Source organism: Rattus norvegicus, chromosome 7 (genome assembly GCF_036323735.1).
Source record: "Rattus norvegicus strain BN/NHsdMcwi chromosome 7, GRCr8, whole genome shotgun sequence".
Taxonomy (NCBI): domain Eukaryota; kingdom Metazoa; phylum Chordata; class Mammalia; order Rodentia; family Muridae; genus Rattus; species Rattus norvegicus.
This window is the reverse complement of record NC_086025.1, coordinates 9,136,828-9,402,500: the sequence shown is the minus strand read 5'-3', so window position 1 is coordinate 9,402,500 and position 265,673 is coordinate 9,136,828. Positions and strand designations below refer to the sequence as shown.

General features: G+C 53.5%; 13 protein-coding genes, 5 long non-coding RNA genes and 2 other non-coding genes across 39 annotated transcripts in view; 10 read left to right on the top strand and 10 right to left on the bottom strand.

The window, feature by feature from the left end:
* The window catches only part of Gng7 (G protein subunit gamma 7), a 63,777-nt gene extending 9,424 nt beyond the window's left edge, over positions 1-54,353 (bottom strand). Inside the window, exons 1-3 of one of the 6 annotated variants that reach the window (XM_039079813.2) lie at positions 54,209-54,283; positions 49,225-49,287; positions 36,905-36,959 (exon numbers count right to left, since the gene is read on the bottom strand). The gene's annotated coding sequence lies outside the window, so the exon portion shown is untranslated. 6 annotated transcript variants of the gene reach the window in all.
* On the bottom strand, positions 4,101-4,181 carry Trnap-agg48 (transfer RNA proline (anticodon AGG) 48). The gene has a single exon. It is a non-coding gene; the product is annotated as a tRNA-Pro (tRNA).
* On the top strand, positions 26,332-39,076 carry LOC102553301 (uncharacterized). The gene is made up of 2 exons (XR_005487456.2): positions 26,332-30,817; positions 38,585-39,076. It is a non-coding gene; the product is annotated as an uncharacterized LOC102553301 (long non-coding RNA).
* A 4,623-nt stretch (positions 54,354-58,976) lies between the features above and the next one.
* Positions 58,977-63,841, bottom strand: Diras1 (DIRAS family GTPase 1). The gene is made up of 2 exons (NM_001108987.1): positions 63,803-63,841; positions 58,977-60,834 (listed from the first exon to the last, which is right to left on the bottom strand). Exon 2 carries the CDS (start codon positions 60,777-60,779, stop codon positions 60,183-60,185), a length of 597 nt encoding a protein of 198 aa, NP_001102457.1. The 5' UTR covers positions 60,780-60,834; positions 63,803-63,841; the 3' UTR covers positions 58,977-60,182.
* A 58-nt stretch (positions 63,842-63,899) lies between these two features.
* LOC120093772 (uncharacterized) lies at positions 63,900-64,845 on the top strand. The gene is made up of 2 exons (XR_005487455.2): positions 63,900-64,057; positions 64,404-64,845. It is a non-coding gene; the product is annotated as an uncharacterized LOC120093772 (long non-coding RNA).
* Positions 64,846-68,958: 4,113 nt separating this feature from the next.
* Positions 68,959-74,960, bottom strand: Slc39a3 (solute carrier family 39 member 3). Its single transcript, NM_001008356.1, has 4 exons — positions 74,920-74,960; positions 73,043-73,130; positions 71,628-71,959; positions 68,959-69,858 (listed from the first exon to the last, which is right to left on the bottom strand). Exons 3-4 carry the CDS (start codon positions 71,835-71,837, stop codon positions 69,115-69,117), a joined length of 954 nt encoding a protein of 317 aa, NP_001008357.1. The 5' UTR covers positions 71,838-71,959; positions 73,043-73,130; positions 74,920-74,960; the 3' UTR covers positions 68,959-69,114.
* Positions 74,961-81,343: 6,383 nt separating this feature from the next.
* On the bottom strand, positions 81,344-98,120 carry Sgta (small glutamine rich tetratricopeptide repeat co-chaperone alpha). Of its 2 annotated transcripts, none has more exons than XM_006240996.4 (12): positions 97,976-98,120; positions 89,780-89,911; positions 88,445-88,551; positions 88,191-88,278; positions 86,707-86,806; positions 86,165-86,269; positions 85,830-85,968; positions 85,402-85,464; positions 84,712-84,749; positions 83,485-83,574; positions 83,146-83,268; positions 81,344-82,291 (listed from the first exon to the last, which is right to left on the bottom strand). In XM_006240996.4, exons 1-11 carry the CDS (start codon positions 98,103-98,105, stop codon positions 83,151-83,153), a joined length of 1,110 nt encoding a protein of 369 aa, XP_006241058.3. In that variant the 5' UTR covers positions 98,106-98,120; the 3' UTR covers positions 81,344-82,291; positions 83,146-83,150. The 2 variants fall into 2 exon arrangements, with proteins under 2 accessions (XP_006241058.3, NP_073194.1); NM_022703.3 differs by having other exon boundaries at positions 82,087-82,291; positions 88,191-88,275; positions 97,976-98,003.
* On the top strand, positions 88,546-91,886 carry LOC120093771 (uncharacterized). The gene is made up of 3 exons (XR_005487454.2): positions 88,546-89,135; positions 90,063-90,489; positions 91,645-91,886. It is a non-coding gene; the product is annotated as an uncharacterized LOC120093771 (long non-coding RNA).
* Positions 98,121-106,543: 8,423 nt separating the features above from the next.
* Positions 106,544-118,884, top strand: Thop1 (thimet oligopeptidase 1). The gene is made up of 13 exons (NM_172075.2): positions 106,544-106,693; positions 109,457-109,669; positions 111,685-111,833; positions 112,996-113,103; positions 114,324-114,426; positions 114,939-115,099; positions 115,917-116,052; positions 116,268-116,634; positions 116,830-117,031; positions 117,666-117,852; positions 117,947-118,075; positions 118,257-118,393; positions 118,533-118,884. The coding sequence occupies exons 1-13, from the start codon at positions 106,678-106,680 to the stop codon at positions 118,686-118,688; spliced, it is 2,064 nt and encodes a 687-aa protein (NP_742072.2). The 5' UTR covers positions 106,544-106,677; the 3' UTR covers positions 118,689-118,884.
* A 1,861-nt stretch (positions 118,885-120,745) lies between these two features.
* Creb3l3 (cAMP responsive element binding protein 3-like 3) lies at positions 120,746-129,181 on the bottom strand. The gene is made up of 10 exons (NM_001012115.1): positions 129,075-129,181; positions 128,278-128,409; positions 127,577-127,874; positions 126,479-126,585; positions 125,556-125,693; positions 124,682-124,788; positions 123,144-123,212; positions 122,634-122,718; positions 122,116-122,212; positions 120,746-121,533 (listed from the first exon to the last, which is right to left on the bottom strand). The coding sequence occupies exons 1-10, from the start codon at positions 129,099-129,101 to the stop codon at positions 121,181-121,183; spliced, it is 1,413 nt and encodes a 470-aa protein (NP_001012115.1). The 5' UTR covers positions 129,102-129,181; the 3' UTR covers positions 120,746-121,180.
* Positions 129,182-138,284: 9,103 nt separating this feature from the next.
* Map2k2 (mitogen activated protein kinase kinase 2) lies at positions 138,285-161,052 on the top strand. 5 transcript variants are annotated; one of them, XM_006240987.4, is made up of 11 exons: positions 138,285-141,821; positions 144,162-144,372; positions 152,168-152,314; positions 155,170-155,247; positions 155,952-156,003; positions 156,074-156,198; positions 156,311-156,524; positions 158,053-158,120; positions 158,901-158,962; positions 159,566-159,611; positions 160,804-161,052. In XM_006240987.4, the coding sequence occupies exons 1-11, from the start codon at positions 141,730-141,732 to the stop codon at positions 160,912-160,914; spliced, it is 1,206 nt and encodes a 401-aa protein (XP_006241049.1). In that variant the 5' UTR covers positions 138,285-141,729; the 3' UTR covers positions 160,915-161,052. The 5 variants fall into 5 exon arrangements, with proteins under 5 accessions (XP_006241049.1, XP_038935737.1, XP_063120247.1 ...); NM_133283.2 differs by having other exon boundaries at positions 141,703-141,821; positions 158,056-158,120; XM_039079809.2 differs by lacking the exon at positions 158,053-158,120 and having other exon boundaries at positions 160,804-160,920.
* A 5,812-nt stretch (positions 161,053-166,864) lies between these two features.
* LOC120093770 (uncharacterized) lies at positions 166,865-168,393 on the bottom strand. The gene is made up of 2 exons (XR_005487453.2): positions 168,283-168,393; positions 166,865-167,920 (listed from the first exon to the last, which is right to left on the bottom strand). It is a non-coding gene; the product is annotated as an uncharacterized LOC120093770 (long non-coding RNA).
* Positions 168,394-173,227: 4,834 nt separating this feature from the next.
* Positions 173,228-190,768, top strand: Zbtb7a (zinc finger and BTB domain containing 7a). 5 transcript variants are annotated; one of them, XM_006240838.5, is made up of 3 exons: positions 173,228-174,254; positions 182,614-183,869; positions 186,565-190,768. In XM_006240838.5, the coding sequence occupies exons 2-3, from the start codon at positions 182,626-182,628 to the stop codon at positions 187,028-187,030; spliced, it is 1,710 nt and encodes a 569-aa protein (XP_006240900.1). In that variant the 5' UTR covers positions 173,228-174,254; positions 182,614-182,625; the 3' UTR covers positions 187,031-190,768. The 5 variants fall into 5 exon arrangements, with proteins under 5 accessions (XP_006240900.1, XP_006240899.1, NP_446454.2 ...); XM_006240837.5 differs by lacking the exon at positions 173,228-174,254 and adding an exon at positions 174,367-175,318; NM_054002.2 differs by lacking the exon at positions 173,228-174,254 and adding an exon at positions 175,249-175,358 and having other exon boundaries at positions 186,565-188,008.
* A 1,175-nt stretch (positions 190,769-191,943) lies between these two features.
* On the bottom strand, positions 191,944-205,469 carry Pias4 (protein inhibitor of activated STAT, 4). The gene is made up of 11 exons (NM_001100757.1): positions 205,388-205,469; positions 201,804-202,209; positions 196,763-196,847; positions 196,491-196,532; positions 196,181-196,271; positions 195,966-196,094; positions 195,754-195,859; positions 194,561-194,634; positions 194,318-194,478; positions 193,121-193,251; positions 191,944-193,043 (listed from the first exon to the last, which is right to left on the bottom strand). Exons 1-11 carry the CDS (start codon positions 205,412-205,414, stop codon positions 192,772-192,774), a joined length of 1,524 nt encoding a protein of 507 aa, NP_001094227.1. The 5' UTR covers positions 205,415-205,469; the 3' UTR covers positions 191,944-192,771.
* Positions 205,470-206,245: 776 nt separating this feature from the next.
* Eef2 (eukaryotic translation elongation factor 2) lies at positions 206,246-218,665 on the top strand. Of its 2 annotated transcripts, XM_063263119.1 has the most exons (13): positions 206,246-206,851; positions 207,788-208,021; positions 212,957-213,328; positions 214,203-214,417; positions 214,580-214,761; positions 215,242-215,453; positions 215,646-215,824; positions 215,913-216,271; positions 216,359-216,554; positions 216,629-216,887; positions 216,969-217,430; positions 217,515-217,830; positions 218,063-218,665. In XM_063263119.1, exons 3-13 carry the CDS (start codon positions 213,326-213,328, stop codon positions 218,254-218,256), a joined length of 2,577 nt encoding a protein of 858 aa, XP_063119189.1. In that variant the 5' UTR covers positions 206,246-206,851; positions 207,788-208,021; positions 212,957-213,325; the 3' UTR covers positions 218,257-218,665.
* On the top strand, positions 215,516-215,579 carry Snord37l (small nucleolar RNA, C/D box 37 like). The gene has a single exon (XR_005487673.1). It is a non-coding gene; the product is annotated as a small nucleolar RNA SNORD37 (small nucleolar RNA).
* Positions 218,666-219,228: 563 nt separating the features above from the next.
* Dapk3 (death-associated protein kinase 3) lies at positions 219,229-227,598 on the top strand. 5 transcript variants are annotated; one of them, NM_022546.2, is made up of 9 exons: positions 219,229-219,305; positions 220,130-220,228; positions 224,576-224,936; positions 225,015-225,144; positions 225,231-225,279; positions 225,636-225,662; positions 226,278-226,430; positions 226,895-226,940; positions 227,025-227,597. In NM_022546.2, the coding sequence occupies exons 2-9, from the start codon at positions 220,167-220,169 to the stop codon at positions 227,541-227,543; spliced, it is 1,347 nt and encodes a 448-aa protein (NP_071991.1). In that variant the 5' UTR covers positions 219,229-219,305; positions 220,130-220,166; the 3' UTR covers positions 227,544-227,597. The 5 variants fall into 5 exon arrangements, with proteins under 5 accessions (NP_071991.1, XP_006241053.1, XP_017450588.1 ...); XM_006240991.3 differs by having other exon boundaries at positions 219,299-219,518; positions 227,025-227,598; XM_017595099.3 differs by lacking the exon at positions 219,229-219,305 and adding an exon at positions 219,368-219,406 and having other exon boundaries at positions 227,025-227,598.
* A 6,264-nt stretch (positions 227,599-233,862) lies between these two features.
* Positions 233,863-236,934, bottom strand: Nmrk2 (nicotinamide riboside kinase 2). Its single transcript, XM_003750277.6, has 7 exons — positions 236,747-236,934; positions 235,578-235,668; positions 235,196-235,244; positions 234,954-235,110; positions 234,701-234,772; positions 234,299-234,405; positions 233,863-234,135 (listed from the first exon to the last, which is right to left on the bottom strand). Exons 1-7 carry the CDS (start codon positions 236,872-236,874, stop codon positions 234,050-234,052), a joined length of 690 nt encoding a protein of 229 aa, XP_003750325.2. The 5' UTR covers positions 236,875-236,934; the 3' UTR covers positions 233,863-234,049.
* Positions 236,935-240,251: 3,317 nt separating this feature from the next.
* Positions 240,252-264,016, bottom strand: Atcay (ATCAY kinesin light chain interacting caytaxin). The gene is given in 13 exon segments (NM_001040190.1): positions 240,252-241,388; positions 242,399-242,431; positions 242,719-242,793; positions 244,834-244,869; positions 245,311-245,409; positions 246,188-246,274; positions 247,050-247,181; positions 247,375-247,477; positions 247,746-247,931; positions 249,900-250,121; positions 253,528-253,586; positions 258,413-258,539; positions 263,591-264,016. Coding segments are annotated over 12 exon segments (1,119 nt in total). The 5' UTR covers positions 258,490-258,539; positions 263,591-264,016; the 3' UTR covers positions 240,252-241,378.
* LOC134479805 (uncharacterized) lies at positions 242,062-248,390 on the top strand. Its single transcript, XR_010053552.1, has 2 exons — positions 242,062-244,888; positions 245,260-248,390. It is a non-coding gene; the product is annotated as an uncharacterized LOC134479805 (long non-coding RNA).
* Positions 264,017-265,673: the final 1,657 nt, after the last annotated feature.

Here is a 265,673-nt window from a genome sequence, read left to right as displayed (position 1 = left end):
ACATTGCTTCCATTCACACACTCACGTGCTGTGATCTTTCTCAGGAGTGAGTAACAACCCATCAAGCACACACAGGCCAGAGACTCAGCAGGTCATGGTGCTACTTCCAAGTCTGAGAACCCGAGTTCAAGCCCTGGGACCACAGGGTGGACAGTAAGGATGGATTTCCTGAAGCTATCTGAGCTACACACACACACACACACACACACACACACACACACACACACACACACACATACTCTATCTCTTTTGCTCCTGCTTTGTTTTGTTGTGACAGTCTCATGTATGTCACCTGGGCTGTCTCCCTCCTGTGCTCACTCACAGCTGAGGAAGACCTGGTGCCCCAGCTTCTGTTGTGCAGCACCAGGCTGACTGGCCTGGGCTTGTTGGAAAGTTTTTTTTTTTTTTTTTCTATTCTTTTTTTCGGAGCTGGGGACCGAACCCAGGGCCTTGCGCTTGCTAGGCAAGCGCTCTACCACTGCGCCAAATCCCCAGCCCCTGTTGGAAAGTTTTACTCTGGCAATTACAAAGTCACAGGCCTAGGTGTGTGGCGCACATGCCCTAGACCACAGACGACCCCAACCTACGACACTGGGACCCCCTTCCCACTGCCCTCCACCTTGCCCTGGGCTGGTGAGCAGGGTGACAGGCTCATGGATGGGGCCGACCAGGCAGCAGGCTGCTGGGGTCCCTCAGGTACAGAGCATGCTGGCCTGACTCCCGAGCCCCACCCAGTGTTGTGACAGAAGTGACATGTTGCTTGGGGCAAAGTCTAGGTTTGGAGGACTCCCAGAGCAGAGAAACCCTGTGACCCCAACAGCTCTGTAGGTGAACTCTGATGACTTCACAGGACCAACCGTTTGATGGGACAGAGCCACCTCCAGCCAAGTCACTGTCATCACCAAAGGCCTCTGCTAAAAGCGCCTGCAGCTCAGCGGACGCAGCTTGCTCAGTAAGCTTGCAGCTGAGTTGGGAGAGCACACAGGAGACCCTGAATTCCATCAGATCACCCCATCAACAGGGTTGAGCACACTCAGCAGAGGATCGGGAGTTCAAGACCACCCTCAGCTACAAAGCCAGTTTGAGGCTATTGTCACCACGAAAACAAATCATAAAATATACAGAGTCCCTGTGTGGTTACAAGGGAGGACACAACGGAAGGGAGATGGATGGAGCCCACAGGCATAGGCAGAATGGTGGCAGGGAGCGTCTCCGTCTCTAGATATCCTGTGGGAAATCTCTAGGTCCCTGATCCAGGGGAAAGGGGACCTGAGCAGCCACAGCCATCCTGGAAAAACATGCACCATCTAGATCCAGGTCAGGATTCAGACGCAGCTCTGCCTTGAGCAGAGGTGACTGCTACCTGACAGCTGGGCCACTAGTGCTTCCTGCAAATGTGGCCAGTTTGATGCTTCTATTGAGAAACCGTGTGCAGGGTAAGGCCTCTCCCCTGGCCCGTCCTGTGTCCTGTGCAAAGTCTGTGCAGAGAAGTCACAGGTCCCAGCCAGGCCCAGGGGGACCTGGGAAAAGTCAGGGCCCAAACTGAGCCCAGTGGGCAGGGTACTTGCAGCTCCGTTAGCAGAGTGCTTAAAGCTCAGTTGCTATAGTGCTTGTGGCTCTGTGCTTGCCTAGATGAATGACATCTTAGGTGCGGAGCCCAGCACTGCATATACCTGGTGTGGTAGCACCCCTGGGGAGGTGGAGGCAGGAGGATTAGGAGGCCAAGGACACCCTGGGCTACAAGTTCTTTCCGTGAGCCGGTGTTACTGAGCTGCTTATAAATGGATAGAACTGTCCCCTGGAACTCCCGTTGTATAACTTCATGGCAGAGTCCACAGGGCGGCCAGGTTCCTGGGCACGACCACGGACCTGGCTTTGTCACAGGTCCATGCAAACATGGGTTTGAATAATACTCTGGAATCCCCTCTTTCCTGTGCCCCAGATTCGAATTGTGCCTTCTCTAATCGGAAAATAGTGGCTTTGAGATGGGGCGACAGGTCCATGCTTGTCCATCTGCACCCAAGGCAGGAACCCCACATCCATGACCTCTTTCTGTGGACTTTGAGGGAAATACTTGCGGCTCATCGCCTTACACAACCTGGTCAGATGATGAGCTCAGCTCACCTGTTTGTGAGCAGAGAATGAAAACATGTTCTGGGATGTGCTGGGGTTGGCGGGGGGGGGGGGCCAATATGGTGAGAAGTTCACAGCCAGAGACATAGGGAGAACAATTTAGCCGACAGGGTGCTTGTAGCTCAGTAGGCAGGGTGTTTGTAGCTCAGTGGGCAGGGTGCTTATAGCACAGTGGGCAGGATGCTTGTATCTCAGTGGGCAGGGTGCTTGTAGCTCAGTAGGCAGGGTGCTCGTAGCTCAGTGGGCAGGGTGCTTGCCTGGCATGCTGAAGCCCTGGGCTCCATTTCCAGCATGGGGCATGGGGTTGCAAAATTGTCATCCAAGAACTTGGGAGGCAAAGGCAGAAGGATCAGGAGTTCAAGGATATTCTTGTCCACATAGGACGTTTGAGGCCAGCCTTGGCTACATGAGACTCTGGCTCAAGCAATACTACTACTACTACTACTACTACTACTACTACTACTACTACTACTACTAATAATAATAATAATAATAATAATATCATCCTTGCTCAAGTAACAACAACGACAACAATGAAGGGTCATTCTAGGGTGGCGAAAATTTCTGTGACACGGTTGGTCTCAAATTCTGCTTTGCAGTAATCCTCCCGCCTCGGCCTCCCATGTAGCTTGGAGTTCTTTGTGTGACACTGTCACCAGCTCATTTGTGTGTGTGTGTTTGTGGACACAGCTTTGCTCTTTCCTTCCAACAGTGGGTCCTGAGGAGGAGCGAATTCTGGTCATCAGGCCTGGCAGCAAGTACCTTCACCACTGAGCCCTCTCACCAGCCCTCTTTCCTCTCCTTGCCAGGCCGGGGTCTCATGTAGCCCAGGCTAGCCTTGAACTTCTGACTTGCTGGGATAGACCAGGGCTTCAGCGTGCCTAGCAAGTGCTCTGTACTGAGCCCAGCCCCAGGCATGAGTAACTCAATTCACCCTCTGCAGTATCTGTCTACCCAGATCCGGAAGCTGAGACAGGGGGATTGTCACAACTTTGAGGCCAGCCTAGTGTCATCAGTGAGACCGAGGCTCAAAAGAAAAACAAAACTGGAATTAAACCAACGCGCTGAGTGAACTCAGGCTGGGAGCGTTGACCTCGCACTTGATTGAACTCAGGTCCTTTACCCACAAGGCTGTTTTCCAAGCGCTGCACTTTGCAGCATTAATTGGTGATTGATTGAGACAAGGTTTCACCAGGTACCAGGCTGGCCTTGAACTCACACAGATCCTTTCGCCTCTAAGGAGATTAAAGGCACGGTTCACACTGGCTAAATTTTGTTTATGCAGTACAGTTGGCCGAAAACTCACGACAATCCAACTGCCTCCGCCTTCAAGACCTTGTGTACTTCCAGGAGAGGCCAGAGGGGGGCGTCGGGCCCCCTGGAGCTGTAGTCACAGAGGGGTGTGAACCCCAGGTGGGTACTAGGAACCGAACCTGAGTCCTCTACTGGAGCAGCCAGTGCAGTAACCGCTGCGCTTTCTCCCCAGGCTACAAGGGCTCTAAAGTAGAGTTTGAGGGGCCATTCCCGCCCCCACCCCCAGACACTTTAGGAAACAATGACTTTCAGACCCAAAAATGCTGGGGAACCTGTGGATGCCGGGCATAGCTCTCATAGCTGGGACACTGCCACTCCCACAGGCTGGGAAAGCACAGCGCCCCTCCCCTCCCGCAGTCTTCTCTACTGCCGAGAAAGTCCCAGGCCAGCTTGGAATCCTGTGTCAGGGGACAGGAATGTGGGGAATGCAGGGGCGGGGGCAGGGAAGGGGGGGGGGGTTGCAAGCGTCCCGCCAGGTGGAAGGAGGAAGCCAACCTTGGTGAGGTCTCAGCTGGGAAGACATCCCCTCCCTCTCTCCCTTCAGGGCCTGGATCAGCAAACTGGAGGGAACTGGGCTGTGTGTCTGCTTTCCAGTGCAGCAGCCAGAAACCGCCAATCGAAAGGAATCTTTTTTTTTTTTTTTTGGTTCTTTTTTTCGGAGCTGGGGATCGAACCCAGGGCCTTGCGCTTCCTAGGCAAGCGCTCTACCACTGAGCTAAATCCCCAACCCCGAAAGGATTCTTTAAGATCACAGCTTCGGTGGTGTGGTCCAGGTGGCTCCCTGGGACCCCCTGTGCCAGTCCCACCCCACGCCCGCGTGTTCATAGAAGGATGAGATGGCAGTGGCTGGGGCCCGTGCTTGGTGGCCAGTTTCTGCAGGCAGAGGCTGGAGGATGGAATCCAGGGTCACCCAGAGTGAATGTGAGGCCAGCCTGAGCTACACCAAATTAATGTCCAGACTGGGTCGGGTGAAGGTTAGAGGCTGGATAAGCCTGGGGTGAGGGGAGTGCTGGGGGGCTGGACCTGGGAGATTCTAGGCTCGATCTAGGTTGGAAGGAGTGGACCCTATCCTTGGCCACCCCCACAGCCCCTCACTGGAAATTCTAGGCGGGACTCCTCCCCTAACCACGCCCCCAGTCCGCTCACTGGGGGATTCTAGGCAGGGTCCACCCTGACCACGCCCCTTTTATTGTTTATTTTAAGACAAGGCATCCCAGAGCTACCTAGTTTGGCCTTGAACTCCGTTTTTTTTTCCCTCAGTCTCCTAGAGCAACATGTCTCACTCCTGTCTTCCTGTCAACATCCAGGAATCTGGTTCACTTTTCCCTCCCTGGTTTCTCGTTCTGCCTGCCAAAAAGAAGTTAAGAAATAAGTGGAAAACAAACACAAAACACAACAAAACCACGAGGCCGGATGGGCAGGAGGCAGACGCAGGACGTCTGTTCGCTCCCCAGCACACGGTGTTCAGAAAGGAGCTGTGTTTACAGAGCCCAGATCAGAAGCCAAACAAACCAGGCTGATGTCCTGCCGCTGCGCGTAGAGCCTGGCTTTAGCCCCATGCACCTGCGCAGCCTAACACACACCACTGTATACAAAAACAGTCTCAGCCATGATTGCACACCACTGTATATATACACAGGGGTCCCAGTGATGACTGCACACCAATTCTGAATACAAGGTCTCCACAATGACTTCACACCACTGCATATACAAGTATCTTGAACACAATTGCACACCAACTGTATACACCAGAACCTTGGTGATGGCTGCACGTGCCTGGGGCATGTACACAGGAAGGAGCTCAGGATTGGGGAGGTGGGGGAGAGGGATTTCAAGTTGCTGGGTCATGTGGTTGATTGTACTTGGTTTGGCTTTTTTTCCGGAAATTGCCAAACTGCATTCTATGGCAGCTGTAACGTCTCCTCTCCTCACCCGTGCAGTTTATTTTTTCAATTTAGTTGTGCAATTGTTTGCACTGCTCTTTTGGCTTCTCCTGGCCTGTGTTCATTCAGTGAGTCCTGGCCTAGGGGCTCCCATCCAGGGTGACTATGACACTTGGGGAGCCCCTGGTATGGAGTGGGTGCAGCCTCTATAGAGAATGCTATAGAACAATGTCCCTAGCACCCATGGGGATCTCAGCTTGGCTTCATCTCCATAGAGACTGTGATGGTCACCACAGATGCTGGCCTTGGCCCTGAGCAAGCCTCTGAAGGACCACTCCTTTGTGCTTCTCCTGGCAGCTGTGATGGGGAACCTCACTGTGTCCCCTGACCCCAGGCAGGCTCTCCTGTCACAGGGGACACTAGAGAAGGCCAAGAGCCATGGATGGAGGTTGACACCCTCTGTCCAGCCATAGGAATGCATGCATGCTGGGATTCCCTGGTGACCCCTCCTAGGATGGATGGACCCAGCCTGTAGCTTCTCAGGGTCATGGCGTGGGGTTGGCCACGTGAGGACAGTGTGTGACCTCACAAAAGGACTCGGAGGAGGGGGGATGTATTTCCGAGGGAAACCACTGACCCAGATGAAAAACAGCATCTTGTGACTCTCTGTCAGCCGTGGCCCCTTTGTTCACAGAGTAAATGGGTCCCTGTGTGGCTATATTTAGAAAAGGGCCAAAGAACAGCCATGAGTAAAATGTCCACGAGAGGCAAAAACAGCCAGGCAGGCTCCTGCTCCCAGCACAGGCCCCAGAATGAGCTGATTTGTGATGACATGGGTGGGGACTGTCACCTTAGTGACAGGAACTGGAGAGAAAGGACCTCTGTTTACCCATCTGGCACTCTGGGGGCAGTGGGTAGTGGCCTTTGATCCCCTCTGACTCTCTGTGTGTGTGTGTGTGTGTGTGTGTGTGTGTGTGTGTGTGGTGTGTGTAGGGTGGCCACAATCATGTGAGAGTTTGTAACCTTGGGAGTGGAGGCTGGGCCCCGTGGCTCCTGTCACCCACTCCCAGCTTCCTGACCCTGAGGAAATGCTGTCACCCTGGATCCATGCCAGGGCACAGGGCAGCTCTGGTCTTGTGAGCCTGTAGCTTCTGGGCTGAAGGGAGGGATGGTTGGGTGGAGAGAGGAGAGGTCTATGCTGGGGACTCAATAAACTCCCACACGTGTCACTAAACCCCCTCTCTGTCTCTCTGCAGCCTCTCGGATGTTACTTTCCCACAATCACAGTGCAATCCCTCCAAGAAAGATCGACCACGTGCTTGGCTCGGTAGTGGGGGCATCAGGCACAGCACTGCTTCTCTGAACATCAGTCCCACACGGAAAAAATGAGGCAGACCCCCACCCCCAGGGGCTCCTGCCTATCCCAGCATCTACAGGCCTCACATGCCTTGGCCTGAGGCCCCTTCCTGTCTTGTCAGAGCCATCAACATGGAACTTCCTGGTCTCTCTGCCTCTGACCCCTTGTCTTGCTCTGAGGAAGACCACATGGAGACATTAAGTCCTGGATGATGCCGGGTGGCCCCCAGCTCATTTGGAATCTACTTGTTATGGGAGGGGACAGGCAGTCCCAGGCCTCAGATTTCACATGGACGTTTACAGAGCTACCCTCTCCAACACGTTCTAGAAGCTCGTATCCAGAGCTGGCTGGCACCGGACCGGTCGATGTCAGGGACAAACATACCCAACTCCAGGGACTCATTTTCAACCCTGCTTTCATTGAGCTGATTCTGTCCCCAGAACCGCTGTCTATCCCAGGACCGCGGCCCCACTGCCAGGTGCCTGGAGTGGAGCTCACGGCACACTCGGAGTTCAGTGAGTGCCACACATGGCCTTGGTTTGGCTGTGCAGGAGGTGACAGCCCAGCCAGAGAAGGGAACAAGTACTGGCCTCTGGTGGCTGCTCCTGTGCTGTGGGAACCTAGAAGTCCCCACACTGCCCTACAGGGCTGGGGTCTGCTCCCTCGGGGGAAGAACTCTAAGAGTCTCATGAACATCCTGCCGAGTGGCTCAGTGAGGCTTGCCCAGTGAGAGTGAGGCAGGAGGATAATAAACACCAAACAAGGGAAGGACTGGAGACATGCCAGGGGTAAAGCGCTTGCAGAGCAGAGCAGGCAGTCACAGGTTCAAACCCACATAAGGATCCAGGCCATGCAGTGCAGATCTGGGGTGTGTGCTGGGGGCAGAGACAGGAGGATTCCTGGGGTCACCCTGCCTCAGGAAACATGGGCCTCGGCTTGTGAGCCCACCCACCAATGCACGCACACACAAACAATAGCAAATGTATTTTAAGAGTGGATAGGGCTGGAGAGATGGCGCTGTGTCTATGACTACTGCTCTCGCAGAGGACCCAGGTTCAGTTTCAGCGCCCACATGGGCTTCACAACCCGTCTGTGACCCCAGCTCTGGAGAACCTGACGCCCCCTGCTGGCCTTCGCAGGTCCTACACTCAGGTTTACAGAATAGCATGAAGGCAAAATACACATAAAATAATTTTATGAGACTGATCCCCAACCTCCTGCGCTGAAGAGGCTCCTTCATAAAATAATTTTGTAAAAAAAAAAAAAAAGATAAGTGGTATATCTGTATACTAGTAAGTTAGACAGTTGGCCTAAAAGACAAAATATTAATTAAAAAAAAGACAGGGCTGGAGAGATGGCTCAGCGGTTAGGAGCACTGACTGTTCTTCCAGAGGTCCTGAGTTCAATTCCCAGTAACCACATGGTGGCTCACAACCATCTGTGATGGGATCTGATGCCCTCTTCTGGTGTCTGGAGAGCGACAGTGTGCCCATATAAATAAAATTAAAAATTCTCAAAGAAAAAAAAAAAGACAAACTGCTGAATCAGGCATGACTCAGGCGAAATTTAAGAGATTGATTGATTGATTGATTGATTGATTTCCTACACGTATACACCCTGGGGCTGACTGACAGCCCTGGGGGTGCAGCAACCGAGCCGGGTCCTCCTCAGGAGCCACCAGGGTGTAACTGAGTCACTCCAGCCTGTGCTGCTGCTTTGGCCACATTCTTACACAGTAGAGCGGATAGGACCTACCCGCGTGAGGCAGAGCTGACCCACAGGAATCTGGATTTGAACTCCCAGCTCTGCGCCTACTCTGAGATGACAGAGGTCCCTGTGGGTCATGATCGAAGGAGAAGCTGTGACTTCTGTCTCAAGCGTTGCAAACCCAACCACACCTCACTGGCTCCAGCCAGCTTTGTCTTTTTCTGTCTGTCTGTTTGCTTGCTCTGGTTTTTAGGGACAGGGTTTCTCGGTGTAGACTTGGCAGGCCTGGAACTCACGACATCCGCCTGCCTCTGCCTGATGAGTGCTAGGACGAATGGCGTGGACTAACCACCGGCCCGCTCTAATGCGGCTTTTTTTTTTTTTCTTTTTTTCTTTTTTTCGGAGCTGAGGACCGAACCAAGGGCCTTGCGCTTGCTAGGCAAGTGCTCTACCACTGAGCTAAATCCCCAACCCCGTCTATTGCGGCTTTTAAAAGAGAAACTTTGCAACTTTGCTTAAAATAGTATCAGTCCTGTGACACAGGACCCTAACTCTGCTTTCCAGCTCCTGGGAATTCAGAGAGGTCAGGCGCTGCAGGCAAGGTGACAGAGGCCTGACACCCAGGCCTCAGAAGCCGAGGCAGGAGAGTCAGGAGTTGTGGCCCAGCCTGGGCTGTGTGAAATGCTGTCATAAACAAAGAAAACGAAACAGAGGAATGAATGAACGAAATTAAAGACAGATTGCATCCCTCCGCAGATGGGCACCACGATATTCTCATTTTGTCTTCCAGTTTGTTTTATCCCACAGCAGTCCCTGGAACTCCCAGCCAAGGTCAGAGTGCACAGAGGCACGTGCACCAGCTGAAGGAAAACAAAATTCCAGGGGCCTGTGGCTGCATGGAACATTCGGGAGGGCTGCCGGCTGCTTTGATGTGAGCTACTCGTGGTAGGGCAGGGAACTAGAAGTTAGGTTAAAGCCTAACCCAGGGCCCACAGCTGATAGGTGACCGGGACCAGGAAGCCAGGACGGCTGCAGGCTGGGTGGAGAGCCAGGGAAGTGGGACGCTTTAGGGGAGCACTGACTGTGGGCCATCCATCTTGGCAAGCTGTGGTATGTGTACACACCACACGCCCATACACATACACCACACGAACACACACGGGAACATGGCGCACACACACACACACACACACACACACACAGAGGAACACAAACCACACCACACACAGGAACATATGCACAAACACATGAACATGTACTCACTTATACCACACACATGACACACACAAACATGCACACACATGCACAGACACACATGAACATTTACATACACATGCATGTGCATGACAATACACGCACACACATTCAAACACACACACACACACACACACACACACACACACACACACACACACACACACAGGGTCTTACTCACTATCCCGGCTGGCTGTGTTTTGTGTGCTCATGCACGTGAAGGCCAAAGGAAGCCCTGCCCTTCTCGGCTGCTGTCTGTCTTGTTTATTGAGAACAGTGGGTTGGGCGGAGCACTTCAAGCTTTAGGATCCTGTTGCCCTGTCTCTCTGGTTCTGAGGTTACACGGGTACTGGAGATCCGAGCTTGGGCCCCCATTTTGCACAACTTTACCAACATAGATGTCTCCCCAGCCCCTAGGCTGGCCTTGAACTTGGGCTCAAGGGCTGCCCCCTCCCGATCTGTAGGACACTGGGTGGAGCTGGGTTGGAGAGGGGACGGACAGCAGGGGTCTTGTCCTTCTGTTCAGGCCTTAGCTGGCAGATTTCTGGGGACTGACTCAAGCTGAGGTCCCTGGTGAGATCAGGCAGTTAGAAGCCGGTCATCACTCCTGGGGGATCCCCATCTCTGAAGCTGCTTCTGCAGTGGGCTGTCCCTCGTGAGGCCAACCCAGGGTGGACTTCCTGCCCAGGTTGGGCTGGTGGCTCACGAGGCAGGAGGCTGCTGCCCTCTGACTGGGACAGTCCCTGTGACTCCAGCCGCCCACCTCAGCCCCTCTTCCATTACAAACAGTGGACGTTCTCACATAACAACAGGGGTTTTCCACCCACACAATGGGTGGCTGCTTAGCCTGAGACCAGCCTTCTCTGCTGGAGAAGGAGGCTTAGGGAAGCCTGAGGCCTGAACCCTTCATTGTGGGGAGCAATATTCCTGGGCTCCACCCTCTCTATGGCCACATGCATAGACAGACATCTCTCAGGTACCCCAAATCACACAGTAGGGGCTGAGGCTCTAGGACATTTGTCACCTCACCTTAGATATGACTGACACCCAGATGCTGGAGGTGACTTCTCATCCCACAACCCCAAACGCTCTGCAGGGCGCCTACGGTGACCCCGATCCTACCTCTGGAGGATCAGGGTCTGGCTCCACCACACTCAGCTTCTCATTTTTTTTTTTTTTGAGGCAGTTTCTCTGTGTAGTCCTGACTTGTCCTGGAACTCACCCTGTAGACCAGGCTGGCCTTGAACTCACAGAGATTCGCCTGCCTCTGACTCCAGAGTGCCAGGACTAAAGCTGTGCCCCCCACCTCCCCACAACCCACCCGTGCACCTTCCTATTTTGAAGTGCAGATTCACAGAAGCTATCCCTGTGCTGTCCCTGTGCCGGATGGTGTCGAACACTTGTGTCCTGGTCACCCTCAGTAAGCTGTGCTTCAGTGGGTAAGACCACGTGCTTTGCAAGGGCGAGAAACCCAAGTTTGAGTCCCAGGCATGGCTGTGTGGATCTCTAAAACAGAACTGAGGTCGAGATGAGAGTCTCACAGGCAACAAGCCCAGCTCCAGGTCCAGTGAGAGACCCTGTCTCAAGGTGACAGAACTTGACTTTCTCAGACCTCCACACGTGTGCATCTGCATACCACACTCACACACATGCACTCACAGATCGCCTGCCCCCAAGGTTCCCAGTACCTTCTCCCAACATGCACCAGGACACGGACGTAGTTGTGATCCCCCTCCTCAGTGCCTGAGGACACATCCCAAGACCCTTAGCGATAATGAAAAAGAAAACAGAACCAGACATTATAACCATCAATAAGAGACACAAAGTCAACTACAATTGTAACAAAATTACCACATCTCTACCAATCAGCACAGAGGTTCCTGCCTACCAGTCCCTGGCTCAGGAAGCTGAGGCACAAGGTGGCCATGAGCTTGAAAACAGCCTGGGCTGCAGAATAAAGCTGTCCTACTGAAGACAAGTGGGCAGACGGGAAAGAAAGGGAAAGCCACCGCGGAGGGTGAGGGCAGCAGGTAGCAAGGGGAAGACATTTTGCCTTTGGGGCAAGTTGATCACAGCAGCTCCCACTAATACCTTCAAGGACACCAAGCCTGCTGTGGTCTGAGACACTGTCTTGCTGTGGGGCTCTCCGACCATGACCTGGGTGAGCCATGGCAGCTGGACACTTGGTGCCAGGCTCCTCGCTCCTCTTTAAATACGGGGTGATCCAGAGTCTTCAGATACTCTCTTCCTGCCTCTTCACAACCAAGATTCCACTTAGGATGCAGGGAGGATGGAGATGCTTGCTTGGGTGACTGAGTGAGGGGGACAGAGTGGACTCTCTTCCCAAAGCTAAGACGGGCAGAGACCTGCTCTGACCCTAAGCAGCCTGGGTAAAATCTGGGAACGTGGTGTGTGCGCACGTACATGTGTGTACACATGCATGTGTATGTGTGTGTGCATGTGCGTGCGTGCATGTGTGTACATGAGTGTGTATACACACGCATGTGTGTGAGAGTGTATGTGTACATGTGTGTATGTGTGCCTGTGTACGTGTGTCTGTGTGTATGCATGAGTGTGTGCATGCAAGTGGCAGGCACACCGGGTGGGGCTTGGAATGGGAGGAAGCAGGGACTCAGCTCAGACCCACAGGCTCAGGCTCCACTGGGGGGACAGCTTCCTAGTTGACATTTCCATGTTGCCTCTGCCTGCTCCCCTCCCAGTCCCACCTCAAAGTCTCCAAGAGCCCAGACTCTGAAATGTCAGTGGGTAGCCTCCTGGAAGGATCTGAAAACAAAGAATCCTCACTTCTCTTTTTTCTGCCCCTCAGAAACAACCAAGGAAGCCAGCCCCGGTCTCACCAGCTCAGCAAGGGCATGGGAAACCCCCAAGACTTTTCCTGTGTCTTCTCAGGAGGAGGTCGGACGTGAGAGAAACTCCAGAGAACCTGAGGGGTTTTAGAGCTGGGCTTCTGAGTCTCCTGGGACCCAGGGCGGCTGGGCTTCCACCTTTTGTGGATAAGAGTCTCATGTAGCCCAGGCTGTCCTGGAACTCTGTGTAGCTGAGGATCTGTTTCCACCTCAGGAATCCTGGGATGGTAGGTGCCACTCCCCGGCTTGGTTTCTGGGTACTGAGGGTGAAACCAGGACCTCGTGCACACTGGGCAAGGGCCCTGCCCACTGAGCACCAGAAACGGGGCCATTTTACATAAGAGGAGGCAAGTTCATTGACTCAGAATTTACCGCTCAGAGCATGAGCATCCTGCCAGAGCTGAACAATGTTTGACCATACTAATTCCAGAACATTCCATCACCACAGAACTGGCCCTACTTCGATAAGCTGTTCCAATTAAGCCAGGTGCGATGGCATATACCCGTCATCCCAGCACTGAGAAGGCTGAGGCAGGGGGATTTCTGAGGGGGAGGTTAGCCTGGACTATAGAGTAAGTTCAAAGCTAGCACAGGCTGAAGAGTGAGGCAGCTTCGACCCAGAAACGAATCACAAAATACACATAAATAAACAGGCTAGACCCTCAGGTGGGCCAGGCTCGGGAGAGCCATTAGATTTCTGGTTTGACGACAGAACACACTCTGGCTAAACCTTCAAGCTTTACTTACTCCCGGGCTGGCAAGGTGGCTGAGTGGTAAAAGGTACTTGTGGCCAACCCTGACGTGATGACCTGAATCCCAGGTCTGCGTGGTGAAAGGAGAGAGCTGCCATCTGACCTTTGGCCTCCAAATGTGTGCCCTGGCTCGTGCCCACACATGAAAGAGATAAACGGGAGGAAAATTTTAAAGCAAAATCTTTAGTTCTTGCTTAGGCTGCTTGGGAGAATAGTAGGCAGCTATGAAAAAGGTCAAGGGTAGATGAAGTTCTGGGGTGAGGGTCATGCTGGATCAGAAGGAAGGGTCGACAGACATGTGGGGAGGGGAGGGGAAAGTTCCTTATAGGGAAGCCAATGGAAAACAGGGACTCACCAACCCTGTCCTGGATTGGCTGTGAATCTGGGTAGAAGCTGTGTCCTTTAGAATTATCTGAACGTGACCTCTGCCTACAGGGGTAGGGTGGAGTGTGGTTCAGTGCGCTCCTTTTTCCCACGAGTCTGCCACACACAAGCTGCACAGATGCTGGGTGGAGACAGCCCAACCTTCCCTCCTTAGGGTCCTGAGCTCTCTGAGGACGTGCACATGCGGTCCTGTGCTGGGGTGACTGATTGGTTGGTAGAGTGATTGCCTCACACATGGAAAGTCTTGAGTTCTACCCCAGTGATAAGGGACCATGAAGTGTGGGCTCTCACTCAGTCATCCAGGTCTGCCTCAAATTCATAGTGGTCCCCCTGCATCAGCCTCCTGAGTACTGGGATGACAGGCATGAATTATGATGCTCAATTCAGAGAAATTAGCTTTGTGTTTGGAGACAGGGTCTCAGGTAGCCCAGGCTGGTCTAGAACTCAGTATGTAGCTGAGAATGACCTTGAACTCCTGATCCTCCCGCCTCTGAATCCTCAGTGCAGGGGTGACAGGTGAGAACCTATGTCACAGAGCATGTGTCCATAAGAGTCATCTATGTTGGAGCAAGCAGTAGAATGAATGCCCTTCACTTTTTATGGCTGAGTAATATTCCACTGTATGGACGTACCACCATATGGGTGGATGTTGTTTTTACTTCTCAGCTGTGAAGACGCATGTGCAACCACCTGTCCCCACCCTGGCTTTCCATTCTTCTGAGGATACAGCAGGGTGGAGTGGGGGTGAGGTTATTAGGAAATTCTGCACTCTCTTTAACAGCCAGCTTCCCTGTGTGAAGCTGCGAAGTTCTCTTAACTCGACAGACAACCCCACGCTCTCCTTAACCCTGCACCCTCCTCTGCTAAAGCGGCTCAGGGTCCGTGAGTCTCCCGAGTAGGCTGAGGTAGGGGTGCCCTGCTGCCTCTGCACAAATGGCTCAAGCTTCCTGAAATAGGACAAAGGTCACCGTGAGCCCTCAGGCGGGAAAGAAAAGCAGGCGGTGACTTTGATTTCTTTTTATTTGGCCTCGCTCCAGGATGCGTCTGGGAGGCTTCTGGGAAACTGAACTGCCCAAGAGAAGCAGAGCCAGCCTGAGACGTGCACGCGTGCAGCCACTAGCAGCCGCGCGCAGTTACCCACGTCTGTATGCTCTCTCGCTGCCCTAGGCAGAGACCCGGTGCACAGGCGCACAGGCGCACAGGCTCCCGTGACTTGCCGCAGGGCTAGCCAGAGACAGTCAGCCAGGTCACCTCCTGACGCACACGGGACACCACCATAGGCAAAGCCCCAGGGACTCCGCTGTCTCCGCAGATCTGCAGAACATGGGTGAAATCCACACATTCTGCAGACACCGGGCCTTAATTGTTGAAAATCCCAAAAGCCAAAAGCCAGGGTGTCACCTTCCTTGCAGGAGGGAAGCCTCAGTACTTGTCAGCAGGGTGTTTGTTTTGTTTTGTTTTACTGATAGTGACAGGGATGAAAGCCAGAATATCAGCCAGCTAATAAATCTAACCTGGCCTCTTCAACCCCTCTTTTTAAGAGTCTTGCTTATGTAGACCAAGCTGTCCTGGAAATTGCTGTATAGGTAGACCAGGCTGGCTTTACCTCCGAGCTAAGGGACCCGCTTGCTTTTACCTCCGAGTGGTTCACTACAAACAGCTCCCAGACCTCTTCAGTCTTTATTTTGAAACAGGAATTCACTGAGGATCTGGGCTGGCCTTGAATTTACAACCCTTCAAAATGTCATTCTTCAAAATGCTGGTGTGGCACATGTGTGTCAGCCACCCTTACCTTGGCTGTCCAAGGCAACCGTCAGTTTTCTGTCTGGGTTGCAGCCTGAGGTCAACAGGTTCAGTCAGAACCCTCTCCACCGCACATACCAGGTTCCTGTACCATAGACACACAGATACACACACACACACACACACACACACACACACACACACAGAAACACACACATATAGACACACACACATAGACACAGACACACAGACACACATAGACACAGACAGACACACAGACACAGACAGACACACACACAGACACACACATAACACACACACACACACACACACACAGAGGCCTGGTTCCCTGGGGACATTGGTTGGGGTCATTCTCTATGGGGTGCCCTGGGCCCTGCCCAGGAACTCCACCATCTTCTTGCAAGGGGGGTGGAGACATCGCTCTAAGAGATTTGGGTCACACGGCTGGTTGGGGTGATCAGATTCTCCGGTCTTTGTCTACAGGCTGTAGTTGGGAGGATTTGCACCTTGGACGAACTCCCACACGTGAAAAACCTCCGGCTGGCATGAAGCCAATGTCCCTGGCCTGTCTGTGACTCGTCTGCCTGAAGTCAGGAAATGGCTGGAGAGGCAGTGACTGTTAAGGAAAACATCCCAAGAATGTAAACTTCCCTTCTGCCGCTGGCTCCTGAGACAAGCTCTGGAAGGCTCCGCTCCGGCTCCCGGTGTTCCCAGCTACAGCCAGGCACCTGCAGGATTCACCGCCCGTGCAGGGTTCCAGTGACAGTTATCAAGCAGAGGCCCCTGTGGCTCACCTCCTAGGGAAGCTGGCTGCGGCACAGCTGGCTTCAACTGAGGCATGCGGGTGGGTGTGACCTCATCTGGCCATCAGGCGGGGCAGTGACAGGTGGGAGAGCATGTGTGGAAACACAAGATGCACAGAATGTGTGCTCTCACACACATACATGCATGTACACGCATGTTATACATACATACACACATGCACAAAACATGCACACATGTGCACACACATGCATACACCATGGACACACATACATGCACACAGATTATGTGCACACACACACACACACACACACACACACACTGCTTGGGGCTTGTCTCCATTCCGCCTCTCAGGCCTCTAAGAGCCACTAGGGTGCAGGTGCCCTGATATCCTAAGTCTATGGGAGTCCCAGCTTCACATGGCCTGAGGTCTCCCCCACTAGTCCACCCTCTTCACCATCTTTCCTAAACAAAAGACTCCCAGTGCCCCCGAGTGACCATTGCTCACTGGTAAAAGACTGAGGAGGCTTCCTGGGAGGGGCAAAGAAACACGGGTTCTCACACAGCAGGACTGCAGGCCTAGAGGGGAGGGGTGGAGTGTGCAGACTCGGTGGCCCCAGGAGGCCAGTCAGTCAGATCTGAGCTCGAAACAAAGCTGCATCCATCCTGGGGTCCTAGAGCCTGTCTGCAGGGTCATGCAGTCACCTGGCAAGGCCTCTCTGCTCCGAATCCTGACACAGAATAGGGTGTCCACCTCCCTGGGCTACTGAGATGGCTTGGCAGATAAAGCGGCCTGCGGCCAAACCCGGCTACTGAGAATCATCCCTGGACACACAGAGTAGAGAGAGATCCATCTCCCACAAAAGTTTGTCTTCTCTGGGTTCGGTCCCCAGCTCCGAAAAAAAGAACCAAAAAAAAAAAAAAAAGTTGTCTTCTCACCTCCACATGCATACCCAGCCACAGACACACACAGCAGACACCATACCCACAAACCACACACACACAGCACACACCACACAGCACACAGCACACACACAGCACACAGCACACACACAGTACACAGCACACACAAAGTACATAGCACACACACAGTACACAGCACACACACAGCACACAGCACACACACAGTACACAGCACACACAACACACACAACATACACACAACACATACCACATACACAGCACCCACCACATAACACACACACATACCACACATACCACGCACAACACAACACACACATACCACACATAACACATCACACACCACATAGCACATACAAACTCACTCAGTCACAACCGCCTTGTACGATAGAATGAAATCCTGTCACTATGGCCTTTCCTCACTGGGGACAGATAGTGAGAATGTTTGGGAAGGAAAGGAAGGATTCTCCATCTCAGGCTCATTCGTAAACCAGCACTTGGTACCCAGTCTGAGATCCCAGCATTGGGAGGGTGAGGCAGGAGGATAGCATATTTGGGTTACTTAGAGAAGCTGTGTCAGAAGGAAGTCACGCAGCCAGGCGGTGCCTTTAATCCCAGCAGAGGCAGGCGTATCTCTGTGAATTCGAGGGCAGCCTGGGCTACAGAACAGCCAGGGCTACACAGAGAAATCCTATCTTTTTTTTTTTTTTTTTTGGTTCTTTTTTTCGGAGCTGGGGACCGAACCCAGGGCCTTGCGCTTCCTAGGTAAGCGCTCTACGAGAAATCCTATCTTAAAAAAAGAAAAAAAAAATCAAATTAAAAAGTATGCTACGAAAAGAAAAGACAGCACATCCACTGACATGCTGCAGCCTCATCTGTCCTCCGAGCACGGTTGACACCGAAGTAGACTTTAATGGCCAAAGTTTCAGCTTTCCTGCGAAAAGTTACATGCATGTGAGCGTCCATGTAGACATCTTACAGTGCACATGACTGGGAAAGCTATAGGTAGCTAAGTTTCCCTAGAACTATTTCAGGGCTGGTACGAGACACAGTGGCGCAAGCGCAAGGCCCTGTGTTCGGTCCCCAGCTCCGAAAAAAAGAAAAGAAAAAAAAAAAAAAAAAGAGACACAGTGGCGGTACAGTTGTAGAGCTCAGAAATTACAGCAATACTAGGGGTGTGGTCAAGGTGAAGCTCCCACTGAAATCCCTCAGTGAGCGACCTGGGGGCGTGGTCAGAGAAAGTCCCGCCCACAATCCCCGCAGTGAAGGGGTTGGAGGCGTGGTCAGGGTTGCACTCTGTTTTAGCATGAGGCATGATAGTTTCCTCTCCCATTACTGCAAAATAATAGCCAAAGCGAGCTAGGAGGTAACTCCATACACTTTGGAGACAACTAAGAGAATTAACGTCATGCAAATGTCTGCACAGCTGAGCGCGAATGAAGGAACGGACATAGCCTTTCCTGCAGCAGATGGCCAGCGGGAACTTCTAGAAGGAAATTGAAATTAGGGAATCATTAACGGATTGTAGCAGTAGAAAGGTCAATCCCGGGAGTCCACTCGTGCGCTTAGAGTATCTTCACACAAGTTACTGATTGACAGCAAGGGAAATGCAAGAGTAATTAAAGCTGAGGTGTGTCTCTGTATCCTGGAACACAGGACAGCAGGGACTCCTGATGCTGCGCATGTGCACAACGGTCTGCACTTTCTGCAGGCACGCAGCACCCAAATACAGAATCCCAGAACTTCCTGGGAGACATTAGAAAACTCCTAACTTGGGTAGTGGTGGTATTTGTACTAGCTGGTTTTGTGTGTCAACGGACACAAGCTGGAGTTATCACAGAGAAAGGAGCCTCGGTTGAGGAAATGCCTTCATGAGACCTCCATAAGGCATTTTCTCAACTAGCGATCAAGAGGGGGAGGGCCCAGCCCATTGTGGATGGTGCTGTCCCTAGGCTGGTGGTCTTGGGTTCTATAAGAAAGCAAGCTGAGAAGCCAGGGGAAGCAAGCCCGTAAGTAACATCCCTCCATGGTCTCTGCATCAGCTCCTGCCTCCTGACCTGCTTGAGTTCCAGTCCTGACTTCCTTTGTGGCAGTGTAAGCTGAATAAACCCTTTTCTCCCCAACTTGCTTCTTGGTCCTGATGTTTGTGCAGGAATAGGAACCCTGACTAAGTGTTCTTGTCTACAGTGAGTGGTTTGTCCCCAAGAGAAGGTTAGAATCAAGAATGTGAAGGGGGGGGTTGGGGATTTAGCTCAGTGGTAGAGCGCTTGCCTAGGAAGCGCAAGGCCCTGGGTTCGGTCCCCAGCTCCAAAAAAAAGAACCAAAAAAAAAAAAAAAAAAAAGAATGTGAAGGGGCCAAGGACACGGCTCAGTGGGTCAGTGGATTTTACAGGCCTGAGTTCAAATTCCCAGCAGCCACAGAACATAGGCCTGGGGCTGTGCATGCCTGAACCCTGAACAATGGCACTCACTGCGTGCGGAGACAGGAGGATGGCTGGGCTGCTGATCCCTGCCCAGCTCCGTGAGTGAGGCTCTGCCTCATGGGGATAAGATGAACAGTGACGGAGCAGGGAACCCAAGTCCTCTTCTGGCCTCTGTGTACACACACTTACACACTCACACACTCACACTCTCACACACTCACACTCACACACCACACACACTCACACACCACACACACTCATACACTCAAACACAGACTCACACACTCACATATACCACACACACTTTCACACATGCCAAGCACACTCATACACACACATACTCACACTGACACACACAATCACACTGACACAGAAACACTCACAGACACACACACATATACTCACATACACATACACACTCTCACACACTCACACTCATGAAAACACACTCACATACACACACCCAAACACACGCACTGACACACCACACACATACACTCACACACACTCACACACCACACACATTCTCACACACACCACATGCTCACACTCACAGTCTCACACTAATGCACACACACTCATATACACATTCTCACACACTCACACTGACACACACACAGTCACACTGACACACCAAACATGCACACTCACACACATTCACACAAACACACTCACACAGTCACACTGACACACCACACACACTCACACACACACCACACACACACTCACACACACACCACACACACACACTCACATACTCATACACTCACACACACAGTTGTGTGTGCCTGTTTTCTGAGCACTGAGGCGAAGGCAGGAGGATCTTGTTTTGAGATCAACTTGGAGCTCAGAGGCATAGAAAACCTAACAAATTAAAAGTGGAAAAGAAAGCAACTGCCCCTTTGCTGGGGAGGCCTGTCACCTGGGTGCTGTGTAGATCCCGGACTGGGTGAGCCCAGGGAGGGGTTCACAGTAAACAGAGGCCAGAATGACATGGGCCTAGGCCTCACAATCGCTGCCCAAGGGGGCTGGGACAGACTCTCACCAAGAAAGACAATGAATGGGGACTGGAGAGATGGCTCAGCGGTTAGAGCACTGACTGCTCTTCCAGAGGACCTGAGTTCAATTCCCAGCAACCACATGGTGGCTCACAACCATCTGTAATGGGATCTGATGTCCTCTTCTGGTTTGTCTGAGGACAGCTACAGTGTACTCATATACAAAATAAATATTTAAAAAGAAAAGAAGTCCTTCTCCCTCGACACCTCCGCCTGGCCAATGCCATCCCTATGCAACCTCACAGGGCCGGGCCTCAATGTCAGCATTACCATCACGGCTGTCTCTCATTCACCACGCAGTTAGGGAACAGCACTTTCTACATCCTCACAGGGAGCAAGCTGATGTCCAGTGTAGCAGATTCCACTGATCCTTCTACTGGTGCTATTCTGGGTAGCCCAGGGGTGGGGGGTGGGGGGTGGGGGTGGGGTGGGGGCTCAACTTTCCTAACCCTTAAACCATGAAAGGGGCAATACAAAAAAGAGGGAAAAAAATTAAAAAAAATAAAAATAAATTAAAAAGGGGTTGGGGATTTAGCTCAGTGGTAGAGCGCTTGCCTAGCAAGCGCAAGGCCCTGGGTTCAGTCCTCAGCTTCGGAAAAAATAAAAAAAAAAAAAAATTAAAAAAAAACAAAAAAGAGGAAATAAATACATTTTTTAAAAAGGAAGAAGACGAGAAAAGACAATAATGTCCAGAGAGAAGGCTCACTGAGTTAAGGTGCTTGTGGCTAAGTCTGACCACCTAAGGACCCCCGGCCTCCTCCTCCACTTCCATTAGGTACTGGTCTGGAAATGGCAGCCGATGTGATGGGGCAAGAGGGAGATAAATGCTAGGCGAATGGGGACAGAGGAGGTAAGGCTGCTTGTTAAAGGTCTCCTGGAACCTAAGGTCTGTGGTCCTGCAGAGGCACTGCAAGACATGGGTGGCTGCCTCAGGGCCATGGAGAAACAGCAAGGAGACAGCCTGCTCCAGGGCAGTAGGATTTGCATATTAATCAGATCCTCTGAGGAGGAAGAGAGGACCTCAGAATGTCAGTATCCCGAGGCAGGAGGGTCTCTGAGTTCAAGGCCAGCCTAGTCTACAGAGGGAGTTCCAAGACAGCCAGAGGAGCACAGAGAAACCCTGTGTCAAGAACAAAAACTAAACTAAACAAACAAACAAAAAAAGTAACAGAGACCAAAATATAGTATTCATGGGTTGTTTTCCCTCAAAACTGACAGCTGGAGACTTGCACAGAGCTGGGCTGGGGTGTGCCCAGGAAGGCTGAGGCTGGACGCTGGCCCTGTGGAACTTTCTCCTGTCAGCGACCATATTTCTTCTCCACCCTCCTCTGACCTTTGCTCTTCTGATGACGTAACTCTCCTTGGCCTCTCTGTGGGAACTCGAGTTCACAGTGACCGGCTTACACCGTGGCCTGGGTGACGCACCCATCTGAGCTCTCACGTTCTTCAGCCCAGGTTGGTTGGTCACACCATGCACTGTAGCACAAGTCACCTTCCCGGGGAAGCCAGCTTCTTTTCCAAGACCACCCTCCGGCCCAACCTTCTGATTGATTGATTGATTTTGTGGTCTGTTTGTTCAGGTGTGATTAGAACGCCATCCCTGAGATCTCAGGTTCCTGCCTCTTCTCAGATTTCTACAGTCTCATGTTTGGATGGGCTCCTCCACCTTTGTGTGGAACCTGTGACAAGAATCGGGAAGCCCCGATTCCACATCTACCTGTCACTGAGGGTGTCACCCAGTTTCTGCCACAGTGTGGAGGGGTCCTGAGGACATCTGAGACAGACACCCAGACACGAGGGCCACACCATGTGGACTCCAAGACAGGAACGCCGAGACAGGAAGTAGCTTTCAGAGTGTTGGAATGGAAGTGGCCGGGGACAAAGCGGGAACTTTGGGCTAGCTTAATATTCTGGGAATGGACCGGAAGGACAGGCACACAAGACTGTATAAAGTCTTTATCTTAATAAAGTTGCTAGAAGTAGACTTGGGGGCATAGCCTTCAATCCCAGGCAGAGCAGGCAGATCTCAGTGAGTTCTAGAGATCAGTACAAGCCGCACAGAGAGAACCTGTCTATATAAACAAGACACACCCACCCGAGTCTTCCATTCTCTCTTCCTGAAGACCTTGGATCATCCTATTTCCCCTTTCAGACTGCTGACCCAGGTGCCCTGGCTGTGCCTCAGGAACTCTTGGCTGCAAAGGAAACCGGAGACTTGAATTTGATTCCTGAACCCTATGAACCGTCCATCAACCTGTTTGGCCACCCATCCATCCATCCATCCATCCATCCATCCATCCATCCATCCACCCACCCGTCCGTCCATCCATCTACCCATCCACCAATCCACCCATCCATCTATCCATCCACCCATCCACCAATCCACCCATCCACCAATCCACCCATCCATCCACCCACCCACCCGTCCGTCCATCAATCCATCCATCCACATATCTGTCCATCCATCCATCCACCCACCCACCCATCCATCCATCCACATATCTGTCCATTCATCCACCCACCCACCTAACCACCCACCCATCCACCCACCCACACTTACACACATGAACACCCCATTTGTATAGCACTGATTCTTATTGTTTCTGGACTTTGATCCCTAGTTTCTCTTTCTGAGCTGAGTGAGATCACAAGAACTCTGACGCCTTAAGTCACCTAGCAACCGCACACATATCCTGAGAACAGTCAGGAAGCTTCTCGAACAAAGTGTAACTCACACTCCCGCACTCACTGCCACGGCAAAGAGAAGATTAAAAACCAACCTTCCCTCCGGTCTGACTGAGTCTCCTCCCCCCTTCCCGCCCCCACCCGGCCAGGGCAGGCTGAAGAGTGACCTGCAAGGCTGCATGCCAGGTGCAGGATTGGGGACCTACTAGGGTACAGGAAGCTGTGGTTTCAGCATCTCTGAGGACCAACTGAGGGAGCATTGTGTCAGGGCCAACTTGACCTCTGTGTCACTTAAAAAAGTCTGACCTTGAGCTGCTCTAAGGATTTCCCACTGTCTTTGTGGAAAAGTTTTGAATATTTTTTCTTTTTAATCAGCCAGGTGTGTGATGGCCATGAGGGTTATTCCAGAACTCAGGGAATATATGTGAGACCATCTCGAAAACGTGTGTGTGTGTGTGTGTGTGTGTGTGGTTATGTGCAGTGTGCATGCGATTGTGTGTGTGTGCACTTGCAAAGGTTAGACGATGACTCACAGAGTCACAGCTGCCCTTCCCCAGGCACTGATCTCAGGGGTCTGGCATGGGGAAGCCGCCTACCCACTGAGCTGCCCATCTTCACTTCTCACAAAAGTTATTATTTTTTTCAGGGAGAAATTATGCAAAAACTATGACCTTGAGTTTGTCTCTCTCCCTCAACTCCTTGCTAAAGATTTTCACCTAAAGAAGCAATGAAGGAGAACATTCTATCCCCAGGATTCAGACGGGAGGGACACAGATGAGTCGTAGAAGGAGCTAGACGGGTAAAAAGCTAGAAGAAAACCATCAATCACAGTGTCGTTTGCCTGTCAAATGTAAAAATGTAAAAATCGCAACAAATCAATAACAAAAATCCTAAGGAAATATATTCAGAGTTCTTAGGAAACCTGCTGAGGCAGTTAAGTGTGATAGACACACAGTCATCATTCGAATACTCCGGAGGCAGAGGCTGAAGGATCAGAAGTTCATGTTCATTCATCAGACAAACTGTGATTTTACAGGCCAGCCTGGGCTACATGAGACACTGTGACCAAAAACTCAAAAGTAAAACAAACTCACTTAAATACAAGCCAGGGACTTCCTTCTGTGATGACTGTTTCCGAGGGCAAAGATGGAGGCTGGGTGAGCCTACCATTCAGCCACCCAACACACGCACCTGCACACGCGCGCGCGCGCGCACACACTCAGACACGCGCGCGCACACGCGCGCTCACACGCACACGCACGCACCCATGCACGCACGCACGCAGCAAGTGTGGCTGCAGAGTCATGGGGTGGGACCTTATTCCTTAGACTGTGGGGTCTTACGGGGATATGACTTGGCCGGAGGGACGCCGACATTTATTTATGTACTCGGCAAGGTCTGATGTAAGAGAAAGTTCTAGAAGCCGAGCAGGATGCAGCCATCCTAGCGCTTAAACTGAGGCAGTGAGCTCCCCATTTGCTGCAGATTGGGGTATACAGCAAAACTCTGCCCTAGAAGCACAAACCTAGGGGCTGGGGTGGCGGCTCCGTGGAAGCCCTGCCCTGCAAGGATGAGGGTCTGTTAGAGGCACCAACCTTAATTTTCAAAGCTGGGTTTGGGGTCGTTGAGGTGGCTCAGCGGGTTAAGGGCGCTTGCAGGGCCAAGGCTCAAAACTCTGGGCATCAGGACCCACGTGGTGGGACTCCAATAGGTTGTCCTCTGACCTCCATAACACATTAAAAAATAATGGTGTAATTTAGGGTGTTTAAAAAATATTTTTGGGGGTTGGGGATTTGGCTCAGTGGTAGAGTGCTTGCCTAGCAAGCGCAAGGCCCTGGGTTCGATCCCCAGCTCCGAAAAAAAGAATAGAAAAAAAAATATTTTGTATATATGTTTGTGTCTTTGTGCACACGGGTGTGACAGGCCAGCCCCCACAGGGGTCGGATCCCGTAGAGCTAGAGTCACACGCAGTTCTCAGACCCCGACCCGCGACCTGGGTGCTTGGAATTGAACTTAAGTACTTTGCAAGCAAGGCTGGCTCGCTCAAACGTTGACGGGAGCATTACCAGGAGGGTGACAGAGGGCTTGGGCTGCGCGCGGCGGGGTGGGGGGAACCCCTAGCCAGGTTACGGGGGGGGGGGCGGTACTCGTTCATCATTTCTTCCCTTTAAATGTCAGCCACAGCTGTTAGAGCGAGGGCCCGCAGGCCCAGCACAAAGAGACCCGGGGCAGCCCCAGGCTGTAGGAGCTGTGGCAGGGGCTACTGTCATTTGCGGAGAGGTGGCGGGTCCAGGCTCTGGGGTGCAGGGGTGGTGGGGAACAGAAAAGGCTGGCGGAGCCTTCCGGCTGCCACCGGTAACAAGCACATGGCAGGAAGGCCTCGGTTTTGAAATCTGGAAAAGGGTAACCAGGTTCTCGGGTGCCCCGAGGTGGAGCCTGAGCCGGGAAAAACCCGGAGTCCCCAGTGACGCAGCACATTCCAATCCGCACCCCAGCCGGGTCAGGTGACCCCCCACTCCGCTCTTCCCCGCGGGATTCGGCATCTGGGGCCACGGCGAGGTCTCCCGGTGCTCACCGGGACCCTGCCAGCCCGGGAGCGACCTGTTACTCTCCCCCAGTGACGCAAGTGCTTAATCCAGCAGCGGCTGGCTCACGTGTCCCTGAGCAGGTGCACCTGTGACAGCTTTGGTGCTGTCCCCACGCTACCTCACGGGACAAGGGACACCCGCAGGGCTGGACACTGCCGCCCTAGGGAGAGTCAGAGAGAGTCTCAGGGTCCCTGCAGGGTCCCAGCCAGCCCAGACTCATAATCTCAGGTACCGCCCTCGGGGCAAACCCTGAACAGTTTCTTTCGTGTGAGTTTTTTGTTTCGGTTTTGGTTTAAGTTTGCAGAGTACAAACGAGCCGTTTGTAGGCGCATGAGCCAGTGGTATTTAAGTTCACTCCCGACACTGTGCAAGCTCCAGTCCTAAAATACCACCCCAACCCCCCCCCCCCCCGCAAAAAAACCCTTCGTCCTGGCTTTCACTCCGCCTCTATCCAGCCCCCCCACCCCACCCCTGGCGTCCACCAATCCACTTTCTGTGTCTAAGTTCCCCAGTGTGGGGCTTTGGTGTCTTGAGCATTGTGTCCTTAAGGTCCCCCAACATTGTGTGGTTATCAGAGGGTTGCATGTTTTTATCAGAGCGGTGCTCCTGTTTATGGCTGCATAATACTTCATGAAGTGAACGCTGGGAGCTGGCCTTTCCCACTTTTGCCTGTTGTGAATCTCTGTGTGAGCACACAGGCAGGGTTGAGCCTCCCAGGACCCTGGCCCTCCCAAGGTCAGGCAGAGAGTGTAAGGGGATCCCTGAGTCATTCACTAAGGGAGATGTATCTTATTGAAGTCTGCTGTTATTTTAGTACATTTGTTGTTGTTTTTGTCGTTGATGTTATTTCATAGACCCATGTAGCCCAGGCTGACCTAAAATTCCCCACATAGCTTAGGCTATCCCTGAGCTCTGATCCTCCAGCCTGTGTATTTTCATTACTAAGACCACACATGTGAACATGACTAGGGAGGACAGGAAGGTAGGGTGACCCTTGAAGAATTTCTGACCTTGCAGTGTTCCCATGAAGCTTTGGGAGCCTGCCAAGACCTCCTTAGGACACTGTCAGCTTCGAAGACAGCACCAGTGAGCACTTCCTGCTCTGGCCAAGGGTCACAGCCTGTCCAGCTGCCCGTGTGACCTGGACTGTGTGTGCCCTGCACCTCCCTGTCAGGGGTCAGAACAGGAGTAGGGTACAGGGCTCGGGCTCAGGGACTAGAGGCTGAAGTCTCTCCCATGTGAATGCTTTGACTCTCAGGTCCTTAGGACATGCTACAAAGGGAAGACAGGCAGGACTGGCTATCCAGGCTCTCTGAGGGCTAAGAGCGCAGGATGTGAGTCCCAGTGAGCTCCAAAGTAAGACTTTGTCTCCCCTGTGGTGGTGCGCACACCTTTAATGTCAGCACTCAGGAGGCAGAGACAGGAGGATGGCTGCAAGTTCGAGGCAGCCTGATCTACAGAAGAGAGTTCCGGGACAGCCAGGGCTACACAGAGAAACCCTGCCTCAAAAAAAATAAATAAATAAATAAATAAAAGACTGTTTCAAAAAGTAAAGAGATGGCTCAGTGGTTATAAGCGCTATCCTGAGTTCAATTCCCTGCAAGCACATGGTTGCTCACAACCATCCAGAAGGGGATCTGATGCCCTCCTCTGCCATGCAGGCATACGTGCAAACAAAGTCTCATATACATAAATAAGGGAATCTTTAAAAAAATATAAAGTAGAAAGAGGGCTGGGGTGTGGTCAGTGTGAGTCCCGCCTAGAATCTCCTCCTCCCCTGTGAGGGTCTGGAGGCGTGGTCAGCAGTACTGTGTGTCCTAATGCAAGGTCCCAGTCATCTCCTGGGTCCGTAAAAGTGTCCCTTTCCCTTTCTTCATTGTTTTGGATTTCAAGGTGCTGTGGTTGGAGCCCAGTGCCTCACCTCCTGCACTAGGCAGCAGTCACTATGAAGCCACATCACAGCTCCAAGACACCTTTTCCTATTTGCATGGCCCAGGCCCCAAGGGAGCTGTGAGATTTGTCTCGAAGGCTTGGTTTCTGTCTGGCTAGGGCGCCCACAAACACCTGCTTCTAAACTGTAAACCTGAGTCAGGACAGGACAGAAACTCAGCCTGTCCCCAGCCCTGTGGCCAAAGAGGGAGCCTGAGAGTCCACCTAGCCCTCCATCCAGGGACCTCTTGGTCCTCCTGCCACACAGGACCTTGCAGAAGGCGGGGCACCTCTGTCCTGAAGTCTCCCCAAAGGCTCCCCAGCCCTCCTGAGCCCATGCATGGCCAGACAGCAGACTGGGGAGGGATGACAGGGCTGACTTCAGGGGAGAGGAATTCCGCCCAGCCAGTGTCTAGACTGTGGGACGCAGGCTGCAGGGACCCGGCGGGAGCAAGGCCAGCGGCGGGATGTGCTGCCACCTGGTGGCCACACCACGCACAACCTTCAGATTCAACACTGATCTCTGTCAGGGGTCCCAGGCTGTACGGAGCCCACGGAGAGTATCAAAAGAGGAAAACCTATATGTATTTCACAATTTAATGATGCAACTGATGAACGAAATTTTGGGGTCGCTGCTCCGTGGGTGGAGCCCGGGCTCGTCCAGAGCGCAAGAAGCCCTGAGTTCCACCCCCAGCATTGCAAAAACCAGGAGTGGCAGGTCACACGCCTGTCATCTTAGCATCCCAGATCCTCAGGCAGGAGGATAAGGAGTTCAAGCTTAGCAGGATGCTGAGCCCAGTCTCTGATGCTTACCCGTTCCGTGCAAAGAGCTCCTGAATGGGACAACCACATGTGTCCCCAGACATCACCCACAGTCCCCACAAAACTGAATTAACCCTTTAGCCAGAGGATTCCATTACTTTAAGGGAATCTGTGGCCCACAGTCACCTAATCTAGCTCCTGAGGATCAAGCCACACTTCTCTGTGAAGGACTGGTCAGGACCACACCTGCCCCTCTGAGATCTCAGAACCCCGGGTCTGCAAACCAAGGCCTGTCTGTCTTTCTTCTTCTTCTTCTTCTTCTTCTTCTTCTTCTTCTTCTTCTTCTTCTTCTTCTTCTTCTTCTTCTTCTTCTTCTTCTTCTTCTTCTTCTTCTCCTCCTCCTCCTCCTCCTCCTCCTCCTCCTCCTCCTCTTCCTCCTCCTCCTCCTCCTCCTTCCTCTTCTTCTTGGAGCTGGGGACCGAACCCAGGGCCTTGCGCTGGCTAGGCAAGCACTCTACGGCTGAGCTAAATCCCCAACTCCCTCCTCCTCCTCCTCTTCCTCCTCCTCCTTTTCTTCTTCCTCTTTTTTTTTTTTTTTTTTTTCTGGTTTCTTGAGCCAGTATGTTCCTGGCTGTTCTGGAATCGCTTTGTAGACCAGGCTGGACTTGAACTCAGATGACTGCCTCCTTCTGCTTCCCAAGTGTGCTGGTACTAAAGGCTAGTACCACTACTGCCCAGTTCTGTTCGTGCACTGATACAGGGTCTCATGTAGCTGAGGCTACCCCTCCTGCCTCCAAACTCCCAACTGCTGGGACAACAAGTGTGTCTGTCCTACTATATCCAGTTTTCACGGCTCTGGAGACAGAAACCAGGGCCTTGGGCGTGCTGCGGGGCACTCTGCCCACTGACATGGAGGAGGACAGATACCAGGAGTCAGGCTTGGGGTTATCTAAAGTTAAGTTTCAGAAGGAAATCTGCCGTGTACACAACCAGCTGCAATAGGGGAGCCCTGGACCCCTTGCTCAGCCCTGGGCTCCCATGTGACTGTCCACACAGACTAAGAAGTCCAGCTGCCGTGGGACCTCTGTCCACCCGGCTCTCTTTTGACACAGGGTCTCATGTAGCCCAGGCTGGATTTGAACTCCCCATTCAGCCCAGGATAACTCTGAGCTGACCTCCCTAGTGCTCTGATTCCTGTGGAGATGGGGGTGAAGCCCAGGTCCCCTGCCTGCCTGGCAGGTGCTCTGCCCTCCGAGTCCCACCCACATCCCTCTAATTTGCATCATTTTCTCAATTATCTTTTTTTTTTTTTGACATCCTGTTGATCTGGTGGCTTGAGTAATTCCCACAGTTGACACTGTCCTGATGTGGGCTGAGGTTGGCTCAGGTCTGTGGTCACAGAGCATCACAGAAGAGGAGGTGAGGATACACCAGGCACAGGGACAGGATGGGGGTGATGTTCTGTAGGAACCGTGCCCAGAGGTTGGGTTTCATTTTCTTTTTTTTTTCCCTCCCCACCCCTCATTTTCTTAAAATCATTTATTGATCTTTAATTCCACACATCATAAAGTGGACTCGCAGTGGGTAATGTCACTTAACGGAATTGAACCCACTTCTCCCAAGACAGTTCAGGCTGGTCTTCCCAATACTCAGGAATCAGAGGCAGGAGTTCAACTTCATCTGTGCCTCGGAGGGGGTGTGGGGGGCGATGGATTCTGGGAGGGGAGCCGAGCGCCGGGCTGTGGCTGGGAGGGTGACTGGGTCCCTGGTTACACGTGCATCCGAGGCTTCACACCCCAGGTGCAGCTACTGAAGTGTGCAGTTCGCCGCTCTTCACACAGCTGCGGGGGCGGCGGGGGTGGCAGGCGGCAGCTTGGTCTACCGATGTGTTCTCAGGCTCAGCCACTCCCACACAGGGTCCAATGCCCGGGGACGCAGGTATTGAGATGAGCCAGGAGTGGTGATCAGCAAGGGCCCTGGGAACGGGCTTACACTGGCGTCTCCATAGCAACGTGGTTCCCGGAAACCAGAAACCAGAGCCTAAAGTGTCCATCAACAGACATAGTCCATCCCCTCCGGACTCCTTGGTCATGAGAAAAAAGTCACACGACACTTGTTCGTGGAGGGATTTCAAGGCTCAGTGGCAGGAGCCGGACACACAGCAACACACCTGGGATCCACTCCCAGGATGCCGCGGGAGCCCTGGGACGCAGAGACAGGACCGGGGAGAAGAACTGGCCTGCGAGAGGAGGGCGGAGCTTCAGTCTGGGAATGGTAAGTTCCAGAGATGAAGGCAGCGAGGGCAGATGTATCCTTATAAATGATCTTCACGCTGCTGATCTAAGACGGCGTGCGGGCATGAGAGATTTTATGCGTTGTGTGTATTACCATGGATTTAAAAAGAGAAATATTGGGCTGGAGAGAAATAACCTCTGAGAGAAGGCTCAGAGGTTAAGAACACCTGCTACTCTTTCAGAGGTCCTGAGTTCAATTCCCAACAACCTTATAATGAGATCTGGTGCCCTCTTCTGGCCTACAGACATATATGCAAGCAGACCGTTGTACACATTATAAATAAATCAAAAAGAGAAATATGAAGCCCTGTGCTGCTGACACACACCTTTAATCCCACCACTTGGGAGGCAGGTGGATCTCTGTGAGTTCGAGGCTAGCCTGGTCTAGAGCTAGTTCCAGGATAGCCCGAGCTACACAGAGAAACTGTCTTGAAAAAATAAAAAAATAAAAGATAACATGGATCCCACATCCTCCACCTCACCCCGTTATCCAGCACGCTTAGCCAACACCTGTGGGTTCAAGGTGACTCGATGTCAGGGCTAAGGGAGAGCACATTCTGTCCTCAGTAATCTGAGAACCTGGGACAAGGGCACCCTTTAACCACTCTGAGCCCCCATTTCCTTGTTTTTCAGTCAGGAATGTTAGATTTCTCTCACCATAAGACTAGAATATCAATGTCACTTCCTCTAGGAAAGTCACCTTGAAGCTCTGGGGTCTGACCCAGGTTGTCTCTGCCTACCAGGGGACTCCAGATGGACTTCTAGGGATATTGTGGCTGTCACACTGGTGGAGTATCTACTTGGAGCTGCTCAGCACCCTGCAGGGCTCAAGACATCCTACCCTTGAGACCAAGTGGGTCTCATACACCAGGAGCAATAGGAGTCCCCATGCCTCTGGCATGGCGTCCCAGGACACAAGGGTGTGCTAGGAGTACCATAGCTGCGTCTCTCCCCATCTTCTCCGAGCAAAGCCAGAGTCTCTGACTTCAAGGATCCATGTCCACCCCTACCCTGTTCTCTGTCCCTCCTGCTCTTGCTGGACTCCTGGGCTCCCCGGGGTCATGGGGGCTGAGTGCCCAGCACAGTTCTGACTCAGCACAATGTGTCAGGGCGATGGGGACAGCATGTGGCATTCCAGGAAGCCGTGGGATCCTTACTCCTCCTTGGGGTGTGACAGGCAGGCTGCCCAGAGGCTCCATTCGCTCCCTGTTCTCAACACATCAGGTGTGGTCTTGCCCAGGGCCATGGGAGGCTCCTCAACCTTTTTCCTTCACCTCAGCCGTCAACTTCAGTTGCTCTGTGCCTTGCTTCTTCTTCTTTTTTTTTTTTTTTCTTCTTCTTTTTTTTTTCGGAGCTGGGGACGGAACCCAGGGCCTTGAGCTTGCTAGGCAAGCGCTCTACCACTGAGCTAAATCCCCAACCCCTGTGCCTTGCTTCTTAAGACAGGGTCTCAGCCAACCTGAGGTTCACCTGTTAGGCTGGACTGTCTGGCCAGGATTCCAGGCATCCTCCTGCCTCCATCTCTCCAGTGCTGACTAGAACTACCACAGGTTCTGACTGTAGCCAGCTGTTTGCATTCATGCTGGAGACTTGAACTCAAGTCTTCATAGTAGCCCAGCCAGCAAAGACTACACACTGAGTCACCTCTCCATTCCCAGCTAGTAACCAGAACTCGTTGGTGGGTAACTTGGGATAAATATCAGGCAACTAGAGGACAGAGGCCCAACACACACACACACACACACACACACACACACACACACACACGTACACACATAGGCATGCATGCACACATGCATGCACACTGGGATGAAGCAGACACCCATGCAGACTGCAGGCTGGGCTCTCTGCGCTCAGCTGCTTGGAGCTTAGGATGTCCCTGAGCCATAGGGCAATGAGGGGAGGGTAAGAGGGTGGTGACACATCAAGATGTGTTATCCAGGTGGTGACCCAGCGGCCGCTGTGAACTAACTCCAAGAGCACAGTGGGGGCAGCGATGCAGGGCACCTTGGCTGGGGACCCTGGCTGGGGACAGATGGCTGGAGATGGAGGAGCCCTGACTGCTCTTGCAGAGGGTCCCACATGGCCACTCACGCCACTTCTGGCCGCTGTCGGTACTGCATGCCCTTCCCACACACGAGTAAGAATGACCTTAAACCAAGGCAAGGGTCTAGCTCTGCAGACGCTGTCGTGGACCTGGGGTGTTGTGGGATGCTTAACACCCACTTCGGGTGAGCTATGTCTAGCCTCTGCTGGCTCCCCTGTGTCCCTACCACCCTTGCCACATCATCATACACGCCTGTCACCCCCATGGGTACTGAGTCAGCAGAGGCTAGGGCCCAGCAAATCCAGGAATGACCTACTCCTGCATCAGCACCACTCTGGGGGAAGCTGATGCTTCAGGTGGTTGCTTAGCAACAGCATCCACCACAGAGGAAACTTCTAGCTCTTTCTGTGCAGACTTCTCTGGGTCTCCATTTTCAAAGGGTAAATTGGGTGCATGGGGTTTCAAGGAGGGAGCTGTTTGCTGGGGCTTGGGAGGGGACCAGAGGGCACTGCAGAAAATAAGAACAGTGATCCCGAGATGGGCGCGCAGCTCGGCCAGCAGGGTGATGGCAGCTCGGTTGATAGGTGTTTGTAGCTCAGATGCCTGTCATCTGTGAAGCCCTGAGCTCTGTCCCTAGCACGTGGTGGCACACACCTCTCAGAAAGCACTCAGGAGTTGCAGACAGGAGGATCAGGAGCCTGGGTCATCATTAGCTACATAAAGAGTATCTGAAGCTAGCCTAGGCTACAGGAGACCAAGTCTCAAACAACAAAGAGGCTTCCTCCATGGCTAGGTGAGATTTCAGTACAATAGGGGCAGTCCCCACCCCCAGAACTGTGGGTGTCTGGGGCTGGGCCATTCTTTGTCAGCGTCTTCATTAGCCACTCTCTATCTGTTAATGGTCTCCCCCAGTTCTGCTGGGCAGCCTGTCCTCAGCACAGATGCTCTGGCTCAGGGGTTCTCAGGAACCCTGGAGACTGTGCCACCCAGGCACCTGCTTCTACTGAAGTCCTGCTCACATGGAAATGCACACACTGAGCCATGAGGGAAGGAGCCTCCCCCACCCCGTGATCACCCTTGAAGTCCTCAATGCTCTGAGAAGTTTCTGGAATTCTGAGTTGCAGACTGTGCAAGGAGTCAGTTCTAGGCACTATGGGCGACATCAGGGGACACTCCTGGTGGGTCACAATGTGTCCCCTGATGACATGGTGACACGGCGCTGTCTGTGTTTGCTGTTCTGGCAGCTGCTGTGACCGTGTGAGCCAAGCACTGCATGCGGACCTGTATCGCGGTAGCGCGTTCCCAGGACACCCGATAACAGCACAATTTTAACGTGCCTGGGACAGACCCGGAGGGCGACCAGCCTTGAGCCACCTGCACCAAGGCAGCTCCTGACAAAAGGTACCAGTTCCCACATAATTGCCCCCAAATCGCAAGAAAAAATGGGAACCTGAATAAAAAACACCTCGTGCTGGGGCCACTCTAGGGCTCTGAGCTCATGTGGATCCCTGAGAGTCAGGGTTTTATGGAGAAGGGTTCCCGTGAGGCTTCCAGGCCATGCCATGTCATCCCCGGCCCCGCAAGGTGCTGAGCTGACTGTGTCTGCCTTTGTGACTCTGTGACAGGAGCTTCCCGCCCACCGGCTGTTGCCTTGGGTGGCCACATGTTCTCGTTTTGTCCATGGCGTTGGGGCACATGGAGTGGTAATTGTCACCCCAACCTTCTCCTTTCCTTTTCCAAGCTTTGTCTGAGAGCTACACCCATTGAGGCCTTCCCTGCGTGCTGCGGTGCAGAAGCGCACGGATCTCTCCTGTCTCTTAGTGGCCACATGTGGTAACAGCAGATATTGTTTACTATCCCCGCCAAACTTGCACAAAATGATGAGGGAGATGGCCCAGCAATAAAAACGCTGGCCACCAAGCCTGAAGGCCTGAGTTCGACTCCCCATGGAAAGGAGAGGCCCGGTTTCAGTAAACTGTCCTGTAAATTTCCACGTGTTCCAGGACATGCGCACACGCCCGAATAAGAACATGTAGTGCTTTATTTTGTAAAGTGCCCATACTGGACTGAACTCAGTAGTTAGAGCAACAGCTGCTCTCATAGTGTATGCTGGTTAGTCACCAAGACCCACATGACAGCTCACAAACACCCATAAATCCAGTTCTAGGGGAGCGGACACCCTCACTCAGACACGAATGTAGGCAAAACAGCAGTTCACATAAAATAAAAAAAAAATTTAAAGATGCTTGGGTGTGGTTGTACATAACCCAATCCCAGCACTTGGGAGGCAGAGGCAGGCAGATCTCTGAATTGAGAGGCCAGCCTTGTCTACAGAGCAAGTTCCAGAACAGCCAGGACTACAGAGAAACCCTATCTTGAAAAACTTAAAAAAAAAAAAAAGGAAAAAACCAAAATTTAGGAGTTATCTAGCATCCCACTCTGTGAGGGGACCCTGAGAGAAAGACTGCTTCTTCCGCAACAGAAAAGTCATGTCAGGGGCCCCTTGATAGGCCCCAAAGGTCAGGGCCTCAGACCTGGATAGAGGCTTCTCTGTGGGGCACACTGAACCCCGAGTGCCACCCACAGCCTCCTGTCTGCTCCACATCAGGGGCTCCCCAGTTATGCCCTCCACAATGTGCCCTGATGTCACACAGGGTTCCCTGACAACATAAAAGCCAAATTTAATCTTTCGGTTTTTTTGGTTCTTTTTTTTTTTTTTTTTTTTCGGAGCTGGGGACCGAACCCAGGGCCTTGCACTTCCTAGGCAAGCGCTCTACCACTGAGCTAAATCCCCAGCCCTATCTTTCGGTTTTTTGAGATAGGATCTTACTGTCTAGCCCAGGCTGGCCTCAAACTTGCAGAGATCCTCCTGCCTCTGCCTCCGAGTGCTGGGACTAAAGTTGCGTGCCACCATGCTGGGCTGACTTTTTAAATTTTACTTTATTTTTTAGAGAGAAAGGTGGCCCAGGCTGGTCTCAAGTTCAAATTCAACTTGTAGCTTGAATTCCTGATTGTCCTGCTCCCACCTACAGGTGTCAGGAGACAGGAGCACATGATTGTGCCTTATCCCATTTCTCTAGCCCGGCAGTAGGAATTTGTTTAATTCCAACACTCAAGGGTCCCCAAGAAAGAATTAGTGGCTGCAGATGAAGGAAGGCTGTACCGGGTAGTGGCACATGCCCTAGTACTCAAGAGGCAGAGGCAGGAGCATTTCTGCAAGTTCTAGGCCAGCCTGTTCTATATAATGAGCCACTGTCTCAACACAAAACAATAAAAGTCCGGCCTGGCTTCAGTCTGCTGCCATGTGATCTTTCCAACTGGACACACTGCCCTCCCTCCCTCCCGAACCTTGCCTCTAGAACTGAGAGTCGGAACAAATGTTTTCTTTATAAAGTTTCCAGCCTTAGGTAGTTTGTAACAGTTCCAGAAATCAGATTAAGACGAAGCATCTCATACACAAGCCTGAGCCTCAACAACCCTTTTTCCTCCTAAAGCAGCTGCAGCCTTGGGTGCTTGGACACAGGCACAGAAACAGACTAACTGCAAGTTTTCAACCCCACTATTAGCCAGAGCGAAACCTTCTACAAAGTTATCAGTCTTGGATGTTTCCTCACAGGCACAGCAAACAAAGCCAAATTTCAAATGCATGTAGGGACCGAACACATCCAGTTAGGTCTAAGAAGGAGCCTCACAACCTGTGAGGTCAGGAAATGGGGTGCAGGAAACAGAGGATGTGGGAAACGGGGTGAGCAAAACAGGTTGTGGGAAATGCTCTGCAGGACCAAAGAATCTGGACAGGCTGACTGCATGGCTGCGACCTTTGCACCCTGACCCTGACTGGGGTCAAGGTCACCCTACACAGCACCACAGCCTCCCTCAGAATATCTTGATGTTGCCAGACATCAAGACCCATCCTGCCCTTTCCCCGTCTCTGCACGATCCTGACAGCCCGATGCCCCCTCAGCCACCTTGACGCCCAGTCTTCAAAGCTGCGAGCGAAGCGCAGAGCACAGCACCTACCTGCTCTGAGTCCCACTGTCCCAGCACCGAGGTTCCAATAGGAAGGCTTCACACCCTGGAAGAGAAATACTGTGCATTAATTTGGCACCGCAGGGTGCCAGGCTGGTGTCTGGGTCTGTGTGGACGGGAGGTCACACCCGGCCCAGGCAGCGACAGGAACCCTCAGCCAGCTGCTCCGGAGGCCCCGGCAAACTAGGGTTTGGTGCCTGCGTGGGCGACTTGATGGGAACAGCAATCTGCTAAAAGGATGAGGCGGAATTCATAATTAATCTCCCGCGCATTTGAAAGGGAAATCACGGGTGGGAGTGGGCGAGCATGAGACATGTGTCTGCAGAACTGGAGAGAGGATCAGGGGAACAGAGGCTGCCCATCTTGGCACTGCAGGGTCAGAAGTCTGGCACTTGGCCTCTGCCTGGGCGCTCAGGTTCACGGTGTGCCTCTTCTGCCGCTGTTGCAGGGACACGCGCGAAAATTCCCAGTTGCAGGCACGCTCAGTACTCACAACCTCTTTGAGGATTAAACCAGTTCATTTCTACAAAGCAGGTTGTATACAGTGGGAGCTCAATAAATGCTGGGTTTGCCCAACATGATTCAAATCCCTGTATCCCCAAGACGGTTTTCGAGTTTGTTTTTTTGTACATTTATCCGTCCGTCTGTCTGTCTGTCTATCTATCTATCTATCTATCTATCTATCTATCTATCTATCTATCTATCGAGAGGGTTGGTGGTTCTGGGACTCAATCTCATGACCTCAGGCTTGACAGCAAGACCCTTTTATCTGTTAAGCCCTCTAGCCAGACCTTATTTTATTTTATTTTTATTTTATTGAGACAAGATTTCATTATGTAGTGACTATGTATAACTGGCCTTAGACTCACTATCCTCCTGCCTCAGATTCTTCGGTGATGAAATCACATGTTGTTTTTGTTTTGTTTTGTCCTCACTAGGCTGGCTTATATGGTGCTGGGGCTACCCGGGGCCCGGTGCATTCTGGGAGAGCGCTCTACCCAGAGTTTTTGCATGGTGTCACAGACAGCTGTGATGCCGGCCACCGCCTGCAGATGGCAGCGTCGCTGCAGGAAGCGGCCAGAACGTTGCAGGCGCCGAGGCTAGTTCAGGCAGAGATTGGATGGGTAATGAACGTGCCAGAGCCGGGGCCCTGGGTGTCTGCCATCCAGCTGTCCCGCAGTCACACTTCAGGAAACTGAGTTTCACACGTGCTCAGACACAGACTGGACAGCGTCATTTAGGAGGAGTTGGGGTGCGTTTTGTGTGGAGAAGGAGTTTATCTCAGAAGCTAGGGTTCCCGGAGAGATACTACCTGTCCACACGGAGTGTGTGCAGGGGCCTATGCTGAGCAGAGAAAATGTTCCTAAATAATTAACTCAGGGTCCCTCCTAAGCGCCGTGGCTTTGGCCTGGTTCCCTGTGGGGCGTGCAGCAGCCCCACTCTGCCAAGAACTCCCGGGTGTCCCCAGACACCGCTGCGGGTCGCCGAGCTGCCCTGGTGCCCTGGATATCTTGTCTCTGCCCTCTTTTAGAACCTTCGGGTGGTCTCCCTTGCCCGCGCTTATTCTCAGCAGCCTCAGACGACTCCAGGTCCCCTTGGACGACACCAGACTGACAACCCTCCTTGTTCCCTAGACTCTGACTCATGATCCCTTCCCGCCCTTGTCTGCAGTGGGCAGAGAGTATCGTCTTGGAGAATGAGGTCTGTTGGAAGGGACATGAGAAGACACCCAGCAGCGACACGGAGACACACCCTCAGCCCTGCATCCTCCAGACCGGATCTAGGGAGCATCCCCAGGGTGGTCACCCAGGCCGCAGCATCACGGACTTCCACCCACTCCGCACCTAGGGTAACAGACACGCGTGTCCCCGACATCTCAAGGTCCCGTCGTGGAGACTGAGCAGGAACAGCCATGAGGAGGTGACCGTGAGAAAACTTACATACACATGTTCACGCACAGCCATGCGCATATATTGGCCAAGTGCATGCAATGCCCTCAAAGTCCAGAAGGGGCATCAGAGCCCCGGGGAATGACGTCACAGACGTTAGGGATCCTTGTCGGTGCCAGATACCAAACTTCAGGTCAGAAGCAAAAACATATGTTTTTAAATCCTGCCCATTGCCACCAGTCCCAGTCAGACCCATTAAAATTTTTTAAGTACATTTTTAGCTCGTATAAGTCCCAACAGCCGTGGTCCCAAATTTCATCTTCCCATTAACCTACTGTGATACCTAAATGGACAAGATGCTTGAAATACTCGAACAAGCCAGGTGGTGGTGGCAGCAGTGGCGGATGAGGCGCACGCCTTTCATCCCAGCACTCAGGAGGCAGAGGCGGGAGGATCTCTGGCCTATAGAGGCTAACCTGATCTACAGAGCGAGTTCCAGGACCGCCAGAGTTACACAGAGAAACCCTGTCTCAAACAAACAAACTACAAACAAACATCCCTGCCCAGTGCACCCTGGGAATAGACTTAAAGAAACTTAAATAACCGTTCATGCTTAGGAAGGCCCACCGATCACGCATCTGCTGGTTTATTGGAACCAGGGTTCCCACTATGCAGTCCAGGCTAGCCTCGAATTCAGTTATCTTCCTGTCTCAGTGTGATTTTGGTGTTAATCTTCACTGTCACCTTGAGAGTGGCAGTGAATCAACAAGGAGACAAGCCCGTCTGAGAGGAAGTCTACATCTGGTTAACTGATGTGGGACCCAACCTGACTGGTGGCGCCATCGCACAAGCTAAGGTCCTGGCCTGGCTGAGTAGGAACGAGACAGAACACAAGCTGAGCCCCAGTGGTCGGTCACCTCTCTGCTTCCTGACTGAGGACCCCGCCCACCTCCGCCGCCACGCCCACCTCCCGCCGCCACGCCCTCCCCGCCAAGGTGGAGGTCAGTAACTCCCCTCCCTCTCTTAAGTTCCTTTTGTCACAGCGACAACGGGAGTCTCAGTTTCCCAGTGATTAGCCCATGGGCGCTGTGCACACGGTCCTGGGTCATCTTCCGTGGGTGCTGTGGGTCCCGAAGATGCTTAACAGAAGCCCCCCACCCCCTACATGCCAGGTACTTCCTGAGCTGGGGCAGTGTCCCCTGGAAGACATAGTCACCGTCAGGTGAGACCGTTCTTCCCTGCACATCTCTCAAGGTGACAGGCATACCTCTGAAGCAGGTCGCGGCTCCTCCGCAGGGAGTGAGTGGGTGGGTTGGGCTGTCTGAGCCCCCTTCCCTTCCCACGCTGACATGGGCACGTGGCTCAGGCACCGGTCTCCTGCAGGCTCGATATAGCAAAGCAGGGCCCTTCTTTTGTGCCACATGAAGCTGTCAACATCATCACCATAGCAACCATCTAAATATGTCACCCAGGAACACTGATTGCCGAGGCAGGGAGCAGAGGGTGACGGTTCCACTCTGGATGGGGTGCGGGGTGCAGGCAAGAGAGCGTTGACGCACCAGAGATCAGGGTGTCAGGTGACCAGGACCCAGAGCTGGCTGTGTCATGGCCATGAGTGGACAGGGCAGAAGGACAGTTGAACTTAAGGACTGAATGCCCCCCATTCAAAGTATTTTATGCGTTGGGCACCATGGTCAGGTTGAAGTCCTCCTGCCTCAGCTCCCAGGGTGCTGGAGTGACACATCCACGTCCACAGTGCCCAGTTTCCTGTTTGTTCTTGAACATTCCTGTCCCCACCCTCCAGCCGGCAGCTGGCAGGGCCCTTGCAGTCCGCTCCACTTAGCTGGAGCCCTGCGCAGTCAAGATGAGGTCTCCCTAGGGTACCAGGCACTCTTCGCGTGTGTGGGGGTATCCTGGACCCTGCCAGTGCCAGGCAAGTCCCTGGCTTCTGCTAACTCCATGCCAGGAGCTCCCCGAGTGTGACATGGCCCGGGATCCGGAGGGAAGAGCCACCCCACAGTGACAGTGTGTAGAGACGGACACTGGATAAGAAAAGAATTCAATTCTATCCCAAATGAAAAAGAGCTGGGGCCGGCAAGGTGGCGGGGTCGCCAGGCCTGATGAATGACTCAGGACTCACATGGTGGGGAGAGAATCCACACCAAGAATCACCTCTGTGTCAGGCACTCACCATGGCGTGAGCAGACATACTGCAGAAGCAGGAGACAACATGTAAAGAGAAGAAAGAGGTGCGTGGGGACCCACAGTCACCTTGCAAAGATGCCTGATGGTGAACACACACACACACACACACACACCCCATAAACATCACACATACACCACACACACATACCACACACACATGACACACACCATACACACCACACACACACCATAAACATCACACACATACACACACACCCCATAAACATCACACATACACCACACACACATACCACACACACATGACACACACCATACACACCACACACACACCATAAACATCACACACATACACACACACCATAAACATCACACATACACCACACACACATACCACACACACATGACACACACACCATACACATCACACACACACCACACACACCACACACATACACACACACCATAAACATCACACATACACCACACACACACATACCACACACACATGACACACACACCATACACACCACACACACACCATAAACATCACACATACACCATAAACATCACACATACACCACACACACACATACCACACACACCATAAACATTACACATACACCACACACACACATACCACACACACCATACACATCACACACACATACGACACACACATGACACACACACCATACATATCACAATATCACACACACACCACACACACTATACACACATGACACACAAGCTACACACCACACACATATATGACACATACCACACATACACCACTCACATGACACATCACAGACACCCACACCCACACATATCACACATCACACACACATCACACACACACACACACACACACACACACTCCAGCTTATAATCAGGGCGGCAGTGGGTGTGGGCAAATACGTGTTTCCTTTGGTTTTCCCTCGTAGTGCTGGGGTTGAACTAACCCCATGCACAGCAGAACTCACAGCAGAGAGCGACCCAGCCCCTCATTGGGAGATTCTGAGTAGAGACCTCTCTGGACAAGATCAGTAACAGAATATTGGGCAGCTCCCAGAGCTACTCGGGCCTCCTTAGCACAGGCTATGACCTTGTCTCAGGCCAACATCAAGACTGTCAAGAGAGGGCTCATCAGACCCTGACCCGCTCTACTGTCCGAGGAGAGCGGACAGGGCTATCCTAAGACCTGAGTCGTGGAGACACCTTTGCCCTGGGCTCAATTAGCTTATTCTCAATCTATTCCAAAATGTAAAATTCATTTTAACAAAAAGCAGAAAAAGAAGATGTGCAATTAGCTTCCAGAAGAGACTCTGAAATGGGAGTGTTCGGTTCCTATGACAGCTTTAATGACAGGATTATATAAAATCCAGAGAGGCTAAAAACAGAATATGCAAATTAAGAGGGGTGGGTCCAGGAAGGAGACAGCTAGGGGAGATGATCCCCCCATGCAGGGGGGCTGTGCTGGAGGAAGCTTCCTGAGCACTGAGGGTGGATCAGGGCAGCCCGGCACCCTCACCCATGAGCCAGACACTCCTGGGCCTTGTACAGGGCGCAGCTGGGACTGGACAGCAGCCGCTGTATGGGTGGAAAGAGCTAGAAAACCAGAGCCGATCTGAATTATTGAAAGGAAGAAGGTTCTGGAATGGTGGCCGTGCAAGCCCGTCATCTTAGCACGAAGGAGAGTGGGGAGGCTAAGGCAGGAGGATTGCTGTGAGTATGAGGCAGCTTGGGCAACATAGCGAGACTCTGTTTAAAGAAAATGAAGCAAGCGACAATAACTGAGCCTCATGATACAGACGGAAGCCGACTTCTTAAATAAGACGGTGACAAGGCTAGCCTCAGCCACAGAGCAAGTTCAGAACCAGCCTTTGTGTCCGAAATAAAAAGCGAAAGGGGCCAGCGAGAGGGCTCAGTATTTAAAGGAGCTTGCTGCCACAGCTGATGACAAAAGTTCAGCTCAGTCTCCAAGACAGGTCTTACTCTGTAGCCCCGACTGTCCTAGAACTCGCTGTGTAGACCAGGTTGGACTCCAAGTCACAGTGATCCTCCTTCCTCTGCCTCCTGAGGTGGGAGAGTGCCTGCCTGGTATGCATGAGGCCCTGGGTTCAAACCCTAATATTGGAAACAAACCCACCGGAGCCACTGTATTCAATAGTGCAGATTTGGTCAGAACTCAGACCAGGTCACATGTGGCCTTCGGTTTGCTCCTGCCATAGCCCCCAAGGCACAATGGCACTAGGTCCTTCACCGCTGTCTTGGGCAGGTGTGGGCGGCATCGGGAGAGCTGAGAAACAGGGACCTGGCCAGCAAAGCCACAAGTGTCTCCTCTGAGACCCTGTGGAGTGTAGTGTGGCCTCCTTGTACGTCAGAGCACCGTTTCACAGAGCAGCTTCAGCCAGAGTTCACCAGCGACGGCACAGCCCTCAGCGCGTGAAACACAAAGCCATATGCACATAGACCAGGTATGATGGCACTCGTCTGCCTGTCACCCCTGCACTCAGGGGCTGGACTGTCAGCCCCTCATACCCTCATCCAGTCCCCGGGGAGCTAATGACATGGGCCTGCGCTGGGGACCCACAGGAGTGACTCTGCAAGGTCACCCTCTGAACCTGCTGAGCTGTTGGCCCTGGCTCCCTCCGCATGGCTGGTTTTCCACAAAAGACTCTCTCATGGCAGAGTCACTGTCCCCTGGGGCCCCTCCTCCACCTGGGCTCGGCAGGGAGCTGAACACAGTTCCTAGCCCCCACTTAGCCCAGGACGATGGCGCCTGCCCCATCCTCCCTCTGTGGCAATCCGAGCCTGTCTGCGTCTGAGGCTTTAGCATTAAGTTACCAAACCTTCCAGGGCCTGACATACAGTCCTGATGGCCACCGTGATTTGTGGAGAAAGGAAGGGCTGTCAAGCCTCTCTAGTCACCCCAGAGGCTGTGGACTCTAACCTCCAGCAGCAGGGACCACGTGTGCACGTGGGCGTGTGCTTCACGTCCAGCCTGCAAGGTGACTGTGTTCCACACTATCCAGCACTCCTCTAAGCTCTAGAAGATGCCTTCAGAGGGGTGCCTGTCTGGCAAGGACAGGGTGGCTTGGCCTCAGGGCCCTGAACTTGAGGTCAGCCCCAAGCAGAGCTGGAGAGACGACTCAGTGGTTCAGGGCACTGATGGTTCCTGAAGAGGACTCAGTTCCCAGCACCAACACATCGCTAGCAACTGACCGTGACTCCGTCCCAGGGGACCCAGTGCCTCCTGGCCGCTACGGGTACTGTATGCAGCATGGCACCCAGACAGACAGACATGCAGGCAAACACCCACGCACAGGAAATAAAAAGAAATGTATGTTACATCCTGTGTACTTACACATATGTATGTAAAGGTATATTTACTATTAAAGAAGGATTGAGGCTGGGGCCCAGTGGATAGAACACTGACTTAACCTACGTGTCGCCTGGGGTTTCGTTACCCCGCATGAGGACCAAAGCACCTCGTTCTTTTTTTTTTTTTTTTTTCCCCCCCCGGAGCTGAGGACCGAACCCAGGGCCTTGCACTTGCTAGGCAAGTGCTCTACCACTGAGCTAAATCCTCAACCCCGCACCTCGTTCTTTTTCTCATGGGACATTTGAGGTTCAGGGATGTCATGGTTCATCACGATGACACGCACCACCAAGAGGTGCTATCCAGGTGGCTGTCCTTTCTTGTCCTATCTGAAGGCTTCCCACCCCCATCTCTCACTCTGCTCCAGAGCACAGGTAACTGGAGGTAAGAGACACAGAGTGCAATGCATCACCCAGGCCCGAGGAGGCTTAAGCAGGAGGAGCAGGAACTCAAGGCCAGCCTACGAGGGACATCTCAACTTCCTATATGCCCATCCCTAAAGCTAGCAACTGGTGAACTTCCCTGTAAATAGTCACCTTGAGCAACCCTTTCTCAGTGAACACCGTCATGTGACATCTCTGGAAGCAACAGACACTGGTCACGCACAATAGCCCAATTGTGCAGCCCAGCTACACAGAAAATTGGCCCAGCATCAGCGGGGCACCTGAAGAAGAGCTAAGTCTAAATCCAGACCTTTCAAAACCTTTTCAGATCTGTGTTTTGCAAGGGTAGATTTGGCTCTCAGACTTGTACAAGTACAAGTCAGCTAACACCCTGTAACACACAGCACCGGTGTTGTGGATTGAGAGGGCCTGCTGTCTGTCGTATCACAGCTCCCTAGGGTGGGACTCTTCCAGGGGTCCCTGGGTTACATGTCCGCAGCCTCTCCAGTGATAACCCCAGATATCCATAACATCCTACTTATGGATGACCCCAAAGAGCCCAAACAGAAGATCGGCTAAACTGCTCCTGGAGAGCACGCTACAATAAGCATCAAATGTTTGAATTGTTGGGAAGCTGGTGCTGCTTGTTACACAGTGTTGGCTGACTGATACAGCCCCTGAGATTCAAATCCACCCTTGTGAGACTCCCATCCTTAATGGCAATCCGGAATACACAAAGAGCTGCTCACATGTCCTTACTGTAGTATCCTCACTCCTCAGAGTTTCTCTACTTAGCCAGGCTTGAAAATTGAGCATTTTTGAGAACTCTGTTGGTTAGAAAATGACACCAGGCTGTTATATATACTGTGACACTTCTCTTAAAACAGAAGTACGCTAACACCTCCCCATCTGGTTGAGATGAGAATAAGCTTTTTAAAAATCTGGAGCTTTACACACTTGGGGACAGTCACACTATCACACGTAGAAAGTGCCATAGAGACTACGTCAGACTATGCGCAGCTGCAAACCGTCTACACAGTCTTCAATGAACCATTCTCAGACACGGTCGCAAGCGCGAAGAAAACACATCATCCCCTCCCCCAAAATACAACCAACGCATCCATACCCTTCTGGAGCACAGCGCGCCCAATTTAGCTGTGGCATCCCATTCAAGCGCCTGGGCTGTGGGAATCTTGGCTTTGTGCAATCACGGAGCTCAAGAAAACCCTCGCAAGGGACCCCAAGTCCACGTGGGTCTCATGTAGCTCAGGTTGGTCTCAAGCTGGCTACGGAGCTGAGGATGACCTTGAACTTCTGATCCTCCTGCCTCCATGCCCCATGTGCTGGAATGGCAGATGGACACCACGAAATACAGCCACAAAGAAGGACTTGGAACAGTATAGTGTCTACAGTGCCCAGGGCAGAGACAGCGGGTTAATTTAACTATTAAATATCCTGAGAATATTCTGGGAGACACGTCAGAGGTCAGCACGCTTGGAAAAAGGGTCTTCAGAAGACAACATGGCAGATTGGGAAGAGTCCTAAACTAACTGGCAGCGATTGGTCTAACAAGACAGACAAGACTGACACACAGGGGGTTGGGGATTTAGCTCAGTGGTAGAGCGCTTGCCTAGGAAGCGCAAGGCCCTGGGTTCGGTCCCCAGCTCCGGAAAAAAAAAAGAACAAAAAAAAAAAAAAAAAAAAAAAAAAGACTGACACACAGGAACAGTAGCAGAGGCTGTGAACCCACAGAAATTACAGCAGCCATAACCTGAAGACCCCGAGGCTTGCTAGGCCGGTGCTTCACCCTGACCACGCCCCAAGCCCCTCACTGTGGGGATTCTAGGCAGGGGCTTCACCCTGACCACGCCCCAAGCCCCTCACTGTGGGGATTCTAGGCGGGACTCCACCATGACCACGCCCCCAGCCCATCACTGTGGGGATTCTAGGCGGGACTCCACCATGACCACGCCCCCAGCCCATCACTGTGGGGATTCTAGGCGGGGCTCCACCTTGACCATGCCCCCAGCCCCCAGTGTTGGGGATTCTAGGCGGGGCTCCACCCTGACCACGCCCCTCATCTGCTCACTGCGGGATCCTAAACTAGGGCTCCAACCCTTACCAAGCTTCCAGCCCTGGCCTTTCAAACTGAGGAAATAAATTTCTGCAGTTTTGAGTGCCCTCAGACTGTGCTCCTGAACAGGGCATCTGCTGTGGTTTGGAGATGTGGCTTCCGCTTCACCCACTGCGGCTCATGTGTGGATGGCTTGTTCTCAAACTGATGGTACTGAGGGTAGGTAACGGGATCACGGCAGCACTCGTTTCATCCGTGGGTGAACCCATCGATCAATCATAGGCGAATGGGCTGTCGGAGGCAGAGCCTGGATGGAGGAAGTGGGCAGTGGAGGAAGTATCTGGCTCGCCTTACACTCCATCACAGTAGAAGCCAATGAGCCTAGAGTCCTGAAGCCACGAGGAAACCTAGCTGTCTGTCTCAGGCTTGGCACAGTGGCCGATCCACACTAAGCACCCTGTATAACCCCTCCATCGATGGCCTTTCCCGATGCCTCTCCTGGGTAGATTCCCACAGCCCCACACAGCCCCACACAGCCCGTGGGGCCCAAAGAGCGTTGACAGCACTGATCCTGCACCCCGAGTTCCAGGCTCTGCAGCTGGAGGGGGTGATTTTCACGAGGGACACAAGGGAGACACACTCAGACATAGAGATCTCACATTGATGTCCCCAAAGCACCCCCCCCCCCCCGTCTCTCACTCTTGAATTACTGTCAGTTCTGAAGGGAGGGACAGATCTGTGTCACTGCCCCAGAGGAAACAGAGCCACTTAATTACTTCTCTAGCCATGCTGCCCGCCCGGGACCCTGGTCCATGTCCCCAGTTGGGGGAGGACCTGGCCTGAGTCCAGGTCTGTGCCTCTGAGTCAAAGGTGACCAGAGATATTGTCATTCTAGGGAGCTCCTTGCACAGAGTGGGTCTTGAAAGCAGAGACAGTGAGTGCTCAGGACCCTGCAGGACCTGAGATGCCACAGCCTTAGGAGGTTTGCATGCCACAGTCCAGGCCTTCCATCACGGCCCTCAGCCTTCATCAGGCCACCTTCCCCATCCCAGAACCGAAGCATCACTAATGGCCCCTCCGGTTTCTAAAGGAGTCCTGCTGCAGCTTCTACCTGTGGGTCCCTTAATCCTGTCACTGGTTTAATAAGTATTAACATATTAGATATACAGGGGCTGGAGAGATGGCTCAGTGGTTAGGAGCACTGACTGCTCTTCCAGAGGTCCTGAGTTCAAATCCCAGCAACCACATGGTGGCTCACAACCATCTGTAATGAGATCTGATGCCCTCTTCTGGTGTATCTGAAGACAGCGACACTGTACTCATATATAATAAATAAATAAACCTTTAAAAAACATATTAGATATACAATAGTCATATTAACTTATTACAGGGGCACAGTTTCAATCTGTCAGAGTAGCCCAGGCTGGCCTTGAACTCAGAGACCCGCCTACCTCTGCCTCCCGAATGCTGGGACTAAAGGTGTGTACCATGAAACCCATCTTATATTTTACTTCCTTTATATCTTGCTCTCTTGAGTTCTATTTCCTGAGAGCACAGTAGTCATCCCCTCAGACCACATCTTCACTTCTCTGTCAACTTCCTTCCAATGATCCCGATGTTCCCTGGAGTCTCCCGCTTGGACATTTCTTCTCATGGAATTGCATAGTCAAGTAGCCTGGGTCTCTCCACCGAGCTGGCCAGTGAGCCCAGTGATCACCCGTGTCTGCCCTTTTTTTTTTTTTTTTAAAGATTTATTTATGTATTATATATAAGTACACTGTAGCTGTCTTCAGATACACCAGAAGAGGGCATCGGATCTCCCTACAGATGGTTGTGAGCCACCATGTGGTTGCTGGGAATTGAACTCAGGACCTCTGGAAGAGCAGTCGGGTGCTCTTAACCGCTGAGCCATCTCTCCAGCCCCATGTCTGCCCTTCTAATGCTGGGATCACAGACATGTGAATTCACACCCAGCCTCTACATGGGTGCTGGGGTTTGAACCCCAGCAACCTGTGCAACTCAGGTGCCTTAAGCACTTGTGCCATCTCACTGGCCCCCAGGACCTGCTCCGCCAGTGCTGCAAAGGTTCCATCAAGACAAACTGACGGGGCACATAGCCACTTCCATTGTGGGGACAAAACACAAGCAGAGACAAATCTCTGGAACTGGCTGGTTCCACAGGAGTAGGGGCACAGAGGACAGAGAGGGGAATTCAAGCCCGAGGTTGAGAATTGGGTGGAAAGACAGGGCTACAATGGTCTCATCTTTACAGAGACCCCAAAGCTGCAAGCCACCTCAAAAGACCCACTGATGTACAAAGAAAACTCCAGGGGTTAAAGACAACACAATCTGTGGCTAATGGCCCCACTGGGCACTTCCTTCTGTGTTCTCAGACCAAGTAAGATAAAAACACTCACCCTCAAACAATAAACAACAACAATCTTGTATCCATGGCCCCAGCGAGGGATAGGGAGTATGGCCTGCAGGAAGAAACGGCCCTTTAAAAAACTTCAAATGCATGAGCGAACCCACACAACCAGCGCTCCACACAATGGAAGAGCATCAGGCTGGAAAGCAACGGCCCCAAGGTGCACTCTTAGCCTTTCGAAGGGATCCTGTGGATCAACTGGGAAAGCTCTTGGCACAGACCAGCGGAGTCCAGGGACTCAGCACCAATGAGGCCCAAGAAAACCCCCCAGACACCCCAACTGAGGATGCTAGTACCATAACCAACCACTGTGGGTTGACATGAAGGAGACTGGGAAACTGAAGGGGCTCTGGCCACCCCTTTTATCTGGCCAAGTAGTACTCCCTCTCAAACTCCTGCTTGGAGTTATAGGCCCCAGACCCACCTCTCTGCCCCAAAGCGATTATCCTGTTAGGTTAAATATTGTTCTGCATGCGTGTAGATGGTCTATACTCAGTGCCCTGCACACATATGGAGGCTGGAGGATGATGCTGGGTATCTTCCTCTATCTCTCTCTGCCTTGTTTCCTTGCTTCCTCACTGAACCCAAAGTGAGGCTGGACTTCAGCAAGCTCCCCTGTCTGGAGTGCCACAGTGCTGGGGTCACTGGGGTCTGTGTGGCCATGCATGGCTTATATGAGGGTCCCTGAGATTTGAACTTGCGTGCTCATGCTGTGCAGTAAGCAAGACAGAGCCTCCCTCAGCCCTATTTTGGGTTTTAGACAGGATCTCATCATTGTAGCTCAAGCTGGAACTCACAATCCCCCTGCCTCAGAGACCCAAGTGTTGGGATGACAGGCAAGTCAATGCCCCATTCCTAGTGTGACCCTTAGGCACACTTGCACACACACACACACACACACACACACATGCACACCACACACACATGCACACCACACACCACATCACACCACACATACATGCACACCACACACACAACACACATGGGCAACACACACACACAGCACACACATACACCACACACACATACACACGCACACCACAACACCACACACACACACACACACACACACACGTGCGCGCGCGCTCACTCGTCCAATCACATGATCTGGGACTTGGCATGGGTACTGAGAACAGAACAGGCTGACAAGGCGCCTTTGTTGGACTGGGAAGGAAAGAACGTTCTCAGAGCAGAGGGCAGCAGGAGCAGGAAGCTCCACTTGGCTGGGGGTGGGGTATGGAGGAGGCAGTAGGGTCAGGGTCCTCAGGCGGACCGACCGCCGAGGTCCTAGTGAGACTAGGAAGCTGATCTCCGATCTGCGTATTAGCCACCATCGACTAAACCCAGCAAGAGGCTGTGGCTCTGAGCTCCGGGGCTTTGGGATGAAAAGGACCAGCACAGGGAAATGGATAAATTCACACCTTCACCTCAGAAAGAAAAGAGAGAAAGGCCTCAGACCAGTATAGTAAGTTATTATGACCAGGACAAGCTCACTTCAGAACAAGTCAGTAGCAGTCCAGGTGTCTACGAATGTATGGTGGAAATACAGCATGGTTGGTCCACACAGCAGAGCACCACAGTGAGCTGGAGCTCGGCTCTGAGGAACGCAAGGACATGGAACTCAGTGAGGTAGAGACCAGGGCAGAAGGCCGCACAGCCTGCGACTCCATGATGGGAATGTCCAAACCAGGAGAAAGCGGAGCCTGGAACCGTGTCTGTGGGTGCTGGGCTGGGGCGGCACAGGGTTGCCGGTAGAAGACATCTTCCTGGGGTGAGAACGTGGTATTAGCCTGTCATGTACAGATCATGGCTGCACCTGGAGACGAGCCCAGGAAAACCCTGAATTATTGTGCTTAAAATGTTGAATTTTAAAATATGCAAATCAGACACGAATTTAAAACAGGAAAAGCGATCAGATTATCTACTTTCCAGAGTCCTCAGGAAGAAGTTGGCAGGTGTTTTAAAAGGCTCTCCGATGTCCCATCCCCAGCCACCAGAGGAGACTAAGACAGGACCGGTCCTCCCAGGATCCAGGGAGAAAGTGGCCAGACCACAGGGAGGGGGAGACCCGAGGGAGCAGATTGAGGTGTCTCCTACTCAGTCACAAATGGTGGCTTTTACCTCCCAGTGTGGGAGCGGGAAGGAGGCAACAGAAATGAGTCCTCCATCCAGGCCTCATTGCCACAAGCACCTGGAATTGCCAAGGTGAGACAATAAAGGACTCAGGCGTGGGACAATCTTCCACAGAAGAGAAGCCAGCAAGGGGTGACTTGCCAAGCCCCTGTCATATAGTCACAGCAGCCAGAGAGAAAACAAAAGGGTCTGGACTTTCAGCCCACGTCAACCACAACGGATGCTGCAGTGGCTAGTGGCTGTGGCAGCCATTCTTTCTAGAAAGTTCTAAGGTCTCACTGTGTAGCCCAGGATGGCCTGGAACCCACTAAGTAGTCCAAGCTGGGGGCTGGGGATTTAGCTCAGTGGTAGAGCGCTTACCTTGGAAGCGCAAGGCCCTGGGTTCGGTCCCCAGCTCCGAAAAAAAGAACCAAAAAAAAAAAAAGTAGTCCAAGCTGGCCTCAAAGTCACAGAAATCCACCTGCTTCTGGGATTATGTTATATTTATGAGGTACTGGGGACAACACCGGGGGCCTGGTGCATGCTGAGACGTGTCCCCAACCCAGTGAGCATCATTCCAGTCGCTATTTCTAGACACAAAGAAAAAACCTGTGACAACGTCTTGCGGGGGCAGCTTTCTTTCCTGTTACTACTTGGTGTGCCAGAGCAAACGACAGTTCTGTGCCGTGTGGACAAAGATGGGCACCCCACTGGGCACAACGGACTCACCAGGGGACCCCAAGGATCCTTCACGAAAGAAGCTGTGGGTGTGGGCAGACTTCGCTCAATCACTCACAATTTCAAAGTCACACAGAACTGGGTGTGATGACCACTCCATTAAAGTCCAACACTCAGGAAGCAGAGGCAGGGGGATCTCATTGAGTTCCAGGCCAGTCTGGGCTACACAGTGAGACCCTGTCTCAAAAAAGGAAGGAAGGAAGGAAGGAAAGAAGGAAGGAAGGAAGGAAGGAAAGAAGGAAGGAAGGAAGGAAGGAGAGAAGGAAGGAAGGAAGGAAGGAGAGAAGGAAGGAAGGAAGGAAGGAAGGAAGGAAGGAAGGAAGGAAGGAAGGCAGGCAGGCAGGCAGGCAGGCAAGCAAAATGAAAGAAATCGGAGTGTGGGCAATCTACACAGGGCCAAGTGTGGTGACCCCTACCTACCCTGTCACTCAAGAGAGAGACAGGAACAGGAGAGAGAGGTAGCCTAGGCTACAAGGAGAGCTTGTTTCAAAAACAAAACTGGACAGGCCACCTGGAAGAACTAGGTGTCATAACAAATGCCTTGTAATCCCAGCAGTGGCGAGCCTGAAGAAGGAGGATGAACATGGCTTTCAGCCCCAGTGCCTCCCTGGGGGATTCTAGGCAGGTGCTCTCCACCCCTGGGCTCTGTCCCAGTCCACACCCTGCCAACCTGGCTGCATAGATCACAGATTTCCTTGTCTCTGGGCTACGGGCTCTGGGCCTGTTCATTCTCTGTGGGACGCTCTGGGCCCCTCGAGGTGCTGTGCAGTCTTAGGCTATACCCTGCGCACCAGGACCTCCCGGATTTAAAGCAGCTACACATGTCCCTGGATGTTACCCAGTGTTCCCTGCACAACGGAGTCACCCAAGCTCAGAGACAATCTTACACTAAACTGCAGGCTGACTGTGGCGATTTTGAGACAGCATCTCACTATGCATTTGTGGCTATCCTGGAACTCACAATGTAGCCTAAGCTAGCCTCAAACTTTCCATTTCTCGGACTCAGTTTCTTAAGGACTGGGAGACCATGCCTGCCGCCACCAGGGTGAAGGGCACCCCAAGACGGTATGGTGGGGGTCGAGGGGGATTCCCTGTAGTCTTTCTATGACAGCTTGCACTAGGATGGGCTTAACACACACCTTCTCTGGCCAGTACTGCAGGGAACCTACCTAGGGCTAGCTGCCATTTCCCTCACTGGGGTGGGGTGGGTTGGGGGAACTGAAGAACAGCAGGTGACAGACAGAAGCAGAGTCCCAAAGCCACTGAGAGCACTAGACCTGTCTGCAGCTGCAAACCGGTGAGCTTGGTGCCTGGTTCCCTGACACTTGGTCACAGTTTCAGTATAACAAGAGATCCCCCAGCCCTGTCAACCTCTCTCCCACCTCATCCCCCATCCTTACCCCAAACCCCACAGTGGAGAGCCACCCACACACCTTAACACTATTGCCCCTAACACTCCCACAGGAAGATTCTGAAACAACCAGTCAGCTATGAGATTGTGCACCCCAAGATTTAAACCTATGTACCCTGAGTCCCTGAGAGGGACACACAGGTACCTCCCCTGCTCCATGTTCTTGTTTCCAAGGTGTTCGTACCATGTGCAAACAGACAGCAGACAAGTAGTGCCACACTCCTCCCGGACTGCACCCCACCCCTCCTGGACTGTACCCCACTCCTCTCTCACTGCATCCCACTCGACTGTACCCCACTCCCCCCTGACTTCACTCCACTCCTCTCTGACTGCACCTCATGCCTCCCCTACCGCACCCCACTCCTCTCTACACCTCATTTCTCGCTAATTGTACCCCACTTCTCCTGACTGCACCCCACTCCCTTGACTGCACCCCACTTCTGTCACCTCACCCCATACCTATCTGACTGCACCCAACTCTTGTCTGTCTGTACCCCACTCCTCTCTAGCTGACTGCACCCCACTCCTCCATAACTGACTGTAACCCATTCCTCCCTGATTGCACCCCACTCCTCTCTGCGACCCAACTCTCTCTGACTGCACCCCACTCTTGTCTGACTTCGCCCCACTTCTCTAGACTGCCCCCGCCCTCTCTGAGGCAGCCCACTCCTCTCCTACAGACCCGGACTCTCTTCAGCACGCCCGAGCTCACCTGCCTCCCGCCAGTGTCTCAGTAGCCGCGCTGCCAAACGCACCGCGGGGCCTAAAGAGGGCTCTTCCATGGGGCGGGGTTCCCCGTGATGAGGGCGGAGCCTCTGTAGCATTCGGACCAATCAGAAGCCAAGATGGCGGAGGTTGGTCCAGAGGAGGAGCCTTGGGCCGAAAGTCTGGTAGGCTTAGCTTTGCGGGGGAGCAGGGCGGGGCTTTGGGCACGAGTGGGCAGGGCAAAACCAGCAATGGCACCTTCACGGGCCATTCACAAGCTGGAGGGCGGGGTTATGTTTCTAAAGACTGGCAAGCAATGGCGCAGTGGGAGGGGCCTCTCTGAGGAGACTGCCTAATCTTAGGCCTGTGTTATGTCAGGCGTTCTGTTTTGGCTTTTCAGTTTATTTTATTGGCGTGTATTCATTGTACAGCATAATGGGTTTCATTATGACATTTGCATACATTTATATCCCATATTCATCCTCCGTGCATCATTTTAGCAATAAGAAAACACCAACTAAACTCCCCATCTCAGCCCACATCTAACAAGACAGCAGGGGCCAGTTAGAAAACCCAGGAGATGGGGTTGGGGATTTAGCTCAGTGGTAGAGCGCTTGCCTAGGTAGCGCAAGACCCTGGGTTCGGTCCCCAGCTCCGAAAAAAAGAACCAAAAAAAACATGCTAACTCAAGCGTGTCTGTATTGATTCCTTTGGGGTTGGGGATTTAGCTCAGAGGTAGAGCGCTTGCCTAGCAAGTGCAAGGCCCTGGGTTCGGTCCCCAGCTCCGAAAAAAAAAAAAAAAGAAAAAAGGAAAGAAAACCCAGGAAAGCCAGGACCGACCGGGAAGCTCACTTGTGGTTTTCCCCAAGTAGGGACCCAGGATAGAAAGGAACTATTAATTTTTCATTTGCTTGTTTATTTATTTTTTTTCTGCATTCCGATGTTTATCTCCAGTTTTTTCTATTCTCTCTGTTACTTGGGTTTTTTGGGTCTTGCAGTACTGGGCTTGGGTTATACCTTCAGCCATCTTTTTTTGTCTTTTATTGTCAGACAGGGTCACAGTATACCCAGGCTGGCTTTGAATTCACTGTGTAGCTTAGGATGACTTTGAACCTCCAGTGGGTGCAGGGGCACCAGGGAATCATGCTGGGAGCCCTAGTCCATGGGTCTGCATTCTCCACAAGTTCTCTTGGTGACCTCAGAGACATCTGGAACATTCCTGCAGATAGCAGTTGTCCCAGGGAAAGACCAGGGCAGCCCCTCAGTGGGTGACCTCAAGATTCTGGTCTGGAGAGACATTCTATGACAGGCAGTCTGCTGGCTTGGCTCCCTGGGCTCATGTCACACACACACACACACATGCACATGCATACATGCACACACATACATGTACACACATACATACACGCACATGCACACACACATGAGTGCCCCCACCACACACATCCACGAACACATGCACAGACAGACACACGCATGCACATGCACACATGCACACACACACACACACACATACATGCACAAACACTACATTTCGTGTTGTATAGAGAAAGCCCAGTACCTTCCTACAGCTCTCTTCCTTTCCAGACTGGCACATTACATCCAGGCTGTGTCTGGACCCTACTACTGTAGAAACCGGAGTCATGGTTTGTAGTCCGCCTGGTAATGTTGGAACTCCATATCCTTTAAATAACTCAGATGCAGACTTGGGCTATGTTCCAGCACTTGAGAGAATGAGGCAGAAGGATTGCTCTAAGTTTGAGGTCAGGTTGGGCTACATGGTGAGTTTGAATCCCCTGTAAGCTACATGAGACCCTGTTTCAAAAACTAATGCTGGACAGTTCGCTCAATGGTTAAGAGCACTAGCTGATCTTCCAGAGGTCCTGAGTTCAATTCTCAGCACCCACATGGTGCCTCACAACTGTCTCCAGTTCCAGGGGATCTGACACCTTCACAGAGACACGCACACAAGCAAAACACTAGTGCACATAAAATTTACATAAGTAAATAAATAAATACAAACATTAAGAGGGGCAGGCGAGGTACTGCAATAGGAAAAGTATCTGCCGCCAAGTCTGAGAGCCCGAGTTCCATCTCCGGGAAGACCAAACCACTACGTCATTACGTCCTCTCATCAGCACACACATACTGGAGCGTGTGTACATGAGCGCGCGGGCACACGCATACAAAAATTTCCCAAATGTAATTCAAAATAAGATCCACAAAAATTATGCTTTTACGACATGCGATTGACTCTAAGTCGATCCAGAAGGCCGCACTGCGCCCAATGGCCATCAGGGGGAGCGCTGGAGCTGCCCGCCATGGACACACCCCCTTCCTCTCTGTCCTGAGCTCGTTAGGCTGCCCCAGACTAGTCCAGTTATTCACTTTATGTGTACGGATGTTGTGCGTACATGCACGTGTCTGTGCGCGCACCGTGTGTGTGTGTGTGTGTTTGTGTGTGTGTGTGTGTGTGTGTGTGTGTGTGTGTGTGTGTGTGTATGTGTGTGTGTGTACACGAGACACCATACGCAGATTATACAGAACTGGAAATGGCATCCAGGGCTTCATCCACAGCAGGAGAGCACGGCCAAACTTCATATTATTATATGAAAGATAAACACACCATTGCTTTTCCGGCCTCCCACTGGAGGATTCTCGACTGAGGCTCTACCCCTGAACACGCCCCCAGCCCCTCACTGGGGATTTTAGGCTGGGGCCCCACCCTGAGCACGTCCCAGCCCCTCAATGGGAGATTTTTTTTTCTTTTTTTCGGAGCTGGGGACTGAACCCAGGGCCTTGCGGTTGCTAGGCAAGCGCTCTACCACTGAGCCAAATCCCCAACCCCTCAATGGGAGATTTTAAGCGGGACTCTACCCACGACCACACCCCCAGCCCTTGGTATGTATGGTTTTTTTTTTTTCCTTTGTTTTGTTTTCTCTCATTCTGGTCTTTATTTCTATGGTTCTGTGAGGCTTATATTTTGGGGTTTTTGTTGTTGTTGTTTGTTTGTGTCTGCGTAGGCACTGGTGGATATGCCCATGGCAGAGGCCAGTGGAGGGTGTTGGTGTCCTCCTCTTTGACTCTATGCCTATATCTTCCAGTCAGGGTCTCTCCCTGAACCTGGATCTCATGTTTTCTATCCTAGGCTAAAAGTGGAGTGATGCTTTTTCCTCAGCTTTCTTGGCTAGGGTTACAAGGAATCCTGGCTTGTTACAGGGAGCTAGGAAGTGAACTTTGGTTCTTTACAAGAGCTGCAAGCATTTTTAATCACTGAGCCACCCCTCCAGCCCTTGTTGTTTCTGTTGGATTCCTGGCAATGTGCCTCCCTATTTGGCCTCCAGTGCTGGGATTAGAGGCAGGGGCGGGCAGCCATGCTCAGTTGTATGTGGTGACTGAAGGTGAGGGGCTGAAAGGCAGGCGCCCTGCCTGTGCATGCTGTGGCTGTGCCTGGTATCCAGGTCAGAGCCAGGTATACAGTGGTGCCATTACACACAGTGAATGGGCAAATGCTTACCCAATCTGTCCTTCAAATGGCAGAGGGGAGCTTGGGGAAGGGAAGGACTGGGCAGAAGACATGGAGAGATATCAAGTGAAAAGCTGAGCTACTGAGACAGAATCCAGGCAGCCTTGCAAGGCCCAGAGGAGGACCAGACACTGTTTTCATGGCCCAGGAAGCTTATTCCTGACCTTGGCTGTGACATCCGCTGCATCCCACCCCATTCCCCCCCCCCCATGCCCATCCTCCATTTCCAGCCCTCACCTGCAGCGGGCAACTCACAACCCCACAGAAGCCACGAGGCACAGGGGAGGCAGGATCCACATGTTTATTGCAGGAAGACAAGGTCTACAAGAGAACGTACACAGACCCCACATGGGACGGGGCTCCCACATGCGGGGGGCAGGGGTGGGTCACAGCAAGCGCCTGGCGGGGTCCCCAGCACCAGAGATGCCTGGGCAGGTTGGCCAGCAGCCAGGGTGGGCTCCAGCCTCCCCTGCCACCCAGCCCGATTCTCCCCAGGATGGGCAAGGCTGGCCAGGAGAGGCCTGGGGTGGCCCAGAGATTGTGCTATCAGGGTGTGTCCCTGAGAAAGGGCTGTGACCCCCTGTCCAGCCAGGAGCCACTCCCGAGGCTTGGGAGCAGGTGGCAGCTATGGGGGCCCTGGACTGGCTGGGGGTCAGGGCTCAGCTAAGCTCAGGCTCAGGCTTCAGGCTGTGACCTCCCTGTGCCTGACACAGAGAAAGGAGCACAGTGAGGTCTGGCCCACTTGGTCATCTGGCTTCGGCCTTCTTTCTGCCTCTCTGTCTCTGTCTCTTTGAGTCCATCTCTCTCTCTCTCTCTGTCTCTCTCTCTCTCTGTCTCTCTGTCTCTGTGTGTCTCTCTCTGTCTCTCTGTCTCTGTGTGTCTCTCTCTGTCTCTCTGTCTCTCTGTCTCTCTCTGTCTCTCTCTGTCTCTCTGTCTCTCTCTGTCTCTCTCTCTCTCTCTCTCTCTCTCTCTCTCTCTCTTTCTCTCTGTCACACACACACATCAGGACTCAGCTCGCCTGCCCAGGCCACTGACTGGTCTGCAGCCGCTGTGAAGTGATGACCTCGCACTGAGGCCTCTGTACTACGTCCTTGTCACTTCTGAGCCAGGAGCCAGCTCACCACAGCCTGGAACAGGACCCGTTGACCGTCGGACAGGCCTGTGTCACCCACCCCTGAAAACACAGAGCCACACAGACATACCACAATGTCTAGGTGCCCTCCACAGCCACATACACTGTGGTCTCACTAAGAACACCAAGTGGTGCAAGAACACCCCATCCCCAGACAGACACACACCCATCCACACACACGGTCACAGAAACACACACTTCTAAGTCACCCTCATGTGGGTGGGACACAGGCCCAGGAGCCGCTCGGGGTCCCAGACAGTCTCGCAGATACCACGGGGGCTCCGTAACTCAGGGCGGACGTGGGGAACAGGCTCTGGAGTACACGTGACCAGCAGAGGGGCTCAGGTTCTGTCAGAGCCTTGGGGCAGCAGCCCCTGTTCCATCACCTCCCACAGAGGGGCTGATAGTCCCTCACCTGGGCACCCCATCACCAACGCCCCAAACCCCCAGTCGGGGTGGCCATGGAGGCACCACTGTGCCAAGGTCTCTGTCTCAGCAGAAGGCAGTGTCCAGGCAGCCGCTCCACACTCCAGGCTCAGGGTCCCCATGCACCTCTCCTGAAGGGCAGTCCTGGGCTTGTGCTGTGGGTGTCCGCCATTCCAGAGGCGGTGCTCTGGGCGGGCATTGCTGCAGGCCCTGTGTTTATTGCCTGGGGCCTGAGGCCCCGCCCGAGGGCCCATCCACCCTGGTGTGCAGACAGGAGAGGACAGGGGTGTTCTGGACCCAGGGAAGGACACAGGTCAGAGGTCATGGGGAAAGGACAGGATCGGGTGAGAGAAATAAGATATTAGTGAGGGAAGATGAGGTCAACGGGAACTCCCCGGAGGTCACAGTGATAGAATGTGGACATGGCTGGGAACACCGGGGGAGGGGGGGGAAAGGGCCAGAGATGGAGAGGCAATATGGCCTCTCTGGTCCTGACTGGGACAAGCAGTTCCTTAGCCGGGTCCCTGTTTTCAAATCTGCAGGGATCAAACCCCCCAGTGTGTGGTTGTGGGGTACAGATAGAACGGGGGTGGGGGGGGAGCAGAGAGAGACACAGAGGGAGAGGTCGGCAAAGGATGAAGCCATGGAGGTGTGAAGGGCGGGGATGGAGCCTGACCCTACTGTAGGCTGGTGGGGATGGGAAGAGGGAGGAGAGATGGCGGGAGGGGGAGGAGGGATGGGCAAAACGAACTAAGGAAGGAGGAGCAGGAGCAAAGAAGGGAGGGACAGAGAAGAGAGAGGAGGGGGAGGGAGGAGAGGAGTACTAAGAGAAGAGGGGAGGGAAGGGAGGAGGGAGGGGAGCAGGAGCCCGGGAGGCCCAAGCCGGCTCTGGCCGGCTCACATGAGCGCGCACTTGCCCTTGATGCGGTCGGCCCTCTTCTGCTTGTTGGAGCGTTTGCCGTCCACGCTGAGGCTGACGCTGCGGCGCGTCTCGAGCGTCAGCAGCTCCTGGAACAGCTCCTTCACGTTGTAGTTCATCTTGGCCGAGGTCTCCATGAAGGCGCACTTCCACTCCTGTGCCACGGCCTGCGCCTCGCGGGTGTGCACCTCCCGCTGCGTCTCGTCACACTTGTTCCCCACCAGCATGATGGGGATGTCCTCCACGCTGCCCTTGATCTGCACGATCAGCTTGTAGATGGGGCTCAGCTCGTCCAGCGACTGCTTGCTGGTCACCGAGAACACCAGGATGAAGGCGTGGCCCTTGGAGATGGACAGCCGCTGCATGGCCGGGAACTGGTGGCTGCCGGTGGTGTCCGTGATCTGCAGTGTGCACACGCTCTTGTCACAGCTGATCACCTGCCGGTACGTGTCCTCTATGGTGGGGATGTAAGTGTCACGAAACGTCCCCTTCACAAAGCGGAGCACCAGGGAGCTCTTGCCCACGCCGCCTGCGCCAAATACGACCACACGGTAGTCATTGCTCTGTTCTGGCATCTTCTCTGAAGCCGGCTGGGAGGACAGGGCCGGCTGCTAGAACCCCAGACCGACCCTGTTGGAGAAGGGACAGTAAAATATGTCAGACCACATGAGCCCAGGATAGCCCCCTGACCCAGTGGCCGGGTCCCGGCGGTGCTGGTCTTTCCTCAGCCAAGTGTCTCCCAAGTGGCCCTCACAGCCACTCTGGCTGACTGCAACTTCAGGAGGGCTCCCTGTCAACCTCTCAGCTTCTTTCTCTCCGAGATCTAGATCTGTAAAGCCCGGAGCTCTCTGAGCCGGGCGGCAGAGGGAACTGCTGAAGATGGTGCAGCTGATGAGGCCAGGATGCAAAGATGCCCACGTCAGCAATGGGTCCCACCTCAGGCCTGACTTCCACGGAGCCCCCAGGTCTGCACCGGTATAAGTGCCTCACTCGGAGCTTCACCATCTTCCTGCCCCATCCTCACCCCGTCTCAAAACAAAACAGAACAAAAAACCAAGATGGGTGTTGGAGAGCCGGCTCCCCGGTGACAGCATGGGCTGCTCTCACAAAGGACCTGATTCTGTTCCCAGCACCCGCTCACAACCACCAGGGGATCTTATGCCTTCTTCTGGCCTCCGAAGGTGCTACACACATGTAGAAAATAAATAGAAAAGAATGCAATGAGCTGGAGAGGTGGCTCAGTGGTTAAGAGCACTGGCTGCTCTTCCAGAGTCTGGAGTTCAAATCCCAGCAACCACATGGCGGCTCACAACCATCTGTAATGAGATCTGGTGCCCTCTTCTGGAGTGTCTGAAGAAAGACAGCCACAGTGTACTTATATATAATAACTAAATCTTAACAAAAAAAAAAAAAAAAAAGGAACCCCATTGTGAAAAATCAGACGTGGCAGTACACAGCCATAGTCCCGGAACTGGGGAGGCTGAGGCAAGGGCATAGTGAATTGTGGGCTACTCTGGGTTACAGAGCGAGACTCTGACTAACACATCCTCCGGTCATTGAGGTGGCCCACACCTTTGGTGCAGTGCAGAGGAAGCGGCAGGAGTGTCTCTGTGAGTTTGAAGCCAGCCTGGGCAAACTGGGCTGAATATCGAGACCATGTCTCCAAAAAACAAACAAACAAACAAAAACAAAAAAAAAAAAAGCAAAGGGAAAAACAAGACAGTAAGCAGGTATCAGACCTGTGACAACCGTCACAACAAACACGCCCAAAGTGCGGCCCAGGGCCTCAGCCTCAGCCCTTCATGTCCTGAAGACTGGCCTCCAGCCTGGCTCTGGGAGCCTGCCACATGAAATAGCCTCCTAAAAGACTCCGACACTGACACTGGGGACATCCAGGAATTGAATGTGTAAATCCTGAGTCTCTAGAAGCAGTTCCTGGGACAAGGGGACTCTCAGCTCAGCCTTGAAGATGAGTGAGGCCTCCCTGTCCCTTTGCCCGTGCCTTGGCTTCCTTCTCAGGCCGCTGTGTGCTCAACAGAATTCCTGGCAGGGATTCCTTGGGTTTCTCTCCTGTTTTTGCTCAGAGAGGTTCATGGGTCTCAGAGGGTCACACAGCATGAGGATTCCTAAAGTAGCAGAGGTGGGGAAGACGTGTGTGGAGGGGAGATTAAGGAGGCCTGTCCCTACTACTGTCGTCCCTCAGACAGAGTCCTTTCCCCACCTCTTTCCCCCTCAGACACATACAGAGAAGGTTCAGAGGACTCCCCTGGAGTCACTGAAGGAGCAGCTGTGTCTGTGGGGTTCAATTTTGTCTTCTATGGGATGACAGGCACCCAGGCCTAGCCTGGGAGAGGGGACCAGAAATATGGTTAGGGGTGAGTGCCTCCAGCTCAGCCTGCAATGAGCCCCAAAGCTATAGCAACCTGTGGTTCTGGGGTGAGGAGGAGCGCCCTCCATGGGGTCTGAAGGTATATTCGGAATTATCGAATGTGCCTAAATAAAAGGAAAATGCAACAACTGGAGCCAATGCTAGTGACACCCAAAACTCTCAAGCTGGACACTTACCCAAAGTGTCCCTGGATTCTACACAGGGGACTTCTTGGCCTGGGGAAGAGCTGGGGGTGCTGGCATGGTGCTACTGTCCAGCCCAGCACTCTTAGCGTTTCTCTTGGAGGGTAATGGGAGGGGATACCCAGAGACAGCACCCCACTGCCCTGGGGGGATCTAAGGCGGCACATGGAGGTGGGATGTGTGCCCCTCAACGTGACCCCATCTTGGTGGTGGGCACGGGAGTTGCAGTGCCCACTTAGATGGGTGCTGAGGTTTGGGCCCCTGACTAAGAGAGTCCTGTGCAATCCAGGTCTCCTTCCTCTGGGGATCAGGGAGAGGGCCCTGAACTTGCAGTGAGAAGAGCTTTGCTCAAGGTCATATCTAAGAGGTGGCATGACTCAGAGGGACTTAAAACTGGGCCCTGCTCAGCTGCTGTGTCCAGGGGGCTCAGAGGTGCTTGGCCACCCCGTCTGAGTCACCCCAGCCCCGGGCCAGCCTGGCCAAAGCCTCTCAATCCACAGAGCAGCACAGGGCAGGGCCCTGGGACCATGAAGCCACCTCAGGTGCAAAGAGCCAGGATGGCCTTGGCCAGGGGGAGTCTGGGGGCAGGGGCACTGACTAGTGTGGGTGGCTGATCTAGGGGCTGCAGACTGGGGCTATGATGAAGAACGGGCAGCTTTAAGGACTCAAGGGAATGGTGGGGCTCCCCAGGAGTCAGGAGTGGTCTCAGAGGAAAGAAGGAGTCCTGAGAGAGGGGCTTGGTCACGAGGGTGCAGGGCTCTATGGGTGGCAGTGAGGGACCCGGGCCTTAGCAGGCAGTTCGCAGAGGGCATGTATGAGGCAACCAGAGCCCAGAAGGTCCCGAGTGATGCTCTGCGTGGCCAGGCAGGGGTGGGGCGACCGGGAGCTGTCCATGGTGACCGCTGGACTCCCGGGGACAAGCAAAGCCTGGCATGGTGGCCCGGGAGGGTGGGGCCGGAACAAAGGGATCATGGTGGCTTGGGGACCCCTCCCCACCCTTTATGGCCGCGGCTGCCCCGCCGCCTACCTGGGCCGCTGTGGTCCCCGCCGCTGCGCTGCTGTCCGCGCCGCCGCAGTCCCGATGTCCCCGCCCCAGCTGCGCTCCGCCCCGCCCGCCCCGCCCGCCCCGCCCGCCGGACCCGGGCCCAGGCAGCTGCAGCCCCAGGTCACGGCCAAGCCCGCCCTGGGTGTCCATCAGCAACCCGCGGCATGCAGAGCTCTGGGCATCGGGACACCCACACCCACGCGCACCACGTGGCCACCTGCACCGCAGGGAACGCGGGTGGGTGACAGGACCCGTCATGTGAGGTCCTGGAGACACAGTGACCGATAGTTGGGGATCGCACTGAGAAAAAAGAGAACTGGGAATTGGGGGGAAGTGTGACACAGGTCAGATTAGCGAGGGGCAGAGGAGGTGGTGGGGAGGGTGTGAGTTGGGAACATAGACCTTCATAAAGTGTCAGCCACACCAGGGAGCCGGAGGCAGGGGAATGGCTGTGAGTTTAAAGCCATTCTGGGATACAGTGCAGAGACCTCTGTGGGAGATAGAAGGAAGGGTTCTGGGAGAAAGGGAGGGAGAGAGAAATAAAAGACAAAATAACAAAAGAACTCCATTATTGGGGTTGTAGCTTGGATCCGCTGCAGAGGCCCAGTCTGAAGGGGTTGGCCTGCCATCCAAACATTGGAGGCAGAGGCAGGAGGACCAGGAGTTCGAGGTCAGCCTCCCCTACATATTTTCTGGAAAATATGAGACCTTGCCTCAAACAAACAAACAGAAGGAAGAACGGAAGAAAAGATAAAAGCCCGCTGTTCTGGTGTGTGGTCTAGGCGTGTGCCCTTGCCCAGCTGAGGCCCTGGATCCACCCGCACACTGGAAGGAACACCTGACAAAAGTTTACTTTGTATCTTTAAAGATTCTGCCCAGCCTGACAGCCTAGGGCGGATCCCTGAGACCCACTTAGAAGACAGCGGGACAGCTCCAACAACTTGTCCTCTGATTTCCACACAGAGAAACTGATAAAGAAAATGTTATTTAAATTTCATTTTAATTATTAGATTTATTTATTTGGATTTTCTGTGTATGAATGCTTTGTCTGCATGCCAGATGCCCTCCGATACCAGAAGAGGGGCATTGGGTCCCCTGGAGCTGGAGTTATAAACAGTTGTTAGCCACCATGCAGGTGCTGGGAATTGAACTTGGGTCCTCTGGAACAGTTGTTGACTACTGAGCCAGCTATCTGAACCCTACCTAATTTTACAGTGTTTTTGCTGTTGTTGTTGTTTGTGGTAGGGTCTCCCTCTATAGACACCCAGGCTCACCGGCTCCTTCCCTGCTCACTTCCAACATGGCACTTCTCCCTGGGTCACAGCACATCTTCCTGGCTTGTACTTAAGGATCTCCACGGTTGGCCTGGCTCTTTCTTGGCTGTTCATGCCCACTCATCCTAGGCTGCCTCAAGCTGCCACCTGAAGAATTTACCTCCTTCTTACCCTGGCCCTGGGAGTGTCTCAGAAGGTGGCTCCATCCTCCTACCCTGCCTCAAGATGGAGTCAGCCTAGTGGGAAGCCAGAGCACAGAGCTGTTTTACAGAAGCCCCAGCTTACAGCTTCACCTCACCCTTGGAGTAGCTGGAAATAAACCCATAGGGTGGCCCCCTTTCTTGGGTGCTGAGGATTGGGGTGGGGGGCTTGGGACTAGCAGGCAGGCTTCCTCTGTCTGTGACAGCTGCCCGGGTCTCCTGAGAGATGGGGTGGGGGCCTCTCAGCCCAGCTCTGACCAGCTCCTTGGCTTTCCTTCGGGCACTGGCCCAGGCTGACTCACTGGAAGGAGCCTGTCCACACGAGGATGCTATTTATAGATGCCAGGTCAGGCTCTGGGCGTCAGGAGTCACTGAAGACAACCTTAGTTGCTGCCTCCCTTCTGCAGTAGCTCCTGTGTGGGGATGCTGTACTCTGCCCTGCCATACGGAGCTGTATCAGGCAGATGCACTGGAGTTGGGACTTAGGAAGCTGAGACCAGCCAGCCTGCACTGCGTTTTGAAGTTCAAGCCTGTCCATCACATCCTACCCCCATCACTTCTTTTAAAAGCCATGCCATGTCCCCAGCAGCAGAGGTGGGTGAGGAAAGACCTGGGGGAGGGCAGATCTGCCTGTAAAGTACCTGCCTGCACACACAGGTGGCTTGATCCAGCTGTGGGAACATGGGGAGCAGGTGGGACAGGAGGATTCCTGTGGTGTGCTGACCTGGTGAACTAGATAAATCTGCCACTCCATGATACTGACACCGTGTCTTAAAAACCAAGGTGAGGAGTCGGGGTAGCTCAGCAGTTGCAATACCAGCTGCTCTTGCAGAGGACCTGGGTTTAATTCGCAGTACCCACATGGTGGCTCCCAAACTATCTGTAACACCAGTCCAAGAGGATCTGATGCCCTCTTCTGTCTTCCATAGGCACTGTGTGCTCACTCACATGCTCATGTAGACACACACACACACACACACACACACACACACACACACACACATACACACACACACTGTGTCACCATACAGCCCTCGGCAAGCAGCCTGGACTCTATGGAGACCAGATATGCTGCTGTCTTCTGGTCTCCTTGAGAACAAAGGACCATGTGGTGTAAGACATCTATTCACTGGGGCTGGAGAGATGGCTCAGTGGTTAAGAGCACTGACTGCTCTTCCAGAGGTCCTGAGTTCAATTCCCAGCAACCACATGGTGGCTCACAACCATCTGTAATGAGATCTGATGCCCTCTTCTGGTGTGTCTGAAGAGAGTGACAGTGTACTCACATGCATTAAATAAAGAAATCTTTAAAAAAAATAAAAAATAAATAAAAAAGACATCTATTCACAAAAAAACAAAATAGTTTAAATCTCCATTTGTTTATTTATTTTGCAATAGGGCTCACTCATAACCCTGGCTGGCCTGGAACTCACAGAAATCCTTCTGCCTCTGGGGTGCATGGATTAAAGGTGTGGACAGCCATGCCTAGTTTAAAAACTGTTATTACATACATTGGGGGTGTGGGACGAGCACACACAAGTGTGTGCATGTGTGCCACTGAGCACCTGTGGAGATCAGAACAGTGAGGAGGCAGCTCTGTTAGCACACGGGTCCCTGGAATTGCACTAAGGTCTGCCACGCGTGGTGGCGAGCACCTTCGCCCACTGAGTCCCTCACCAGCAGTGTCCCTGGGTTTTTCTTTCTTCTGTGGGAGCACTCACTAATGATGCATTGGCGTTCTGATGTCACTTCTCTCATCACTGGGGGGTGAGTTACAGGTGGGGAGGACTGCGCATGACATCTGGGACACATGCAATTGTCCTCAGCCATGGAGCTCCTGGCTCACAGCAGGTGGACTCCAGAGACAACCTGTGGGGTGGGGGTACGCCCCACAGAAAATACCCTAGCCCCGTGGGACAATACCAGGCTTGAAAAGCTTCCTTGGGCAGGTGGGATGCAGGGCAAAGATCAGTCAGGTCCCTCCCTGCAAAGCTACAGGGCAGGATGCCAGGAGCTGGCTGTGCCTGGTCCCGCCTGCACTAATAACTTGTTAGGGGAACACAAACAAGCCATAGGAGACGCTGACACGCTGTTATTACAAACACAGAGCAGCAGTGAAGCTGGGCCACCCGCACCACCCTCTCTCTCCTCCTGTCTAGCTGGGTCCCTGCTGTGTCCCCCACAGGAGACAGTGTGTGGGGGCGGCCTGGGCCCTGCAGCACCCTGGGCCTCCTCTTCCATATCCATTCATGACATCTGTCCTAGCATGGCCCAGGGTCTCCTGGGGGCTGGGGGCAGGGGCTGTCAGCTAAACTGACACTCAGTAAGAGATACAGAGCCTCCCCACCCCCAGTGGCCAGTGAGTTGGCACTTAGGATGACTCTCAGAGACCCTGAGGTCTAATGGGGAGGGTCCAGGTCCGCAAGTTGCTGTCCCCAGGGGCAGAGCAGCTGGTGCTGGGAAGGAGAGATTTTATGCCATTTTTTTTTTTTTTTCGGAGCTGGGGACCGAACCCAGGGCCTTGCACTTCCTAGGTAAGTGCTCTACCACTGAGCTAAATCCCCAGCCCCGATTTTATGCCATTTTATGCACCCATGGGGAAGGTGCAGACTCCCTGTTGGGATGGTCAGACAAGGGACCTGGCTCTTCTTACCCTGGACTAGTCTTTGTCACCTGAACCCATACCTACAGGGTCTTGGTGGCCCCAAGGGAAGCTGGAGAACTCTTTGGATGCCCCACCCCCAACCCCATAGTTAAGTAGGGGTGGAAGAGAACTACAGTAGGCCTACGTGGCATTGTGGGCAAGTCTCCTCCATGGTCAGGGTTTGATGTCATGGGGCTCAGCAGTGACTCCTCAGGAAAGAACCCCAGAAACTGCTAGGAGAGGCTTCAGCCATTGGCAGAGTGGGCCCCTCACCGGGAGCCCTGAGTTCCTGATGTCTGCAAGTAGAGTGTGAACTCAGGTTTATTACAGCACTAAGACATGGGGTCTGAGGACAGTGCCCAAACCCCAGCTGTCCCCAAGGCCCTGTCTCTTTGTGCCTTGTATCATCTGAATGTAGCTGGGTAGGGCCACACTGGACAAGTCATTTTGGTAACCTGGCCATGGTGACAGGGCACTAGGGAGGAGTCTGACATCCGGCATCCATGTGTTGAGGTGAAGCCTGGTAAAGAGACCCCAGGTTAGGGGAGGTGGTGAGCTGTGGCAGGCTTCTGTCCCCAGAGGAGAGTCCTCACTCAGGCTGTCCCAAGATGCTGGTGTTACCACGGTGACATGCACCATCATTGTTGCCAGGTGCTGAGTCTCCCCGGCTCCTGCCTTTCCCTGTGTGCAGGGGAGGCCCCTCCACTCTGGTGATCACAACAGAGCAAGAGAACAAGAGGGGCCATTCCTGAGGGCCAGGCAAGCATCTGGGCTGTCCCCTTGCTCATATGACCCACATGTACTGTTCCTTTCATAAACTGTCACCTGTCACACAGGAGCAACCAGAAAAACTCAGGGTGATGGGGGTGAGCAGGGCCTTGGCTCCAGGGAGAACATGGCAGGACCCCTGGGGTTGTTGCTCCCCATCTGCAGTCCCCACCCCTGGCTCCATAATTGATGGCTCAGAAGCGACAACAAAAACGGGAAGGGTGACGGGATATGAGGTAACATGGCCACACAGGCTTTGGTAAAGAACTTTAAGACGTTTTTAAAAGCAATGTCTGTAGAGCCAGGTTCTGGAGGACGGTGACAGCCCAGGAGGCCCCTGTGTGTGAACCGCCGCCCTTGAGCATGGCTGGTGAGGGACGCGCTCTGTGTCCTTTGGGGATTCAGGGCTCACCACTTGAGAAAGACCATGCCGGCCAGAACTGCGTAGCCCAGCACCAGGAACAGCACCTTCAGCAGCTGCTCGCTCCTCTCCTCCAGTTCCTTGGCCAGGATCTCCAGGAAGGTGACGAACAGGAAGGTGCCTCCAGCCAAGCCCTGCAGCAGCGCCGATGCCACGCTGCTGGCCACGCTGCGGGCACTCTCGATGCCCAGGCCCAGCCCAATGCCCACCGGGATCATGGCGCTCACGGTCACCGCCAACTTGGCCGCGTCCCTCAGGGGTACTGCACTTCGGGCCATGCTGATGCCCAGGGCCACAGCCACCAGCGTCTCATGGACCGCCACACCAACGAACAGGCTGACCACACGCTCACCCTCCTCCTGCAGCCCCAGCGCCAGGCCCTCAAACACCGAGTGTGCAGACAGCGCGAAGACCAGGCTGAGCAGCCGCAGCGGCCCAGGGCGGCCCAGCTCCCGCAGCCGCAGCCCTGTGCCATGGCTGTGTGCAGTGGGCTCGGGGTACAGGCCGTGGTTACGGCCGCCCACACCCACAAATGGGCTCTCGTACTCCGAGTCGCTGCCGGCGTCTGAGCCAGCATTGAAGGTCTCCAGGTCTATAAAGGGAGGCCGCTCCCGGCGGAAGGTCAGCACCAGCTGCTCCACGAACACAGTGAGGAAGAACCCCACCATCATGAGGGTCTCGGCCAGCGGGTAGTCAGTGCTGATGTGGCCCAGGCTCAGTACCTGCTGCAGCTGTGGACACAAGGCCGGGTGAGCTGCAGGCCTCCCTTTCAGGCAAGGACACTCAGGAGGCTAAGGCAATTGGATGGCAAGCTCCCGGGTACCCGGGCCCCAAGGAGACCCCACCTCAAGCAATCAGACAGCACAGAGAACAGGACATACTGATGCATGATTCTGATCCCAGCACTCAGAAGCAGGCCATGGCCACACAGAGAGACTCTGCCTCAACTGGACAACAAAAAGACACTGCCCAAGTCATACCAAGGTTAAGCAGAGAGGGCCAGAGTGTGACACAACTGTCTTGCATGGCTTCCATTCCCAGCATTGGAAAAACCACGTTTATAACCTGGAAAAAAACCTCCAACCCCCCTTGGTACTGACTTGATGGAAGGCAGAAACCAACTCAGAAACCCTCTGCTGTCTGCATGAGCAAACCCCACACACGCATTAATATTTATAAAAGGGAAAACAGTGCTGAGCGAGAAACACCAGACAAGGCTGCTGGCTGGCCTTGCCCGGGCTGTCCCCAGAGATGATTCCAGCTGTGAAAGACAGCACTGGATGCCTGGAGGCCAGCCCTACAAGGGGGAGCTGTCACGTGTGCACCTGAGGCCACCGAACAAGTTCAGGCCCAGGAGATGAGAAGCTAGGTGCTAGGTACATCACAACAGCATGGGGGACTCAGGCCCAGGGTCCCAGCATGAGGAGGCTGTGACAAGAAGCTACAGAGCAAGACCTGGTCCCCTCGGACTCCTAACTAGTACAGACAGTGAGCACTGTAGCCCGTGGTGGGCTGGGCTCTCACCAAGGGTCCCAGGAACAGGAATCTTGCTCACTTCTGGCCACGGATGCCCCGGCCCCAGGTCTTCCTGTGCTCACTGCAGCCTTGACAGAGGCTTTCTCGGGCTACAGGACTGAGGTACCCAAGTCCCTAATGGCCAGGGCAGCTGCTGGGAGGCCAGGCTCACCCAGGTCTGATATGACTCCCTTCATAGTTGCAGAGCTGGCAGGCCTCACTAACTCTGCAGTCTCAGTCACAACCGTGACGGGAAGGAGGTTCTGCTGCCTTCCAAGCTGCTCCTGACCCATGCAGGCACACTCATGGTGACAGGCTGGGGCTCTGACCACAGCCACTGAGAAACGGGTCCCAAGGCTGGATAACAAGGGGCCAGGATGTGAACCTGGCCACCTCCAGCTGCACAATGAGATGGGGCCATAGGCCAGGATGTGTCCTGGGTCCAGAGAGGATCCGACAGGAGTAATTGCACATGGCTTGTGTACTCCGGAGTGGGCGACTGCTCTGTCTGAAATGCACTGCCCACTAGGCTCACCTGTGGAAAAGGCCCAGTGCCCAGGTGAGTAGATAAGGCTCAGAAAGGGAAGCCCTGACATAAGGTCACAAAACAATTTGCTTTCTCCCCCGTCTTCCTTGAGCATCTGTGTTGAAACGCATTGGAGCTTGGGATGCACTGATGCGCTTTGCCACACGAGCATGAGGACCTGAGCTGCAGCCCCAGAACCCACCGGGAACCTGGGTGTGGTAGCCATACAGCCTGAAGCACAGGCCAGGCCAGGCCAGGGCAGGGCAGGGCAGGGCAGGGCAGAGGAATCCCTGGGGCTCACTGGCCCCCTCTTCCTCAGCAAACTCCAAGTTCAAGAAGATCCTGCCCCAGAAAACTGAGGTGAACAGGACTACAGAAGACACCGACCTCTGGCCTTCACACTCACTCGCATGCACAGCACTCGAGCCCCCCCTCCCCAGCTCCCCACCGAGGCCTCACCTTGTCCCTCACTGCAGGCAGCAGTGCATTAAAGCATGTAGCCAGGAAGACGCCACCCCCAAAGGTGTTACAGAGGGAGAGGACCTTCTTGGAGCGGTGTGCCTTCTCGAAGTCGGCCTCGATGACCTTCACAGGCAGCAGAGAGCCCAGCAGCATGAAGAAGAACACACCCACCATGCAGAGGACCTTAGCCACCAGGAGCTGTGACATGGTGGCCGCCTGGGTCGCACTGGTCTCCACAGGGCCAAAGCACAGATAGAGTCACACACCAAAGCCTGTGGGGGCTACCGGCCCCAGTTGCAGGACTGGGCTCTCATAGCTCTGCTCAGCAGCTGTGGGGACAGGGCAGACATGTCCGCTGTGTGGTCACTAAGTAGTGGTGGTGACAGTCGGCCTGCTATTCTACTCTAGGACTCACGGACATGGACACACACTTGTGTCCTGAAGGTGTAACTGAAGGTGAGGACAGAGGGCTGGGGAGGTGGTGGAGACAGGGACAGGCATGTGCTACAAGTGTGAGAACCTCAGACAGGAGGCTGCCTGGGGCCTGCTGACAGCCAGCCATAACCAACCAGTGAGCTCCAGGCTCATGAGACCCTGACTCCAGAACTGAGGTGAAGAGCAACTGAGGAAGACACTGGATGTTGACCTCTGGCTTTCAGTACACGCACGGTCACACACATGCACATTCACACACATGCACACACTCACAAACATGTACACACATGTATACACTCACACACATGTACACACATTCACACACTCGCACATGCACACATTCACACACACACTGATACATATTCACATACATCCATGCACATGCAAATTCACACACTTGCACACACTCACAAACATGTACACACATGCATACACTCACACACATATACACACATTCACACACTCACACATGCACACATTCACACACACACACTGTTACATATTCACATACATCCATGCACATGCAAATTCACATACATGCCCACACGCATATACATTCACACTTACATGCACACAGATACACATGCATGCAGGGCACAGGAAATTGAATTCTATTTAGCATCTGACTCCCTGCTACTAGGTGCTTGGTAACCACCTGAGCTGAGTGGCTTCCAAGTTAAGTACGGAACACTCATGGGGTACTGCTGACCTGACAGAGAATCTCAACCTGCTACCCCAAGGTTAGGCCTTACACAGCTGATGTGAACTCAACTCAACTCACACCAGCCTGCCAGAGTCTTGATTGCCAAGATGGTGTCAGCCCCAGGGTTTTCGCACAGAGCACTCCCTCTGCCTGGAGCATCCCCACCCCACCCCACACCCCTGGACCCTCTAACATGTATCCTTATACTCTGTCACTAGAAAGGCCTCCTGCAGACCACCTGACTCCTGCTCCCAGCTGCATCCCCAGCACCCACCTTGAGGCTTGGTGCAGAGCAGGTGCAAGGCGACAGCTGGCTCAGTGGATGTGGTGGCCAAAATGTAGGGTTGTTCTTATGTATTCTCCTGCATCAAGAAGCATGGGTCATTAGGAGCCGAGCTGCTTCCTGCTTGCTGCTGACCACATCCCCACTCACCCTCAGCAGTCAGAACCATCTTGTCCCTGCCCCAGCTCTGCCCCTTCTACTGCATCAAAAGAAACTGTATGGGCTGGAGAGATGGCTCAGGGGTTAAAAGCACTTACTGCTCTTCCCAAGGTCCTGAGTTCAAATCCCAGAAACCACATGGTGGCTCACAACCATCTGTAATGGGATCGATGCCCTCTTCTGATGTCTGAAGACAGCTACAGTGTACTCATGCATGAAATAAATAGATAAATCTTAAAAAAAAAAGGAACTGTATATATCTGAGTTGTCCTGGAACTTTGGAGGTGGAGACATGGGACCCCTGGCCCCGTCAGCAGCTCTAGGCTCAAGCAGGAGACCCTGCCGCACTATGTAAGTGGAGGCTGAACTGACAATGGTTAAAACACTGGGGGCCTTTCCAGAGGAACTGGGAACTTTGGTTCCCAGCACCCATGTGAAGGACCACGACTACCTGTGACTCCAGCTCCTGGATGTCAATGTCCAATGTCCCTTCTGGCCTCTGCAGGCATCAGGCCCATATGTAGTGCACAGCCATGAAAACACACATACATGTAAAGTTTTAAGTTATGGGAATGATCAAGGAAGACACTGACATTAATGTCTGGGCTCCCGTGTGTGCGCGCACCCTGTCTGAAGGGATGCTCCTATCATCTTAGTATACAGAAGGGTAAGGCGGGACTAGCCTGGACAGTGAGGAAGATCCTACCTCAGAATAAAGTAATACAGCAAAAATTAAAATTAAAATTCAATTAAAAATGGGACAAAAGAATGAAACCAAGCTCATAAGGTGCTGGTGCCAAGCACCAGGACCTAAGGAAGAGAGAGAATGGATTCCCACATGTTGTCCTCTGACTTACCCCCACCACACCACCCTCCCCAATAAACACACAGACTTTTAACCCCAGCACTAGGGAGGCAGAGGCAGATGGATCTCTGCATTTGATGCTAGCCTGGCCTACAGAGTGAGTTCCAGGACAGCCAAGCTTACAAAGAGTAACCCTGACTTGAAGAGAAATATAAGTAAATAATAAAATAATAAAATAAAATTATAGCAGCGGAACAGCTCAGTAGTTGAGAGCACTGGATGTTTTTTCATAAGACCTGGATTCCATTCCAGCCCAAAGGGATCTATTCCCCTCTCCTGGCCGCTTTGGGCACTGCACACATGTGCATAAACACATACAGACTCATAAAATAAACTTAAAAAATAAATTTTAAAAATGAAAATAAAATAACGAAAGAAAATTAAGTTCATTAGGATGAAATAAATAAGGCTAAAATTAAGTTAAACTTTAAAATTAAAATACTACAGTAAACAGCTTCGAAAAAATATTATAATAAAGAAATATTATAAAGAACATAATACAATTTTTAAAAATTGAAAACAAAAATAATTTCCTTAAAGTCCTGCCCTCCGCTTCGGTGAACACAAGGCAAAGTGCATACAATAGGCGTCCAGTTGATGCCAGAAGACCGGATGGGGTAGGGATACCTCGGGTGCTCTCAAAATCGCGCCAGTCGGGGCAGGGCTGGCGGGGCGACAAGCTCGATCTTTCCTTAAGCATTTATTGAGCGCCTACTGTGTGTTTCATGCAGACTCACACTGGAGCAAGGACTCTGTGAACAGGCAGGCACTGTCCGCCAGGCTCCTTGGCTCCGCCACGCCCCTGCCCAGCCACGCCCAGGCCACGCCCAGACCCCTCTTGTACCTCTGACAGTCCCTCAGGCCTCCAGCCAGTGCCACCTGCCGCCAACTGCCCCGCGGTCCAGACCCCGCCGCAGCGGACCAGCCGAGACCCCCGGGCTGCGAGCCGCTGCCTACGCCCCGCCCACGTCGGCGTCTATTGGACACTGTCAGTGCCATTCGACAGCACCCATAGTCTATTGGCAGGAACTACTGCCAATCATTCTGCAACGCCTACCGGCTCCGGAAAGCAGTTTCCTCCTTTCTAAACTTGAAAGCAGCTACCAAATGGTTCCGATAGGAAACATGTACTTGGTGACATAGTTCCGGAAGGAGGGCCTACATCCCGGAGCTGTCCAGGGTCGCGTGGTACTGAATGAGTGTGGATGGAGGCTTGGCAGGAAGCGATTTCCTCCAGCGAATGGAACATTCTTGAACCCTTCCTCGTGGCTTAAGAAGAAGATACAGGCATCCATCAAATATTTGTTGATAGCCAGGACAAATTCAAGCTCAAGGGGTCTACTGTGCTCCTCAATCACTAGTTACTAACATTGTAATTTACCTACAGCCCAGGAAGTGTCTCCTGAAGTAACATGACACCTGAGTAGAACCTACAGACACCACACAGTATGCCTTATTTTTATATTTATTCATTGGTTTGAGCTACGGTCTTGCTGGGAAGCCCAGGCTGAATGGCATGCAGGTAGCTTAGAATCCATCTGCATCAACTTCCCAAGTGCTTGGCCACCGTACCTGGCCTCCTGCTGTATCTAGAGCACCTCACCCAATGTAAGTGCTATGTAAACAGTGGTTTTACCGTGCTACAGAACAAAAGTGGCGAAGAAGCTTCTTCTTCTCTGCAGATCAAAGCTTTACAGAACATTTTATTTTTACACATGGTGATGCATGTTGGTCATCCCAACACTCAGGAGGCTGAGGCAGAAGACCTACATATTTCAGGACTGGCCGAAAGAGTGAGACACTGTATCAAAACAACCAAGCAAGGCACACTAACACATGAGCTTACCCTGATGTACCTGGCCTGAGCTTCTAATATTTTCAGTTATTTAAGTATTTATTTAGTTCTTGAGACAGGGTGCCTAGCTGTCCTAGAACTCACTCTGTATACCAAGCTGGCTTCAAACTTAGAGATCTACCTGTGTCTGTCTTCCAGAGATTTCAGAACAGAAACATGTGCCACAGTTACCCATCTTAGTTACTTACTTGTTTTAAAGATTTATTTCGTTTGATTTTCTGTGTATGAGTGCTTTGACTGAAAGTCTATGTGCTGTGTGTGTCCCCGGTGCCCAGAGAGATCAGAGGAGAGTGTTGCATGCCCTTGGAGCAGTCACAGGTGGTCCTGAGTCACAATGTGGGAACCAAACATTCATTCTCTGCAGGAGCAGCCAGTCCTCTTAACTGCTGAGTTATGTGTCCAACCCTGGATCCTTTCTAATTGCTAAATAATATTCCATTGTCCAGATTAATTCGATCTGCTTGAATGTTGCTGGAGGTCCAGGTGTCTTCAGATAAAAGTCATTTCTAAACTAGCATATTTAAAGTCACTGCGTGAAGAACAATGAAGTCTGGGGACTTTCTCCTTCCTGGCTACCAGACAGTACAGATGGGGTCCAATGTTGACTCGTTCTATGGCACAGCCACACCCCTGTGAAGCAAATACGACTGGCAGCCCCATGTGACTAATGGTCTGAGTTCATCGACTGCCATTATAACATCCTGAACCGATTTGTTTGTCCACCAGTTTCGTTTTATTCAGACAGGGTTTCTATGTGTAGCCTTAGCTGTCATAGAACTTGCTTGCCCATAGAACTTGCTTTAAAGACCAGGCTAGCCTCAAATTCAGAGATCTGCCTGCTTCTGCCTCCCAAGTCCTGGGATAACACACCCAAATTATCTTTTTTTTAAAGGCCTAGAAGAAATAATGGCATGTGCCTGCCATCCTAGCACTTGGAAAATTGAGGCAGCCTCAGTTAATTCCTAAGATCAAGGTCAGGCAAAACCATGTGATGCCCTACAGGGAAGGGCTAAGGAGATGTTGAGATGTGTCAGTATGTCAAAGGAATTTGGCTCACAAGACTAGTGAAGTGAGTGCAATACCTGGGACCATCCAGGGTTGGAAGAGGAGAGACTCTGACCTCCAAACACATGCCACATATGTGCCTGCGCCCTCACTGTGGAAGCCTACACAGAATGATAACAATTTAAACATTTACTTCATAAGTGTATGATTAGCCAGGCATAGTAGTGCGAACCTTTGTTTGCTCCCAGCATTGAAGACAGAGTACAGGCAGGTAAATCTGAGTTCAATACCAGCCTGATTAACATAGTGAGTTTCAGGACATTCAGGGTTACATAGAAAGATTGTAATAGTTTGAGTACGTATGGCCCACATACATTCATGCGTTTGAATGCTTGGCCATAGGGAGTGGCACTACTAGAAGGTATGGCCTTGTTGGTGGAAGTGTGTCATGTGCAGGTGGGCTTTTGAGGTTTCCTATGCTCAAGCTCTGCTCAGTGTGGATTCAGTGTGTCCTCCTGGCGCCTTCAGATATAGAACTCTGGGCTCCTCCAGCACCATGCCTGCCTGCATGCTGCCATGCTTCCAGCCATGATAATGGACTGAACCTCTGATCTGTAACCAGTCCCAATTAAATGTCCTTTACAAGAGTTACCTTGTTCATGGCATCTCTTCACAGCAGTGAAACCCTAAGACAAAAAAACTGGTCTCAAAATGGGTTGGGAGTGAGTGGTTCCCAGCTGAAGCTCTGGCATTTGAGATGTTGAGGCTATCCTGGGCTACAAGATGAGACCTATCTAAAGATTTTTAAAAGATACAAACTGGGGGTTGGGGATTTAGCTCAGTGGTAGAGCGCTTGCCTAGGAAGTGCAAGGCCCTGGGTTCGGTCCCCAGCTCCGACAAAAAGAACCAAAAAAAAAAAAAAAAAAAGATACAAACTGGCAGCTCACAACACACAACTCGAGATCCAGGGGATCTGATGGCAGATGGTGACCTCCAGGCTACCAGGCATACATGCAGACAAAATACTCATACACTCAACTAATAAAATCACGTTTATAGATATAATTGGTTCTGGGAGACAGCTCAGTGGTTAACAGCACTGTCTTCTCTTGCAGAGGAATTGGACTCAATTCCCAGCAACCACATGGTGCCTCACCACAGTCTTAAGTTCTATCTGACCTCCTCTCACAGCCTCTGTGACTCCAGGCAGAAGTGATGTGCAGACAAAACCACCATATATATATATATATATATATATATATATATATATATATATATATATATATATATATATATTAAACTATGGAGGGGTTGGGGATTTAGCTCAGTGGTAGAGCGCTTGCCTAGGAAGCGCAAGGCCCTGGGTTCGGTCCCCAGCTCCGAAAAAAAGAACCAAAAATAAATAAATAAATAAACTATGGAGTTCAAAAGCTGAAACCCCTAATATCCATTGAGGAGTAGATAAAAATACTGTGATAAGCCTATACATGGAAACAGTATGCAGCAATCAGAAGGACTGAACAATGTGCAACATTGTTGAATCCCTCCAACCTTGAGTTAAGGGAACCCAAACACAAGAGAAATGTGCAGGGACAAAGGAACGCAGTCCATCGGTTGGCTGGGGCTGCAGAGGAGTTCAACTGTAAGTACTGTGAAAGTCTGTGGCTAAGGTCACATGACTGTTTATCAGGAAGGAAGGAGGCTTCGTCTAGCTATGAGCAAGCATGCAAACTGTTGACCTATTTTGTTTGAATTTTGAGACAGGGCCTAGGTCTGTAGTCCAGTTTGACCTTTGGTCCTCCTGCCTTAGCCTCCCTAGTGCTGAGATGGCAAGAGTGGAGATGGTTCAGTAGTTTGGACGTTGAACGGAAAGGGAAGGTGGGAACCAGCCTCCTAAAGGAGCTCACAGCCCTACGAATGACCTTTTCGGCTGCACTGCACACGTTCATATGCAGGCCCCAGCTACCATAGGCAAAGTTTGCTGTCTGTGAGTCTGCACCAGCCAGGTCCTGTCACGGTCACTCTGTGACTTGTGAATGGGTGGCCAGCTGAGCCACTTCAAGCTGGAGGGTCGTCCCCCCCCCCCCACTGTCGATGCCCAGAAGAGGGCATCAGGCCCCATTTCAGATGGTTGTGAGCCACTATGTGGTTGCTGGGAATTGAATGCAGGACCTCTGGCAGAGCAGTCAGTGCTCTTAACCACTGAGCCATCTCCAGCCTGAAGGACGTCCTCTTGTTCCTGCAAGGACGACCTGCTCCAAGAGTACAAGGCTCGGGGCTGGGGATTTAGCTCAGTGGTAGAGTGCTTGCCTAGCAAGCACAAGGCCCTGGGTTCGGCCCCCAGCTCTGAGAAAAAAAAAAAAAAAAAGAGTGCAAGGCTCACGTGTGTTTCTACGTTGCAGGCCTGATGGCTAAGCTGTTTTCTGATGCTGCAAGAATAGATGGGGAGTCAGGAGGCCTGGAGGCTGATGCGCAGAGAGCCCCCTGCTAACCACAGTTGGAACAACCCCAACCTCTCTAGGTGGAGTTCTTGAAATATTTTGTCAGTGACAGGCCCAGACATCCACCGACTTTCCTTTCCTTTGAGCCAAGGTCTCACTATGTAGCCTGGCTACCCTAGAACTCACCATGTAGGCAGGCTGGTGCTGGAATCCAGAGATGTACTGGTCGGGTGTCTCCCCAATGCTGGATTCATTTCCTTCTGTGTGTGGATGTTTTTTGTGCATTCTTTGCAGCGCTACAGGGGGCCAGAGGGGGCAGCACACCCTCTGAACCACAGCTTTGCTTGTGAAGAGCCACTTAGGCACTGGGAACAAAACCGGAGTCCTCTGAAAAGGTGGTTCAGTAGTTAAAAGCTCTTCCAGAGGTCGTGAGTTCAATTCCCAGTAGCCACGTGGTAGCTCATGACCATCTGTAAAGGGATCTGACACCCTCAAGACTAGACTGCAGCTGCTGATTCCTATTTGAATGGAACTGCTGATATTCTGACAACAAAGAGTGAACTCCTGCCCAAACAACTATTTCTAAACATGTCCACTTCACCCATTTTTTCTTCTACTACCTCTGGTGGGTAGTTGGCTAAAGAGAGGGTGGGGAAAGATATGGGCAGTGACCTCAGAAGAGGTTAGGCACTATAGGGATCCTCAAGGGGCCAGCAGAGATGTACCTGCTGTGAACATCAGAGAGCTGTTATAATTCAGAAGCACAGGCTGAATGAGCTGATCTTGGCTAAGTGTGGCCTTGAACTCTGATTCCCTAAGTCCTCTGAGCCCCTGACCTGTTGTTGAGCTTTCTTTTGACTGCAATGTTGAATTTCAGATGGGCATGGAAACTTGGGCCTCTCATGCCAGCACTCAGGTTGAAGCAAGACCCTGAGCTCATGACTTAGCCTGAGCAGTACCTAAGAGCATGTCTCAGGAAACCCAACTACTATGGGGCTGCAAGGCTCTAAGCAGAGGCCAAACTGCTCTGTTTACAGAATTGTTAACAGAGACCAACTTGGCTTCTGTTGACAATTCTTGGAGACAAGATGCTCCGAAATGAGGATCTTCACACAGGTAGGACAAAGTCCTCAAGGGTGGGCCAACCGGAGGTAAAGGGGGCTTACCATTGCCTGATGACCTTAGTGCCACCACTGGGAGAGGACCAACCATACACACCCTGTAGCACAGGTTTTCTCCCCACAACTTTTTTTTTTTTTTTTCCGGAACTGGGGACTGAACCCAGAGCCTTGTGCTTGCTAGGCAAGCGCTCTACCACTGAGCTAAATCCCCAACCCCAACAACTTATTTTTAAAACAGGGTTTCTCTGTCACCCTGATGGCCTGCCTCTGCCTCCACAGTGCTGGGTTAAGGACTTGCACCTTGCCCAGCCAATTAAAAAAGTCATCATGGTTTCTGATTCAGGGCACACGAGTATATCTGGTTGGGTATGTGACAGGCACATAGATGAAGGCCAATGCCCTCACGTTCTGGGGTGCCCATCACTTACAATTCTCACTACTACACCCCAGCTTGGCCAGCCAAGTATCTGCATTGCCAACAAGGAGGATGGCCTAACACTGTGGACTGACTGTAGTTACACCCAGGCTGAGGTCTTTCTGGCCACACAGAAGCTGGGGTTCCCACATTGCCTGTGCCCACCATTTTCCTGTCATCTATGGAAACTTGACCGCAGGCACCCTCTGAGTCCCAAATGCCCCCTGCAGTGTGGTCCTCAGCAGGGGACAGGCAGGCGGCTGGCTTCTTGGTGGCATGGCTAGGCCTCCAGGCCTCTTTTCCCATGAAGTGTGCAGGCTAAACACTCAAGAGCCCATGTCAATTGCATCTGAGGTCTGCTGTTCCCTGCCCCTCCATGTTGTGTGTGTTAGCTCTCAGGGCATTGGGGCTCAGAGGCGGACACAGGAGCAGAGCGTCGTCACTGTCTTTATTCCCGAGGTGGGCTGTGCCCACAGGGCCCATCTTCCTACTGGCTACCTACGACACACTCTGCTCTGACATTCCCTGCCACAGCCTGGTGCCATCATGGCCCCTACCAGGTCAGCTCTCTTTCGATCTCACCACCTGTTCCCAGGGCCAAGAAGGGGCGTGGGAATACCCACGTCCACTGGACAGGCTGACCCTTAACAGAAATGGTGCTGGTGGCTGTTTCAGGGCTGATGGCACAGTCCGAGGGCCAATACTTCAAACTCCCTGTAACCCCACACACTGAATCCCCATGAAATCGAGAACAGGACAGGCACAGAGGGGTCAACGTCTGTGTCTGCTGCCTAGACGGGGATGGAGCAGGACTGGACACAAAATAGGACTGGCTGATGTCTGTGAAGACGGAGGGAAGCTGGAAGAAGAGACACGGATCGTCGGTCCACACGCTGGGCACAAGTCACAGGCCTCAGTCCTATGTGGCACAGGCCACTGGAATAAGGCAGGCAGGGGCACCTGCTGGGACCTGCAATCCAAGCGTGGGTGGGCATGGGATGCTGGCGCCCTGCTGGGCTGGCAGTGGATGCTTGGAGGGTTGGAAGGAGGGGGATGAGAGTCAGCTACTCAAGTCCCTCTAGGAGGAACCTGCAGTGTGGGGCTCAATGACCCCACACACCCACCACAACCCCTCCCCCTGCAGCTTCCCTAGTGGCTGGAGGAACTGTGCTGGTTTGTAGTCAAATGTAGACTCTTCCAGGAAGGTGTGGAGCCAGTTACGAGTACAAAAAACAAAGGGGGAGGGATGAAGAGAACACAGGGCGGGGGGATGAGTCCGTCTTAACATGCAGGTCCAGTTTCTCTCTTGAGCAGCCCGATGGAGAAATTGCTAAAACACCAGGAGGCCGCGCGCGGAGCAGAGGGGCCACTCGGGTCAGCTGCAGACAGAAGACGGACAGTGAGAGTCACAGCCAGACAAGGAGTCCATTGAGGGACAGCCAGGGACTCCATGGCTTCAGCAAAACTTTTGATATGCAAACGTGGTGGCACACACCTATCATCCAGCACTCTAGAGGAGGAGGCAGGGGCATGCACTTTTGGCAGCTCGAGACCAAACACCAAAATGACACAAAGCTAACCACCAGAACTGGGGAACCATATGACTAGTCAAGCAGTGGAATAGGAGGCGGGGACCACAGACGGGGCACCCCTGGAAACCGCCAGTCACACAGCAGCTTGGAGAACTTAAAGCTCCAGGCCAGGCAGTTCCAAAGGTGCTGAAGCTGACACCTGAGAACGGCCATGACCATACATGTCCATGCACACAAACACATGAATAAAAGAATACAAACAGAGCTGGGGCATAAGCAGGGGTACAGCCCTGCCCCGGAATCCCCCACCTAGACCTTCCCTCCCTGTAAGGGGCTGGGGGTGTGGTCAGGGAGGAACACCCGCACATATGAAGCCCTAGGTTCACCTGCCCTACTACTGAGATTAAAAAAATGACAGAAAGGGGCTGGAAAGTTGGCTCCATGGTTAAAAGTACTGACTGCTCTTCCAGAGGTCCTGAGTTCAAATCCTAGCAACCACATGGTGGCTCACAACCATCTGTAATGGGATCCAATATCCTCTTCTGGTGTGTCTGAAGACAGCTACAGTGTACTCGTACACATAAATAAATAAACAAAAATATTTACTAAAATGATGGAATGGTAAAAGTGGGGTCACCACTCCATTCTGGACAGAAAATCCCGGGGTCCTCACAGGCAAGGACCCAGCACAGTGGTCTCACCGTTGTCACTCTTGCTGCTCCTCGTGGCTGGCACTGGGTGTCCGGCTGCGCACCACCTGGCTCCGGATTTGCTCCACGAACTCTGGGTTCTGCTGCTGCATCTGCTGTGCAAACTGCTGGCCCCTGCGATACCCAAGACACAGACTATGCTTCCCCACTCCTACTGGGCCCTCCTTACTAGGCCACCCTCCCACGCCCTGCCCTCAAGTGCACGGGCCTTCCTTGCTCAGGCCGTCTCTCCCATTCTCACACACATACCCTCCTGCTGACTCCCTCACACACCCGAGTCGTGAGTGCCAGCCCCTTCCCAGCCATCAGAGCCATCCAAGTAGTACTCACGCCTGGATGAGACTGGCCAGGTCACTGTGCTGTGGACTGCTGCCTGGGGTGCCCAGAGGGTTATGGCCTCCAGAGATCATTCCCGACATGCTGCAGGGGAAAGAACTGAGCACAGGGCCACAGCCACTGCCCGCTGCCCCCCATAACTCCCGGTCCAGCCCCACTGCCACGCCCCCTTCTTTCTCAGGTTCTAAGCTGGGTCGACACGTGGTGGCCATGGCTGACACTGTGGGGAGCTGCCAGGAAGTGAAATACAACTTGGACACCCCATGGAGAACAAGCCAGGAACACCAACAGTGAGTGATGGTGAGAGAATCCTGTATGACTGGAGAGGAAAACCAGCCCCGCTACTCTTCACCAAGGCAGAGCTGCCCCAGGGATCCCAATCTGGGAACAAGACTAACATTACCATGTTCACAGTGGTCAGAACGAGACACACTGAACATTACACAGTCCTGAACAGGAACATGGCTCTGACTCACACTGTAGCACAAAGGGACACCAAGAATGCTGTTTCAGTGTGAGAGCCAGGCCCGAGGCCTGCATTCGATGAGGGTCAACGGAGAGACAACATACAATTGTTGGGGTTGGGATGTGGGGAGAAGCTGGACAATGGTTCATGGGGACAGAAGGCTCTCCAAGTAAGACAGTAGTAGCAGCTGAGTGACACTGTGGCAGCCCACAATGCCAGTCTCATTCGACGTAAATGCTGGGCTAGTCCACTTCATCCAACCGGCTAGTTCAAGGTCAGCTTAGCCTACAGAGTTCCAGGCAAGCTGGAAAACTCAGGCTTTCTCTCATCAAAATACATTAAAAAATAAGGATTAACTAACTAACTAACTAACTAAATAAATAAATAGGGAATGGTTCTACAGTTGGAGCTCTGGCTACTCTCATTTAAAAAAAAGATGAGGGGGTTGGGGATTTAGCTCAGTAGTAGAATGCTTGCCTAGCAAGCGCAAGGCCCTGGGTTTGGTCCCCAGCTCCGGAAAAAAGAAAAAAGAAAGGAAAAAAAAAAAAAAATGAGGGTCACATGCCCCGCGCAGTGGTCACAACCATCTAACTCCAGCACCAGGGGACCTGATGCCCCATCTGGCCGCATTGGGCACTGCACACATAGTACACAGACTTACACACATCCACACACATAAAGTAAATGTTAAAACACCAGAGACACACTGCTGTCACTGTGTTGTAGTACAGAAGCACCAGGGCAGGGTCACTTACAGCTGCTGGAGCTGGGGGCTGTTCATTAAGCTCGAAGCCTAAGAAGAACAGAAGGCATGGGAGTCAGCAACCTCGGAGGCAGGCAGACAGACAGACTCACTCCCTGGGCAGTCTCTCACAGACACTAATTCCTTCCTCTGCAATGCTGAGAAGGGCTCTGGTCCGCACACCTCCCACATGCAGGACACCAGAGCTGTGCCCACGCTCCTGCGGGGTGACACCCAGGCTGGTCTGAACTGGTCATCCTGTCTCCGTGCCCCAGTGGCTCTCAGTCCTGTAGCACCATGCCGAGCTGAAGTCAGCCTAGAAACAGCTATGTGTGCTCCCGAGAAGCCCTGGACTACACGGATGCTGCTTCAGTCACACACACAGCAGCAGGCAGAGGCCACACCCCTCCTAGGGGCGTCCCCACCCCCCTTCTTCCAAGAGTCCTGCTCCAGACAGAACACATTCAGCAAGGATGCACAACAGCTCCTCCTAACTGATGCGGCGGCACCCACGGTACAGAGAGAATGGTGAGACCACAGCTGTGGCCTTGCAGGGACCCAGCAGGCATACTGTGCTGTAGGCTTGCTCTTCCTGCAGTGAGGCTCCCGATGCACTCCCCGTGGGCTCCCGTGGGCCCCAGATGTCCTGAGATACCTCACCAGGAGGCAGGCCTGAGGCAGGGAGCTAAAGGTGCGTGCCTACCATAGTGATGAAGTGCGGGTTGTTCAGCAGGCCAGCGATGTCTAAGCTGCCCACGCCGCCCGTCTGCAGGAGAAGCATCAGTCAGTGATCTAGTCTGGAGCCAGGCTGGCCACTCTGGTCCCAACAAGGCCGCCCGTCACTGTGAACACAGGGCAGGCTGCACCGTGTCTGTGGCCATCGCACCTATTACCACCTCACAGACCAAAAGGTCCCTGCTGCATGGCCCTGGCTCCATGACCCACCAACCCAGCGTCCTGCCCTGTGTCTGAGGACCCATGAGGAATGTCTGAACGTCATCCTTGCAGATATTTCTACCCACAGTATCCCAGGTATCCTCACCAGCCTCAGCACTACCCTTCCCACGCCCAGAGCAGGGGCTCCAGCCTGCCCCCCCCCCCCCCATCATCCCCCTCAAGGGATAGGCTCACAGGGCTCGGCGCCTCCCGTAACTTCAGCTCTGCGATCTTGAGGTTGGACTTGTACGTGTCGTTGTCAGGGTCCAGCTCCAGGGCCTTCTTGTAGTACGCCACAGCCTCCGCATGTTTGTTCAGGCTGGACAGCGCAAGGCTGGGGAAAAAAAAAGAGTTCCAGGTGAGCCATAATGGGGGCCAGATGGGACCTAGTGCCAACCCACCCTGTCTAGGTTGGGGAAAACAATGAATTCACACGGGAGGACAGAGAGCCACACAGGGGAAGGGCTCTACACTGGTGTGGGGGGACCTGCTGCTGACTGTCCAGCTGGACCACAGCTCGCTGCACTCACCCCATGCGGCCATAGGCCTTGCTGTACCCGGGATCAATGCCAATGGCGCGCTCACAGTCCTGTACCGCCCCCACGTAGTTTCCCAGCTTGCTGTAGGCCGCAGCTCTGGAGAGAGGAAGCCATCAGTAGGAGACCCCAGGGCCTCCACAGCAGGCCTCGCTAGGCGCTGGTCTGTGGCAGGAAGGTGGGTGCTGTAGCCCACCACACTGGGACCAGAGGCTCAAAGCCCACACAGGACTCGGCAGGTGTGCAGGGCTCCGTGACACCCTGCCTCACACTAAACCAAGCTGGAGGAGATCACAGCAGCTGAAGGGTAGCCTGCCTGTCAACCAGAGCCACAAGGACAGGCACATCTGCGCCGTCCATGTGTCTGCTGGACTAGACTGGCTACACAGCTCAGGATCCCGTGTGAGCGTCATGTCACCTCAAAATGATGTCACTCCTGACCTCCGCTCTCAGCGCTGAGCTGTGGCTCTGCAGTCGGAACCCCACACCCACTGCTCCCCCCATCGCTCCCCCGTGCCCTCTGGCCCCATCCACACCTGTTACAGAAGTAAACGGCGTTGGCGGGGTTGAGCTCAATGGCTTTGCCATAGAGGTGCACTGCTGCCTCAAAGTTTTCCAACTTCATCTGCTCGTTACCTGCAGGGAGAGACAGGAGCCCAGGCTGGCCCATGCTGCCCATCCAGCACCTATCTCCTCTGGTCTAAGAGTCCCAAAGGGAGATTCAATCCTCAGGTGACACTGGGACTATTTTCAGGTGCGGGGTCGTGCATCCTAGGCTGTCCTCAAACTTATGATGCAACCAGCTTCTGATCCTCCCCACCCCCACCTCCCCCTATGTGGAGATGACAGATATGACACTAAGCCCGGTGAATGTGGTACTGGGGACAGACACCAGCTTCATGTGTGTCGGGTACATGGTGGTAGTGCCAGGTGCATGGTAGTTCGCTGCAGCATCTGGTGACGACAAAAATCCAGCTTAGGCAAGCTTGTTTTCCAGCCAAACACATCCCATGCAGAGCCATGGATAGGGAGGGCCAGCCTGGGTTAAATGCCAAGCCCCCCTGCTCTGGGGGTCATTCCTGGCCTGCAATAAAAGAACTGCTTGGGGTCTGCCTGAGCATATGATTGGGGTGAGACCCACTAGCCACAGGCCATGGGGGCTTTCTCTGTTCCTTCTGGGTTGCCTGAGACAGGGTCTCTGTGTAGTCCTGTCTGTCCTGGGACTGCTCTGTAGACCAGGCTGGCCTCGATCTCACAGAAATACTCCTAAGTGCTCTGGTTAAAGGTGCGAGCCACCACACCACGCTCTTTCTTAATTTCTTTTTAAAATATCTTTTCTGTTTTGTTTTGTGGATAAAGTCTTTTTTTTTTTTTTTAAAGATTTATTATATATGAGTACACTGTAGCTGTCTTCAGACACACCAGAAGAGGGCATCAGAGCTCATTACAGGTGGTTGTGAGTCACCATGTGGTTGCTGGGATTTGAATTCAGGACCTCTGGAAGAGCAGTCAGTGCTCTTAACCGCTGAGCCATCTCTCCAGCCCCGTGGATAAAGTCTTATGATGTAATTCTGGGTGGCCTAAATGCACCATGTGGATTGGGCTTGTCTTGAACTTAAGAGATTTGCCTAAGTCTGCCACTTTAAAGCTGGATATACATATATTATTCTGAGTGGTGTGTGTGTGTGTGTGTGTGTGTGTGTGTGTGTGTGTGTGTGTGTGTGTGTGTGTGTGTGTGATGTATGCAGGTGCAGTGCCCACAGACACCAAAAGAGGGCACTGACCCCAAAGCTGGGTTTAGCACCAACTGTGAGCTAGCTGCCCAAGAGAGTACTGGGAAGCTGCCCAAGACCCCTGTAGGAACAATGCATGTTTCTAACTGCCACACCATCTCTCCAGCTCCCCTCGACCCCATGCACTTCTAAAAGCAGCCCCACCCCCACCACTGGGACCTCGATGACCTTGGCTATATCCCTTCAGCACTTTGCACAGGCCCCATGGGGACATCTGTCTCCCTCACCTTCTGTTTTAAGGCGCTCTGCCTCAGCTGAGTCCTCCTCAGAGGGTGGTGTCCTGTCAGGGCCCCTCGGGTCCTGTGGCATCTCCTGCTAGGGGTAAAACAATCCCACTGTGCCCTGCCACACCTGCCCTTGCAGGATGCCACACAGCCCAGAGCACTGTCAAGCCTCAGCACAGGATGGCTGGTGACCTGGTCAAGTCCAAACACCCACGCACGTTGTCATCGTGACCACAGTCAAGGGAAGCCGGGCTCACCTTGCTGGCAGTGGCTGCTTCAAATATCTCTGGCAGGGTCTGCGGGAGAGCAAGGTCACTGTCCTCCAGCGTCACCCCAAAGGCTGTTTCCAGACACTGGATGGCAACTGTGTGGGATATGAGATAAGCCAGCCTCACTGGAGCCCACAGGAAGTTCTGGCATCTTCCATTTTCCTTGAGATAGACGCTCATGTAGCCTAGGGTGCCCTTGAACTCTCTATGTAACAAGCACGTCCCAGAAACCCTGATCCACTTGCACCCATTTCTGAGTGCTGGGTAACAGAGGTGCCCTCCCTTACACACAACTAGGTCAGTGCTCTTCCCACCAAGCCCCAGCCCAGCTGTCATGTCTCCAAACAGGCCTGAAGCACCTGGCCCTGTACCTCAGTCCTTCTCAGTCACCCCCAGTCAGTCTCTCAAGACACACATGCTCACTAGTCTGCTCCTGTCGAGTTCCTGAAGGCAGAGGCCCGAGCGGGGTGTACCCTCTGTGGGGTCACAATGCTGGGGCTTGGTGTGACCTCAACTATCAGCAAAGGTCTGTCTTTGGGAACAGTGCAAGGCACTGTGGAGAGGTTAGTGTCCCTATGGCCTGGGGCAGCCACCCTTCTCAGAAGTGGCATCCATGCTGTGGATATGCAGTTCTTGGAGAGAAACTGTCATGCTGCAGGGAAGTTGGCTAAGACAGGAAGTGAGTAACTCGAGTTTCTGGAGCTTCTAAACAGAGCAGATGTAGGAGGCCCTCTCATACACATAAGGAGGAAGGTTGCCCTGAGCTTCAGAGATGCGGAGTTTAAGAAAGGCCTGCCCCAAGCCTGCAATCTGTGGCTTAGGGAGCTGCCACCCACGCTGGGATGGTCTCTGGGGTCACAGCAGTCTGGAGTGGTTTCTGCTCCTGTAAGTGACTTACTGGGCTTTTTGGTGCTATCTATGTTTGGTTTATCCCATCAGAGGCAAATGCATGTCACGTCTCCCCAGGAATATGCTAACAATGGGGGAAGTACAAGCCATGCCCTCAACAAAGGAGGCCCATACCAGGGCCCACTGGCTACTGAGGCTGCCCCCAGGAACCACTGTCCTGTGAGACATGGGTCACGGGCACATTAGGGGCTGAGGAGCACGAACACGTACCTCCGCTGCCCACAGAGAACTGGGGACTCAGTCTGCCAGAGAGGAGAGCAAGGAGAGCCAGGGCACCAGCGAGATGTCAGATACCCACCACTCTCACCGTGAGCCAAGGAAGAGTACAGGAGCCCTGGAGGCTGGAGCCCACGGGCAGGCTGGCTGTGGTGTCTGAGCCCTGGCAGAGGCTGGCAGGGCAGCAGCCCAACTTACCCTCTAGGCTCTCCTGGGCGTCGGACGAGAGCCCACCGTGCCGCAGCTGGCCATGCAGGAACTGGATGATGGCATAGGCCAGGCGCTTCCTGTTGTCCATCTCGAGGCTGGTGAGGTGGCACTGCTCAGGATCTGTGGGGAGAGCCCAGAGTGTTAGGCGAGGAGCCAGCGATGAGAAAATCTGTCCTTGTGTCATGGGTCCCTGGCACCTGACCACTACCAGAAATGGTCAGTCCTAGTGTCAGGGCCACTGTGTGGAGCCTTCCTTCCTCCCCCATGACAGGTGGGGACGCCCTGGGCATGGAGCCACAGACTTGCCTGTCACACAGAAACGACTCCATCACTGCAGCATGGTACTGGAGAGGAGAGTACACCTTGAGCTGACAGTGCTGCCTCTGGGCTCTCTTTCCTCAACTCAGCCTTCTGCAGCATCAGCCAGTCAGTGCACCCAGCATGGCGAGCAGGGCTGTTTGCTGGGAGCCCCAGCTTGTCGACCCACCCTATACCCAAAGCTTGGGAGGTGCTGCAGCTCACAGCCCTGGTCTGCAAGGTCCCTGCCAATGCTGTGTGGTGACACCAGGACAGTTCTGGACTCCAGAGGGACAGCTAAATGTGGCTCTTGTGACCACCTAGGAGTGACTTCAGCCCAGGAAACCTTCAGAGGCAGCAGGTGTCTTCAGTTCCCCGGAAATGAGCTGACCTGGCACCAGGTGAGCCAGCAGAGAAGTGGGCACGATGTCGAGGCCACACCCCTGAGCCTCAGAGGGAGCCATTAGGGGTGGGCTGGCACTGACAGGCGCCCTCGGAGAGAGTGTGGACAGCTGCACAGCAGCAGACATCACAGGACAGAGGCAAGGGCACAAAGACAGACACTTGGAAGCTGGAGGGATGGGGCTCTGCCATGCCAGTTCAGACTTGTGGCCTCTAGTCTAAGACAGAAACTGGCCCAGAGTTTTGGCACCTAGCATGTGATCACATGACAGCCACCATAGTCCTACATGTAATCGAGAGGCTAGCTCAGCTCTGGGTCAAAAACCATAGGCATGGGACTCTCAAAGCCAATGAGTAAGAGGCTCTGTGGGCCTCTAAGCTCCACGTCATAGCCCCCTGTGTGCGGCATCTGCGAAGCGTGGCTTATAGAAAGCTCACAGCCACTCAATCGTATGCCCAGCTCAGCACCCCATGCCTCATTTTCCTTCTGTCACCTATAGACATGAAGCCAACAGATATTTATAGGTGGTGGGTGAACAGGGTGGCAGATTCTGGAGTGGAGGCAGTGATGTGGGTACATCCTTCTGTGGCCCCTGTTCCCACCAGGCTGAGTGACTTCAGGCACTGGTGGGTGCTGGTCAACTACTACAGACATGCTTGCCTGGCCTGGGCGGCCCAGCATGAGGCCATGCATGCCAGCTGCACCAGCTACTGCTGTGCTCTCAGCCCCTCAACTAGCACCTAAAAGAACATTCTAGAAACATTCTTGGACCAATACCTGAGAGGAGAGGAGTCTGATCTCAAGCTAACACGAAGAAGCATTTTGGGAGACTGCTCCCAGGCTGGTACCCACAGCCCTGGATCCCATAAGCATCACCTGCCACAGTGTCCCCATAGCTTCTAAATGGAGAGCCTGAACCACAGAAGCCAAGTATAACTGCCTGCCTTTGGAGACAGGGTCTTCACAGAGATGACCAGGTTAAAGTGAGGCCAGAGTTAAACAAGTTAAAACAAAACAGAAAAATGTAGATGGGCACGTGGCCCAAGCCTGTGATCCTCAGGTGTCTGAGGCAGGAGAGCAGTGTTGAGTTGTCAGTCTGAGTTGACCAGTAAGGACTGGGATGGTGTGTGCTGACACACATCTTTATTCCCAGCACTGGGGAGGCCGAGGCGAGCAGACTGCTGGGAGTCAGAGGCCAGCCACGGCGACATGAGGAGACCTTGGCTCAAGACAAGTAAGAAAACACATAGCTGAAGGCAGAGAATGTCTCAGAGGCTAAGCTGCTCTTGCAGAGGATCTGCACCCCCAGTTCCCCGCACCCACAGATCCAGCCCCAGGGATCTTACACCCTCTGCCCTAGACACAGGCACACAAATAAACAAGCTTTTAAATCCAGCAGAGGTGGCCGCTCAGTCCCTAGTTCTTGCCTGGCAACTTTTGGCCCTAGCCTGAAAACATTACTATAATGTATATTTGAGACCCTTCTCCATGGGGACCCTGTATGAAGACAGAAATGGAATGGGCCTGCAACAGCCGCTCCCCTCAGAAGCCACCTGCCCGCCACCCAGGATCAAGAGTGAGTTCTGGGGGTTGGGGATTTAGCTCAGTGGTAGAGCACTTGCCTAGCAAGCGCAAGGCCCTGGGTTTGTTCGGTCCCCAGCTCCGAAAAAAAGAAAAAGAAAAAAAAAAAAAGTGAGCTCTGCTCCATCTCTAGAGGACCCTCCATCCTCCTGCCAGTGCTCTACGATAATACAGCTAGCTCAGACCTGGCCTCAGGGTCCAGCTATAAGGACAGATGGACCACCAGAGACACAACCTAGGGATCAAACAAGGGCGGTGGGCTGAAGTCAGAGGACAAAGCTGGACCTTTAGCTCTTCCAAAAGGAAGCCTCTCCACACAAGCATCCACTGGACAGGAGCCTGCCAGGCAGGACAGACCCACCTGTCCTCCCAGCACTCTGGAGCTGAGGCAGGGACAGCAAGCTCTAGGCTGGCCTGGGTCATGGTGAGACCTTGACTAAGTGGGCCAGAAAGGTGGCTTAGTCGATAAGCGAGCTTGCCCAAGCCTGGGTCCCACGGAGGAGAGCTGACTCCTGAGCTGTCCTGACTGTCACACAGACAGTGCTATGGCACCCACACATACACGTAAATGTAAGCAATAACTGGAGCTGGGAGATGGCATAGTGGGCACAATGCTTGCTCTGCAAACATGAGGACCCGAATTCAAAACCCTAGCACCCATGTATGAAGCTAGGCATGGAATACACTTATCACCCAGGGCTAGGGTAGAGACAAGGAACCCAGGGTGATGTCTGACCAGGGAGCACCCAGTGTGGAGTGGGAAAAGATCAGGAATATATGTTTGTCCTGTCAGAGAACATCTGTCTTCCATGGAGGACATGGAGATCCTCTGAGTGAAGAGGTGGGGCTTGCTATTGCGTTACCAGACCTGATTTGCGGGTCCACAACATGGGTCTGTGAGCCAGCAGGCAGTCACCACTCAGGAGGGACAGTAGCCCTAACAAGGCCCCACCCCACCCAGCTGTGACCCAATGACCCTTTAGGCCACAAACTGCCTCCACTGGGGGTGTCCAGCACCTGACATCCATTGACTTCCCTCTGCGGTCATGAGGGCCCAGTTCTCATAACCCAGGCCTGTGGGTTTGGCGAGGTTCTTTCTGGCTAAGGGACAAGACTCTCAAAGGCCTATTATCTCAGAACAGTGTGGGTTTCATGACTGCAGCTGCCCACCACCCAGGCATGGTCTGGGCTGTGGGGCACAGGGGTGAGAAGGCAGCACCACCTAGTCCCAGGGTTCCCCTGGGAGAACAGTCCAATACCCCTCACTGCTCATGCACATCTCTGTCCCTCCTGTTTGTTCTGACACACAGTGTGGCCATGCAGCCCCAGACTCACTGTCTCCACCTCAATCCAGCTCACTGAGGACGGAACCAAACCCCAAACCTTGGCACACACAGGCCAGGTGGCTAAGTGGGAAAGACCCTGCTAGGCAGGTGGGCAACCCTGCTTCAGATCCCCAGCACCCACCCAACACGCTGGCTGTGTTTGTATGAACAGACCAGTGACCTTGGCATCAGGTGCGTGAGGGGACACAGGAGCATGGCTGGATTTTGCTGGCCACCAACCTAGTTCCAGCGTCAGAGGTGCCTGCCTCAAGGGAAGAGGCTGGAAAAGTCTGAGGCTAGCCCACTCAACAAATCAAGGTCCATCCCAGCTTGTGCAAATCCAAACCGAACCCAGCACAGCTCACGAGTGTCCGGCCCCTGTCCAGGACAAGGAAGCTGAAAAGGCAAGCGAGCTCACAATGAGGGGCATCACCCCAGAGACCTTGCAGGCCCTGCCCTTGCCTTGCCTGACTGCACCCAGCCTCCTTCCATATACAGCAGCTCCCCAACCCACACTCCCTGTCCATCTGCAAGGCAAGAAGATGTCACAGTACACAGCCCCAAAGACCTTGAGAGACCCTACACATGTACCTGCTGTGGGGACAGAGGTTGTGGCACTCCAAACCTCCCAAAGATCAAGGTGGGCCTCCCCCACACCAAATTAAAAACCTGAGAGCTGGGCTGGAGAGATGGCTCAGTGGCTAAGAGCACTGACTGCTCTTCCAGAGGTCCTGAGTTCAAATCCCAGCAACCACATGGTGGCTCACAACCATCTGATGCCCTCTTCTGGTGTGTCTGAAGACATCTACAGTGTACTTATATATATTATAAATAAAATAAATATTAAAAAAAAAAACAACCTGAGAGCTACACCACCCAGTCCTACCCTGCTCCCACACCTGTGACAGCCTCAGGCCTCATCTCAATCTGTGTACCCAGAACACTCTGGAGTTGCTCGAACCCCAGGTCCCATCCACATCACAGTAGTGGCAAGTGGCAAGCTGAGAAGGCAGGTCTCTAAGCTACGTGAAGTCTCCTGGGGAGAAGAGCCCCTCACCTTATGAAAACCTAGCTGGGCAGAGGCTGAGACCCAGGCCTGTGATCCCAACACTCAAGGATGCTGCTCAGGGGATTGGGGATTTAGCTCAGTGGTAGAGCGCTTGCCTAGCAAGTACAAGGCCCTGGGTTCGGTCCCCAGCTCCGAAAAAAAGAAAAAGAAAAAGAAAAAAAAAAAAAGGATGCTGCTCAGAAGCTTAAAGCCAGCCTGGGCTGCACAGAGTTTGTCTCAGAAAATAGAGCAGGCGGTAGGGACAACTCACTGCTCAGCACTGCTGCTTTTCCAGAGGGTTCAGTTCCCAGCAACTACATGAGCCATTTACAACCACCTGCAACTCCAGCTCCACAGGACCGAACACCCTCTTCTGGCCCCCGTAGGCTCTGTGCGCGTGCATGCACTTCACGAGTGCGCACACACAAAATCAAGAATAAATCTTAAAACAAAAAGCTGAGCATGCCCACACATGCCTGTCATCCCAGCACTTGGGAGGATTAGGGGTTCAATGCTAACCTCGGCTACAGTCAGAGGGCAGCCTGGATTACATGTGGCTGGTGTGTGACACTCTGCCAGGAAATGCTATGATGAACCCTTGGCCTGAGTCCTTGGCACTCAGAACTTCCTGGGTCCCCAGTTCCATACTCAGGAGTGCAGGATCACGTCAGGAAACGCTCCGGACAGGCAGCCATTGCACCTCCAGCACCAGCAAAGCCTGAGTACTTGGCAGGCCGAGGCAGGAGGACTCCCGTGAGTACAAAAGTGGCCTGGCTGACAGACTGTCTCTGCCTGCTCCCCTAACCTCTCAGCTTCCCTGAAGATCAGTGTGGCAACCGCTGGCCTTGGCCACAGAGTCCCACTGAAGTCTGGTGAAGCTGCCTGGGCCAAGTCCCAGTGGCTGACTGTCGCTCAGTTAAGCCCTTGCATGCAAGAGACCCTGTCTCCAAACAAATACCAGGAAGGCCTGGCACATAGCTCAGGGGGAGCCAAAATCTTGCCACAGAACACCAGCTGGGCCCTCAGACAGCAGCTCCAGGATGCAGTCCAGTAGACGATCCCTTATCCTACGAAACAGGTGCACACACAATCTTGGGACCAACACAGCCTACGTAGAGGCCTTGATGGTGAGGAGCCACTGGGCTTGGGCTCCATTTTAACATCAGCACTCAATATGCACCATTGGCTAGGCTCGAATTTAGGGCCATCCCCCAAGTCTGCTTCCGGAGTTCTAGAATTATAGGTGTGCTTCACTGTCGGCTACCAGTGCACTGGTGTGTGTGCATGCTCGCATGCGTGTGTCCATGTGTATTTGAGTGTGTTTATGTATGTATATGTATGGTGTGTGTGTGTGTGTGTGTGTGTACCTGAGTGTATTGGTGTATATGTGTCTGTGATGTATGTGTTTATTATGTGTGTATGGTGCATGTGTGTGTATGAGTGATGTGTGTATATGTGGTATGCAGATGTATGTGGTGTGTATATGTATGTGTGTGTAGTATGTATATATGTGTGTGCATGTAAATGTGTATGTATACCTGAGTGTATGTGGTATACATGTGTCTGTGATGTATCTGTGTGTATTTGAGTGTGTGAGGTGTATGTGTGTCGTGCATGTGTGTGTACATATAAGTGATATGTGAGTGACTATGATGTGGTTATGTGTGGTGAGTGTGGGGTGTGTATGTGTGTGTCCACACACATGTGGAGACCAGAGGTAGATCCCCTCCAGGCAGCATGTCATCTTTTAGAGACAGTGTCTGTCCCCGGGACACAGGGCTGAATGAGGGAACGAGGCAGGTTGTCCCAAGAGCCCAGGCTGTCCCAAGAGCCCAGGATCTGCCCACCTCCTACCTTCCCTGCACTGAAATTCCAAGTGCCTCCAGCACTTTTGGCTTTCTCATGGGTGAGTGCAGGCACGTTGCTCACTGAGTTGTTTCCCCAGTAGAAGCACTGTTCTGTGGGCAACGTTCCCAACCCCATCCAATGTCAGTGTCCCATCAGATGCCCCTTCAGTTACACCGATCACTAACGCCCACACGCACTGCCCAGGGTCCCTGTAGATGAGAACGAATGACCAAGAAAAGGAAAGACGGATCAAACACATAACCAGAGATCGGGACAGAGCAAAGCAGGAAAGTCATCTCAACACTGGTGTCCTCACCAGGCCACCAGACCTTTGCTAATGGACCATAGGACAATCAACCTCCAGGTGACAGAGACATGACTTTGTTTTTATCCTTGCTAACATTTCATTTTGGTTTTCGGTTTTTCAGGACAGGGACTCTCAATCTGGCTGTCCCGGAACTCACTGTATAGACCAGGCTGACCTTGAAATCTGAGATCCTCCTCTCTCTGCCTGCTGAGTGCTAGGATCAAAGTCGGGCACCACCATGACCTAGCTTTTGAGACAGGAGGATTTCACCATGTAACCCAACATGGCCTTGAACTCCACTCCCATCTTTCTGCCTCAGCCCCCTACAATCTGAGATGACAGCCAGCAACCCAGCCCACAACTAAACGGAACCACACTAACATACTTTTGAAATTGATTATGATGCCAGATGTGGTAGAGCCAGGTCCAATCCTGGGCAGAGGCAGGAGTTAAGACCAGCCTAGTCTACATAGTGAGTTCCAGGAGAGTTAGAAACAGATGAAGACCTTGTCTCAAAAAACAAACTAGCTAAAACTAATTAGGCTATTCATTTTCAAACGGTCTCACATTGCCGTCCATGTAGGTATCCAAGGCTAGGTCTTGGCTATCCCAAGCTGGGCCTGAACTCCCAGTGATCCAGCTGCCTACCTCTCTCAAATGAAAGACTGGATTATACACAGGTTATGGACCAAAGGTCCAGGCTATTCCTTAGAGCCTTTGCTTTTGGTTGTTTTTGTTTTCTAAGACAAAGTATGTAGTCCTTGCTGGCACGGAAGTCACCACGATCCTCCTGCCTCTGCCTGTGTGTCAGCACACCTGCCTTACCATGATTTAGGAGAACAGCTCCTCAGAGAGGATAAGCGACCCTGTCCTAGAGTGCACAGCAGGCAGACAGCTGCTGGCTCTCTGCCCTTCAACCCCACACGCTGCCTACCTTTGGCACCCGAATCAAACACACCCTCCAAATGGGAACGAGCACCGACAACCGCTCAGACGGTGGTGACAACGTCCATTGTACAGAAGAGGAAAACTGAGGCTGTGAGCAGGCAACAGGCTAATCAAGGTCACCAGGGTGAGGAATGGCGATGTGAGAGGGTCTTAGACCCGAGGGGCCCAGAGGGGCCCCGAGGAAACTGAGATCCGCCCCTCACACCTAAACGCTGGCCTTTTCGTGAGAAAAAGTGACGGGGGGTGTAGGAGGGTGCGGGACGCCGCCTGCCTCAGTTTCCCTTCTGAGCCGCCCGCTCACGTGACCCTGAAGGGCGAAGAAGTCCCGATCACAAACCACCTTTGTTTCAGGGGTTTCCAAGTGCCGCGAAGCTACACCCACAGACACCTACGCCCACCCGGGGCGCGGCGGAGCCCCCAGCCTCACCTCTCAGTCGACCGAAGACCCGACCCACCGACGGCTGCGCCTGCGCACCGCGGCGCAGCCAAGCCCCGCCCTCAGGATCACCACGCCTGCGCAGAAAAAAACATTTCCTGTGTAGATTCCTTTTGCGCATGCGACCAAGTGCTCCCTTCGCTCTAAAACAGAAGTGACATCACACGAAGGCGGGCACAAGATGGTTGTTATGGAAACTGCCCTCTGGAGACGTCACGAAGACCGGAAGTTAGTCTGACGGGCAGCAAGCGGGTCAGGCCTAAAGCGCTGTGGGGCGGCGGCGGACCCCAGAGGCACTAAGGCAGACCACGTGGTACGGAGTCGGTCACGTGATTTAGCTGCTTTCCTCAAGTCTGATTCAAAGCCACCAACTGGTGCTATGAAGTTATTGGTTTTGTTTTCTTAATTTTTTTCTTTTTTCTTTTTTAAAATGACAGCCTCACTAGCCCAGCCTGGCCCTGAACTCTTCATCCACCTCGCCAATCTTAGAAACTGGCATATCCCACTTTCTGTGAAAGTAGTGTTGATTACCACTAAGCAATCTACTTCAGTCATTTTATTTTATATTTGAGACCTGTTTACAGATTTATCTTTTCCATACCTCAACTTCTTTCTGATGCCTAAAAGAAAAAAATTAATGATTATCAGCCAGGCAGTGGTGGTGCACACCTTTAATCCCAGCACTGGAGAGGCAGGGGAATGGCTGTGAGTTTGAGGCAAGTGTGGTCTACAGAGCCAGTTCCATGTTATCCAAGACTACACAGAAAAACCTGTCTCAAAAAGTAAAAATGGTTTACCTTTAATTTTGAGTTGTGTCTTTGTGTGGGTGTCTGCATGGGAATACAGTGCCTGCAGAGGCCAGAAGAGGGCATTGGAATTCCCAAGGCTAGAGTTGGGAGCAGTCCCATCCAGACCCTTCTGAAAGCTATAAGCACTTTTTTTTTTTTTTAAGAGACAATGTAGGGGCTGGAGAATGGCTCAGCGGTTAAGAGCACTGACTGCTCTTCCTGAGGTCCTGAGTTCAAATCCCAGCAACCACATGGTGGCTCACAACCACCTGTAATGAGATCTGATGCCCTTTTCTGGTGTGTTTATATATAATAATAATAATAATAATATAAATATTAATAATATAAATATAAATTATTATTATTATTATTATTATAACACAGTGTGTCACTCTGTAGACTAGGCTGGCCTCAAACTGCACTACCCAGCTTGCTATATGTACTCTTCACCAGTGAGCTATCTCTCCTATTTTTGTTTTGCTAGGTCTTACTATACAGCTCAGGCTGACCATAAACTTGCAGAAATCCAGGAGGGCTGTCGTGGTGCTCACCTTTAATCCCAGCACTCAGGAGGCAGAGGCAGGAGGATCTCTGTGAGTTCCAGCACAGGTAGGGCCACACAGAGAAACCCTGTCTTGGAAGCAAAAAAGAAAAACATGAACTTATGTCCATCCCCCTGCATCACTGTCCAAGTGCCGATATCCCCTTCTTCTGTTAATCCCCTACACACACACTCTACCATTGATATGGTGCAGTTATAATTACAACACTGGGTGTCCGGGGTTGGTTAGGGATGTGAGATGTGCAGTAAGTCAGGATAGAAAACCTGGGCAGCGGTGAGGGACCTGAGAGGAGAGAAGATGTGGCCCCATTCACAGTCAGCTGCAGCCACTCCAGGGCAACTACCAACTCTTTAAGGTTTCTCCTCTTTCCAGGCTGATAACATACTATTTTCCAGAAATCTCACCAAGAATTCCCTTTACAGGGAAAGGATATAGACTTAATGAAACACCTGTGATTTCTGATTTTTATCACATTAGCTTAGTTTTAACTTAGAATCACTTAGCAAGAGTCTTCACGAAGTGCCTAGATGAAGTTGGTCTGCTGATGGGGTAGCCGTGATGTGAGAACGCCCGGGTCCATTGTAGGTGGTGCCATGCCTTAGGAAACAGGCATGGAAAGACACTGGCATTTGTCTCTCTCTGCTTTTGACTGTGGATCTGTGTAGCCTGTTCCAGGTCCTGCCTTGACTCCCACTGCCCCCGTCCCATGACGGTCTGTACCAAATCATCTCATCGAATCGCAACTCTGCTTCTTGAACTAGCTATGTCTTAGTCAAGGTTCTCTAGAGTCGCAGAACTTACGGGTAGTCTCTATATAGTAAGGGATGGCTTACAGTATGTAGTCTAACTCCCAAGGATCTAGCAGTGGCTCTGTCCCAGAGAGAGGAGCTCTTCTTTCTTCCAATGTCCTTATGTAGGTCTCCAGCAGAAGGTGTGTCCCAGATTAAAGGTGTGTCCCACCACGGCTGGGTCTGGGACTTGCTTTGTCCCAGGTGACCTTGAACTCAGAGATTTCCTTGCCTTAAGCTCCTGGGATTCATAGCCACTTTGCCTCAAGATCCAGGTCAGAAATTTGTCTCCCAGCCTCGAGATTAGGATCAAAAGTAATCCTTCCAATTCTGGATTGTAGTTCATTCTAGATATGGTCAAGTTGACAACCAGGAATAGCCACTGCAGGCCACCATAGGCATAGTGTCTTTGAGCATTATGCAAAGTTTACCCTTGTGTTATTTAAGTGCTGATCTCTCTGCCCTGGTATCTGTGTCAATCTCAGGACAGGGCATTGTAGTCCTTATACCAAGAGTTTCCTGTGACAAGTTTGTGTGAACAATTCTTACTGTTTATTCTCGGCCTTGTCAATAAATGCTCATCACCCAATGGCTGAGAAGAACAGAGACTAGTGTAGGACACGAGTCACCCAGAGGAAGGAGAGAGGGAGTAAGGGAGGTTCAGATAAGTGAGGAGGATGGAAGATTTAGAGCCAAGAGGAAGGAGTCGGGAGAGAGGTCATGGAAACACACCTGAAGCCCAGAGAGCCAGATCAATAATAATATGCAACTATGGTGGGACCGGCTAGGAGGTAACCAGAGTAGCATAGAAAACTAAGGCGTGGGGCTGGGGATTTAGCTCAGTGGTAGAGCACTTACCTAGGAAGTGCAAGGCCCTGTGTTCGGTCCCCAGCTCCGAAAAAAAGAACCAAAAAAAAAAAAAAAAAAAAAAAAAAAAAAGAAAACTAAGGCATTTAACCTAAGGCCACTATTGAAATGGAGTTTTATAAATAGGGTTGTTTTTTTTTTCTGTGTGATTATTGGGGAATAGTATAACATAAAGAAATACAGCCACTGGATTAATTCATTAGTAACATTTATATTAAGCATAATTCAGACTGCAGACATGGCTCAGTGGTAAAGAACACTGACTGCTCTTCCAGAGGTCATGAGTTCAACCACCAGCAACCACATGGTGGCTCCCAACCATCCGTAATGGGATCTTAGGCCCTCTTCTGGTGTGTCCAAAGACAGTGACATTGTATTCACATGCATAAGATAAGTAAATAACCCTTTTTAAAAAAAGAATAATTCATTTATAGGCCACTCACAAATTCTTTCCTCATCTAAGTCATGAATCTTTGTGTAGGTCCTAGCCAAGTCCTGAAAGATAAGGTCACACACGGTAACAGTGCAACTGTGTCTCTGTTCCCTCACTGATGATGAATGGAAAAATGTGAAAGAAATAAAAACAGACACAGGAAACCGAATGCATGAACACTGAACTAAAGTGAAAATTCTCAAGCAATGAAAAATATGAGTCCCACATAGTGGCTCCTATGAGCACTGGGGAGACTGAGGCAGAAGGACCATTGGGCAGGAGCTACTGGATGAGGTCACATCTCAAATGCCACTGCCCACACATGCACACAAAGAAAAATAGGAGTGATGTCTTAGTATTGTATTGCTGTGAAGAGACACCATGACCATGGTAACTTGTAAGGGAAATCATTTAGTTGGGACTGGATTACGGGTTAAGAGGTTTAATCCATCCTTTTTTTTTTTAAGATTTATTTTTATTTTGTGTATATAAATACACTGTGGCTGTCTTCGGACACACCAGAAGAGGGCATTGGATCCCATTACAGATGGTTGTGAGCTACCATGTGGTTGCTGAGAATTGAACTCAGGGCCTCTGGAAGAGCAGTCAGTATTCTTAACTGCTGAGCCATCTCTCCAGCCCAGGTTTAATCCACTTTTATCACAGGCAGACATGGTGCTGGAGATGGAGCTGAGAGCTCTATATGCAGATCAGCAAGCACCAGGAAGAGAGAGAGTGTCATTGGACCTGGCCTGAGCCTCTCAGACCTCCAAAGCCCACCCCTAGTGACACAACAAGGCTGATTTGTTTTGTAACGTGGCAACGGTGTGGTGGAAGGGGTGCCTTAGTGGGCACATGCTGAGGTAACCCCCCCCCCCGCCTAGTATAAAGTGAAATTTATTTGGGACAAGGCAAGTAGGAGTGGGAAAAGGAGTAAAGGCAGAGAAAGAAAGGGGACAGAGAAGGACAAAGAGTAGGAAAGAGGTCAGCTGAGAATGGGAACAAGTGGTGTGTGTGTGTGTGTGTGTGTGTGTGTGTGTGTGTGTGTGTACAGGGAGAGAAAAAGAAAGGAAGAAAGGGAGAGAGAAAGAGGAGGTATAGAGGGTCCTTCTCTGTCAACCAGACTTGTACCTGGCTATTGCTAGGTAACTGTAGGGAGGGACCTAGAAGAAATACTAACAAAGCTCACATCTCCTAATTCTGTCACTTCTGGTAGGGAACCCCAATGTCACTCAGGATACTCCAGGACCAAGTTCTCTGCACAAAGGAGATGTGTTTGCCTCAGAGGGACAAAGGGGAGGGATAAGGGACAAAGACAGGAGATAGAGGATGAGGGAGAAGGGGAAGGGCACAAGGGAGAGAGAGAAGGGGTGTTTGTCCCTGGAGAGGGACAAAGGACAGCCTCTGGATGGGGAGGAGACAGATGTGGCCAGTAGGAAAACGGAGGTTTACAAAGGTACAAGGGGTGACCCTGTGTTAGGATGAGGCGTTTCATTTTAATTAGGGCAGCCAAAGGGAGCTTCTCGTCACTAGACTGAAGTACTCTGAGAGCTGGACCTTGGCCCCAGGAAGACAAGCTGTCAACAAGAAGTCGGATCTTGGGGGCTAGCTTAAGGAGTATAACCTAACCGTTGTGGTTATTTGTGTTTGTGTGTTTAGCAAGGCAGAGGGACTGGGGGAGGGGGCAAGGCTTAGCAGAACCATATTTGTCGCGGTGCTTGGGCCAGCCAGAATCCCTTCACCTAGGAGACCACTATGGGAAGGGACCACTTTTTTTCAAACCCTCCCCACACATAATGGGAACTCCCCAGTCTGATACAAAACCTGACCACCAGTGCTGAATTCTCTAATCATCTTGGCTAGGAGCTCAGTGGGTACAGCACCCTGCAAGTATGCATAGGGCCCTGGGTTCCATTCCCAGGACTGCAGAAACCAGCTGTGGCGATGCATGTCTGCCCTCTAGCACTCTGTAGATGGAGGCAGGGGGGTCAGGAGTTCCAGGCCATTCTCTTAGCAAATTCTGGGTAAGCCTGGGCTATTGAGAGCACTGTCTTAAAAAAAAAAAAAGAATAGCAGGGGCTGGAGACATGGCTCAATCGCTAAAAGCACTGGCTAGTCTTCCAGGGGACCAGGGTTCAATTCCCAGCACGCTCATGGCACTTTAGAGCCATTTGTTAATTCTGATTCCAGATGCCATCTTGTAGCTGCTGTGAGCCCTGCATGCAGGTGGTGCAATGGACAAAGCAAGCAGGAACATAAATGCAAATGTGCATGCGTGCACACATTCACACGAACACGCACGAGGCACACGCACAGCAGAGGCAACTTGGTTCAGGGGGTAAAAGCATTTGCCACCAAGTCACATTTCAGTCTGCGCCAGTGTGCATGTGTGCACACCTGCACACATGCCCTGTGTGTTAAAGCATTGTGTGACATGTTTGTGGCAACCTGAGGTTGAGGCCCAGGGTCCTTCTCGTTCATTTTCCACCCTGTATCTCAAGTCAAAATCTCTCATTAAAGGAAGAGCCTGCAGATTCTGCTGGTCTAACCTAGGCACTTGCCCCTTCAGGCCTCCCCTGCCCTCTCCTGCTGTCAGCTTTTGTGGGAATTGGAGATTCAAACTCCCCAACACTTCCAGTGCTTTTCCTGCAGGTACTTCAACCCTGGCCTAGGAGTTTGTTTTTGTTTTTGTTTTTTTCGGGGGTTGTGTGCAGTGTGGGGTTGGGAGTAGGGACCATTGATGATCAGTTTCAGCTGTCACTTTGATTGGATCTGGAACCAAAGATGATCTCTTTGATTGCCTGTGGGAGATTTTCTTGATTGTGTCAGTCAGTTGAGCCAGGAAGGCTCTCAGTTTGATTCTGGACAGGACATTTCCTAGACAGACCCAGGGCTGTGCAGTTGCGAACAGATTGTCAGTATTCAAGTACCGCCATTTCTAGACCTCGGAACACGTGTGACGTATTGCTTCTCGGCTACTGCCCTGATTTCCCCACAGGGCCGGTACTTGAGATGTGCGCTAAAATAACCAGTCTCTCTATTACCCCACATTTTAAAAGTTTGCCTATGTGCTTGTGTGCACGCACTTAAATGTATGCTGTATGTGTGCGCACCATGGGCGCACAGCTCCTGCCGAGGCCAGAAGAGGACATGGGATCCCCTGGAGCTGTGAACTGCCATGTGGGTGCTGGGACATGAAGTCCAGTCTTCTGGACTTGTGTTCTTACTGTCAGTGTTTCTGCTCAGATGGTAGGGCAGCCGGATACACGGGATCCCAGGAACCACGCAGCTCGGAGAGGAAGCCTCCTCAGTAGAGGGGTTGTGGTTCCCAGGGGAGGGGATCCCCAGCTGAGCTCAGGAGCTCAGGAGCCTCTGCCCTGCCCTTTGTCTCCCGCTTCTTTTCTTCTTGGGTCTTCCGATGAGAAAGTCACACCAAGCAGAAAATCTCGTGAAAGAGATTTATTGGAGGGTCCAAGGTGTGGAGAGAGGAAAGATGCCCTCTGCTCCTAGGAGTGGACAAGAGGGAGTTGAGCAAAAGGCAGAGCTTATATAGGATTTCTTAGGAGGCAGGCTTTTCAGAGTAGAGATTTCCAGAGTGAGGATTGGTGGGATTTCAAGTTGTAAGCTTGGGGAGTTCAGGGATTGGTGGGTTTTCCTGCCCGGGATTGGTAGGTTTTCCTGCTCATTGACTGGTGTCTGTTTATCTCACCCCCTTTACCCTGCATTGGGCCCATGGGTTAGAGTGGGATGTCCTTCAGGCCACAGCCAGCTTTTGCTGAGGCACCATTTCTGTGGGGCTGCTCGGGGAGTCTAGAGATGAAGTGCTGTCACTATGGGATAGCTTCGGTAGAACAGCTCCTGCAGTGGTGTTTTTGAGGGGCAGCCTCTGTTATAGACAGCTCCTGTGACAGCTGCAGGCTGAGGAGTTGTCGTGGTGCTACCATTTTGACAGGAGCGGTCAACAGTCAACAGCTCCTAGGGGGGCATCTTAACGTGGCCTTAGGCTAGGGCAGCCCAGGCTTTGAGAACTTTTGCAGTACGCTGCTTATGAATTACAATTGTCTATGGAGCCATCTCTCTAGACCTCAGGTTTTGTTTGTTTGGCATGTGTTTTTTTTTTTTTTTCTAGACAGGGTATGTAGCCCAGGCTACCCCTGCAGGTTGCAGGTTGGGTCATTTTTTTAAAGATTTATTTATTTTATGTATGTAAGTACACAGTTGGTCTCTTCAGACACACCAGAAGAGGGCATCGGAGTCCATCACAGATGATTATGAGCCATCATGTGGTTCCTGGGAATTGAACTCAGGACCTTTAGGAAGAGCGGTTAGTGCTCTTAACCACTGAGCCATCTCTCCAGCTAGGTTGGGTCATTTTTATTTAACTTGGACTGAAATTGCAGGTGTATGTCAGCACACTAAGCTTACAAAAACAAAACAAACAAGCAAAAACTCGTGGAGGTTCTCACTTGCATTACCAGAAACTAGGAAACTGGGGAAGGAGGATTGCTATAAATTTGAGGCCTGCTAGCACTGTACATCAAATTCAGGCCAGCCTGAGCTACATGAGACTTTGTTTCAAAAAAAGGAAGAAGGAAGAGAGGGTTGGAGGGAGGGAGGGAGGGAGGGAGGAAGGGAGGGAGAGAGAAAGAGAGAGAGAGAGAGAGAGAGAGAGAGAGAGAGAGAGAGAGAGAGAGAACGAACACGAGGGAACGAGGGGAGCCTAGAGCTCAAGGTCATCCTTGGCTACATGAGGAGAGTGAGGCCCTGACTGAAGAACACAAAGAAATGAAATAAACGAACAGATCAAGCACAAAAATGCACACAGCCTGTATAAAGTAAAATCCTCCCAGAACCGCCAGGCAGAGAGGGTGTTAGGTTTCCATGGAAACAGCACCTCGAGGATGGAGCGTAAGGCTCTGCCCACTCACCCTTGACAACCAATCGTGGGCTGTGCTGTGTTCGGCGCATGCGCAAAATCTCACCATTGGCAAGGCAACCTCAGGATGACGTGGGCGGAGCCGGTATGCACTGGCGCCAGACTGGTTGTTCCCGCGCATGCACACTCATGTAGACCAGCTGCCCTCGCACGCACGCGCCTTCTTAGCGTGCTCGGAGCTAGCGGGCGGCAGGCGCCTCAGTCTGAGAGCCGCTGCGGAGGAACCGACTGAGGTGAAGCGAGCTCCCAAGGAGACCCGGACCGCACAGGCGTGAGGACCAGAGGAGGGCGTGCCCGTCCCGCGCGCAGCCTGCCGCCATGAAGCCCCCCGCAGGTACCGGCCGCCCCTCGCCCAGGCCCTCGCTTTCTCAGCTCCCTCGGGCAGATGGAACCTGTGGAGTTCCCGACCCTGACCCGTTCGTCTGCAAATGAATGAACTAACTTTCCCATGACTTCATCCTCTTGACAAAGTGGGTTTAAAAAGAATACTTTTCTCATGCTCCCTGCTATGCTAACTAGAGTGAGATAGACCCCCACACAAGGTGTAAAGGCACGGTTCCTGGAAGGCTACCTGGAGACGGTGGCGTGAGACCCTGGGTACCAGGACAGTGTGCCAGTGCCATCTGGCTCTAGAGAGGACCTAGTAATACTTCCAACTAGGTTCTTTTGTATTTTTAGGATTTGTTAATTTTAATTATGTGCGAATATCTGTGTGAGTACGTGCACGTGTGTAGCATTCATGAAGACTACAAGAGTGAGGCGGATCCTCTTCACCTAGAATCAGTTACGGTGGTCGGGAGCTGCCTCGGGTGCTAGGAACCAAAGTGAAGTCCTCTGGAAGACTCCAAGCAAGCACACACGCTTGACCACTGAGCACCCTCCAGCCTCTCAAGTCAGCGAAACGGGGACTTAGACTCTGGTCATCCTACTTTGGCAAGGATGGTTGAGAGAGAGAGAGACAGAGACAGAGACAGAGACAGAGACAGAGAGAAATCTCTTTCTCTTGCCAGGCCTGCTGGGTGTGTGTGGGGGTATGTGTGTTGCAGGGGGGGGGGGGGGGGCGTCCCGTATGGTAGAGCTGCCTGGCAGGAATCCCTCTGTCAGGTGTAGACATGGCTGTGACCCAAGAAGATGGAGACTTGTTTGGATTTTTTTTTTAAACATTAGTGTGTGAGTGGAGGATCCTCATGTGGAGGTCAGACAAAAACTTGCAGGAATACGTTCTCTCCTTCCACCTAGTCAGTTGTGGGGATTGAACTCAGATTGTCAGGGTTGACAGCAATCACCCCCAACTGCTTAGTCATCTTCAAGTCCCCTGGACTTGCTTAATCCGGAGAAGGAAACTGAGCCAGTGCCAGCCTGTCTTCCTAAGTGTGTAAGACCAGGACTAGGAGGATCCCACCTCCGGATTGCAATTTGGCAAGATCCTATCTTCAAATATGAACAGAGGACTGGGGAAACAGCCCAAGGGGCACCATGTGACCTTGTCCTGTATCTGAGGTGGCGTGGGGTGTATGGTGTCTCACACTCGCACCCGGACATTTCTCATGCCTGCAGATCATCCCCCAGGTGTGACCAGGATCATGGGAACAGGAAATAGTGGAATTACTTGCACCTTAGGAACTCAAAGTGATTGGGAATGGAGGTGGTAATCCAGGTGTTTGCAGAAAGATGTTGAAATCCCAGTTCTCCAGAATTTTTGGACTGTTCCTGTTCTCATGGCTAGCCCTGCCCCCACTTGTAAAGTTCCTGTGTGTGTGTGTGTGTGTGTGTGTGTGTTGGGCAGGTATCTCTGTGTAGCCCTAGATATTCTAGAGCTCACTCTCAGGCTGGCCTTGAACCCACAAAGATTCTCCTGCCTCTGATTAAAGGTGCTCACCACTGTGGCCCAACCATGGCTTTTCATTCACACGGCATCTCATGGTCCCTAGGCTAGCCTCATACTTGATGTGTAGCTGTGGATGGCCCTGAGTTCTTTCTCTCCCCCCCGCACCTCATTTCCCAAGTGCTAGGATGATGGGTATCCCCACCACACCTGATTCCTAAGGTGGCGAGGATGGAGTGAGGGCACCGTGCACTCCACGCACCGAACACGCTAGACAAGTGTGCTGTCCACTTAGCCACAGCTCCAGTCTGTATTTTTGTTTTCATTGGCTTGAACATGGCTGTACTGCGTTCTCCATTTATTCCAGACGTGGAATCCCCTTGCTTCAGCTTCCCGAACAAGCTCCCTTCCCCTTCCCCAGTCCATGCCCTGGTGGGCAGCCCCCGTTCTTTCCTCATCACCTCATCTCCAGGGTCTCTGCTGCTGTCTACTGAAGGCTGGAGAGCACTACGCAGGTCTGCTCTCTGGGGATGAGCGGTCCCACCTTCATTTACACGGCTGTGAATTACACAGCCATTCTGGGTGGGACGGGCGAGGTGGCCCTGCCTGGCTGCCTTGCCTGTTGGTGTTGAGCAAGTGTAGCTGGAGCTGTGGGTCAGCGCCAGCAGCTGCTGGTGCCACCGCACCTGTCCTCAAGCTGCTCCCCTCCTGACCATCCCTAAATGCCACATCACTTGGCTGGTCCGGCTTCCACACCTGCCTCTGTCAGCAAGGCCTGACGTGGGCAGAGATGGCTTCAATTATAGCTGGGGTGCCCCAGGGGTGTGGAGGGCACGCCTAACATGAGTGACATTCTGCTGGGTGGCTTGGGGCAGCAATGGTATGGAGAGCAGGGGACCAAGGGTGCAGCTGGCTGGAACGTGTGCTTACAGGAGGGTCTTTGCCAAAGCGGCAGGATACTTTAGCAGTAGCAGACCATCTAAGACCCCCAGGTGAGGGGCTGGGAGCCTGGTCAGGATCGAAACATAGACACAGGATGGAGCTCTGCTCTGGGGTCACTGTCCCTGTCTAAGCGCGTGCGCACACACACACACACACATGTTTGCACTGAAGGGCTGGAGCATGGCTCTGTGCTGGCCTGTACACAGCAGACCCCCCCTCATGACATCGTTACCTCAGCGGGTCCCGGGAGGAGGCTGGTGAGCAGGCTCTCCTGGGCCGCTGGCTCTGGACCTGCTGAGACTGAGTGTCCTGTTGTTGTCATTCCCACAGCCTGTGCTGGGGACGTGGTGGATACAGTGTCACCATGCTCCACCGTGAATCATCTGCGCTGGGACCTGAGCGCACAGCAGATCAGAGCTCTAACCACACAGCTCATCGAGCAGACCAAGTGTGTGTACGACCGTGTGGGCGCCCAGGACTTCGAGGACGTGTCCTATGAGAGCACACTGAAGGCACTGGCTGACGTGGAGGTCACCTACACAGGTGAGCGCAGGCAGAGTGACAGTCATCCACTCCACAGGGCTCCTCCCTGCACCAAAGGGGCCAGCTCCGGTGCCCTAATCCTTGGTGGCACCCACAGAGGTATCTGTTTACCAGGTGCCGGCTCAAACAACCTTGTCTCCACTTGCTTTCTCTCCTTAAGGATTTGCTTATGTTTAGGCCAGGCTTTGTGACTTAATCCCAGCACTGAGAGTCAGAAAGATGGGTCTCTGTTGCCTGCATTCGGTGTGTGCAGTTCTCACAGCAGCCAGACAGGGGCGTTGGGTCCCCTGGAACTGGAGTTACAGGTGCTGTGAACAGAACCCTAGTCCCCTCGGGTGCAGCCTGTCAGCCTGTGCTGTCCGCTGACCCATCTCCCTGGTTCCTGTGTTTCTCTTCTGAGTCAGGTCTTACTGTGTTGTCAGGCTGGCCTCAAATTTGTAGTCCTCCATGCTTAGGCTCCCACTGTGGCAGCTCACCAGCTTTTGTTTTGTTTTGAAATACCGTCTCTGTGCCTGTGAGACAGTTCTGAGTCCTGGTCATCCTTCTGCCTCAGCGTCGCATAGGACACACCTCCACACTCTCAACATCAGGTCTGCTTCCTTCCTGTCAGCGCGGGGCGTCCTGCTGCTGGGAGAGCTGTGTCTACAGCTGTTGTCCTGCCTCATCCTTGGGGCCACCTAGGGCTGCTCACATCACCCTGTCCGTATTCACCTTCCACTGTTCTGTGACACAGCCTTGGTGTTGCTGCCACGTACCACAGCTTCGCCTCAGGCCCAACACACACAGCAGGCAGGAGCACCAGGCGCCCAGGCTGAGGACGGCTGAGGCCTCTCCCCACCGGCTCTGCCATCAGCTTCCTCTGCCTCCTCGGGCTGGCTGGAGGGAAACCTCACACACCCTGAGGTGCAGCTGCCTTCCGCTCGTCTCCAGTCCCCAACCTCAGTTTCCCCTCAGGCATTAAGCAGTGTTCTCTTCCTCTGGTCTCGGGTGGGAACCACCCCGTGGAGCCCTTTGGTCTAGCCTCGCTGTACCAGGCATCCTTTGATGTCCCTGCAGGCGTCTCCTACAGCTCCTTCCTTCCCTGAGGCAGATGTAGAGATCAGAAAGAAAACGAAGATGAGCCCCAGTATGCTGTGACTCCAGTACTCTGCAGGCCACGGCTGGAGGATTGCCATAGGTTCAGGCCTCACCTGGGGTATAGCAAGGCCTTGTTCTAAAACAGGAGAAAAAAAAAAAAGCAGTCTCGGCTGTCGACTCTCAACTCCTCAGCTCACCCACATGGACTCTGTGGAGGCCTGTGCCCTGAGTGCTCCCTTCTCACCCTCAGTGTCTTTCCCACCCCTGCTGTGCATTCTGAGCTAAGACCCCAGTCACTTGTTCATGGGCAGCTAAAGTACTGAAGGGACCAGGTCCCTTCCTGCACTGACTTGTGTCACCCAAGTGTCCCTCTCCGTGGCTATATAGGGTGGTCACCACACAGAATGAGCCTGTGTCATTTAACCTTAACGCCTCCCATCCCACACACCCCACACATGGTTTCTCACCTCTGGATTCTTTCATGAAGTTCCATGTACCATGACCTTTGCGGCTGGGCTTGGGCCGGTACTGAGTGTCAAAGCTTCATTTGTGTTCATGGCTGTATAGTGCTCCAGCCTGAGGGTGGGAACTAGTTCCCCACTTGTGGCTATTTGAGTCCTGCTGTGGCACATGCACAAGGTTGGACAGTGACCTGTGCATTTGGCTCCATGCCTGGGGAGGGACTGGATCACGGGGCAAGTAGAGTAATGTTCAAACTCGTGTGGCCCCAAATCCAGCATACTACTCCTGCCTCCGCTTTCCTGCCTGCCCAATCGTGACAGGTCAGCCAGTGTCTGCCCTGTAGTCCTGAGCCTCCACTGTGTTGTCACCAAGTGTGCCCCTCTTTCCCAGTGCCAGAAGCCGGCCATGTGCAGTGGTGTCTTGGCATCAGCAAGTGGGTCTGCGCCTCTCACCTTGCGCCTGTGTCTTACTCTCAGTGCAGAGGAACATTCTCGACTTCCCCCAGCACGTGTCTCCGAACAAGGACATCCGCGCAGCCAGCACAGAGGCTGACAAGAAGCTCTCAGAGTTTGATGTGGAGATGAGCATGAGGCAGGACGTGTACCAGAGGGTCGTGTGGCTGCAGGTGGGTGGGCGTGTGTGGCGGAGGGCCAGAGGGTGGTAATGGGCGGTGGGGTCTACCTGCTGCCAGCCCTGATGCCACTGTCCACGCAGGCTGTGCATTTGAGCCACTTTAGGAATGCAACCTGAAGCCCTGAGCATATCGAGAGAGCGGGTGCTTGGTGAACCGTGCTGTCACAGCACAGGCTGAGGCCTCAGTGAGGTCAAGGTCTTTGCTGTTGTGGAAATACCTGTAATTATCACACTGTTGTGAGATTGATGCAGAGCCAAGTGTCCAACACTTGGCAGGCTCGGGTGACAGGATCAAGAGTTCGAGGCCAACCAGGGCCACTTGGGGAGAAAACAGGATATCATGGTTGCGTGCCTCTTGTCCTAGTACTTACTGGAAGGCAAGAAGTTCAAGGCTATTCTTGGTTCCATACTGAGTTGGAGGCTAGCCTGGGCTACATGAGAACCTGGGCAGTAACTGAAGAGGGCCGGTTTCCTCAGCAGTAAGGCCCTGACTGAAGCCTCCCGGTAGAGCTGGGTCCTGGCTCAGCCTGGTTGCCTGCTTACATCCCACCACCGAAAAAGAAAATGCTGGCTCCTGTTCAAGCGCTTCACTTGCCCGCCGTTCACAGCAGATGGTGTCTCTGCACCGGGGGCCCCGTGTCCAAGTCTGAGACGCCTGTGGTCAACACTGAGCATCCTGTTGTGTGGCTCCACAGAGGTGTTTCTCTGTAGCCTGCACTGACTGGGACCCAGGATAGTCTGTCTCGGGTGTCAGAGCTGATCCCCGGGAGGCTCCGTGCCTGGCTGTGTTGAACATTTGTTTCTTTACTGGGGAAGGGACCCTGGAAGTGTTTCTCTTCTCCCACAGTGTGTGGCCCAGGGGTTGGCCAGAGTCTGTGGGCTTGTCTTCATTCACCTTTACCCTTGAAGCCGCCTGTGTGCCGATCAAGATTGTGGGTTTTGTTTGTTTTAAGATGTTTGTCTCTCTGCGTATGGGTGTGTTCATGTGTCCTACAGCCCGTGGGGGCCAGAAGCAAGCACTGTGCTTCCTGTAGCTGGAGTCAAGGGTGGCTTTGAGCCACGGTGGGTGTACTGTCCCTGCTGTGAGAGCCGCAGAAGGGGACAGGCTTCCTCCCCACTGGTGCTTAATATGAGCTTTGGGTGCCTGCTTCCAGGAGAAAATCCCGAAAGACTCACTGAAGCCTGAGGCAGCTCGCTACCTGGAGCGGCTCATCAAGCTGGGCCGGAGAAACGGGCTCCACTTACCTCAGGACACACAGGAGGTGAGTGTGCCCTGTTCCAGGTGCGCTGCAGTCACAGCCTGCTGAAGTCACAGCCCGCTGAAGTCACAGCCCGCCGACAACACCTGTGTCCCCTCCCTTGGATCTGAGCCATGGAGCCAGAGCATCTCAGCCACCCTCAATTCCCACAAAAGTGCTTGGCTGAGCCAGTGCTGCCCGGTGTGGGATGCGGGTCCCCATGCATGCCTTCCCTGGGCCAGCTTGAAGGCCCTGGCCTGCGCAGAGATGGGACCTGGTTGAGGCAGTGCAGCAGGTGAAGCAGAGGCCATAGCTATGGTCTATTGGAGGAGTGAGGACAGATGGCCTGAGTGCCGCATAAACACAAGAAAGGCATAACCGTGTGGTTCCCTGCTGGGAATGCCTTGGAAGGAAGGCATGCTCCTGGGTGGGTCCCAGCCCACAAGGTTGCCCACACTGAGGCTGCCGGATGAGAGCCCAGGCCTTTACAGATGCCACTCTGCCGAGGTGGCAACTCCCACAGAGGCTAAGGGAAGCTGGATCCTCCCTATGACTGCCAGCTGGGGAGAGCAGACCCAGCTCAGTGTGCCCTCCACAGAGTTACCAATGGTTATTGAGAGCTCACATGCCTGTTGTAGTATGGGACAAGGACAGACAGGTGGCCGTGCTTGGACCTGTGGATCCTAGCATTCTCTGCTTCAAGGCCACACCTGGTCCCCGTTCCAGTGAGCACTCGTTGACTGAGTGGCTTTAAGGAAGTGCCTGGCATCTCCCAGCTTAAGTCTATACTCCACAGAGACTTCACAAGCCCCTAAAGGCCACATATGGTCCCCAGCAGCTGTTTCAATGTTGTCTGCTGGGGAGTTGGTACTGCAGTTCCTGGAGCTGTACTGTCTGTGTGCTGGCAGCAAGGGCCTGCCTGTCGGCCTGCAGCCCTGACTGGGGCCCATGGCCAGTTCTCCTGTTCCCTCAGCACAGCAGAGTGTAACCCCCAGTCTAGCTCCCTGTCTGTTTGAAAGCAGGTCCCTGGGCTGTTTCTAGTTGAACCATAGACCTTGTCCTTAGCAGACCAAGGATAGCCCCATCCCTATCCTTAGCAGACCGAGGATAGCCCCATCCCCGTCAGCATGGTGCAGAGCTCAGGCTGCAGGCCTCCTCCCCAAATTGGAGGCCTGAGGGAGAGGGCACACGTGCAGAGGTGCCTGGGGTGCAGCGGGCTGGCTCACCCCACACTCTGTCTGCAGAAGATCAAGAACATCAAGAAGAGGCTGAGCCTGCTGTGCATCGACTTCAACAAGAACCTGAATGAGGACACCACCTTCCTGCCCTTCACGAGAGAGGAGCTGGGTGAGTGCACGTGGAGGAGGAGGAGGATGTCCTCACCGCTCCAGATGATGCTGGAGGCGAGAGCTGGGCTCTGCTGACCCAGATCTGTCTGCAGCAGGAGCCCTGGGCTGGGTCAGCCGTGTTTTCCTCGCCATTTGCTGTGAGCAGGTGTCTGGGGCCACAGGCACCCTGCCACCCAAGGCGCTTTAGTCCAGGATAAGGGGTGGTGAATCTCAGTCGGGCCTGGGACCTTGGGCATCAGCACCTCTGTGCTATTTGGGGCTCCTCCCTGTCGCCATGACACCTTCACTGTCAGTTACGCTCTTAAAGTCTGGGGTCTGAGGCCACCAGCGTTTCTGGTGCAGGAGGGCACTGTCATGTCCCATCTCCTGCTCAGCACTGTCCTCACTGGCTCACCGGGGACATCCTGCCAAGGTCACCTGCAGCCCTGGGAGGTCCCTGTAGGTTCCAGGGTCAGAGTTGCTGAGCTGGCTTCAAGGCTTTGGGCTGAGCAGCATCCATTGCTCCCACAGGCGGGCTCCCCGAGGACTTCCTGAACTCCCTGGAGAAGACAGAGGACGGCAAACTGAAGGTCACCCTCAAGTATCCACACTATTTCCCACTGCTGAAGAAGTGCCACGTGCCCGAGACACGACGCCTGTTGGAGGAGGCCTTCAACTGTCGCTGCAAGGAGGTGGGTCTGCAGACACTGTCCTGCTGCAGCTGCCCTCTGTAGGCCTGTGCTCAGGCTGGCACAGGGACACCTGCTGGCTCTGCCCAGACAGAGCAGGAGAGGCAGTGTGGCTCCTGGTGGTACCATTCTCTTGGCTTTGTGTCAGCCAAGGGGTTGTAGGTAAGTAAGTGGTCTGAGCTGCAGCAGGGCAGAGCAGGGAACAGGGCCTCTTTACTCCCTTTGTCTTTCGAGTACCTGGGGCCTGGGTCCCCCGATGTCCTGATGCTGCAATCTAGGTGGGCACTTGGCAGCTGTGGATTGCTCAGAACAGAGCAGGCTGAAGTGTGGCCGTAGGTCCCAGGCCACAGTCTCCACCTCCCAGTGGCTTGGGAACAATGATTACTGTCCGCTAACCCACCAGAGTGCTCAGGACTTAGCCTGAAGTCTCCCCTGGCCTCCCAAGATTCCCCTTTGTGGCTGGTGTTGCCCCTGAGGGTGTGTGAGTTGCTGTGTGGTGCTAGGAGTGGGGGGAGATGGCCAGGGCCACCGGCGTGCTGGCGAGGCTGTCCTGGGCCACTGCTCACCCATCCTCTGGCCGCCTCTTCCCCGGTACTGGCTTCCATCACTCTAAGGGCACCCCGCTTTTCTCTCAGGGTGACCAAATGGAGCAGGGGCTTGTTTCCGCCTGTCTGCTGTGCTATCTCCGGGCAGGCCCACTTTCTGTGATCAAATGGCTGCAGCCTACACCCAGCCCAGGACAGCTGTGCTCACCTCTCCGCGCCTGCAGCTCTGGCTGGGGTGGTGCAGAGCTGGAGTCACCGTGCCTGTGTCCCTGCAGGAGAACTGTGCCATCCTGAAGGAGCTAGTGTCCCTGCGGGCGCAGAAGTCCAACCTGCTGGGATTCCGCACACACGCAGACTACGTCCTGGAGATGAACATGGCCAAGACCAGTCAGACAGTAGCCACCTTCCTAGGTAGCCGCTCCCCTCTGCCGTGGGCACCCACCTTGCCTGAAAGGCCGTGCCCATCTACTCGCACACACTTGCCCTGGCTGTGGCAGCTAGGAGTCTACCCTGACTCTCTGGGGTTCCCCATGATGACACACATGGACCTTGTGTTGCATGTGGGTGGGTGTTGTCTCTTTCCTGGGCAGCAGGGGTAGCAGGGGCTGACTGCGGTGCCTCTGCAGATGAACTGGCCCGGAAGCTGAAGCCGCTGGGTGAGCAGGAGCGTGCGGTGATCCTGGAGCTGAAGGAGGCAGAGTGCGCCAAGCGCGGGCTCCCATTCGATGGGCGCATCCACGCATGGGACATGCGGTACTACATGAACCAGGTGGAGGAGACACGCTACCGCGTAGACCAGAACCTGCTGAAGGAGTACTTCCCCATGCAGGTGGTCACGCGTGGGCTGCTGGCCATCTACCAAGAGCTGCTGGGGCTGACCTTCACGCTGGAGGAAGGTGCCGCCGCCTGGCACGAAGACGTGCGGCTGTACTCTGTGCGTGACGCCGCCTCTGGAGAGGAGATTGGCAAGTTCTACCTCGACCTGTACCCCAGGTGGGAACGGGGACCTGCCAAGACACACGGGGTCACTATTGCTCACAATGCTCAGCTGTCTGAGCGGGGACAGGGGGAAGCCTGAGGCTCCTGCGGGGAGGGCCCACAGCCCCAGGAGCCGCTGAAGGGGACGGAATAGTGGCTCTGGGCGCCCCGGTGCCCCGGTCTCTGCCTTGACTGGGTCTCACTCCCCAGGGAAGGGAAGTATGGCCACGCGGCCTGCTTCGGCCTGCAGCCTGGCTGCCTACGGCAGGATGGCAGCCGACAGCTGGCCATCGCAGCCATGGTGGCCAATTTCACCAAGCCCACACCTGACGTGCCTTCCCTGCTGCAGCACGATGAGGTGGAGACCTACTTCCACGAGTTCGGGCACGTCATGCACCAGCTCTGCTCACAGGTATGTGCTGTGGGGCCCCCGGCCAGTGTGTGGCTGGGCCATGCCACCGCCGAGAGCTCGCAGCAGCAGTCTCAGCACTGTGACTCCTGACCCAGCTGGGACTAGGCACAGGCTAGCCCTGGGCCTTCTCCCCGTATAAATTGTTTTCCTTACATTTGCTAACTTTGTGTGAGGGGTGTGCGTATACCTTGCACGTGCAGACCAGAAGTCAGTGGACCCTCACCCTCCATTTGGGTCTTAGGGTTTGAACTCGGCGTCAGGCTTGTCAGCAAGACCCTTTACCCTCGGACCCTGCCGCTGACCTACCTCTTCCCTCCTGTGCTGTGTCTGACAGAGGCCTGCAGTGGTCCATTGCACGCACTCCCATCTCACCCACACTTACATGCCAGGATGACTCTGGGGACACAGGTCAGCCCAGAGCCTCTCCCAGTGCTGGGCTGACAAGTACAGTTTGCACAGGAAGGAGACTGGAGCAGAGCCAGGGTCGCAAGAATCTCAGTGTGAGGCTGGGGACACAGACAGGGAGATGGCCCAGCCTCTGGCCAGGGAGCCAACTGCTGTGGCTGCCCAGGGGCTGAGGCCTCATGGTGGACCACCAGCATGCCTGAGACCTATCTGCCTGTGCCTGCTGTAGGCAGAGTTTGCTATGTTCAGTGGGACCCACGTGGAGCGGGACTTTGTGGAGGCACCGTCACAGATGCTGGAGAACTGGGTGTGGGAAAAGGAGCCACTGATGCGCATGTCCCAGCATTACCGCACAGGAGGCGAGGCCCCTGAGGACCTCCTGGAGAAGCTCATCAAGTCTCGCCAGGCCAATGCAGGTAAAACTGCGCTGTGCACTCAGCCAGATGAGAGCCTTAGCAGTGGCGCTTTCCAAGGCTGAGGCTGACCTCTGACCTCTGACCTCCCCCCAAGGTCTCTTCAACCTTCGGCAGATTGTCCTTGCCAAGGTAGATCAGGTCCTGCACACACAGACAGATGTAGACCCAGCTGAGGAATATGCCCGGCTCTGCCAGGAGATCCTTGGGGTGCCAGCCACACCAGGTAACCACCCACAGCCCATCCGGCCCTGCAGGGCCACCATCATCCCCGCTCCCCACCCTGGGGGGACCTGCAGGAGAGCCAGGCCTCACCCAGGAAGGCCATGCACATTTTCCCCTGCCCAGCCAAGCTTCCCCAGGACAGGCCCTGCAGCCTGTCGTCACTTCGCCCTATGTCTGCCCAGGTACCAACATGCCAGCCACTTTTGGCCACCTCGCTGGTGGCTACGACGCTCAGTACTATGGCTACTTGTGGAGTGAGGTGTACTCCATGGACATGTTCCACACACGCTTCAAGCAGGAGGGTGTGCTTAGCCCCAAGGTGAGTTGCTCTACACTGCCCTCAGCCACGCTGGAAGAACAGCACAGGTTGCACGAGGCTTCCAGCCTCCGCCCGAGCACTGCGGTGCTGACCCCAGCCGCCCGCTCCACCCTCTGACCCCCCACCCTCTTCTCCCCAGGTTGGCATGGATTACCGGACCAGCATCCTGAGGCCGGGGGGCTCTGAGGATGCCAGCACCATGCTGAAGCAGTTCCTGGGCCGTGACCCCAAGCAAGACGCCTTCCTCCTGAGCAAGGGTCTGCAGGTAGAGGGCTGCGAGCCACCTGCGTGCTGAGCGGTCCCCAGCTCGCCCTCCTGTGCCTTAGCCTGCCGGGCGGCAAGGTCAGCAGCCCTTGGGCGTACGGATGAGCCTGGGGCAGTTTCCATCCTCGTCCTCCCCCCAGCTCCAGGTCCCCGGCTTCAGGCTGCTGTGCTCTCCTTGCACTATCCCCTCCCCAAACTGATGTTGGACATTAAATTTCACACAGGGGCGCACTGCTTGGTTCTCCCTCTGTTGCCCATCCTCAGTCCTCTGGGCTGTGAATTCCATCATGCGTTATGGGACAGTCTAGTAGCTGTCAGAGGGAGATAAGGAGTGGTGCCAGGATCACCTGCCCAGTGTGTCACTCAGGGTCGTCACTGTGTCTGTTCTCAACTGCCAACTTCTTTCTGGACCTTTCTAGGGAATGGTTGGGAGCAAGCTTGGTGAGGGCTGCCATCTGCTGGCTGTGTACAGTATTGCTTCTCTAGCTTCCATTCCATCTGCACAACAAAGACAGGGCCTTGTGGAGCAGAGGCTGCCTCTGACTTGCCCAAACCTCAGACAGTATGAACACACACAACTGAAAAACTAGAAGTAGCCAGTGATGTCAGTCCTGAGCACCACGCCCAACCTTCCAATCGATGTGTTTCGCTGTCCAAAAACGCACAGGCACCCTTCAGACAGTGGACACGCCCATGTGGTATAGACGGGGTCTGATGGCACAGTGAGGCGGGCTGCTCCGGGCTACCGTAGGCAGTGTGGCTCACGTCTCAAGGAGCAGTTGGACTGGCAGACGTCTGTCACTTTCTGCACCAGCTTGAATTTGAGTCCCCAGCACCATGGGAACAGTTCTTAGGGTCACGACCCTTGTAATGTCAGCACTGGAGTGGAGCAGGGACAGGAAGATGCTTGAGCCTTGCTGGTTAGGCATCCTAGGTCAGTCTCAGAAGAATGGTCAGGGGCTAGAAAGAGAGCCCAGCAGGTACAGCACAGCTGCTCCCTCAGAGGACCCAGATTCAGTTCTCAGCACCACATGGTGACTCACAGCTGCCTGCACCTCTTCTTTCTAGAGGGTCGAATGCCCCTTTGGGCATAGACATGCATGTAGGACGACTGGGGAGGTGGCTCCGTGGTTAAAGCGCTGACTGCTCTTGCAAATTCAGACTCTACCCGTCACAGCTGATAAAGCTGCAGCCACATTCAAGCAGATCCTGCTTCCAGATTGACTGACTTGGATTCAAACGGTGGTCCTGATGCTTACCCTGCAGTCACCCTTACTCACCAAGCCATATAATCCACCCCAAGTCTGTTTCTGTGTTTTCCGGACAGAGTTTCTCAGTGTAGCCCCTGCTGTTCTAACTTTGTAGAACATATTGACCTTGAACTCGGAGATCCTCCTGCCTCTCTGCCTGCTGAGAAGTGTGTCCACCCTCCATGACTTGAGATTGTTTTTTCCCTTTTTTGTCCTGTTCACATTGTCTCAGGCAATGACTGACATCCTCCTGGCTGTTGTGTACAGCCCAAGAGGTCACCATCATCCCAGTGAACTAGGTCCATTCCATGCCCCAGCTTCCTCGCCCATAAAATCAGCAGGGGACATGGTGGGCAGCAGCCAAGACTCTCCTGGACCAGAGCTGATGCCCCACAGGGCCTTCCAGGCTCTGTGCCACTCTCCAAGGTGCTGAATGCAGTTCTAGGCTACCGTCCCAGGCTGCTACCTATACTCCTCAGGGAGAGAGGGAGAGTGCGTCTGAGTGTGAGTATGTGTGGTGTGTGTGGGTAGGGTGTTCGTTCAAGCTGGCCTCTAACTCCTTGTGGACCCAAAGATGACCTTGAACTCGTTTTTTGTTTTGGTTTTTGAACTGTGATCCCACTGTGCAGACGAGGCTGGCCTCAAACTCAGAGACCTACTTGCCTGCAGCCTCCTGCCTACTCATGGGCTGACCTTGAACCATTGGTACTCCTGCCTCTACCTCCAAGTGCTGGGGTAACAGGGTCACCCTGCGCCTGGTTCCTCTGCTGCTGTGGATGGAACCCACGGCGTCACACACACTAAGCAAGGGTTTTATCCACCAAGCCCCAGCCCCAGCTTTGTCAAAATATTTTATTGACGGTCTCACAGTCTTAGAAAAGTGGGTGGTAGCACACACCTTTAATCCCAGCAGTCGAGACACAGGCAGGTAGAGCTAGCTCAGGATTTGAGGCCAGCCTGGTCTACCAGAGTAAGACCTCTCTCCAAGAGGACGACAGAAGCTCGTGGGCTGGACCTTGCTGTTGGGAAGCCCAGGTCCCCGTAGGCTCAGCGTCGTCCTAGTGGTCAGGGCAGAGTAGGCATTCTATGGTTGGGCTTAGGGTTCAGGTGTTAAGTGTCTGTCTGTCTGTCTGGGTAAAGGGCTCTGATTCTTGTTCTACACCAGGGTCTTCATGTTCTTGTACCTGGAAACCCCACTTCCACTGATATGGGGGTCAGCTTCTCAAGGAGGCTGTGAGTTCCCAGGGCTGTCTGAGTCGGCCTGCTGTTCCTGTCATAGCACCCCCAAAGCATCTTGCACCACACGGACCCTGAGCCACCTCGGTACCCAGGACAGCCATATCTCCTCCCCTGGTATCTCCAGCCCCATCTGGCCAAGCAGTGGTTCTGAAGCCACCCAGTCCAGCAGAGTGGCCCGTCCCAGGTCCTCTGTGGAGTTGGCCAGCACCAGGGTGGTGTTGTCTAACTCTTCTGTTGGGTCATCCAACATTGGAATTTCTAGAAAATTCCCCCAGTCTGCACTGAGGCCGCCAGAAGAGCCTTTGTGGGGTCCTGGGACCTCGGGTCCTGGGGTGACGTCGGGAGCCACGCGGGATGCAGCATGGTTGTGCAGGGTTCTGGAAAACACTGGAGAGAACTAGGGAGTCAGAAGAGGCAGACATGAGGCAGAGCCTGAGCTATGTGGAGTCTCACCTGCCCTAGGTAGGCATGGCATAGTGGGGACTGTCCCCCGGGTTGTGTGACACATTGTATGCACTATGGGTTTGGGGGTGCCACACACTGCCATGTGGGTCAAAGACTGGCAACACCCTGTTCTCTGCCATCTTATGTACATGAAGCTTCAACTCCAACTTTCGTGTTGGCAAGTGTCTCTGAGCCATCGGCGTCAAGTCTCCTGGTGTGCTGTGGACTTTGGGTTTGGAGAGGCTGTGTGTGTGTGTGCATGTGCGTGCATGCATGGGTGTGGGGATGTGTGTGGTGTGCGTGTGTCTGTTCATATTTTTTGTCAGGGGTCTCACGTACCCCAAACTGTCCTATATAGCCAAGGACAGCTCTGAAGTAATTCCCAGTGCTGGATGACAGGCCTGCACCATCACACATGGTATCTATGGTGCTGGGAATGGGAGCCAGGGCCCTGCATGGCAGACCAATGCCCTGCCCGGTGCACCCCATCCTCACCCTGGGAATCAGAAGGCTGGCACTGCCTACCTCGCACTGGAATGAAGTCACCAGGGCTGTCGACTTTGTTGGCAGTGAAAGGGCTGATGGAAGGGAGGATGATCAGGACGAAGGACAGCAGAAGGACCTGCCAAAGATGGTGTTGGGTCACCCCACCATTCCCCTTCCCTGTGAGCACCTTGAGCTCACAGACAGGGAAACCAGTGTCCCGCTATCGCAGGGTGGGTCTCAGGAGGTGGATGAGACTTCTTATTTTATTTAAAACTTTTCAGATATACAAGTTGGTTATTGGAACAGCCTTGCTTTGTAGCCAGGCTGACCTGTAACTTGAAGCAATCCCCCTGCCTCTGCCTCCTGGGATTGATAATGAAAAGCCAGGCTACAAGGCTTTGCTATTAAAACACACACACACACACACACACACACACACACACACACACACGCATGAATGCACTCACGCACACACACACACACTCGACTCTCATTCGACTTAGACCAAGGACTCCACTAGTCTTGGGTCCCCAAGAGTGCCTGCAGGCAAGACTCACCGCTATGCAGGTGCCTGCATGGGCAGGCTTGCTGGTTGACTGGACCACAAGAGCCTGCAGGTGTTTGAGCTGCTCCAGAAGAGACCTTGCAGGGAAACATCCAGGTTGAATCCTTGGAGTCTTCATCTTGCTTCCTGGCCCTTTCCAGAACCCTGAGCCTTGATGGTGTGCAGGCTCCAACTTTCCTAAGACATACTCTCTGCCTCTCTCCTTCCTCTCTGCCTCTCAGTCCCTCTGATCCTGCCCCAGGGCCTTTGCACAGGCTGTACCCACTGTACCAAGGACATTGTTTCCACAGATATGTCTGCAGCTGGACCTCACTCAGCCCAGAGACTCCGTATATGCCATTTTCTCTCAGCCAACCCTCACACAGTTGTCAAAGCCCCAAATCCAAATGCCCTCTGACAGGCAGAGGACTAATTGCTTAAATCTTACAGCCGTCACTATCATTTTGTTCCTCCTTGAGAAAACCCTAGTCCTGCCCACAAGCCCCCATCAACACACACTCACAAATTTTGCTTTTCTAAGTGCAAGACCTTCCTCTGCAGCTCCTGGTTCTGGGCGGTACACGCTGACATCCTGTGGGGACAAGGACCCAGTGACACTGAGAACATGTCTGTCACCCACCAGTCCCATGGACGCCTCCTGCTTTATACACAGGGAACCCAAATCTAGAAAGAGCAAGTGACAACCTGAGGCCACACTGCATCTATAACAGTTGTTTGTGTGTTCTGTGGTGTGTGCTTGCCTGTGGAAGAGGGGAGGTGACACTAAGTGCCTCTGTTAATCTCTCTCCTCTTTTTAAAAAATATTTGTTGTCGTGTCTCTATAATACCCTGTCTGGTCTAGAGTTCACAGAGATCCTCTTTCCTCTGACTCTCCAGTGCTGGGATTAAAGGTGTTGGCCACCATGTTTAGATTTTTCTCTATGGGTGTGTGTATGGGTATTGGCCCGTTTGTGTGTGACAGAACAAGTGCGCACATGCACACATACACGACACATGTGCATGCAATACCCGTGGTGGCCAGATGGTGGCGATAGATACTATGAAACTGGAGTTACAGGCAGTTGTAAGCCACTCTGTGGGTGCTGGAAAGTCAACCCAGGTCCTGGTGGTGAAACCACTGTGCTGTCTCTCCAGCCCCATGCACAGGTGTGTGTGTGTGTGTACGCATGTGCGCGTGCGCCCCGGTGACCACAGCAGAAGTGGGAGTTAGATTCCTTGCAACTGGCAACCCAGCAGCTGTGAACCACCAATGCTTGGAATCCAATGTGGGTCCCTGTGAGAGAGCAGCAAGTGCCTGTAACCCGTGAGCCTTATTCTTTTGATCCTAGCATCCCTCACTGACCCTGGAGTCCCCAAGTCAGCTTTACACTCGCCCACCAATGAACCCCGAGGGATCCCCGAGGCCTCAGTTTCTGGAGCATTGGCAGGGCTGGGCCATTGTTGCTTCAGTGCACAAGTGCTAGAGCTGACCTCAGGTCCACATATCGAGCAGTGCATCATTTGTTAGCAGTCATCTCTGCAGCTGACCAGGGGTGGGATCGGGGGAGATCCTGCCATGCATGGCACCCCTCCTGTGCTCTGAGGACTCCCTGAGGATGGGCTGATGTTTTCTGCCAGTGTCATAAAGGAAAGGACAGACCCCACAGAGAGCTGTGCAGATCACACAGCCTTCCCTTGATCAGTCATTTCCCTACAGGACTCAGAACCACTGAAGGCCTGAGAGATGGCTCAGTGGGCACAGATGGCAAAGATGCCTGTCACCATGACTACCATAAACCCCCACAGGAGAAGGAGGGTGCCAACTGCCATAGGTTTCCCTCCAGTTTCCACAGGTGCATGGTGGTGCATGTGTGTCCACACCCACACAAGTAAATCAATGCTTGGGCTATCCCTAGCCGTCCTCGAACTGCTGGCATAGTGGGGAAGACAATGTGTCCCCTAGTGGGTCATCAACCCCACTTTTTTTAGGCTGCAAAAATGTTGACTATCTCTGCCTCGGCTTCTGTTAGGAATGTACAGCTCGTGGCCCGCCCACCTTACCGGTTCTCCAAACCATCGATGTATTCTTTTTTCTTCTTTCTGCTTTCTTGAGCTGACTGTTTGTTCCGGATCTTTCTGCGGATTTTTTTCAACACCCGTTCCTCATACTGCAGAAGAGGGAACACGTTGTCAGCCTTGCTGTCCCCAACCCTACACCCAACCAAAGATGTTTCTTTGCATGGGACAGGATCTTATGTAGCCCAGGCTAGCCTCAAACTCATATGTAGCCAAGGATGTTCCTGAACTCCTGATGCTTCTGCCTTTCCCTCCTGAGTGCTGGGGTGACAGGCATGTGCCATTCTGCCAGGTTTCTGTGGTGCTGTGGATTGGGAGCACAGGGCCTCATGCATGCTGGGAGAGTTCTCTGTGCGCCCTCCCCTCTCCCTACATCCTTGCTCCATCTCTAGAAATCTTCAGAGCTCTGATGCTTTCCTCTGCCCACGGTGGAGACACCACTCTGAGAAGATGTATGGTCACCATCTTGGCCTGTGTCTCAGGCTGTGTACCATGGGCTGGCACTACCTAGGAACAGCACTGTAGCCAGCAATATAAAATGAAGGCTGGAAAAAACCTGATAAGAGCATCACTTGGGGCCACAGTGGTGATGCACACCTTTAACCCAGCACTTGGGACACAGAGGCAGGAGAACTCTGTGTGTTCGAGGCCAGCCTGGTCTACAGAGTGAGTGTCAGGACAGCCAGGACCACACAGTGGTTCCCATCCCCAGTGCCACATGGCACATGCCTGTCCCTGAACCACTTGAGGAGTGGAGGTGGGGGATTAGTTTGAGAACAGCCCAGACTATAAAATGAGACCCAGTCACACAAGGTAGGTTCCAGTTAACATGTGTGCACACACCCCAGGGCTCACTCACCTTGGTGAGGGGCAGCTGGGTGGGAAGGGTCACCCCCTCTTTAGCCAGCAACTTCTTCTCATCCTCTGTCAGTACCAGCTCCTGGCAGTGCCCACTCCCAGGTCCCAGCAGCTGGGAGGCGGCCAAGGGATGCTGTTGCTATGGAAATGAAAGGGCTTTAAACAGAGACACAGACTCCAAACCTTAAAACAGGGGAACGGGACATGAGAAGGGACACAGGTCCCATCACCCAAGCACTTTGAACTACTGAGATGCAGGAACTCAGGTTCAAGACCCACCGGGGGAATTTAGCAAAACACAAGTCTCCAAAAAGTAAAATGAGGGCGGGGCTTGGGGTGAGAGCAGGGCTCAGGGTGATGCATATTGCTTGATTGACAGGCACAGTGGTCCTGTCTCTTCAACACCTAAATAAGGTGAATGCTACCCCTTCTTCCAGTAGCCTCTGTCTTAATCCTCTCCCCTGGCAGGTAGCATCCTGGACCGGTCTTTGAGTCCTTATCAGTGGCACTCGATTCCATTCTGGGATCCCACAGTCGAACCACCCAGCTGGCCAACCATACCACCTTCCCCGCCTCCCTCTCTGCCCCCAATCTCTGTCTCTCTCTCTGTCTCTCTCTGTCTCTCTCTCTGTCTCTGTCTCTCTCTCTCTCTCTCTCTCTCTCTGTCTGTCTCTCTCTCTGTCTCTCTGTCTCTCTCTCTCTCTGTCTCTCTGTCTGCCTCTCTCTCTCTCTCTCTCTCTCTCTCTCTCTCTCTCTCTCTCTCTCTCTCTCTCTTTTACCAGAGAGCTCGGATGCACTGTCTGGGGCCAAGATGCACCCCAGGTCCTCTCTGTGCCTCTGTGTCCCAGGCCATGCAAGGCAAACATGGAAGGTTCTTCCTGACATCCAGGACCTGAGACAACCGGGAGACATGGGGATGCCTACCAAGTCCCCGCCACCACCAGACAGCAGCAATTCCTTCACAGTGAGGTTGAAGCGGGAGGGCGAGCCAGCCTGCTCCTCCGGGTACAGGGTGTCTGTGCTCCACATGTCTGGCCAGGTGAGGAAGGGGACAGAGAGGAAGCCAGGCAGTTCAGTCTTTTGGTTCTTTTTTTTTTTTTCCCCCGGAGCTGGGGACCAAACCCAGGGCCTTGCGCTTCCTAGGCAAGCGCTCTACCACTGAGCTAAATCCCCAACCCCTCCCTATCATTTTAACACAGGGTCTCTCTGTGTGGTCCTGGCTGCCTGGACCTCAATCTGTAGACCAGGCTGGCTCAAACTCAGACACTTGCCTCTGCCTCCCCAGAGCTAGAACTGAAGGTGGGTGAGTGGAAGGGAATGTGTCCCTGTGCCTCAGTTTCCCCTCTGCTATACTCATCCTTGCTTGAGAGTCTGTGCCACGGGACTAAAAAGGCACAGGGTTCTGTAAGGGACTCACGGCTAGTAGAGTATTGAGTGGCTGTCACCCAGCAATACAGGACTGGGGGGTTTGATCATATGTGACCTGTACCTCTTGGTGGCCAGGACACAGTATGCTTGCTTTAACAGCACAAGAGTGTGTAGAGCTGTGTGACCTTAAGAAAGAGGCTCCCCTGCTCTGAGCCTGAACTCTATCAGTTCACCAATGGGATGAATGCTCACCTTGCAGATCTTCATACAGGGCTGGGGGCGGGGTCAGGGGTGGAGCCTAGCCAGAGGCCGTCCTAGGTCCCTGTATCTTTAGCCGAGGCTCTGCCTAGCTAGGGGTGCTGATCGATGTCCCCGAAGTAAATCATTATTGATCTGTGAGGTGGCCTCTGATAAGCTGTCCTTCTCGGGCAGAATCTGTACCTGTGCCAGGGCTCCGGAATCTCCCCAGCTTTTATTGAGCACCTACTGAGTTAGTCACAGTTGGAGGAACCCAGATTCAGGCCACCCTCTGGCTTTGTACCCTGGCTGCCTGTTGTCTGAGCCATCTGAGGATACTTGTGTCTCAGGACTGAGTTGGTGGGCTCCTCTCCCAGGGTCCCCAGCCGTACTGTGTCTCCCACCCCCAGTACTTACCCAGGTCAATGGCCACCGAGGACTCATGGACTTGTGTCCTTGGAGGCTCAGGGCATGCTGTGCTAGGAAGGTAGGAGGGGCAGGGCCCCTCGCCTTGCTTGCTTGGATGACACCTGGCTGCAACGTTAGCGGATCCAGGTCCACTACCAGGAGGGGTGTCCTGGGAATCGGAAGGTAGATCCTCAGAGATGCCGCTGTCACTGTCAGCTGGGGACCATATTGGGGAGCTGGGGTCAGAGTCTCCAGGTCCCAGGATGGAATTTAGGAATTCATCAGAGTCAGAATTTGGTAGAACTTTCTAGAAGAGCGGCGGAGAGAGCAAGACAGACACAGGTTTCCTCAGATTAGTACCATGACTCTGGGCAAAATCCCTGACTCTCTGTGCTGCCATAGGGAGGGAGTTACCCTTTCTCCCTGAGCATCTGAGATGCAACAGCAGTTAAATGACAAACAGGGACCAGCAGGAGCTCTGTGTTCTGGGTTTGAGTTTGAACTCAGGTGGACGTCATGGGACTCTGAGTAATGAGCACCAGACCCTCCCTCTGACTCCCTCCCACCCCCAACATCCATTAAACGGAGTATCTAGCTGCACATTGAAAGGTTGGTTAAGCAGATGTGTGATGCTTAGAGGCTACCCAGTTCAGTGGCGTATCCTGTGCCCCACCCTGGCTATGGCTGGAAATCTCCCGGGGGACCCTCACCTGTTCCTCTCTGGTGAGGATCCAGCTCTCAGCCAGGTCTACATTTCTCAGGATGCCATCCTGCCCGTCGAACAGGAGGTCAAGGACTTCCATGCTATCTAAGGGAGCCATGGCACAGGCAGGGGACGCCATCTGGATCAAGGAGAGAGAAAGACTCCGTTCGTACACACAGCACCCCAGCTCCTTCTAGGCCAAATGTGACTTCTGTCCAGCCCCTGGGCTGGGTCTCTGTGAATCTGCCTAAAGTGTAGCTGAGGTTGGGCCAGGATAACAAGAGAGTCTTTAAAAACCATGGTGGCACAAGGCCATCAAATCAGGAGGCAGACGCAGGAAGGTGGCAAGTTCCAAGCCAACCTGGTCTACCACTAGCAAGTCTCAAAACAAAAAACGAGCAAAACAAACAAGCAAACAAACAAATCTAGAGTTCTATGTGGCTACTGGGCCTCAGTTCATACACACTGTAGTCAAATTCTTAAATATCTGTGTTTGTAAAAACAAGTATGGAGCCTGGGCTTGGTGGCTCACACCTTTAATCCCAGCATTCGGGAGGCAGAGGCAGGTGTATGTCTGTGAGTTTGAGGCCAGCCTGGTCTACAGAGAGAGTTCCAGGACAGCCAGGGCTACAGAGAGACCCTGGTTCCAGAGAAGACATTGGTGCCTGGATCAGCCTGTCTTGAAGTCCCTGGGAGGCTCTATGATCCCAGTGCTCCCCTCTCCAGCCTCAGCCTTCCTGCCAGTGTTATGGGGTTGTCAGCCTTCGACCCCCCCAGCTCAGCGTCTCCACCATGGCCTCTCACCTTTCCCGTCGATATGTCCCCATCCATGAGTCCTGCACCTATGGCAGCCTCGTTTCGGGCCCCTGTCACTGCCTGCCGCAGCCTTTGCCACGTCTCCTCCTCCCGAAGGATGCTGAAATACAGACCAGCAGCTTCCAGCCCAGCTCCCCACTGTCGACCAGGAGACAGGCAGGATCACAGACCAATGGTGAGTGGCAGTGGCAGAGGGAGGGCGGGATGACCACTATCTCTGTGTTTTGTGCTTTTTCCAGGGAGCAAAGTGCAAAGTCTGGGGGTGTTGAGTCTGTGTGACCTCTCCCCTACTTACAGCCACTGTTTCTGTCTAGCGTCACCGGATGTTGGGTGCCCAACAAAGCCCAGGGTCCTTGGGTAGGTTGCCAGCTCCTGGGACAGAGAAACATGGCAACCACAGGTGTGTGGAATTCATGCCCTCATGCAGAGTGACAACTGCTGACCCTGCAGGAGCGAAGAAGGAGCCACCTGCCCACATCCTCCACTGTCCCACATGTTAATCAATTCTTTCTGGGATCACCAGGCCTGCATGCACTTAGTCAACAAATATTTATACAAACTGCACTTTCTCTACCCTAGGGCCTTTGCACCTATATTCATCCACCAGTCCTGTCCCTGTAATTGACTCCGTTCCATTGCTTTCTTGTGTCCTTCCTGGCCCAGCCCAGTCCCACTCACTATTATCTGAGGATGACTTGACCTACAGATGATCTCCTGCCTTCACCTCGTGGCTTACATGGAGCCGCACACGGCTCGGTGTGCATGTTAGGCAAACTCTCTGCCCTCAAGCCCCGTCTGCCACATCCATCTGCTTCCTGCTTTCCTTCCACTTTCTGTCTCTCTGTGCTGCACCCTCATCCCTAACCCTGAACCCTAACCCCCAATCCCACCTCTGCTCCAGCCACAGCAGCCTCACTCATTGGCCAGGATAGACTCTACAGGCCATTACTAGCTGCTCTCGTCCAGAATAGGGTAGGTATACAGTTGGCACTCAATTGATAACTTGCTCACTGAATAGCTCTTGTGTGCCAGACACTGGCTTAGGCATGACCAATCAATCCACGAGCGCCCTGGACTGAGTTGGGTAGAGAGATGAGTATGGCTTGATAAACAAGTGCCACCAAGAAACCAAGTGACTCCATAGCAAGGAGTGAGGGTCACCCAGAGTCCTGGAGGGGAGGCTGAGTCAGCTGAGGGGAGAGCAGCTGGACGGTACATCAGGCCGAAGAGATAACCTGTGTGTGAGGCCTGAGGCAGGACGGGCCTTCGGGCATTGGAGGAGCATGGAGGATTGTCCTGTGGCTGGAGCAGGAGGAACAGGGAGGGACGAGGAGCAATGTCACTCTTGAAGTGACATTGTGTTGGGTGGGGAGCATAAGCAAGCACCTATGCAATAAGTAAACACATTGGCAACCCCTAGCTGCACCAGAAAGACGTAGAGCACAGGGTCGAGACCCTTGCTTGAAGGAATGGGGAGAATTCTCTGAGAAGAGACATTTGGATTGAGGTTGAGACCTGGAAAGAGGTGTCAGAGGGAGGGAGGGAGGGAGGGAGAGAGAGAGAGAGAGAGAAAGAGAGAGAGAGAGAGAGAGAGAGAGAGAGAGAGAGAGAGAGAACTAGTTCAGGGAGAAAGGAGAGGAGGAAGGGACCAAACAGAACAGGGTCCAAAGGGCTTTGTGACCTCTTGAGGAATTTAGCATGGACCAAATCTAGCAGGAAGCTGGTGGGACTTCAGTGGATGGGTGTGGTGCCCAGGGCAATGTCAGGAGAAATGGACTTCCTGGTGTCTATTCAGCAGGAAGCCAGAGGGAGCAGAGGCTGGGGACAGTGCTTAGTGCCCTGCAGGGCCCCAAGTCTGCCCAGAGCACATTGCAGGCCAGCACACACAGTGTCCTGTGGGCTCCTGAGTGGCCCTTGGCCTCTGCATTTCTTTCAGTCCCCAAGGGCATCTGTGTGTGCTTCCTAGGGTAGTGTTTGACTTGGCCGGAATGTGTGATCACAAGGGAATCTCCTTTGGGTCATGGCTTCTTGCCACACCGGTTGGAGAATGGCCACCTGCTGGCAGAGGTCTGTCCTCGCAGCTCCTCCAGCACACTAGACAGGAAGGTTTTAAATCTTCCTGTGCGCGGGGCTCTCCCTTAATACAAAGGCAGAGACAAGTGGATCTCTGTGAGTCTGAAGGCAGCTGAGTCTACACAGTGAGTTCCGGGACAGCCAGGACGAGGTGATGAGACCCTCCCTGTCTCGGATAAAAAGGAAAAGAAACACTAGTCACTGGGCAGCAAAGGCACAGGCCTTTAATCCCAGCACATAAAGGGCAGAAAAAGGCAAATCTCTGATTTTGAGGCCAGCCTGGTCTACAGAGCGAGTTCCAGAGCTACACCGAGAAACCCTCTCTTGAAAAAAACAAAAACAACAAAAAATAAAAAATAGCAAACTCAACCAAATCAAAAAACAAAAACAAACAACAAACAACAAAATCCTAATAAAAATAAGCAAAATTATAGCAAAAAGAGAGCCAGGGGCAAGGTGTACCTCAACAACATAGCCACACAGACTCCTGCCTGGAATCCCCAGCAAGGGGCTGGGAGTGTTTCTGTGTCATGAATTCTTCCCCCATCTTGCCACAGGAGGCACAAGGAGCTTCACCCCTACTATTGCAAACGTTCAACAGTAACTAATTAATTCAGAACTCACTAAGTCCTCCCTTTGCTAGCTACTCTACCACAACAGGCATCTGCACACGCAGTCACCATTTTGTGCCGGTGACGCTTGGAGGCCGTTGTCTCCATCCCTCCCTGGTAGCTTGGTCCCTTATTCCTGACTGTGCTGGGTGTGCCGGGACAGACTGCACTGTGTAAGGGACAGAGCACCTGACTCACCCCGGCCCCTGCTTCCAGGCCAAGCCACACCCAGGTCCGCTGTTCTGGGGCCTCCTCACTTATCTGCTCACCCGAGCCCATCTCCGCACCTTGGCATTTGAGGCAGCTGCTGGCAGAGGATGAAGAGCCCCCCCTTTCCCCCAGGTGTGAGTAACTCCCTTGTGATAGTGACAGGGGTGTGACTGGGTGGCCACAGGGGACTCTGCTCTCTCTTGGGTAACTCTATCACCCAGCCTGTCTGGTGGAGCGTTTTCTAATCAGTCCTGTTCCAGGAAGGTGTGTGGTGTGTCCCCCACCCTCACCCCCACTCCGAGGGAGCTCTGGCCCTCAGGGGCATGCAACAAGCACGATAGGTAACCAGCTACGCTATCCCTCTGGCCCCTGTGGGCTAGGTCTGGTGAGAGGGGAGAGGACTTAACTCAGAAATTCTTCCCTGCTCCCCACCCCAATAGAGCACCTTGATGTCCCCCAAAAAGTTCATTTCAGAACTAGGCGGGAGGCCTACAACTGTCATCCCAGTTCTCAGGACGTGGAGGCAGGAGGGTTTGGAGTTTGAGGGACAGTGGGGTAGCCTGTGGTAGGCAAGGAGCTGTGGACAAAGCTACTGAAGAGGGCAGGGCAGACAGGTGACCAAGGGTCTGGTCCCAGGACCACAGCATGGGATTGTAGACTTGTCCCTGCAGGGTCAGTCCCATGCTGGGGATGATTCTAGAATATTCTCCAGGAGACAAGGTGAGGACAGATATGAGAGGGTCCATATGTCGGGGGCGGGGTAGGGGCGGAGGTGGGGGAGATGCCCAGGGTCCGCCATAGCTGACAATATGAAGGTCACCAGCTTCTGTCCAGGTCTGCACCGGGGGCAGCATCAAGCCTGTTCATGCTTCACTGGTCCTCCCCAGACCATGACTCTACAGTCATGGGGTACGCAGGTGCAGCGAACCCTGTTGCCAAGCAAAATGGCCCTGAAGATAGGATGCCATTCTAACCCCGCTGGAGGCTGCAGGAGCTTTGGGGACACCTGGTACTGCCTCTTACTGCTGAAGACCAGGGACACACTTAGCTTTGTCTACGACAGTACTGGGATGACAGGTGTGTCATTACACCCCGGCTAAGTTGTGCCCGTTCAGTCTGTGCACTATGTGCACGCAGTCCCTGCAGACGGCAGCAAATACCCAGGAGCTGGAGTTATAGAGGGTTGTGGGCTGCAGTGTGGGTGCTGAGAACCGAACCCCGGTCCTCTGTAAAGGTAACGAGTGCTCTAACCACTGAACCCCAGCCAGTCCTGTTTCCTTGGCGCTTAGCTTAGAACCCAGCGGCTTGTTCCACGGCACGCAGGAGCTGAAACAGATGCACCACACACTTGCTTTGGCTTCTCCGTGAGACCCTGACTCTCAGGGGCAGGCCTCTGAGGTCTGTCGGTGCTCAGTGAGGGTGTACATGGCACAGATTGGATTTTTTTTTTTTTTGGTTCTTTTTTTAGGAGCTGGGGACCGAACCCAGGGCCTGGCGCTTCCTAGGCAAGCACTCTACCACTGAGCTAAATCCCCAACCCCGGATTTTTTTTTTTTTACTTTACTTTTGTTTGTTTGTTTTGCTTTGCTTTTCCAGACAAGGTTTCTCTGGTAGCCCAGGCTGTCCCGGACTTCACTCTGTTGACCAGGTTGGCCTTTGACTCAGAGATGCCACCACCACCTGGTTTATTTGTACTTTTGGGGAGGTCACAAGCGGGAAGGGGGACATGGAAGGACTGGGAAGTGAATGTGATCCAGTGCATGATGTAAAGTGCCCAAAGAATCAGTAAAAATCTTACGGTTTAAAAAAAAAATCTGCCAGGGATATGCAGGCACGTGCCTGTCATCTGAGCACTTAGGAAGTGGAGGCTGGAGGATTGCTGTGAGTTCAAGGTCAGTCTGCGTTAGACTGTGATTAAGGGGTGTACCACACCCCATGGGGAGAAGGGTTAGGGGCAAGACGGAAATACACTTGCCCTGGTTACTCCAGTCCCACCAACTGCCCTTCCAAAAGTTCAAAAACTCACCTCAGACCGTGACTTAGACAACTTTAAAATTTGGGGAGATGGAGAAAGGCCCAGTGGCTTATACTGAGGATCAGGCAGAGGATCTAAGGTCACTTCTCAGGACGTAGCCTGGACCTCCACACACAGAGACACAAAGTAAAAAACAACGAAGAAAATCTCTCAGTCAGCTGTGGTGGCACATGCACACCTTCAATCTCGACACTCAGAAGGTAGAGGCAGGTGGATCTCTGTGAGTGAGAGGCTAGCCTGGTCTACAGAGCTAGATCGGCACAGAGATGGGGAGGAGGGGGAAGGGGAGGGAGAGGGGGAAGGGAAGGGAGAGGAGGGGGATGGGAGGGAAGGGGGAGGGAGAAGGAGGGGAGAGACTAAGTCATTTTTCAGAGACTCAGGAGGGGAGGTGTAGGTGCTGCCCACACTGCTGGAGCTCGGAGCACAGCAGTCCTCAGACCGAGCCCAGGGTCGGTCCTCAGTGCCACCTGGTTTGAGGCAGGGTTTCTGCTCACAGGTCACCCTCCTGGCTCTACCACCCCAGCTCCTCCAGGAATCCTAGAGTCACAGACGTGCATGGTCTATGTTTGCTTTTTGGCATTCTGGGGTCTTGAACTGTAGTCTGCAGGTTGTGGGGCTGGTGCTAGCCCATGAGCTGTCCTCCCCTGAGCCTTCTCTGTCGTGCCGAAGAACTAATCCACAGGAAGAGCGGCCGCCTTTTTAACCCACGTACCACAGCTCCTCACATCCACCCTCAGTCTCCCCACCTTCTCTCATGGTGCCTGTTGGTCCAGATAGACGCAAGTACAAAGACAGAAGACAGACAAGTGCTTCCTGTGTGGACAGAGCACAGCACAGCTGGACAGAGGTGCACCACAACCCTCAGGACAAGCCCCAAGCAGACAGCCTTCGCACATTCTCTTCCCTGCCCTCGTTGTTCCGGAACCTTCACCTCCTTCTGACTTACTCAGTCGCAGGGTGAACTGACTCACAGCAGACTGGGCTTTGCCTCACGTGAAGGATTGGTAGAGGACCATACACCCTAGGAATATGCCCCTGCCTGACTTGGGGAACATGATGTGAGTGTTTGTTGACTGATTCTTGAGAGTTGGTGAAGGAACATGTCTCTTCTTTACTCTGGAAACAGAGTTCCACCTAGGGGATTGTTCTGTGGGAGGTCAGGGCTGTGTGTGTTTATGTGGTAGGCGTCTAACATACAAGACTGGTAGCCACACCATACATAGGCAATAAAGGATCGTGTGGGGGCTGGGGATTTAGCTCAGTGGTAGAGCGCTTACCTAGGAAGCACAAGGCCCTGGGTTCGGTCCCCAGCTCCAAAAAAAAAGAACCAAAAAATAAATAAATAAATAAATAAATAAATAAATAAATAAATAAATAAAGGATCGTGTGAGGGCACTTGGATAAGCCACAATTGTGCCTGTGGTCCCAGCTCTCAGGAGAGGCCGCTAGGAGAATCAGGAGGTCAGGCTCACCCTTGGCCTCACAGGGAGTTAGAGGCTAGCCTGGTCTATGCAAGAACCTGTTTTGGAAGAAAAAAAGAATAGGCTGGGTGTGGTGCACAGCCACACAGCTTGGTTTGGCCAAGGCTTCGTAGTGAGACCCTGTGGAGTGGTTGGTTCCACTCCACAAAAAAAAAAAAAAAAAAAAAAAAAAAGGTGTTTGGTAAATCAGTCACAAAATACACAAAATACACAGTATTCCTACTGGAGCAGGGTGATCTCATAGAATATTTGTGAGAACAGTGGACAAATGCTTGAACCCACAATGAGTGCTGGGAGCCTGGGTGCACAGCCTTCCCGGCATGCTTCAAGCCTTGGTTTCATCCCCAGTACTGTGTTTCATCTACCAGTCTTGTAGAGACGGGAGGGGCAGGACCTGTGTCCAGGTCCATGTGATCCAGGCCATGTGTTTGGTTGGTTCACTCCACAACCCCCCCCCCCCCCAACCTCCCAGAGCTCTCTTCTCTCCATCAGTTCTCGTGTGGTACCTGCTTTGTCTGCTGCCAGTCCTGTAGGCTGAATGCAGGCACCAACCCTTGGTGTTAAAGTCCGTAAAATTCAGTTTTACATCGCGTCTCGTATGCCGTGCAGAGAAGAGCAACGTGAGGAGGAAAGCTTTACCTGACCCACAGTTTGAGAGCACACAATCTGTGTGGCTGCTGATCAGGAGGCAGACAGAGGAACTGGGTCACACCTCCCTTTCCTCTGCTATTTAGTCCGGAGCCCAGTCCACAGGATCGAGCCACCCACATTGTAGGCGGGTCCTGCACCACAGCTGAATCTAGGACCTCTCAAAGACACGGTCTAAGATGTGCTTCCATGGGGATGCTAAATCCTGTCAGGAGGCAGAGGTCAAGCCATTCTGATCTTCATAGTGAGCTTCCATAACAACAAGGGCTATACCAGAGACCCTGTATCCAGAAGAGGAAGTTCCGTAGTCTTTTTTTTTTAACATTTTATTTATTTATTATATACGAGTACACTGTAGCTGCACACAGACACAGCAGAAGGGGGCATCAGATCTCATTACAGATGGTTGTGAGCCACCATGTGGTTGGTGGGATTTGAACTCAGGACCACAGGAAGAGCAGTTGGTGCTCTTAACCACTGAGCCATCTCTCCAGCCCCAGTTCTGTAGTCTTTAAACAGTCTCAACATGATCTGCAAAGATAAGTGCCATCTCCCACTGTGACTCCCCATAAAGTAAGTACAGCATACATTCACCAAGTGCACATTTCTCCCCAAAAGGGACAAACTCAAACCCAGCAAAGAATTATCTCAAGACCAATGCCCAGTGGAACAAACTCCAAAGCTTCCAGGGCCATGTCTAGCATTTGTGACTGAGAATAGAGTCATCTGGGCTCTTCAGGGCTTAGTAGCCCCGCCCCCTCCAACCCAGTTGCCCCTCGAACTCACACAGCCTCTCTCATGCCACGCTCCTTGCACTGGAGTGACAGGTGTGCTGGAAAATGAGCTTCAGGCTTCTGTTACAGCCATATGCACTGAGCCATCTCTCCAGAGGCTGGAAGGATTTTATGCTCCAAATGCTTCCACAGGCTGACCAGTTAGTTCCAGAGACCTAAGAACCACATTGCTGCAACACCCCATTCCTGGTACCAATTTTCTGTGCCTGTCTCATTGCAATTTCTAAATATCTAACAAAAGCAACTTAAGGAGCAAAGTGTTGAGGCTGCAGTGATTGCTCAGTGGTTAAGGGTACTGGCTGCTTTTCCAGAGGACCTGGGTTCAATTCCCAGCACCTAGACAAAGGCTTACACCTATCTGTACCCCCAGTGCCTGGGGATCTGATACCCTCTTCAGGCCTCTGCGTACATGAGTCAAGCAAATTTCACATACTTACATGGAGGCAAAACACTGATATATGTTAAAACTTTTGCCTTTGTTTTTTTTTTTTTCCCGGAGCTGGGGACCGAACCCAGGGCCTTGCGCTTCCTAGGCAAGCGCTCTACCACTGAGCTAAATCCCCAACCTTTGCCTTTGGTTTTTAAGACAGGGTTTCTCTGTGTAGTCCAAGCTGTCCCGGGACTTACTTTCTAGATCCGGCTAGCCTTGAACTTGGAGAGATCTGCCTGCCTCTGCCTCCTGAGTGCTGGGATTAAAGGCACCACCCAGCAGGATCGACTAATTTTTGTTATTGTTTTTTTCCATTGTTTCCTGTAGCTCAGGCTATCCCCCAACTCAGTATATAATGAGGACCTTGAAATCATGATCCTCCTTCACCCACATCCTGCGTGTTGAGGGACAAGCACCACTTGGTTTATGTAGTGCTAGGATAATTCTAGGGCCTCCTGTGGGCAGTGTGAGCTCTACCCACCTAACCCCACGTCCCACACCCATTTGGAGCTAGGTTTCTGTACATGGGCTGGGCTGGCCTGCAGTCCAAGCTGCACCTCAATAGTTAGACATGTGTGTACACCTTCCCACCCACCTTTACTGCCCTTTGACCTCACTGCTCCCAAACAGTGACTGCTGTGTCCTTTTCATTCAATTTAAATGGGGCTAGAGGGTCAGTGAGAGGGCTCAATGAGAAATGGTGCTTGTGGTTAAGGCAGCAGACCTGAGGTCCATTCAGGACCGGTATGGAAGGCAAGAATTCCTGCACGTGGCTCTCTGCCCTGCACGTATTCTGTGACGTACACACGTTCTTCACACCTGTACACAAAGGACTAAAAGTTAAAAGCTCCAAAAACATGAAGTCTACTCATATTTGCTTTTGTTTTTATGAAGGATTGGATTTTGCTGGGATGTTAATCAGTACAGCAGGGTCCTGGAGTATCCACATAGGACAAGGCTTTCCAATGAACTTGGCCACCACCAGGGAGAAGTAACACTTCCTTCTGCAAGACAAGTGTCACCTTGAGTTAGCATGATCGAGAATACCATTACATATTTCTCCGTGTGTCTGGAGCAAGGTTCCCAGAAGAATGTTATTGGAACCGGTGAAGTCAGGATTCAGGCTGGTGTGAGGGATCCTGTGCCCCAGCCATAAAACCTCATGTGAAGACTATCAATGCGGGTCAGCACCCTACCACCCGGCTCAAGAATGCCCAGGGTACATATCAAACCCACATCCACCAGGGCCGCAGAGCCGACAGAGACATCCTTTTTGTTCTTAGACTAGGTCAGAGCCCTGGGGACCATGGAGGCTACAACTTATTCTTATTTATTTATTTATTTATTTATTTATTTATTTATTTAATTTTATTTTCGGAGCTGGGGACCGAACCCAGGGTCTTGCGCTTGCCAGGCAAGCACTCTACCACTGAGCTAAATCCCCAACCCCTATTGTTATTATTTTATCGTTATTTAGTACTAGGACTTAAGCCCAGGGCTTCCTGGAGCTCTACCCGTGAGCACTTCCCCAGCCCACTCACTTCGGGGATTCTGGGCGGGGCTCCACCCTGACCATGCCCAGTCCTTAGCTGCGGGACTCTAGAAGGCGCTGTATACTTCTGGTTGCTGTTTTGATGGTTCAGGGTTTGCTCTGCAGCCCCAGCTGGCCATAACTGGTTATGTAAACAAGGTTGGCTTTGAATTCCTGGAGATCTTTCTGCCTCTACCGGCCTGATCCTGGGCTTGAAGGCGTGAGCCACCAGCCACACCTGCTGACTCAGGTTGACAGGTCTTGCTTGACCTGTGTGGCCCTTGTTTGCTCGGTGTAAGCTAGCAAGCAGCCTTTGAGCTCATGAAGTGCTTGCTTCTATCCCTCAAATCTCTAGGATGTGAGGGTCCTTCCTAGTTACAAGCTCAGATAAACCGTGACCATTGTACTCTGCCCACTGTGGGCAGAAGCCCAAAACGGAAACACGGGACATGCCCAGCACAGAGGGGAATGGCTCCACAGGTGTGCACTGTCATAAAAGTTCTTGCAATTGCACCTTCCAGACGGTGCGTTTATTATGCTCCATTGTGGATCAATAAAGATTGCATGGAGCTGAAGATAAACTGCATGAAGGAATGTTCCTGGGGCTGTTGGAAAACAAGTCATTCCAACCCCAGGGCTAGAGACCACACATACATTTGAAGTGCAAGTGTCTAGTTAGCTGGGCGGGAGACTCCTGATGAATGAACAGCTTGGGATCAGCAGGTAGAGGAGCTTGCACCCAAGCCTGAGGACCTGAGTTCAATCCCCAGGATCCACATAGTAGAGGGGGAAGGCCGCTGCCAATACCTGCTCCACGAATAGCTGGTGGAGGACTTTGAATGGGGAAACTGCTATTATTTGGTGCTTTGAGGCCGGGACTTCTGTCTGCAATGATGTGTGAAGCCATATGTAAACCAGGTCTCTCCCCAGCTTCGCCCCAGCAGCTGGCCCCAGCAGCTGGCCCATGAACAACCTCATGAGCTTGATTGGGGAAGGCTTCAGTGGGCAAAGCGCTCATCTGGGTTCCACTGTGCACTAGCCACAGAAAGTGGTCCCTTGTTGGGTTGTGCCCCCATCCTTGGTTGTTTTTTGAGACAGAAAACAGAGTCTTACTGTGTAGCCCAGGCTAGCCTTTAACTCTAGACCCTTCTCTTTAGTCTGTGACTTGAGCACTCTTGGATTACTGACTTCTTTGCTTAGAGGCAGAGCCCTAGCCCAGAGTGATCCTCCTGTGCCTGCCTCCTGAGGGTTAGGATTAAAGGTATGGGCCAGTCACCACACCTGGCACCTTCCTTTGGTTTTAAAATGGTTTGTTCTTGGGCTGGAGAGATGGCTCAGGAGTTAAGAGCACTGACAGCTCTTCCAGAGCTCCTGAGTTCAATTCCCAGCAACCATATGGTGGCTCGCAACCATCTGTAATGGGAAATGATGCCTTCTTCTGGTGTGTCTGAAGACAGCTACAGTATACTCACATTCATAAAATAAATAAATAAATAAACCTTAAAGAAATAAAATGATTTGTTCTCACCACATTGTAACAAAAATAAATTCTCAAAGACACTGAACTAAATGAAGGCTGGCCAGGCCCTGGCCAAAGTGTGCTTGCCTAGATTGGTGGGGACTCAGCTTTACCACTTGAGGAAAAAGAATGCAGAGAACTCCCTTGTGAACCAGGTCTGGCAGCACATGCTGTCACTTAGAACAAACTTCATGGCCACCACGGGCTGCAGAGTGAGTTAAAACAAGCCAGATATAAGTGACCCCAAGAAGTGTTCAGATTCAGACACTGATGGTGACTGTCAAAGATGAGGACCAAGGGAGTTCATGTTTCACCCATACCTGAGCTTCAATATAGGGCAATGAGAAAGGTCTGAAGGGCTGTGGGACCTAGTGAAAACATACTAGGGGTTGAGACCAGAGGAGTGCAGGGAGCCGAGGCGAAGCCTGGACAATACGGTACCTTCCAGACCAGTGTGGGTGGGGTGCTGAGACACTGTTTCAAAATTAAAAAACAAAAACAAGCAACAAAACAAAAACCAGGGAGTATTGTTTAGTGGGTAGCGCTCTCGCCTTTAGGACACGAGGCCCCACCAAAGCAAAAAGCGGGTAAGGTAGTTCAGGCGTACCATCCCAGCAAGGAGGATCAGGAGCACAGGAGTCTCACACAGTGACTGGGGCGCCAAGTCTAGGAATATAATAGGAAACTAAACAAGTATGATTTGACTGATGCTGGTCGCCGAAGTCCTGTAATGTTCTTGCTGAGAGTCTATCTGCAAACCCTAAAAAGACTGGTCTAACCCCTCGGGGTCCTGCTCGTCTGGAACACCACCCGCGTTTAAGACGCACGCGCGGGGTTGGGGATTTAGCTCAGTGGTAGAGCGCTTGCCTAGCAAGCGCAAGGCCCCGGGTTCGGTCCCCAGCTCCGGAAAAAAAAGAAAAGAAAAAGAAAAAAAAAGACGCACGCGCAGCCGAGCGTGGGAAACCGATAGTACAGCCGATTACACCGCTGCGGAAGTAGTACAGCGCCAGTGGCTGCCATTTCTCCTACAGGGGCAGGGGAGGCGCCGCGCGCATGCGCCTCAATTGGGGGCGGAGCCTCGCCGAAAAAGATCTCGCGAGAGCCCGGCCTGCGATCTTGTGGCCGCCCCCTGTTCCCGACCTCCGGACTGCGCTGCAGCGTCAGCTTCACTCTGTCTCGGTCTTCTCTCGCCGGCGCTCCCGGCTTTGCCGCCTTCCACCTTCTGCCCGGCCTAGGCCGCAGCCCCGGGCCCGGTTCGCGCTGCCCCCTATGGGCCCCGGCTGAGGTGCCGCCGCCGGCCGCAGAGCCCTGATGCTGGCCCGGAGGAAGCCGGTGTTACCGGCGCTCACCATCAACCCTACCATCGCTGAGGGCCCGTCCCCCACCAGCGAGGGCGCCTCCGAGTGAGTGGGCGGGGCATGTGAGGATGGGGGCGGGCCAAGGATTGAAGGGGGCGTGGCCCTAAGTAGGGGTGTGGTCTGAAGGGATAACCGCAGGGCCTGTCAGGAAAGGGGCTGGTCCTGAGAGTGGTGTGAATTGAGGTGAGGAGCGTCGACTTTGACGACTGGAACAAAGCCTGGTTGGGGGTCCAGGCCATGTCGGTGGGCGGGAGGGGGGAGAAGGCGGGACCAGAGGAGCGAGTCAAGTGGTGTGTCAACTTGACCCAGTGGAAAAGGGGCGTGGTCTAGGGTGAGTGGCCTGCGCGCATAGGGGGCGTGGCCTTTGAGGACCCGGACAAAGCCTGGTTTGGGTCCAGGCCAGGGGATTGAGGTACTTGGTGTAGCATCCTGAGGGGAAAGGGGCGTGGCCCAAGGGGAAAGCCCTGTGGCCCGTGAGCGAAGAGGGGCGGGGCCTCCTTGATAGTAGCTTGTTTCTAGAAAAATGAGTCTAGAGAGTGGCAGTGGCTGAGGCTGGGTAGGGATGGGGACAAGGGGTGGGGTCTGAGAGGATTGCTCTGTGGAAAAACCTTTGCTGTTGAGGGGAAACTGAGCGGTAAAGGGGAAGGGGTGGGTCCTGCGGGTATTGGGGCAAAGAAAGGGGAGATAGAGTTAAGACTTGGAGTAAGGAGAGGGGCCTGAAAAGGGGCAGGGCAATTGGAGACCAAGAAAGAAGGGGTGTGATAACTGAATATGGCCAGGAGAGTCATTGAAGCTGTGAGGTGTGTGGCAAGCTGGGATGGTTAGAGGGACAGAGCCTAGGACTGGGGACCGGGTGAGTGGAGCAATTTAAGGCATGAAGTGTCTGGCCGAAGCCTCGGGAGCAAGGCTGGCCTTGCAGTGGCAGAGGGAAGGAACCTGTTGGAAGGAGCAAGGGGGAGGTGGGAGGAGATCCTGGCTTGGGGTTGGGGGGCATGCATGGTGACCTAGTGGAAAGTGAACGGTGCCCTTGGAGGTGGCTGTGGGGGTAACTGACTCACTATGGAGGGGCGGGATGAGGGGTGGAGGGGTGCAGTTGGATACAAGGCATTTCTGGAAGAGGGTCAAGTAAGGAAGGTTAGTCAAAGAAGGTTGGGTGTAAGGGTTTTCTGGGAGGAGACAGGAAAAATGGACTGGACTTTCTGAGGCGAAAAGAGGGGTGTCCCAGGCGAGGTCAGGTTAACCTTGAGTGATGCTGGATCAGAGAGGCTTCTGTTAGGAAAGACTGGGTGAGGCCTCCCTCTGTGGGAAGATCAGCATGATGGAAGAACTTTACACAGTGCCACAGTCTGAGGTTAGGTTGGTGGAGAAGTAGGAGAGGTATGGAGGGTCCCAGAGTGCGTGAGGACAGCCTGGGGTGCTGTTCCAGGGAAGAAGGGGAAAGGCTTTCCAGCGTGGCACGAGTGGGCCTGAGGCCTAGGGGTGGTTGCCTATGAGACTCCTTTTTTTTTCTTTTCTTTTTTTTTTTTTTCTTTTTTCTTTTTTTTCGGAGCTGGGGACCAAACCCAGGGCTTTGTACTTGCTAGGCAAGCACTCTACCACTGAGCTAAATCCCCAACCCCGCCTATGAGACTCCTGTCCATGGTGGAAAATGTCAGAGAAGTGCATGCTGTGCCCTGAAGGTTGGAGGTCTTGGAGGTTGCATCCTGCTAGCCAAACTAATGGGTTAGAACAACCACTGGGAGACATTGGGGTCGTTGGGTGCTTCCCAGAAGCTGAGAACAAGGCAGAGAAGCAGAAGGTGCTGAGGTGCCCATGGGATGTGTGTGCAAGAATGGGGTGTGGCGGGCAGGTGGATTGTCTGAGGGCCTCACCTTCCCTTGCATAAAAATGGAGGTGGGTACAAGTTTCTTAATTGTAAACGCCAAGCACATGCAACTGAGGCAGGAGGATCAGTAGTTCAAGCCACACTAGGCCACCGAGTGCTTTCAGGGGCAATCTGGATAAGGTTTAGACTCTGTCCCAGTGAGGGGCTGAATGTGGGTGTGCCTAGTGTATGGTGGCCTCAGGTTTGATGAGGGTAATGACATACACAGGTAAATCCTAGGCACGGCTGCTGACGCTTTAGCCTCCTCTCTTACTTAGGCCTAGTTCTTGACTCCAAAGCTACTTGACCTGCCCCTCAATACAGATGAGGTCCCGGCCTAGGCCTTGGCCCACCTCTGCTTCTTCCCTAGTCTGGTGGTACGATGACTTCTCTGAGGCAGTTTGTCATGATTCCTCCAGACCTGAGGATCAGCCTCTGTGTCTAGTGACATGTCCATGTGTCGTGAAGTGCAAATGTGGGGTTCAGGTTCTTGTCTCACCCTCTGCTCCTGGGCATTGCAGGGCACACCTGGTGGACCTCCAGAAGAAGTTGGAAGAGCTGGACCTGGATGAACAGCAGAGGAAGCGGCTGGAGGCCTTCCTTACCCAGAAGGCCAAGGTTGGTGAGCTCAAGGACGACGACTTTGAGAGAATCTCAGAACTGGGTGCAGGCAATGGCGGCGTGGTCACAAAGGCCCGGCATAGGCCCTCTGGCCTCATCATGGCCAGAAAGGTGAGATGGTCAGGGTGGGCATCTGTCTAAGGGTTGCACTGCTGTGCTCAGACACCATGACCAAGACAACTCTCATAAGAACAACATTTAATCAGGGCTGACTTACAGTTCAGAGGTTCTGTCCATTGTCATCAAGGCGGGAACATGGCAGCATTCAAGCAGGCCTGGTGCAGGAGGAGCTGAGAGTTCTACATCTTCACCTGAGGCTGCTAGTGGAAGACTGGCTTCCAAGCAGCTAGATTGAGGGTCTTAAATCCCATACCCACAGTGACACATCTACTCCAACAGGGCCACACCTCCAAATAGAGCCACTCCCTGGGCAGAGTAGACACAAATGATCACAGTCCACTTTCTGGCCCCATGGGCTTGTTTAAACATAAGTCAGTGGGGGCCACACCTAAACATAGCATAATACAAAATACACTTAGTCCAACTTCCAGAGTCCCCATAGTCTATAGCAGTTTCAACAATGTTAACAAAGTTCGAAGTCTTTTCTGAGATTCATCTAATCACTCAAGTGTAATTCCCAAAGCAAGACAGAAAACAGCTGTGCAAACTTCAAATTCTTTGTCTCCATGTCTGATGGCAAAAGTGATCTTCAGATTTCCAACTGAATCCCAGCAACAAACTGGGCTGGTTCCACGCCCTCTGAGCAGCTTTCCTCTGCAGACAGCTCACGTCTCTGGCATCTCAAACATCTTGAGGTCTCCAAGACAACTTCAGTGTTAAAGCTTCTTGTTTCAATGTCTGGCATCCACACATGATCGTCTGGGGTCCGTCCACCAAAGGGCTTGTGATCACAGCTCTGCCCTCTGTAGCACTCTAAGCTCAGGTTGATCCATTCCACTGCTGTTCTTGTGATCATCCCATGGTACTGGCATCTCCAATACACTGGGGTCTTCCCTGCAACTAGGCTTCACCAATAGCCTCTCACTGACTTTCTTCATGGTGCCAAGCCTCAAATCCATTGCATGACTTCTTCAGTCCTGGGCCATCAAGGGCAACTGAACCTGAACCTTCACCAATGGCCGTCCATGGCCTCTCTCAGTGCCAAGCCTCAGCTGTTCTTCATGACCCCGTCACGCCTTCAAAACCAGTATCACCTGGGTGACCCTCACACATTACCAAGTACAGCTGCAGCATGAGGAACAACGTTGGCGGTCTCTGGAACACAACTTCTTTGTGCTCTCAGAAAACACTACCCAGAAGATTTCATCTCAGTGACGCTGGTTTCTTGTTAATTACTAACTTCTTAGCTCCAGCTAACCAGTTGTCCCAGTGGTTCCTTCTAGTTTTCCAGAGCCACATGGCGGCAGCTGCCTTGTTCAGCTGCTTGCTGGGGCTAGAACATGGCCCCCCATATTCTATTACCAGCTTTCTGTTTTCTGACTCCCTCTCTGCCCAGGCTTGACTTTCTAGGAACTTGCTCTGTAGATTGACCTTGAACCCAGATAACTGCATGGCTCTGTCTCCTGTAATGTGTACCACCACACCTCAACTTAAGCTTCACCTAGAACCTACTTTGTCCCAAACTGGTCTTGAACTCAGAGATCTTTTTGGCTTTGTCTCTGGAATTAAAGGTGTGTCCCACCCTGCCTAAAACTAAATTTAGCTAGGTAGTATCTTTCCCAAAAGTCCCACTCCTTTAATCTGCTATCTCCTGGAACACAGGATTAGGCTCCAGTTCACTTCCTGGTGCCCTTTTAACACTGGAACCTATATTTTGTATTTTTTCCATTCTCAGCTTGCTCTTCATGAGACTTAACCAGAGAACAAAGTCTATGATGGGTGTCTCTGAGACTTCCTTTCTTTTTTTTTTTTTTTTTTTTCTTTTTTTTGGAGCAGGGCTTTGCGCTTGCTAGGCAAGCGTTCTACCACTGAGCTAATCCCCAACCCCCAATGTAGGTACTCTTAACACTTCCTTTCAATGCAATAAATCTGAGTCTCTTCACCTTAGCCTTAGGCAGACTCTTCAGACAAAGGGAAGAAATAGTCATGTTTTTTACCAAAATACCATGAGAACAGTCTCTAGGCCACATATTGAAATTCTCCACTGAAACTTCTTGTTCCTTACAATTCAAATCACTGTCAGTAACAAAGACTTCCATATTCCTGCTAGAATAGACCATCAAGCCCATTTAAAGCATTACGATGCTTTCCAAATCCAAAGTCCCCGAATCCACATTCTTCCAAACACATGATCAGGCCTCTGATATCAATACCCCAGTCCCTGGTACCAACTTTTGTCTTAGTGTTTTACTGCTGTGAACAGACACCATGACCAAGGCAAGTTTTATAAAGGACAACATTTCATAGGAGCTGGCTTACAGGTTTATAGATTCAGTCCATAATCATCAAAGCAGGAACATGGCAGCATCCAGGCAGGCCTGGTACAGGAAGAGCTGAGAGTTCTACATCTTCATCTGAAGGCTGCTAGTGGAAGACTGACTTTCAGGTGAGGGTCTTAAGCCCATAACTACAGTGACACACCTACCCCAACAAGGCCACACCTCCTAATAGTGCCACTCTTCCTGTCCTCATCTGTGGTTGGTCATGTGATGTGGGATCAGAGTCTTGCTGTGCAGCCCTGGCTGACATAGAATTTGCTCTGTGGACCAGGCTGACCTGAGAAAGAGAAACTTGGCCTCTGCTGGCTTCTCTTGCAGCATGCGGCGCACTGGTGAGTTGTAGCCTGGCATGAGGCAAATACTCTTCCCTCCCAGGACAAGACTTGCTGGGCTGCTCTGTGAGCCATGGGCAACTGGCTAGGGAAAGGCCCTGCATGGAGTCTGCATGTCTGCCAGTCACTGGGCAGAGCACTGGCCTGGCACACACAAAGCCCTGGGTGCCATCCATCCCCAGTACCAGGTAAACATGAGTGGAGTGCATGCCTACTGTCCCAGGAGGATTAAAAGTGCAAAGTCATCCTCAACTACATACTGAGTTCAAGGCCAGCCTGGGCTACCTGAGACTGAGCATGGAAAAGAAGCCAAACAGTCATTCTAGTCCTTGGTCTGCAGAGAAGCAGGACTGATGTGGCCCATGCACCCAGCAGACAGCGAGGTTCTGTTTGGAGTGGTGCTGGGGACCAGCCCAACGTCTCAGTACACTGGGCATCTCCGTGGAGAACAGGTGGTACTTGTGATGATGGGTAGCCTGGCGCTTGGTGAGTGCTCAGGGAAGATGGGCATTCGGAGCCTTACAAGTCCTGAGGGCTACTCAGGAGCAGTGTCCCTGCTCCTACCTTCTGCTGATGGGAAGAGGCCACCCTGTTGCAGCGATCACTTGCTTTGCTTTGATTTGAAGCTTACCGAATTGCAGGTTGCCATTCCAGCCCCAAGGAGGCTAGTGTGTGAGTACAGGAGGCTGGTGTGTGTGTGCACGCTGGGTAGATGAAGATCCTCGACCTGTAGGATTCCAAGCAGCTGAAGATGGACCCTGGTGCCTGCCTGCTGGCTTAGTGCCAGGAGTCTCCTCAAGGCATGGGATAGTGAGATAAGGACACTGCCAGTGGTGACACCTGCACGTTATGGTGCTGGCATGTTGACACACCTGACCTTTCTTGAAGTCTCTAGCAACCTATTGAGCAAGGGGAGCCACTTCATACCTGCCCAGAGTCCTCTGCAACCCCCAAGATTCCCAGATTGCGGCCTTGGCGTCCTGGAATCCACTCACCTCCTGCCGAACGCCACTGTGACATTTAGAGGGCTGAAGGGACCCGAGTTACCCAGTATCTCCCTCATCTTCCAGGCCGTGACTTGCTGGCTGCAACAGAGAAGGCAATTGTGTGGGAACTGAGCCGAGGCTCAGGTCTGGATGCAGGTCACTCCTGAGCCTTGCTCTGCCACATGTGAGTCATCGTCTGCAGAATCAATTGGCAGTATAGGAGGCCCAATATCCATTTTTGCTTTTTGTGACTGGTCCAACCTCTACTGACATCTTTGACCCCCCAGTCTTAGGCCCCCTCTGGCTTGAGCCTGGCAGAACTCGTGCGGGACTGTGGCATACCTGGGCTGGAAGCTGGTTCTCCACAGCAAGTGGCATCTTTGCTGGAAGCTTATGCAGCCAGAAGGCCATGTCTCCATACCAACTACTCCCTGACAAGGGCACCGAGCACAGAACTGCTTACCTATGTGTTGGAAGCTGGTGACAGGCTGATGGCCCAGTGAGAGTGAGGCTGGAGCTGGCTTAGGATCGCATGCTAACATTTGTCAAAGGCAGAGCTTCTTGGACCTGCTGTGGTTTAGGCACTGCCATCCTGCAGACTGTTTCTAGTCACAGAGGAAGTGTCTTTGCACCTCATTTCCACATCTCCCTGATAGAGGATGGTTCTGCTCACAGGTCGGCTCCACTACCAGCACTGGACACAGAGACCTGCAGTCAGGTCCATGCAAGGGAAACTTCAGGTTGCTCACGCAGATCCAAGTCCTCTGGAGCAGCAGAGATCCAAGTGTCCAGCCTGTGTTTGAACTGCACAAGGTGGCCACCATGCATTAGACCACAGATAGGCGTCTGCCTTGTGAGTCCCTCTTGCAGCCTCAGCATGGAAGGAACCATCTGTTCCCGGCCCTTGCCTGACTCCCTGTGCAGTCCAGGCTCCCAAAGTTGTAGCACATTGACATTCCATTTACTGCCCACATTCGCCTCCAGCCCATCCGCCCGCCTACCCAAGGTTTCCAGTGCAGACTTGGATCCCCACGGGCCCCGGTTATGTGGGCACCAAGAGATGCCGTCCTACCATATGGCTCCATGTCCAAACGTGGAGTTTGCAGGAGGCAGGAGAGGTGATTCTGTACTTGTCAAGGTTGTGAAGTCTGAAGCACAGAAGGTAGGTTCAAGCCAGTCTGGGCTACTATGCTAGGCCTGGTTAAGCATTTAGGGTTTTAGAATGTATATGACTCTCAGATGATGAACGCTCAACCTTTGTGTGGAAAATACTGTCTCCAGTATTAGACATGCTTTGTGGTTTGGCTTAGTGTGGTTTTGAGGCAAGATCTTTTTTGAGACTGGGTCTCCTTACATAGCCATGGTTATTCTAAACTCATTCTGTAGACCAGTCTGGCCTCAAACTCACAAAGATCTGTTCGCCTCTGTGTCCTGAGTGCTTGAGTGTGTCACTTTGCCACTCTGAGACTAGACCTTGCTCTGTTGCTCCCACTGGCCTGGACCTCCTCATCCCCCTGTGTCAGTCTTAGGGGTTGTCAGATGTGTGTCCCCACCCTGGGCTCTTATTGTGTGATTTTACTTTTGTACACATTTTAAGATTTTTTTTTTCAAAGAATCATTTATTTATTTTATGTATGTGAGTACACTGTCACTCTCTTCAGACACACCAGAAGAGGGCATCAGATCCCATTACAGATGGTTGTGAGCCACCATGTGGTTGCTGGGAATTAAACTCAGGACCTCTGGAAGAGCAGTCAGTGCTCTTAACCACTGAGCATCTCTCCAACCTATGATTTGACCTTTTAAAAAAATAAAAAGTGTGTCTATGAGTGCCCAGAGGCCAGAAGGAGGTGCTGGCTCCTCCACTGGTGGAATTACAGGTGGTTTTAAGCAGCCACACATGGTACCAGAAACACGACTCTGGTCTCTGTGAGAGCTGCTAGTGCTCTTAACCACCGAAGCTGTCTCCACAGCCTGTTGTATGGTTTTGAGTGTTAAGAGTACCTACATTGGGGCTGGGGATTTAGCTCAGTGGTAGAGCGCTTACCTAGGAAGCGCAAGGCCCTGGGTTCCATCCCCAGCTCCGAGAAAAAAAGAACCAAAAAAAAAAAGAGTACCTACATTGTTGGTTTCCAATGAAATGGTGCCCTGGACAGCAGCCTCGCCTGCATGGCTGTTTGGAGGAGTCCCCAGATGCAGGCACCTCTACACCAAACTGAAGGGGAAACTGAAGGCTTCTTTGGAAAGTCAGTTGTGTTGGATGGTGTTTTGCTGGGGCAAACACATGACGGAGTGTTCCTGAAAGGCTAAGGCAGAGTCGGGAAGGAACATTTCACTGAAGGAGACACAAGAGAAAGGATGTTCTGCTAAAGCAAGCATGTGAACGGACACGTGGTGGAGTCTTCACTAACAGCATGCGTGTATTGGTTCGCCTTCCATTGCGTAGCTGAGCTGCATTTGTTGAGACTCCACAGAGAGAAGCACACCAAGAAGCTTGAGGCGGGGTGCTTGTGCTGCAGCTTCCTGCTGCTTCCTCGGACTCGGACTGACTGGCAGCGTGAAGTCAGCTGAGACAAGAGTCACATATGGGCAAGACCTGGGGGACACGTATAAATAGGACTCGGCGGGCTGTGAGAGGGGCTTGCTGGTAGGGCTGCCTCTGCAACATTGGTCTTGCTGAGAAGGGATCTTCTGTGTCCTTGTTGACCCTGGTCCCTCCTGCTGACTTGTGCTGAGGCCTGGCTGACTCTGCCAGGTTGTACACCACTGCTGATACGAGTTTGCTGTCCTGACTCGACTGAACTAGACTGCTGGTGTAGCCGTGAAATGTTTGCAAGTGGATCTACTGCTGCCGCCTGCTAACCTGTGAACTGCACTGCCGATTTCCAGACAACACAGATGCGAGTTGCTCCACAGAACCTGTCTAACCAGGGCCACTTCTCCCATATCCTTTCTTTTTTACTACCTCTGGTGGGTAGTGAGCTAGAAGGGAAGTTAACGCATCATTAAAGTAGGCTTTGAAGAAATTAAAGTTACACCAGACCCTTTTTGGCATGGGAGTGAGTGTGTGACCTGGGGAGGAAGAAGAATCATTAAATGTTCCTTTTATTAAGATAGATGGCTGTGCTGGGAACCTTGTCCAGGACCTGCAGGATTGGAAACTGATGGCAGGGGCAGGGCTGGATCTTAGCAGGACCTACAGGGTCCACAAGGTCACAGACACTTCCTAAGCCTCTTACCTGTCCTGAGCTCAGCTGGCTCCTTCATGTCCCAGTCCTCCCTGCTGGGTGGAAATGCCTTTCCACCTGACCTGACCACCCTTCCTGAGCAGTGGTTACACCAGGATACTTAGCTGTGGTTTCTGGTGGGCCCTAGCAGGGGTTTCCATTGCAGTCCGTGTCTCCACCTCTGACCCCTTCCTTGCCCATGCAGAGACCACCTCTGCCTCCAGTCTGCCCTTGTGCCCATGGCCTACAGTGGAGCCGTAGTCGGCCTCATTTCGTTTTCCTGTGGGAACCTGGGCCTGCCTTGAAGGCTCTACCCGTGCCTCCTGGAGATAAACCATTCTCTGATGGTGACATCTGGTTTCTCCGGGCAAATCTACCGATGTGGGTCTGCTATGTGGCTCTCACAGGCTTGGCCACGGCTGCTCCCTGCTGGACACTGGACCCACTGGGCACTGGGTTCCAGGCGAGTAGATTCTGGTTGCTCTCTCACAGTGCCTTCTCTGTGTGGCCTCCTCCCTGGAAGGACAGTGAGCAGAGGGGTGACATTGCTTTGGCTAGAGCTTAGAGTCCTGAGTGGCCACCAAGGCCTTGCTGTGGAAATGGTGGTCCTGGAGGAAGGGTCTGAAGTGTTGATGTTGCCTGTGTGCATCCCGTAGCTTGGTGTGTCTTTTTTTCCCACAAGAATACAATAGTGACATTTCCCTTTTCAAAGTCTTCACTTTTAGACCAGTTTTACTGAAAAGCGAAAGCATGGCCTCACCATGCCCCGTCCCACTAGCCCTGTCACCCGCAGACCCTGCATGGGGCTTCCCTTCTCGGGTATCTGCCCAGGACTGGGTCTGTAGGGCTCGTTAGCCACCTGCCCTTCCTCTTCAGCAGCCGCTTCTTCTTCCTCCTCACAGCTGATCCACCTGGAGATCAAGCCAGCTGTCCGCAACCAGATCATCCGGGAGCTGCAGGTGCTGCATGAGTGCAACTCACCGTACATCGTGGGCTTTTATGGGGCCTTCTACAGCGACGGCGAGATCAGCATCTGCATGGAGCACATGGTGAGGGCCTACTTTCCCTTCCATCTTCTCACCCACTGCACCCAGCAGATGTGTGGGGCAGTGGTGTGTGGCATGCCTCTGTGGCACCCCCAGTAAGCATGCACCCACTGTGGGAGTGGGCTCCTGCTCCATTGCTGTTGACTAAGCTCTGAACTGGAAGGATGCAGTTAGGCCCATGGCCCCCAGCCTCAGACAAGATCTGCACACTTCCCTCTCTAGACAACAGTCTGGGCAGGATGAAGAATTTGGGCCAAAAAGAGACCCCAACCTGCTGTGAGTCCGAACCCTGCCACTCCCCAAAAGCTTGGCAGCTCCTGTGGTCCTTAACCATGCTTTAACAGTATGTTGACTGGAAGACCATTTGGGTGTGCGAAGCAGGAAATGAATTAGAGAATGACGTACCAGGCTGTGGGCCCCTTACACCAGGCTGTTGCCCTGCTTCTTCCTTGATCCTACCTACCCTGATTGCTCAGAGAGAAGTAGACACTGAATGTATGGCTCCCTCCAGTCCCCTTATAGATGTGTGACCATTGGGTTATAGGCCTCCTGGTCCCCTGCAGGAAGGGGACTCCAGCCTAAGGAACATGATTCTCATTGCTAGAGTGGCTAGGGTCTGTCCTACAAGAGACAGGAGCCCTTTATGCCTAAGGAGTGTGCCTCTCACACTGGCTGACTGCGTTGGGACAGGAAGCTCCCAGAGGCAAGAGGTTTACCTTGAATTTGAGGCTACATAGCAAGGCTCTATGTCCAAACAATACTGAGCCAGCCAGGCAGTGGTACATGTCCCTCATCCTTGTAGGAGGGAATGAAGACCATGTGTGGCCCTGTCTCAATGACAAACAATGGCCACTTTACCCTGCGGCTGATGTAGTCTGGTGTTGAGTCACAGGTTACCTGGGATGGACATGTCCTGGGAGGACAGCCTACCCTTAGGGGGTGGGGGTTTGGGTGGCCATTTGGCTGGTCCTGCCCTGGCCCACTTTCAGTTTCCTGTGGAGGTTGGCATAGAAACAGGAGTGTGTTTGGCTCCAGAGGCTGAGGTTGGGGAGTGACCACACCACCAGCTCAGCTTGCAGTCGTGGGGTGCTGCAGAACTTGGGTACAGGCAGCAGTGGGCTCTCCTCGCTCGCTCGCTGTTACTGGCTTGTGTTATGGGGCTCTCAAGAATAGGAAGATGATACAGTTGCCGCCAGTGGCGTTGCTCCGTGGGTACCACACTACAGTGGCCCACATTGAACAAGACTAAGAAAGGGCAAGGAGACACCTAGGCCATAGCTGTGTCTATGCTGGTGGCCTGCCCTGGGCTAGTAGGAACTCTGGTCTCTTCTGTCCGAAAGCTTGTGTGCACAGGGCCTTGTCACTGATCTGGAGTGTTCCAGCCCCAGCTTGAAAAAAGGCTCCTGGGGGCAGAACTGTTCAGCCTACGTCTGGAAGCCAAGGAAAAGTGGAGAGAGCAGCTGGGGCCCTGCTACCCTGTCTAAGGCCAGACTTCCCTCTAGGCCACCCTTTCCTGCCCCTTCCTACTGCCACACGTAGACCCAGGTATCACGAAGGGAAGTGCTGCGAGGTGCCCTTAAGTGTGGACACCTGCTAGGAGCCTGCTCAGCCCTCACACTCCGCCACAGTGGGCCCATGGCAGGGAGAACAGGAAGTTCTGGGGGCTCAGCATGGGCTGTCTGTGTCTGGATCTCCATAAGAAAATGTGTTGATGCTCTCCATGATAGTGAGTTTCTAGAGCCCTGGAGGTATATACAGCGATTGGCCGGCAGCACCACAGTTCTCCATCTTGCCCCAGGACACTATGACCTGGCTAAGATCACCCAGGCTCAACCTAGAGATGACCCCACCAGAAACTCCGGCAGTCCGAGGTGCCTGTTGCTGTCACTCTCAGGGACTCCTGGGATAGAGTTGGGAGAGGCCAGGCAGGCTGCTCGGTACCCTATAGGGTCCAATGTGACCTAAGAGAAGTAATGAATGACCTTGCTGTCCTTCCCTAGTGCCCAGCCAAAGCCACCTCCAGTCTCTCTCCATAAGAACAAAATATAGAGTTGGACCATGGTGGTACAGGTCTTTAATTCCAGCACTCAGGAGGCAGAGGCAGGTGGATCACTGGGTTCCAGGCTAGCCTGATCTACAAAGCAAGTTCCAGGACAGCCAGTGCTACACAGAGAAACCTTGTCTGGAATAACTGAGAGACAGAGACAGAGACAGAAAGAGAGAGTGCATGCGCGCACAAGGGAACCTGCGTGCCTGCGTGCAGGAAGGGGCCAGGGGTGAGGAATAAAACAGGATTCCAGTGACCCAGTGCCCAGCTGGACAGGTGCTGGAAGGATCCAGGGCAGCTCAGAGGAGACCCCTTCCTGACCTTAATTCCTGCGGCCCTGCTTTCTGTCAGGTCAGAAAGCTACACAAGTGTCCCTGGTAGTGAGAACCTGGACTCCTGGCCCAGCTGGAGTGAGGACAGTGTTTCCTCATCTGTTAAATGGAATCAGGACCCTGCCCTAGGTGTAAGGAACAGCCAGAGTGGTGATCTGTGGGCCACCTTGTGCCCTTCTGTGGGGCACAGCCCTTGGGCTTCCGGTCTGATGCTCGGCCTACCCCAGGAGAAGTAGCTGTGAGTTAGTCCTGTTTGGTCTGCCCAAGGACTTTCTGTGTTGTTCCACACAGTCCCTGATGCCAGGGACTGGGCTTTGACAGAGGTGGTTCTGTCACTCAAGCTCAAAACTCTCTGCCTCCCAGGCCATGCGCCTGCTGGGAACCTGGGAGAGCAAGGGCAGCTGGGGCTGATAGGGTAAGCCTGCCTGAGTTCTGGGTTGGTCTTCCTGACAAAGCCAGCTGCTGTCATCTCTGTGCAGGACGGTGGCTCACTGGACCAGGTACTGAAGGAGGCCAAGCGCATTCCCGAGGACATCTTAGGGAAGGTCAGCATTGCGGTAAGTTCGTTGGCTGCTGCTCCTTTTTGGGATATCATGTCCTATCCCCATCTACTCAAGGTTCTCTGCCAGCCCCACCATGGCCTGTGTGTGGCCTGTGAGCACTCCTTTCTTCCCCATATAAAAATGACTGTGTGGGGCTGGAGAGATGGCTCAGTGGTTAAGAGCACTGACTGCTCTTCCAGAGGTCCTGAGTTCAATTCCCAGCAACCAGATGGTGGCTCACAACCATCTGTAATGGGATCCGATGCCCTCTTTTGGTGTGTCTGAAGACAGCGAACTCATATATAATAAATAAATAAATAAATCTTGGAAAAAAAAAAGTGCCTATGGTGGAGCCCAGCATGACGGTGTGCACCCATCCAGCACTCAGGATGGGCAGAGCAGCCTGGTCTGCACAGTGAGTTCCAGGTCAGCCAGGACCACAGAGTAAGACCCTATCTTAAAAGAGGAAATAAAAAATTCCAGGGATGGTGGCACATGCCTGTCACCTTAACAGCTGAGGGGAGGAGGGGTTGACACAGAATTGTGGTGAGTTTGAGATAGCCCCAGCCCCTCACTTTGAAATGCAGACAGTGACCATGTGCTTGCTGCAGGATCCTGTGTAGGACTTGGGGACATGTGTCCTGTGGCTGGGGAGGCTCGTCATGGCCTAATCCTGCCGCCCTGGACTCATAGGCTACCCAGATCTGACCTCCCTACAGGTGCTCCGGGGCCTGGCGTACCTCCGCGAGAAGCACCAGATCATGCATAGAGGTAAGCTGGTCCAGGCTGGTGTGGGTGGGACACAGTGGGTGCAGCCTCACCCCTGTGACACTGTCTCCAGATGTGAAGCCCTCCAACATTCTGGTGAACTCTCGTGGAGAGATTAAGCTGTGCGACTTCGGAGTGAGCGGCCAGTTGATTGACTCCATGGCCAACTCATTTGTAGGGACACGCTCCTACATGTCCGTGAGTATCCAAGCCCTTTGTGTACACGCATCCTCAGTGGGGTCTGTCTGTGCTTGTGTGTGGCCTCTACCCTGATGCTACCAACCCCAGCTGTGTCCTGTTTCTTTGACAGCCAGAACGGCTGCAGGGCACCCACTACTCTGTGCAGTCGGACATCTGGAGCATGGGGCTGTCGCTGGTGGAGCTGGCCATCGGGAGGTACCCCATCCCCCCACCTGATGCCAAGGAACTAGAGGCCAGCTTTGGCCGGCCTGTGGTGGACGGGGCAGATGGAGAGCCCCATAGTGTCTCACCGCGGCCCCGGCCCCCTGGACGCCCCATCAGTGGTATGGGACATGACAGGAGAGGGATGGGTGGGGGCTCAGCTGCCACCCTGATGGCCCTCTCTGTACCAGCTGTCCCCTGGACAGGGCTTGCTGTGGTCAGCAGTCCTCAGATGGTCCAGGGCTTTCTGGGGACAGAGCTACAGGCTGCACGATGTCATTCTCTGTCCAGGGCAGCTGCACCTGTTGCTGCCAGCTGGGCGCCGGGAAACTCCACTGGAGCTCAGGCCTTGGCTGCTGCTGGGTTTCCCAGGCATTTCTGCAGGATGCGTCAATTGGGGTTGGGGTACAAAGGGAGCCAGCCACTGCTTGCAGCCTACACATCTGTAGTCTAGTATTCAGGAAGCCCCAGATGCAGGTGATCTGGTGACACCCTGTTGCCTTGGAGGCACAGGGAGCACAGGTTGGAGAGAAACTCATTTCCAGGGGACCTGGGGAGGCAATCCAACCCTTGGAATGGCTGCCTTGGCTACTAAGGGGCAGGAACACCGTCTTGGTGTAGAACAGAGCCTCTGTAGAGCACCGACTTACTGGGATTTATGTCAGGGAATGGGTGGCTTTAACTGCGGAGACACAACAGAAACAAACGCTACCCTTTGCTTCCTGAAAGCCCTGTAGACCAGTGGTTAGCACAGCCACAGACGAGAGTGTCCGTTACCTCTGTCTGGTTCTTTTTTTTTTTTTTTTTTCGGAGCTGGGAACTGAACCCAGGGCCTTGCGCTTCCTAGCTAAGCGCTCTACCACTGAGCTAAATCCCCAGCCCCCTCTGTCTGGTTCTCTGGTTCTTGAACATTCAACCACGCCTAAACAAAGTCCCATTCACACATGTGCATGCTTTCGCGCTCTCTCTCTCTCTCTCTCTCTCTCTCTCTCTCTCTCTCTCTCACACACACACACACACACACACACACACACACACACACACATCCCTCGCTCACTCACTCACTCGCTCTTACCCTGCTCCGAACCTTCCCTGTAGTGGAGTCTGTACTATATATATAACCTTTGTGTCTGGATCTCACCAAGCACCATGGCTTGGAGGTCCCTGCATGTGGCTGGCCCCGTTCCCTCTATGTGTTCTCAGTGTGTGCTGTGTGTACTTCACATACCTTAAAGGAGCAGAGAGCCCCTCCCCACCCTGTGCCAGCACAGGCTGATCACCCTGACCCCAGGTCTCAGAACATGTCTCAGATGGCCCCAGTCCTTTGGCGAGCTGTGGTGACACCAGGCCAGCCCATGGGCTGGTGCCTCTCCTGCCTAAGTCCCAAAGCAGCCTATGACAGGACGGGCAAACAGCACAGCTCAGCAGCTGGCCGTGGGGCCTTGGGCAGGGGTCATCATCCTCCTGTTCCAAATACCAGCAGCTGCTCTGTAAGGTCACATTGGTGTCCCTGCTGTGTTGCCAGTCCCCTCCCCAACCTGCAAAGCTTCCTCCAGCCTGTGAGTGCAGAAGTGAGTCCTGGCAGGAGGACCAGAGTCACTCTCTTGAGTTTTGTAGCCCCCACAGTTGTGTGTTCTTTGTACTGTCAAGTAGGTCATGGGATGGACAGCCGACCAGCCATGGCCATCTTTGAGCTGCTGGACTACATAGTGAATGAGGTGTGTGCCCTTGGCCTTCAGGTATTCGCTCCTGGAACTGGCTGGTCCACCCTGGATGTGTGGGGTGGGGGTGTGGGCTGCTCCTCTGCGGTCCCAGTCAGTGGGAAGCTGTCATTGTCTCCATCATGCTCGGCACCCAAGTTACTCAGCAGCTCAGTCAGGAGGCTTGCATGGGAGGTCAGTGTGGGCCAGCCTAGGCTAGTGCTGTGGCTTGGCTGGCTGCCCAGGAAGAAGGCTGAAGGCATGGGAGAGCTCCTGCCTAGAATCCTCCCATGAGAGGTGAGGGCCTGGGTCACATCCACAGACACAGAAGGGGGTTCCTAGGGCAGACTTAATTCCAACCTAGTACCCTTGTGTGAGAGGCTGAGGCAGGATTGCCTTGGGATGAGTCACATAGTAATTTCCAAAACAGTCTTAGCTCCAGTGTGTGTGAGTGACCCTGACTCAAAAGCAGCCAGTGATGGAGCAACAACAATTCAAGCACGTCTCCAGAAGGGAGACAAGGTCACATGTGACTATGCACGGATGTACCCAGGAGTGAAGAACACTAGCATAAGATGGCCTTTGTGGCCTATGACAGGGCTACCACTGTTCCTGGCATTGACACTCTGGGGCCACCTTCACAGGGAGGGCACCACCCTGTACCACAGGCGGCCCCGCCCCCTAGACAGTTTGATAGTGTTGACAAAAGCTTAACTGGAGGAGCCCAGCTAGAATGGCTCCTAGGAATGGCTAGCAATTCCTGCAGCCACCTAAGTGACCCTTCCCTGTCCTCCACAGCCACCTCCCAAGCTGCCCAGTGGTGTGTTCAGCTCAGACTTCCAGGAGTTTGTGAATAAATGGTGAGATGGGCCTGTGGGATGGGTGGGGCAGCCCCACATTCAAGCTCTGGGTTCCTGGGCTACTGAGTGCAGTCAGGGGTCAAAGCATCCCCCAGGGTCACACAACTGGTGATATTGCCTCCTGCTGAGAGTACACAAGTGGCCCAGCTGTGTCCTGAGCTCACACCCAGTGGGCATGGGGGGTAGGGTTAGCTAAGCTGCTGGGCTCCCCAGCCCCTTGACATATGGTCAGTTGCTATGTGGATTTTCTGAAGCATGGGGCCAGGAGGCAGACCATGTGTATGTCCCAGAAGACACTGCCTGGTAGTGGGGCGTGCCACCTTGTGCCAGCCTCCCACCAGGGTCTCCATGGGGTGGGTAGTCTCCCTTCAGTTCACTAACTCATTAGGAATTGAGCGATTTAGTTGTGGGGTACAGGGGCTAGAGGTATACTCCTTTCACCCCAGCATTCTGGAGGACAAGGTCATGTCTGCTAGTGAGTTCAAGGCCAGCCTGGGATGCAGAAGACCAACCGTGTCACCCAAAATTTAAATGAAATGTTCCTGGTGAGCATTGCAGGTGAGCAGGGCTCCTGAGTAACGTCTGCGTCTTCTCCTCCCCCAGTCTCATTAAGAACCCAGCAGAGCGTGCAGACCTCAAGCTGCTGACGGTGAGTGAGTGGAGGTGTCTCCTGGGCCAAGGACTGGGGCTGTCTGCCGGACGGGAAAAGTCTGGATGCTGCCAGTCTCGGCAGTCTGATGTTAGAAGTGGTGCAGAGGTGAGGGTGTGCTTCGATGCCCACCTCTTGATTCTTAAAGGCCGTGTCTCACAGCCATCAAGGGCTTAGGCCACCTGTGAGGTTGAGGATTGACATGAAAACACTCATAGACCTGCACCGTGAAAGCTCTCCACCTACAAGGCGGGCCAGCAGAGCCCGGAGACTCCCAGGCAGGTCTTAGCACCCCCCACCCCACCGCACACACACCCCCCTTCCTAGACACACCTAATCTGGTTTAAGCACCATCTGTCTATTTTTTAGGCCCCTAAGAAAGAAAGCCATTCTAGGCACAGACACGTGTACCCCTGCTCCACCCCAGGGGCGGGGAGGTGAACACAGGCGCCTCCTCACTGAGAACAGCCTCGCATGCCCGCCATGCCAACACCGAGACAGCCACTCAGGCACACACCCACCTTCCCAGCACTCTGGGAGGTGAGACAAGAAGATTAAAACGTCAGAATTATCTTTGACTACATAGAAGTTTAAGGCCAGCCTTGGCTACATGAGCACTGTCTCAAAAAGAAAAAAGAAGCAGGGGTTGGGGATTTAGCTCAGTGGTAGAGCACTTGCCTAGCAAGCGCAAGGCCCTGGGTTCGGTCCCCAGCTCCGAAAAAAAGAATATAAAAAAAAAGAAAGAAAAAAGAAGCAGTTGTGCAGTGCAGACGCACACCTTCAATCCCAGCCCCGAAGAGGAAATCCAGGCAGATTGATCTCTTGAGTTCGAGGCCAACCTGGTCTACAGAGTGAATCCAGGACAGCCAGGGCTACACAGAGAAACCCTATCTCAGAAAGCAAAACAAACAAAATGTAGACATCGGAGATAGGGAGTGGGGTGGATGCCCATGCTCCCTGTGACCAGCCATGGCCTCATGTGTCCACATGTTCCACCTAAGTCTACCCTGCCGAGGAGTCAGCAGTAGGTCAAGGGGTCAGCCCTCTCCCGTGGAGAAGCTGCCCCAGGCTCTCCCAGTCACAGCCTGGTGACTTATCACTGTTGTAAAGGGCACCCCAGGATGGATCAGAGAATGCCGGGCCATGAGCAGGCCTGGGTCTCAGGCTATCACTGACACCCTGCGTCTTTCAGAACCATGCCTTCATCAAACGCTCTGAGGGGGAGGACGTGGACTTCGCTGGCTGGCTATGCAGAACCCTGCGGCTGAAGCAGCCCAGCACACCCACGCGTACTGCAGTGTGACAGCCATCGCTCAGCAGTCTGTGTCCTTGTCCCTGTGGGCACAGCGGCCGCCTTTGGGGACAGCAGTGGTGTGTGTTGTGGCAGGGGACCTGTGCCTGTGCATTTGGAAAAGCAAACAAAGTGGAGAAAGAGAGAAAACTGCTGCTGTGCTCCTGGCCCATTGCTTGCTTGTGACCTCACTCAGCAGGTGGAAGAAGGGCCGGCCAAGGGACAGCAAACAATGCCCCTCCTCCCCTGCTCCTGCTGTGCAGACAAGGCCTCCATCCCTCCATCCTAGCAGGGGTTGTGGAAGCAGGGGACCTGTCGGGCTGCAGGGAGCATAGCTGGCTCAGCATAGTTCACAGGAAGTGCCATGCTTACGCACTTCGGAAGAGACCCCAGTGGATCAGGGTCATGAGACTAGATAAGCCCCTGCCATAGCTTGCCAATACCCCACCAGAGTCACAGTGGCCTGTAAAGAAAGCCTTGAGAGGTCACACATGCACTGCAGGAAGCTCGGGTCAGGTGGTCCAAGCAGGTGCTGTCACCACACTCTGCTGGTTGGCCCTGCACTGTGCAGGGCACTGTCGCCTCCCCTAAAGGCAGAGAGCCCTGCACTAGGGGTCGGAGATAGGAAGTGCCCTGTAGTGGGGGAGGGGAAAGCCTAATCACCTCTGCCCTGAGCTGCATCCATCCCTTACCCCCAAGTACTGGGAAGGCGGAGTTGGGAAAATGGCAGGTTTTAGGCCACCCTGGGCTACCTGGTGAGAATGTCTTATAGGAATGGTGTGATCACCTGTTGTACGTGTGTGTGTGTGTGTTTGCCTTTTTTGTTTGGTTTTTGAGAGGGTCTCGGGTTAGGGATTTAGCTCAGCGGTAGAGCGCTTGCCTAGCGAGCGCAAGGCCCTGGGTTCGGTCCCCAGCTCTGAAAAAAAGAAAAAAAAAAAAAAAAAAAAAGAGAGGGTCTCTGTATCCCTGGCTGTTCTGGTACTTGCTCTACAGAGCAGGCTGGCCTCAAGAGATCCACCTGCCTCTTCCTCCTGAGTGCTGGGATTAAAGGCCTTTACCACTCTGCCAATATTTTTTTGAGCCAGGGTCTACAGTAGCCTAGGCTGGCCTGTGACCTATCCTAACTGTACCTCTCCAGTGCTGGGGATGGCCCTGGGGCTCCAGCAGGTCTTACAGACAGTAGGTCAAGAGCACTGGGCTAGCAGCAGTTTGTGACCTTGTTTTAAAGTAGTCTCTTGGCCCTGAGACTTACTGTTCAGAACAGGCTGCTCTTCAAAGACCCTCACAGTGCCTCCCCTCACACCTCACTTCCCATCAGTGAAGTCAGCCTGTCCAACGGTTAGGGGCCTCCACACAGCACCCACCTGCTGCATCTGGCTTGGGCTGGCTGCGTGCTGCCCAGATGTCTCACTTGCTCTTGTCTGAGCCAGGGAGCGCTTTGGATGTCTGATTGCAGTGGGGGGGCTGGCTGAGGAGGCTGCTCCTGGGTCCATGTACAGGGAAACCTGAGGTGTGGGTTTGGGTCCTAGGAGCACATCAATGCTAAGCATGTCTGCCCAGAGTGTGCACTCAGTGTCTGGATGGTCTGGTAAGCTCAGGAGCCAGTCACATCAGCTCAGTTGGGCTCCAGCTTCAGAGATTGTCACAGGAAAGCCCAGTTTGGTGGCACTCTAGAGGCAGAGGTAGTGGTTCTCAAACCCTGTGGAATGTTATAGAGGAACACCCCATGCCCACTTCTGGCCTCACAGTACACCCATGTGCATGTGCACACAAATAAGGAAACTACCCCCAGCACTAAGAAACACAGGCAGGAGGACTGCCACGAGTGTGATACCAGCCTCCAGACTGGTGTCTCAGGTAAGAACCAACTGATAAACCAAAAACCAGATGCAGTACTTGCCTGTCACCCCAACACTTGGGAGTGGAGGACAGGCTCAGTGTTCTGAGTTAGATACACGGTGAGCTTGGACTAGCCTTGGCTAAGTGGCAGGAAGCCATAAAAGTGAGTTGTGCAATTTCTGTAGCCATCCAGGTAGTTTAGTGTGACAACACTGAACACAGCAGTTTCAGCTTGGGAGTGCCTGGCATTAAGTCCCTAGGTGTCGGGGGCACATCTCAGCACACCCAGAGCCAAGGGACTTAGTCTGGTGGAGGTGCATGTGCAGGAACAGCACAGAACCCAGATGTGGGGCGTTACCGACTTCCCAGAAGGCAGGCTCCCTGCCTGAGCCATGAGTGGGATGGACAGCTACCTCCCTCTGTCCTTTCTCCTCCTCAGAGCAGGTGATCAGGGCCCTTTGGCTGTGGGCCTTGTGGCTATGGGCGCAGGCACAACCCATTCCTGGGTAGCCATGGCTCCAGAGACTGGGTGCTGATGGGGCTTTGGTTTCTACCAGCTTCCAGGGGAGGGAGGAGCCTGTAGTGCAGATGCTGGGTAATTGGGCAGGCTGGTGAGGGAGCAGCCCAGCCTCACTGAAGGACCTGCCCAGGGCCACCACCTGTTCCTAGGCTGTGCCCACACATGGACTCTGACTCAGCAGGTGGGGACATAATGGAGTTCTGGTGGAACATCCAACTGAGGTCTCAAAGTTCTGGACCCTGGAGGAAGGCCTGGGACCCTGTTTGCCTCAGTTTCCCTGTCCTTAAAGATTAAAGGATATCATTTCTCAGCAAAATTGTGAGCCAAAAACTGAATAGTAACTGTTTCAGCCAGTGTTTCATGTAGTCCAGATTGGCCTCCAATCATTGTGTTGCTGAGAATGACCTTGCAAACACCAGGCGAAGCAATAAGGATGGAACCCAGGCCATGTCCACCATAGCTGAACTCTAGCCACTGAGCTCTGGCTACAAATCTGTTTGGTTGCCAATTTCAATTTCAGAACAGCCAGGGTCTCTCTCTAGCCTAGCCTGGCCTTAAACCAGATCTACCTGTCTCTTCCTCCTCTTGGGTGCTGGGATAAGTGTGGCTACGTCCACCCATAAGTTTATAAATTATCCCCCTTGCCTTTGGACCCCAAGAAGTAGGTAGACAGGTCCCCTGTCATGTCAGCCTATGGCAGATGGAGCCTATGGAGTTGCAGGACCACCCTGATGATATGCCTCACTCAAGAGTCATTAGGTTGAGTTCACCCCATTTCCTATGGCCTTGCCATACTCAAATTATGCAGCACAGATGGACTGCCCTGAGAGCCAAGGTGAAACAAGGAGACCCCAATACTCCTGGGAGAGGCGGATTACAGCTGAGTCTGGTAGAATTCCCAGATAGAGCCAGGTAGGACCTGGCATTGGTGATGCACACCTGTCATCACAGCTATTGCCAACTCCAATAGCTGTGGAGGCTAACCTAGGCTGTCTAGGACTTTACTTCAAACGAGAGTGCCTTGCTGTGCACTATTAATCCTAACCGTGTGGAAGCAGAGGCAGGTAGATCGCTGAGTTGAGGTCGGGTGGCTCTAGAGAGGGAGTTTTGGGACAGCTAGAGCTACACTGTCAACATAGGGCTGGTCCTGGCCCTGTGTGGGAATTGTCCTGGCAGCATTAAGAAAAAGAGCAACCTAGATGGCCATTGGTGCTGCACTGTAATTGCAGGATTTGAGAGACTGAAGTAGACAAATTGCCCTGAATTTTAGGTTAGGATGGGTTACACAGAGAGCCCCTGTTTCAGGAAAAACAACAAAAACAAAAAAAACCCAGGAACTGGGGAAATGGGTCAGTCTGTGAAGTGCTTTGCTGTGCAGCCATTGGTCCCCAACACCCACATTAAAATCTAGTACATTCCTGAAACCTCAATGCCATGGAGATTGAGGGAGGAGGACCCCTGGGCTCACCAGCCAGACATTCTGTAGAAACCCATGGGCTCTACCTTCAGTGAGAGACCCTGCTTCAAAAAACACCATGGGGGCTGGAGAGATGGCTCAGCGGTTAAGAGCACCCGACTGCTCTTCCAGAGGTAATGAGTTCAATTCCCAGCAACCACATGGTGGCTCACAGCCATCTATGATGAGGTCTGATGCCCTCTTCTGGTGTATCTGAAGACAGCTACAGTGTACTTATATATAATAAATAAATCTTAAAAAAAAAAAAAAACCACCATGGTAAATACCCATGACCAGATGGCCACTGGCTTCCATGCATACACAGGAAAAGAAGCCACGATAATTCCAGCATGATACCAACTGCCCATCATCCATGGATGGACCTTGACCCTGACAGAACAGTGTAAAATTTCTTACTTAGACTCTGGTTTGGGTGAGTGGGTCCCTAGGCAGCTGACCTGTGCTACATCCCTCCTACAGACTCACCAAGTCTTCCCTCAGTCCTCAGGGAAGCTTTTGAGACCCTTTGTTTTCTTTTTCTTTTTTTTTTTTTTTTTTTTTTCGGAGGTGGGGACCGAACCCAGGGCCTTGCTAGGGCCTTGCTCCTGCTAGGCAAGCGCTCTACCACTGAGCTAAATCCCCAACCCCTACAGTGTGGTAAGTTTTCTTTTTCTTTTTTTTTTTTTTTTTTTTTTTTTTTTTCGGAGGGAGACCCTTTGTTTTCAGTGTGTGTGTTTATGTTTGTGTGTGGGTGTGGCGTGTGTGTCAGTGCGTGTGCCTGCACACGTTTGCAGTGCCTGCAGAGGCTAGAAACAGTCATCAGATCCCTGGAGGTGAAATTATAGGTGGTTTTGAGCCTGATGTGAGTGCTGGGGACTGAACTTGGGACCATTGCAAGAGTAGCAAGTGTTTTTGTTTTGTTTTGTTTTAAACTTTATGTGCATTCCTGTTCTCAGCCTAACTTCCTGCTCATTCCATGTATTTATTACGATAGGACAACTCCTGGGAGTTCCTTCATCAGGTAGAGCTCAGAGCTCAAACTCATATTTGTTTGCAAGCACCTTTACCTACTTAGCCATATTGCTGGCCTCTCGGGGACTCTCTGCTGCCCAGTCCTCACTTCTCCTGGGTTCCCCACAGACAGGAGACACGGGGATTCCCTCTTCCTATGTCAGTAGCTTCAGTCTTCGCTTGTTCTCATGTGGTAACGTGGAGTCCTGTGAGCAATTTAGGGGCATGGGCAGAGAGGGGCTTTCGGAGTTACACTCTCTGTCACTCTATCAAGGGGTATGGAAGACAACGAATGGTGTGGAAAGAGGGCAGCCCCATGTTTCATGGTTGGGACTTCAAGGGAGGTGCTGTCTCCGATCCATACCCCACAAGAAAGAGCCGGAAGTGCAGGAGGAAGCCCCAGCTTGGTGGTAGACCCAGTGCCCCTCCTCCCCTTCACCTCAATGGCCCTCTTCCTCCCTGTCTCAGTGAGCCCTAGCCCGCAGCCCCTGTTGGTTTCCCTGTTGCTGGGGGTCTCACTGAGGACTTCCTGGGGGCAAAGTGGGACTAGGAGGGTCAGGGGCTGAGGCCACTCCTGCTGGGCCTTGTCTCCTCCAGTGTGCAGTTTTCTGTGTGTGTGTGTGTGTGTGTGTGTTTAACTTGCTTATCTTGTAGCATAGGGACAGATTACTCCAAGGCCTTTGCACACCCCGAGCTATACCTTACATATGTATGCATGCATTTTAGAATGTGTTTATTAGTGTGTTTTGGAGACAGGGACTCTCTATGTAGATTAGGCAGGGCTGGGACTATTAAAGGCGAATGCCACTACCTTTCTGTGACTTCAAGGGCTTGCATTTCAGTCTCCAGGCTTGGCAGCAAACAATACAACCCAGTGAACATCTCCCTGACCTTGCACCTTTTTTTTTTTTCCCCCGGAGCTGGGGACCGAACCCAGGGCCTTGCGCTTCCTAGGTAAGCGCTCTACCACTGAGCTAAATCCCCAGCCCACCCCCTTTTTTTTTTTTTAAGATGTCTTCAGACACACCAGAAGAGGGCATCAGATCCCATTATGGATGGTTGTGAGCCACCATGTGGTAGCTTGGAATTGAACTCAGGATCTATGGAAGAGCAGTCAGTGTTCTTAACAGCTGAGCCATTTCTCCAGCGTCTTTTTTCTTTTTTTAAGATTTATTTATTTAATATATATAAATACACTGTAGCTGTCTTCAGACACACCAGAAGAGGGCATCAGACCTCATCATAGATGGTTGTGAGCCACCGTGTGGTTGCTGGGATTTGAACTCAGGACCTCTGGAAGAGCAGTCAGTGCTCTTAGCCGCTGAGCCATCTCTCCAGCCCCTCAAGCGTCTTTTTTATTTTTGATACTCACTGGTTTGGCCAGACTGAGTCTGATTCCCCAGTGCTGGGGTTAAGAGTACAGGGGCTGTCATCTCTCAGGTATTTTATGGGTGCCACAGGGAGGTTCGAACTTAGGCCTCCATGCCTGTGTTTGCTGGGGTGGTGGTGTGGGATCAGGGCTTCCTTTGATGGTGACAGAATGTTCTGGAATCATTGCACCACCTGGGAACGTGTGAATATGCGTTGAACGAGTCCCGGGTGTTTATAGAGTAAATAGTGAGCTGTCCTCACTCTCCAGAGCCCTTTGGAAAAGCCTAGGTAGGCAGCCTGGCCGCTCACACTTACACTCCGCAAGCCCCGATTCCTCCTTCCTCCCATTCTCCCCCCCCCCCCCCCCCCCGGTCGCCACCCGCACCTGGGCTGACCTCCCAGTGGTGTCTGACCAGTCACCTGACCCAGAACCTGTCCAAGCTCGATCAGGCCCCATGGGGGCGCTGAGGCTCCCAGGTACGTGGGTTTGGTGTCCTGGCTGCCAGCCAGGCTTACGCAGGGGTGTGTCTGTCCCCATGGCTCCCGGACCAGGTAGGCAGGCCAGGCCGGGTCCCACCTGCAGGAAAGGATATGGGGGGGTGGGGCGAGGTGGGGTGCGGAGAGGTGGGGGTGGAGAGAGGTGGGCGGGCTCAGGCAAACACCCGATACAGGTCCGGACGCAGGTGCTGAGTTGTCCCTCGGGGCGGGATGCAATCTTTTTTTTTTCTTTTTTTCTTTGGTTTTTGAAGCCGGGTCTTTCTCATAGTCCTAATCACCCTAGAGCTCCCGGCTGCTGGGTGCAGTCTTGAGCACCTTCCATCCTGGTGGACAAGGGACCAAGAGTGACCTGTCACTGGCAGGGACACTTCGGTGACCCACATCCTGTTCTGCCCGGGTCGTTGCCCCGCCCCCTCCCCACTGGGTGGGAAGGGACTTTCGGGGGACTCCATCAGACTTCCTAAAAGTGTTACTGGGCGGGTGTCGTAACACCTGCGGCGCGACCATGACCCCAGAAGGAACGGGCCCTCAGGTGAGACGGCCTTCCCTTTCAGTGCCACATCAGGCGCGTTTGACCTTGACCCCTTAACCTTAGCGCTGAAGGCTGTGGGGCGAAGAGCTGGGTGAACCGAGGGCCACTGGGTGGGCCCGGGGCTCCGGGAACAGCACTCGGGGCGCCCCGCACCTGTCCTTTCCCCCTCTGTCGTCCCAGCTCAGTCCATCTCTCTTCCCAGCTTGAAACTGAAACCACCGTAGCGAAATGAAACTAGAGCCCCGGCCCTGCGGCGGGCGGAAGGGGACAGCACTGCAGACGCCCGGCCCACGTGGCAGGCCACTGCGGGGAGGTGGGGTGGGGTCGAGTCCTGCTGCCTAAATGGCGGGGATTTTTTTTTAAAGAAGGAACCGGTGGGGACAACTGCCTCCGTCGCCGCCATGTCCTTTCCCATACCCGCCCGTCTGGCAGCCCCAAGGCCTCCTGACTGCTGCAGAGCAAGGGCACTGACCTCATTCATTTGGGGGGGGGGGCTCTCTTCAGTCTTCGGAGGTCATCCTAGATAGGGGAATCAAGGTCTTCCTTTCAGTGTGTCCTCGGGCAACCAAGTGTAGGTGGGGGAAGTGCAGCCAAAGACCCTGACTTGTCCACCAAGTGCATTTACTTAAGGAAGGAACCAGCAAATACACAACTGCAGCATGCAAGACTGAAGTTAGACTCTAGACAGCTTCTCTGCTTCTCTTCTGTGTGTCCTGGGCTGGGACACAGGCTCTGATATATCTTTGGCCCTGCAGGGTGCTGCTGGGAGCTTCCCCAGTTGTAGTTTTCATACATGTCCCCCGACGTGGCAGTGGCAGAAGGTTCTCTCGGAGGGTTGTGGGCCAGGATGCCTCGCCATGGTGTAGAGAAGGAAGAGTGGCCATTTATAGGCACATGTCGGGAGCCAACCGGAGTTAAGCACAGCCTGTCACCTACTGCCCATTGATAAATGCTAGTCCCCTACCCAGTGTCTCAAGTAGTACCGGGTGTTCCAAGTTCACGTGGGAGCTAAGGATGACCTTGAACTCCTCCTGACCCTCCTGCCTCCACCTCCCCAGTGATAGGACAACAGGCACGTGCCATCAAGTCTGTCTCTCTTTGTCTCTGTCTCTCTCCCTCTCTCTTTTGAGTTTGAGCCCTACCTTCTCTACACAGCAAGCTCCAGGAGACTGAGGCCCGCATAGTGAGATCCCAACTCACAATATCAAAAAGAAATGAATCAATTAATATATTAATAAACTTAAAGAAAAGAGTGAAAAATAGTGTCCTGGGGTTTAGGCAGTGGGTAAAGCCTTTGCCTAGCATCAAGGCACAAGAGTCAGAAGTTCAAAGTCGGGTTGGGGATTTAGCTCAGTGTTAGAGGGCTTGCTAAGGCCCTGGGTTCTGACCTCAGCTCCCTGGGTCAAATGAAAAACCCAGAAGTTCAAAGTTATCCAGGTTCCAGGTCAGCCTGGGCTACATGAGACCCTGTCTTTTAAAAAGCACTGTTAACTAAATAAAGTAATTTTCACAGCTACCGTGTGTCCGTCTGTTGTCTTCACCCTCAGATGTAGCTGTGGCGGTCTGGAGGCTTTGTCTGTAGAGCAAACTCACTCTGACCTCCCCACAGGCTGGAACCGGGGACCCACCCAGTCCCTACACAGCTCCCAGTGGTTTCCAGCCACTGTCATATCTAGATTCACACAAACTTCCCATGAGGCAGGCATCTACCTGGATGGGTGGTCGTTTAGAAATAAGTCTTGTCCTGGGGCCTATGGGGGCTTAGTGCTGCTGGAGCTCCTCTTTGCCTAATATACACATCACTGTGCAGGCGCACTGCCATCTTCCCCAGCATCCCTGCAGTCTAAGGACGCTCCACTCTCAAAATGGTTCTCTCCTCAGGACCAATCCCTCACCTCTGCAGACACAGCCTGTCACTTGCCCCAGCACTGGGGAGGTGGAGGCAGGACAATGAATTCAGCGTCCTCCTCTGCTTCATAAGACATTGGGAGCCAAGTGGGACTTTAAGAAGAACATTTGCGAGCTGGAGGGGTGGCTCAGTGGTTAAGAGCACTGACTGCTCTTCCAGAGGTCCTGAGTTCAAATCCCAGCAACCACATGGTGGCTCACAACCATCTGTAATGGGATCTGATGCCCTCTTCTGGTGTGTCTGAAGACAGCTACAGTGTACTCATATAATAAATTCATTTAAAGAAAAGAGCATTTGCATAGCTCTTACCAGGCCCTGTGTCTTGTCTCCAGCACTGCAAAATTAACCCATTAACTACAGAGTTAAATCTCTCACAAACCCTGAACATTCCCTCTCTCTGTTTTATTTTATTCATTCATTAATTTTTGTTTTTGAGAGTTCCTCTGTAGCCGTTTGTCCTGAAACTCTGTAGACCAGGCTGGCCTGGACCTCAGAGATCCTTCTGCTTCTGCCTGCTGACTTTGGGGATTAAAAGTGTGTACCACCATCCTCTGACTTGAATAAAAATTTTTTGAGATGAGGTCTCATTTTATTGACCAGGTTGGCCTTGAAATCGGAGATTGTCCTTCATTAACTTCCTGGGTAAGTTAACATACCCTGCAACGATTATTTTAATCAAACAGAAACTGTGGTGTAGGCTGGGGTCACCCCAGCACTCTAGGGGAAGCAGAAGGATCAAGAGTTGAGGGTCGGGGTTGGGGATTTAGCTCAGTGGTAGAGCGCTTGCCTAGGAAGCGCAAGGCCCTGGGTTTGGTCCCCAGCTCCAGAGGGAAAAAAAAAAAAGAGGTGAGGGTCATCCCTGGGTACATGGTGAGTTCCAAGCCAGCCCGGGCTACTTGTGAGGCGGTCTCAAAAACAAACAAGCAGGGGTTGGGGATTTAGCTCAGTGGTAGAGCGCTTGCCTAGGAAGCGCAAGGCCCTGGGTTTGGTCCCCAGCTCCAGAGGGAAAAAAAAAAAAAGAGGTGAGGGTCATCCCTGGGTACATGGTGAGTTCCAAGCCAGCCCGGGCTACTTGTGAGGCGGTCTCAAAAACAAACAAGCAGGGGTTGGGGATTTAGCTCAGTGGTAGAGGGCTTGCCTAGCGAGCGCAAGGCCCTGGGTTCGGTCCCCAGCTCTCAAACAAACAAACAAACAAACAAGCAAACCAAAGATCCTACCCCCAAAATCAGTCACAAAATGCTGTTGTTGTTGCCCCACCCTCTCCCTGCGCACCTTCTGCTGTGTTCTTCCTTTAAATGTGTCCCTGGGTTTGACTCCAAAGCCTCCTCTCTGTAGTCTCTCTGTATGAGGGCACAGAGCATCCCAGAGCGCAGCATTTGGTATTCTTTCCTCTGCTTTGACCTTGGTCACTGTGTTTGTGTGTTTTTCTCGGTTATTGAACCCCAGGCCTTTCGTGTGAGTCAATGCTTTATCATTCTTTTGTGGTTTTGTGACAGAATTTCAAGTAGCCAAGGCTAGTCCCAAGCTCTCTCTCCTTTTAAAAGATTTATTTATTTTATATATGTGAGTACACACACATTTCAGACAAGAGGAGAAGAGGGCATCGGATCCCATTACAGATGGGTGTGAGCCACCATGTGGATGCTGGGATTTGAACTTAGAACCTCTGGAAGAGCAGTCGGTGCTCTTAACCACAGAGCCATGTGTCTTTGATCCTCCTATCTCTACTTCTCAAGGACGGGGATCCTGGGCGTGAGTCACTATCCCCAGCTCCTCCATAACCAGAACCCAGGCTGGCTAGTCACTGAAGCAATCCCCCTCACCCTTTCAGTCTCCTGATGGCGGAATTCTGGGCGAGAGCCTCTACACTGAGCTTAGATGTTTTTGTTTGGATTTGTTTGGTTTAAGTTTTGAGTAAGGGACTCATATAGCCCAGAGGGGATCAAATTTGCTAAGTAGCAGAGGATGGCCTTGGACTAATCCCTGGAGAGCTGGGCCAACAGCTCACCCAGACCATAGGTGTGCGGTGCCTCACCCGGGCCGTTTAAAGTAGATTAGATTTAGATTAGATTGTTTGTTTTTTTTTTTTATTCTGTTTTGTTTTTTAAGACAGAATTTCCTGTGTGTAACTGGCTGCCTGGATAAACTCAGAAGAAGGGGCTGGCCTCAAATTCAGAGATCCCAGGGTCTCTATTCTTGAATGAAAGGCTCGTACTATCATCCTCAGTGGTTTTTTAAAAGAATGTATTTGTTTTTATTTTTCCATCGTGGTGCTTTGCAGGCACCAGATCCCAGGGGGCTGAAGAAATTATAGGCAGTTGTAAGCCACCATGTGGTTGCTGGGAACCGAAACCAGGTCCTCTGGAAGAGGTGCCAGTGCTCTTAACTGCTGAGCCCTGTCTCCAGCCTCTAGATTAGATTTCATTAATCTATTTATTTTTCATTAACTAAAAACATTTTTTTTAGACAGAGCCTCAATGTGTAACCCTGGATGGCCTAGGATTTTCTATGTTGACCAGGCTGCCCTAAGGACTAAGAACTCTTTCTAATTCCCTATAATGAAAGGCATGTGCCACCTCCCGGGTTGCATTTTATATTTCTTTCATTTGATTTCTGGGAGGTCTTGCAGGTTGCCCAGCCTTAGGCTCCAGTCTCCCGCCCCGCTCTCCCTGGTCGACCTCCCCCACCCTCCTTCTTGTAGTATGGAGACCTCTAGGCTCTGCCCCATCGGTCTCATCAGAAAACTGGAGGTGATATATTCTGGGGTGTGCTTTCAGGCGATGCTGGTTCTCCAGGCCTCTCTGGAGGGTCCAGCCTGAGGTCACAGCTAGAGTTGGAAGACGGAATTGAAGTCCTGAAGTCCCTAGATCACCTACTCCCGGACCAGCGCCCGTTTCTAGGGAAATCGAGGTAGGTGGGAGGAGCCTCAGCTGTGGGCGTAGAATTCTGGCCTGGCACAGGTGACCCCGCCTCCTGCGGCCCAGGCAGGGCAGGGCGGGCGCAGCGACCCGGGTGCTTCAGTGCTCCTAGGCTCCGGTCCCGGGCTGAAGTTCCGGGTCCCCCCGCCCCGCGCCGGGCTCACGTGGCCGCCCGGAGTCCTTCCCACCTTCTTGGCTAGTGTCACAGCCAGGGCTTCCACTTCCCCTTGAAGGCAACTTATTATACAAAAAGCCAATCAAATGTATTTGGGTGTCGAAAGGTACATTTATTTATTTTTATTTTTGAGACAGGGTGTTACTATGTAGTTCTAATTGCCCTAGAATTCGCTGTGTAGTCTGGCTGGTCTCGAACTCACAGGGATCCACCTGCCTCACAAGTGCTGGGATTAAAAGCGTGGGTTGCCACGCCCGGTTAAACCGTACTTTTAATTCGGTTTATAAAAAAGTGTTGGTAACTGCTGGGAGAGGTCGATGCTTTGACGTAAAAAGCAAAACAAAACAAAACAAAAGAAAAACAAAATCAACATCCCGGGCTCCCTACAACCTGGGGCAATTTGTATACAATATCAACAACAGAACTAACAATGAATGAAAAATACCTAAGGTAAGGACCGGGCATTCGGAGGCTCACAGCCCATAGACATACACACTAAAAGCCAAAGTAAGGAAGGCTCCTCTCCATACGAAGGGGCGCGGGGAGGGAAACTGAGGCCAGGCGCTAGTTCCCACTCCCCGCTCTGCCCCCTCCTGCGAGCCAGACCCACAGCCAGGTCGTCTGGTGGCTGTGGCGTGCTGGAACCCGAGCCCAGTAGGCCTGGTGAACCGGGCTGTCGCCCGGTCCCCTCCTCTGCCTTCCCCTCCCTCTCCGGACCTCTCCCACGACCAGAGAGGAAGTGGGAGAGAAAAGGACAAGGGGGTTAAAAAAAAAAAAGGGAAAAAAGGAAAACAAAAGCCGTTGGGTTGCTCCGCACTTTCCCACTCCCCACCTCCGTCCTGCCCGGCGCGGCGCCCCTGCGAGGGTCCCGGTCTACGCCCCACACCAGCCGGGCCAGTCAGCCGGCTGCAGGGAAAATTACAAGGCCTGGAAAACAACCGTCCTTCCCCGCCCCTCGCCAACCCCTTCCCCGCGCTACGCCCCTGGCACAGCCGGGTGGAGGCGACTGTTTTATGTAATCGCGGGGCGGCAGGTTTGCTGGCTGGCTGTACCGGTGAGGGCGGGACCCCCGAGCTCAGCTGACACCTCGCGGCCCTGCAAGTCTCCCCCTCGGGGGTCCCCGGTACGACTCTGGGCAAATTGAGGCGCAGAAGAGGGGGTTGGACGGAGAACCGACACTCTGAAACAGCCTTGCAAACTCTGGGCTCTTCGCAGTTTGGGTAAACTGAGGCTTATGGTGGCGTTTAGGGAACCCGGAGCTCAGATGCAGACTCCTGATCCTCGCAAATACCCATTCTCTTCCTTTCCTGGGTTGTTTGCACTACTTGGGTAAACTGAGGCCAAGGGTAACGGGAGCTCCGATGCAACCTCGTTGTCCTTGCAACAGAGTCTTCTTTCGATTCCTCGCATTATTTGGGGAAACTGAGGCTCAGGGGAGGTAGATGAGGTACCGTGGCAGCGCCCTGCTGGCCTCAGAGAGAGTTGTGCAGCCAGGGACTGTCACTTCCTCGCCTTCCTCTCAGCTCTCTGGACCAGCGGGCCCCCCACGCCCCGGCAGCGGGTCCTCCGGGTGCGCACCGCGCTCCCGCCCCCACTGCCAACCCGGTCCCGCCCCGCCCCGGGCTTCGGGGGCACAGCCCGCGCCCCCTGAACCCCGCCCTGCGCGCACAGGCCGGGGCTGTTTATCTGCGGCCCCCACCCCCTGCACCCGAGGGGCCCCTCTTGCCCGCCCCCAGCACCCCGGGGTGCTCTGGGCCGTAGATAAGCCAGCAGGCTGGCACGGCGCCGCGCACGGGGCGGAGAGGTCACGGGCTTGCCAGGGGAGGGGCCGATGGGTCGGGGCTGCGCCCCCCGCCCGCCCGGCACCCCCAAATCCCTAATTGCAGCCCGATCTGTTCTCCCGGCGCAGCCCCGCGGGACGTGGCAAGAGCCGACCTGCAGAGCCTGTTCTGGCCGCGGTGGCCGGGGGGGCGGGCTGGGCGTGGGGGTGCCGGCGCTGCGGCACCTTTAAGACGAGGGAGGACCCCTCTTGCCCTCGGACAAACCAGGAAGGGAGTCGCGAGCATCATACGGGGCTTTGCGTACTGTACGGCTACTGTAGGGGCAGTGACGCCGCCGCCCGCCCGAGCGAGGTCCGCGCCGCGGGCTGCCCCGATCGCGCGTCCTCCGGGCCCGGGTCCCCGCGAGGTAAGCTGCCTGGGCTGAAGGGGAGCCCTCTCCCGGAGAGGTGGGTTTTGTTTTCCTTTTTTCTTTCTTTTTAAATTTCCTTGCAGGGTGGGGACGCGGCCGGGGGCGCAGTGCGCACCCCGCGCGCCCGTACTGAGCGGAACGGATTGGATGGGGGATCTGGGGCGCCTCCGCAACTCCGGGGTTCTGGATACCAAGGTTGCCCGGCCATAGCCGGAGACGAGTCGGGCGGGGGGGGGGGCTCCGCCCGGGTCCCTCCGGGGCGAAGGGCACAAACCCGCTCCTGATCCCTCCTCCCTGCTCCGGCAGCACGGCCTCCGGGCTCCCGGCGCGCGGCCTGCGGGGGAGGGGAGTCGGGCCGCACCGAAGGCGGAGGTGGGGGCAGAGGGGCGCGTCGCGTGCTAAGTTTGCAATAGGGCCTGGGGCGCGCCTCTCCTTTCTGAGTGGTAGTGGGCAAGCGGGGGACGGGAGAGGCCTATCTGGGATTGCTCGCAGACGTTGGAGTTGGCCAGGATGGAGCTCCTTGGCGGAGAGGGGGAGGGGGCTGACAAAACAGGGAGGGGGGCTTTGCAAAAAAAAAAAAAAAAAAAAAAAAAAAAAAAAGGCCCGAGAGAGGCGGAGGGAAGGGGTGAGGGGTGGAGTGTGGAGTGTCTGGGAGGCGGACGCGTCTTCGCGGTTCTCCTGGGCGCTGTAGTTCTTTTGCTTATCTTCAGTACTTGATGTTTTGGACGGTGGTCAGGGAACGTGAACTACAAATCCCAGAGTGCCCCGCGATAGCGGCGGGTCAGGGAGGGGCGTTGCGGAGGAGGGGCGGTGAGCGGCAGACCAGAGAGCCAATGGATACGAGAAACAGTCCGGCGCGGCTCTGCATGGGGATGGTGCCTGCGTCTGGGCGGAACCTGCGTTCAGGGGCGGGGTTTTGCAGGAGAGGCGGGGCTTCCGTGGCTCCCTCGCCGGGGGCCGGTGGCGGTCCCGGCTTCCGGCTGCCGCCCCTCCCCTCCTGTTGTGTAACCGTTCCTAGGCCCCCCCCGTTCGATATTTTAATTTTTCCCCCTTTTCCTTTAGTTCCGGACGCTCCGGGACGAGGAGAAAGGTTCCTCCACAAGACTGGACGTTCCCTTCCCGGGGGAGGGTGTGGTGTCAGGGGGCTTCGGGGCTTCAGGCGAGGCCGGGGATGCGCGGCCTGGCGCGGGCCGGGCCGGGCGCGGGGGAGGTGACGGGCGGACCCAGATCCGGGGTAATTTGCATCGCCCTCCCCCCAGCCCGGGTGGGGATTGGCCGGGCGGCGGCGGAGGGTGGTGCGGGGCCGGGCTCAGCGTCGCCCGCCGGGGCTCGGAGCCACCAGCCCGCCGCAGCCATCGTCCCGGTCGCTGGCGCCCGCGCGCCGCCCGCGAAGGAGGTAGGAGCCGCGCGGCCTCCGGGCCGCCGTCCTTTCCTTTCCTTCTTCCCTTCCTAATGGTGGCCATCGCCACCACGTGCGCCCCCGCTGCCGTCCCCACCTGGGCCTGGCACCCAAGGGTGTTCACTTTGGTGGCGGAAGTGAGAGACAGATGGCTTCCCTAGTTTCCTCCTCTCCTTTCCCTCCCCTCCCAAGCAGACCTACTTAGCTCAGCACCCGTGAATGACTAAGCCTAGTACCCACGGGTGACAGGCTTGGCGGAAGCCCTGTGTCTCCCCCCTCCTTGCCACAGCTGCTTCCCCCAGCGAGGGTGTCTCTGGCCTCTTATGTCAGCAGGCTAACTCCCCCCTCCACCATCTTCCCCAGGCCTGGGCCCAGGGCGTCATCCTGAGTGGCCGCTCCCACGCTGAGCGGGGACCCACCCTAGACACCAAGCTGATTACTTGTAATTGGCAGGGCTGTGGTGGGAGAGATCCCCAGGCCCTTATTCCCCCCTTCCGTTCAGGCTAGGCTCGGGATTGCAGAAGGGTTCACTCAGTTGGGGGACATCTGTTCATCCCAGGGTCACCTCTCCACCCCACACCTTTCCCGGAGGGACTCCCAGTGGCTCCCCCAGCTGGGCCCTGGCACCTCTCCGGGGCCGGGCTCGGGGCTCTGTTTACCGGCAGGCATCGCTGTGGAGACGGCCTGGGGGAGGGAGGGAGGGGACAGAGCCTGGGGTGGAAGACAGGCAGGAAACAGGATCCAACGGGGACACTGAAACTTTAATTTGCCGGTCACTTTGGGGGTGGGGGGTATTTATTATTTAGTTGAGATTGGCTGTGGTAGAGGCCAGTCAGCACCTTGCCTGCGAAGAGGGAGCCACACACCTCCGGTCTGAGTGTTGGGGGGACCTAAGCCACAGGCCCCAAGTAGCCTAGTGTGGGGACGGCTGTTGGGCAGAGCACCTTGTCCTTGGTGGCTTTTGGGTGCATTCTGTTCTTTTCCTTGAGGCTGTGTGACCTATAGCTTGGTCCTTGGCCCGTAGAATGAAACTGAGGCTTGGAGTGTTGGGGTCCTATGTGAGCCAGGGTCTGCAAGGGTCACGGGAGGTGGGAGGGAGGTACAGGAAGCAAAGGTAGACTCAAGGTCACATGCCCAGCGGCCCTGCCTCTGAGTGTAGGGGGTCTTACAAATCACCAAATGCCCTAGGGTGTCTGCCCACCTGTGTCTCATCCAAGAGATCTGGATGCCTGAGTAACACCTGTCACCATCATAGGCACTGCCCAGGATGACATTGAGCCCAGAGAGGGATATCAAGACTCCAAGGTCACACAGCTGGAAGCTAACAATCTGCCCTGGTCCTGGCATCTGCTGCCCTGTGTGCTGGGCACCTGGTGGAGGGTGTGAGTGACCCAGAACCACCACAGTGCCCCATCTGTACCCCAAATGGGGCAGAGCTGTGGTTTCCTCTGGTTTTTCCAGGAGGGATAGACGTCACCACTCAGGGCCCAGCGTGAGGAAGGGTCCAATGTGGCTTGGATGGGCCAAATGACTAACTGTTGTCTTAGATTCCTCCTCCCACACCCCCACCCCCACCCCCACCCCAGTGAGGTTCATCTGTGTCCTCTTGGGTTCCCTGGGGCCAGCTCAGGGCACCCTAGGGGCTACTAGGAGGTGGGAGTGGGTCTCTGCCAGCTGAGCCACCTTGGGCTTCCCCCACCTCCTGTGCCCCACCCAGGCCTTGCAGTGAGGCAGAGAACAAGCTGTGGTGGGGCCTGCCATCCACCCAGAAGTGTCACATTCCTTCTTTTCTGCCTTAATTTCCCCTACTGTTCTCTGGACTTCCCTTAGGCAACCCGAAACAGGTTTGGAGTGGCTGGTGGGTGGGAGTACCTATACCACCCTGAATTGTCCCAAGGACCTCAGTCCTGCCAGCCTCCTGGGGGTGCCCCATGGCCTGCACAGGGGCCAGGGGCCCTGTGCCCTGCCTGAGCTCCCTAGGGGGTGTGGGGGGGAGGGGAGAGGCACCCTGGGAAGAACAAGTTAGGCAAGACCAGCCAGGTTCAAATTCCAGCTGGCTGTGTGACCCGGGGCCAGTGGCTTCCCCTCTCTGATCCAGACCCCCCTGTGTTGAGAGGGGGCAGGGCTTCCAGAGGGCCTCCCAGGAATGTGTCCACAGGTGGGTGAGGGTGGGTCGGTTTCCTCCTGCTGCCCAGCCTTACGTCCATAGTGTGGGATCTGGAGTGTAGCCGGAGGATCGGCTCCTCCATCTGTCCCCTCAGCAGGCTGGGACTGGGCTAGCCAGTGGCCGTCCCCACCCACACCTTTCTGGTTTGACAGGAACAGGCCCTCCTGGGGGCCCACCTTGCGCCAGGATGTTTCTAAGGGAAGGTGGTGCGTTCTTCAGGCCCCTGGGGCACTGAGGGGTCTGGGGGTGGTGCAGGTGGCTTCAGGTGGCAGACCCTTCCAGGTCCCTCAGACTTTTGTGGGCATCTTGGATAACAGGTGCAGCTGGACTCATTTGTGGCTGGAGGGGACCTGGGTCCTTTCAGTCTGCCTTGGTTGCTTCTTGTGGCAGGAATCTCATCCCCTCCACCTGGGGAGGGGGTCCGGTTTCCACTTGGAAGTGGCCTAGGCCTCCCTTCTGGCCTTTCTGGATGTGTGGAGCTCAGAGCGTGGGAACTGGGTGGGCCTGGGCCCCACCCTGTGGCTGTGCTCTCCACAGGCCTGCCTGTCCCCACCCCCACATGCACACACTTCCCACTGGGCCGGCTGCCTTCCTGCCTCTGGCCCTTTAAGGCCCAGGGCAGGAAGCCCCTCCCCATTAGGGCAATAACTGCACAGTTAATGGCAGGGCCTGTCTGAGCCCTGCCTGGCCCTCTACTGCTACCTAGTCAGGAGGGCAGGCGGGCAGGGGGCCGTCTTATGTGCCCTCACTGACTTCCTGTCCCATTAGACCAGACCTAGGGACCAGGCCAGGCGGGCATTGGCGTCAGGTCAGGGCACTGTAACCCATGGGGACCAACCTTGCAGCACAGGCTGGGAGGGGTGGGGGCTGAGGGTCAGGGGCCTGGGGCTGTACCTGTGAGCTAGGCTTGCTATGTGACCTTGGGGTGGCTCCCCACCCTCTCTGGGTCTTGTGAGGGGACTCTGAGAAGCCCAAAGACCCTCAAGAGGTTGGTGGGTACTGTGGGACGGGTGTGCCAGGTGGCCTTAAGTTACAGTTCAGTGCCTGCTCTCCAGAGTCCTCAGAGGAAGCTGAGGCTTTGACCATGGCCCCATACAGGATCTCACCCAGGAACCTGGGGAGCAGGGTGGGAGGTGGGTGGAGTGCTGGGGAGGGTGGAGTCTGACCCCTCATTAACTGGCCCCAGAAATGTACAGGAAGGTAGTGCGTGGCAGTTTTTGTCCCAGCCCCTTCCCAGAAGCCCCTCTTTCTTCCTGAGGGTGGGGCCTGTAGGCCAGGCCAAATCTTTACCTGTGTGACCTTGGGAAGACCCCAGGCCTAGTGGCGCCCCCCCCCCCCCCCATGCCATAGTCCTGTCTCCAGGACTGGGTTCAGCCTCTGTAGCCTTCCTTGGTTGTCCCTGCAGTCGGCTAAGATTACAGGGCTATAGTGTGGGCCTGGTTGGGTCTGCTGTGGGACCTTCTCCCTTGTGTCTCTTGTCCCATTGGGTAGAGGGCAGATGCAAAGGAAGACACCTGATTAGTTAGTTCCTGAACACCATGGAGAGGGGAGGGCAGATCGTCTTGAAAGTAGCTACAGCAAGTAATCCTAGGTTAGACCAGAGGTGGGACCAGCAGCTGTCCCCTGATACTGGGTGTGTCTGCCTGCCAGGTGGGTGGAGTAGGGTGTGGGCCCAGGTCTTTGGTTCCTCCGACCTTTGGCTATGACCCTTCTATATGGCCAGGCCACAGGAGCATGTGCCCCGCCTCTCCAACCCAGAAGGGGCCTGCCAGGGCCTGCCCCTTGCCTGTCCGCCGACTCAGCACTGAACATCCCCAGAAATCCCACGGAGACAGGCACAGGCAGGAGCTGTTGTGCAGGGACCCCAACCGGTGCTGGGGAGGTCTCCCTGAGGAGGGACATGTCCCTGGAGCTGGGCAGAGACATAGCTCCTGCGTGGCTGATGGGACTGGTGTACCGCGCCCTGCGTGGGTCCCCGATCCCTTGTTTCACAGGAGCTATGGCGGGTCCTGGCCTTCCTCTCTCACTTGAGCTGAGTCTCAGGCTGTTCCTGGGGTGAGGCCCCTGAGAGGCCCAGGTGGTGCCAAGGTCTGGGGTGTGGCACGGCAGGTGGTGCCTGTTCCTGGAGAGATGGCAGGCGGGTCAGGTGCAGGGGCCCAGAGACCCAGGAGCTCTGAGGGGGACAGTGATGGTGGTCACTTTTGTGTGTGTGTGTGTGTGTGTGTGTGTGTGAGAGAGAGAGAGAGAGAGAGAGAGAGAGAGAGAGAGAGAGATATTTTTCAGGCTCTGTGGCCTTGGGTCTTCCAGGCCAACATCTGCCCTAGCCACAACCTGGAGCCTGGGTGCCTTTGTACTTAAAATAGGGCTTCAGTAGCCCCAGGCCCTGGTGCTCAGTGCCTGGTGGGAAGCCAGGGTGGCCGTGCCCAAGGCGACAACCAGGCTGAGTCACTTGGGTTTTTTCAGGCTCAGGGGCCCTTGGAGGGCTACCTTTGAGCCATTCCCTGGGTCACCCTGGCTGGGGGATGCCTTTGGGGTCACATGCCCCCTCCTCCATGGCAGGCTGTGGCAGGAGGGGACAGGGTTGACTTGTCTTTCCACATGCTCTCCAAGGCCTGGGGCCAGACAGCAGATGGCAGGGGGTGGAAGCAACCAACGGGGGCTCCTCAAGGCCTCTCCGGACTGGCGTAGGTTATCCCTTCTGGGCCCCTGGGCCTGGTCTCTGCAGTCACATCTGTGAGAGTCCCCTTTGGTGGGTGGGGGCAGAGGCACAAAGGACTCTTGTCACAAACCACTCCTGTGGGGAAAAATCCACTATGGACTGTGCCTCCTGACAGCCTTCTGGGTGAGGGAGGGGACTCCTTCCTCAGGAGGCTGAGGAAGGAGTAGATTCGGCCGTGTCCCTTCTGGGAACAACTCCAGGGGCCCCTGGCCCTATAGTGCAGGCGGGCTGTTCTGGATCTGGAGGAATGTGGGCCTTGTTGGGTGGCGAAGGGCAGCCTGGCTCCCTGGAGAGGGCGGAGGGGTGGGGACAGAGCCAGAGGGTTGCACAAGGCCGTGGGCAGATGAGTCACAGCTCTGGGGGGGCAACGAGGAGGGGTGGGGTGTGGGGGACAGCCCAGTGTCCCCTCTGCTGGGCTTCTCTAGGGATGGCTGCCCATTTTCCAGATGGGGAGTCCGAGGCTTGGAGCATGCTGAGCCCCATCCTAGGCAACATAGCAAGGTGTGCGGGAGGCCCTGGTCTACCCTGTGAGGGGAGCATGGCATGGGCTGTAACTTGGTTTCCTCCCTTATTCACCAGTTGGTCTGTCTGGTGTGGGGGGCAGGGCAGGAAGGGGGCACCCCTAGTGTACAGGTACTAGGCAGGCCTCAGTCCTGGAGTTGGGGTACACCCTGTCCTGCCCAACGAATCTTCCAGGGGAGCAAGGCCTGTTGTCGTGCCAGTTTAGTCCTGACCTCCTTTGGGGCCATAGTAGGTGGGCTTTTACCCCTGGCCCTGCTTCCCTTTTGGACTCTTGGTGCCATAAGACCCTGAAACTGAGGGCCACCTCAGGACCCCAAGTCTGGTCTGCAGGCACAGAGAGGCCCTAGCTATCCGACCTCTTCTTCTGTCACATCGGGTTTTGGTATGCTCTGCTCTGACGGTGTTCCCCTGGGGAGACTGAGGCTGAGAAGGCCAGGCTCCAGCCAGAGATAGTCCCCTTTGCTGACTGCCACCCCTTTCTGCAGGTGTCGCGGAAGATGGCTGGCGGCGTGGACGGCCCCATCGGGATCCCGTTCCCAGACCACAGCAGCGACATCCTGAGCGGCCTGAATGAGCAGCGGACTCAGGGGCTGCTGTGTGATGTGGTGATCTTGGTGGAGGGACGTGAGTTCCCCACGCATCGCTCGGTGCTGGCCGCCTGCAGTCAGTACTTCAAGAAGCTGTTCACTTCGGGCGCTGTCGTGGACCAGCAGAACGTGTACGAGATTGACTTTGTGAGCGCCGAGGCGCTGACGGCGCTCATGGACTTTGCCTACACAGCCACGCTCACGGTCAGCACGGCCAATGTGGGCGACATCCTGAGTGCGGCCCGGCTGCTGGAGATCCCGGCCGTGAGCCGAGTGTGCACTGACCTGCTGGAGCGCCAGATTCTTGCGGCCGACGATGTGGGGGATGCGGGCCAGCCCGATGGGGCGGGTCCCACGGACCAGCGCAACCTGCTGCGTGCCAAGGAGTACCTGGAGTTCTTCCGCAGCAACCCCATGAATAGCCTGCCCCCCACTGCCTTCCAGTGGCCTGGCTTCAGTGCCCCCGATGACGACCTGGATGCCACCAAGGAGGCAGTGGCTGCCGCTGTGGCTGCTGTGGCTGCAGGTGACTGCAATGGCTTAGACTTCTACGGCCCAGGGCCTCCAGCTGATCGGCCCCCAACGGGCGATGGGGAGGAGGGTGACAGCACCCCAGGGCTGTGGCCTGAGCGGGATGAAGATGCCCCGCCTGGGGGGCTCTTCCCGCCTCCTACTGCCCCGCCAGCCACTACACAGAACGGCCACTATGGCCGTGCAGGGGCCAGCACTGGTGAGGAAGAAGCAGTGGCGCTCTCTGAGGCCGCCCCTGAGCCGGGTGACTCCCCGGGCTTCCTGTCAGGTGCTGCAGAAGGCGAGGATGGGGATGCCGCTGATGTGGACGGGCTAGCGGCCAGCACACTGCTACAGCAGATGATGTCGTCCGTGGGCCGGGCAGGGGACAGTGATGAGGAGTCCCGCCCGGACGACAAGGGTGTCATGGACTACTACCTGAAGTACTTCAGCGGAGCCCATGAGGGTGATGTGTACCCGGCCTGGTCACAGAAGGGCGAGAAGAAAATCCGGGCCAAGGCCTTCCAGAAGTGCCCCATTTGCGAGAAGGTGATTCAGGGCGCAGGCAAGCTGCCCCGGCACATCCGCACGCACACCGGCGAGAAGCCCTATGAGTGCAACATCTGCAAGGTCCGCTTCACCAGGTGAGCCACCCGGCCCAGTGAGGTCAGGCGGGAGAGCGACTGAGGCTCTCTGCCTCTCTTGGTGTCTCTGTCCCCTCTTTTCTTGGGTCTGTGCCTCCTAGAGTTAGTTCCCTTCTCTTTCCCCACCAGTGATGCTCGCTTGGTAGCTGGTGTTGCTCCACCACCATGGTGTTTGTTTCACCGTGGAGACCAGGTGGGCCTGCCTGGAACGTGCTGAGGTCCTCCTGGGCCCCTACACTGGGCTCTGCAGCAGCGTTCGCTGGGCGCCTGAGGTCTAGCATCCAGCCAGGCCTCCCTGGAACGATTCAGACGGACAGGGGAGAGGCTTTGTAAGCAGAACAGTGGTGCAGAGTCCCTGGGGCCAGTTAACTTGGAGGTCCTTTGGGCCCAACCAGTAGTGGGTGTGGGGGGGGAAGTCCTGGGAAGAAGCCCTGGGGAGCCCAAGTCCATTCAGGATCGAGTCTGAGGAGTCCAAAGTTGGCTGTGTGAACCCAGGACAACCTAGACCTGTACTCAGCCGTGTGTGTGTGTGTGTGTGTGTGTGTGTGTGTGTGTGTGTGTGTGTGTAGGGGTGACTGGCTGGCTGGGGCGCAGCTAGGCCCAGTGACTCAGCGCTACCCCCTGCCCTGGGGTTCCCCAGCCACGCCTACCAGGCCTGAAGAAAGAAGCCATTGTCTCAACTTCCTGGCCCCACCCGACCCCCATCCCAGCACCCTGGCCCCCTCCCCAGAGGGCAGCAGGAGAGGGTGCGGCAGGGCTCCAGTGCCCAGGAGTGCCAGGTAGGGACAAAGAGCACGTACCATGGAAGGCAGTTGCTTTAGTAGGTGAGACTAGGGCTGGGAAGACTCCTCCCCCAGGGGACATCCTGGGCTACCAAGAGCCCTCCCTTCTCAGACAGACATTGGGCTCTGGAGAGACCAACAAGGTGGAGGTCCTGGGTCACCCTGAGGCCACTCCACAGAATTTCTTTTTACCCTGTGTATACCTGGCTACCCCCAAGTTTGGGGCTGGTCCTTCTTCCCTGCAGAGAAACAAACTCAGAACCTGGTGCCTGCTGAGGCCCTTCTGTGGCTTACCTGCTTACCCCTTCTCTAGGGCCTTCCCCACCCGCTGCCTCACCCCCACCTTAACCGCCCCCTCTAGGCCTGGAGCCCAGGGGCCCCTGTGACTCACGGCAAGCATTGAGTAAGCCAGGCTTGTAGCAGCCGGGGCTATAATTACTCAGGCCGGGGCTTGGGGTGATGAAACTGGGGCTGCCTCCCACCTCTACCCTGCCTCTGTGTGGCCCCTGGGCTGCTGTGCAACCCCAGGCCAGTCAGTTCCCCCCTCTGAGCCTTCTGGGGAAATCTCTGTACAAAGCTAGGAAAACTAACCACTGGGGTACTGGGTGGGGCCTGTGCAGGGGAACAGCTGCTGCCCCCCAATACTGGGTGTAGATAGTGGGGGGGAAGTGAGCAGGCTGCAGGGGGTGGTGAGGTTTCACTGCATTGAAGTACTCCTGGTATAACAGCTGGAGACTCAGGTCTGGTGCTACCCTCAGGGCAGTAGGGAGCAGTGGAGGTCCAGGGGCTGCAGCTCAGTTGGCCCTATACACAGAGCCGGAGCGGAGCGGGAGCGGGAACCTGGTCTCAGGGGATTGGCTAAGGCAGAGGGGTGTCCAGAGTGTCAACAGGGGATGAATAGCAGTTAATCAGTCCATACGTCAAAGGAAGCCATCAGGGTTGCTGGAGGAGTTTGGATTCCAGGCCAGCCTGGGCTACATGGGGAGCCCAAGACTTAGCACAGGGCAGACCCAGACTAGGGAGTGTCACCCGGTCAGGTGCAGCCCTGGGTTAATCAGAAGGAGCAAGAGCTGTTTGTGGTAGGGCCCGCCTTTCAGAGGCCTGATATTTCCATCCCCTCTGCGGGACTCGCGGCAGGATGGAGGGAGGGCAGCCAGGGGCCATGAACTCATCCTGCCCAGCACTTGGGAGGCTGAGGCAGGAGGATGACAAGTGCAAGGTTATGACTCGGAGAGACACTTCCTTCCCCTTAACAGCCCTTCAGAGACCACTACCTAGGCAATGTTTACAGACTACTCACAGCAAAGGTACCCAGGGAGACCTTGGGGTGTCAGAGGCTGTGGTACAGGTTCATGTGAGGGTCTAGGAGGCCCGGGACCTGATGGACTTGGTGAGGGCTGGGAGGTGACAGTCCTTTCATGATGTAGTCCTTGGGATGTAGGACATTTTGTTTGAGACTTAGTCTCTGTGGGTAGACCAGGCTATCCCAGAACTGCATGTAGCCCAGGCTAGGCTCCTGCTCACAGAGATCCATCAGTTTCTGCCTCCAGAGTGCTGGGATTGTGGGCATGTGCTATCAAGGCATAGAACGCTAGGGTCTGAGAGCAGAACTCCCTAGTACCTGTCGCAGTCCTGCCCTGCCCTCCAGCAGGCACCCAGTAAATCAGAAATGTTGGCGCCAAGGCAAGCACAGCAGCCCCTGCCTGACTGTTGAAATGAAAAGGCTTCTTAGAGAGGTTGAGTATTTTCTGCGTTGCACAGCAGTGCCAAGTGCCAGCTTTGGCCCATACTATTTGTCTGGTTTGCTGGGTCCCCTGTGCCCCTGGGTTCTGAGGTCTGGGAACAAGGGAGACAAGTACTTGGGTGGGGCATGGGGGTCTCCCAGGTGCCTGCTGACCGTGCCCCGCCCTCAGACAGGACAAGCTGAAGGTGCACATGCGGAAGCACACGGGTGAGAAACCGTACCTGTGCCAGCAGTGCGGCGCGGCCTTCGCACACAACTACGACCTGAAGAACCACATGCGGGTGCACACAGGGCTGCGACCGTACCAGTGTGACAGCTGCTGCAAGACCTTCGTGCGCTCCGACCACCTGCACAGACACCTCAAGAAGGACGGCTGCAATGGAGTCCCCTCGCGCCGTGGCCGCAAGCCCCGCGTGCGGGGTGTGCCACCTGATGTCCCCTCCGGGGCTGGCGCACCCCCCGGGCTCCCGGATGCTCCACGCAATGGCCAGGAGAAGCACTTTAAGGACGAGGAGGAGGACGAGGAGGAGGCCAGCCCTGACGGCTTGGGCCGCCTGAATGTAGCGGGCAGTGGAGGAGACGATGGTGCGGGTGGCCCCACGGTGGCCGCCACTGAGGGTAACTTCGCAACCTGACTCGTATTAAAACAAACCAAAAACAAAACAAAAAACTAAGAACAGAGAGAAACCACCACCCACCCCCAGCACCACAAGTAAGCAGTTCTCTGTCCAGACGCCCTCCATCCATCCGCGCGGACATGTGTGCGTGTATATACCATGGCCGCGGGCGCCTGCCTTTCTCAGATCCTTAGGATGTGGCCCCATCTGCTCCTGTGCCCCTCGCCCCGTCCACCCAGAGGTCCCACCCAGGGGCCCAGCCTGCTCCTGCTAAGGCGAGGGCGATAGGGTCGCCAGGACAGGCGCCCAGCTCCTTGCTGGTTGGTTTTAGGGGGTCTTAGACAGACCTTAAATGCTCTGTCCACTATGAGTGGACGTTAAAATGGTCCCCAGCTCCCCACCCTCCTTCCTCAGGGCACTTACTAAAAGAGGGGGGTGTCCCCTCGGGCTCCCTCCCCGCCTGTGGCCTCACATCTCTGCACATCCACCATGGCCACCACTGACATACAAATCTATTTATTCCCAAGCCTGGATGGCCAGAGCGGGGATTTGGGGGGCTGCTGGGGTCCCTGCCACCCTCTTTCACGGCACTTAGACCTGACGGGGTCCTTGGGGCCACTGCTCAGGGCGACCCCCCCCAACCTTCCCATCTCTGCTTGGCCATGCCCCACCCTGTGTTCAGAGATTGAAAATTCGTCGTTACCCCGCGCCCCACTTTTTAAGGCACTTTTTAGATCTATTTCCCCTTTTCTCCTTAAAGACAGTTTATATAGAGATATATATAGAGAGAGATATATAAAATATTCTTTTCCTCAGAGGAGCCGGCAGCAGTTGTGGGTGGACGTAGCCAAGATCAGAGGTAACCCCAGGAACTCAGGCAGAGACAGGCGAGGGAGCGAGAGAAAGGCCACAGCTTAATGTCACAAAACAGCAATAAAACCCCAAGACTTTAGAAACACGAAAACAGAACATTAAAAAAAAAAAAAAAAAAAAAAAAAAGGGCAAAAGCGGCGACGGCCATGTGGGGATCTTGGCACTTTGTAACTGAACGGGTACTTTTCATTCTTAACTTAAGAAATGTTTACAAGTTGCACCCAGCTTCTATGAAAAATTGGAGAGAGGGAGAGCAGTGGGAAGTAACTAAGTCAATTTATTTTTGTATAAAATAAAAGAACCCCAACCCATTGCTCCGGTAGAATCCGCTTGCGTTCCCAAGACTCAGGGCGGGGCGTCCAGGGCGCCACGGGAAGGGACCCGGGTCCGCTTGGCCTGCCTCCGGGGCTCCCTGAGTCTGCCAGGGGCCCCTGTTTCCCAGGTTATTTTAATTTTCTCTCTGTAGGAGACCACAGGCCTGGGAGCCGCAGGCCACCTGTCCTGTCCTTCCCAGCTCAGGGATGTCCCCGAGAGAGGGCTGGTCCTCGGCTAGCCAGACCCCGTGCCCCCGTGTGGTTCCCCCTCCCCGTGTGGTGGTCCCCTTCCTAGGCACCCCCTCTTTTTATTCAAAGGCACTGACTGTAACCCAGGGGCTAGCACCTGAGCCCCCCACACTCTAAACTCTGGCTTCCCCAAAAGGCTCGGTGTTGACTGAGCCACAGGCCACGGACAGGGGTTGGGGTTGGGGGACATGGGTGCCAGCACACCCCCATGTCAAACCTTGTGGCCAAGGTAGAACCAAACTTGGGACCTTGTCCATGTATACTCTGCCGAGCCCTTTCCAGTGCATGCCGGCGGGGTAGAGGGTCCTGTGTCCCCATCTGACAAATGTTTCTTTGGTTTTAAAGGGAAGCTCTTTCAGAAGGCCTCTTTCCAGTTTCTAGCAGAGGGGTTTTCCTTTCTAACCCCGTCTACTGCGCGACACCCCCCCCCCCCCGATGTCTCAGGATCCCCCCTTGGGGCCAGCAGAATGGGCCCAGGGGCGGGGTGGTGCTGGCCTCCCCTTGCACCCTACTTTCGCACTGAGCTGTCCTGGGAACTGCTGTGGAGGCCAAGTTGGTCCCCAGTCCCCCATTCTCAGACAGGTCAGCCCCTCCATCCTCTCGCAATAAAACCAACTTTAATCACATGTCATCCTGGCCAGCGGCCACTAGTCTTGGGGTGGATGGAGCCCTTGGGGACTATGGTAGGGCGTCCCGTAGCCCGCCAGCGACACCGCAGATCCCTTAGGGATTGCACTAAACCCTTGCCCCTCACTCTGCACCCAGCTTCTGCCCACCCACACCCACCTTGCCTTAACCGCCAGCCCGTCCCTAGGGGGCCGCAGCCACAGCATGGGCCCAGCGCCGGGACATCCCCAGCCCCCTAAAGGCCCTCCCCAAACCCCCCCCATATACTGCAATCACATACTGTATATAGAATGTGGATCGATTTTTACAAATTTTTATTCTTTAAATTAAGGCCGTGATAAAAGTTGCCAAAGAGAATTGTGGAATTCACTAGAGGTTTGAGCAGAGGGTGCTATAGAAAGGTTTTATTTGGTTGTTTGGGGTGTGTGTGTGTGTGTGTGTGTGTGTGTGTGTGTGTGTGTGTCCCCTTTTTTTTTTTTTTTAAACTGCCTGGTACCAATAACAAAAAGAAAAAGAAGAGAAATTTGTTACTTCCATTATGGTGAATTTGCGTGTGTGTGAGTGTGTGAGACAGAAGGGCCCAGGCTGTGGGGTTCTGGGGACCCCAGTGCTGGGGAGGTGACCAGCCTGCAGCTGGCACCAGCCTGTGACCTGAACAAGGCCACCCCTGCTGAGTAGTTGCTGCTCTTTGCCTTCCTGTCCCTACAGGCCTTTGGAGATTAAGAAAAAAAAAAAAAAAAAGGCAAAAAAATAAAAAAATATAAAAATAAAAATAAAAAGCAAAACCCTATATATCTACAGAAACCAATGAATGTAAACGGCAGAGCAGGCCCCGCCATGCTGGGCTCCAGTGGTAGAACCAAAGTGGGTGCCCTGGGGTGCTCATTTAGGAGGACCCCCGAGTGGCCACCACCCTGTCACCCTTTTGAGCACAGCTGACCCGAGGGTGCTCTGGTGGGTCCCCTTGGGTAGCCAGGGAATGCTGCCGCTGTGGCAGGCACAATGGCAGCCTGGAAGTCCAGGCGGAAACTGGGCTGGTCGTTCAGGGGAAGGCAGTGTGAGTAGCAGGGTGTGTAGGAGGGACACAGGCTGAAAGGAAAAATAGAAAAAAACAAAAAAACCACAAAAACCAACAAAAAAAGAAAAAGCAAAATCCTATTTTTTGAGAAAGAAAGATATTTATATTTGCAGTTTTATTTTAAAAAGTTATTTAAGCTGAGGAAACAGCCTTCCCGGAGGTGGGGGTGGCTGGCACCGGACGGGTCAGGGGTCTTGGGGGGCTCCTCACCCCAGAAATGATTATCTCAGTTCAGAACTAGCTCGCACTAAATATATACTGATTTACCTTTGTGGGGGGGCAGGGAGGCCAAGAGACAGAGGGCCAGGGGAATCCCACCCCAAGCCCAGAACGAGGTGCCTTGGAATTTGGGGCCCCAGGCCTGGTGCATGGGGGTCCAGAGCACAGAACAGACATTCCACTGACCGGATGTAAGAATCTTTATAAAAAGTGTGGGAGGCAGAACGAAAACAAATCAACTGATTAAAGAAAAATGCACTTTTTGGGGGTGGGGGGACAAGCTTTAAAAGTAATTAAAAAACAACAAAAGATTATGAAAAATCCGAAAAAATAGAATTCATTTTTCTTGTACATAAAAGAGAAAAACCCAACCACTAAATGCAGCCTGTTACGATATCTCTTTGCCTGGTCTCTGTGTTGTTTTGTGGTTTTTTTTGGGGGGGGGGTGTGTGGGAGACACCCAATCTGCCTGGTCTCACATTCCCTATGGGTGGGGCCTGGCAGAGGGACCCAGCGAGTCCCAGGGTGGGTGGTGGGTTTCCCAGGCTTTCCTGGGAAAGGTCAGTGATCAGTGGGCCAGCTGGGCTGGTGACTTCAAAGTCCTGGCTCAGACACCCCAACTTTACAGTGTTGTAGGCCCTGGGTGGGCTGTATCTGGATTCTAGAAGGCCCCATGCTGCTGTCCCCAGCTGAGCTCCACTGACCTTATCAGGCCTAGGGGGCCCGGAAACCTCAGCTGGCTGTGGACAACTTCCTGTCTCCAGGAGGAAGCTGGCCTGGGGCCCTGTCACTGGGGACGGGATGCGGTGGGCTTGGGGTCCACTCTCTGCCTCTAGGCTTTCTTATGGTGTCTTCCCACTTGTTTTGCTGTGGCCCAGACAGAGTTCTGTCCAGAGCATGGATGAGTCGCTCTTGGATCACCGTGGAGACCTGTATGTTGGGAATCCACTAGGCCTGCCTGCTAGAGCCTAAAATGTCTATTAACAGGTGACTGTCACAGCTCCGAGTGGGAGAGGCCTCCTTGATGACTTACCTGCTGACCATTCCCAGATCAATGATGTCGTACAGTGCTGGGTCTGAGCAGGGAGTGCGATGCATATCTGTGCCATGCCGAGGTTTCCAGTAGCAAGCCTCATCCACTCATCTCTTACTTGAGCATACCACCGGCCCCATTCCTCGTGAGTGGCCGCGGTACCAGCACATGGGTTTCTCACTGAGCACAAAGTCCTCCTGATCCCTCCACTCTGTACGTCTGAGCCTCGATCCTGATCAGGGTCGAGTATTACTCCAGTGTATTTTCTACACAATTTTTTGTCAGAGTTCAAATTTCTGTGTGGGAGGGTACTCACACTGGGCCCACCCAACTTGCTTGTGTGTAGGTACACAGATCAGAGGCCAACCCTTTTGTTTGGCTATCCCTGCCACCATTGTCCTGCTAATGATGAGGCTCAACAGTGTCTCGCTGCCCAACAAGCAGTCCCCCTGGGCTAATTGACCCACTGCACAGCTCCTAGGGAGAAGTAGCCTGGGCTACAGAGAAACCACAGATGGTCAGAAGCCAGACCGGCTACTCTTCGTTCTTTTTTTTTATTTGCATTTTTAAAAAACAATTAAATTAGAATACAAATATTAGAAAAGAGTGCCGTGTGGCTGGCCAGGGCCCCGGCCTCCCAGCGAGTTCATGCGGTGACACCGCCAGGCCGCCCAGCTCCAGACCGGACCCGGTATTGCTTCCTGACAGAGTCGGGTGGGGAGGGCGGCAGGATGCCCCGAGGTCTGCCTGGCAGCGGGGCGTTGGAAGAGCGAGGCTCCGGAGGGTAAGGAGGCAGCCGGGGAGCCCCATGCCGCGGGCCACACAAGAGCAGAGCGACAGCGCCCAAGCCCGCGGCCGGCTGCCCCATGGGGAAGTTAACCTGAATGAATTGGAGTTACCGAGGTAGCTGGCTAGAAACGACACCCCCCCATGCCACCCGGGTCTGCCGCCGCGCCCGGCCCCGGGACACCACGTTATTGCACATTGTGGCCACCGTCCCCGGCCCGCCGCCCCACCATGGCTTCTCAACTAAAACTGGTTGCGACCAGGCCAGCACTCCGGGGTCAGGGCTCGGCCTCAACGCAGGGAGCGGGGACAGCCGCCGGCCGCTGTCCAGTGTCCGAGGTCCCCGCGCCCCGCGGGCTGCTCCGGGAGGTGGCGTGCAGGCTGCCGGCCCGTGTAAGTGTTTATTTTCTCGTTTTTTTTTTTGTTTGTTTGGTTGTTTTTTTTTTTTTTGTCATTTTACTTTTTTTTTAATCCCCCCCAAGAGGAGAGTCCAGAAGTACAGGAGCCGGGAGCCGGGGAGGGGTGGGCGAGGGAATGATGGACGGGAGCGGCTCCCGCCCTCCAGCGCCCCGCAGCGGCGTCAGCAAGCGGGCACCAGTCCCTTCTGGAACGGGCAGCGGCGCTTCGGCCGGGGGCCCTCGTCATCGTCCTCATCGTCGTCCTCGTCCTCATCCTCATCTTCTGAGGACGACGAGCTGTCCAGTGTGAGGTCCACCACGTCTGCGCCTGTCTTGCCGTTCTCCAGGCCACCGGCCGCCCCCGCCCCGCCGCCGGCGCCGCCTGGGCCACTCAGGCCACTTCCCATGCCCGGGGTGCTGGAGGCTGGTGCGAGCCCGTTGGCGTCCGAGGTGCCTGTGGGGACAGGGCAACAGTGCTCAGCCGCCCTGCGTGGCTGGCGCGGTTTGGCGGATGCTGTTTGGGGGACTCACCTAGCACCAGGATGGGGCCCTGTGGGCTGCAGCTTGGTTCCTTCTCTGCACGTATTGGGCGCCATGAACCTTCCGCCAGGAACTCAATCTCATCTGCGTCCTCACACTCACTCAGGATCTTCGACAGCAGCCTGTGGGCACCAGAGTGGACAGGTCTGGGCAAAGGCACAAAGTGCACTCTGCCCGGTGCCCCGTACGCCTGGAGAATTCACTCCTATACATTCTGAGGCCCTGTAGGCTGAACAGATCTCTTATTGACTTCCCACAGCACACGTCTGGGATCATGTCGGCCAACAACAGGAGCTTCTCTCCAGGAGGTCCCTGGCTACACTGGGGTGGTGACACAGGGCTCCACCAAGGGCAAAGGCACCTGCTGAGCCTGCCAGCCCTGGCTACTGCTGGCCTGGAGCTTAGGGGAGGGAGGGCTTGCTGCAGAAGGACGACCGCAGCTGGGCTGAGAACAGAGGGCAATTGAGTCCAGCCCACATGCCCAGTCCCAGGGCGTTCACTCCACCCAAGGCTAGAGCTGGTCAGGGAAGTGGCCATCTGCAGGCTGGGGAGCTGGGCTGGTGGCTGCTTCAAGAGCCCCTGTCTCACTAGGAGCATGGCAGATCAAAGGCTGTGACCTCTGGGAGGAGCCAGGCTTGAATGGCAGGTTGGGGGTGGTAGTGCATTCAAGTCCCTCTTCCCAGCCCAAGGACAGACAGAGGTGCCCCCACCCCCAAGTGGTTCTGAGGGCCTCAGTTCTTTGTCCAGGCTCTGGGGACACAGAAGTGTGGCTGGCACCTGGCAGGAACCTCAGGTATGGCAGACAGCAGACTCAGTGTTCTGAGTAGAGAGCTAAAACACCCCAAGGGAAGGAGCAGCACCCTCCCTCTATGCTATGGGACAGGTTCCTGCCTGTCTTGCCCTCCCCACATAGAAGCCACATCTGCAGGTGACCACTGGCAAAGACTGGGAGCTCAGGGTCACATGCACAGGGGACCTAGCAGCCTGAGGCTGCGACAGAATGACCCTCTCCACAGCAAAGGCTCCAATAATCTTGCAACAGAGGCCACAGACTACGGGCTTAGAGCAGGGGAGTCAGGCAACACAGCCAGCTGGTGTCTCCAGTGCAGAGCTTGGCTCTGTTCTCCGTGACACACCCCAAACACAGTAGTGTTCAGCCTGGAGTGGCCCAGGCCAGGCCAGACTCACCCATCTATGATGAGCTGGTCATAAGCTGCGGGCTTGTCACACACAGGGCACATCCACGTGGGCTTCTTCTCATTCATTTGTAGGTAGAACACGGCATCAAAGCACTGCAGGTGTGCGCAGGTCTCTGCACGGCAGGGCACCGAGAGCCGCATCTTCACCAGCTTGGAGAGCAGACAGATAGGATGTGAGGATACTGCTATCCCAGAATGACCACCCACATGGCTGGGGACAGATGGGACTCACTGGGCAGATGAGGGACACTCGCACTCCGGTAGTAGCGATCTCGCTGTCAGGGTCTAGGCGAAGCTTCTCCTTGACTATGTGAGGTGACAGAGGGGATGGGGACTGTCAGACAGCAGGCTCTCTCCACAGCTGAAGGAGACTGCAGGTCTCATGTAGGCCAGGCTGGCCTCTAGCTCCTGATTGCCTGCTTGGAAAGTCACTTCCAGCCAGCCTGAACCCCACAAATCCCGATGCATCCCACAGAAAGGCCCTGGGGGCTCCCACACCTGCTGAGGCTCTGATAGGTAGCATGTCATTTCTGGAAAGATCCAAGAGGCACAGCTTCCCTGAGGCCATACAGATATGTTGTGGCAACATCACAGCCCTGAGGGGTCAGCTGAGAATACCACTGAGATGGCACAGAACCTGTAGCGTCAGGCCAGCAAAAGCTTTTTCTTAAGCCTTGTGACCTGTCGAACACTGACCAGGCGCATGCACACAGGGTGCACCTGTGACTTTGCTGTCCCAACCCTGGTTAACAAACAATAGAGCTGGTAGCCTTGGCCTGCAAAGCAAGCCTTCAATTGCTCAGGTAGGACAACTCCAGCAGGCCTGGGCCCCCTCCTCCCAGCTAGGGGGTCATGATAGCACCCTCCTCAGAACAGACTGGAACCTGGCCAGGCCAACCCCAGTTGAGACGGGAAACAACAGGCCTGAATGCCCCCAAGGCAGCTGAGGCCTGCCCTGCAAAGGAATGTCCACTGGGGAGGTCCAGAGCCAGGGAGGTTGGGTGGGCAGTGTGGGCTCTTAAGCCTTCTGCAGGGGCCATGTCTTCAGAACTACACTGTCTGTCTCAACTTAAAAACACCCATCTTGGCTGGGCGATGCTGACAGACTCCTTCAATTTCAGCACTTGGGAGGCAGAGGCAGGCAGATCTCTGAGTCTGAGGCTAGCCTGGTCTAGAGAGCAAGTTGCAGGACAGCCGGGGCTACTATACAGAGACCCCTGTCTCAAAAGAACAATGCCATCACCTGTGTCCCACCGTCCTGCTGCTCATCATGCTCTGTGCCCACAGACCAGGGCCTAAAACCCCACGGCAAGGGCCAGGAGCTGGACCCCAGCCTGGCCTTGCGTCTTTCCCCACATCTGTCACTGCACACCCTAGCAGGAGGTCCCAGCAGGCACAGCAAGGCCTGGAGGCCCTTCCACTCACCCAGAGCCTTGCAGAGCTCAGGATGCTTCACCCCAATCGTCTTCAACCTCTGTAGCAGGTCTGAGGAGGTCAGCTGTCGCACCAGGTACAAAGCCACAGAGTAGCTCTGTGGACAGAGAGGCTGTGTCAGGGCAGCAATGTGGAAGGATGGGGTGCTGGGCACAGGATGGACAGGGAGACATGAGGCAGTTGGGTGCTGGGCCAGGGCTCACCTTGCCATAGTTGCCCCAGGTAACAGTAATGCGGTTGGTGGCCGAGGACAGATACATGAGGTGGGTAAGGTTGATGGGGCGGCAGGGCCTCTTGGGTTCCACACCAGGCTTGTTGGAGGGATAGTAGCCCTGTGGACAGAGCTATACTCAGCCCCACCAGGTCCCCATTCCTGCTTGGTGTCTATGTCACCCCGCTCCCAGGCTGCCCCGCTCACCGGCACTGAACAGTAGCTGTGGTTGACTTTCACAGCGATGTTGGGTGGATACTGGTCCTCCTGTGGACAGCTGGTGTCAGAGTAACAGATCCTAGGGAGACAGCAGGACATGGGGCTGTGGGGGAACATGAGACACAGGGGGGCTGTGGGAGTTCACGGGACATGGGGGTGGGGCTGTGGGGACACACAGCCAAAGAGAGAGAACTGGGAAGGCCTGTGCAATGAGAGCAGATGGTGGCAGTACAGGACAGCTTGTTGGGGTTGCTGCAGGTCGGGGTAGGGCGTGGCTTGCTCTCTCGCTGGCTCGTACCTCAGTACCACCTGCACTGCTTTCACTCCAGGCTGCAGCTCCCTGTGGGCAGGGCAGGAGCAGAGTCAGTGGCAGCATAGGCCACCCAGGGGTCCTTCTCTTGGTTACCAGCTAAGTGGTCATAGAACCCACCCACCCCAGCTTGACCTCTGCCTTGGCAAATAAGGCAGGGACAGCCCAGGCTCACCCACACCCATGGCACCCAAGGGTCTCTGGGCTTCGTCTGATGACGTGTGTGCCTGGGAGAGGCTCCGGAGCCTGCTGGGCCCCACCTGGAGTTGCGGATCATCTCCACCTGCCGAGGGGTCAGCGCGAAGATGCACGGGCTCTCTTGCAGCTTCTCAGCACTCTGTGGGACTGAACACACGTGGGTCAGGCAGCCTAGCTTGACAAAGGCCACCACTCTTCACCTGAGACTCTAGTGACATGTACTGGCCTCGCCCATTCTGGAACCCCCCCTCCACCCCCAGCCATGTAGCCCAAAGGTGGAGGGGTAGCCGCATGTATCTGTGGGCCACCGTTCTGTCTGCACGGGCTCCACAACAGCATGCTGGCCTATGGGGCGGGAGCCCAGCAGGGGGCTTTTAGTTGCTGTGGCCACAGCAGGCCTAAGGAAAAGGAGAAGAGGCAGTACTGGCACCTGCCACCCAGTGTGCAGGAGGCCGGAGCAGAAGGATCTTGGGTTCAAAAACCTGCCTGGGGGCTGGGGATTTAGCTCAGTGGTAGAGCGCTTACCTAGGAAGCGCAAGGCCCTGGGTTCGGTCCCCCAGCTCCGAAAAAAAGAACCAAAAAAAAAAAAAAAAAAAAAAAAACCTGCCTGGACTCCAGGTGAGTCTGAGCCCCAAGGGCACACAGCAGTGGGGAACAGGCCTATAGCTCCACCCAGCTCTGCAAAATCAGCCACCATCCCTGCCAGGTAGCATTGTCTGAACAGCCGCAGGATCTGGTTTATGAGAACAGCTGATGCTGGGTGTGATTGGCCTGGAACCTTCTGACCCGAAGGCTGTTGCCTGTGCCACATACTGAGTACAGGCAGATTCCGACCTGGGGTGGAGTGGCTGGGGTGAGGGGATTGTCTCACATACAGAAAGAGCCATGGGCCCCTGGGTGACAGCAGGCTGCATGCAGAATGCTGCAGGGCCCGAGGGAGAGCTGAGACCAGGGCTGCCTGGGCCACTCAGGGCTGCCTACCTGCAGCCATCATCCAAGGGAGGGTGAAACAAGCCCAGCAGGACCATGGCAGACACCTGAGGTGGCAGTGGCTGGGTAGGAGATAAGAGTCCCATCCTCCAGCAGCCAGGCTTATCCCACCCATGCCACTGCAGGAACCACAGGCTGCCGGTCCCCAGAAGCAGCCTGCCCCCACCCGGCACTGAGGGCTGGGTCTCCAGGGCAGCACCAGCCTTGAACTGAACCCTTCCTGGAGGCCTCATCAGACCCACCCAGTTTTATGGCCTTTGCACCAACTGTGGCTCTCACTTTATAGCCCAGGCTGGCCCTGAACCTGCAACCCTCCTCTAATAAGTTGTTGATGCTCATGTCTGTCCTATACAACAGTGTCTGAGGGCCTGATCAAACTGTCCAGGCGTGGTGGCCCACACTTAATCCCAGAGGCAGAGGCAGGTAATCTCTGTGAATTCCAGGATAGCCAGAGTTCCACAGAGAAACCTTACATCAAAAGAAAACCAAGGGGTTGGGGATTTAGCTCAGTTGGTAAAGCACTTGCCTAGCAAGTGCAAAGCCCTGGGTTCGGTCCTCAGCTCCAAAGAAAGAAAACCAAAACCAACTGCACACCGCCAGTTCGGAATGAGGTGGGATGAGGGCAGCCTGGGCTACCCAGCAGCCTGCTGCCTCCTTCCCTCCCGACCACTCTCTCTGGCCTCTACAGCATGGGTTTTAGGTGGAGGACCACACCATGGACACTGCACATGGGCAGGGCAAACACAAACTCTGTGGGGGAACCCACAGACCGCCTCTGCCTGGCCTTGGAAGACGATGCCCAGGATCTTCACTGTTGTGTGGTCTAAGTCTTGTGCACTCCAGGGTGGAGGTGGGCAATGGGAACCCAATAGAGAGTAGGACTACCCAGGACCAGCTCTGGGTATCCCTAAGTCCCTCGAGACATTGACACAATTGCCACTTCATCCAGGGGCTACAGGGGATAAGTGGCCTCCTCACCAGACGGTCTCACTGTGTAGCCCTGGCTGTCCTGGAACTTGCTCTGTAGACCAGGCCTGCCTCTGCCTCCTGAGCGCTGGACTAAAAGCATACACCACCACCTGGCTAAAGTGATAGGCATTTAATGCAGGACTATCTGATTGCACTAGCAGTGCCAAGGCCAAAAGTGGGGCCCCATCTGCCTCAGGCCAGCCATGGCAGCAGCGTGCTGGGCTCGATCACCTAGGTACCATCAGGTCCAGTTCCACACAGCTGCCCTCGCCCACCACAAAGGTCCTGAGTTAGGGGTCGGCAGGGAGCAGAACTGACTGAGGACAGAGTGGCACTCAGCACCACTGTGGGACTCACGGCTAGGTGGGGATGTACCTAGCCACAGAGGAGCACAGCCTGTGCCCCGGGGGTGGGCAGGACCAGTGTACTCTGCTCACCCGTGCTGCTGTCCTGCCCCAAATCCGTGATTTGAGCCAGCCAGGCCCAGCCTGGGGGTCAGACAGCAAGGGTGGTGGTGGATGCAGGGGTGCCTGCCGATCAGTGCAGCAGTGGGGAAGTACAAACAGGATCAGAGGGTCTAGATCATTTTTGTTATATAACAAGTTGGGCCAGCCTGAGCTACCTGAGTCCCTGCCTCAAAATACCACAAAAAATAAACACCCAAAAGGTAAAGTGCAACAGATAAAGGTAGTGTTGAAAGCCAGCTATGGTGGAGGAGACGTTATATGGGCAGGCATTGGGGAGCACCTGTAACGACTGACTGGGAAAGGCCTGGGGTGGGTAATGAAGAAGTTAGTGTGGGAGGCTGAGGTGTAGCCTGTGCCAAAGCCCTGCTGACAGAACCAGGCAGGTTTTCCCAGTGTCCTCTGAGGATGACACGGGTGGACCTCTATTCACAGCACTGTCGGGGCTGGAGCTAGAAGACCATAAGTGCCAGGGCAGCCTGGGAACTGACCCATGAGGACAGCAGGGGGAAGTAGCAGGGGCTAAAGAGGCTGATGTCCCATGAGCCGGAGGATCATGGGTCCCCCAGCCCTGGCCACGTCCTCAAGTCTAGAGCCCCCATCACTCTTTACTACCATAATGGCTTCATTCCATCTAGATGACCTCCAGGAAGCCCTCCAACTGCTCAAAGGACACACGGCCCTAGGGCAGGCAACACCAGCTCCATGATACCTCCTTCTCCACCCAGTCCCACACCATCCTCACTTCTGCCTGGACCTCCAGGTCTCGAGTCCTGAGTCAGTGCTGCTGTGGGCAGCAACTGCTATCTATCAGGGCCTGCCTACCCTGGAAGTGGGGGAGAAACCAACATGGACCCCCAGACAAACAGGGGTACAGCCTGGTGGAAAGGGAATCAACCTGGGGGCTAGCTCAGGCTGCTGTGTGTCCTTGGATGAGTCCCTTGCTCTCTCTGGTTACTGGCTGTCCATGTGCCCTGGTCTCCAGCTGGTCTCTCCCTCCTTTTCCCCTCCCCCTCCGGGTGCTCAGGTGACATATGGGTTCAGTCCGACTGTGTCTGGGGCCATGCTGGGAGGGTCTAGGCCAGGGCTAAGGAAGCCTGTGAAATCTTGGGCTTTGGAACTTGAGAAGTCACAGCCTAAGACCTAGGATCAGCACCCTTACCGAGCAGCCCCTCAGGGTGTGGGGACCCTGGGAGGGGGTGCCCTGGTGAGAGGCAGGCGGGCAGGCTAGATCTCTTTGTTCAAGTCGCTGGTATACAGAGGAGCATGCTCTCCCGGAGATCAGGTGACCGAGGTCCCTGGGGGGTAGGGGCACAGTGATGCATTGTGGGGCAGAGTGACGGCTGGCTTGCTCGGCAGGAAGGAAGCCTGTCATGCAGGCGGGGAGGCCAGGGGCCAACCTCTTGGCACTTAGGTCTCCCTCAAGATGACACCCAGTCAGCTTGGCCCCAAGGCTCCTGACAGCAGGGGGGCAAGCTTGTGGCACTTGGAGCATGACAGGAAGGGCAGGGTGGGCAGACTGGAGGCTCTGCCTAGAAGCCCCCATCAGCATCGTAGGTTTCAAGAGAAGGGTGGAGCCTCAGTAAGGGGATGGGGCCTCTAATCACAGAAAAGTCCTGGACCATGCCAGAAGGTACAACCACTGCTGTCCACTGTCCTTCCTCCAGCAGCCCCAATTTAAACACAGCCCCCCACCCCTACCCCGCGCCAGTCCTAGGATAGGAGGACATGGCCTTGCTACAGTAGAAGAGTGCTACCCAGGCTGAAGGGAAGGCCCCTAAGCACCACGTGGTGTCAACAGAAGGCACTGCCCATCTCTGAGCCAGCCCAAGTACTGGGGCCCAACCTCTGGGCTTTCACAGAGGCAGGCAGGATGGAGAATGTGGCATTAGGACGTTGGGAGAATCCGAGAAAGTCCCAGGACCTTCTAGGTACACAGCTCAGGGCAGCCTCTGTGGCTACAAGCCTACTTGGCAGTGCGCAGAACACCAGGCGCTGTAGAGGGCTCGGAGGCCATCCTTGCCTCAACAGGGAGGATGGGGTCTGACCGACCAGTCTATGACCTGGTACCCTGAGAACTTGGAACTTAGCATCTATTTTTCTTTTTCTTTCTTTTCTTTTAAAAATCAGGGTCTGGGGGCTGGAGAGATGGCTCAGCGGTTAAGAGCATTCATTGCTCTTCCCGAGGTTCTGAGTTCAAATCCCAGCAACCACATGGTGGCTCACAGACATGAGTAATGGGATCTGATGCCCTCTTCTGGTGTGTCTGAGGACAATAGTGTACTCATATACATAAAATAAATAAATAATTCTTTAAAAACAAAATGTCATTTAAAAAAAAAAAAATCAGGGTCTCTTTGCCCAGGCTAGCCTCAGAATCATGGCAATCCTCTTGCCTCAGCCAACCAAGTGGGGGGTGAAAGGTTATGCATGCTAGTGAATGCTTGGCTCACTTTTCAACCTACACCCTCAGCCACACCCTCCGAGGTCTTAGTTTGTAGCCCAGTCTAGCCCCGAAGTCTGCAGCCCAGTCTAGCCCCTAAGTGATGAGAAGGCCAGGATGTGCTTGCTGCCCTGCCTCCCACGCCATGTGCTTTAAGCTACTAGGTTTGGGGAGGCTGGTCATGGGGCACAGTGCTGAGACTGCTTTGGGGGTCTCGGGACACTGCCCACCACTCACCCAGCTCAGTGGGCTTCAGCAACTCGTCCAGCATGTTGAAGAAAGGCAGCTTTACCAGGCGTACCTCCGGCTTAAGGGCCTTGGTGGGCAGGCGCCCCAGTCCATTCAAGTACTTCCCGTACAGCACGGGGTAGTCCACGGTGGGTCCTGACAGGGGAGTCCTGGGCATGGAGTGTAGTGCCAGGGGATCCAGGGGCCGTGGCGCCTGTGGGCCGGGCTCTGCACTCTTCTTGGCATAGCGAGTCTCATACAGCTCTTTGATCTTCTTGAAAAGCTCCGGGCTACAGTCAAACTGCACCAGCTGCAAGGCCCTGGTCACCAGCTCATGCTTCAGCCCGCTCTTGCTACGACCTACAAAGCCCAGCAGCATCTGCAGGTCTGACACTCGGAAGCTCATCACCATGTTCTGCAAAGGGGAACCACAGCAGCTCTCAGGGATTTGATCCTCTAACCTGCATCTCCCCTCGCCCCACAGCTCCCTTCCTGCTTCCTATAAGTGCTGTTCCAGAGTAGGTATGGCCTGCTAGTCTCAGGCAAGGACCCTGGGCACCATAGGCGGAGACAGGTCTTCCAATAAGGCACCCTGGGTTCTGCCCTTGGTTTTTAGCCAACCATGCCAGGAGTACCCCCCAAGGCACCACCAGGGTACCCAGGAACAGAATGGGTGCACATGAGAACAGCCAAACTGAGCAGTGACCTAGCTAATGACAAGGTGACACAGATGGGCAGGCCTAGGAATGCACTTACGGGATGTTTCAGGCAAAAGGAAACCAACCAGAGCATAAGGGGATTCCAGAGCATGACCCAGGCCCTCTGGCAGGACACCTGCACTCAAGACAGCTGATGGCTGCGGGCATGGCAGGGCCCCACAGATACAAGGACTGGGCATCCCTGACAGGTCAGCTGGGTCCAGGGTCTCTTGTGTTAAGTCCTGATTCTGGTCTCCACTGAATGAAGAGTGGAGGTAGAAAGGGACTTCCACAGAGCTGGGACACATACCCCAAGTAGCATGAGGAGACAGTCAGGTGACCCAGTCTGTGAGCCCCAAAGAAACCTGTAAAGCAATACAGAAAGCCCACCTGACCAGCCCAGGAGTCTGGGATCTGTCCCATTGGATGTCCACCTGGTCACTTGGGGTGCTGAGCACTACCTAACATGGCCCTTGGGACCAAAAGCAGTGTCCTAGGGAGTACTGAAAAAAACCTGAGATCTGGGGTACCAGCTACTACAGCATGACTTAAGTACTCCTGGTATTACAGGGTGGGCTGGAGTTTGACCTGGTTACTACCAAGCTTCCCAGACCTCTGGAGGATTGTAGGGAAGCCCGGACTCTCCAGGGACTCTAGGGTATGTGGCTCTTGGGCACACCTAATGTGGCCTTCACTTCCTCCTGCACGCAGGGACGAACAACACATAGTTAGCACATTCGTACCCAAACCCTCACAACTCAGGAGAGGTAAGTAAGGTAGGAGCCCTCGGTGGTTCAGTCAGAGCAGGGGCTTTGTGGTCCCAGTGGTTACCAGGAGCTCCATCACCGAGGATGCATGGCAGCATGAGAGCAGCCAGGTCGCTACCATATGGTCTGGGTCAGGTTTCTTAGCAGCTGCCATGGCCCAAGCAGCCTGCTAAGGAACAGCAGGGCATCGGACAGGTGCAGGAAGAAGCCTACATCCATCGTCCAGAGTGCATTTCCCGCCCTGGCACAGACTGCAGCATCAGCGCCATGACTTCTGGAGCCTTCAGCCGGGGTGTGATGTAGAACGACAGCCCAGACACAGACACAAGTGGCTGCACTCAGCTGTGTCACTAGCCAAGGGTCTTCAGAAAGCTGAGATACACAAGGGCAAAAGGTTGAAGGCTTCACTCCAGCCTGTGGCAGGGACCACTCATCTGCAGGATGGAGCGTGGTCCATTCATTCACAAACACCACAATCGCCTCCTGGAAGCCCCAGTGGACCTCAGAAGACAGACTCTCTGGCCTGTTGTGACAGGCTGGAGGATAGCTACAGGAGAAGTGGAAGTACTACCATCAAACTTCAAGCACTGTGAGGGCCATGACAGGAGCCCCTCTGGATCATTTCAGAGCTGCAAAGAAGGGACAAGTTCACCTAACTAAGGTGGAGGAACGGTCTAGCTGACAGAGGGTCAGCAACTTTTATTTCAAGGATCTAGACAGCAAAGAAGCAATTACAGCCCTTATCGCTGAGGGGGGAGGTGGGTACAGAGGCATTGGCCTCCCCCAATGTTCTAAGGATGCTACAAGAGGGAATTCAAGCAGTAAAACTGGGTCCCAGACCCACAGTTCACATGTACCCATCTCAAAGTTCTGTTCCCCAAGAGTTTATGTAAATGGTATAGATTTTGGGTGAGTGAACAGGGGGGAAGATGGTTACACTTTTTAAAAATTTTTTGGAGATAGGGTTTCTCTGTGGAGCCATGGCTGTCCAGTAACTCACTTTGTAGACTAGACTGGCTTTGAACTCAGGGAGATCTCCCTGCCTCTGTCTCCTGAGTCCTGGGATTAAAGGCATGTACCACCACACCCGGAGTGCACTTTTTATTCAGAGTCTCTAGAATCACTCTAAGGGTCCTGGTGGGGAGGGAAGAACCATGTAACAAAAGAGACAGGAAAGGAGGGTGGGCAAGTCAGGATCTTATTGGTAGGAAGATGCTTGAGGAAGACTGAGGGGCTGGAGCCTTGGCAGGGAGACAGCGTAGAACTGGATGAAAGCTAAGCCAAGCTGTACTCCGGGAAGGTTTAATGGGACTCAAGAAGGTCAGAGCCCTGGTACCTTAATGCAGAAATGGGGGAAACAACCCTAAACAGTGCTCCCCTGGACTCAGTCAAGGTGTCTCGTGGGGATCAATCTGAGGAACACATAAAAAGAAGAGGGTGGTGGGTCCAGCGGGCTACACCAGGCAGCAGTAAAACCCTACAAGATGATTCACTAGGATGTAGAGGTTAGAGAGTGAGGCAGGATCATTGGAGGCTGGCAAGTGGGGAGTGGGACTCGAGGGGTGGGTCTCTAAAATGAACTTGGACACTTATAGTTGGGTTGAGTCTGGAGTCTGACTTATTCAGTAGTGGGAGGTGTCAGTACGGGCCCAGAGAATCAGAGCACTTGTGGAAATCCCTGCAGACCTTCCCCATGCTGGCCTTTAGGGGAGGAAAGGGGGGGGCACCCGGACCTGAGTCCTACTCGTTGCCTTGGAAACCCGATGGAGAAGTCACTGCATTCCTTCGGCTTCCAAGACCACAGAAGGACCCCCACTTCTGTCCCAATGGAGCTCACCCAAAAGAGGACAGTGCCTGTTCCCGGGAGGCTGTGTATTCGCAGCCTGTAGGAAACCCAGTTCGGGTCGGTAAAGAAGTGACAGTAGACGGCGGGGACACCCCAGGAGGGTGCTGGCGACCCCGCCCCCGGTCTCCCCGCCCCCCGCCCGCAGGCTCAGCCCGCGTCCTGGTCGCACCCTCGCCAGCCCGCGGCGCCACACCCCGCCCCCCGCCCTCCTAGCTCCCTGCGAGGAGCGGTCCGTACTCCGCCACCCGCCTGTCCCGGCTGGAGCCACTCTCCCTCACTCACTTTGGCCTCCACCAGCTCTGCCGCCATCTTGGCCACTAGCGTCCCCCGCGCCGGGAGGCCCCAGCCGTCGCGTCACGTGAGGGCCCTCGACTGTGGGGCGGGACCTGCGCGAGAGCCAATAAAAGCAAGTGCTGGCTCCTTTCTCCACGCCCCCGCGCCTGAGAGGCGGGAGGAGGCATCGCGCGCACGCGCCCCCAGGAACCACCGCCCGAGGATCTAGCCAATCACAACGGACAATTGCCAAGCCCCGCCCCCACAGTTATTTTTCAAGGCGCTGGCTGCTACCACGCCCACTCGGGGAGGAGTCTGGGTGCTTAAAGGCATAGCAGCACTTCCCGCCGCCTCATTTCTCTTGCTTCAAAAAAACCGCTAAATTTTTGTATTTGTATTTATTTAGTATGTACATGTGTGAAAGTCAGAGAACAGTCTAGGAAAGTAGGTTCTCTCGTTCCACTGTGTAGGTCCCAGGGATGAACCGGGGATCAGACCTGAGCCATGCGCCCTTTGCCGTGCTCCCTCGCTCTTACTGACCCCACCTTTTCTAGAGAGCACAGGCCGGACCCCCTGCCTCGTTTTCAAATTGGCTTGCGGTGGCAACAATTGTGGGCTTTTAAAATTGTTTTAAAATTTTGTTTTTTGAGACAGGGTTACCATGACGCCCTGGCTCTGTGACACTCGCTCTGTAGACCAGGCTGGCTTCAAACTCACTGAAATCCGCTTGCTCCAGCTTCCGGAGAATTGGGATTAAAGACAGCCGAATCAAGCACAGCCTAGTCTCGCTTGTTAAGGGCATAGAAGCCCCTCCAGCAGCCCCCCCCCCTTTTTTTTTTTTGGTGATCAAGGCCACGCCCACTCTCCTGTGGTCTGTTTTATTTATATATTGTGGGAAACTTGCTCATTTTTTGGTCGTCCAAAGACAATTTAAGGAGTTTATAGTTCCACAATATGGGTTCAGGGAATGGAATTCAGGTCATCAGGTTTGGAGACTAACGCGAATGGGTGTGGGTGCACGCGTTCTGAGCCTCCTATGTGGAATTCGGAGGACAATTTGGTGGAATTGCTTTCTCCTTTAACCAGGTATCACAAAATGAGTCCCGAGGATCGAACTCCTAATAGGCTTGTGGGCAATCACCATTTCTGGGGCCCTGCTTGGCGTCCTAAGTACTCACAAGCCCCACCCAACTCCCAGGATTTCGACGCTTGCACTAAGGCCACGCCCACTTCTAGCCCCGCTCTGGGTTTTTAAGCCCCGGACCGCGCGGCCTCTTGCTTCCGTTTCATTGGGAGGACTGGACCGCGCCCACGTCCAGCGCCAGGAGGGTGGTCTTAAAGGTGTATGTTCTTCCGGCTATGGTGCATTTTATGGCTCTTGTTTACGCTTGCGTTTTTTGTGAAGAAAAGGCTGGGGATGAACAGAATGCGGCCGGGCAGGTGTCCCTGTTCCCTTCGAGCGGCAGCTGGCAGGTACAGGGCTCTCGTGGCGATGTAGCGGTGGGGTGCGAGCCTTGTCGGACCTGTACAGTACACATTCGGGTTCTGCTTGCACATTCTCCCCTTAGCCTTTCGTGTGTGTGTGTGTGTGTGTGTGTGTGTGTGTGTGTGTGTGTGTTCAGATCGGTTCTGTGCAAACCATTCAATCCTTACTCTTGTTTCTAACTAAATTGAGAGAGAGAGAGAGAGAGAGAGAGAGAGAGAGAGAGAGCGAGCTCTACCAAGCCTGAGGTCTCACTATAAAAAGCCCCCCGTGACTCCCTAGTACCCACAAGATGTAGAGTGAAAACTGATTTCTTTTGAGAACCAGTCTCATGAAGCTCAGCTCACCTGGTAGCTTCTAGCATCCAAGTGCTGGCTTGACAGGACAGGCGCGGCTCACCCACCACACCTTATTCTGTGATGCTGAGAAAGCTCTCCACCAACCAAACCCAGCCAGCCCCTTTTGTACTCTTGTTTGATTTTTTTTTAAAGATTTATTTGTTTTATGTATTGTGTGTTTTTTTTTTCCTCTCAGTTTGTCTGTGCACTTGTGTGCATGGTGTCTCCAGAGGTCAGACCCTCTCTGGAACTGGCTACAGATGGTTGTAGGCCACCATGAGGGTGTTTGAAACTGATCCTGAGTCTCGTGCAAGAGTGCTGTAATCTTCGAGCAGTCTCATCTAACTGTCATACACACCCTACCTCTTCTGAGCTGTACTCCCTTTTTTTGTTGCTTCTTTTTTTTTTGTTTGTTTTGTTTTGTTTTGTTTTTTGGAGACACGGTTTCTCTGTGTGGCTCTGGCTGTCCTGGGACTCACTCTGTGTAGCAGGCTGGCCTCAGACTCAGATCCGCCTGCCTCTGCCTCCGTGACACACAGGATGAATGCTGTGACCACCATCCTGGCTTCCGCTTTGTTTTTTGGACAGGTTTTCTCACAGAACCTCTCGTGCATTGGATGTGCTGAATTAGTTACCACTGATGACTTCCCGTCTCTACCTCCCCTTTGCTACAACGATGGATGAGCCACCACATCTGGATTTTTGCATAGTTTAAGGATTTGAACTTCGATCTGTTATGTGTTCAGCAAATGATTTCCCCACTAAACAACTCTCTGTCTCACCAACATCATTACAGCTTGACAACAACACTTCTCTCAAGAGGTCTGTCTTCCTATTTCCCTTTGGGTTGTTTGTTTGTTTGTTTGTTTTCTTTTTTTTAATTGGCCTTTCAAAATGGACTACATTTCCCAGAACTCTGAAGGCACCCAATATCACATGATCATAATCCATCCAATAAGGGGAGTGATGTGTTCTTCCTCTTTTCCTCTTTCCTCCTTGGCCTAGTCTAAGACAGCGGAATACTGGATCTTGAGGAGGAAGGCCATCTTTTAGAGACTTTAAAAGAAGACAGCAACAGTGAACTTACATATAATAAATAAATAAATAAGCTCTGAAGAGATTCTTTCTTTTTTTAAAGATTTATTTATTTAATGTAAGCACACTGTCGCTGTCTTCAGACACACCAGAAGAGGGCATCAGATCTCATTACAGATGGTTGTGAGCCACCATGTGGTTGCTGGGATTTGAACTCAGGACCTCTGGAAGAGCAGTCAGTGCTCTTTTTTTTTTTTTTTTTCTTTTTTTCGGAGCTGGGGACCGAACCCAGGGCCTTGCGCTTGCTAGGCAAGTGCTCTACCGCTGAGCTAAATCCCCAACCCCGCAGTCAGTGCTCTTAACCACTGAGAGCCATCTCTCCAGCCCAGAGATTCTTTTTAATATTTTAATTTTACTGTCTTTTTCTTTCTTCTTTTCAAGACACGGTTTGCCTCGGGAGTCCTAAAACTCGCCTTGTAAACCAGGCTGGCCTCAAACTCTACTCTGCCTGCCTGCGCCTCCTTTGTGCTGAGATGAAATGCTCCGCCACTGCAGGATTCCTTTCATTATTTCTGTGTGAATATACTCACATGAGGGCAGTGACCTCGGAGTCCAGAAGAGGGCGCTCCGCTCCTTGTGAGATCCTGGAGATCCACTCTCCTACCTGGATAGCCATCTCCCCATCCCGGGTGGGCCTAAGTTCCATTGCATTTCACCCTATTTTATCACTCTGTGGCTTTTTTCCTTTGTCACATGCACGTGCAGTGCAGGCATTCGTGTATGTGGGGGTCAGAGGTTGGTATCATGTCTTCCTTTATCTATATTTTGTACTTTTTTGAGGAAGAGACGAGAGATTTTCCAAGGGTCACTGGCAGGCTAGTTTAGCCTCGTGGAACTCCAAGTTCTCCGAGGGCATGCAGAAGATTTTTATGCAAGAACTGGGATTTGAACCCAGATTTTCCTGTTTTTATGGCAAGTACTTGACCAACTAAGCTATGACTCAAGCCTTATTTTTTGTTTGATTTTTTTAAAAAAAATTATTTATTGGCTCGTATAAGCTACAGTGTACTTATATATAATAAATAAATAAATCTTTGAAAAAAGAAAGAAAACTTTTTTAAAAAATCATTTATTTACTTTATTTATATGAGTGCATTGCCACTGTCTTCAGACACACCAGAAGAGGGCATCGGATCCCATTACAGATGGTTGTGAACCACCACGTGGTTGCTGGGAATTGAACTCAGGACCTCTGGAAGAGCAGACAGTGCTCTTAACCACTGAGCCAACTCTCCAGCCCTACTTCATTCTTACAAGAACCCCGTGAAATTTCACTCGTATTATTCACTCGGATGGCCAGAGACATCCAGTAACTTATCCAAGGTCACATAGCATAGCACATTAAAGCAAGACCAGAATTTAAACCTACATCTTCTCTGACCAAACCTTAAATCTGATTTATCTCAATGTATCATATATTTCTCCCCTTCACGGAGGATAGGCAGACCCGAGCACCATGCAGTTGGTTCGCCCTGCCGGCAGGGACCGCTGTATCACACGCCGTGTCCTCCACGCACGCGCAGTGAACCCTTTCTGCGTCTAAGGATCCTATTCCCTGCCGCATCCTTGCCTCGCTCCCGCTCCTGCCTAAACTGATTACTGCAGATCCTGAATGGCTGTCTAGCAGCAAACTCTGCAGATATTAGATGCCCTGCTTCTGGCCGCATGCCCATAGTCGCCTGTCAATCCCTTTGCCCTGTCTCAGCCCTGAACATTGCCCTGTTCTCTTCCCCTCATTAGCTAGCTTCTAGGAATTTGCCAAGAAGGCCAGCCACTGAGAGCAATTCAACTGCTTCTCTCCAAAATGAACTTTAATTACTTAGTCCTGATAGTGGACACTCCTTTAGCCCCAACGCTGGGAGCCCAGAACCAGGGAGAATGTCTGAGATTCCAAGCCAGACCACAATGGTGCCCAGTGAAGCCTTGTCTTGGTTTTGTTTTCAAATACATTCTATTTTAGTTGGGCATGGTAGCCCACACCTTTGATTCTAGAAGTTTCAAATCAGAGGCAGGCAGATGTCTTGTGAGTTGAGGCCACCCTGGTCTACATAGTGAGTTTCAGGCAAACCAGAACTAGGTAGAGAAGCCCTGTCTCAAAAAACAACAAAAGGGGTTGGGGATTTAGCTCAGTGGTAGAGCACTTGCCTAGCAAGCGCAAGGCCCTGGGTTCGGTCCCCAGCTCCAAAAAAAAAAAAAAAAAAAAAAAAAAAAAAAAAAAAAAAAGACAAAAACAAAAAGTGAAATTACTCCTTTTGAGCGAGGGTCTCCTGTAGCCCAGAATGACGGGATCTTCTTGGCCCTTCTTCCACCTGTTTCCTTCCTGGTCCCTGCAGGGTTTGAGATGGCAGGCAGGCCCTGTACCTGCTTGGTCAATACTCTACCTGCTCAGCTCAGCTCAGCTTGATTGACACTTTGTTTATTATTAATGTGTGCACGATGTCTGTGCCACACATATATGTGGCTCAGAGAAGTTCCCAGAGTGGCTTTGCCTTTCCACTGTGGTTTTGGTGTCAATCTGAGGGTATCAGATTTGTGTTCTCAGTCTTTAGTTTGAGAGAGTATTGCTGGGAAAGCAGGGTTGGCTAAGAGTTTCCCACAGTCTTTCATCTTTGAACACTTTGGAAGAGCAGGCTAGGCCAGCCACCTCCACCCTCAATCCCCTTTATTTGTTTGTTTGTTTATTCATTTATTTTTCTGAGATTAAAGGCATGTGCCTGTTACCACCTGGCCTTTCAACTTTCTCTTTAGGTTTTGAAACAATGTTTCTATATAGCTCAGGCTGGCCTTGAACTCACATGGCTGAGCATAATCTTTTTTTTTTTTTTTTTTTTTTTTTTTGGTTCTTTTTTTCCGGAGCTGGGGACCGAACCCAGGGCCTTGCGCTTCCTAGGTAAGCGCTCTACCACTGAGCTAAATCCCCAGCCCCGGCTGAGCATAATCTTGTGCTTCTGTTCCTCCAGTTTCCAGCTGGTGGGATGAGAGACATACACTGCCACCGCCAGTTTATATGAGCTTCTCAGCTGCTAGGAAAATGCTCTATACCCTGGGCCCAGCCCTAGATGGCTCCATCTCTGGGAATATTTGCCCTGTCTCGTCGCAAAGGCCCCACTCTCTCTAGAACGAGCTGTCAAGGGTTTCTAACACTGCAGGGACCTCTCTGCTCTTCAATAAAATAGACAGACAGACAGACATATCAGGGTGGAAAATTTCCGACCATAGCGCGCATGCGCTGGCTGGGGTAACAGTTGACTGGAATGGAGTCAAATACTCTGGTGTAGATGGTCCTTAGTTCTGGAGCTTAGTTCTTGACTGCCACTGCTTGGGTGGCTCCGCGTTCTTGCCACTCAACAGACATGTTTCTTGTCACCGGCCTCAGCGGTGCTCTTGTTGAAACTGAGATCACGTTTTAATAAAGCAAACAGAATAAGACCGCAGTGGTGGAGGCGGGTGCAGGTTAATTTTAGAGCCAAGATTCGCAAACCGCATTGCTTAATTTACTTATTTTAGGCTGGGACACCTCCCCTCCTGGAGGAGCCTGGAAGGGAAAGATGTATCCCCTTGCTGAAACTGAGGGAACTTGGAACAAGGCTTCCCCCAGGGGAGGTAGTCAGCAAGGGTCGAACGCCGAACAATGAGCATCTATTGTGTGCAGAAGGCTGCGCGCCCAGGGTCAGGCGGGGACAGCCTCGCTCGCGGTCCTGCGGCGCCTCCTGCTGGACGCACGCGGCACTGCCAGTGTGGAGGACTCAAAAAAAAAAAAAAAAAACAAAAAAAAACCCAAAAAACACTTTGTCCTTTGTTTAGGTATGGGGTGTGGGGCGAGACAGAAGGGTTGCTGCTAGTAATGGGCTACAGAAAGAAACCTTGTCAAAAGGTGCAAAAAATTAGGAGACAAGTGACAAAAATCTAGGAGACAACAGGTTTTGTTTCATTTTGTTTTTCAAAGAAGGTCTCCTGTAACCCAGGATGGCATATTAGAATCCACTGTGTAAGGAAGAATGGCCTTGAGTTCTTGTTACCCCAGCCTCCGTCTGCCAGGCAGTGGTGGGCTGACAGCTGGCTGCCACCAGCCGAGCTCCACGCGCTGATCTATCCGTCTATTTATTTGTTTGTTTGTTTTTAAGACAGGGTTTTCCGGTCTAGACCTGTCTCTTCTGGAAATCACTCTGTAGCCCAGGTTAGCCTTGAACAAAGATCTCCTTTCTTTGCCTTCTAAGTGCTGGGATTAAAGGCGTGCACCACGGAGTTTCGTTTTTTATCATTATTGTTGCATTCTTGCCCGCAGGAGGATCAGGCATTCAAGGACAACCAATACAGCTAACCCAGTTGAGGGCCAGCCTGTTCTACCAGAGATCATGTCTCTGGAAAAAAATAACTTCAGAAGAGCGAGGTGTGTTGGCACACGCTTTAACTGGGCACAGTTCAGGCAGGCATATCTTCGGGTTTTGGGGCCATCCTTGGCTGCACCCATAGACCTTGGTTCCAAAACAAGGAAGAAAGTGTAATAAAAATACAGGCAAGGTTTAGCAGAAATAAATCTGTGGCCCTAAGGGTCGCTTTCTCCAGCTTTTCCCAGAGGTGTCAAATTACATAACAGTCTCAAACCTAGGCCCAACCCACTGACGGGTCCGAATTTCAAAGTCCTTTTTATTGACTTACAAGGTTTTCAAGGAAAATCTTGGAAGTAACTGTGTTCCGAAGAATCTACGTTTAAAAACCGACCCCTGGATCTTTGCCTTGGGTCCAAGGACCGAGCTGGCCACGCCCCAGCCGCGCCGCAGCCACTCCCAAGGCAGTTCAAGTGTTAAGCCCGAAAGGTAGAGCTCTGCGCATGTGCACACCCGTCCATAGCTGGGTCCCAGCCAACCAGGCCGGAGGAGCACCCGCGCCGTCACGTGACGTGCCCAACCGGCGTCGACCTATAAAAGGCCGGGCGTTGACGTCAGCGGTCTCTTCCGCCGCAGCCGCCGCCATCGTCGGCGCGCTTCCCTGTTCACCTCTGTATTTGAGAATCCGACGCCATCTGCCACCATGGTGAGTGTCCGCGGCGCGGCAAGACTTGGGGACTGAGACGAGTCTTCGGGGCAGCGGGAGGTGGCCGGAGCGGGACCCGGAAAAGAAAGGAGACATGGCTGCCTCTGCATGGGTGGCGGGACGTGGTCGGCTCGCGGCGCCATATCTGCACCTCCTCTGCCCGTCTTTGGGAGTGTCGGCCTCCTGAAGTTGGAGTGTTTTCTCTAATTCCTTCGTCCAGCTCTCCTTTCCGAGAACGCTGGGGTGGCTGTGGGAGGGGCGGCGTTTGCTGATGTGGCAGCGGACATAATGCTGTATAGCCCTGTGCCCATGGTGACAGGGTGATGGTGCTCCCGGGAAGTGACAGCCTGCAGGGGTGGCTCACATGGAGACCTCTAGTGAGCTGAGCGTCTTCCGCCCTGGCCTTTATCTCCTTCCTTGGTCCGCACAATGGAACCGGTCCCCTCCAAGCTGAGAAAATGGCTCATGGGCCTAGGGGCCTATTGTGGCCTTTGATCCCAGCATTTGACCTTGGCGCACAAGGCGGGTTGGCAGTGTGTAGCAGGCGAGGTTTTGTCGGCCTGTGTGGGCCCCATCTCGTGCGGGCCCCCTGTCGCCTGCATTGTTGGACTGCTGGGGTGGCAGTCCAGCTTGGCGTTGATTACGTGGTGCGGTCTCAGCCTAGGCTCCCTGGTACTCTTGTTCTAGTTGTCATTTTGGTTAGGGTTGGGTTCCTGACACATCTGGTGACTCTTGATGCTTCTTAGGTGGTAGGCTTGTAGGTGTGAGTCGAATGAGCGCCAGTTTTGGGGAGACAGCTCTTTGGAACCCCACAATGGGGTGCTATCGACCCGAGTTCCCAGAATCAGTCCTGACCGCCCTTCCCCCACCACAGGTGAACTTCACAGTAGATCAGATCCGTGCCATCATGGACAAGAAAGCCAACATCCGGAACATGTCAGTCATCGCTCACGTGGACCACGGCAAGTCCACGTTGACCGACTCCCTTGTGTGCAAGGCTGGCATCATCGCCTCTGCCCGAGCCGGGGAGACACGCTTCACTGACACTCGAAAGGATGAGCAGGAGCGCTGCATCACCATCAAGTCCACGTGAGTGTGAGGGGGAGGGGTCCCTCATCCCCCAGCCCGTGTAGATGAGATATGTCCACCAGCCTGATGATTGGCTACCAGTGGTGCTGTGGGGTGAAGGGACCCAGGAGCGGTTTCATCTGGTGGCCATGTCTGGGCTGACGTCCCCTTTCCCCCCCTTAGTGCCATCTCCCTCTTCTATGAGCTCTCCGAGAACGACCTGAACTTCATTAAGCAGAGCAAGGATGGCTCGGGCTTCCTCATCAACCTCATTGACTCTCCAGGTCATGTGGACTTCTCCTCAGAGGTGACCGCTGCTCTGCGTGTCACTGATGGAGCACTGGTGGTGGTGGACTGTGTGTCTGGTAAGCCATGTTGGTGGGCACTGTTATAGACGGCTCTTTTCATGGTACAGTAGTGGCAAAGACAAATTCTGCTCAAGGTGAGGGTGAATTGAGCTGTTATCTGAAGTTGGGCATGGTGGTCCCCATGTATGTCTGGGCAGGATGGCGGTGAGGTCCAGCTGCATGTAGTAGCAGTTACCTTTAATTCCAGCACTGTGAGGTACGTTGATCTCTAGGTCCAGGGCCACCAAGGCCTGTCTGGGAAAGGTGAGAAGGGCTAGTAGCATGAGGCTCATGCTCTCAGGAAGGTCCAGGCTGGGAACAGCACCTGCAGCTGTGCCTGCTGGGGACCACCACTGTGCACCCTGGTGAATGCCTAAGCAGGTTCTTAGACAAGCCCACTCGGGTCTTGGCATGGAGGACAGCTGTGTTGGTCATCACTGCCTGTACTGTGCAAGGTTTGGGAGTGTGCATAGCTGAGCAGTCCCTGCACTCCCGCAGGTGTCTGTGTGCAGACAGAGACAGTGCTGCGGCAGGCCATCGCTGAGCGCATCAAGCCCGTGCTGATGATGAACAAGATGGACCGGGCCCTGCTGGAACTGCAACTGGAGCCTGAGGAGCTCTACCAGACCTTCCAGCGCATCGTGGAGAACGTCAATGTCATCATCTCCACCTATGGCGAGGGCGAGAGTGGACCCATGGGCAATATCATGGTGTGAAGCTACTCTTCTGGGGGGAGCGGTCAGGGCTGTGCTCCCTGGGAATCCCTGGGCCCACACATGATGACGGAAATTCTTCACTTTGACCTGATGTCTGTTGAAGAAACTCAGTGTCTGAGGCTGTGGGCTTGTGGCTGGGCTGGCTGCTAGCCAACTTTGCTGGCTAATTGCTGCTTTCCTCCTCAGATCGATCCTGTCCTGGGCACTGTAGGCTTTGGCTCTGGCCTGCATGGGTGGGCCTTCACACTGAAGCAGTTTGCAGAGATGTATGTGGCCAAGTTTGCAGCCAAGGGTGAGGGCCAGCTGGGTGCAGCTGAGCGGGCCAAGAAGGTAGAAGACATGATGAAGAAGCTGTGGGGAGACCGGTAAGAACAGGGCATGGGACAGCCTCCGGTGCCACCCATCACCTATGTCTGTGCCATGTGCCGATGCTATGTGACCTCTCTGTGCTAGGTACTTTGACCCGGCCAACGGCAAGTTCAGCAAGTCAGCCAATAGCCCAGACGGGAAGAAACTTCCCCGCACCTTCTGCCAGCTCATCTTGGACCCCATCTTCAAGGTGTTTGATGCCATCATGAACTTCAGGAAGGAGGAGACAGCCAAGCTGATCGAGAAGCTGGACATCAAGCTGGACAGTGAGGACAAGGACAAGGAGGGCAAACCACTGCTGAAGGCTGTGATGCGTCGCTGGCTGCCTGCTGGTGACGCCCTGCTACAGATGATCACCATCCACTTGCCGTCCCCGGTCACTGCACAGAAGTACCGTTGTGAGCTGCTGTACGAGGGCCCACCTGATGACGAGGCCGCCATGGGTATGAACCAACCGTGCGGTCGTCCTGCTCAGCCCTGGGCCTTCCCAGCCTTAGCAATTGGCTGATGTGGGTTCCCACCTCTCCTAGGTATTAAGAGCTGCGACCCCAAAGGCCCCCTAATGATGTACATCTCCAAGATGGTGCCAACATCTGACAAAGGCCGCTTCTATGCCTTCGGTAGAGTGTTCTCTGGGGTGGTGTCCACAGGTCTGAAGGTCCGGATCATGGGCCCCAACTATACACCTGGGAAGAAGGAGGACCTGTACCTGAAGCCTATCCAGAGGTGGGTACTGTCCTTACTCTCCTGAGCCCTGGCTGCTTTCCAGGAGAGTCCTTTGACATCTGCCTTCCCTTTAGGACCATTCTGATGATGGGCCGCTATGTGGAACCCATTGAGGATGTGCCCTGTGGCAACATTGTGGGGTTGGTCGGAGTGGACCAGTTCCTTGTGAAGACCGGCACCATCACTACCTTTGAGCACGCTCACAACATGCGGGTGATGAAGTTCAGCGTCAGCCCTGTCGTCAGGGTGGCAGTGGAGGCCAAGAACCCAGCTGACCTGCCCAAGCTGGTGGAGGGGCTGAAGCGGCTGGCTAAGTCTGACCCTATGGTGCAGGTATGTGCCACTAGCTCACAGGCTTGCTGGGGTTAGAGGGGATGCCTGGGGAAGGGGGGTTGCTGACAACTGTCCCCACAGTGCATCATCGAGGAGTCTGGGGAGCACATCATTGCTGGTGCTGGAGAGCTGCACCTGGAGATCTGCCTTAAGGACCTGGAGGAGGACCATGCCTGCATCCCCATCAAGAAATCTGACCCTGTCGTGTCCTACCGGGAGACAGTCAGTGAGGAGTCCAACGTGCTCTGTCTTTCCAAGTCCCCAAACAAGCACAACAGGCTGTACATGAAGGCCAGGCCCTTCCCTGATGGCCTAGCAGAGGACATCGATAAGGGTGAGGTATCTGCCCGCCAGGAGCTCAAGGCGCGTGCCCGTTACCTGGCCGAAAAGTATGAGTGGGATGTTGCTGAAGCCCGCAAGATCTGGTGCTTTGGACCTGATGGCACTGGTCCCAACATTCTCACCGACATCACCAAGGGTGTGCAGTACCTGAATGAGATCAAGGACAGTGTGGTGGCTGGATTCCAGTGGGCCACTAAGGAGGTGAGTGAGTGGTGGGTGAGCCTGGGTGCTCTGGGTGTTAGTTCCTGAGGGCTGCTGGGGGGCTTGACATACAGCTCTTTGCAGGGTGCTCTTTGTGAGGAGAACATGCGTGGTGTGCGATTTGATGTCCATGATGTGACCCTGCATGCTGATGCCATCCACCGAGGAGGTGGTCAGATCATCCCCACAGCGCGCCGCTGCCTCTATGCCAGTGTGCTGACTGCACAGCCCCGCCTCATGGAGCCTATCTACCTGGTGGAGATTCAGTGTCCTGAGCAAGTGGTGGGCGGAATCTATGGTGTCCTGAACAGGAAGCGTGGCCATGTCTTTGAGGAGTCCCAGGTAGCTGGGACCCCCATGTTCGTGGTCAAGGCCTACCTGCCTGTCAATGAATCCTTTGGTGAGTGTCTGGTCCCTGGAGTTTGCTGATAACCGGGAAACCTGTGGGGGTGGGTGAGGAGCCAGAGGGGCAGAATTCTTTCTCCAATGCCAAACTAGTTAGGGGTGGCCAGGAAATCCAGAGCTAACCTGGAAAGCCTCCCCGGGAGGGATGACAGGACAGCCAAGCATGCCCCAGGGAAGATACCTAAAGGCCTAGGCTACTTAATGAGCCTCCTGTCTTCTGTCTGTAGGCTTCACTGCCGACCTTCGATCCAACACTGGTGGCCAGGCCTTCCCCCAGTGTGTGTTTGACCACTGGCAGATCCTGCCTGGGGACCCCTTTGACAACAGCAGCCGCCCCAGCCAAGTTGTAGCTGAGACCCGCAAGCGCAAAGGCCTGAAGGAGGGCATCCCAGCGCTGGACAACTTCCTGGACAAACTGTAGGCAGCCTGGTACTGCCACACGCTGCACAGTGCCCGCCCATCAGAAGACACCTTGAGACTGTCCCCACAGTGCCCCTCTGGAGGCTGCTGGGGCCATCCTGACATCACTCAGCACTCACTTGCTACCAATTCTATTTATTTCGGAATTACAAGGCAGCGTGAATGGCCCTCTGCAGGCTGGACTGGCAGGCCGTGGGGTGGGCAGCACACGGTGGTTAGCATTTTCAGAGGGAAATAACGCAGATGTCCAAAATTCTAAATAAATGCATTCAGAGGTTTATGGGGTCCATGGCCAAGTGTAATTCCCCCAGAGGGGGAAGTGGGGGAGTGCCTCCAGGAAGGCAGGCAACCCTTAGACCTGCAACCCAGCTGTGCGAATCATTGGAGTAATAAACTCTTCTGTGGTTGAACCCTATGGGCTCCTCAATCCTGTGCTGTGCGCCCCTTCCGGGTACCTCTACCTTAGAGGGTGTCTGGCTTCTCCCACAAGGCTCCTGGTTTCCTTACTAAGGGTGACTTGCAGTGTTAACACCCTTTGCTAACCTGTGTCTTGGTGACAAAATTGATTTTTATTCCAAACTGAGTTCATAGTGCTCCACTCCCAAGGTTTCTCAACCTTGGACCAACTCCATATAGACATCCAGGAGACTGGTCTTTGACACACGCGGCTCCAGGTCATTGGCCTTCAGTCTCATTGCGTTAGCCAATCACATGAGAGTAAGGAGACATCGGCCCAATAAAGGCGTGTTTTCCTGAGGGCAATTTCGAGAGTTCCTGTGAATTGTCCAGTGGGCCAATGAGCACCGGAGTCTAGCCTAGCGTGGTGGCGTCACCAGTCAACGCCCAGTTACGCCGATAGGTCGGATGGTAGCCAATGAGTGGGGGCATCCAGTTTCCGGGTGAGACGTGATCCAGTGAGCACAGGCTTCCTAGTTTTGGGGGCGTGTCGCAACGCAGTCGGCGCATGCGTAGATGAACCCGCAGGGTTTGCACCGGAGGCTCTCGCGGGGGCCTCGCTGGCGCTGGGCGGGGACTCGCGGGCTGAGGACGGTACGAATGGGCTGGGTCCGGGACGGTGTGTCGGGATTCAGGGGACTCGCGGCGAGGGCGTGAACGAGGGGAGGGGACCCGCGAAGGGCATGGCTGTCTCCGTAAGCTCCAACCTCGAGGGGTGGACCTCTAGGACCGGCACCGCTGCTACGCATGCGTTAGGTTTCCGGCGACACTCCTGAGTTCCGGGGTTCGGGTGGGCATGATTGACAAGTGAGGAAGCTGGGAACCCCAAGAGCCAGACGCTGTGGAAGAGTGTTGAGAACCCCACGCTGATTTGGAATTCTGGTTAATCCTCCCTCAGGCTCCTGAGTGCTAGGGTAAAGGGCACACGACACTATACTCTGTTTTATAGTTTTGTATATATGTACTGCTTGAGAGATGTTCTGCTTCTTTTAGTTATATCTGTGCTTGTTTCTGAGAGGGATGTTACAGTGCCTGCAGGTACCTGAGGTGCCTGAAGACGGTGTTAGAAGTCACCAGGCAAGCGCAGGAGATCTAGGTACCAGTGAGCCACCTATCACGGGCACTGGGAACCAAACTCAGGTACTGTGCAAGGACAGCCCACACTCTTACATGTGAGCCATCTCTCTGGTCACTTGAGTTGGTCTCATTGGAGCCTATGCTGGCTTGTAACTCACCAAGTATTTGAGGATGCCCTTGAACTCCTGTCCTTACAGCTCTCCCCTCCCCAGTGCTGGGGTGTCAGGTTTGCTCTACCATGACCAAATTGTGGGTAGGGGCATTGAGTGTCATATATGCTGGGGGAGCCTCTTGGAGGAAGTTAGATCTGTGATAAGCATTTCTTTCCTCTGTCCCCCCAGCTCCTGTGTCCCCAGAATCCTGCAGAAGGACAGCGCCATGTCCACGTTCAGGCAGGAGGACGTTGAGGACCATTATGAGATGGGAGAGGAGCTTGGCAGGTGAGTGGTGTGGTGGGTTGGTGGGGGGTGACTCTGTCCTTCCTGTCCTCTGTATCTTGAAGCAGTGACCGCAAGTTTGCTGGTGGTACCACTGAGCTTCAGAGCCCCAGATGGCAGTGGACCTGAGTTTCTTTTTTTTTTTTTTTTTTTTTTTTTTGGTTCTCTTTTTCGGAGCTGGGGACCGAACCCAGGGCCTTGCGCTTCCTAGGTAAGCGCTCTACCACTGAGCTAAATCCCCAGCCCCAGGACCTGAGTTTCTTTTTTCCTGTGTCCCCTGTGAGCTGTAGAGAGAGACACGGAGGCTTCTGGATGCTACCCTTGAGCCAGAGACAGTGGCTGAGAGCATTGTCTGCTATGGGATTTTTCTAAGTTTGTTTTTTTTTCCCCCCTGTCCTGCTATGTATGCTTGGCTGGTCTGGAGCTTGCTAATCACAGAGATCCACCTGCCTCTGCTTCCCAAGTGCTGGAGCTAAAGGAGCGCAAGCCCACCCCCACCCCACCCCCACCCCCGGCCTTGGTTGTTCTGTTTGTTTTTGAGGCGGGGTCTCATTGTAGCCCAGGCTGGTCTTGAGCTTCTTTGATGTTATTATTACCCATGTGGGTCAACGCTGGGTCTCCCTTTTTTTCTTCAGTTCTGTCCATGGTATGCTGCTCCAAGGGTGTCTCCCGGTGTGCGGGTGTGAAGTTGAGGAGATCATTTTCTGTTTGGATTCTCTTTCTAGGCCAGTTCTCATAGATCCCTCCCACCTCCCACTCCCTCCTCCTCACAGCAGACCCTTCCTCCTTCCGAGGGGCTTCAGACCTTATTTGGCCAGACTTCTGGGAACATCAAGACCCGCCCTATGATGTCACCCTCCTGGAATGTAAATGACCCTTGGTATAAGGCCGGCTAAAGGGAGCCTGGGGAGCCTGAACTGCTCGCCCTGGCCAACCCTCAGGCAGATGCACTGTCTCTTCTTAGCTCAGGCTGGGGGTGTCTGCCACCCCAGCAGTGCTCCAGCTGTGTCATGCACACAAAGAGTCACATGTGCTAGTCACATCTATGAGCTCGCTGCTAGGGAAGTAGAGACATCCCAGGCCGGGGATGTGAGACTCAGACTGAAAAATAAGATGGGGAACTGGAAAGATGGCTCAGCGGTTACGGCACCAGCTGCTCTTGCAGAAGACCCAAGTTGCATTCCCAGCAGTCCCATGGAGGCTCATGGCTGTGACTCCAGCTCCAGGAGTCTGCCACCCACCCCCATCCCACCCCCGCTGGTCCCTGTGGGTAAAACTTGTATGGAAGTAAATAGAGGCCTTCTCAGCACCAGAGGGGGGCATGGGCGATTTAGCCCTTCCTGTCACACCTTGAGGGTGGTTCTGGGATTCTGAGCACCTCACAGGCGTTGATGCTCACCTAGCAAATGAGGGTGTGTTTGTGTGTAGCCCACACATGCCGTCCAGTGTAATTTCCAAAGAGTGTTTATGGTGTATACCGCAGTGTACACTCACTGTCTGGATCTCTGTGCTTTTGTTTTTTAATTTCTAAAAAGACTTATTATATGTACAGTGTTCTGATGCGTGTATGCCTGCAGGCCAGAAGAGAGCTCCAGCTTTCATTACAGATGGCTGTGAGCCACCATGTGGTTGCTGGGATTTGAACTCAGGACCTCTGGAAGAACAGTCGGTGCTCTTAACCACTGAGCCATCTCTCCAGCCCCTTATTTGTTCATTTTTAAGAGACATTTGTTGTACGTATGTGAGTAGCAGCCATAGGACTTGTGTGGAGGTCAGAGGGTGGCTTGCGGTCCCAGGTGCATGAGCAGAAGTCAGGGCTGCTGTCAGGTGTCCATTCTAGATAAGCAGATAAGCAGGTATGGTGGGGTAGGCACAAGAGGACCAGGATCAGCTAGGGAGTGAATTCAACGTCAGCCTTGGGAAGCTAAGGACAGTGTGGATGAGGGGAGGCTGCTGAGGCTGCATCATACCTGCCATGACTCCACCAGCTCTGCCTGTCCTTGAGTAGCCTTGAATGTGGTCATTCCTGCAGAGACAGACAGACACACAGACAGGATGGACACTGTCCCATTGCATCCATCAGTCATTGCTGGAAGGTGAGGTATGCTGCTCATCTGGGTTCTTGGTGGTCATGTGGGGCCTTTGAGCTACTGCGTCTGCGGGCCGGGTGCACGTGTGGGACACACACCATGGCTCTGGGGCATCGTAGGCCAGAGCCAGGTACTGGACCTGTAGCGACAGCTGCCTGCCTGTGGTACAGCTCCAGCTTTGTGCTGCTCTGTGTGGCAGTGGCCGAACACTGTCCTTGGCTGAGGTGGGGATGGTGGTGGCACTTGCCTCACAGGGCCATTGCATATGTGCAGCCCTTGCGTGCATTGCAGCATGAAGCCAGTTAGCACCCGCTGGAGGAGGTCATGTCCCTCGGACCTCTCTGTGACCCCGCTCTCCCATGAGCTGCTGGAGTCGGTCCTGGTCAGGGTGCAGGACAGTGCCTACAGATGCTCTCCAGGCCTCTTTCCCCTGGTGCATTCGGTCCCCCCACTGTGGACGGCTACACACACGCCAAATCCTCTTCACAGATACTCAGGTTCTCAGGAATAGCCACTTGGGTTTTCTTTTTGATTGGTTTTGGATTTTGTTTTGTAGCACTGGTTATGCTAGAACTTGATATGTAGATGAGGTTGGCCTTGAACTCACAGAGATCCTTCCGCCTGTGAATACATACATCTAAGCCAGGCGTGGTCAGTTCTCTCCTCCCACTTTGTGGTTTTCTATGTTGCTGCTTTCACCCACTGAGTCACCTCACCAGCTCCATGGTGTATGAGGCAGTGTCTCGTGTAGCCCAGGTTAGCCTCAAACTCACCATGTAGCCAAGGATAACCTTGAATTTCTGATTCCCCCACCTCTATGTCCCTAGTACTAGGATGATAGGCATCTTGTTTTTTTTAAAAGACATTTATTATATATATAGTGTTCTGCCTGCATGTATGCCTACGTGATAGAAGAGGGCATCAGATCCCATCACAGATGGTTGTGAACCACCAGGTGGTTGCTGAGGATTGAACTCAGGACCTCTGGAGGAGCAGCCAGTGCTCTAACCCTGAGCCATCTCTCCAGTCCACCCATTTATGATTTGAGGTTCTGGGAAGACATGCTGTTGTGCCAGCTGCTGTGAGAATGTGGGCTCTGGAGGTGAGGGCCAGCCTGGCTCCTGTGACCAGACTTTTTCTCATTCTAAAAACAAAAGAACCAATAGCCAAAGGTAATTTGTTAAAAAACAAAACTGGTATGATCACAGTCTCTGCCTTCCCAGCCCTCAGGACGCTGAGGCTAGCCTAGGTTACGTGGTAAGGTTCGGCTGTTGAGACGAGAAGTCTAGTAGCTTAAACTGGTGGTATGCAGCTCTATTCCTGGGCAGGGTGGAATCGTCAACTTACCACAGATAGGGAGCCAATGGCAGGCCAAGGCAAGACACCACCAGAGTCCAGGGGTGAATCTTATTGGGAGGAGAAATGACGCAGACAGCTGCATCACCAAGGCCCACCCCAGAATGGGTGACAGCTCAGAAACCTGGGCCCCCAGGGCAAACTGTACAGCAAACTGGCAGCTCCATTATGGGTATCCTCCTTCTGGGGTAACTGGGTTCCCTAATGCTCTCCCAGGCAGCCTGGCTGGTCTGAGTCAGTCCAAGTCCTTACTGTTTATGTGGGTTTTTTGGATTTGCTTGTTTTATACGGGGAGAGGAGCAGTACATTTGGTCGGCTTCAGGGATTTTCTGAAACTGCTGAGATGTTCTCTGTTTTCAGGAGCCTTGCTCTCCAGGGTAGGTTTTCACTTTAGAGGATGGGTACATGGGGGTTGGGGATTTAGCTCGGTGGTAAAGTGCTTGCCTAGCAAGCACAAGGCCCTGGGTTCTGTCCCCAGTTCGGGGCGGGGGGCGGGAAGAGGATGGGCCCACAGCAGTTGGGCTTGAGTGGAGATGCTCCTGCCTCTGCTCCTGCGTTAAAGGCATGCTCACCGTGCCTGTGTGAGGGATACCATTTTTATGTCACTTTTTTTTGAGACAAGGTGTCTTACTGAACCTGGAGCTCGCCCCTCAGGGCAGCTGGACTCCCTCTCAGACCTCCTTCTTTCTCTCCCTCAGCACGGGATTAACCTCACTTGACTGTTCTTGGGTCCCCGGTGCCGGGCCAGCGTCCTCTCCCTCAAGGCAATCCCCAAGTGTCTGTCATGAGGCTCTTTGGGCAGTTCTGTTGTTGTGGGAAACCTGGGAACAGATGCACAGAGGCTGGGGTACAGAGTCCTGCCTTCCTCTGGGTCTGCAGCGCTTAGCTGTTCCTTCCCCCACAGCGGCCAGTTCGCCATCGTGCGCAAGTGCCAGCAGAAGGGCACCGGCATGGAGTACGCGGCCAAGTTCATAAAGAAGCGGCGCCTGCCGTCCAGCCGGCGCGGTGTGAGCCGTGAGGAGATCGAGCGCGAGGTGAGCATCCTGCGCGAGATCCGCCACCCCAACATCATCACGCTGCACGATGTGTTCGAGAACAAGACAGATGTGGTGCTGATCTTGGAGCTGGTGTCCGGCGGCGAACTTTTCGACTTTCTGGCTGAGAAGGAGTCACTGACAGAGGATGAGGCCACGCAGTTCCTCAAGCAGATCCTGGACGGTGTCCACTACCTGCACTCCAAGCGCATCGCGCACTTTGACCTGAAGGTAGCTTGTGTGAGTGGGCGTGGGGAGGGAGGGGCAGGGATAACCAAGGGAGACACACACACACCCGCCCTCTCGCAGCCGGAGAACATCATGTTGCTGGACAAGCATGCAGCCAGCCCACGCATTAAGCTCATCGACTTTGGCATCGCGCACAGGATCGAGGCCGGTAGCGAGTTCAAGAACATCTTTGGCACGCCAGAGTTCGTCGGTGAGGGGCAGGTGTGGGCACCACCCGATAGGGTAGATTCTGCACGGCCTTGGCCTGACCTGCCTCAACAATCCTGTCTTCCACAGCCCCTGAGATTGTAAACTATGAACCACTTGGCTTGGAAGCTGATATGTGGTGAGTGGGGTTGGCAGAGGCCCTGCCCTGCTCCATTCTCTCCCGTGCTTCCCGTGCTCCCCTAACTGTTCCCAACCTGTGGGCCTTATTCAGCTAGTGAGGGTGTGGGCCCTAGACAGCAGCATGGAAGGGCTGAGACCCCCTGCTCAGACCCCAACCTATCAGACTACATGGGCTCTGCTCAGTCACACGGGGCTTGCTGTCGTCGGATAGGGTCCTGAGGTTCTGCTGTCCTGGCTGCCCAGGTGCTCAGGCAACCCTGTGGTTGACACTGACAACACCCTAGAGTGGGGCCCTATGTCCTGGGGTGGAGTGCTGCCAAGGCCATTCTGACCAGACTTTTCTGCCCTTTGCAGGAGCATCGGCGTCATCACCTACATCCTGTGAGTGCCTGAGATGGGCAGGGGCCTCAGACTGTACCTGCTAGAGGCCCAGGGATCAGGGCTGGCACCTCTGCAAACTGCAAACACTGGGGCTGAGAGATCTCCCTGGGGAACACTGGCTATGCCTCTGGCCACGCTCCTAGCCCACCCCGACCACGCCCCTAGCCCCACCCCTGACCACGACCTCACTGAAGGATTCTAGGCTGTGGCACATTCCTAGCTCCTCAATAAGGATTGTCAACCCTGATGTAGGGTTTGCTCACCCCCTTCCCTAGAGCAGACCCACCTTGGAAAAGTGGAAAGGGTTTTCCCTTTACACAACCGGGTCACAGTCCTTGGAGGTAGTCAGGGCAGAAGGAGAGTGGGAGGCAGGAACTGTGGAGGGACTGCTTACTGGCCCGCTCAGCCTGCGGTTTTTTTGGGAGTGCGTGTGCTCTCTAGACTGGCGTCGCTCACAGTGGACACAGCCCACTCACACCAGTCATCAACATCCCACAGGCCTGCCTAAATCAGGCAGACGCTCAATTGAGGCCCCTATTCCCAGATAACCTGTAGAGGGGTGTGGGGTGTCAGCTGTCCCCTCCCTGGCTGGCCATATGCCCTGTCTTCTTACAGCCTGAGCGGGGCGTCCCCATTCCTGGGGGAGACCAAGCAGGAAACGCTGACAAACATCTCGGCTGTGAACTATGACTTTGATGAAGAGTACTTCAGCAGCACCAGTGAACTGGCCAAGGACTTCATCCGAAGGCTGCTGGTCAAAGATCCCAAGTAGGCAGACCATGGTGGCAGCCTCAGAGGCTGGCCACACCAGTTGTTTGTTTGTTTGTTTGTTTTTTTGTTTTTTTTGTTTTTTTTTTTTTTGCGGGGGGATGGGGGTATTTTTTGTTGTATTTTTAAAGCAGGGTCTTCTGTAGCCCAGGCTACCTCAGCCTCCTGGGTGCTGGGTGTCTGGTTCACCACCAGTCTTTACACCCTCCGTGGCCAGCTAAGCCAGGACCTCTGGGCACAAGTGACCACAAATCTTAAAACCCTACACAAATACTGCTCTTAGAACCTCACCACGGTGGTGGAACAAGACTACCCCGGGACGGGGGACCGGGGGCTTTAGGGGTGATAGGGCTACAGCTTGTCAGACTTCTTCACACACTGGGAAAGGACACTTGTGGAAGGCTGGGGTCATGCGGGGTCCCGTGGGTGCAGTTACCAGAGAGCTGACCCGCCCCACCCCGCAGGAGGAGGATGACCATCGCACAGAGCCTGGAGCATTCCTGGATCAAGGTGAGGCCTCGGGACTCCGGGATCCAGCTGGCAGGTGGGAGGGCTGTCGGCGTGGCCCCCCTGCCGCAGCTCTGCTCCTCACAGGTTCGCCGGCGTGAGGACGGCGCCCGGAAGCCAGAGCGACGCCGACTGCGCGCGGCGCGCCTGCGCGAGTACAGTCTCAAGTCGCACTCAAGCATGCCGCGAAACACGAGCTACGCCAGCTTCGAGCGCTTCTCGCGCGTGCTGGAGGACGTGGCGGCGGCGGAGCAGGGGCTGCGCGAGCTGCAGCGGGGCCGGCGGCAGTGCCGGGAGCGCGTGTGCGCGCTGCGCGTGGCTGCGGAACAGCGGGAGGCGCGCTGCCGCGACGGGAGCGCCGGGCTAGGCCGCGACCTGCGACGCCTGCGCACGGAGCTGGGTCGCACCGAGGCTCTGCGCACGCGCGCGCAGGAGGAGGCACGGGCAGCGCTCTTGGGCGCTGGTGGCCTGAAACGTCGCCTGTGTCGCCTTGAGAACCGCTACGACGCGCTAGCCGCACAGGTGGCTGCTGAGGTGCAGTTCGTGCGCGATCTGGTACGCGCGCTGGAGCAGGAGCGGCTGCAGGCCGAGTGCGGCGTGCGCTAGGCTGCGACACCCCCAGATCTCGGCCCATCCCCAGAATAAAGCTACTTTCCACGCACTGCCGCGTGTCTTTTACGCCCCGCAGAATGGGTGGGAACGGGGAACCCCACCGTAGGTGCTCCTCTACGCCGCCAACGGGCCCACTGGAGAACATGGCTGTGCTACACCACACATGGGTGGTTGCCACCCACAGTTCACATACTGGTAAAGCTGAAACTCAGTGGGGACCCGCAGTATCACACAGCTCCTAAATGGACACACCTAGGGGGTGGGGGGACCTCGAGGACAGTGTTTGGTAAGAGGTAAACGCTATGCACCTGTCATCCCTGCTCGTGGAGGTTGAGGCAGTTTCCGACACCACCCTGCTCTTAGCTGAGCAGGTCCTGCCTGATCTGCTCTCCCTGGGGATCGCTTGTATATGGTGACCAATAACCGGCTCTCTACCTGCGGCGTTCAGGCCCCACCTACGGACGCTCTGTGTGCACAGCCACCGTGAGGCGGCAGCAGAGAGCCGGTGGCAGTCCCAGAGTCAGCACGCTGGCTGACCTCGCAGTGAGTCCCAAACCCTTTCCCACCCTCACCCACATGTAGGTCAAGATTGGGGATCCAATACCTTCCGAACACCAGCTTCTAGAGAAGCCAGGTGGGATGGTACAGGCCTGGGGAGGCAGATCTTTGTGAATTCAAGGCCAGCCTGGTCTACAGAGTGAATTCCAGGACAACCAGGGCTACAGGGAGAAACCCTGTCTCAAAAAGTCAAAAATAAGTTAAAACTGTCGCCATGAGCTCTTCACAGGTTTTCCTGATAAGCCCAAGCTTTACAAAAGTATGAACGTGTGATAGATAACCCTCAGGACCCAGATATGGAGGTTACTTGGGAAGATCAGTCCGTTATACTAGCTAAGTTCAGCGAAGGCAGGGCTGAGGTGCAGGCAGAAGGGGAATGACGTAGAACACGGATGGTCAGGTTGTATGCGAGCGCGGGGAGGTGGGGGGGGGCGGGGATGACACCTGCGGGTGTGTGCACTGGGTTCCCATTTCAGTATCAGGGCTTCACCCAGTTAGTGAGGATGGGCTCATGGCGTCAGGTAACGCTGACGACAGCTGATAGGGCCGACACAGCTGACAAACCCGTGTGGCTTCTCAAACCCACTTTAAATCATCTTCTTCAGGGGTCAGTGAGCTCTTGTGTAACCAAACACCCCAAGTTATAACCCTTGTTAGACGTCTCGGGCTTGGTAGCAAGGGCCCCCAGGGTTGGGTCTCAATCAGTTAATTGACTCGTGTATATATTCTTGAGACAGACTCTCACTGTGTAGCCTTGGGACTTAACATAGCCCAAGCTGGCCTTTGTCTCTGTAGTCTAGTCTGACTGTACCTCCCAATCCACACCTAGCTCAATTGTTGGTTTAGGGGACCCTCCCTCGGGTTTAGCCTCTTGTAGGTCAGAGGGCACTTCTGCCTGCCACCCCCCCCCCACATCACTCACCCCCGCCCTACCCCCTTCACAGCCTGGAACAGGTGCTTGAAGCAGACGGGGCCCAGTCATGTTCACGGTCACTCAGCTCTTGACCATACTGGGGCAAGAAGCTCCCTCACTATTAATAACCTGGCCGGGAGCCGGCGTCCTCTCTATAAAGCCACCCCCACCAACCCCAAGCGGCTCCTTCAACCCCTGAGATCTTAAAAGTAAGTACTCCAACCATCTCCCTTTCTTGGCCCTCACCCAGGCTTCCTGCGGCAGTAACAACCCCCGAAAGTCAAAGAATTGTGTTAAAACGAAGGATGAGTGAAACACAGACCCTGCTGGTCCCAGAGGCTTGTGGGACAGCGGGCAGAAGGAGGAACTGTCATCTAATGGTGCAGAGCCAGGGACACCCAACCTACCCAAGTGACCCCAAGAATGCATGTGTGTCTTGGTGTGGGTGGTAAATCGCTAGGGGGTCAAAGAGGGGACTCCCTCTGTCCCCAAACCCAGTTCCCTGAATTTCTCTGTACTTCAAAGCCTCTGTAGCCCTGGCTGTCCTGGAACTTGATATGTCCAGGCTGGCCCTGGACTCAGAGAGCGCCTCCTGTCTCTGCCTCCTGAGCGCTGGGATCAAAGGCATGCACTACAAATCCTGGCTAAGGGGGTTTTGTGGCTGTCCCACATGCATAAACCCAAGGTGTGTCCCCAAATTCCTCCTCTGACCCCCTTGCAGCAGACCTACTCTTGGTGGCTGGAGAGTGGAGGAAAGGAAAAGTTCGTTTCTAGGCAACTTGCAGTCTCTAAGAGTCACCCGGATGGATCTGTGGAGGGGTGAGGGAAGGATGCGTGACCTGAGACACCCACCGCCAGCTGCCGGTGGCTTCTGTCTCCTGTCAGCCCCTCCCCTCTGGTCTTGGCTGGTCTTTCAGTCCGTTTCCAGGATACCACTCTCTTCCCTGGCCCTTGGGGACCTGATGTCTGGAAAACAGTGACCTTTGCAGGTGACGGTGTTGGACCAGGTGGGGCCCTGGGGTCTAAGTGCTGACTGAGGGTTCCGCTGAGTGCTGGCTGATGTCTGTGACAGGTGTCTGAGTGCCTGCCGGGGATAGGACAGCACAGGGCAGGGAGGGACGCCTGTCACCCATCTCCAGGTCTTGGGCAAACCTCATCTCAGTCTCTAAGTAAGGTTATTAGTATTTGGGGTGTGTGGGTTTTGGTGAGGTCACAGTCCCAGGGCTGGGTGTGAGGCAGGGTACTTGGGTATCCTTAACAAGAGAGTCAACAGGAAAAGCTGAGAGTCTGGCTATGGGTAAAGCACCTGCCTAGCATGTGGAAGGACCTCGGTTTGACAGGCACACCGGCTTCAATATGGAGTTGGGAAGTCCAACCAGGCAGGGGACCTTATGCTCAGCTAAGTCCCACAGGCCAAGTTCTTCAGGACCTGGGGATGACATAGCTGAGGGGTCAGCCATGAAGCCTTACTCCTGGCTCTGGGACTTGCAAGTGTCCCGGTCAGCACGGGAACCGTACTGGAGACAGGGGAACCTTGAGCTCACTTAGTGGGGACGTCTGGCTGGGTGTTGTGTGTGGGGACTTCTGGGCTCTGGAGGGGGCTGAGTAGTGTCCCTGCCTCCACCCACCCTGTGCCTGGAGCTCTCCCAATGTGACACTTGTCCCCACTCATCACCCATGATCTTCATAAGGACACAACCACCAACCTGAGGTGTTTGTTTGTTTGTTGAGACAGGGTCTCATGTAGCCCAGGCTAGCTTACAACCACCTATGTAGCCACAGATGACCTTAAAGTTTTGATCCTCCTGCCTCCACCTCTCCAAGTGAGTGCTGGGTTGGTAGATGTCTGAATACCCAGCCTGAGCCTACTTTTTTATGACAGACCTTGGACAAGGGACTCCACCTCACCTGAGCCTCAGTACTTTTGGCCACGTAGAGGAATCCATTCACTCACTGTTCCTCTGGGACAGTGTCAAAGTGTCCTGTGTCCGTCTTGGACTGTCCCGTTCCCCAGTTAGGGTGCTGGTATGCCTGTAGTGTCTGTGGGAGAAGCTTCCTTCTGTCTGAGTGGGTGGCAGGAGAGAAACATGTCACTAACAGATGCTAACAGATGCCTGGGGCTGGCCAGCTTGCTAGGACAAGGTTGGGGCAGGCAGGTGACCCTGAAACCCTCTGTCGCTCAGGAAAGGCTGTGAAGGGCTTTCCCTAGAATGTCAAGGACCAAAGAAGGCCTAACAGGCAGGGCTGCCCGGTGGGGCTGTTTGCCAGCCGGGGACCCACAGAACTGGGTCGGAAACCTGTCCCTGCTGAGTCATCCTGAGCCTCTGGGTGCTACAGATGTGGGACAAGCAATGAGTAAGTTCAAGGCACAGATGCACCCTCCTGATGAGCTGCGGACGGGGAAGCCAGAGGACATGGAAGATGTGGGGGAAACCAGGCAAGTCTCATGTTACATTGGTGTACGTGTGTGTGAGGGAACGTGAACATGCCACAGCCCATGCGTAGAGGTCAGAGGACACCTTGTAGGAATGATTCTCTCCCTCCACCATATGGGCCTCGAAGATGGAACTTGGGTCATCAGGCTTGGCAGCAAGCCCCTTTACCTACTAAGCCATGTTGCTGGCCCCCAGTTTATTTCTTATGTGTTTTTTTAAATTAGGTGTATAGATATTTTGCCTGCATTTTTGCCTGTGTGCAGTACCCACAGAGCCTAGAAAGGAGCAACAGATATCCCCTGGAGCTGGAGTTACAATTGCCTGTGAGGGTGTTGGGACTGAATCCCTGTCCTCTGTAAGAGCAGCCAGTGCTGTGACGACTGAGCCACCCTTCCAGCCCCTAGTTCATTCTTTATTCTACTAATCATGTCCAGTGTGCCTGAGTGGCCAGGCTCTGGCTACCCTGAAGTCATCTCCCTCATGTCCCTGTCTCATGCCGAACTATTTTGGAGGACGTGACCAGCAGATGACACTGATCACAGTTGTGCTTGGGACAAAGGCCGGGGTTTGGCAAGCACCCACTCCAGTCCTGTGAGGCACTGCCATTTCCGATTCTGCCTGACCTTGAAGCTGTGGCCCTACAGGGAGGCTCCTCATGTTGAGGTGACTGAAGTCTGCATTGCTCCCTGTGTGTGTGAGGACATCCTACACCTGTCACAGCACAAGGCAGGTCTCACAAGTACCAACTGGGGCAACATGACAAGAGAAACAGAGATGAGCACAGCAGTTCAAGACCAGCCTGAGGTACAGGAGCCCCTGTCCCAAATCAAAGCAAAACACCTTGAATTTGAAGTCTGTAAAATTCAAGTGTTGAAAATGGAATTCAAGAGCCAGGGATTGATGACCCACGCCTTTAACCCCTCACCCTGGAGGCAGAGGCAGGCAGATCTCTGATTTCAAGGCCAGAGTGAGTTCCAGGACAGCCAGGGCTACACAGAGAAACACTGTCTCCAAGGAAAAGGAAAAGAAAAAAGGAAACGGGGTTTTTTTTTTTTTTTTTGGTTCTTTTTTCCGGATCTGGGGACCGAACCCAGGGCCTTGCGCTTACTAGGCAATCGCTCTACCACTGAGCTAAATCCCCAGCCCCCAGGAAACAGGTTTTATAGTTTATTTTATATTATTTTATGTAGCAGGAAGAGCTGATACTAAAATCTAGCTCCCTAATTGGTTCTTTATTTGGTCATTAAAGAATGCAGAAGCCAATTGGTCCAGGCAAAAGAAGGAGCATGTTTTGTTTTGTTTTGTTTTGTTTTGTTTTGTTTTGTTTTGTTTTGTTTTGTTTTGTTTTCCTTTTCTTTTTTTCGGAGCTGGGGACCGAACCCAGGGCCTTGCGCTTACTAGGTAAGCGCTCTTCCACTGAGCCAAATCCCCAACCCAAGGAACATGTTTTTAAAATTACACGCAAGAATCTTATTTTCAAAGTCTCATATAAAGACTTTAGCAGAGGGGTTGGGGATTTAGCTCAGTGGTAGCAAGCGCAAGGCCCTGGGTTCGGTCCCCAGCTCCGAAAAAAAGAAAAGAAAAAAAAAGACTTTAGCAGAGCACTACTACCCTTCCACCTACCCGCCCGCCCACCCATCCACCCATCCATCCATCCATCCATCCATCCATCCATCCATCCATCCATCCATCCATCCATCCATCCATCCGTATGTCCATCCATCTGTCCACCATAACATTTTTTTCTATATGTAATTGGGATTCTGTCATTGCAATTCCACAGATGGCCATGAGGTGTCACCCTCATGCCAAAGAATAACATTCCTGAAGCCCAGTCCCCCCCACATCTATACTCCAGCACCACCAAAATGCTCTGAACCTCAGTTTCCCCTTTTATGAAGTTCACACAAGTAATAAAACATCACACAGGCTGTCGCTGTGGTTCAGGAGGTGTGTGGTGGTGTGAGAGAGTAGACAGATGTGCTAGGTGGCAGGACAAGCATGTGTCATGTGTGGGTGTTTAGGAGATTCCGAATAACCCCACCGAGTGAGACTTGGCTTTGGTCCTCTACAGGGGTAGAGGGAGACTCATATGAGAGAGGGAAGGCCTCAGGATCCCCTCAGGAATTCTCCAGAATCCTATCCTTTTTAGGCAGAGAAGCAATTTTAGCTGAATATACCACCTTACTGTGTGGCCTTGAGTACCACAGGTGACCTCTCTGTGTCTGTCTACATCAGGGTAGACGTTTTTTCTCCTTACCCAAGCTCATGGGAAATGTCACCTTTAGGGAAACCGAGGCACATCGGCAAGATTACCCACAGGTGGAGGCTGGCGGTGTCAGAGGCCACCAGGCACGTGAGTGAGTTTCGACTCATCCACTCATAGAGACCATACAGGGCACCAGGCTAAAAAACAGAGTCCACTTTAATACTGAGGTGCTATAAAGTCTCAAGGTGTCCATGCCCACTGCATGTGTGTGGGGACATGGGCTCCCACGTACAGGTTCCCGATAGGCCAGAGCCACTGCGTCCAGCCTAAAAATCTCAGGCCCTGCTGTCCTGGGTCTGCGATCGCACACAGGGCCCGCATCTTGCTAGGATGTGTTAAGCAGTCTGTTTTGAACATCCTCCAGAACTTGATGAACCAGTCCCTCACGGGACTTCGTGCCATCTAAATAGACTGAAACCGGAAAGGATCTGGATCAGGGCTGGGTCACAGGTGGGAAGGGCGGTGTGGACTCTTAGGACAGGAAAGAGCAGCAAGAGAGCCCAGGGTGGAATTCAGCAGGGAGTGGGGAAGCCCGGGGTTTAGACCACGGGCAGAGCCTCATTCTGATGCTTACCCACTTCCACTCGGTCCCGCTCCATCTCCCGTTTATACTTCTGGTACATGGGCCATACGTGACCATCAAAGAGGCCAGGAGGATCAGGGACCATGTAAGTACGGCTTCTGTAGAGAGAGAGGAGCACGAGGCCTGTCATGGGAGGTTGGTGCTCAAGGCAGACCGCAAGCCACCGGCAGACATGCTCTGGGTGGAGGATCAGACCTAGGCAAAGGCTGTGGCTGTGGAACACCCAACGTCCACGTTTTCCCCACCATTGAGCCTGAGATGTCTGGGAAAGGGTGGCTGTGTGCTGTGCCCAGGTCTGGGATTCTGGGCTTCTGTGATAGTGGAGGGGTTACCGCGGAGCCCACTGCCCGTGGCTGGCTCAGGAAGGAGCCTGTGCTCCACGTGGCACCCCACCTTCTCCTCCGCTTGCATTCCTCATACGGCACAGTCAGGAAGTAGCGTTGGTTGTACAAGTCCACCAGGGGCCTGGCCAGGGAATGGGGGGACAGGGTCAGTTGGTGTCTCTGAGGCACCCCCATGTCTCCCAAGCCCACAGATTCATCCCACTTCCACGGTGTAAACCGACACAGAGCGCTTGGCAGTGCGCAGACTCACACAGTCAGCCTAGGGTTCTGAAGGTCGTCGGCCTTGGCAGACCGATGCTTACTTGTAGCTGTACAGTAGGAAACCCTCGAGGAGGAGTATGTGGGTGTCCGAGGCACCTGGCTGTAGGCTGACGCCGTGAGCGCGCGCAAACTTGTGTGGATCCTTCACCCAGGCCTGCACAGTGCTGAGCATGGCCTCCATGTCCAGGGACTCAAGCACTAGTGGGACAGACAGCGGGCTTCAGAGTGCAACCAGCATCCACGGGGTGCAGTGGGGTAGCCAGGACAGGGTCACTGCTCTTACCGTCCCACTGTTTGAAGCCGTCCTCCCCGACTGCAATTTGGTCCTGGGGCTGAAACACAGGACCCCAAGGCCTGGGCTCAGTTCTGTGCCAGCCCAGCCCACCTCGCCGCTCAAGGGTGGCCCCGCAGCGAGGTGCGGTGGAGGTTGGGCAGACTCCCTGCCCATCGCCTACCACTCCTCCCTTAGAGCCCATTGCACAGAAGGGAAAGCAGAGGTATAAGAGGTCTTGTGTAAAATCATCCCAGCATGCCAGTCAGGCCAGCACTCTGCCTGTGTCAGTTTGACAGGGTTCCCGGCCTAGGGGATTGATCTTGGGCACACTCAGGGCTGATGAGAACCCCATGCCCCACATTCCCCCCACCCCTGCGTCCCAGATGGTCACCTTGAAGAAGTCATCCTGATGGATCACGCAGCAGTTGGGCAGCGCCTTGAGGAGGCCGTTGGTCAGGGTGGTCTTCCCACCGTTGGTCACGCTAGAAGGGTGGCGTGTGTGAGGCTGTGAGGGAGATGCCAGCGCCCACTTCCGAGCACCTAACAGGACTCGACTCACCATGGGGCTGCAGCGTACACAGGAGGTGTGCGCATGTGTGCGTGCGTGCGTGTGTGCGTGTGCATGCGTGCGTGCGTGTGTGTGCGTGTGTGTTTGTGAGTGTGTACGCACAGTGACTACCCATAATCCCAGAACCGAGAAGACATAAGTTCAAAGGCAGCCTGGGCAACTTGGTGAAGCCCTGACTCAAAGTGGAAATCAGGCAGGGAGTGGTCAGGTAGAGCCCCTTCCCAAAATGCCCTGAGTGGCTGGGGGTGTGGCTCAAAGAGGGGAGACCCTAGAATCCCACCGTGAGGGACTGGGGGCGTGGTCATGGGTGGGGTGCCTGTCTTAAGAACGCCAGGGCAGTAGGTCACAGCATTCTGGTTCTCAGGGTGACTCAGGTCATCCTCAGCCATCCTAGAAATATTGTCCTCTGCCCTAAGTTGCCTGCTGTCTATATGCTGACAACAGCCCATGTGGTAAGCAAGAGGTGACATTAATGAGGATCATTAGAAAAAGGCTTAGCTTAGGCATTGAGGCACTCGCTGTCACCTCAGGGGCTAAAGTGGGAGGATCTTCATTTTTGGGCCAACATGGGCTACAAAGTGAGTTCAAGGCCAGTCTGCATGACTGCCAGCTACTTCAAAGTAAAAAGTAAAGAGAGGGCCAGGCCAGGAGCCCTGTTCTGAAGGCTCTGTGTGCCCAAGGCCCTGGGTTCACCTTGATGCTTTCAGAATCAAAACAAACACAAAAAAACAAACCCAGGTATTCATCTTATTCAGAGACACCAGTTACTGTCTGTATGTCCATCCCCTACCCCCACAGGGCTGGTCCCCAGGTTTTCAGCAGGCCCCAGTATCTCCCGCTGATATTTAAATTACTCAGTGCAGGTGCAGTGGGACCAAACCTGTCCCCTCTGTGGTCACCCAGCCCACACATCCCTCGTGCCAGCAGACTGCACTTTCTTCCCAGGGCCTTGGGGTCTTTCCCCTATCACACTGCCGGCCCCTGGAGCTCACCCTCCGATGCCTATGATGAGCTTCATTTTGGGGACTGGAAGTGTTGACTGGTCCTGAGGTGGCCAGACGGCCCAGCTACTTGGGATCTGCAGTGTGCTGCTCCGCCGGCCGGCAAGTCCCAGCTTCATTGACAAAGCTGGAGAGCATTTATAGGTTTGGACAGCCTGGAGGCCACCCTGGGGGAAGAGGCCCCCAAACACTTGCGAAGGCAGGGGGGTTGGGGGTGGGGGGGAGCACCTGTTTCATAGGCTGCAAATAGCTTCCTTAGCCTTTTGCCTAAAAAAGTCAGAGCCAGAGGGACAGAGGGACACCAGCCAACTTCCAGCCTGTGCCTCCCTCCCTCCCTCCCCTCCTCTCCCTCCCCTCCTCCCTCTCTCCCTAGTCACACCTTTCTATCCCTAAAAATATCTGCCAGAGTTTATGTCCCCTGGCTTGACCCTGACATTGAGACTGGTTCTTACGAGGCCAAGAGAAAGGGTTCTCGTCCTCTCCTCCTCTTCTCTCCCTTCCCCCTATCAGGCCCCAGCTCAGCCTTGCCAGGAAAGTCCTCTTCCAAAAGTGCCATGGCGAGGTGGGTTTAAGCCTCTGGATGGTGAATCACAAGACGGCTTTGCTCTGGTGACCAGGCCTAGCACAACATCCTTTTAGAGTGACCCTGTCATTGTGAGCCTGCCATGTGACCAATCATTGAAATCAGACTCAGGGGAGCCAGGGTGCAGCCTTGTTCCCCACTACTTTTGGTAAGGGAGAAGAAATGTTCTCTGTGTGTGCCTGTGTGAATGTGTGTGTCTGTACATACGTATGTATGTATGTATGTATGTATGTATGTATTATGCATGTATATATATGTGTATGTTTGTGTGTATATGTATGTATTTGTGTGTGCATGTCTGTGTATGTGTGTATATGTATGTGTTTGTGTGTGTATATGTGTGTGTGTGCATGTTTGTGTACGTGTGTATATGTGTTTGTGTTTGTATGTGCAGCCATGTGAGGAGGCCAGAGGTCAATGTCAGGTGTCTTCTGGGTCTCCCTATGCAGATCTGACTGCTCTCAAACTCACTATGTAGACCTGGTTAGCCTGCCTCTGTCTCCTACTTCTGGGATTACAGGCGTGTACCCCATGTCCTTCTGGACCTTATTTATAAAGGTTTATTTTTATTTTCGTGTGCTTGGGCATTTGCCCACATATGTGCGTGTTCTCCAAGCTCATGCCTGCTGCCGTCATAGGGCGGAAAGGGGCATCAGAGTCCCCGGAACTGGAGGGACAGGTGATGGGGATATGCCATGTGGGTGCTGGGAGTCGAGCCTGGGTTCTCAGCTGGAGCGGCCTCTGCTGTAACTGCTGAGCGGAGTCTTTTGAGGTGGGGGTCTCACCAAACCTTAAGCTCTGAGACCGGACTGGGTGTCTGGCCAGTGAGGCTCATGGGCCCCCTACCTCGGCTCCCCAGTGCTGAGTTACATCTGGGACACAATGTCTGTCTTTCATCTAGGTTGGGGCATTTGAAGGAAGGCCTTCTGCCCCGTGGCCAGCACCCTACCCCAGGAGTCCCAAGCCTCCTGACCTGTACCGCTGGGGTCACCCAATTCCATCCCCTCTCTGCTGTGCCCTGCTGGTCCTGGCCTATGGCTGGTTCCTGCATCAGAGAGGACGTAGGCCTCAGGATGTCTGGCCTTTCCCTACTGGTCCCCAGGGACCTGAGAAGGCACTGTGACCAAGATAAGAAAGACAGGGATAGCTGGGGCTCAGATGCATGGGAATGAGTGTGTGAATGGCTGAGTGTGTGAGTGAATGAGTGTGAATGAATGATGAATCTGTGTAAATGAATGAGTGTGTGAATGAATGAATGGATGGGCTGCAGAATGAGTGAGTGTACTATGAGCCTGTAGGCACTCAACGGCGCCTGTCCCACCCAGCCTTGGTCCTGCTGGCTTAGCCCCTCCCTCCCAGGCCATGCTCATATCCCAGATGGGACCCACCATATATAGATTACCGCACTTTCTGGACTTCTGTTTGGTTTATTAGAGATGGAGTCTGCATGTGTACCCCAGGCTGGTCTGGAACTCTCAGCAGTCCTCCTGCCTCAGCAGCTCCTGAGTTCTGGGATGTCAGCCATGGGTCACCACACCCAGGTCCCCATCACATCTTGCTGGTGACACTAAACATAGCCAGGTTCAAATGCCCTAGTCTGTGTGTGTCCTGAGGCCCAGGCTGTGGAGACAATGTCTTTGGAGGCTCACCAGCCCCTGACTCCATTCTCCTGCAGCAGGCAGAGCTGTACACCCCAGTCCTCCAAGGCTTGGCCACTGGTCACAGAGGCCAGAGGCTTGCCTTTTGCACCTTCCCTAAATCTGGAAACACAGAGATGTTTACTCTTCCCTTTCTGCATTACAACTTATTTATTTCACATAAAAATCCCCACCCCCGGCTTGCCAGGCCTTGTGTCACTGCAGGGACTGTCCCCACTGTCTCTGTGTTTATAACTGCACAATTTGCTGGTGGGCGGTGGGCACTGTTGCTCTGGGCCAGTTGTCAAATGGATCCTGGGAATCTCAGTAAAGAAGTCAAACAGCCTTTCGCCATGATGCTGCTGTACATCTGCCTCTTGCCTCACTGTCCCCCAGGTATCTGGAGTGGTGGTCTCCTATTTTGGGGTCTTCACTGGCCCTGATGGGTTCTGCTTGCCTGTGTCAGTGGGTGCTGGTGATTCCCAAGGGGCGGTGGGTGGTGGGTGGTGGGCGTGCCATGGAGCAAGGAGGTGGGTGGAGCATGTGCCCATTGGAGTTTCCTGGTGTTGGGGGCAGGTCCTCAGACCTTTGGGAACAGCAGGGTTGTGTTCATCCATCCATCCCAGCCACAGAGGTCCTCACATGATAGGCCTGGGCTGTCACCAGCAGCCGCCTAGTCAGGAAAAGCATCAAGGATTCTGTTTCCAAAAAGCCAAGAGGGGGTATCTGTGGACCTGGCCCCAGGGCATCATCTTGGTTCCATCTCAGCTCCCAGCTGGGGCCACACACCTGCCATCTCAGCTCCCAGCTGGGGCCACACACCTGCCATCTCAGCTCCCAGCTGGGGCCACACACCTGCCATCTCAGCTCCCAGCTGGGGTCATACACCTACCATCTCAGCTCTCAGGAGGCTGAGATAGGAAGATCAGGTGTTTGATCCTGATTGAGGCTGGTCTCAATCTGTCTCAAAGCAAAACAAAAGCTCTGTTCTGCACTACTCTCTCAGGTCCCCTCCCAAGGCCACAGAGTAGGGGTCTCGGGGCTTCTGGCAGAGCTCAGATCCATGGATGGTGTTGGCAGGACACTCTGATTCTCTCCAGGTAGAAACCGCTGTCCTGCAGCTATCAGAGGCCAAGAAGCAAGCAAGAAACATATCAGAGGGGACACCTCACAGTGGGGTGGACAGAACCTAGCTTTGGAGGAGAGGTACAGCAGTCTCTCTCTCTCTCTCTCTCTCTCTCTCTCTCTCTCTCTCTTCCTGTCTCTTTTTTTTTTTCTAGACAGGGTCTCACTATGTAGTTTTTGCTGTCTTGGAACTCACAAAACTTTCCCTGCCTCCATCTCCTGAGTGCTGATATTAAAGGCATATGCCACATATGCCACCACTGCTCAGTCTTGAGGGAACCACAGGGAGAGTCCTCCCTGCAAATGTCACCTAGTCCTAATGTCCCTGGGGACAGGAGGCTCCTCCCACGCATTAGCTCAGACTATCTAGCCACCCAGGCAGAGAGTGCTTTGATCCAGCTTGGAGATCAGGTGGCCACAGTGTCCCACCCACTGGGACACATTGTCTTAGGCTCTCCCCCAGATCTCTAGCACCCGCAGCCTTGGGTCTTCACCTTTCTTGTCACTTTCAGACACTAAACTGTCCCCTGCTTGGTGGCACAAGAGTCTGAGTCTGGACTGGGCAGGGGACAGGAAAGTGGACACAACTCCTTCCCTTGGAGTGAGGCGTAAGTTAACATCTGGAGTCACATCTACTTTAAGGAGCTTGGAAATGTTGGGATGCAGTTTGGCGGCCACCAGGCTGATCAATACATGTGCAACAGGCTTGAAGACCCCCAAAGACAATCAAGTGGCAGAACAGGGGATGTCAGGTGAAGATGTAAAGTCCATGGTCATAGCCCTGCTTGGGGTGACAGGAAGAGAGGTCGTCACATTCCACAGAGAAGCAGATGCAGCCTCAGCCGGGGCCACCAGGCACCTGAGGCTCCAGCTAGGGACATAACACGTGGCAACCAAGTCCTCATTGGGTCAGCCCAAAATACACATCTGTGTTATCCTAGCTGGGACGGAGAAGGGCATCTTGGGAATGCTGAGGCCTGGAGGAGGAACCACGGGTGTCACTGCCCAGGTCCAGCTTTGACATCCACAAGCTCAGAATGTGAAAGGGTCAAGAACCTGGTCCATTCCAAGATGTGCTTGTACCACTTTCTTCAAAAGAAAACAGTGAAATGTATTCAAGCAGCCAGAGGACCCTGGGTGCAGAGGGACATAGAGGGACATGATGGAGCCAGGAGTCCTCAGGCCGCAGAGGCACGATGAAGTCGGGGTTCCCAGGGCTTCTGATGAGGGTTACATGATGTCTGGAAAAATCTCTGTCCATCTCTAGGTTCTGGTAAATCAGGACATGCTGGAGGACAAAGGACAACTAGGGTAGGATCTGTGTCAGAGATGGGAAGCACAATCCCGCAGGAAGACTCAGAGTGAGCTAACCTGTCTGTGAAGGGTTCTGAGCAGAGGAGAATGCTGCTGCCAACATTGCTAATGTAGACCCACCCATGTATTCATCCACCCACCCGTCCACCCACCCGTCCACCCATCCATACACACACACACACACACACACACACACACACACACAAATAACTCCAAACATCCACCCACCCATCCACCCACCCATCCACTCACCCACCCACCCATCCATCCACCCATCTATCCATCCATCCATCTGTCCGTCCATCCACCCACCCACCCATCCACCCACCCACCCATCCATCCACCCATCTATCCATCCATCCATCTGTCCATCCATCCATCCACCCACTCACCCATCCATCCACCCACCCATCCACCCATCTATCCATCCATCCGTCTGTCCATCCATCCATCCACTCATCCACTCACCCATCCACCCACCCACCCATCCATCCACCCACCCATCCATCCACCCACCCATCCACCCATCTATCCATCCATCCGTCTGTCCGTCCATCCATCCACTCATCCACTCACCCATCCACCCACCCACCCATCCATCCACCCACCCACCCATCCATCCACCCACCCACCCATCCATCCATCCACCCACCCATCCATCCATCCACCCACCCATTCATCCATTCCTTCATCCATCCATCCGTCTGTCTGTCCACCCACCCACCCATCCACTCACCCATCCATCCATCCATCCACCCATCCACCCATCCATCCATCCGTCCATCTGTTGTCTGAGTTGCATCTGAGCTGCTCATCGATAGCCTTGTCCTGGCTAACATGCCCCACAGGTGGGAGGCAGAAACCCCGAGTGTTATAGTCCTGCTTGGGCAAGACCTGCACGTGTTCACCAGATGTTCAGTCACACAGATTTGAACTGTGATAAGAACCTTCCAAGAAATCTGCTGACCTCTGGGCTATACCCACCTCGTTTCCTGGTCCTCTGTCACCTCTGCTGCCCTGTGGGTGGGGAGGAGACAGGGTGTTATTTGTCGGTCGGTGACCCTGGGCAATTCTCATTTATTTGTTGGGGCCAGAACCATTCCCAGGATGGCACCACCATTTCACGCTTTCAGGCAGAAGCAGGAGTCAGTCTGCACCTGCTGGGTAAGGGACACACCCAAACTGACACAAATCAGGGGCGGCTGTCCAGGTGTCACAGAGCCTGGGAAGGCACTGGTCACACCCTGTTTTCCCACAGTGTCCCCTGGGGTCCTGTCTCAGCCTGCTGTCCTGTGCATGCGCACCTGTCCTCTTCTTCCACAGTCTCTGGTTTTTCTTCAGACCTGGGCAGGAGGAACTCGGGCTGCGGTGGCCGAGCGCTGTGAACAGAAAGAGTGAAATAACAATGGGAGGCAGATGGGTGGCAGTGGAGGTTGGGGCTCTAGGAGTAAACTGGCCTTGCCAGCCTGGGCTCATGTTAGAATTTTGTTCCTCCTGGTATGTTGGAAGGAACCGATGATCCAGCATGGGGCAAATGTGACCCATAATGCAAGGAGTGAGGAAATATGTAGCCCAGGCTAGCCTGGAACTCACTATGTAGTAGAGGATGACCATAGACTCCTGGTCCTCCTGCCTCCTCACCCCAAGTGCTGTCACATCAGTTTATGTGGCTCTGGGGACAAGGCTCAGCAAGGCCAGCACTCTGCCAATTGAGCTGAGCACCAGCTGCTGCCCTCCCCGGTCCAGACTTGGACGATGTGGGCAGCAGGAGGCGACCTTGCTGATCACAGCATCTGCCGCCCAGCACTGTGGAGACTGAGGCCTGGATTGGGAGACCAGCCTGGGCTGCCAAAGGAGACCTTGTCTCAAAAGGAAAAACAAAGTTAAAATGGAATATCCTCAAGTGGGTCACCGCGCTCAGGGAGAGACCACATCTGCAGCTGGGACAGCACGGGGACCTGCTGGACTCTACCCACTGCTACAATGCCTCCCCCATGAGATCACTAGGCTCTTACCCAGCATGAAGAGGAATACAGTTCTGACACCATGCCAGCAGTTTAAATTGGACAAGAGGCGCAGAGATGGGGGCAGGGAATGAATGGACACCCCGTCCCCTTGTCCCCATCCAGGAGGAGGGGCTTCGTGTGGGATGGGAAGTTCCAAAGTGGGGATCAGAGGCAGCACAGCCCAGTGACTGCTCTGCTGTACACTGGTGACAGGCCAGTGAGAGAAACAACAAAGATGAACACACAAGGGCCTCACACCTAGTTCTCAAGGTCTGGCAGTTGTGTGGTATGTGACTGTGTGTGGCCAAGCCAGTGGGTCCTTAGGGGACTCCCATGCCTGAGACCCAGGGCACAGCCAACGTTATTTGTATGAATACGAATTTTGGGGTCACCCTGTTTGTGCTCTGAGTTGAGTAAGGCTTTCAACATAAATGAGGGAAGTGGGGCCCAGCGACATGGTTTAGAAGGTAAGGGGGCTTGCAGCCAAGTCTTAATGACCCAAGTTCAATTCCCATTGGATGGAAAGAGAACTGACTCCGCTCAAGTGATCTCCGCACGAGTGCCATGGCTTGCACACCCACATCCACAACAGAGAAATAGTAGCTAACAGTCTTCTTTGTTTCTGTCTTTCTTTTGCTCATTTTTAACTACCCTCCGTTAAAAGTGCTGAAGACAGAGTTCAGGGATAACTACTGGTCAGAAAATGTTTCTTCAAGCAAGCCCTGTTCCCGTTACGAATACAAGGTTGCCAGAGTCGTGTAGCTCATCTGGTCTTGCTAATGCACGTGTATCTCAAGGACTTCCGGAGACCTGGTGTGAGAGCCCAGACCTTTTGTGTGTATAAGGGTGCATATGTGAAGGTCATAGGACGACTTGCATGGCAGTCATGTTTCCTTCCACCATACGGGTCCTAGAGAGCAAATTCAGGTTGTCAGGCCCGGGAGCAGCCCCAGTGCAGGCTGAGCTATCTCACTGGCCCAGTCCACCTCTTTTAGATGGGATAGCTCACTGAACCCCAAGCTTGCTGCTTCAGATAGACTGGTTGACCTGTGAGTCCCAAAAATCGGTCTCTGGCTCCCTCGTTTTTTTACAGATTGACACAGCTTTGCCAGACATGTTACATGGATGCCGGGAATCTGAGCTCAGGTCTTCACACTAGCCTGCCAGCACTACCCATCCCCCCTTAGCTGTCTCTACGTCTTTTTTTTTTTTTTTTTTTTGGTTCTTTTTTCCGAAGCTGAGGACTGAACCCAGGGCCTTGCGCTTCCTAGGTAAGCGCTCTACCACTGAGCTAAATCCCCAGCCCCCTGTCTCTACGTCTAAAGGTGGAGTCGAGCAGTGAGTCGCCAGCGACAGAAGCCACCAAGCCAGCACTCAGATCCCCGGCCCTGTCAGGAGGCTGTGCACACTGACCTCTCCCTCTTGGCTCGGAGTCTCTGTTCTTCATATCTGAGGGAAAGAAACACAGGTACAGTGAGTGATACTCAGGGAGGGTAGGGCCTTGCCCAGAGCTGTAAGGGCCACAGAGGCTAGGCAATGGGGACTGGGGATATGGAGAGGGACCAAGCTTCAGTGTGGGATTGGCTGAACTGTGTGTTGAGATGAGGTTTCAATGGCCAGTTTTCTGTAACATGTAATTTTTAATTGGATTTATTTAACTAATATATTTGAGTGTGCTTAGCATGCAGTTCCCACAGTGGCCAGGAGGGGGCGTCGGGGCCCTGGAGCTGGAGTAACAGGTGTTTGTGAGGCACCATGTGGGTGCTGGGAACCCAACCTCTGTCCTTTGATGGAGGAGCGGGTGCAATGACCACTGAGCTGTCATCCCCTCCACCATAGTGCTAAGTAACCCCCAAACTCGGGGACCCTAGAGGCCAGAAGGACACTCACTGCAGGACACAGGCTGGCAGCTGCACGTGCTCCATGGGGATGAGCTGCTCCAGCTCCTCGAGGCTGTGCACATACTGGATTTTACTGATGAACTTGACACTGATGGATGGGAATGAGAGTGCAAACAAGGGGTCACCAGACAAAGCCAGGCCATGCCACACCCAGCCCGCCAAGTTGCCCATGCTGGCCTCGAACCCACAACCCTCTTGCCTCAGTCTCCTCCCCAGACTTTTCCCATGGATTGTTCCAGTGGTCGGTGTGGACTGTGATGAATGACAAACACTTCAGATGTGTTTTTTTTTAAAGAAACATTTACTTACCATGTGTGCACAAATAAAAGTCAAGAGGACAGCTTGAGGGAGTCGACTCCCTCAGTCTAACATTCGGTCTCAGGTATTGAACTCAGGCTGTCAGGCTTGGCAGCAAGCTCCTCTACCCACAGAGTCATCCTGACAGCCCTTTGGATGAATCCTTATTTTAAAGAAAGAAAATTCTCCCCCTAGCCTGGTGGTACATGCTGGCAATCCTGGCACTCAAAGAACTGAGGCAGGAGGATTGCCATTTTAACACTGACCTATCCTAACCCAGTTTTAAAAGCAACGAGGGTCAGAACAGATGACTCGGTTGTGCAAGCACCAAGACAAGTTCAAATCTACAGGAGATGCATAAGACACCAGATGGGGTTACAGCTATAACCCCAGAGCTGGAGAGACTGAGATAGGAGGATCACTGTGTCTCCAACTGCAGGCCTGGCCAGTTCCATGAATCTCAGGCTATGAAGACAAAGTGGTGGGTGGAAATCCACTGACCCTCAGACATGCACCCAGGGCACAGCGGCCAGACCGGAGTCCTAACTAGGACAGTCACCATGTCCTACCTGATGAAGGGCCGGGAGATGGCCAGCACGGTGCGAATGAACCAGGAGGGGTGGACGATGATCAGGGACTTTAGATTCTTCCTCAGTCTGTGGGGAGAGGAAAAAGGAAGCCATTTTCACAGGTTTGGGGTGTGGGAGCCTGATGGAGACAAGGTAGACCAGTTGCCTCCTTCTCTCCGTAGCCTGTCATCCCAAGACCGCTTAATAGGCTGCACCCTCACACTGCAGAGCGGGCCTTCCAGCTGAACAGATTTAGAAACCTTGGGATGTGTCAACACCAGACAGCAGGAGGGCCACACTGTACAGTCCTGAATTCTAGGAAGTGCTTTCGGATTTTAAAAATCTGTTGGGGGGTTGGGGATTTAGCTCAGTGGTAGAGTGCTTGCCTAGCAAGCACAGGGCCCTGGGTTCGGTCCCCAGCTCTGAAAAAAAGAAAAAAGAAAAAAAAATCTGTTGGAAGCTATTCAGGAAACTCAAAAGCGAAAAGAGCCCAGAACTCACTCACTCACAGACAGACAGACAGACAGACAGACAGATAGACAGACAGAAATAATACAACTTGATCACTGGCTGGAATATTATTCAGCCATGAAAAGGGAAAGGCCTTCCTCCTGTTGCCTCTCTAGAGAGGTTGACACTTGAGGACTCAATTCTCTGAGACACAGATCAGACACAGAAGGCCACACACTATCCAGTGGTCCCTAGAGTCATCAGCCACCAACAGCTACTGGCAGGACTCCTTCAAAGTTTTCTCCACCTTGGCCTTGGGCTTCTGCTCCCTGGACTGATTAAGAACGCTGTTGCTGGTTAAACTTCCTGCCTCAGTGCCCCGCCCCACTCCACCCCACCCCAGAATTCTCACCTCCTGTCAATCATGTGGTAACACTTCTTCAGCCAGCCAATGCCCGGCATCCTCCTCCGGGGCGTGGCACCATTCAGGTACACGATCATGTAGTCCTCAGCCACTAGCAGCTCTAGGCTGCTGATGACGTACCTGCCCACGGAGTTGAAAATGGTGTTGCATGTGGGGACACCGAGGGTTAGGACCTGTGTGGGACCCCAGTGTTATCTCTGTGCTCAGTATTCCCATCTGCCTTAGAGTCTTGCTTTGTAGACCAGGCTAGCCTGAAACTCACAGAGTTCCAACTACCTTCTGCCTCCCCTTTGGGTTGGGGGCACCAACTTACAGGAAGAGATTCTCCATGATGTAGTGGTAGTCTGGAGAGCTGCTATCTGGCAGGAAGCAGGCCGCAAAGACGATGATGGCGTTGAGACCTTCTCCGTAGTATCCTGGGAAGAGGCGTCCTGGTGAGTGCCACAGTAGCCCAGGCTAGATCGTGTCCCCCCACTCCCTGAGCAGTGCCAGCTGGTAGGGGGAATGGTGCCCACCACCGTAAGCACCCCAGTGTGTGGTCAGTCATCTGTGGAACCTGAAACTTGAGAGGGCTCAATGTTTCCACCCGTTAGGTGAGCCCGAGGTCCACAGACCTCTGATGGAAACCGAGTCACTGTGTGCTCCCAGGTGACATGGGAGGAGAGGGTCCCGGGGCCAGCGCACCTCCGTGGGTCACCACCTTCATGTAGGGCCGGATCATATGCAGGTCAATGCGATGCTCCTGCTCCCCGATGATGACAGTCCGCCACAGACGGCCATTGGCTGCACTGCCGTCTTCCCCAGAGCCGTCCCCAAACAGGTCTGCGCTGTCACCAGGCATGTTTTTAGCGGTGGCCACTGGGGTGTCATCTGCCAGAGGGTCAGGGGGAATGTGAATCCATGTGTCTTGTCCCAGCATGCCTTCCCTGCAGACATGTATGCACACACGCACACAGAGACAGACAGACACACACGCACACACACAGACAGGCAGACAGACCGACACGCACATACACGCACACATACACACGCACAGACAGGCAGACAGACACACACAAGCACACATGCACAGACAGACAGACAGACAGACCGACAGACACACACGCATGCACGCACACCCACACAGACAGGCAGACAGACACACACAAGCACACAGACAGGCAGACAGACCGACACGCACATACACGCACACAGAGACAGACAGACAGACACACACGCACACACAGACAGGCAGACAGACCGACACGCACATACACGCACACAGAGACAGACAGACAGACACACACGCACACACACAGACAGGCAGACAGACCGACACACACACACACACGCACACACGCATACACACACACAGACAGGCAGACAGACACACACAAGCACACATGCACACAGAGACGGACAGACAGACACAGAGAGTCCGACAGACACACACGCTCACAGACAGACAGACAGACAGACAGACAGACAGACACACACACACACACACACACACACACACACTGGTCAGTGTCAATTGTGAACATGGCAGCGTCTGGAATCCTGGGAGCACCCGCCATAATTCCCCAGCACACACGAAGCCCAGGGTTCAGCCCTGCATCCTGTCAGAAACACTGGACACCATTCTAAAATCTTTTTTTTTTTTTTTGTTCTTTTTTTCGGAGCTGGGGACCGAACCCAGGGCCTTGCGCTTCCTAGGCAAGCGCTCTACCTCTGAGCTAAATCCCCAACCCACCATTCTAAAATCTTAAGGCTGGGTGTGTAACCTCACATGCCAAAAGGTGGTGAGACCCACCCTGAATGTGGCCGCCATCCCAGGCACTGGAGCCCTGGACTGAAGAGAGAGAAGGGAGCTGAGCTCCTGGTAGGCACCACGGTCAGCTGCCTCGGTCTCGGGCCTCCATTCCGGCCATGATGGAGAGCAACTGTGACTTGCTGTGGCTACATTGCCATCTCCCATGGGAAGCCGCCAAGACGGCACCTAAGCCTGACTCAGCCACCACTCAGAGGGCCATCAGACCCCAATCACCACCCAAGCCTCATCAGACCCCAATCACTGTTTTGCTCTTTTTCTTTTCTTCTTTTTTTTTTTCTTTTTTTCAGAGCTGGGGAACTGTTTTGCTCTTAAAAAAAAAACAAAACAAAAAACAAACAAACAAACAAACAAACAAGGGTTGGGGATTTAGCTCAGTGGTAGAGCGCTTGCCTAGCAAGTGCAAGGCCCTGGGTTCGGTCCCCAGCTCCGAAAAAAAAAAAGAAAAAGAAAAAGAAACAATATTGAGACATAAATCAGGCCGACTTGAATCTCAGCACTTGACAGGCAGAGGCAGGCAGATCTCCGTGGGTTGGAGGCTAGCCTGGTCTAAAGAGTGAGTTCCAGAACAGCCAGGGCCACAGAGAAACACTGCGTCAAGGAAAAAGCAAATGAATAGATAAAGATAAATAAAATTAAAAGGGCCTCCGAGGGTATAGCTCTCCCCAGCTGCCCCGCTCCAGACTATTTGAACCCTGCTCAGTCATCCTCCTGGGCCCTGCAGGTGCTAAGCGAGAAGACACGCCCCTGCACATGGGTCGATTTCTAACTGATGTCTGGGATATGCGGCCGTCCATCCCCTGGTTTACAAGGCTCCGTGCTTAACTGAACCCCATTCTAGAACCTTCTGTTGACATCTAGTTCCCTCTGCCCTCTGCAACTCTGTGGATAGGGTCCCTCTGGACCTTGTTCGTCTGTGGGAACCACTGTGAGAAAGTGGCCACTGAGGCTGAAAGAGGCCAAGTGAAATGGGGGGTGGGGGTGGAGGGTGGGGAGGGGAGGCTGGGCAGGGCAGCGCCCACCATTACCTTCCCACTCAAGCTCATTGCCATTTCCCAAGAACTCCAGAGAGTCAGTTTCATCTGGCGTCTCAATGTCATCCACATTGATGTCCAGGTCATCAGGGGTGTCGAGGAAGTCATCAGACAGCAGAGAGCCCTCACTTTGGTCCAGAGAGATGTTGATCTCTGGGGCCACCAGCGTCTTTCTCTTCCGATGTGCTCCACTCAGGTTTAGGGTGGAGGGAGGAGCTGCCAGGCCACAAGCAAGAAAGAGAGCTCACTCTCCCTGCCACAAGATAGGGTGTTGTAAAGCACAGGCTGACCTCAAACTCACTGTGTAGAGAGGATGGCCTTGAACTCCTGGTGTCCACCTTCCAGTGCTGGACCCCAGGGCTAGCCCCTGCCTAGGACCATCCAGTGAGGGTTGGGGAATGGTCAGGGGTGGAACTCCCTCCTTATTGTTGTAATAATCCTGGTTTTTGTTGGTGTGATGGAGTGGTATTATTAGAAGGTGTAGCCCTGAGCTGGAGAGATGGCTCAGCAGTTAAGAGCACTGACTGCTCTTCCAGAGGTCCTGAGTTCAATTCCCAGCGACCACATGGTGGCTCACAGCCATATGTAACGGGATCCAATGCCCTCTTCCGGTGTGTCTGAAGACAGCAACAGTGTACTCACATAAATAAAATAGATTAATTAATTTTAAAAAGAAGGTGTGGCCCTGTTGGAGTAGGTGTGGCCCTATAGACATGGCTTTAACACCCTCATTCTAGCAGCCTTCAGATGAACATGCAAAACTAACTTTCAGCTCCATGCTGCAATCTTGATGATAATGGACTCTGAACCTGTAAGTCAGCCCCAATCAAATCTTGTCCTTATAAGAATCACATTGGTGGGGTTGGGGATTTAGCTCAGTGGTAGAGCGCTTGCCTAGCAAGCACAAGGCCCTGGGTTCAGTCCCCAGCTCTGAAAAAAAGAAAAAAAAATCACATTGGTGGGCTGGAGAGATGGCTCAGAGGTTAAGAGCACTGACTGCTCTTCCAGAGGTCCTGAGTTCAAATCCCAGCAACCACATGGTGGCTCACAACCATCTGTAATGGCACCGATGCACTCCTCTGGTGTGTTTGAAGACAGCGACGGTGTACTTATATATAATAAATAAATACATCTTAAAAAAAAAAAGATGTAGGGCTGGAGAGATGGCTCAGAGGTTAAGAGCACTGACTGCTCTTCCAGAGGTCCTGAGTTCAAATCCCAGCAACCACATGGTGGCTCACAACCATCTGTAATGAGATCTGATGCCCTCTTCTGGTGCATCTGAAGAGAGCTACAGTGTACTCATATATAGTAAATAAATAAATCTTTAAAAAAAAAAAAAAAGAATCACATTGGTTATGGTGTCAGTTCACAGTAGTAAGACAGAAGTTGGTACCAGGGACTGGGGTATTGCTGTCATAGGCCTAACCATGCTTTTGTCTGGAAGAATGTGGATTTGGGGACTTTGGATTTGGAAAGCAGTAGAGGCTTAACGGGCTATCCTAGCAAGAGTATGGAAGATTTTGTTACTGACAGTGATTTGAATTGCATGGATCTGGCCTAAGAGGTTTCAGTGGAGAATTTAAATATGTGGTCTAGAGACTGTTCTCGTGGTATTTTGGTGAAGAATGAGACTATTTCTTCCCCTTGTCAGAAGAGTCTGCCTGCGGCTAAGGTGAAGAGTCTCAGATTAATTATATTGACAAAGGAAGTCTCAGAGACGCCCATCATAGACTTTGTTCTCTGGTTAAATCTCATGAAGAACATTCTAAACATCGTAGCAAACTGAGAAAGGAAAAATATAAAATATATAGTTTGAGTTTTAAAGGGCTCCAGGAAGGGAAACGGAGCTGAATCCTGTGTTGGAGGATATTAAATTGAATTAAGGGAGTGGTGACCTTGGGGCAAGATTCACCCAGTTAAGCTTAGATCCAGGCATGGCAGTGCAAGCCTTTAATCCCAGGAGGCAAAGACAAGCAGATCTCTGAGTTCAAGGCCAGCTTAGACAGAGCAAGTTCTAAGTGAAGAAAACTTGAACCAGGTTTTGTGGTCCACACCTTTAATCCCAGTGCTTAGGAGAGAGACAAGCAGATCTCTGAGTTCAAGGCCAGCTTAGACAGAGCAAGTTCTAAGTGAAGAAAACTTGAACCAGGTTTTGTGGTCCACACCTTTAATCCCAGTGCTTAGGAGAGAGACAAGCAGATCTCTGAGTTCAAAGTCAGAGCAAGTTCCAGGACAGCCAAGCTTAGCCAGTGAAGGAGTTGGAGAGCAGAAAGCTGGTGATAATGTAACAGAACAAGGGAACCATGTTCCAGCCCCAGCATGTCACAGAACTGGCAGCTTTGGCCACATGGCTCTGGCCAGAGTAAAAGGGACTACGCCCTCTGGTGGCTTGCATGAAAATGGCTCCACAGGCTTAGAGCCGGACATCATTGGTAGTGTGGCCCTGTTGGAGGAGTTATGTCCCTATAGGGGTGGAACGTTAAGGTCTCCAGTGTTCAAGCTCCACCCAGTGTGGCTCGCAGTCTCCCCTTGCCTATGGATCAAGACGTAGAACTAGGGCTGGAGAGATGGCTCAGCGGTTAAGAGCACTGACTGCTCTTCCAGAGGTCCTGAGTTCAAATCCCAGCAACCACATGGTGGCTCACAACCATCTGTAATGGCACCGATGCACTCCTCTGGTGTGTTTGAAGACAGCGACGGTGTACTTATATATAATAAATAAATACATCTTAAAAAAAAAAAAGACATAGAACTCTCAGCTCCTTCTCTAGCACCAAGTCTGCCTGCGTGCTGCCACACTTCTCACAATGATAACGGACTAAACCTATAAACCTCTAAGCCAGCCCTGATTAAATGTTTCCCTTTATGAGTAAGCATTGCCGAGGCCATGGTGTCTCTTCACAGCAATAGAACACTAAGACACGTCTAGTGGTGAACTCTTCTCTTGGCCTCAGGAGCTCATCGTCCATATATTCTGATCTGCCTGCGCAGCCAAGGAAATCCCCCTGCCTCAGCCTCACATGTTCTAGGCAAATGCCTCCACGCTCAGACATGGATTAAATAAATATATTTTGTAACTGAAAAAAATTCGTGAGCAGGTGTGTGTGGGTACACGGGCAGTGCCCTGCACAGGAGTTTCCTCAGTCTCTCGCCACCTTGGGTTTTTGAGATGGGGACACTCACTGAACCTGGGCATCCGTGATTAGGATAGACCAGCTAGGTAATGAGTCCTGGGTATCCTCCTGTCTCCACCTGTGCAGCGCTACCATCACAGATAAGCTCTACCTTGCGTGACCTCTCTCTACCAGGGTTTGGGAATCTGAACTCAGGTGCTTGTCGCACTGAGAACCCCACCATCAACCCCTGGCGTCCTGATTGGAAGCACATCACCTGCACTTCATCTCTGGGGGATCAGAGACAGAGACATCAGAGAACCATCTTAAGGACACACAGTCAGACATGGTGCCATTTTCAAATGGGAGTTCTCAATCGTGGGCTCTTACCCTTGTTGGCCTTGGTGCACAACAGTACCTCCCCCCAACTCTCCACCCTGCAGGCAGCCCCAGGCACCTGAGTACCCTGAAACCAAGCTCCTCATGTCTGCATTCCACATGCTTACAGGAGGAGTCTTCCACCGTGCCGCCCAGGTGATCCTCCCCGGTGTCTTCTGGGAGCGGTCTGTGGAAGCCGCCGGGAACCAGCATCAGAAATACAGCAGGAGGAATGCATTGAACGGTGAATGACGGTGACAGGTCCAGCCAAAGGAGGAAAGAGAGAGGGGGAGAGAGAGAGAGGCAGGGAGGTTAAGAGCACTGACTGCTCTTCCAGAGGTCCTGAGTTCAATTCCCAGCAATCACATGGTGGCTCACAACCATCTGTAATGGGATCCGATGCCCTCTTCTGGTGTGTCTGAGGACAGCGACAGTGGACTCACATACATTAAATAAATAAATCTTAAAACAAGAAAAGAAAGAAAATTCAGTCAGATCAACACAGTAATGCCCCAGCCTCTGCTCTCCCTCAGCACAGAGTTCCAGAAGCATCCACATGGAAGGATGCCTCAGCCCCCAGCCCCTCACTGCAGGATTCTGGACAGGAGCTCTACTCGAGCCGACACACGCTCCCTCTCACAGATACCTGAAGGGGGTCCTATCTGTCTCCTCCTGGCTCCCTCAGAAACAGTGGGACACGTATTTCACAGAGAGAAACCTGAAGCAGGTCACAGAGCCCCCGGGCTCGGGGTCACTGCATGGAGTGACTTTGTGCTCTCGGCGGGGTGGTCAGCACAGGGCAGCAGCCTGTACTTCAGGGTGGCCCCAAACAGCCAATCCTCTTACATTGGCTTCCCGGTGTCAGCGAGACCTTGTCTCCACAATCAATCAATAAATGAATAAATAAGTATTTTCAAGATTAAAGTCCAGGAAGGGGTGGCGTACACTTTTAATCCCAGAACTCAGGAGGCAGAGGCAAGCAGATCTCTGTGAGTCTGAAACCAGCCTGGTCTACAGAGTGAGTTCCAGGACAGCCAGGACTACACGGAGACACCCTGTCTCAAAGACAAAAATTAAAAATGAAAGAAGATGTGCATGTTCGTGTGAGGCTGGGAAGATGATGAACAGAAGTCCAAGGGACTTAACTACATAGGAGACTATAGGCTAGCCTGGGCTACCTGACACCCTATCTCAAAAGTAAGCAGTGAAAAAGCTGGGCCAGTTCTGGACTGTGGAGTCAGCCTCTGCTATGTGTGCCAGACGCTAACTCCTTAGCTGCTCTCCCACGCCAAAGTGCTGGGTAAAGTAGTACTGAACAACCTTGCACTCTGAGACAGGGTCGCCCTGGAGTTACCGGACTGAGAGAGGTTGGTCCAGGTTGGGTGCTGATGAACCAAAATCCTTGCCTCTGCCTCCCCAGCACAGAGGTCAGAAGCCCACGCCTCACCCAGATGCTCATGGCCCCCTAGGGATTTGGAGTCAGGTGACTTAGCTAGTCACTGAGCCAGCCCAGCAGTAACCCCAGTTTTGGTTTTGGTTTTGTTGCAAGAGAGTTTCTCTTTATATTCCTGCTGCCCTGAAATTCACTGTGTAGACCAGGCTAGGTTCAAACTCAGAGATCCTCCTGCCTCTGCCTCTGCCTCTGAGCCTCAGCTTTTCAGGGAGGCAAGAGACTGGAGAGAGGCATTCAAGATGGCCAGCATAGCTGTAGTGGTGAATTTAGAATCATCTGGAAGCTTGGCTGGGGACCATGGGAAAGTGAAGTGAGAAAGATACTTAGCTACCTTTTTCTGGTTTTGCTTTCCGTGGGTCAACTGGGAATGAACACGTTAGACAGAACATTCTTGAGATAAACACCCAGTCAGTTTTCAATTGTGTGAGTAGCATGATGAAATCCTATTGTTTTGTGTCATGAATCACCACTTAGGTCAGAGCTTCTCCTCTGTACCTGCTGTGCTCCTGTCAGCTCAGGGGCTGTGTTAGCCATTTATCATGTTGGCCATCACAGACTCAGAGCAGCCATGGCCACAGGACTTTTATTTTATATACTTAGTAATGGCTTCAGAGTGTTACTACATTCAATGTGCCCTAAAGAAATGAGGTGAGGAGAATTTGGAAAATTGATGTTACCAAGCAGTGGTGGCACACACCTTTAATCCCATCACTGGGGAGGCAGAGGCAGGCAGACCTCTGAATTCAAGGCCAGCCTGGTCTATAGAGCTACAGGATAGCCAGGGCTACAAAGTGAGACTGTCTCAAAACAAAAACAAGAACTCAATTGACTTCAGGCTGGGAAGATCCAGAGCTGTAACCCTGTACGAGTGACTCTCAGGGCTCCGTCCCCAGCTTCCTGTAAACCAATCAGGCCGAGAGCTCCCTGCCATCCTGTTCCCAGGGCTAAGACAGGGGTAGTGAGAGTTCAAAGCTTTCTTAGCTACAGAGATAGTTCAAAGCTAGCTTGGGCAATGTGAAACCCTGCACCAAAGTGAAACCAGACACACTCATTCTCTCTGTGTGCCTCTCTATCTCTGTCTCTGTCTCTCACTGTCTTTGTCTCTGTCTTTCTCCCTCTCCTTCTCTGTGTCTGTGTCTCTGTCTCTCTAAGTGTCTCTCTGTCTCACTGTCTCTCCCTCTCCGGGGACGGAAGCACACAACTCTGGGTGGTTCCCTGTCTGAAAGACTGTGCAGCACACAGGGATCTCTGTGAGGCTGCAGCTGGGCCGGGGTCCTCAGAGGCCTGGTGGGCCGAGTGCCAGGCTGGCATGGATGTAGCATGACACAAGGGAGTATTTATCCGGAGATGGGTGGGGACACTCACTGCCACGGTCTCATGGATAAGGACATCCGTGACTGTGCATAGCTGGACATCACTTGCTGGCCAAGGGGGCCAGGCTCAGGGGCTTCTAAAGAAACACACACTTCTGCCTTTTGTCTCTTGTCAAGAGTCTCACAGAACTCAGGAGAGCCGTGAACTCCCAAAGTATCCAAGAATGACCTTGATTGGACTCCATGATCCTTCTGCCTCCACCTCTGAGTGCTAGGGGATGACAGCCATGAATTTGTGTGCGTCTGGGATGGATGTCGGGACTTCCTGCATGCCGGTGCACTGCCCTGGTCCTCGGACTTCCAACCTCCACATATATGCTTTCTTTCTTAGTTTTCCAAGACAGGGTTTCTCTATGTAGCCCTGGCTGTCCTGGAAGTCACTCTGTAAACCAGACTGGCCCCAAACTCTGTCTCTGCCTCCTGAGTGCTGGGATTAAAGTCGAGCCTTTCCGCCACCTGACCCTATTTGTTTTTTAACTCTGTGTATTAGGGAAGTCAGTGCCACGATCACTTTGTTGTAGCGGTGAATTAGTTAAACTGCTTTGGCTCCCAGAGGGGCTCATGAGCCCTGCACCTGCCCAAGAGCTCTCTGGATTCACAAATGAAACACACACACACACACACACACACACACACACACACACACACACATGCAGGCACGCACACTCACTCGCCAGCTAATTTTGATATGCCCTGACTAGCTCAATGGTTAAGCACTTCTAAGTTTCCCAGAGTCTAGCAAACTGTCCCCTCTGGTAATCCTGTATTAACATTTTTAAATTTTATATTTCATCTCTGCTACTCCGCATCCAGTGGGGGAGTGTCCCCTAGAGCTACTTTCCAGAATTCTTCCATGGCTGGTCTGGTTCTTTCCTGCGGCTCTTAAATCTGATCCCTCCTAGTCATAGCGATTCACCATCTCCCACCCGCCCGCACAAATTCAAAGTCCCGCCCCGCCTCCCTGCCCAGCCAATCAATGGCTGTACAGCAATTCTTCATTATCGATGGAAGCCAGCTGGGGGCGTGGACCCTCAGTTCTGGAAGCACAAGATGAAGCATTAGAAACAATCCCCAATACTTTGTCTCCATTTGTTCTTGAGAAAGGGCCTCTCAATGGCCAGGATAACCATGTCTGCATGACCAGACACTATGTCTGGTCGGCAAGCTCCAAGATCCCACAAGATCAGATCACAAATGGCCTCTTGGCTTCTTCCCTGGGCTCTAGGGCTTGAAACTGGATCCTCAGAAATATATTGCAAGTACTTTACCCTGGAAGTCATCTCCCCCAGACTTGTTTTTTTTCAAAATAGTATTTCTTTCTCTCTCTTTTTTTTGAAGATTTATTTATTTTATGTATGAGTACACTGTAGCTGTCTTCAGACACACCAGAAGAGAGCATCAGATCCCATTATAGATGGTTGCGAGCCACCATGTGGTTGCTGGGATTTGAACTCAGGACCTCCAAAAGAGCAGTCAGTGCTCTCTTTCTTTCTTTCTTTCTTTCTTTCTTTCTTTCTTTCTTTTTTTCTTTCTTTTTTTTTCTTTTTTTCGGAGCTGGGGACCAAACCAGGGCCTTGCGCTTGCTAGGCAAGCGCTCTACCACTGAGCTAAATCCCCAACCCCGCAGTCAGTGCTCTTAACCACTGAACCATCTCTCAAGTCCTCTCAAAATAGTATTTCATTTATCTCAGGCTAGTCTATAAGTTGCTATTCTGCCTTTGACCACGCCCCAAATCCCTCCCTGGGTGATTCTAGGCAGGGCTCCACCCCTGATCACGCCCCAGCTTTTGAGGGGTGTAGGGGAGAATTACAGGTGAGGGCTCCACCTCTACCACACCCCTGTCCCCTCACTGGGGGACTCTAGGCTGGGGTTTTACTCTGACCACGCCCCTAGACACTCAAGGGGAGATTTCAGGTGGGGCTCCATTCCTAACCAAGCTCCTCTGCTATTTGACACAGGGTCTTGCTCTGCAGGCAGCTCAGGTTAGCCTGAACTACTTCTCTGGCTCCCTCTGTGGAGAGCTGAGCTGTGAGCCTTGGTCAACACACCCAGCCTGGCTACAAGAATTCCCTGTCTGGTAGTCTTGGTAGAAGTGCTTCCAGAAGACTCTGACACCATCAGCAACAATTGCTGTTGCTGCCAGGAGTGACCCGGGGACCTGATGACAGGGACGCTGGCGCCCTCACCTGGGCAGATCCTCATCCTGCCATTCATCCCTCACGTCCACATTTTCCATTCGTAATGTAGCTTCTGTGGTCCCCATGAGAGCTGGAAAGAAAGCCGACTGGAGGCTTGGGTGACCCAGAAGATGATCTGGGGGAAAAAAAAAAAAAAGAACAGACTGAACTAGACAGCCATGACTGCAGCCTCCCACCCGCGACACGCGTCTGTGTGGAGCTTTGACTGAAGTAGAATTCTAGTTCACAGATGAGCACACACGGGACTTAGGTCATCTCCTCCTGTGTATAAACTCAGGCTAACTCATTCCCCCTCCTTTTCCACCAACCTCAACTGTGGAGGAATAAAAACCAAACCAAACCAAAAAAGCCTAAAACACAGCCAACTGGAAGAGGGGGCAGAGGCAGAGGCAGACGGATCTGAGTTCAAGGTCAACTTCCAGGACAACCAGGGATACACAGGGAAAGCTTGAAAAACCAAAGAAACAAAACCCACCAACCTCATTCATAGTATGAATGACTGTCAGGGTCATTTTCCCATTGTGATCAGCGCTTTAAAAAAAAAAAAAAAGGAACTTCTCTTTGACCAGCTTCTATTGGATCCACAGTCCAATCATAAGAACTATAGTAAGGGCTGGAGAAATGGCTCAGTGGTTAAGAACATTGACTGCTCTTCCCGAGGTCCTGAGTTCAAATCCCAGCAACCACATGTTGACTCACAACCATCAGTAATGGATCTGATGCCCTCTTCTGCTGTGTCTGAAGACAGCTACAGTGTACTCATACATAAAATAAATAAATCTTTTTAAAAAGAACTATAGTAAGAATTCTGGAATTTTGGTTTCTTTGGGAAACAGAGAAATGTTGTAAAAGTATGTTTTTCCTTTAATCCCTGGTGCGGGATGTGGGGCTGCTTCGGACCATCTGGAGCAGCTGACTGTAATTTGCCTCGTGCTCTAGCAGAGGTGTGGTTTTCCCAGCTATTGATAATTTGTGTGGTTGTGCGACCTTTGGAATTCTGGTGACTTTTCAGAGGACATATAAATGCTAGGACCCTGAGACAGGATGGATGGGGTGAGGTTTGTTAGTAGTCGTGGTCAAAAAAGAAGCAAAAAGAAAGAAATTCGATTCAGGGATCTCTCTCTTCTCTTTCCCTCTCTCTCTCTCCCCCCTCTATCCTTCTTTCTCTGGTACTGATGGGATGAAACGGCTATGCTGCCTAAGGAGTGGGGAAAAGAAAACCTACAAAGTAGCAAAGGCCAGCTACAAGTGTTGCCCAGGGTGGGGCTCTATAAAGAAAAAATGGAAACATTGATTCCAAATGCTGCAAGGGAACAGCAGGGAATGAAGAAATGTTTGGGTTTTTTTTTTTCTCAAGATGTCAACAAAACATTTATTGCAGCTGCTACCACTGGGATGTCCCCTGCTTTGCTCCCAGAGGGGATTTTCTGGGGTTTTTTTCTTTTTCTTTCTTTTTTCTTTTTTTTATATTGTTTCAAACAAAGGTTGGGAAAATTGCAGGTGGAAATGGGGGGGCCTGAGAAACAGCAGCTACAACATGGCTGAAATGGAATAACAGAAGGGGTCACTCTACTCTTCTGAAAGGGTTGCAGAGTTCGGGGTGCAGCTGGAGAGGTTGAGGGTGGAGATGGCAGCACTTGGGAATCAAGGAGCACCAGAGAGAGAACAAGGCTCCGTCTGGGTGACTGGGAGAGCAGGCAGGTGTTTCCGCAGGTGAAAAGGGGGAAACAACTTCACCAGGAGAAGGTCCGGTCAGAGAGGAGCTGGAAAAGCAGGAAGACAGGCTGATGGGAGAGTTAGGGAAGGGGTGGCCTGGGGTTAGGAGACCACCATCAGCTTTTCCAGTGCTCATACAGCGCATGCCTGCTAATGGTGGGAACACAGTTATGATGAGATGGGATGGCGTCCTACAGAAACGATACACCTAAGGCCTTTTAAAGAGGCTATGGTTTCATGTGGGATGCATCTGCCTTATGTGAAACAAATTTTAAATAACTGGGCTACTGAAAATGGAATTATTCTCTGGAACAAGACATCTCTAAGGGCAATGCTAAAAAAAAAAAAAACAAAAAACAAAAAACAAAAAACAAAAACTAGGAAGAAGACCTAGGCTTCCAGGCGTATGCAGGCAATGTGATAGGGTTGCCATTGGACCAGTGAGTATAGATCCAAGAGAGATATTCAAGGCAATTTCTTACCATTGAGACATGGCCTTGGGGACCTGGTTTGAGGCCCTGTGACAAAAACTACAGGCCATTTCAGTCAAGGAATAGCACACAACAAAAAGAAAAAAACTTTAAATCTAAGATATAGAGTTGATAGTGTTCTGCTTACTTTAAATTTTATGAATGTTAATAAGAAAGCAGCCGAGAGTGGGGTTGGGGATTTAGCTCAGTGGTAGAGCGATTGCCTAGGAAGCGCAAGGCCCTGGGTTCGATCCCCAGCTCCGAAAAAAAGAACCAAAAAAAAAAAAAAAAAAAGAAAAAAGAAAAGAAAGCAGCCGAGAGACACTGGGTTACAGAAAAATGAAACTGTGGAATTAAATCAGCCTATGTATTATAAGGCTGTGTTAACATTGTGGAATGAAAGCCTGCGGGCTGGAGAGATGGCTCAGTGGTTAAGAGCATTGACTGCTCTTCCAGAGGTCCTGAGTTCAAGTCCCAGCAACTACATGGTGGCTCACAACCATCTGTAATGGGATCTGATGCCCTCTTCTGGGGTGTCTGAAGACAGTGTGCTCACATAAAATAAGTAAGTCTTTTAAAAGGGGGGGTGTGCTGAGAGTTCTGGGATTTTGGCTCTTTGAGAAACAGAGAAATATTTGAGTATATGCTTTCATTTTAATACCAGGTGTGGGATGTGGGGCTGCTTCAGACTGTCCGCAGCAGCTGACTATGATTTGCCTCGTACTCTAGCAGAGGCGTGGTTTTGCCAGCTGCAGACAGTTTCTGTGATTGTGTGACCTTTGGAATTCTGGGGACTTTTCAGAGGACACATAAATGCTAGGGCGCTGAGACAGGATGGGTGCCTTGTGGTTTGTTAGTAGCCAGGGTTGAAGAAGAAGGAAAAGGAAGGATTTTCCTCATTCTTGTCTCCACTGTTACTTTGTTTCTCTTCTATCTAGTGATGGGGGAAGGGGTTGTGAAATTGGGGGGACAAAAGGTAAAGAGAGAACCCACAAAGAAGCAAAGACCAGGTACCAGAACCACACAGTGGAAGAGAGAACTGACTGCCAGGTTAGGTCCTGACCTCCACATTCTGTCAGTGCCTCAGTTTCTCTGTCTGTTAGTAGTTGGATAAGTCATGACTTTTGGGGTGTCCCCTGAGCCTGTCACTCCTCATTCCCACACTCCATAAAATCATTGGCTTGTGTGTGTGCATGGTGTGCACGTGTAGATGGAGGTTATAGGTCAATACTAGTGTCTTTGTCACTCTCTGCTGTTCATTTTGAGGCAGAGGCTTTCTGCACCAGTCCAGGTACCCTCCAGTCTCTGCTTCCCTAGGGCTGGGACCCTTTTTTAGTTCCAGACTTATTTTGTGTATCTATTTTGCCTCCATAGATATCTATGCATTGTGTGCATGCCTTGTACCTTTGAAGGGCAAGAGAGGAGGTGTCTGATCTGGAGCAGGTCTTCTGCAAGATCAGCCAGTGTTCCAACTACTGAGCCACCTCCCTTCCAGCCCCAACTGTGTGTGTGTGCGCGTGCGTGTATGTGTGCATGCGTGTGTGCACGTGCGTGTGTGCATGCGTGTGTCTTTCTTTGTGTAGCCCTGACTCTCCTGAACCTCACTATATGGTCCCACCCCAGCCCAAGTGCAAGGATTAAAGGTGTACATTGCCAACTTGGTCACCTTTACAGTTAGTTATCTATTTTGACAGTGTGCTGTGTTTGTACTTCTTTGACTGTTCAAGGGGGTCAGAGGACAACGTGGAGGTCTTGGGTCTCTCCTTCCACTATGTGGGTCCCCAGCAAACTCAAGCCAAACAGGTCTTTACTGGCTCAGCTCTGTGCACCCAGAAGCCACCGTGGGGGGCTTTTTCTGCAAGTGCTGCAGATCAAACTCCTGTTACAAGGTGAGCCCTTGCACCTCTGTCTGGTTTGTGAACCAGTAGTTACAACTGGGACGGTTCCTCCACCTCCCTCACCAGCAAGGCATTGGACAGCATGGTGCTGTGCTGCCATGGAGACTCCCCAGACTGTCAGATGAAGCACTTCGTGTTGGCAGCCAGTGTTGGGAGGACAGACACACACACACAACTAGGGATGCCCCCAAACCAAACCCTGGCACCCACAGGACCATGTCTGCTACATCATATCTTTCTTCTTATTTCTATGTTGACAACAGGATTCCAGGGTCCAGGGCTTACTACCAAGTCACCCCTAGTCAGTTCCCTGATCCGATGACAAGGGCCACTGCCCAGCCTAGCAATCAATGCTCACACAGCCATGTATGGCTGGTGTCTAGGGTGTGTCTCCAGCAGCCAGTAGATGATGGCCAGCAGCTGAGAGGTGCCTGGGAGACTTGGAGTCCGGAGGAGGCGGGGCCCACTTGAATGTCATCACTCATTCATGAAGAAGACAGTGAGACACAGCAGGAGAAAAAAAAAATCTGTCCCCCAGTGTGTCTCAAACCTGGGGTGAGCAGCTGGCCTCCCCAAGCGCTGAGTCAAATCCATTGTGTCTGTGCAGGGAGGTGACATGGGTCCTCCGTGACCCTCATGAGCAGGAAAGGACCCCTCTCATCTACACACTTCCTAGACCTGGGTGTGGTGGGTGTCCAGTAGATGCCAGGTGACAGTGAGGGACCAGGAACCCCCCAAAATCCAGGATAAACAGTGCAGGTCCCGGCCGGTGGCCATGCTGCTAAGAACCCACCCTTTTTAATGTATATGCAGTGCTGATTTCTCCGAGCCGCAGGCAGGGTTATAAATAGAAAACACCCGACACCGGATGGGAGGTTTACCGCCCTCAGGATGCTCTGCCAAGAACTGGGGCTCTAATCCTTGGGCTCTGCGTTCCCTCACCCCACCCCCGACCCTTCTGGCTGGCGCAGTATCTGCGCTGGGGTGCCGCCAGCGTCTCCCCAGTAAACCTTTCCACACCTGGGCTGGAAGGAAGGGACAAATGACAATTTAAATTTCCAGTTTGCAAAAGGCCCACTCACCTCGGTGGCGGCGGCTGCCCGTGCGCTGTCACTCGGACACAAAGGCGGGCATTTCTTGGTGGTACCCAGGCGAGGGGCCTGGCGGAAGGATGCTCAGGGCCAAGTCCACATCCGAAGAAGGTCACCCAGGGCGACGTGGCCACGCACACCTGTGAGGCCCAGCTGTAGAAGGCGGCGCCGTGGGTTAGTAGCAGCACCCCTGTCCCCCTTTAGTCTCCGTGTCCCCCGCCATCGCGGCCCAGGCCTGCTGCGGCTCTGGCTTTTCCCTTTCTGATGGCTGAGGCTCTGTCTGCCCTCAGATAGTGAAGGAAGCTGCTTTTGTGTGCAGGGGGCGGGCTCAGGCCTGATAGACAGCTCCAGCATCCCTACCTGCATCCTCCTCTTCCCATTGGCTGAGGGGAAAGCATCTCTCTCAGCCATGCCCAGACCAGAGCGGGTGCAAAAAAAAAAAAAAAGGAAGAAGAAGAAGAAAAAGAAAATCTCTGAGATGGTGCATCTCACTTATGCAAAACCACAAGAGAAAATAAATAAAAATAAACGGAGTCGTGGCCTGGCTCTTACGGGATGGGGGCGGGGAGCCTGCAGGGCTCTTTGGTATAGGGAAAAGAGACGCCCTTGAAACCATCTTTGAGGGAAGAGAAATGGAGGTTTCCAGATCCCCCTTCCAGGGTGAGTCAAAGGGTCCCTTATTCATCCAGGACAAGACTGGGTGTTGGGATGAGGCGGCCCTGGCTGACTGTTTTTTTAGATGCACTGGGTCTGCGCTACCGTGGAAACAGCGCCCCCTGCAGTTGCTCAGAGGAATTCTAGAACCTGATGGAAAAATGGACAGCTCCTCAGCACAGCATCTACAGTCGGATGGAAAGACAGTTTGCATCCTGGTCTCGAGTACTGGGACCGCGGAGGCAGGGGGATTGCAAGTTCAAAGCCAGGGCGGACTACAGAGTGAGCCTAAGTTCAGCTTGGCAATTTAATGAGACTCAGAAGTGAGACGAGGGGTCATGGGGGATAGTTCGGCGGGTGTGCGTGGACGTGTCAGGAAGGCGTAGAAGTTGGGGCTAACTGAAAAGCAGTCGGAGAGCCATTGATGTCAACTTCTGCCCTCTGCATGTGCGCTGACACATGCACACACATCCCACCAACATAAAGAGAGTAGTGGGGGGCGGATCGAGGTGAAGCCCCGCCCAGAATTCCCCAGTGATGGTCTGGGGGCGTGGTCAAGGGATGGAGACTCACGAGAATCCCCCCCTCCCCGAGGATCTGAGGGCGTGAGTGGTTCTGGGGGAAATGAAGAGTAAACTGGCAATTTGATTTAGCAGCTGGGAACTGCGGTCGGTTTCCAGACGTTACCAGAGGTAAAAGAAAGCAGAGAAGGATCTTCCCAGGGTTCATAAAGAACTAATCTGTCCAGACTTTGGTCCTGGAAAGTAGGAGAGAATACATGTTTGGGATTTAACCCCCACCCCATTCACTTATTGTACTTTCTTATTTTCCCGGGTAACCTCGCAGGGTAGTGGATCTCCAAGGTTCTTTCTGCACATCCTGTGACTTCCTGCCACACGTCTTTGCCTGTGCTGTCAGTGCTCTCAGACCTCCGACGTTCATATAATCACATGTGAGTGTAGATCAGATAGTCTCCCTGCAGGGTTGGGGATTTAGCTCAGTGGTAGAGCGCTTGCCTAGCAAGCACAAGGCCCTGGGTTCGGTCCTCAGCTCTGAAAAAACAAACAAACAAACAAACAAAAAAAAAAAAACCCAAAAAGATAGTCTCCCTGACTATAGGTTTGTTCTAAGTGTTTCCCACCGTGGAAAACGTGTGGCTGCCCGTCTCACTGAGCACGAGGCTTATTCAGCTGTTGGTATGACTGTCCCTACCGTCGACTTTCAGAACCTTCCATCTATCCACACTGCGGCTGAGGTCCACCCCACACTGTCTCCATCATCCCTACTTCCTGTATCCCACTTCCTGTGTCTGTCAGTCTGAGGACGACAGGGACCTCCTGGGAGTGAGATCCTGGCCTGAGTGTCCTTTTGTGCCTGGCTCGTCTCGCCCTCAAGGGCCATCCATCCATGTTGGAGTAGG

Bases quoted from the DNA above. Each gene is read 5' to 3' on its own strand.
- Diras1 (NM_001108987.1), bottom strand. From the start codon at position 60,779: ATGCCAGAACAGAGCAATGACTACCGTGTGGTCGTATTTGGCGCAGGC.
- Nmrk2 (XM_003750277.6), bottom strand. From the start codon at position 236,874: ATGAAGCTGGGACTTGCCGGCCGGCGGAGCAGCACACTGCAGATCCCA. The intron at 235,669-236,746 runs GTGAGCTCCAGG...CCACCCTTCTAG, and splicing joins CTCATCATAGGCATCGGAGG to CGTGACCAACGGTGGGAAGA. The intron at 234,406-234,700 runs GTGGGGTGCCAC...CTCTCTCTACAG, and splicing joins GAATGCAAGCGGAGGAGAAG to AAGCCGTACTTACATGGTCC.
- Dapk3 (XM_006240991.3), top strand. The intron at 225,145-225,230 runs GTGAGGGGCAGG...TGTCTTCCACAG, and splicing joins TGGCACGCCAGAGTTCGTCG to CCCCTGAGATTGTAAACTAT. The intron at 226,431-226,894 runs GTAGGCAGACCA...CCCACCCCGCAG, and splicing joins CTGCTGGTCAAAGATCCCAA to GAGGAGGATGACCATCGCAC.
- Map2k2 (XM_063264176.1), top strand. From the start codon at position 141,730: ATGCTGGCCCGGAGGAAGCCGGTGTTACCGGCGCTCACCATCAACCCT. The intron at 141,822-144,161 runs GTGAGTGGGCGG...TGGGCATTGCAG, and splicing joins ACCAGCGAGGGCGCCTCCGA to GGCACACCTGGTGGACCTCC. The intron at 155,248-155,951 runs GTAAGTTCGTTG...ACCTCCCTACAG, and splicing joins TAGGGAAGGTCAGCATTGCG to GTGCTCCGGGGCCTGGCGTA.
- Pias4 (NM_001100757.1), bottom strand. From the start codon at position 205,414: ATGGCGGCAGAGCTGGTGGAGGCCAAA. The intron at 195,860-195,965 runs GTGAGCCCTGGC...CTCTGTCCACAG, and splicing joins CCTGGGGCAACTATGGCAAG to AGCTACTCTGTGGCTTTGTA. The intron at 194,479-194,560 runs GTGAGTCCCATC...CTGCTCTCCAAG, and splicing joins GAGTGTCCCTCATCTGCCCA to CTGGTGAAGATGCGGCTCTC.
- Zbtb7a (XM_006240836.5), top strand. From the start codon at position 176,493: ATGCGCGGCCTGGCGCGGGCCGGGCCGGGCGCGGGGGAGGTGACGGGC. The intron at 176,718-182,613 runs GTAGGAGCCGCG...CCCTTTCTGCAG, and splicing joins GCGCGCCGCCCGCGAAGGAG to GTGTCGCGGAAGATGGCTGG. The intron at 183,870-186,564 runs GTGAGCCACCCG...CCCCGCCCTCAG, and splicing joins TGCAAGGTCCGCTTCACCAG to ACAGGACAAGCTGAAGGTGC.
- Thop1 (NM_172075.2), top strand. The intron at 116,053-116,267 runs GTAGCCGCTCCC...GTGCCTCTGCAG, and splicing joins GACAGTAGCCACCTTCCTAG to ATGAACTGGCCCGGAAGCTG. The intron at 117,853-117,946 runs GTAAAACTGCGC...CCTCCCCCCAAG, and splicing joins GTCTCGCCAGGCCAATGCAG to GTCTCTTCAACCTTCGGCAG.
- Sgta (XM_006240996.4), bottom strand. From the start codon at position 98,105: ATGCGCAAAAGGAATCTACACAGGAAATGTTTTTTTCTGCGCAGGCGT. The intron at 86,807-88,190 runs GTGAGGGAGACA...CTCTCCCTGCAG, and splicing joins AGAGCGCCTTAAAACAGAAG to GTAACGAGCAGATGAAGTTG. The intron at 83,575-84,711 runs GTAAGTGACCCT...TTTCCCCTGCAG, and splicing joins AGCCCCCAGCTCCAGCAGCT to CATGTCGGGAATGATCTCTG.
- Eef2 (XM_063263119.1), top strand. The intron at 214,762-215,241 runs GTAAGCCATGTT...GCACTCCCGCAG, and splicing joins GGTGGTGGACTGTGTGTCTG to GTGTCTGTGTGCAGACAGAG. The intron at 216,272-216,358 runs GTATGAACCAAC...CACCTCTCCTAG, and splicing joins TGATGACGAGGCCGCCATGG to GTATTAAGAGCTGCGACCCC.
- Creb3l3 (NM_001012115.1), bottom strand. From the start codon at position 129,101: ATGGATGGGGACATATCGACGGGAAAG. The intron at 122,719-123,143 runs GTGAGTGTGTGT...TTTCCCTGCAAG, and splicing joins CACTTAGAAAAGCAAAATTT to GTCTCTTCTGGAGCAGCTCA. The intron at 121,534-122,115 runs GTAGGCAGTGCC...AGTTCTCTCCAG, and splicing joins TGACTTCATTCCAGTGCGAG to TGTTTTCCAGAACCCTGCAC.
- Slc39a3 (NM_001008356.1), bottom strand. From the start codon at position 71,837: ATGTCACAGCTCCTGGTGGCTAAGGTCCTCTGCATGGTGGGTGTGTTC. The intron at 69,859-71,627 runs GTGAGGCCTCGG...TTGTGTCCACAG, and splicing joins TGCCTGCAGTGAGGGACAAG to CTGCAGCAGGTACTGAGCCT.